The sequence below is a fragment of the Anabrus simplex genome, chromosome X (assembly GCF_040414725.1).
Source record: "Anabrus simplex isolate iqAnaSimp1 chromosome X, ASM4041472v1, whole genome shotgun sequence".
NCBI classification, from domain to species: Eukaryota; Metazoa; Arthropoda; class Insecta; order Orthoptera; family Tettigoniidae; genus Anabrus; species Anabrus simplex.
Window position 1 is genome coordinate 190798331 of NC_090279.1, and position 274379 is coordinate 191072709.

General features: G+C 38.3%; 2 protein-coding genes across 3 annotated transcripts; both read right to left on the bottom strand.

Moving 5' to 3' along the window:
- Positions 1-410: 410 nt before the first annotated feature.
- On the bottom strand, positions 411-194012 carry Spt6 (transcription elongation factor Spt6). The gene is made up of 29 exons (XM_068230569.1): positions 193662-194012; positions 178267-178354; positions 178088-178166; positions 168245-168444; positions 163732-163848; positions 142191-142357; positions 139147-139281; positions 136397-136505; positions 136167-136307; positions 126939-127133; positions 122712-122854; positions 119959-120257; positions 108311-108440; positions 108042-108221; positions 101440-101605; positions 97717-97893; positions 82704-82919; positions 70660-70872; positions 67905-68042; positions 64912-65584; positions 59604-59725; positions 46150-46397; positions 38721-38925; positions 37185-37493; positions 34659-34899; positions 30491-30645; positions 27374-27579; positions 11261-11392; positions 411-3606 (listed from the first exon to the last, which is right to left on the bottom strand). Exons 2-29 carry the CDS (start codon positions 178303-178305, stop codon positions 3297-3299), a joined length of 5445 nt encoding a protein of 1814 aa, XP_068086670.1. The 5' UTR covers positions 178306-178354; positions 193662-194012; the 3' UTR covers positions 411-3296.
- Positions 194013-234775: 40763 nt separating this feature from the next.
- Positions 234776-266248, bottom strand: LOC136886299 (RNA-binding protein Pasilla). 2 transcript variants are annotated; one of them, XM_067159029.2, is made up of 2 exons: positions 266091-266248; positions 234776-242099 (listed from the first exon to the last, which is right to left on the bottom strand). In XM_067159029.2, exon 2 carries the CDS (start codon positions 242092-242094, stop codon positions 240691-240693), a length of 1404 nt encoding a protein of 467 aa, XP_067015130.1. In that variant the 5' UTR covers positions 242095-242099; positions 266091-266248; the 3' UTR covers positions 234776-240690. The 2 variants fall into 2 exon arrangements, with proteins under 2 accessions (XP_067015130.1, XP_067015131.1); XM_067159030.2 differs by lacking the exon at positions 266091-266248 and adding an exon at positions 265922-266058.
- Positions 266249-274379: the final 8131 nt, after the last annotated feature.

Sequence of the window (274379 nt, forward strand, 5' to 3'; positions counted from 1 at the left end):
AAATAAAAATGAATCGCCCTCATTTGGAAAGTCAAAAAGTCTGTTAACATTTAACAAGGCAATACTTCACGGAATATTGGAGGCAGAGAGGTAATAACTGACACACATGATCGGCATGACATGGCGTTTTATTCACACAAAAATAAAGTACACAAAATGACCAACAGATGGCGCTGCACAGCAACACCTTGGGTACAAATGGCCACACATGCTTGAAATGACATGGGGTTTTATAGACACCGACAACTAGTGCACAAACAGGCCAACAGATGGCACTGGACAGCAACACATCAGTGATGCCGCATGAGAGCTGTGTACGGTATAAAAGGAGCTGTCCTGAGAGAGGGCGGTCAGTTGTGCCTGCAACTACGGCATGTTGACATTACCAGAAAAGGCACTGGTAATGAAGCTTCTTTTTTTTTTTTTTTTTTTTTTTTTTTTTTTTGTCAATAAAACCCCATGTCATGCCAATCGTGTGTTTCAATTATTACCTCTCTACTTCCAATATTCAGTGAGGTATTGCCTCATGAAATGTTATCAGACTTTTGGGTCATCCTGTACAGTATATACTCATATAATTCATTACAAGTTCTTGGTTTTCATTTATTCATTTTTGTGCAGTAAACCAACTCTTTCACTGTTACTTTTCCTCATCATGCATCATTAATCATTCAGCCCAATTTGAGCAAACAGTAAAAAAGTAGAAAACACTTTCAAAATCTATATCTGAATTTTGTCAAGATGATCTATTCAAGACCTTCACCATTCATATAGAAATGGCCACCAAAAAGTTTTCAGTTATCTCTCTTTTATGATGATTCATGACTTACAAGGAAGGAGAGATTAAAAAACACACAAAAGAACAGGTGATTATGACCGAAGAATATTTCTATTTTTTACCAGTCTCATTGATCCATCAGTAAGAGTCAAAACTGTATTTCTTTGGAAGTATTTTTCCTCGCTTGGCTATTGTGCCATAATTACCTTGTTAAAGTCACAACAACTTGCTTTACATCGCACCGACACAAATAGGTCTTATGGCGACGATGGGATAGGAAAGGCCTAGGAGTGGGAAGGAATCAGCTGTGGCCTTAATCCTTGCTAAAGTAAGCGTTTCAATTGTTGTAAGCACTACAACAACATATCAGACTGAAATGTACAACTTAGTGTTGAAAGTACAATAGAGTTATCCAGAATTTGAAAAACTTCTGTACAGTTCACAAAATTTCTCGACCCAGGAAAAAGGGAATATAGAAGTTCTCACTGTTATAATTACATCCCAACTGCAATGATTTCTTTCTTCTGGTTTTTGGGGCATCAAAATGAATAGAGGTATTCAACCGTATGTTCCAACTTTGTCATCCAATAAGGTTTGATTAAATTTCCCTTTTTTCCAAAGGTAGAAAATGTCATCCATTCTACTAAGCAAACCATGCAAGAGGGAAGGCAATAAGAATTACTTTTAGGACAGGACTCCTTAATAACAGTGAATATAAACAAAAACAACTTTCTTCCTCTTCCAACATACTTTAAGACTGATGATTACTAGGAGAAAGGATAGCCCTTTCCTTGAGCTAACCTACTCAAACTCATCAATCACCTGTCAAGCAACCAAATAAGACTATTCCAGTGAGAAAGTAATATAAATAAGTCTGCAAATAGAAAATAAGAGCAATAAAGAATAAGTTTATAGCACAACACATCCTCTACAGCATTCGAGACTTCAAAAAATCTGAGTAACTTAAAAAATTTCCTCTATTCAGCCTGATGGACATCATGATTTATTTATGATGAACACTCAGGTATATTTCAATTATTGCTTCTCAAACAGTTTAAATGACACACTTCTCCATACACATGTACAGAACTATTTATACAGCATTCTATTTACCCTCCTCAAGATTATGTATTCATTACTGTGGCACATAACACACATCAGGCACCTCTCCACAAGTGACTAACTCGAGTGATTATAAGTAATATAAAGGAACAAACAAGTGTCAAATCTAATTATATGTCAGAAGATAGGATGACCAATCGATGTGGGAAGAGGGAGTAAAAAAGAGAAAGAGAAGACAAGGAAAAACATGAGAACACAAAAAGGACAAGAATCATTTTCATTCACTGCCGTCTTCTCATAGATGGGCTCTCTCCTCATCAATTCCAGTTCTTTTACATCCATCTCTTCTCAGGCCCTGTCGAGCTCATTTCTGTTTTCGAGTTCCATCAAGAGGGCAGGCATCAACACTCACTGAGGGGCCATCTTGACAGATCTTCAGTCTCGATGCAGGAAGTTTAGGATAAGAAGAAAGCTGGATAAAGACAGGAAAAGCAAAGATAAATACACATTGTAAAGGACTAGATCACAGGGGAAAAACAGTCACTTACCATCTGTGTTCATCTTACGTCTCTTCTCTTTTCCAGTGTTTATCCAGCTTTCTTCTCATCTTACACTTTCCACAACAATTCTGAAGTTCTGTCAAGATGCCCCTTGGTGTGTGTTGAAGCTTGGAAGCAGAAACAGGCTCAGAACAGAATAGGAAACAGAAGAACTGGGACTGATAAAGAAGCGAGTCAATCTATTTGAAGATGACAGTGCATGAAAATGTGGAGACTGTCCTTGTCCTTTTGTATCTTTTCTTCTCTCTCTTTCTTTCTTTCTTTTTTCTCCCCCTCCTCTCATTTCCCGTCTTCTCCCACAGATCTGATATTTGGTCCTATTATGTGTTAATTTCAATGTTCCATCTTTCAATATATGTCTTGATTGTCACTTGTTTGTTCCTTTCCATTACCTCTAAAATAATTTAATATTCATTGAACACTAGAAACTTCCTAAGAAGGACCTGTCAAAAAAAAAAAAAAAAAAAATATTGATCATTTACAAATGTCCTCCTTTAGTGATAGAAGTTTGACGGCTTTGACACAGATGGAGTAATCCAGTGAAAAAGTTATATCCTCAACAAAAACATTCATCTAATTTATCTTAAATCCAGGGGAGCATTTGACTGGATCATTAATTTTTCTAAACTTAAATTTTACACTTCTCCAAAGTAATTTCCCTAAACCTTAAATGTAAATAATCAAAATTTCACCAGGTAGGAAAATTATAACATTTCATTATTTTTCCATAAAAAGAGATGATAATTCATTGATCATTTCACAATGTACATTATTTACAATCTATGCCACACAAACCCAACACAACCACTGACGGCAGTTATGGAAGCAAAAAAAACAACAGAATAAGGTTTTAATTTAGGTAAAGGCAAAAGTAGTGGAACAATTCAGGAAGCTAATTAGTTTTCATCATATAGGGGCGTGGCATCTCCACTGACAGAACTCTCCACCATGGAATGAGGACTAGTGTTGGTGCGAGGTGTCGACCGCATACTGTCGTGACCCGAGCCAGCGATGCTTCTTGGAGACTTGGTGCTGTTACTGTTAGCCACTGGAGGGTAGCCGTACGGTACCGGAGGAACAATACGGGCACCTGAACGTCCATAACTAGCACCACTACTGCTGCTCCGGGGTGTACCTCTTCCAGGATCGTCGTAGCGAGGAGTGGTTCGGCGGATATCATCATACCGCGGGGTTGAGCTCCCACTGCAACAAGTGGAGAGGAAAAACACGGACAAAAAACGAAATAAAGGAGACAATCCCAGTTGTCATTCACTTAGCTGCTATCTACCTTAACTTCTAAACTCAAACAAGATGAAGGTAAAAGTATACAGTTCATAAATAAAAATAATTACAGACTGGCTTTTCAGAACACTGAATCAATTTTTTTTTCAATTTGTTCGATGTCGCACTGACACAGATAGGTCTTACGGCGATGCTGGGATAGGACAGGGCTAGGAGTGGGAAGGAAGCGACTCTGGCCTTAATTAAGGTACAACCCCAGCATTTGCCTGGTGTGAAAATGGGCACCCATGGAAAACCATCTTCAGGGCTGCCAACAGCAGGGCTCGAACCCACTATCTCCCGGATGCAAGCTCACAGGAATCAATTATTAAATGATTCCATAATCCTCTACTCCCACCATGCATGGATACCTCCTTCATAAAATTTGGTTTTAAGCTATCAGGTCATGCCGACTACATATGGGACGTACGAAAAGGATGTTAAGTACAGAGCAAAAATAGCCAAGTGAGTACAGAAAAGACCCAGTTATTGCAGCTGCAACTGGCATACCCCTACTTCCATGTGCTTTGCCCCAGGTGCTCTTAACTTGGGAGCGTAAGTTGGTGACCACAGGGCCCTCAGCTGAGTCCTAGCATTGCTTCCACTTACTTGTGCCAGGCTCCTCACTTTCATCTACCCTATCTGACCTCCCTTGGTCAACTCTTGTTCTTTTCCGACCCCAAAGGTATTAGAGCACCCGAGGCCTGGGAAGTCTTATTTTCACGCCCTCTGTGGCCCTTGTCTTTCTTTCACCGACATCTTCCTTCTTCCAAGTATCGGATCCTTTCCATTTTTTCTCTCTGACGAGTGTTATATATATACACGGGTGAACCACACCCGAGCGACTGGAGTGGGACATTGATGATGATATACAAGGATTCATTTTTTAATAGTGGCATATATATATATATATATACATACATGGGTTAATTTCTTTTATAGTGGCAACTATGCTATAACAATGCCATAAAACGTAGCCAGGCAATATAATGTATACCTGAGGTAGCTTAGATACCCACCCTCCCTCAGCGTAAATGAACTCGCCCTCCACACGCCATGCACGTGTGCAGCAACACCAAGAACGTAGTTTTGAGCGTGCAATCGTGGAGTACAGCTGTAATGATTTTGAAGCAAGATCAGAAGTTCTGGTTGAAGGTTGAATACGCTGAAGGTCGCAATGCAAGGCAGTGTTACGAAAGATTTCAAGAGGCTTGCGGTGAAGGTGCATTACCTTACCGCACTGTAGCATGGTGGGCCAAGGTCTTCAAATACGGACGACAAAATGTGACAGACATGCCGCAGCCTGGTCACCCTGCAATAATAGGGGTGTAGACAGAGAAAGTTCGTGCCAGATAGCACTCGTGGGTAAGCGCAAGGCGATCGTCTTATGTTTCTCCAAGTCAGCTGCGAGTAATGTATAGAATGTGACAGAGTTTTCTGAGCTAAAGCCGATTGTATCTTCTCTAATTTTACTTCAAGATTATATTAATTAATTGTATAGGTATATTCCCTAGTATATTACGATTTTCAGCGTTTAAGCCTTAAACACTTGCAATATGAGCTACGGACCAGAAACGCTAAAACTAGTGGGAGGAAGGAAGAATTAGTACAGCGGTAATTAGAAAATTCTAACACGCTTTATTATCCAAATAATGAATAGGAGTTAGCATGCCTTTTCCTAAAGATTACAATTACTTGAGTATTGTACATTGATAAATATATAAATGTACCTCCACAAGACAAATCATAAATAGATATTTAAACACGCACTTGCTCCCCTTGCTTATAAACTTTGGTTCATGTATTTTTTTAAAGGTTGATGGCTTACATGAAACTGCAGATACAGCCTTTGTCCACCACCAAAGGCACGTGAATATTCTTGAGTTTCCCATTGCCGGTTCCTTTGAATATTTGACCATCAGCCATAAGGTGAAGGTCACTATCACAAATTTGCATCTGATGGATTATTTCGTATTTAGAAAATTGGAAATAGATGGAGCACCTGTTTCCAACTACAAATCATTGTGTTATGCTGGATACAGACTTTTCAGTGGAAAGTTTGTTTTGTTTATAAAAGGTTAATTTCAATCGGGTGAAATTCTAAAATGCAGTGCTGTGAAATCCGAGTACACAATTAAGACCTATAATGTGAAGCTTATTTTAGGAGTACCTGGTGACATTATAGGAGAGGAATGTGAACATTTTGCTGCAGCAGGCCCCAAAACATGTTGCAAGCATATTGCTGCTGTAAGCTATGCATTAGAGCACTTCCCCAAGACTGGTATTATTCAGTGTTCAGAAACATGCAGCCAAAATTTATAAACTTTTCAGCACCCCCCTACCAAATGGTTGAGGCCAGCTAGCCCTATGAAAGAGGAATACTTGCCTTTGGAACAAGTTTCGCTATTATAATCTTAGTTGCACCAGTTATAACTCTAGTCGAGGGGTATTTCTGTCTAAAAGCAAGGGGGCGGTTTTCAAGGACATTTTCTCTATCAGGCCAAATGTTCAACTCTTTAAATTGGCAGTACATGAAATTAACCCAAACATTAAATATTCTCCCAACAGTAGATTTATGGATTCTGAAGTTAAGGCCTAGTTCTTTGTCAGATTTGTTGGTCCTTAGCTTCATAACTGTCAAGAAGAAACACAGTCTGGGTTCAAGAGGGAATATCTGTAAATTGCATCTGTTTTCTCCCAGAACAGCAAACACCCAATTACAATGCTGGACATCTACAAACCCTGTATAAAGCAATATGGCATCAGGATTACGCATTGTTTGCTCAACAACCAAATTACTTGTAGTATTTTTTGAGTGCTGATGTCTTTGAAAATGTAACATTTACTTCTTCGGGTATATTCCCGATTTCTTCCCGTACTTCAAAGAAGGTGATTTCTGCATATTCCGATATTGTAGGCTTATCGTGGTAATCCGGCAATTTTCTCATGCATGACTTCCTTGATTTGTTGTGTTCGTGGTCCATGGAAAAAGCGATGGAACAGCACCCGGTTTTAATCTTGCTCTCTCACCTTTAAATAAAAACGCATAAATTCGGTGGTTGTTATCAAAATGCCTAATCAGTTTATAGATAGAAAATAGGAATTATTTCCCTTCGTAAATCGCACTTACCCAACAAAGTTTTCGTGAAGTCACCGGGTTGAAAATAATGGGAACACACTTTAATATTTTCGGTCAGATTCTTCTCACCGAAATTTTTCCTTCTAATAGCATGTAACCATTTCTTCCTAATTTCTTTATTTTGTGGAAACTGGTGAAATGAAAATGGGCTTCCCTGATTTTTTTCAAAGAGGAACACTGCAATAGCTCGGCATAGTCACGAAAATAACAATTTAAACAACTTAAATTCGTGGATATTTAGCGGCATGAGTACACAGGAGACAAAGAGCGCATTGCACTTACCCAGTACACAACAGCAGTGCGCTCTATCGGTGCTAGTTCTATACATCCCTACTGATGACGATGTGCAGAATGTGAACGCGTTAGTGCTGGCGGATCGGAACACCACAATTCGTGAACTGGCCAACGATACAGGGCTGGCGCCTTCTACTGTCCTGCAAATTCTGAAGAAGTGGCTGGAAATGTGGAAAACTGCCTCCAAATGGGTTCCACCTGATTTGACCAAACATAAAAAATGGCTGCAATATGATGCAACTCGTAGGCACTTGGAGCGCTATGAACGCAATAGTGAGGCCTTCTTACGGCGGATAATCACTACTGACGAGACCTGGGCCAGAGCTTATGAACTGCAGTTGAAACGCCAATCAGACTAGTATAGTCATCATGGGTCACCCCTCGCCCAAACGGAACCAATGTGAAGGCCACGTGTTGATCGTTGGCTACGACTGGGGTGCTGTTATCATAAAACATACGCTCCCCAGAGATGTACTATTAATGCGGAATATTACTACATTTTTGCAAAGGAACCTGGTAGCACCTCTAAGAAGACACTTCCTGAATAACCCACCCATCATTCCGCATGACAATGCAAGACCGCATGCAGCAGGAGCTGTGACTTAGCTGTTCAATTGCTGGGGCTGGGAAGTGCTTTACTACCCTCCTTATTCTCCAGATCTCAGCTTCTGCGACTGTAATCTCATCCCTAAAATGAAAACACCACTTTGAGGGATCCGCTTCTACACAGTGGATGACATTCTCCGGGCCACCGACCGCGACGATCAGGCGCTCTCAACGGCTTCCACATCGGTGGGAACGAGGACTACACAGCGGTAGTGATTACTTCGAAGGCCTTTAAAATGCCAAACTTTGTAAGTATGCTACGTATCTAAATAAAAAATAGTTGCAACTATTAAAAAATCAACCCATGTAGACCTATATAGAGGATGGTTGCCTAGTTGTACTTCCTCTTAAAGCAATAATCACCACTACCACCACCTTCCATGTGTTTTAATTTCAAGTCATATGCATATCATCTACGATAAATTACATTATGTGTAGAAACTGATTATTATTCAAGGGAAACAATCTGAACTATGTGCAAATCAGAACTATTAAGTCTGTGCTTTTAAAGAATATTAGCAGTAAAAAAACATAAGAAATGCAGTCGAAACCATCAAGGCAATTGAGGATCCTAATTAAAACCTGGCTCGGAAAGAAGAGGGCATCAGAGAGGTTCTGAGGAATCATTTCGATCTCCTAATGAACAGGTCAGAAGCAGATCAGAGAATGCTTTTTCTTTTTTTGCTAGCGGCTTTATGTCACACCGACACAGGTAGGTCTTATGGCAACGATGGGATAGGAAATGCCTAGGAGTTGGAAGGAAGCGGCCGTGGCTTTAATTAAGGTACCGCCCCAGCATTTGCCTGGTGTGAAAATGGGAAACCACGGAAAACCCTCTTCAGGGCTGCCGACGGTGGGATTCGAACCCACTATCTCCTGGATGCAAGCTCACCGCCATGTGCCCCTAACTGCACGGCCCACTCACCCGGTGATCAGAGAATGAAAGAACCAGCTTTGAACAGAGGAAGCTTACATTACATGGGCAGAAACAGAAGCAGCACTTAAGAGGATGCAACAAGGGAAATCCCCAGGGATCGACAAAGTCAACACGGACATGATTAAAGCAGCAGGAGTGCAGGGGTTGCAGTGGCTACAGAAGGTGTTCAATGCAGAGTGGAAGGATGACAAGATACCTGCTGACTGAAGCAAGAAGGAAATCACAAAAAATGCTCTAATTACCGGGAAATAACGTTCCTTTCTCATGAGCTTAAAATTCTCGAGAAGATCTCAGAGGACAGACTGCGAGTCATCTAGGAGTCACAGTCACAGGCCTAATAGGTCCACAGCAGACCTAATCTTCAGTGTCTGTATGTTAATGCTGAAATATTTGGAGAAAGATATGTCTACAGTTTTCCTGATATTGAGAAGGCATATGACATCATTGCAAGAGAGATGATATGAAAATGCCTGAGAAAGAGGAATGTGCCAGAGGGATTGGTGAGAAAAGTTCAAATACTATATTAGCACTAGCTGTGTGCAATTTGGGAGCTGATATTGATTCTGGTTCCAGTCCCTTAAGGCAGTGCACTATCCCCACTGTTATTAGCATCATGGATGACATAATGAAGAACATCACAAAAACCTCTGATGAACGTAACGCAATGCCTTTCGTTGATGACATGATATGGGGAGAAACTAAGGAACAAGTACAGTTGAGACACAATAAATAGAAGGTTAAGTTCAAGGAAAGCAATCTCAAGATAAGCAAAGCCAAAAAAGTAGCAATAGCAATGAACAGTGAGGGATGACCAGTAAACATCACGCTAGAAAACCATCCACTGGAAAGTGTGAAAAACTTTGCATACCTCAGCAGTGTAATATCTCCAGATACACTAGCCACAAAGGATGTGGCAAATAGAGTGCAGAGGAGCTGTCACTTTCACCAGCAAGTACGAACACTCCTCTGGGATCCAAAAGTACCAACATTAAGAAAAAGATGGTGGTGTTCAATTAATACTTCACACTGATCTTAACCTATAGTATCAAAACATGCACCTTTAGTAAGGACTCATCAAGTTCACAGGGATCTGAGATGAAGTTCTTGATGTCCAGAATTCAAAAAACAATACTGGACAAGTTAAGGAATAACATGGCTAGAAAGGAAGCTGGGATCAAGACAATATTGTTAGATCAGGTCAGCATATCCACACCGAAGTGGTTTGGGCATGTAATGAGGATGGAGCCAACAAAGACAGCTTATGTTAACTTGGAGAGGCATGTAGCAGGAAAACAGATGTGGGAAGACCAAGAACCCACTGGGTGGACATCGTAAAGATGTAGCTTGAAGATGGGGAAGGACACTTGAGAACGTTATTAACAACAGAACGTATCTCAATAAGACACAGTGGAAGAGGCTCGCCAACAGTACCCAGGAAACTGGAACTGTAAAACAATGAGTTGTCAGTGTTTAAGAATAGGTTTTAATGGAAGATCACTCTGCAAACCAGATTCAAAGATTTGTACTCTTCCACTTTGACGGGGATTTTGCCAAAGAGGTCGTACTTGAGCAACCGATCAGCCTGCGCTGCGGTGCGCATTCTGAGCAGCAAACTACCATGACCACATTATCTTTAAATCCAAAAGTTCGGTGTGGACACTTTTTGTGTACCTACTGAACACAACCAACTAATGTCTATTGGTTCTGTTAGCAACCAGGAACCTATCATGCTTTGCATCCTGTAAGGAATCAAAAGTTATAAAGATCTGGTGGCGGACCACCCTTCGCAGGCTTTGATCTTTTCACAGCCATGCCGAAAAGTAACCTCCCTCAATGCCCCTGACTCCAATCACAAGCAGATCCTCCAGGTGCCACACAAGGCAAAACCCCAACCCCCAGAGGTTCCTGCTCAGGCATTTGGCTGTGCAGGACATGTGTTATCAGGCGGATACTACTGCAGGGTACATGACACTTCCACCTGATGGGATACTGATACAGTCTGGGCTTTTGCATAGTCGTACATGAAGACGTCCTTCCTCAAGCAGTACACTCATTTAAGTTTTGAACTGGCAAAGCCTCAATGAGGCGACAGATGGCCACACCCCTTTAGTCAACTTCCATGACAGGCAACCACAGCCTCCCACCTGCAGGGAGTTCAATTCACAATTCCAATGCTGCAGTCCTTTGTCACGAAGGTCATCCTTTTAGTTGCCTCGTACGACAAACAGAGGATACTACAGGTGTATTCCATGCCCACCCATGGTAAGAGAAGTAAAGGGAGACCAATGAGACAATAGTTAGTAATAAGAATGGAAGTAGAGGTGGCCACAGAGCTAGTTGCAAACAGAGGATTGTGGAGGCACTTAGTTAATCCACAGATGTTCGTAGACTGAACATTCAAAGGTGTAACAGTTTATAATGAAGACTTATTGTTTTCATGTTTGCCCTTCCCTCTTTCTGTTTCTTCTTCTGCCCACACTGATCTGCCATTGTGTTTATATCTTCCTTCCCTGCCTCTGATCTTTGATGATTTATATTGCTGTATTATAAATGATGCAACACCTGGGTAGACAAGTATTAGGAAGATCTCTAACCCCACTTACCTGCCTTGACGTGGCGTGGTTCTACCATCCTGTCTAGGAGTGCCCATGCCTGGCTCTCTATTCTTCAGCTTCGCCCAAGCTTCAGCCGCTTTCCTCCAGTCCATAGGATCAGTTGTCTGAGTCACCGTTGGACTATGCACACACAAACAAAATAAATATCAGAACAGTCTACCTTGGACTTTAGTTCGCAGAATAAATTTCCATACTAGATTAATTAATTAACCTTTTGGAATGTAACATAATTTACATTAATTATACATGTCTTTTGCTATAATTGCTGAAATGTAAGTGTAATCTATAAACGATAAAATATAATAAATATTGTCATCAGAATTATATCATTCTCCTGACGCATAATCTTACTCAATTACAGGAAGCTACACAGTCAAATCACATTATTATGACCACCTGATAGGAGTGCCATCTGCACCGCATAGGGTGACTGGTTGGTGAAGTGGGTATTTAATGCGATGGAAAGACTGACTGTATCCATTGCAGTCCCCGATGTTATGGACAAGGGAAAGGATTTAACAGAGTTGCAAACAGGGATGATGATCAGCTTCTTTTTTTTATGCTGGGGGGGGGGGGAGGGAGGCAGGCATCATTTTGGAAATAGCGACGATTGCAAACCGGTTTTTTCCTCTGTGGTAGAGGTGTATCGTGAGTGGATGAATGACACCAGTGGGAATAATCATCAAGGAAACTGCGGAGCTACGCACCATTGATGTCTGAGATGAAAGTCGACGACAGTGCATGAAGGCCAACCGACAGGCTACAGTGGTACAGCTCATTGTCCAAATAAACTAGCGGTCATCCGGACACATTTCTACCACAACAGTTCAACGAACCCTTCTGAGAATGGGACTCTGAAGTAAATAAAAGGTGACTGCAATCGTACACACATAGGTACATCAACGAAAACAACTGGAATTTATAATAATGTTATCTTTATGTTCCACTAACTATCGACAGTTTTTGGAGACATCAATGTGTCGGAATTTTGTCCCACAACAATTCTTTTGTGTCAGTAAATCTACCGGCGACTAGAATTTGCTCGATAGTATGGTGACTAGACCACTTCTGACTGGCAACGGGTAGCCTTCTCCTATGTGTCACATATACAGCTGCAGAAAACGGATGGACGTCAGCACGTCCAGTGAAAAAGTTGGAGAACGAATACCCCACAACCACTGTTAAACAAATACAAGGCAGTGGGGCAAGTGATATGGTCTGGGGAATGTTCTCATGGTATCGTCTAGGTCCCATCATCCATGTTGAAGGCACTCTTGATTGATCTGGTTATGAATCCATCCTCGCCGATTACATCCACCTGTACATGATGACTGTTTTTCCTTGGGAGGATGGGATCTTTCAGTATGATAATGAGCCTTACCACACAGCTAGATGTGTCTGAGCGTGGCTGGAAGAGCACAATCAAGACTTCAAAGTTTCTCTCTGGCCCCCAAACAGCCCGATCTCAATCCAACTGAACATGTATGGAACTACCTTGATCGCTGAGTTCACCGTCCATCTCCTCCGCCATGCACCCTTGAACAGTTATGGTACTTTTTCAAAAGCTGCAGTCAAAGGTTCCACCTTTACAATACTAAAATATTTTTTTAATTTAATTAACAGTTAACAAGTATCGGTACATGTTTCGCCCATCTTGTGGACATCATCAGCCAAATAATTGTAAGAATAAGTACAATAGACAAGGACAAAAACACATTAAAATGATTCGGATTACCAAATACGTCAGTTAAAATGCATGTTAATTTTTTTGTTTGTTTGTTTGTTTGTTTGTTTGTTTGTTTGTTTGGAGAATGTTCTGGAGCACAAATGTCTGGTTCTATTAAAAGGAACACAAAGATATTGAACACATGTGATGGTTCATTCAATTGTGGTAATAGAGCTGTTCTTGTTGGCGTGATGATGTTGACAATTCTTAGTTATAAGACAGGCGGAATATTTGACTGTAATTTCATACATGGAGAAATTGAGTTGTAGTTGATTATCCCTAGAACGAAAATGGTGGCTATTAGCAACGATAAAAGTAGGCAAGGTTGAAGCATCTTATAATTACAAGAGAAATTGAAATAATATGCGACATATGACTACTTACGTCCTTGCCTGCCCAACAGTGGTTAGCTTGATACAAGTGTTAATGTTGTCGGCTAACTGAAGGTGAAGTGTGCTGGCCATGTGTGATGAAAACTAGTTTTATGGGAGAGGAGGGGAGGGTCGAATCCAGTGGGCAGGGAGCGAGTGTGTAAAAGTTTGTTGTGAGGCTTGTTCAAGGAGAAATTGTTGAGTAATGCCTCGAATAGCACCTTCACAATTTCCAAAATTTCATTTAAATTGTGAGCAAGATTGCATTTTTGGTCTATATTAATGAAGATGTTTTCTAAGATATTAAGTAAATTGCCCTTATTATTAAAGCAAAGAATTTTTAAGTCCTGCTCTATGGAGGTGAAGGAGTGATTGGACTCTTTTGTGACTACTCATGGCGGAATATTTATTGTGTCTAGAGGTGTTAACGTGTTCTTTATATCTAATAAAAAAGTTTCTTCCAGTTTGACCAACGTTACTCGCTGGGCATTGGTTACAATTTAACATGTATACACCTGATTTGTGGTATTTGTTACTGATGTTATCAACTTTGTACTGGTTTTAGAAAAGATTATCACTGTTATTGATTGATTTAAAAGCAATGTAGACATTATGTTTCTTAAGAATATTTGTGATTTTGCAAATATTTCTATCGGTGTAAGTGAAGGTGGCATAGTTATCTGCTTTCTGTTTTGTCTCTGAGCAGAGTTGAGGTGGTTTTGTTTACAATTTTATCTATGAAATGTTTGCTAAAACTGTTTTTTCTCGCAATAAACTAGACGGTGTTGAGTTCTTTCCTTCAATACGCGTCAGATAAAGGAACGTTAAAAAGCTCTATGAATTAGGTTATAGAATGTTGCTCTTTTTTTGAGAGTCCAGGTGCATAGAATCTTGATGAATGGTGTTTACGGTTTGGGTAGGCTTTCTTAGATATTATAAGAAAGTTTGTTCGAGCTGCTATTAATGGTGAGATCTACAAAGTTTAAAGAGTTACGGGTTTCAACTTCAGAAGTAAACTTAATCCATGGGTCAACCGCATTTAATTGTTCAAGGATGATATCGCCATTGGTGATGTTGTGATCTATTAAAGCAAACGTATCATCAACATATTGCATCCAGAACACAATTCCTTTGATTTTGTTACGAATCTGGGTATTTTCCAAATGGTCCAAATAAATTTCTGCTATTATCCCTTCCCATCTTCCCATAGGAAGACTGTCTTGCTTATAGATTTTACCATTAAAAGTGAAGTAATTGTTAGAAGTTAAAAAAAACTTTTCAATTTCCTGTGTGCTTAATTTACTAATGTTTCCAAAAATTATCCTTGATTATCTTTAAGGTTTTTGTGACCGGTATGTTGGAATACAAGTTTTTTACGTCAACCATTTTATGCTGTGGTTGTAAAACTAAGCTTTCGGTGAATTTACAAAATTCTATAGAATTTCTAAGAGAGCTAGGGTTCTCAAAATTGTAATTTTTTTTTTTTTTTAAAGTTGTGAATAAATTTGAAAGTCTTGTAAGTTAATTATGGGTCTTATGGGAATGTCTGTTTTATGAACTTTGGGCAAAGCTTTGGCTGTGGGAATAGTGGGGTTCATGTTGATTATTTTCTGAGAATCGTAGTCACTGAAAATGAAGGATGTTTGTTTTAATTTCTTGTGAATATTATTAGTTGGATCTTTTTTAATCAATTTAAAGAAATTTTCCGCAAAAAATTTGGTTTTTTGAACATAGGTCTCCGTGTTCATAATTACTGTAGCACTGCCCTTGTCCGCTTTCGAAACTATCAAATCATTCTCGATTTTTTGTTTCAAAGAATCAATGGCCTTTTTGGGGAATAAAAGAGCTGTCAATTTATTGATTTCAATTAGGTTGAAGAGTTTTTTTACGAACATTAAATCTAATTTCTGTTTATCAACTGGCAATTCAGATGTGTTGCATATTATTTCAATTCCATTTGTAATTATAAGATGCTTCAACCTTGTCTACTTTTATCGTTGCTAATAGCCACCGTTTTAGTTCTAGGGATAATCAACTACAACACAACTTCTCCATGTATGAAATCACTGTCAAATATTCCGCCTGTCTTATAACTAAGAATTATCAACATCATCATGCCAACAAGAACAGCTCGATTATCATATTTTATTGGAACCATCACATGTGTTTAATATCTTTATTTTAATAGAACCAAACATTTGTGCTCCAGAACATTCTCCAAACAAAAAATTTTAACATGCATTTTAACTGACATATTCGGTAATCCGAACTATATTTCAATAAATCATCGTGCCAACAAGAACAGCTTAATTACCATAATTTAATGAACCATCACATGTGTTCAATTTCTTTGTCTTCATTTTAATAGAACCAGATATTTGTGCTGCAGAACATTCTCAAAAAAAAAAATTTTTTATACATGCATTTTAACTGACGTATTTGGTAACCCGAATCATTTTAATGTGTTTTTGTCCTTGTCTATTGTACTTATTCTTACAATTATTCAGTTGATGATGTCCACAAGATGGACGAAACATGTACTGATATTTGTTAATTGTCAATTAAATATAAAACCTTTGACTGTATACGAACGACAATACAGGCTTTGCAACGAAATTTATTTTATGCAGTTATGGTACGCAATGAAGACAGTGTAGCTCCAGATACCCGTGGAGACCTATCAGCACCTGACTGAGTCACTGGCAGCATGTCTAGCAGCTGTCTGTGCAGCAAAGAGCAGTTACTCTGGATACCAGCTGGTGGTCATACCAATGCGATTCAACTGTGTACAGTGGAACCTCGATTCTCCGTTTTTGGTGGGACAGCAAAAAAAAAAAAATCGTACAACACGGGAAAACAGAAAATCCGGGAACGAATGAGCCATCAACAATTGACCAAAATATCACAAAAATGAAAACTGTATTATCATAATCTTATAAACACTCCTAAACCAAACCAAACTACAGTCCCAATGGACCTTCCGCCTACCAGGCGACCCCTACTCATCCCGAAAGCCTGCAGATTACTAGGTTACACAGGGTCAGTGTAACGAATCCTCTCGGCCGTTATTCCTGGTTCTCTAGACCGAGGTCCCCATCTCACCATTTGATAGTTCCTCAATGAAAGGTAATCGCAGAATGAGTGAAACTGGAATCAGCCCTCATATGCAGGTAAAAATGCGTGACCTGGCCGGGAATCGAACCCGTGCCCTCCGGGTGAGAGGCAGACAAGTTAGATCGCGGGGCCGGCTTCAAACATTAATTACCGGTACGCGACTTAAAAATCTCTAAACTTCACATTCAGTTCTAGCGGGGAAACTTCGTCCGTGAAAACTTCTTTTAGTTCCGCAACTTCAATCAGCCAAACTTCGAAAAATCTAATACCGGTAACGCCAAGCCAAACAACAATCGACCGCAAGTAGTTTTTAATTCTCTAATCTAATGAAATAAAGCACATTAGACACAAAAGCTCCCAACATGATGGCGAAATCCCTTTTTTTTTAATCTTCCAGTTTAATTTGGTCACCGGTATTGTACCATTTCATTGCCCTGATAATTTCGAATCACGGTGTTAAAATCGTCGTTTTGCCGTGAATAGCGATAAAGTGTCGGAAATCATGCGGCAGAAAATACGAATTATAATATACAAACATATAGAATCAATTAAACCATGATCGCGATGTAAGATAGTCAGACTTACAGAATCCAAATGGCTGTGAAAAAAAAATGCAGGGTGTTTCAGATTGTTAAAAAAATTATTACTACTATTCACGGAAAGAAGAAGGCATTCCAAAAATACTTCTACGGAGCAAGAATTGAAGAAGAACTAATACGTCAAGTAGTATTAAAAATTGCGCCAACCACATACATATATATCAAGTTTAACGAGGAGGAAATCTTAAAGAAACGAGGATGAAATCGTAATTAAAGAAGGAGGATATATATTATCGAAGAATAAGTTTAACACCGAAAGTTGACGCGAGTCACCAGTTAAAAATAAATTATCGCCAATTAAGAATATATTAACGAAAGGCTGAAAGTGGACTAGAATACTATTACAAAGTTTCTGACGTAGAATTAACATTGAATTTTGGTAGAATAACTTGTTAAAATTGTAGTTAGATACAAGAGAAGTTCCTCAAGAACAACTAGATTATGTCACTAACTATGATGTTGGATATGTTTCCATTACACGCAATCAACGGCATCGTCATGAGTGGCTAAATCCGAGATGGGATTGATAACTGACCAACTCCACGCCAGCTGATTCTACAAGCCCGTAACCAGTTGCTACTTCCAATATGTGACGCAGCCATGACCTGAAGGCGGCCAGCTGCCTACTATAAAGATGACGAAGAAGAAGTCTAGCCCAGTCCAGTAATGCCTGCGGATAAAGTTAAGTTTCATGTAATTTTATTTATTCAAAGTAAATAGTACGTAAATTATAGATGTAGTAATTAGAGGTTAGAGGCATGATTTTCATGCAGGTTGCAATTAGATCTTCGAGATATATTTTCAGTGAGCAGTGTCGTCGCAAAGAAGTTACCATAAGCGCTTTTAAAATATGGAAATAGGTAATCTTCATTTACGGAAACCAATATCCTTATGTAGGAATGTTTTTAGACAGATATGGAGAGATTTGAAATAATGCTTCGATGATTACCAAGGAAATGTGAAACGCATAATGTGTTATGATCTAACCGTAATACGGAGAGGAGTTAGATGTTTTTTTTATTGGTTATTAAGATCTGGTTATCGGCAGTACGCAGTCACATGTGAGTAAATATGAACTTGATTTGTTCATACTTGTATTTCTCTTACTGGGATGAGTAATTATATGTTTTTGAGTAGAAATATAACCCATTAATACAATGTTGTCACTCGGTGATAGAATATTGAGACTTTACGCCGCTTAGAAGTAATGTTAGATATTTATATGAGTAATTAAGAGTTTATTCGTCGTAAATATGAGATTATAAATATAAATATTCTGAGGGATGTGTTTGTAGGGATGAATTAGGTGAAGTAATGTTTACGGTTGAGATATGGAGAGAGATGCATACTTGAGATTTATTGGTAGTAATCACATACTGTAATACTAACCACTGATTATATCTGACGTGTTGGCGGCATGAATTTAATAACATGATAATATATTTTTGGATTAATGGGATATTCTTGCGGTAAATACGTGACCCAATTCGTAGGTTGATAACAATATATATAACCATATTTACTCATCGAAATAACATCTCCAAATAATAAATATTGAGGTAAACCTGAATTCTTCTAACAAGATTTCGCATGTTGTAACGAGTCTTGATCGGTATTGGTTGTCAAGGTCATCATTTATGAAAGGAAGCATTTTCTTGAATTAAGTCTCTGCCGTTGGTAAATAAATTTTGTTACTATATTCTCTAAAATTCCATGAAATGGTAATTAACTTAGATGCAATCTTGAATCTCGACATATGTAAGACCTCATAGGATTATGACAATTTATTGTGAAGCAATACCTACATCTATTTCTTAGGAAATAATACGGACATGTTTATCCAGTAACTTGGAGAAACTGATTGATATATATATCGGAATATATTTAAATAGCCATTGGGAGCTATACTAATGTGGAACTTCGCTTTCTCCGCTAGCATTACATTTGGAGATCATAGATATATGGAATGATGAATAATTTTAAAAAATTCAAAATAAGCAATTTCAAGTTAAATGAATGCGATTCAATTTTGATGTTAACCACTTTTAATTTATTTGCTTGAGACTTTATTCATACTTTAACGTAAATAATACTTTGATTACATGGATATTCAACAAGAATACTATCTAGTTACGACTTATGCCACTCCTTAAAGTTTTCTTTGTTTTTACGTTGTAAGAATTATATTTTTTTTTAACGAGAAGAATGATTAAGCTTAATCATAAATTTTACCGATTTATCCTTTCAATGAAGAAATACTGAATATAATTGGATATTATTTTACGATTTTATTTCATCCCATATTAATTTTTTGAATAAACCAAGTATTTACATATAATTTAATACTATTGTAGTTTATTTTCATAAATATAGCAGATAAGCTTACGCCGAACAATTACATGATTATTCTTAGTTGAATGAGTTTGGATGATGACTATTGGTATTTAAGGATCAATGGATGTGCTGGTAAATCATATCAAAGGAAATGCGGGTTCCCAGTCGGCCTCACGTTAAAATAATATACCTTATTGATGCACATTAATTACCCCTGAGACGTATCGGATAGCAAGTCGGAGATGATTTTAACGCTTTCAGCAGAACGTAGAATGGTGAAATCTGCTTAACCACCTGCGTGCCACGCGCCGATCAGATCGGCTTTTGCTCCTCACGCGAAAAGTGCCAGAGCCGACTGGATCGGCGCGATGATTTCCTAGTGTTTAACAGCTTCTGCTAACAGAGGCCTCTGGGTGTTTTATTCCGTTAGAAAGCTGAGGTTTCAAGCTTTCACGAGAGTGGCATAGTTTTGGCCTTGGAGATCTTGGACACGAACGGAGGGAGTTAATAATCTGTGATGTTCACAGGCTCCGAGTTGTTGACAACATGGCGAGCTCTAGTAGAGTTAGTTTGGTTGCCGGCGTGGATGACGATAAGCTAATAGCATATTTAGAGGAAAATGATATAACAGCAGATGAATTAGAATCGGAAAGTGATTTTGATAGTGACGCGATACCAGGAACACTGCCATTATCACCAGTACCGAAAAGGAAGTGCTATTCTGGCCCCAGTACATCGGGTGTTCAGGTTAGTAGGTACTCAATTGCAGTCCATGGAACCAATTAAAAATTCACTACCAGTTCTGAGTGATTCAGAAAGTGACAATAATGATGGAGCTATGGATGATGCGAGTGATAATGACAATAATAATGAAAGCAATGTGAATGCTAATGTTTGTTTCCGAGAAATTTTTCCGAACCAGTTCGATAGGCCTACCACTCCCGTAATTTATATGGAACTCGCTGGGCCTAAATATGCGCCTCCACATAATGCCCCTCTAACAGATTATTTTCAGTTCTTCACTAATTCATTGATAAATTTGATGGCAAATGAAACAAATACGTATGCCCAACAATTCATCTCAATATATGCGTTTTCACCACAATCAAGGGTTGAAGTTTGGCGGGCTACTTCTCTATTGGAAATGAAAGCATTTCTGATTGTAATTTTTAAGGGTGTATATTGTTGAAATATGATCATTGTTTTCACTAATAATTATTGTGTACTCCAAAAGGGTTATGCATTAAATTATTGTTCAATGCCAGGTACGATTGACAGTGGAACAAAAATTTCAGTGAGGAAAATGGTGAGTGCAGATTTTTAAAAAATACGTTTTGGGGTGGTTGTAAGTAAATTAATTAAATTTTTAATTACGCTGTTTTGTTTAGAATTGTATGTGTATTTTACCTATGTTCTTGGATTTAGGCAATGTTACAAACTGTATTTCCAAAATTAGACTAAAACTTAAAAATAAAAATGAAAATTAACAATTGTTAAATTGTTGCCAATTTCAAAATACATTGGAGATGTTTTTCAAATTTATAAGCATTTCTTGGTAAAGTCAGAAGTATATTTTATATAATACTGCAAGAATAATGCATATATTTAACAAAATCAATTTTTAATTAATATTTCTCTGAAAGTCTGCAGAACCACTAAAAATAGCTTGGCATTCTTAGCCAGAATCTCAGAAAATGGCTTGGCACTAAGAGGGTTAAATTGGAACTTGTGCAAGCGTGATGAACTTATTATACACCGATTAATGGAGACAAACATAGCTGCCGATACTTGACATCACTATTAATGCATGATCCATTCAGTTGACTCCAATTTCTGATGCAATTGGAAGGGGGAAAAGCCGGTGCAATACATGGGTCGCCCGATAGGGTTCTAGAAAGAGTTTCCCCCGAAGGATGGTGCAGTATACAGTTCGTAGTCAGTTGATGGAAATCATGTACTGCGTAAATTAGGCATACATCGAGTTTTGAAGGTTATGTTGGACTCGAGAATATGGTTACGAATGTAGATATCGATTCTCGAAAATTCTTGAAAACATTATATTCAATCCTGCCTGTCACTAATCACAATCAAATTGGAAAGAGAAAAAATATCATCAAAACTTCAGAAATTACAGTTATTCGTGACCTTGAGCTCAGCTGAAAAGCGCGCTCGCTGTACAAGTCGGTACGGGTGCGAAATGCCACAAACTATTAAAATGTAACGTGCGCAAACAAAACGACTGCGTTTTTAAATACATTTTAACACAAAAACATGAAATTCCCAGTCTTATATTAGGACCAAAACAGTAATAGGCAATCTCAAAACCTCCCATGGCTTTATGTATGTAAGGTGCAACATCTGTTTTGGTTTCGATAACATAATCGTATACGATGATATTAAAATAAATAAATTTGTGTTAAAAAGGAGCAGTTTCGATTTCTGCCTGAAAGCCCAGTGACTATACACTGCCCTGAGGGATTCCTGTTTGGCGATGCAATTGAAAAAAGTAAAAACTATAAACATCTAACCCTGGACATAATGTAGATGTTTTGCAAGTACGAACATTTGACGAAACTCGTTCCGTCTTCAAGTAGAGATGTCAAAGTGCGCTCTGTCTCCTTCCAATTGTTGTGGCGACTCTCTGCTTTATGATTTCCGAGGATTCTCTAAACAATATCACCCGAATGCGATGCTAAGATGGCCCCTTATGCAAGTTCATTGCCGATCGCTTTTCCAATACAGTACTTCCTCTAATTATCGAAATGACGGAACGTTAACACTAAGATCCGTAAGTATGCTGTAGCCGTCCTTTTGTGAGATACAGTTTCTTGAAAAATGCGTGATCGAGGATTTAGTGTTGATGGGACTGAAATTTCTGGACGGTTGATCCGGGAAAACATTTCTTCGAGGAACGGATAATATGGGATTTTTACAATGTGATCTAATTAGGATGCTCGCGGGACCACGTAATTTGAACGAGTAATATGGGAAAACTTAGTTTCCGGGAACATATAATTGAGGTTCTACTGTATTTCTATTTACATCTGGAATATTGAGAAGAAAATAATGTACTGAAGTACCATATGTTTTCAAAAAATACAACTGTCCCATGCCGTCTGTGAAGAGGCTAAGAACCCATTAATTTACAACTTGAATTAATAGATGGAAACAGCATAACTGTGCAGGGAAAATTACAAAACAGTACTGTAATAAATCAGGTCTATATTTTCTGAGCTTGTAGGCTGTGGTACAGGAGCATATGATGATCTTGGACCCGACCTACAAGCCAGGAAAGTACAGACATGATTTATAATGCCGGCCACGAAAGCCTCACATGTCTCAAATATTATTACAATACAATATGATCCACTATTTCATATGGTCAAAATTTTATACATAATACATAAAAGTCAATGGTACATGTTTCACCCTCCTTACGGGCATCATCAGCCTACATCAATCTTAAAAATAATACATATGGAGTCATTCTAATCTTATAAATTATAGGTTAAAATGTTGAAAAATGATTTCGTAAAACATTATACAATAACCTACACAAAGAAAGAACTTTACCGTCCCAAGTATGAACAAAGTCCAAGATAAAGTAAATGTAATATGGTTAAGGAATGAAATTAGGTCACTATACAAGAAGAAATCCCAATTGAACTTACAACTATATACAGTTCATTTAACGGTAGCTCAGACATTAACCCCATTAGAATGGAACTCTTTCCAACTTCACGTAGACTACAAAATGATGGTTTTACTTGACAAGAAACAGGCTACTTTAAACAAGAAATTATCACATTTAAAAGAATCTCAAACGCAATCCATTGTACAGAATACAGATAAACAAAGAACAAGTACTTCAAATGTCCACACACCCACAATCGTTAATTTAACCAATGTGCAGTTTTCTGGAACAGAAACGGAACTCCTGAATAAAGGTCCAAAGAATAACTGGCCTAGTGAAAAAAAGGACTTAGATATTATTACCACAGTGGCTGAGGTAGAAGCTAATATCTCTAAACTCCCCTTTGAAGTTCAAAATGACATTAGATTTGACATAAAAAAGAAATTACCTACACTAGCTAAAGAACTTAATGCTAAATCCGACACTAATCAAAAAACTTTAATACGTAATTTGAGAACGAAAATAGAAGATAATAACATCATAGTCACAATAGCTGACAAGGGAGGGTCTATGGTGTTAATGGATAAGGACAATTACATAAATAAAACTGAAGAGTTTTTTTAAGGATAAGATTTATACAATAGTTAGCAAAGATCCTATCGTAAGAATACAACGTAATTTAAGATCTATAATTAAGAACTCCACATTCCTTCTCAATGAACAGGAACAACAGAGACTGATCAACATGAACCCCAGCATTCCAATAGCCAGAGCCCTACCTAAAATCCATAAAAACAACATTCCCGTACGTCTGATTATCAATTGCCGTAATAGCCCTACCTATAAAGTTTCCAAATATATTCACGGTTTTCTAAAACAACATTATAAGTTTATTATTAAACTTCCTTTAAAGAATTCAATCAAATTTTGCGATATTTTAAGTAAATTTGACTTACAACCTAACCATGTAATGTGTTCCTATGATGTCATAAACATGTACCCAAATATACCTACTAATGAAACAGTCAAAATTATCTATGACAATATTTCAAAACATAGCAGCCTGAGTAAGCTGGAAATTGATGAATTTATGAAGATCCTGAATTTTGTATTGAATAACAACTTTTTCTCCTTTAATGGTAAGATTTATCAACAGACTGGCTTAGCCATGGGTGACCCTTTGTCCGGCATCTTGGCTGACATTTACATGGACTCAATAGAATACACAAAAATCAAAGAACATATAAAAGGTATATGTTTATGGCTAAGATTTGTGGACGACACTTTTGTAGTTATTGACAAAAATGTTACTAACAGCGACGAAGTTTTAGAGAATTTAAATAAAATTGACCCTAATGTAAAATTCACTAAAGAAGACGAAGTTAAACAGTCCTTAAATATTTTAGATATAACGATCACCCGCGCCAATAATACTTTCGATTTTCAAATCTACAGAAAAGCCACACAATCTCCTATAACCATAAATAGTTCCTCTTTACACCCTAAATCTCAAAAACAAGCGTCATTCTATAATTTAATACACAGAGCCTTAAAAATCCCACTTTCCCCTAATAACTTAAAAATAGAATTAAACTACATAAGGAACTTGGCTAAGCTTAATGGGTTCAAAGTTGAAATGATTAACCAGTTAATCAATAAAATTAAACTATCCACGAATCTCATTCCTCATAAACCTAAAAAAACTAGTTTCGCTAGGTTTACATACAATAACCCAGCCATCCACCAGATCGCCAACACAGTGAAGAAATACGACACTAATATTGCTTTCAGAACAGTAAATACAAATCAAAGTATATTTTTTAATCATAATAAAGTCAATTATAAAAACAGCCATTTTTCGAGATCTGGTATTTACAGACTAACTTGTGCTTTAGTTACGTTGGACAGACTGGGCACAGCTTTTATACGAGATATATGGAGCATTACAATGCCTTAAAGCACAACAAATATTCAGCGATGAGCTCACACATGAGTGAAACAGGACACCAGTTTACATCAATTGATAAAGATCTCACTATTCTAAAATGTATAGGCAAAGGAAAACTTATGAATGAATTAGAAAATCTTTACATCTTTTTAGACCAAGCCTATAACAAAGACCATAATCTTAACGATACCACGGAAGCAAAAAATCCTTTATATGAGCTAACTCCAAAGTTATTAGGCATGGTGAATGCAAAACATAATACAATCCCGCAAACTTTTAGAACTTCTTGTTCTAAAGCTTCCACCACCTCGTCAAATCTTAGGCCCGCCCATCTTGCTCCTAACAGCCCTCCAATAACACATGCGCGCAAGGATCCACCCACCATAACCCCCCCCCATGTCCTTCACTGCCTCAGCCACACCGTTATAATACTAGAAGTAGAAAGCTCAGTCAAGCTAGCGTTGCTGGAACAACCCGACGTACTTAATACGCACCGTACGAGTAAGTACCGCCTTAGGCATTTTTGACGTACGGGAAGTCTCTTGTACAGTACGGTATTATTTAACCAACTTTCTTCTACATTTTGTTTCAGAAAAACTTGATCATTCTTCCAACTAATGTTTCACCGGAATTATAACATCAACTTGACTGTCTTTTAAATCCAATCGACCACCACATAATTACTGACATCCGCTAGCTTTGACATACGTTTTATCATTAGCAACGCCTCTACAAGAAGTTCCATTTTCTTTTCTACTTTCAGATATACCAACCGTCTACATTTTAACATGTTTATTACATTCACACTTCCGTTTTAAATACCTGACAGTGATTTTACCATCTTGAATTCAAACTATGGGAATTGAAGAAACATCCCCCTTTGATGATTGTGTTTACATTCAAGGCCATCACAGTCTTAATGATATTATAAAAAAAGGATCCATTTTAGTTTTAAACTCTCAAAATTCTTGTTTAACCACGTTTTAATCTTCAAAAACAGTTAATTTACTCTTTTTTTTTAACATACTTTGGTGCATTATCGTTGTTTTAGATGTTATTGTATAATGTTTTACGAAATCATTTTTCAACATTTTAACCTATAATTTATAAGATTAGAATGACTCCATATGTATTATTTTTAAGACTGATATAGGCTGATGATGCCCGTAAGGAGGGTGAAACATGTACCATTGACTTTTATGTATTATGTATAAAATTTTGACCATATGAAATAGTGGATCATATTGTACTGTATTGAACAGGTGGACTTATAATATTGTAATAATATTTGAGACATACGTCATCTTCAATACGGAACCAAAATGAGAATAGTTACTTGTAACACGAAAGCCTCAACCGCAAAAGTGTCATGCTCAGCAAGACAGTGGACCGCTAAATGTTAATATGAACACAATGCTAGCAGATGTCTAGTACATTCACTCCGCTTGCTGTACATAGAGGCTCGGAGGCTCTGCAGCAGGTGATACTCTTTTCTTTTTCGTTCATGATATTGCCGTTAGGAGCATCTACCAGCGATCTGCGAACTGTTACAAAATTATACGATACTAGCGCGGGAAGGTAGGTTTTGTTGTAGTTTTTCTTGCTGTGCGGGCAATATGCGCCACAGTGATAGTTAAGAGCCTTTCAAAGGGAGTGTGGTTATGACATAGATTGGCCTGGATTTGTAAAGATAGGTGTCAGCTACTAAATTACATTTTTTTTCTTGGCGTGCAAGGTAACACCGTGTTTTTAATGTGCATGGGTTGGTAATGGAAGCAGTGAGTTAGGAATTCTGGGAATGACGTCATGTCAGCCAATGGATGTGCTCATACCTGGCTGGCTAGTGGTTCATTGCGCGTGAAATCTTTCATTAGGTTATAAAAGTAAATGTACCTTTTTTTGAGCGGGTTGGGTGGGTCCCTGGCATTGGTAATGAACACATCTCTCTTTTACAAGCATTTTAAGGTATAATTCATATATATCTCTTAGCGAAGTTGTGTGTTATAGACTGGAGTGACTACACTAGATTTCTACCACAATGCCTTTAATGTATCTTTAACTAGCAATCCTAAGACAATACAGAGTGCCAGAACCTTCCCGTATAAGAGACTATTTAACATAGGCAAAGACATGTGTCTTTACCATTCGAACACGCTTAGTTGCTTACCAACTGTGATAAACTTCAACTCCATAAACTTGAAAATGTGAGCCTGACTATCCCAGTCCACAGCTGAACTTTCAAATTACACACATCCACAACAGATAAATCATATCAACTGTATTTCTTCATTTGTAATAATACAAACTCCTACTACTATCACCACCACTTAACAGAAAACCTGCACTGAATCCAGGAACAATAAACAAGAACTTACATAATCCTGGCTTCTCTTGCCACTCGGTGAGATGGTGTTCTATGCCCTGGTGTCACAGAACCAGGATGCAGGAATGGTCCCTGGTGTGATGGCGTCATCTGAGGTGGTTGCTGCGGCGGAGGTTGTTGATCGTAGCGAGGTGTTTGTGTTGTGTGAGGCGTATGGTAGGGTGTCATGAATGGTGTCTGTCCAGAGGGTGTGTATGGCTGCAATGGCAAAAAAAGAAAATAACAGTACTGTATAATCAAAAGGTAAAGGATATTGTTAAACAAACCATGAAGATTATATGTAATGGAAAAGAAACACAAAAAATATAAATATCTATTTAAGAGAGAAAGGAATTGGAAAAACTACAATGGTTAAAAGGATAAGGTCAGTGAAAAAGGAGGGACAAACTTACATACCGTACAACCCCTTTCTAATGAATCTCTGGAGGATTTAATTTCTTTTCCCCAAATAGGTGTTATGATAAAATGCAATATATTAAATAACAATACAATTGTCTCCTAAGCTAATTAGATGTCACTATTAGATAGGAAAACCAATAAACCAATAAAACCAAGTGGAGTGCAGTCATGACCATTGTTTATCGGGCAGTGTGAACACAGGTCACCTCAAGAACTTGGCCACGCCCGCTTCTAAATTGACAGTTCGTAAAACACATGAGCATCATTTTACCTATGTTCCCAGCACTCTACTGCGGTAAGAACAACAGATGCAGTACAATTATGGCACACAGGCCTCGTGAAATGTAATACCATACTCAGAAAAGCTAATGAACCATGAGTGAAAACTAATTCACAAAAACTTCAAAGATGCTGTATGCTCTTACTAACAATATTCTTCACTGGAACTAAAATACATTACTAAGAATAAAATGAGAAAATAAATTATTCACAGCTAATGGATGGCACAGGAAGGAAGTTACGGCCAGCAAAGGGAATACTCGACCGATCTCTCTCACTTTCTAGCCACTTACCTTTCCCAGACTACACAGAGGTGTATACACAGACAAACTAGATACACTAACATATGGATGTAAATAAAACTACTAAACCTATAAAAAACTTCAGGCTATAATTTTTTCTAATATTTGCTTTTCTTCGCATCAACACAGATGGGTCTTATGGCGACGATGGAATAGGAAAGGTCTAGGAATGGAAAGGAAGCGGCTGTGGCCTTAATTAAGATACAGCCCCAGAATTTGCCTGGTGTGAAAATGGGAAACCACGGAAACCAGCCATTTTCAGGGCTGCCGAAAGTGGGGTTCGAACCCACTATCTCCCAGATGCAAGCTCACAGTTGCGCGTCCCTAACCGCACAGCCAACTCGCCCAGTAGGCTATCAAACTATCTTATGCTATGCTAAACTGTAAACTACACTATAATGCACAACACTAGAGTGATAAAGACTAGAAATCAAAAGCCTTTTCACAGTCTACAAAAAAGATATACAAATTCCTTTTCCTATCATTCTATCAACTCTACAGTGTGTTGGCAACCAAAATGTCTCTCTGAGAAGTAGTTATTAATTTTATCTTCAAGTTTCTTCTTTATTATATGCAGCAGAATTTTGGATGCACGAGGACATACTGTAGCAACCATTTTCTTTGGAACAGGAATAATTACTGGTGTACGAAATTCTCCTGGCAAAACGTCATTCTGATATATTTCCTAGATAAGGTTGTGTAGTTTTTCGTTCAGTTATTCTACCATCTTGAAAAGTTTAACTAGGAGATTGTCTAGACCAGATGCCTTTTCATTGCGAGTAGATCTTATTGCTTATCACAATTTACCTTTGGATATTGGAAGAATGTCTTCTTTGTTGGCATTAGGATGATCAACGTGAGAATATTTGAAGTCCTCTTTATATAGTGCCATAACAGATACAGTAGAAGTCCCTTAGAGCAAGTATGGCATATAGAAAGAACCCCATTGTTATGACAGTTTTCTTATCCCCTCATATATTCCTACATTCGTCTGTGAAATATCTTTTGGTTACAACAAGAACCCTTTCACTGATTCATCCATTATTACAAGCAAATTAGGGCACATTATTTTTTATTATTGATCATTTACTTACACCAGCATTTATATTGAATACAATCGATCATCTTCCATTTTGATTTCTTGCAACGAGCATGAGCAAGCTCTCCTTGGCATTGGAAGGTACAGTCAATATGAGTAATAATACCCAGTGACTCAAGACACCGACTGGTGTAAACAAATAAGTTTGAAACAAAAGGGAAAACACTTCTTTGCAATAAGTGCGTAAATAATGTGGCCAACAGCACTCCTTAGAAATAAAGGCTGAAGTAAACAATCACTTCATTTTAAAACCAGTTCCTAAAATTAAATAAGAATGTGATACTTCTAAAGATACTGCAGTGTGCATCACCGATTTCAGAGGTTAAGTTATATACTCCCGCATCTGGTTATATTTCAGAAAGGTTATTCCCACGTAATATAGCAAAAGGGTTAACTCTACAGGGGGCTTGGAGTTTGTTTCCATAATATATGCATAGTAAAGTTAGCTTACAGGATGACGTTTCAAGTAAGAAAATTGAAACATTCACAAAACAAGCCAAACCGAATATGCACGTTCACAAAGGATTGGAAACGACAAATGCCGTAACTAGCAATTAAGCTGATGTATAGAAAACATCTGCAAAAAGTTTTGAACAAAATGACTGTTGTTTCATCCCGATTTTAATGTTTTCTTTCCGGCATCACTTTCAACTTTTACAGAAATTTGGATATAATGACAATCCACTGTAGCAAGTAAATTTATCATCGTTATGAAATCTCATTACAATGGACTTCTACTGTACTTCCCACTGGTTCTTGATTTGTTGTTCTTCCACAATAAGGGAGTTCCTGTCATGCTGCAAAGCTTTTTGAGTTTTTGTTACTTAAATGAGAGAAATGGTCAAAAAGTTTGTTTCCTCAGAGAAAACACAGCTGTTCAAATATGCTGAAGAGTTCATAAACCCACAAAACTATCATGTTCTGAATTCCAAGCTGTAAAATGATCATTTTTTGCCATCCTTAAAGAATAAGGTTATTACATAAAAGGAACATTCACAAAAGTAGAAAAGAGATTTTGCTAAATACTCACAGTATTGGGATAAGTAGTGTGAACACTGGCACCATAGGCAGCTCCACTCGGAGTGTGCGGGTAGTGAGGTGTCTGACTAGCCACCTGGGACAGGCTGTGTAACATGTGGGTAGGCAGGGTCTGTGCTACTCTCTGGATGGCTTCTGTGTTCATATCTGTGGACAAGATGACAGCAATGTCAAAATACATGGCAAAAGAACTGCTGCAGGTTGAACTGTCTAGTGTTCCAGTTATATTACCCAGCAAACTGGGTAACAGAAAACCATGTCTATACATACATCTTAATTCCAACATACCGTACTACAGCTCAAAGACTCTTCTATATAATTATGGCAAAAGTAACAAAAACATCATAATCATATAAAAATTATGATAAAATTAATCAAAATTATTTGAATTACAGAAAATATTAATTCTTTCTGTACACAGAATAGAATTTTCAGGATATAAATCAGTTTTGAAATATGATTTTTAGGAATGCAAGAATTGTAATCACTTCATTCTCCGTTTTTGGAGGGACCACGGAAAAAAGGCTTACAACACGGGAAAATGGAGAATTCGGGAACGAATGAACCATTTGGCTAAACATCACAAAAATTAAATATGTATACTTATAATCTTACAAACACCCCTAAACCAAACCAAACTACAGCCCCAATGGGCCTTCCGCCTACCAAGCAATTGCTGCTCAGTCCAAAGGCCTGCAGATTACAAGGTGACGCATGGTCAGTGTGATGAATCCTCTCGGCCGTTATTCCTGGCTCTCTAGAGCAGGGTCGCCATCTCACCATTAAATAGCTCCTCAATTAAAGGTAATCGTAGAATGAGTGACCAGCCTTCATGTCCTGGCCGGGAATCGAACCTGGGCCCTCCAGGTGAGAGGCAGGCAAGTTAGACAGTGGGGCCGGCTTCAAACATTAATTACTGGTACCGTATGCAACTAAAAAAATATTCAAAACTTTACATTCAATTTTACCAGGGAAACTTCATCAGTTTCCTCAGAAAACTTCTTTCAGTTCAGCAACTTTCATCAGCCAAACTCTTCGAAATATCTAATACCGGTACCCGTAACGCCAAGCCAAACAACAATCGACCACAAGTAGTTTTTAATTCTCTGATCTAATTAAATAAAGCACATTAGATACAAAAACGTCCAACATGATGCCGAAATCCTTTTTTATTTTCCACTGTAATTTGGTCAGCAGACAGTTTATGGAAATCTTGTACCTCGTAAATTAGGCCTGCATCGACATTTAAAGGTTATATTGAATTCGGGAATATGGTTTCGAATATAAGTATCGATTCTCAAGTTTTGGAATGCATTATATTCAATTCTGCCCATCACTAATAACAATCAAATTGGAAAGAGAAAAAATAACATTAACACTTCCAAAATTACCCCATCCGAGACTTAGACAATGCAATGAAAATAAATTGAGATTCTATTATATGGTGCGAGAATACTTCCCAAGTCATTCTTTCAAATTTATCTAATATTTTCTCAGATAGTGAATGCTTTCTTATTTATGCATCATTTTAAGGAAAATAAGATCCACTTTCTTATCAATTTTAATGAATATTAGTGTTAAAACATATATTTAAAATGTTATTTCCTAAATTTTCCAATTCAAGCAAATCACATTCTTGGAACTTGAGAATCTTTCAATTCCCAACTTATTCTTTGCTTTTAACTCATTCAGCTGCAAGAGCTTGCATGATGATAGAGGGGAGTTTCTTCAGCATGGCTTCGGAACAAACATACTGCCTATATTAAGTACAAGAACATTAAAAAAATAAGAGAGATACAATAAGGAAGCAAATAAATGATTTGAAAGTAGACATATCAATGAGAATGAAGATGCAGAGAACATGAAAACCATGCAACTGGAAGAAAATATGTCAGAAAAAGTTGTACTTGCGGCTGGCAAAAAACAAAACATAACTTTAAAAAAAAAAGGAAGGTAATCGCTGGGCATTTTGCACAACACGCTCCTATACAGTTAATACCAGACAGCACACACATAACGACAACACAGGGGCGAAACTAGCTGATTAAAAATATCAGGGAAAGGTAAGCGAACCACATGACAATTCCGATAAACGTCTACCGAAAAGTATGTGAAGATTATAATGTGTTTCTTAAAACAAATTTATGTTTTACTGTATTCAGTTTTGGGGTACATCATTATGTAGGATTAATTTAGTGTATATAAAACACAAATTAAAGATCTTTTATATCTCTACTAAAATTAGGGTGTGAGGATTATTCGATGATGCAGATTATTCACGTATGTACGGTAATTCCACGGTGATTAATGAAGTAGTTCTGGACATAATATAACTTATTCTTACAAAAACAAAAGTTGTTGGAAGTGGTCAATGAAAAAGTCTGCAAAATTTTTAATAATAATTTTAATATCTTAATGGTTAGCCAGTAAATTAAAAAGAATTAATGGGCTATACTGTGAATCTGTGGCATACAATGAATTGTGATTATTCTTTTAACCTAATGTCAAGATGATGCTACCTCAATGACACATCTGATAAAATCAGATTAACCTTTTGATCAGTGAGTTTTTGGTGGCACTCACAGGCTACCAGGAATGAGTTTTTTTTTTCCTTGAGAATTTTGAATTCTTAATTTTAAGTTATTATAGTTCTAAATTTTCTCTATTATTAAATTTATATCATTTACACTTACGGTACATAAATGATGCCTTCAATTTAATTGAAATCAGTGGCGTTGAAAATATTTTTCTCAAAATAATGAAAGGAATAGTAAATTGACAAAAATATAATTATTCTCTGTATGTACTCTAATCACGTTTGTACCCTTTACAAGACACTGACCTGATTTTACAACAGTTTTACCTATCAAAATATCTTTAGGGTATGGTAATGACCCAGACAGTCGAGTTTTTGATCGCGTTCAACTTCCGTATCATTTCCAGTACAAACAATAAACAAAACAGCTGCCAGGAAAAAAAGAGTCTCTATGGTTATGCCTTGCCACTTATGTAACATCGACTTTTTCTTTATGTCTGTATTTTCCGTAACGAATAAGTAGTACTTGTTCATTTCTGACACTATGAAGTTCATAATATTACGATCAACAACTTCTTTGAAAACCGACAATTCAAGTTTTGAATTACTGTAATTATCATTCAAATGTAAATTATCACTAACCCCTGAATTTGATGGATCAAAATGAGCAAAAAGCACAGGAAGAACTCCACTTACTTTCTTCCTTCAGTTTGAACAGCTGACAGCTTAGCCTTGTTTGGGACAGCGGAGCGCTGCATTTCGTCCTCAATTACCGTGCTGTTGCCTTCCAAGGAATGAACAATTTCACTCTCATCGGACACAATACAATCACTATCACTACCGTAAATATCAATTTCTTTGTCAGACCCCTCGTTAGTCAAAATATTACTTATATCTTGAGGAGCAAGCTCACATCCTTGATTCGATACCGCCATTACAACGTGTATTTATTTACTATCAGAGAGAGGTTGTTTCTATGGAAACCAGAGATGGGGGAAAAGAAAAATAATGTTTATTGTCACGGAATAGTCATGCAATGCACTCAATGGAAACAGCAATAGAAAACAGTTCCCGGGTGTTGTCGTAATTTTTGGCACAATCGCTTAAGAATTTAGGTTATGTAACTACGGATGCTTCGACAGAACGTCATCACAGAACATGAGATGTGATAAAACACGGAATAATGTTCACTAAACATGTCAAACACCTCCCAACTTTGTTCTAAACACCCGCCAGTACGATGTCACGAAAGAATTTCAAACATTCAACATGAAAAGTGAATAGATGACGATACTGTTCAGGCGCAAACTTCAAAAACGTAAATAGACAGCAGTACTCCCATGGGCCACGCGCAGCACTGCCGTAAACAGATGACAGTACTGCTCACTGGGTTACGGTGCAATCGAACTATGAGATTATTGGTACCATCTGAGAAATTCGGTACCCATCAAATGATCAGAAATGCTAGACAACATGGAAGGCATGTATACATCCTGAAAGAAGTGCAAAATTGTGAAGCACGATCTTCTTTGTAAATGAAACCTTTGTGAAATAAATAAACAAACGTATAAATACATACATACACAAATAAACCAATCAATCATAACAGAGTACATAAACTTACTGGCAATATTAATACTGGGCGTTGCTGTATGGTACGGTGTTCTGTTGGTCATATTTCCACGTGGTGTACTTGGTGTGCCAGGTACTGGGTCTCTGAAATGCTCCTTGAACCAGCGGAACAGAGCACCCAGGGAGTAGAACAGCTGCTGCCGGAACCGGAAACCTTCTGGGGTCACGCTTATATACTCGTGCCGACAACGCGTCCGTGGCAGGTAGGACAGCATGAACTTACCAGGATAACTCTGGAATAAGAAATTTGATGTAAATACAGTATTAAAATGGAACCTGAACTCACGAGTTGAGTTAGAGAAGATAGAGCTGTTTAAATAAAAAGTACATTATAATAACAACTACTCCAAATCCTTCTAGTAGGTTCACTGTTTTAGTCAACAATGAAGTGATTAACGAAATTACATTTTGTTGGCATACCCACTTTTGGAAACATCTGATGTTGTTTGGCAATCCTGTCATTACTCTTTAAGGAATCTTGTATTTACTCAGACCAGGCATGTCAAGGTCATGAGCTGATCGACAGCTCTGCTTGCATAAGAAAGAGCTACTTCGAGCACTAGTCCAGGATGTTAACACATTGTGCAAGCCTGAAGGGGTGTACATTATATGTTCATAACTACGGTACTCCATGCAATACATTTACATCAAGACATAAATAATTAAATGTCTTCAACATGGTGTTTGCATAAAATGCGTGAAACATCATACTTTGTAATCACTGTGTTCTAGGAAAATAAATAAATACTTTAAAGGTTGTCATAAAGTAAAAAATATAGGGCATTTATTTTTTTAGGGGCTTAACATACTCAACTCTTCTTTGAATAATTATGAAGCAAAATAATGTCAAATACTATATGCCATTTCTATATCGCTTCTGTAGCAAAATGTCATATTTTTATATACTTAAACAAAGAAAAGAAGCTTTGGTAGAAGTAGCATCTCCTCTTGTAATCACGTTGTTACAAATGTACACAAACACACAGTAACAAATTACTGTGTGAATCCTTATGCCAAAGCCTATGTTTTAAACGTTGCGTGTCAACCTAAACAGGTAACTGGAGCATGGGCACTGTGCTTACGGCAGGCAAGGTTTGACACCCACGACTCAGACATTTTTAAGTGTCTACTGTAAGGATTCTAAGTCTCACATCCATAAGTAAGTATTGGTAATGCTACAGTTTGGTCTGGACACGGAGGTCATAGTTGTCAAAGATTCTCAAAGCTGCTGAGGTGCACTCACTACGATGGTACTGAATTGCAGTCTTAAGGTCATGTTTGTTGAGAGGTGGTGGTGGTGGTGGTGGTGGCGGCGGCGGCGGTACAGCTGGGTAACCATCTCTTAACGTTAATCCAAGGGAAAATGGAGACGTCCAATCTTCTGAAGAATGAAGGTAACGGCAAAAGAAAGGGAAGGGTCATGAAAGGTGTCAAAATAAGACTTCCTAGGCAATGAAACCTATTACGGTCGCTGTCAGAAGAGACCAAGAGTTAACCAAAAAAGTTGGATAGGAAAGATGAAAGTGAGGAAGCTGGCACAAATACATGCCATACACAGACAGAAAATTAAGTTTCTTAAAAACTATAAAAATTAATCTGAAAAAGTCCAGTTCAGTAAAATTGTAAGGAATATCTATTTTCAAACCTGGGTGCCCAGTAAATCGTAGTTTATCGGGGATAGGAACAGAATCTACACAGTTGGGAAATTTACGGTACCTGAGTGTGAATTGTCGTCACTACCCCCCGTTGCAGGTAAAAAACTATTTGGAGAATACCACTGTCGTCTTTATCACAATTGATATTTTCATTATCACTAGGTTGAAGCCTCCGTGGCTCAGAAGGCAGCGCACCGCCTCTCTCTGCAGGATACCGTGGTTCAAATCCCTGTCACTCCATGTGAGATTACTGCTGGACAAAGCAGAGGCAGGGCAGGTTTTTCTCCGGGTACTCTGGTTTTCCCTGTCATCTTTAATTCCACGAACACTCTCCATTAATATTTCATTTCATCTGTCAGTCATTAATCAATGCCCCAGAGGAGTGCGAGAGGCTTCAGCAGCCAGCACAATACATATCCCCGCTGCTAGATGTGCTTCATTCATCCATTTCTGACCCGGTCAAATGAGTGGAAATAGGCTGTGGATTTTCATTATCACTAGGTTCACTTCAACTCTCATTTTCACTACATAAATCATTATAACGGTAAAATTATCTTTGAAAATATAGTCATTTAGCAAAGAACATGAACACTGTGCGAAGAGAAAGCCATAGTATAAACAAACAATGGCTAGCATCATTCTTTTGTCTCTAGCTCAGCAATGCAATGAGGATAAATACTTAGAGCATGTACTTGGGCAGACAGTGAAGGAGTTAATGTTAAGTTCTAGGTTAATACTATTGTATGTTAGGTTAAAGATATTCAAATTAGTTTGCTAAGTCATCGTCTGTTTGAAAATAAGCACACAGCCGCACAACCCGAACCATGCAGCCAATATCCTGTCATCAGTTATGCTATACATACCTTGGAAGCACTCACGAAGTAGTGAATTTTGGCGGGGTTTCTCTTCTTCTCCTCTTTGAGCAATTCTTCTGCTTTGTCTTTCAGTCCTTCTGTCTCTCTGTAATATTTAAATTGTAGGAAGTCACGAGCGTGGGCAGCCATAGGGTTGACATAACGAGCAATGATTTCATCCAGATCTTCAAACTCCTCATTTCCTATCCACAGGGACTGTCCCAAGCTGAAGGCATTTTCCTTGCCCTCCTCCCGTACATCGATGTGCTGGTAAACTCCATCAGCAACTTTCCACGTTACAGTGAGATGATCGGCACCCTGAAACAGAGGAAAAAAACATATGTAACTAGCATAAGACTCATGATGTATAGCAAGAGAGGGATATGAAAAGAAACACTAAGCTGCCATTATGTTCGTACTGTTGTGTGTTCCTTCTCTATCTCCCTCTACATGTCTTAACTTGACACTTGTTTGTGTCTTTCCAATCCTTATAGCATAAGAATCAAATATCTTCTGAACAAAGCATGAAGTACAGTTATGTACAGAAAAAAAAAGCAAGCCTATCCACACACATAAAACTAAAACACAACACAGTTATAAAACCAGAAGCACCATATGCAGCAGAGAACCTCTTTCACCTGAATGACCAACCAGAGACAGGCAGACTCCAGAAGACTGTGGCAAAGGTTTTAGTTCCACCTAATCAATACCAAATTGATATACAAACTACTGTATTATATACATGTATGTACAAATGAGCCTAGTTTTGACACACAGTTTCATCACTACCACAATAGACCTGCACCTGTCCTCTTGGCTATACATTCCCATCTGATTTTCATGACTTGGCATTGGAAGGAAATTCCCACTGTTCTCGTATTTACAAATTATGTACCATAATATATAAAACACAACAACAAATTTGTCTGGTTTATAACAAATCAGCTGAACCCAGGATTGATGACAACAGGCAAAACATAACATCTGGTTCTACCAACACAACACAACAACACAACTATGGCTGTTTACAATATTATAGAATGGTCGGACGTCTCAGAAGGTGATGGCTGAACTGAATTAAAAATTTAACAAAAAATGGAGACACACTGGATGATGTAACGGGCTAAGAAGTTTACAAAAACAAAAAGAGGAGGAGGCTTATTGTTCACAAAAGTCCTACACAGCCTAACAGTAAGGTCCACCAATGATGGTCAATGTGTTATCGTAGTTTTAGTGGAGGCACAGGAATGGTTTAAACATCGCACGGGGAGAAAGAAGTGGGCTAACAGGCCGGCAAGCAGAAAGGCCTTCGAAAATCATTACACTCAGCTACGTACGATACGTACATCAGAGAAACAACTACAGTAGTCTAGAAGGAAATTTTATGGAGGCTTATCACCACAAACTCAAAACTGCTCCTTTGTGAAGCCAGAAAAGGTCACTATGTAAGTATATTTTTTCAAGGACAAAGGATTAATACAGTGCTAAAAGAAATGAAAATTAATTGTAGAAGTAAAATTTCAACATGTAAAAATGAAACTTTACCTTGCTTGATGGTCGAACAATGACTTCTCCTTGATCTGTCTGCTCCATTATCTTTTCTGCTTCCTTGTACGAGATGTTCTGGAATGATGGGTGGACAATAACACGCTTAATGTATGTCTGCCTCTGCTTCATTTTCAACGCGTCCTCTTCTGCCTTCAGATCCTTATCCTCAGCCTCAGTATCGTAAAAGGGATCCTTCGGAGGCCTAAATAAGAAAGCATTTTCTTTCTAAAGATAGTTATGCATGAGTTATGAGGTATATCTACATTATCCATCTTATAAGAAGAACTAAAGATTCAGGATTATTTCAAAAACATAGATATTGATTTAAAGCAAAAGAAACAGGAAAATGATTGCACAAATCTGGTTATAAAACAGAAATTGTAACATGGATTAAACCAATTTTAAAATTAACCAAATATGGTATGAATGTCAAACTTTATTGAAGAATATTTTTTACCGTTCGTACCTATTGCATCATGGGATCTTTTCCAACACATCAATACTTCACAAACAAATATGAAGGGTAAAAGGTCCCACTGACCAGATGAACAGAAGATTTAATCCCAAAACTGGAAAGGACAGGATGCTGACCATGGAAAACATCCCACCACCAATGCCAGAGAAAACACCACATGATGTATCCGACTGGAATATTGACTTCTTTTTTTCCCTTCTTTTTACAATAAACATGCCAATGGGTAGCAAACAAAAGAAAACTTCAGCCGTATTAAATAACGTCAGCTGCTGGACTCCCTACAAGGTTCATAGATTTGATATGGTCTCATACGTTGGAATATGTCAACAGCACAGAAAATTATTTACCTATCTGGTGAGAACGCACACAAGATGCACAAAACATGGGTACACCATTTGGTTTTATAATTAGAGAGTTAATTTATTTCTGTGCTACAGTTGACACTTCTATTTATACCAGGAAATTCACTGAGTTTGGGGAGTAATTTGATAACAGACTAATGAAAGATATTTCCTGCAAGATCAAGCAACCTGCCGTACACCAAAAGGAAGACAATCTCCACTGTTTTGACAACTGACAAGGTAACTATTTGGGTTGGACCACATAGATTTTGGTTAAAGTTGGGTGAAAAATTAATTAATGTATCCTAAATTTAATGGTTATAATCATTGTGTACACTGATAGTTCTATGTTTTAAGTTACATAAAATACTTTACACCAAAAATGAGATTTTGGTGCAACTTCTGCAAACCCATTTTACTAACACGTACAATATATTATAAACATACCACGATGTTTAGCGTTTTAATACTTATATATTGATATAATAGAGTGTAAAATATAATGCAGCATGAAATCTTGGTCATCCTGATCAATATACAGGATGTATCATAACTACACTGACAAAAAAAAAATAAGGATGCTCTTCATGTTAAGAACAATGGTGTGGCAGAGAAAATGATTCTTTTCGAGGAAATGAGCTTACTTTGTTACTTCCGGGCGTGCGATTCAAATGGGCGAACTTGCCGTATTTGTTACGCCAGAGCACAAGCCACTGCCGTGCTTCAGAGAAGACCTGTTGGCCAGCATTCTGATGGAGAATTTTTTTCCATCATCGGGACTCAAACCAGCTAACCACAGAGACTTGACACCTTAAGGAGAGAATGAATGGCCTACCCGGCTAATGTTAAATTTGCTCATATCATGACCCATTTTCTCATGAAGTACATAATGCAACTTAATGAAACTTTCGCATGTTACTTATACATGCTTTGTGTACTTACTCCTCTACTTTGATTGCAGTATGCTACATATTCTAGAAGATATATTTTTCTGTTGTTTATTACAATTTTTCCTTACATTTTTGAGCATTTTACTGCAAATATACAAGTTATCTCTACCATTCTAGAGGTATAGTGTCATAAGGGTATTATACATGAACTGTGAAAAAATCAAGGGTATGTTCTACAGTACCGGGGCAAGTTGGCCGTGCGGTTAGGGTCGCGCAGCTGTGAGCTTGCACCCGAGAGATAGTGGGTTAGAGCCCCACTGTCGGCAGCCCTGAAGATGGTTTTCCGTGGTTTCCCATTTTCACATCAGACAAATGCTGGGGCTGTACCTTAATTAAGACCACAGTCGCTTCCTTCCCATTCCTAAGCCTTTCCTATCCCATCGTCGCCATAAGACCTATCTGTGTCAGTGCGACGTAAAGCAAATAGCAAAAAATGTTCTACAGTTCCTGAGAAAACGGGTTATTTGTCTGAAAAAAAGTTCTTCAGAAATTACAATAAAAATTAATTTAATTTAAAACTTGCTTTTTAATAGAAACAACAGTCCGGCTCCAAGGCTAAATGGTTAGCGTGCTGGCCTTTGGTCACAGGGGTCCAGGGTTCGATTCCCGGCAGGGTCGGGAATTTTAACCATCATTGGTTAATTTCGCTGACACTGGGGCTGGGTGTATGTGTTGTCATCATCATTTCATCCTCATCACGACGCGCAGGTCGCCTACGGGAGTAAAATTAAAAGACCTGCACCTGGCGAGCCGAATATGTCTTCGGACACTCCCAGCACTAAAAGCCATATGCCATTTCATTTCAATAGAAACAACAGCTAAAATATATCAGCACTGTATTCTTCATCATCATCATCATCATCATCTATATTGTCCAAGTGCATCCTCCTCCTCCTCAAAGAGTTTTGGCAGGGAAAAAAGAAAAAAAAAGAAAAAAAAAAAAAAAAGGTAAGTGGCGAGAAAGGAACAGAAGTACCAATTGGATGCCGTTATGCATCATTAGACCAAGCGCCAAAAGTTGGTTTCGAGATATTCGCGTTTAAGTTTATGTGTAAATTCGAGCAAACATAATTGTGTTACACATGGTATTCTTGGTGTTGTAGGATAATAGATTGTACCTTCTCACCAAATTTCAACATTTTTATATTCACAGTTCATTGATTTTCTTGAAAAAATGGCGCTTAGCCTACTGATACAATTTAAGGTATTTCTCACGTGCGAATAATGCATCACAATGCTACACCAATAACCCCTTACTGGCGAGTATCTAACTGAGTAAGAATTTTAAAAAATATGTGACCGCAGTTGTGATTAAAACCTGAATCTCATTACTGCGCTAAGTGCTTCAACCATCGCAAGCCGTGTCACAACTCCAGCCCATTATTCAAGTTTTAGATGGAGAAACTCTAGAAGGGGAGTCATTCCCTAAAGTCATTGCTATATCCACTTACTGATTTAACGAATTTCAACTGATCTGAGTCAAATACAAATGGTAAGAAGCGAGCCATTGTAGTCTATGCAATGCATAGTTATTTATGGATTTTCCTTCATGATAGGCCTATTATGTTATGTTCTGAGAATACAGTACTGACGTGATATTTTCAAGCCTATGGGTAAGTTTTGTTCTGCTTTAGACACACATTAGTTGCTAAGTAAATTACTTCCATGTATTCACAATCAAATTTAGTTTTGACGTACATACTGAACGGCTGTGATTTCAAGAACCGGATTTCTTTTAGTTTTTGCCAGTTTATCTTGCAACCATGGACATCTGTTTCCCGATACACGATTTAGTTTTTCAAGTTCTGCTGAAATGAAGAATGACGTGCCTTCCGTCTGGCAAACAATGAGGCATTTCCGCTTGCAGTTTCTCATTACGTTTACGAAGTCCTCTGCAGTATATAAACGCTAATGAAATTTGCGGGCACGCTAAAAATCTGCAAAGTCACTGCTTTCATTATTCTGATCTGGAATTCATTGATTTGGTGCGTATTATCTAGCATAACATGTTAAAATACTGTTACAGTGAAGCCTTCGCAGCTTCCCCCACAACGCAATGTGAGGAATGAGGGGCTTGGTCTAATGACGCAAAATGGAACGTTGCATAGTCTACTGATGCAAGTTACAGTTTAACCAATTCCCACTATGTCGCTTAGGTTTTCAGTTTACTGACAACTAATGCCCTCTTGTAAGACAGTGGGGAGTTTATTATAAGAAGTTCAAGCTTTCCTCTACAAGATAGTGCTAACATCTCCATTTTCATCAAATGGCATTAATTGTCTATTGATGCATAACTCCATCCAATTTTTCGTGCGTATTTTTTCATTTTTGTGCTCCTGGCACTAAAAGCCATATGCTAAACAATTTGTCTTCCCGTACTTCAGGTACGTAATAGCCTATTCTCTAAAATGACCCATTGTGATCTAAAGTGCTGTATTACTATTATTATCATTATAATTTTGCCTAGAGTCTCTAGAAACCTGCACCCAGACCAACAGAAATATCAGCAAACTACAAGCAGTGGAAATGAAGTTCTTAAGAACTTTAATTCAGAAATCAAAGAGGGACAAAATAAGAAACGACAAGAAATGCCATCTTGTCCAAGTGAAACAACCCCTTACTGAGATCTGTTTCGAAACCAGATAGAAATGGTTTGGTCTCTCAAAAGAATGGACCCACAAAGGACAGCTAGAGTGTGGTTTGAGAAGGAACTCTAAGGCAAAAGATCAAGACGTCAGCCAAGTTAGAGCTGGGTCAATCAAGTTAGAAATTATCTAGCTGGGCGGGGTCTGAATTTGCAGCAGGTTACGGAAGAAGATACCTACATGGACACAGATATGTGGAACGCACTCATTCACCACACCTGGGAAACTGGAGCTCGTTCAAAACGATAACTGTTTTCTAATTCCAATACCTTTATACATTTCTTTTCTCTGATACAAGGTTCAGTCTGGAGGAAGCACCTGGCAGTATACTGAAATTATGGAACAGTTAAGGGAAACATTCGCAACCTCTGCGCACTTAAAGATACGGATGCCAGTCAACTTTCTGAAAGATTTTAGTTTTGTTTTCATTAGTAAGGAATTTCATGACTTTTTCCGTATCCATAACTAGGCTATCACAAGACAAATATGCACCACGCTAGTCAATTTCACACGATTATGCTCCTAATCCAAATATAGGCTACCGTATCAAGCGACAAAACTTCACTGTACCATTCAACACAAAATAAATTTCTAACTTCTGAATGGAATGTGAAATACAAGCACAAATAGGCTCACTTTTTCAGTGATCACGCAACTGTGGCGATGGTACTTACCCGAGTTGTAATCATGTTTCTTTCACAAGGGATGACAAGTAACATTTTCAGAGCTAGGAAAAGTGTGATCGTATCGTACTACGTGGTAACAGCAAAAATTTGTGACGCAATAAGCAAGGTATTTTTATATAGATTTAATACAATGAGAATCGGGACTTCACATTTACGACGTGCTAAGCAGGAAAACATGTTAATGAGGAGCGCACTAACGAGGCTTCACTGTATGTCATTTTTGTTTGTGTGTTATGGGGGTTATAATTAGTGTTCGACAGTGAAAAGCTTCAAAGTTACAAAGAAATTCTTTGTTTATAGTGTGGTTTTTTTTTTACAGGTAGGTGTTATAATTAGCATTTGACAGAATGAAATGCTTTAAACTTACATTAACTGAGTTGACAATGGAGAGGTATGACCTACTTCTTCAACGAACTCTTACTATCAGTACTGCAAGTTACCTGGCCAGGATAATCCACCATCTCTCTTTTATAGCTTTTGGAATGCACATCTTAGATGTTGTCTGTGATCACCTGAACTGATATGACAAAGACAACAATGTGGAGCCAGATAACAGTGGTTGATATCAAGTCCTAAGCAAGTCTGACTCGTGCCAACTGCATTGCTGTCTCTATGATAAGGAAATGATTATACAAAATAACTCAGGAAATGGACAACAAACTGAAAGAGCAGCCAAGCAGGTGTTATGGAGAAGATAAAGTTCTTCCTTCAATCATGGGTAAACCGTCATGGCACACTGATTCACTCCTCAACTACTATGTTCTGAACTAAGATCACAATCAATTCAGAGCAAAGTCCTTGCAAGACTAGGACAGGAGTGGCAGAGGTGAACTGTTATTGGTTTTACACCCCAAAGCAAATGTTATGGTTTTTAGAGACGCTGAAGTGCCATCATTTTTTCTCTCGGTTCTTTCACATGCCAGTAAGTTTTTTCATTTTTCAAGATACAGAAAAACCTTGTTAAGACATTTCCGCAGGGGCCAACAAAAATGTACGTGTTCTCAGTGGCCTCCACAGTATGCACTAGCCATACGTCTTGGTAGGTGTACTATTTACCAACTGATGATACCTCAGTATGGATAACATATTTTCCCCATAATACTCCATCATGCTTTCTGAAATACAGAAGAGATATGGCGATGACATTCCTTGATTTAGAAAAAGGTTACGATAGTGTATCCAGAGCAAAGGTAAGGAAAGTAATGCAACAGGAAGAACTTGGAAAATAAATTATAAATATGCAAGCAATGTACAAAAATTGTTGCAGAAGTGTCCGGACATGTGGGGAGGCCAGAGTGGTTTCAGAACGAAACTGGACTGTCGCAAGACAGTGTGCTGTCACTATGACTGTTATTCATAATGGTTATGGATGAAACTGTGAGGAAACAAAGGTAAAACATACGAGCACAGAGAGTTGAAGGTAAATTTTGATTGCAGATGATACTGTGGAGTGGGGAGCAGACAAACAGGGAGTACAAGGGCAACTCGATACGTTGAGCGAGATTATTGAAAATTACGGAATGAAAACCAGCATGGAAGCGAGACAGACAATGTTGAAGGGAGAAGATGCACGGCTGGACATGGAGATCAGTACAAGGATTCAACAGGGAAATGCATTCTACCAGAGAGTGAGAAACCTGGTGTGGAGGAAGGAAGTACCAATGAAGTGTAAAGAAGGTGATGTATAAAATGTACTACTGGAGGTAGAGAGACCTGGACACTGACGAAAGGACAGGAGAATAAAATCCAGAAGTATGATAGAAAATGCAAGAAAATACGGAGTAAGAAATGAGGATTTTAGGAAGGAAATCGGAGTGGAAAAACATTTAGACAGAATGGAGAGGGATAAAGTTAGGATGGTTTGGACATGTTACATGGATGGAAGAGGAAAGGATGCTGAAGTGGATGATGTGGAACCAGATAAGAGGACTGAGGGCAAGAGGTAGACCCAAGCTTAAGTGGTTGAAAACTATCAAGAAGAGTATAAAAATTAGAAGAAACCTGGTTTGGAACACAGTTAAGGAGTGGGAGATGTGGCTGGATAGATGGAGAAAGAAAGGTGTCAAACATCCCAATTCAGCAGGAGCTTGACTAGGGAAATGGACGACGGTGATGTCATGTTTTCCCTATATCTAAAAGTATTTAAAACACCTAAATATCAATAGACTGTGCCCTGAACATTGGAAGCCAATGTCTAACTATGCTACAAACCTGTCCACTACTAATAAAAAAAATTCCAATGCAGGGACAGCCAATTTCAGGCCTTAACAAGTGCCTACAACAACACACCTACCATGAATGACTAAATGAAACTAAAAGGTATGTGTACCTGAGCTCATTGTTCTTATCAGTGAGATCTGAAGATTTAGAGGTACATTCCACAGAGAAGCGCTCCACATCAATTTTTAGAACGCGGCAATGAATCGTCATGCCTCGATACACCCTCTCTTCAGGATTGCTCACATGCTTGTCGGAGAGGTTCTTGATGTGCACATAGCCTGTTAGCCCATTGTCCAGCCGTAATCTCACGCCTGTGGCTTGACCAGGACAGCCACCGGCATCAAAGTGATTCCACACCTGAAATATTCATCGAAAACAAAGAGTGATGATAAAGAACACATTTTACTTCAGACTACTACTCCTCTGACCATATTTAATAGAGAAGACTACACTATTCTTTCTCAATATTCAACATTAACATCGAAGTTAGTTTGATTATTGGGCACTCAAATATAAATGCAATTCCTTCTGCCCAGCTGAACACTTCACTGCAACAAATTTCACATAAGTTATTTATGGAATTGTATATAATTAACCCTAGAGCTGCTACAGGTTTAACTACCAAGTGCTGCAATTATATTTCCTTGGCGTAATAACAGATAGGAGAAAACATTCTCTGTATAGTTGACTGACTCTTGTATATAACATACATATGCAAATAATCCTCATATATATTTTCTCAAAATTAGCAAGAGAAAGTTGGGGTGCAGGTATTATTTTCATCAAGCTTGATGCAGTGTTCTGGTATACAGGAATATGGAAGCTGTTATTTTCCCACCCACTCTGTTGGCAAATCTGTTGTACCAAATGCAAGAAGTGTGCCGCAAATGTACTGCATAATTTGCATGGCGTCACTGGTATTGTGTTTAGGGTGGCTGGTGTGAGTTTTTTTGCAAGTTGTTCACCGATAAAGAAAAGCTCACATTATTGAAGAGGCAGGGCACATTCGTAACTGCACTGGAGGAAGAAAGTACAATGTGGATAAGAACTCCTCCATAAGTAATTGGAGGAAAAATACAGCTTGTCTTAAACTGGCGAACAGTAACCATTAGACATTCCACAAATGAAAAGCAGAGTTTTCAGAAATTAAAAACAGGATATGCAAATATGTGAAAGAAAAGAGACAGAGTGAAATATGTTAATTGAAAGCCATATAAAAAGCAAAGAAACTTACAAATTACGGGTTGTAAGGCTAGCTCTTGCATGTTCTTAAACAAAATAACTTCAGTTTTTGCAGGAAAACTGCGAGACGCTTCCAGCAATTAAGAAAATATTGCTAATTTCCACAGATTCATCATCAGTTTGTGCCAGAGAAATTTGTATTTACCTTCACAAATTGCTAATGCAGGCCAGATGTATTTTATTGTAGTATTTATGGTTTTCAATATTAATACCATTTGGCATATGATTATTTTGCTTCATTAGACACCAGGAATGTGATTATTTATTTACTTGTTAAAGTATTAATTTGACAGCTAAGAACACTCAAGTTACATTTCACATTCCGATTTTTTCATGGAGGTCATATGTTATGCGTGTTAAGAAAGCCATCCGTCCACTAATGCTTCTAAGGGCAGAAGAATTTGTGTTCGAATTCTGAGAACGACTCCATTTTTAACTCTTTTTGCTACATATAGAATCGCTACAACAGCTCAAAGCATTACAAGGTATTTATTTCTAAACCGACATCCTTTTTTATAGTACAATTTACTAATTTCTTATCCTCTTTCATATCAATACAAAATTTGGGAAACTGTTTCTTCCTTCTTATGATGATGAGAAATCATATTATTATTATTATTATTATTATTATTATTATTCAAAAGTCTGATGCAATTTAAGGTCCGAAGATCTAAATAGGGTCCATTTCTTAAAACTAATGTAGATCCTATACATGGGAGAAAATTACTTTTGGATAATAAGGTCCATAAATACACTTGTGCTACCTGCGAACGTAAAATTACTTTACAAAATTACAATAAATTGCCATAAACAATCACCCTACTGCATTTCCACTTTCAAAACATGGCAGCGACTATACCCATCATTGTAGGAAAATGGGTTAACTAAGCTATACAGTTACAATAAAAAATATTTTTCATCCCATTGGATAGGGACGTTCAGCCTTGAACATGCTCCTATTATCTGCGCACTTTTTAGTGATAGATTTCTGTTCGAGGTGAGGAGTAACGAGCGAGCTCTCGCAGTTCCGGAAGTACTGCCAACGGAATGGAAATGAAATCTGAATTGAATCGATATGACTGAATCGATATGTATATGTTACAACTTTATTCGGTTGAATCCTCAGAAACAGTACTCTCACAATCGTCACTGCTCGCTGCCGTACTATTAATTATAATATCGTCCAAGGCTAATTCCATTACACCGTCGTGCCTCCAGTATTCTTCTTCCAGTTCGCGCACCTTACTGCAGTACCCTTTCCAATCTTCGGCAGATACGGATCTGAATGCCTCGATGGTCAGTCGTCGTAGGTTTCCTGCTGTCATGTCTCCCGTTATATTGTGTCCTCTGAACTCGCGTTTTATTTTTGCCCATGCCAATTCCATGGCGTTCAGATCACAGTTGTATGGGGGAAGACGAAGGACGACGTGACCGTTTTCAGCAGCCATGACGTCAACAGCATAACTTGTTTCAGGAGGTCTGTTTTCCTGAACTAATCTATACAGGGCCTCTTTTCTTTGATTTATGTCGCAGACAATGCCTTTCCCCTGTAGCCACTGGACCATTGTCACGCGTGTATCATACCGCGATGGTACTTTATCCACCTGTCGGGAATGGTATGGTGCATTATCCAGCACTATCACAGATGCAGGAGGCAAATTAGGGAGCACAGATGTTCTGAACCATTTCTCAAAATTATCGGAATTCATTTGTCCATGGTAATCGCCTTGGGTACTTCTGGCTTCAAATATTAATTGTGCTTCTCTAATGAACCCTTTCTCCGATCCAACACTTGCAATAATTAGCCGTTTCGACGAGCATCCCCATGCTGTAACACCCACAACATCTTTTTCTCTCTGCCAGCATTTTCCAGTTGTTATATTATTGTCAATCCAGGACTCGTCCAAGTAAAACACTTCCTTGCCTTCTTCCCTAGCATGTTTTATTTGGACGAGGAATCGTGCTCGCCAATCAACGACGTCTGCCCGCTCCAGCAATAAAACACGTTTGTTTTGGACTCTCTTCCACACAAAGCCCATATCTTTCAACACCTTTCGGAGAGACGTTGGGCTCCACTTCCACTTGATTTCCTTCTCCAGCACAGGGATCAGTGTCTTCAGCGTAGGCACCACTTTTTGGACGGTATAGAAGTTTTCGATGGTGTCCCTTATCACACGTTTTTCCTTATCGTCCAGTTCTATCTTCCCTTGCGTTCTCTTCCTGCGAGAAAGAGGAGAACATCATATAACACTTGCACATGACAACCTACTACTATCCATAATGATATTGGTTTGAACAGATTAGGTATACTGGTTAGACAGACCTACCTCTTTTTTCCAGGTGTGGGTGGAGATTTGCCGGGGTGAGAGGCAGTAAATGCCTTAATCCTTTGAATAGTGGCCACGGATTTCCCCGTATACGCGGCAGCACGTTGAATAGACTTACTTAGGGGGAAGAGCAGCTCTTTGTTTTTTTTCTCCATAGCACAGCACTCCGTGACGTGTGCTATAATTTTCCGTCCCTCGCTGTGTATAGCTCTGGCTGGTCGTTTTCGTTTAGGAGTACCAGGTGGTTCCCGTGATGTACTCGGCTTATTTTCCTCACTCATGTTCCTTCTAACCTAGTATAATGGTGGCTTTGTTATGTAAACAACAGCAGTACGTAACGTGTACGCCAGATGTCGCATGGCGATGAATAATCGAGTCATAGTTTGTGTTCAAAGGTTGTCAGTACGAATCTCGAAGATTGCCGTGATCGATCTATTGAGCACTCGGGTGAAAATCTATCACTAAAAAGTGCGCAGATAATAGGTGTTACTGTATTTGACAGGAGTAGGCTATGTGCCGACACAGGTTTCACTATCTTCTTTCACCACCACCACCACCACCACCACCACCACTACCCATACGTGCAGGTCACCTCACCCACGGGTATCAAATAGAAAGACCTGCATCACTTGAGCTGAAAATGACCTCACGTACTCCTGGCACTAAAAGCTATACGCTGAATAAATCTTCATCATCATCAGCATCATCATCATAGTATAGTTCCAGTTTCCCGGGTACTGTTAATGAAATTTTTTTTAAATTTCCCTTCCTAAAATTAGGGTGCAGGGATTATTCACGTATATACGGTAATTATGGCAAAAGTAACAAAAATATTATAATCACAGAAATGAGAAAATTAATTTTAATAAATGCTTGCATCAATGGCCCAACCATCTTAGTCTGGGTCTACTTCCTTCAATCTTGGTCTCCATGATCCTTGTCGATATCCTTCCCACTTCCATCCTCTGAACATGCCCAAACCATTTCAGTTTATTTCTCGCCATTCTATCAGAAAGCTTTTCCACTCCAATTTCCTTCCTGACATCCTCAATTCTTATTCTGTCCTTTCTCGCCTCTCCTATGATACTCCTTAAAAATTTCATCTCAATGGCCTGGATTTTATTTTCCTGTCTTTTTGTCAGTGTCCAGATCTCTACTGTGTATGTCAGTATGAAATAATAAAAGACAGTATAAACCACCCACTTTACACTTCCTGCTTCCAGCTCTAAGTTCCTCACACTCTAGTAAAATGTGCTGAATTTTCCTGTTATATCCTTTTACTGATCTCACTGTCCAGCCGACAACAGAACTCATAAGACGTTCCCATAGTAAATGGGTTTCAATTTTTTTAAACACAACGGATGTTTCACAATATACTGAAACAAAACAAGCTTGTGCAATCACTCGATGACACGTACTAAAACCGCTCCAGCAAGCGTTACGAAGAACATGTCCAATAGATACTGCATTTGAATTACTGCATTCTTCAAATACTATGAACAAGTAACTTTTCCAAAAAATCTATTGGAGCTGGAGGTATGGAGTACATGTGCGCATATACGTTGACACTAGACGGCATTAACTGAAGCTGTCCTACTGCACAGCTGAAAAAGCTTCATTCCATAAAATGTTACAGGAGTTCATGGGCACTTTCAGCCGCTATTTATGGTAGATGTCTGGTTGACAGTGCTCATACACTGTAGGGAGTAGGCTATCGCTTCCATAACGTGGAACTTGATGCAACAATTTACTTTTTGGAACAGTCACAGTTACATAAACGTTACAGGAACGTCTTGCCGGATATTGTAATAATGGATTCACTAAGCATCATTTTTATAACTATGCCGTTAAGAATTACAGACGAATAATTCTTCTACCATAACAGCAAATGGATGTATGCTTTAGAAAACCTCAAAAGGAGAAGGAGATTACCAGGCATAAGGAGAGGCGGACTTGATCGACGGAAGGAGAAGAGGAACCAAGGATTCAGGTAGAAGGAGCGTTGTTACCAGATGACATCTGCAAGGAGAACGGTGAGCAGCATCCGATGACTAAAGGAAACCTGTCAAAGAACATCACACAAATAACAGCCACTAACCTACTAAACTACCACACACAAACACATAATCACACGTACTGTGCCTTATTTTGAACTCAAATTCTTAAAAATATGAATAAGGTTTAATAATAATAAAAGTACTATTCAATCGCATTTGCTTTTCTTTGAAGAGGTATTATAGCCTAGAACGTTTGCCCCGAAAGGAGTTTCTTTGATATATCAGTAAATCGGCTAACACATCTGATCACATTTAAGCACGTCTATAGAAAACAGAAAACATGGCCGATATATTTACAGCACCAGCCTCAGTCGAGTTACTGTTTATTCCCAGTGTGTGTCTGAGTGGATAATTTTAATTTTTCCAATTTGCTTTACATTGCACCAACACAGACAGGTCTTATGCCGATGGTGGGATAGGAAAGGGCTAGGAATGGGAAGGAAGTGATCATGGCCTTCATTATAGTATAACCCCCAGAATTTGCCTGGTATGGAGATAAGAAACCACAGAAAGCCATCTTCAGGACTGCTGACAGTGGGGTTCTTACCCGCCATCTCCTGAATGCAAGCGGATAGCTATGTGACCCAAACTGCGCATCCACTTGCTCAGTAGTGGACTATGAAATAGCCACCTAAACCATATAGTTTATACATATTTTGATTATAAATTTTCCAGCAAACTCAATCTTGGTTGCCAGCTTATCAGATGATAACTAGCTGGAAAATGTATCATTTCCAATAAAGGGCCTATTATAATCAAATTATTTTAACATTATGTGTTCATATTTGTACTGTCAGTTTACATCAAGTGTTTTACTTCATTCTGCATGTGCGTTATTGTGATAATTTTGCTGACAATTTCTAAATAATGAAGATTATTGATGTTCACTCAGATATACTCTTACTTTTGCATGTGGTTAGGCAACCTTTGACAGTGATATAAAGAGCCCTGAGACCATATAGTTGTCAATCTGAACTAAACCTAACTAGCTTCTGACCGAAATTAATAGAAGGAAGGAACGAAGGTCAATATACAAGTAACTAATCTCATTTTGTTCCGTATTGAAGATACAATAAGTAAACTCTTTCAAGATTAAAATGATTGTGTCCACCTTTTCAATACAAATATATATTTTTAGTGGTTAAATTCTACATGAATGAAACACACCAGTTAGGGACATGTTTCGCCCCAGTTATGGGCATCTTCAGCCTATATTAATCCTAAGGTCAAGAATTAAAAATATAAACATTGGAACTTATAGTAAACTAACTTAATACTAAATACAATTGTCTTATGCTATTTACACAGTTTACAATAAGTACAGTATGTACAATAAGTGCATTAACCTTGCCAGAATTTATGAACAATGAATTACATTTTTTACAATGACCAGACCTCCAATTGCAGATTGGATTGATCACAACTTGAATTGGGGCTTCTCAATAGTATTGACTAGAATTTATCACTGCGTGTTGTAAAAATTCTTATGACTCAGGCGACTATAACAGCTGAAGAAACCCCCTACTCACGCAGTGATAAATTGAGAAGCCCCAATTCAAGTTGTGATCAATCCAATCTCCAATTGGAGGTCTGGTCATTGTAAAAAATGTAATTCATTGTTCATAAATTCTGGCAAGGTTAATGCACTTATTGTACATACTGTATTTATTGTAAACTGTGTAAATAGCATAAGACAATTGTATTTAGTATTAAGTTAGTTTACTATAAGTTCCAATGTTTATATTTTTAATTCTAGACCTTAGGATTAATATAGGCTGAAGATGCCCATAACTGGGGTGAAACATGTCCCTAACTGGTGTGTTTCATTCATGTAGAATTTAACCACTAAAAATATATATTTGTACTGAAAAGGTGGACACAATAATTTTAATCTTGAAAGAGTTTACTTAAAGGTCAATATGTCGGGAGTTGTCTCAAGAGAAAACCGCTGATAAACCTGTGACTGTAGGGGTTCTGGTGCCAGGTATAAGGCCTATTGTATTATGTTAACAGATTTATCCATTTCAATACCTTGCGTGTAATATAGTGTAGTTAAATATTTTCAATATCTGCGGATAACAATTCGCGGATGCAGATAACCATTCGCGGATGCGGATGAAGGAAGTGCGGATGCGAATGGTATTTTGTATATCCGCCCAGGGTTCTAGTTATAGTTAAGGTTATGATAGATTAGGACAGGACTGTGTGTGTTTTCACCTGTGGATTTAGTGTGAATAGGACTTTCACAATGAGGGAAATGTCACTGTCACAGTCGTCAGTAAGGTTACAGCTGACGGTCAGGGAAAAGTGGTAGGACATGCTCAACAAACCACCATTAAAGCATGGGAACAAGAGAGAGCCACAGACACTGTGCGAGATGGCCTGAAAATATCACTTGGCGATTCCATGAGCTCCAATTCCAATGATGAGAGAGGCAGTGATGTGGACATGGAAGCAACTGAATCTCTCCATTACTTTCCATTACAGTGGAACCTCGATTCTCCGTTTTCGAGGGACCACGAAAATAAAACGTACAACACGGGAAAACGGAAAATCCGGGATTAATGAAAACCATCAACAATTTGGCTAAACACCACAAAAATGAAATATGTATAATTATAATCTTATAAAAACTCCTAAACCAAACCAAACTACAGCCCCAATGGGGCTTTGCCTGACAAGCGACCGCTGCTCAGCCCAAAGGCCTGCAGATTATGAGGTGACGCATGGTCAGTGTGACAGATCCTCTCGGCCGATATTCCTGGCTCTCTAGATCGGGGTCTCTATCTCACCATTAGATAGCTCCTCAATTAAAGGTAATCATGTAGGCTGAGTGGACCTGGAACCAGCGACCCCTGGATGAGAGACAGGCGTGTTAGCCCGCAAAACCGCTACAAAATCTCGATAGGGCTACTTTATATTCAATTTTATAGGGGAATCTTCGTCAGTTTCCTGTGAAAACTTCTTTCAGTTCAGTAACTCTGATTAGCCAAACTCTTCGAAAAATCTAATAACGCCAAGCCAAACGACAATCGACCACAAGTAGTTTTTAATTCTCTCATCTAATAAAATAAAGCACATTAGATACAAAAGCGCCCAAGATAATGGCGAAACCCCTTCTTTTCTTAATCTTTCATTGTAATTTGGTCTCCGGTATACTGTTTGTAGTCAGTTCCTGGAAATCTTGTACCGCATAAATTAGGCCTACATCGACTTTTAAAGGTTATGTTGAAATCTAAAACATGGTTTTGAATGTAAGTATCGATTCTCAAAAGTTCTCGAATGCATTATATCAAATACCGTCTCTACTGTATTTGATTATATTCAATTCTGCCCGTCACTAATCCTATCAAACTGGAAAGAGGAAAAAAATATCACAAAACTTTGTGACCTTCAGGTCATCTGGAAAGCGCGCTCACTGCACGTCAGTACGAGGAGTTGGAAATGATACAAACCATTAATAAATGTAACGTGCACAAATAAAACGACTGCAGTTTTTGGCATTTTAACATGGAAACGTAAAATTCCCAGTCTTACATTAGGACCAAAACAGTAATAGGCAATCCGAAGGCCTCCCATGGCTTTCTTTTTTAATGTAAGGTGGTCTTGCTAACATAATCGTGTACGATAATATTAAAATACTACATTTGTGTTAAGGAGGAGTAGTTTCGATTCCTGCCTGAAAGCCCAGTTACTCTACAGCGTCCTGACGAAAATGCCGAAAACCTCTTCGGCAGTATGATCGAAAAAAAGTAAAATATAAACATCTAACCCTGGACATAATCTGGACGTTTTATAAGTGTGAACATTTGACTAAACTCGTTCAGTCTTCAAGCAGAGCTGTCGAAATGCGCCGTGTCTCCTTCCAATTGTTGTGGCCACTCTGTGCTTTATGATTTCCGAGATTCTCTAAATAATACCACCTGAATGCGATGCTAAGATGGTCCCTTATGCAAGTTCACCGCCAAGATCCATAAGTATGCCATAGCTGTCTTTTCGTGAGATACGGTTTATTAAAAACGATTGATCGAGGATTTAGTGTTGATGGCAATGAAATTTCTGGACGGTTGATCCGGGAAATCGTTTCTTCGAGGAACAGATAATGCAGGATTTTTACAACGTGATTTAATTACGATGCTCACGGGACCACGTAATTTGACGCATATTCCGGGAAAACGTAGTTTCCGGGAATGGATAATCGAGGTTCCACTGCACTTATATTGATCACTTAGGCTCCTTTTCTCCTTCTGTGTTTGTCACCATCTATGTTCATACTTGTCTTAGTCTCTTCCTTTATCCCCACTTCCAAGACTGACAATCTATCAAAATGGCCTCTGAATGAATGTTAATGCCCGCCCTCTAGATGAAGCTGGGAAGCAGAAACAGGCTTATAGGGAGCTGAGAAGAAACTTATATAGAAGAACTAGGATTATTAGGAGAGAACACGTCTACAGCTCCGTGCAAATTAATCAGAACATGACAATAACACACACATTTTATATATATTTTTTGCACTTTTTCATCTAATACATACTTTTATGCCCGGTTTCTGTAATGGCGAGATATCTGTCCGATACCTATTGATTTGTTACAGTTGTCGACTCGATAACTCTTTGCTGCGTTGCACAGCATAACAGCAGCGAAGTTACCAAAATGTCAACTATTGGCTCAATGATCAAGTTTCATAACTACTCACTAGATGTCACCCTTCACACTGCTTTGTTTTTGTCCATAAGATTTGTTTCCTAGACTGTCAGGCACAAGTAACACGTCGTATTTGAGTTTTTTCATGCAGTGAGAAATTGGTATTCTGACTAGTTCTTGCAGGCATGGGTGTCAGTTTCGTAGGCTGTAAGGACAGTCAAAAGAATTCGATATTGTTTGAGGATTTCTAATGAAATATGCACATCAGCAACACGTCACGCATGATCCAGTATGCACCGAGCCTAATAAATATATTGTACCTATCCCCTGTTATACCAAAATATAAACAATTGTTTGACCACAGTATAGCAATAAATATTGCGTACCATAATTAACTTGCATAAACTGTTAGTTTCTTGTAATGTAATATTGTTAACTAAAAACAATCCCATGATAAAAGTATATGTCCACTGTCAATGTAAGTAGACTTACAGCACTACCTACTCTAAATTTGTAATTATCTGTTATATTCAATTACCAGTACCACTGCTTTTATGGACACGAATGTAGTTACAGATACAAATATGATAAGACTCAGTAGTATAAAAGCATATCGTAATTAATATTTGATCGAGCGGGGACAATGGAAAGCTATTTTTCACAGGACGAAGAGTGTCACCTATAACCTCAAAGAAACGTATGATGGTATATTTATTTTGTATGAATATGTCTTTCAATTCATCCTAACTACACATCATAAGAACACTAGGCCGACGATGATAATCCTTGTCATTCTAGAACGTTAATCATATCTAGAACTTCTTCGACGAAAGATTTGAGAAAGCACAAAAACAATGTATTAGCTGGTGATATACAGTATGGTACTGCGGATGCGTCCACTAAGTTCATGAATAAATATCTCTTGATCAGGGCCACCAGAAGTCTACAAACAACATCAGAAACTTGCAGATTTATTCCCCTTCCTCTTAATTTGCAAGTTACATTTCTTTCGTCATCATCATCATCATCATCATCATCATCATGAACCAGCTCCAGTTTCCAGGGTCCAGTGAACGAGCGCTCTCCACTTATTTCTGTCAATGTAGGAGAGTCTTCTTCCATAACCCATTGCAAATCCAGACCTCGTCCAGCTAGATCATATCTAATCTGATCAATCTATCTCTTCTTTGCCCAACGTCTTGATCTTTTTACCTTTGAGTTCCTTCTCAAACCACACTCTTGTTATTTTCTTTGTAGGTCCACTCTTTGAGATGACCAAACTAATTCTGCCTGGCCTCAACACAGATCTCACTGAAGGGTTGTTTCACTTAGACAAGATGGTGTATCTCATGCTTTCTTATGTTTGTCTCTCCTTGATTACTGAATCATAGTTCTTAAGAACTTCATAACCACTGCTTGTAGTCTGCTGAGATTTCTGTTCATTCTGTAGGTTTGCTCTAGAGAGCAGGTACTAGAAGAAAGAAACACTTGTTACAATTAATTCGCACGGTACTGAATGTGAAGATAGGGGTGAATAAAGATTTGTTTTTGCTACTTGTTTAATGCCACACGAACACATTAAAGATTTTCGGGGACGGTACGTTGGGAAAGGGCTAGGATTGGGAAGATAGCGACCGTGGCCTTAATTACGGTACAACTCCAGCATTTGCCTGGTGTAAAAATGGGAAACCATTGAAAACCATCTTCTAGGCTGCCGACGGTGGGAATGAAACCCATTATCTCCCGAATGCAAGCTAACATCTGCGCGACCCTAACTGCACGGCCACTTGCTCAGTAGAGTGAATAAAGATGTGTAGATTAATCTTGTCTTCTTATGTTTACATATTTGTCCTAGGCTCTTCCCACATCGATCTGTCATTTGTGTCATTCATATCATACACATCATCATCTGTCTTGAGCACATAAACACTGAGAACATCAGACTCTTGAGATTCAAGACAGTGTGTTATTAATGTCCCCAGCTATTGCTGGTCTTGCATTAATGTGTCACTATAGTGTATTGAAACACATAAATGCCAATGTACCAGGATTCAAACAACCTGAAGAGAGGGAGTGAGAATCTGAATGATAACATTACTGAGCTGGTCAGTTCAAAAAAACTGGGTATCAGCACATAACGCTTTGGGGTCCAATTAATTTTCTGCCTGCTTCTTGCACAGGTCCAATTTAACAATAGTTAACTATGGGAAGGAAATATTCACATAAGTAAAATGCTGAGTTTTACATTAAAAACATAGATTGCAAATTTCTTAATTATCCATTATGTTAAAAAATTCTCAGCAATTTTTTGTGAAAATGTGGTTCTTCTGGAGTCATTTGTTTGGGCGCAGTCTTGGGTTCCCTGGACAGGTCTCACAAGAAAATGATGTCTCATTTCTGCCTCCTTTCACTTTCCTGGCGAAACACACGGCACAGTCCTTAGATTTTTTGGTCCACGACCGTCTATGATATTTAGCTTCCCATTCAGACAATACTTCAGGTCGCAGATGCTCCGTCAGCAGCACTTACGGGTATTTTGTTTTGTAACGTCCCTCATAATTCCCATGATAATGAGATCCCTGAAAGGCCTGGGACTCACTTCAGGCTTATTTTCTGCCTTTATCTGCATATGATAGAGTTGAAAACTGTTCACTAAAGCTACCGATTTCTTTCCTCTATTATGATGGGTGTATCCCATGTCTAGGTTGTGACAATACTTCGAAAAATCGCGGTCAACTTCAGTCATCACGCCCTACATCACTGTTTTCACCAATCTCTTCCACTTTAATTTTCTCCAACTCACTCGATTTTTTTCTCGTATTCGAGAACACGAATTTCACTTTCAGAATCTGTCAACAAATCAATGTCAATATCGCCACTACCACACAAACCACCACAAAAAATAAATCATCAGGTCTCATGCCGCAACTGCAGATGCCATGTTGATAAATATAACACAGCAACGACGAACTATCTCCAAAGAGAAAGCAACTCAGTTAAAACAAATTAACAGTAGATGGCAACACGGAACAGAGAAATATCCAGGCTAAATACTGCGTAAAACTCTGCGCCATTTTCACTCCAACATTCTGCATATATAACAAAGTTGTGTCAGACTAGGTCTGACATAGGACAGGAACAGAAAATTAACGATGTCGGACTGAGTCCGAAATTGGACCCCAAAGGAAGAAGGTACAGTTGATAGGAAGGGAGGAGATGCATGAAGACCAGGATGAGTATAACTGTACTAATATAAAACAGCTAACTGAATAGGGTATACAGGTAATACATACTTCTGACAGCTCTGGGAAGTCATTCTTCAGGCAGAAAGGGCACTGCCAGAGACCTGTCTCGTCATTACGGACTGGATTGGCTTGATCGAGCTGATCTCCTTGTGGTTTCCTGCGCGTGATACCTTAAATAGAAGAAAAGCGAAGGTTCATAATTCCATTGTAAGTTTGCATACTTCCTATACTAGTTATATACCAAAAACTAGATCAAATACTGCTTCAGTATTATCGTTATCTATATAACCTCACACTTAGGTTTTGGACAATGCAGGAAAGGACAAGGACTAGGAATGCAACGGTCATAGCCTCAAATAACGCCAGAACCAGCAAAGTCAAAACTCTCTTTTGGCAGCCATTTTGTAAAGAAATTACATGGTCAAATATTTAGTTGATTTTGAGTTTTTCATATATAATAATATGGCATCGTTATTCATCAGTGTACAGCTAGAAACTTCCTGATTACAAATATTGTATTTAAAGAATTATAAATTGAAAGAAGAAAGTATAAATCAAATCTGAAAAACAAAAAGAGTAAAAAGTCAAACTCAAATATAAATTCATGTTCCTTATTATACAAAACAACATGTGATAAAGTACGATACACTTTAAAGGAATTTGAACATTGCACATATATTTCTCAGGTATGTATTTTTCAATTTGCTTTGCACTACACGGACACATACAGAGGTTAAGGTGACAACAGGACAGGAAAGGGCTAAGAGTGGGAAGTGACCTAAGGCCTTAATTAAGGTGCAGCCCTAGCATTTGCCTAGTGTCAAAATAGGAAACCACAAAAAACCATCTTTAGAGCTGCCAAAAGAGGAGTTCGAACCCACATCTCCCAAACCGCGCAGCCACTTGCTTGGTTCTTTTAAAACTGTTGAAGACTGTCTACTGGACTCTACCATAAAAAGCTTTGTTTACATTTAAGACAGGACTTGTCCTTCACACACAGAGACCGAAGCTATGGATGAAAACCCAGTAATGAGCCTTCTTACACTTGTAGGAAGACGAAATATGGCACATCACACTATCTGTTAGCAGAAATTAGAAACAAAATGGAGATACTGAAACAAGTCAGTACACCAATGTTGCTGGTAAAGAGCAGGGTGAAGAGTTGATTCATCGACTGTTGCTAGTTCCTGGGATAAGATACTGTCCTAACATTTGCCTGGTGTGAAAACAGGAAAACCATGGAAAACCATCTTCATGACAGCTGAGGTGGTGGTGGTGGTGGTGGTGGTTATTATTTTAAGAGGAAGTAGAACTGTGTAACCATCCTCTATTAACACTAATCGGAGGGAAAATGGAAGAGGCGTGCCACTTCGAAAAATGAAAGGCAAGGACCACGAAGGGCATAAAAATGAAAAAAATTCCTGGGCCTTGCAAACCTGATACCATTGGGTTTAGAATAGAAAAAGAACTGACCAAGGGAGGTCAGATAGCACAGATGAAGGTGAGGCACCTAGTACGAGTAAGTGGATAATGATGATAATAATAATCATCATTTATTGGCTTTACGCCCACTAACTGCTTTCACGGTTTTCGGAACTGCTGAGGTGCTGGAATTTAGTCCTGCAGTTCTTTTACGTGCCGGTAAATCTGGGGACATGAGACTGCAGTATTTGATCACCTTCAAATATCAACGGACTGAGCCAGGATCGAACCTACCAAGTTGAGGTCAGAAAGCCAGCGCCTCAACCATCTGTTGTACAAAAATAATATGAGTCACCACCTTATCAATACACTAATTTATTTACTTCCAAACTGGTAAGTAAGGTCAAGACCGGTTTCGACCCCTAAGGGATCATCTTCAGTTGACATACACAAAAATATCTACAAAAACATCACATATAATGATTAATGTTTAAGTTAAATTCAATTGTCATTAGAATGTTGGTAGGTACATCTTAGTTTGGAAATATGTGTTATATGAGATTTATGGGCCTACTCTATTTGAGCTGTTATGTATATAGGTCCTATGTTCCCCTGCATACAGTGTCAAAAGTATTGCATTGAATATAATTCATCAATTTGACAAAATGCTAGTGAATTGATTACTAAGATAGTAAAGTATGTACATTTTCTGGGAGGTACATGGTGTTCTACGTGTTATCACTTTACATTTACATTACACAATATGAAGTAAAATTATTTTTGCATTTGTACACATTGACAATATTAAGTCCAATGTAGGGTCTTCCAGATGTAATACTGGACTGTCAGTATCCTAATTACATTTCATGTAGTGGTTTATAAGGTTTTCTTGTTCACTTTTACAGTTCAGTCAAATGAAAAATGTAGAAGGACCTTGTTGATTTGGATTCTTATGACTAAAGTATTGGTATATAGTACCTTGTTGACATGGATCCTTAATACTAAAATACAAGTTTGTAGCACCTTCTATTCTTGTTTTATGTCTTAAAATAGAGTTGTACCTTGACACTGTTTGTTTTGTTAAGTGCAGGCATGTAAAAATCTTGTTAAAATGAACCCTTAGGACTAAAATACTGGTATGAGATACCTGTTAAAATACTTTACATTAAAAGTACTAATATGTGGTGCTATATGCACATTCTTCAGACGTAAAATGGGGTTAACATAGTTTGAAACAGTACTATGGGTTGTTATGATTAGTTGTTATAGTTAAAATATAATTGGTCCATTAGAAATATATGAATGTTTACACAAATAGGACCGAATACATATTTGTACTGTGTGCTTAACGAGTCAACCATCTGAGCCATTCAACCTGGCTATCTACCTGTATTTTTTAAAAAATTAAATCGTATCTTTTTCAGGTACAAATTCTGTTATATGTTTTCTTTTTCAGATATTTTCTAAATGTATTTTATTCTAAAATAGTTTCGACAGACTGAAGAACCTCACAATTAGAAACTTCTGTTATATATCATACCCGTTATGTTCAAACACTAAGAATCAGAGACTGAAAAATGAAAATCCACAGCCTGTTTCCAGTCATTCGATTGGGTTAGGAATGGAATGAATGAAGCCCCATCTAGCAGTGGGGATAGGAATTGTGCCGACTGTTGCACTCCTCGGGGCAATGATTAATGAATGACAGATGAAATGAAATGATACTGGAGAGTGTTGCTGGAATGAAACATGACAGGGAAAACTGGAGTACCCTGAGAAAAACCTGTCCCGCCTCCCCCTTTGTTCAGCACAAATCTCACATGGAGAGACCGGGATTTGAACCACGGAAGCCAGCGGTGACAGGCCGGCGCGCTGCCGCCTGAGCCACGGAGGCTAGACTAAGAATCAGAGACTCTGATAATGAAATAGTGCAGGCAAGTGAAATGAAATTCTTCAGTAGCAGAATAAGAGCTACAAGAAGAAAGGAGAAGGTGCAGGGAGTACTGAAAGAGGAACCCCTGCCAGAGAGAAATGTTCACTTCAGCATTACAGGCAGGTCAAACAAATGGAGGACTCAAGGATACCCAGAAGAATGCATGAGGTAAAAGTGGATGGCGAGAGGCTGAGAGAAGATGGATGGCTGATGAGAGAAGCAATGAGTTCAGAAGAGAAAAGAGAAGACTGGAAGTGTCCACTGAGAGCAGATAGAATGACAAGAAATGTGGAGAGGCTTGTATTTCAAACAGACCTATGTAACAAGTGGCAAGAAACAGTTTATTAAGTATAAAATTGGCTATAGATGTGATGTTTATCATAAACCACGTACACATTGCAAAAGTCAAATTATGCTCAGGTAAGAAAGCTAGTGTAATGATCATTGCTAATAAACGAAGAAACAAATATATGTCTGGGAAACAGACAGAGAACAGCAACTTACCATGGGCTCAAAATTTTCGACTGCAACCTTTGTCAGTGGAGGATGGAATAATAACGGTCACTGTTGGCAATTAGACGCTATGAGAGGTGTGGGGAGTGGGGAGACAGACAGACAGACAGACAAGAGAATAGAAAAAAGGAGCAGTTATCTAATGTTAAGGAACCTCTGAGAGTGAGAGGTGAGAGGAAGTAGGGCAGGTAAAATGTTTGAGGACTTTTAACTGTGAAACATTCATCGAACATGGTTTGCTGGTGCCTGGTGTAAATGGGGACAGGAAAATCTACATTGGGGATTTTGCAGGTACTGCGGTGGCTGTATATATGTTTAGCTAGTATATTGCTAGTTAAGCCAATGTAGCAAGCTGGACAGAGTTTCCACTGAAGCTAGTAGATAATGTTGGATGAAGTGCAGTCATGAATACCTTGTATGGGGTAAGACTTGCTGATGTTGCTACTACTAAGTTATGCTTGGCAGGTTTTAAGCGACTGTGTTCACAGGGAAGAGAGAAGTGGATGGAGGTTGGTATGGTTCATAATGAGTGAGAATATTTTTGAGGTTTGGTGGGCACCTGAAAATGACTGTGGAGCTTCTTGCAAGAAGATCCCAGGTGTGGGGTGACGATGGGAGAAGATAGAATGTTTGTTTTACTTCCCACCCTCTCGCCTCTAGAGATTCTGAAGTGGGACAAGCTCAGGTCCAGGAAAGCACCCGGCCTTAACATTATATAACCGCTCCTTCTTTTCCATTTTTTTGTCTGTTTGTACCCCCCACCCCCACTTGCCAACAATGACCATCATTCCATCCAACACAGACAAAGGCTGCAGTAAAAAATGTTGGACCTATGTTTTTCTTTTATGTGTACTCTATGTATACAATTTTAAGTCCCTGCTCACCATCTCTTTCCCAGACATATGTACATATAATTAATTAAATTTTATTTATTTATCAGCAATGATCATTATGGTACTGATAGCAAACAAACAATCTCACGTGCAAATCAAATGAAAAACACAGTGTAAAACAGCAAATTCTGCAACGGATTGCCCATGAACTGCCATCTACATTTACCAAAATGCTTTTTTTCTTTTTTTCTTTTTTTTTTTCCTTTGCTATTTGCTTTACGTCGCACCGACACATATAAGTCTTATGGCCGTGGCCTTAATTAAGGTACAGCCCCAGCATTTGCCTAGTGTGAAAATGGGAAACCACGGAAAACCATCTTCAGGGCTGCCAACAGTGGGGCTCGAACCCACTATCTCCCAATTACTGGATACTGGCCTCACTTCCCAAGATGCAGGGTACAAGCAACTACTTGCTAGTACATATAGCAACTGAACATTTTAAAATTTTCTTCTTTCTCAAAATTCATTCACATTACATGTTAGAAATATTCCACTCATTAAATTTTGATGACTTAGATAGGAATGAAATTAACTGATACAAATGAATTAATGGGGCATATTTAATAACAAGATGCAAAGTGTAAAGCATACTCACCAATTACAGTGGCCAACACCATCTTCCCAATGTAGAAAGTCTCAGGATTTTCTTTCGTGAGCATGTCAAAGAGCTCCTCAGGGTTAGGTGATGTATAAGGGCTACGAAGATCTTTGTACCGATGGTTCAACTCAGCACGAATATCATACAAAGTGATGCTCTTGTTACCAAATCCCTGCCTCTCAAGTTCCTCAGCAAAAGCATCCAAATCCAAGTCCTTCAGTCTTTCTGGAGCTTCTAGAATCTCCTCTAAGGCACCTGCCGGATTAGCATCCTCATCGTCATACTCCAGAGCATCCACAGCCATCTTGCGTGCCCACTCGTACGTCTCCGGGTGCACTCTCGAACCGTCAAGTACTTCCACATAAGCCTCGGTACTGTCTCCCAAAGAGTTGGTGTCGATCTTGATAAAGCCCGCACAGTTGATGAACACTTTAGGACCCATGTGGCACGCAGTGACAAGCTGGGTCCTGTTCTCCAGCCGCTGATTGTTCTGCTTTAGAGCCTTCAAGAGGGCTGCTGCCTTCCTTGGACCAAGACCACACACAAACTGTACCAGGTTCGAGGTATACGCCTGCTGCACGGCCAGGTTGATGTCCACTCCGACTTCATTAGTCCGGTTCACAAACTCCAGATACAACGCCTCCAACAGCTCCTCACGTGGAAGTTGCTCCTATTTCATTGACAAAACATAGGCAACTTATTTGAGACTGGTCCAGAGATCACAAGATTTTATTTCGACACATTTGGTCTGTTACACAGGTCAGAAGGAAAAAAAAAAAAAAAAAAAAAAAGACAGAAGAGAATCATAGTGAAGATGTGTTACTATAAGTATAGGAAAGTAACAAACAGTGTCAAATCAAGTCAGAAAGAGAGAGGGGAATATGAAAGGAACACAATATTTCTGTTGCTCCCCCCTCCCACACAGATCTGCCATTGTGTTTGTCCTGTTATATGTGTTCCTTTCTTATTTCTCTCTCTGAAACTTTTGAACATAAAACTACAGAGGGTACAAAACGCATGGGTTCATTACGTGACAAATTCCAGGCGTAATTAACATGTAACATCCTATTACATACAGTTGCAATGGTTGAAACTCCATGAACTCGTGATATCTCGGTGGCTATTGCTACGCATAAAATTCTCTAACTGAAGACCCCATCCTACCTTTATAATGCATTGGCACGTGTGGCCTTCGAAGAGGCTTGGTGCAGGTCTTTCGAGCTGACGCCGTAAGGGCGACATTAAATCTATGGAGTTAGTACATAACAGAGATAATAGGTTTACAAAAATCTACCCTTCAAATTTCCCTACATTGTACCACTAAATTTAACAAACTCTCTGTTTGCACTGAATCGCGTATCTTTAACGTCCTTAGTCTTCACCATTTCGTAAATAACACTAACTTTACTCAACTAAAGCCGTCCTTAACATCTATCTTCTTGGAGGAGTGTGCAAGAGGCTGAGATCATGCATTCTTGTGTCTAACAATCAGAAAAAAGTATATTAGAGAATTGTTTTACTTTCTGCTTTTGGTTTAGATTGATTAGATTCTTGCAATCTAAAATTATAAATGTACTGTATGTTTTAATTTTACAGGATTTGGTATATGCATTTTAATTCATTTTTAAGTTTAATGTCTAATTTAATATTTTAAAATTATTAAATTTAGTTAGCGAGTTCATAAACCTGTATATTATTAGATGAAGACACCATATAAAGGGGCTTTTCAGCCTCAGTACATGTATATTATCAATAAATTCAATTCAGTTCTCTATGAGGTATCTCTGAATCCCTACTTAATATACAATAAATAATGGTTACTTAAAATCAACTGTAGATATCAAACATAAACCTATTCATGGCTACAAACTGTAACAAATGTAAGTTTAATTTTAGTTTTCTCTTTAATGTTACATTTTAAACTGTTTAGTAAGACGTGTATCATTGCATTTCCTGAATGGAACAGCCTCACTTTTTCTGAAAGTAAAAATAATAATATATTATATAATGATAATTTTAAAATACTATCATTATTATTAATATTATATGGCCTCAACTACCATGTGTTAATGCCATCCAGGCTGTCAGTTTCACTATCAGACGGCAGAGAAACTAGACCTCAGTTAAGTAACCAAATCTGTCACTGGAGATCTTTTACGCACAGGCATGTGGCATGGAGTGCTGAACGGACCTTTCCTCGCCCTTCAAAAATCCAACTCCCTCTGCCAGGTTTTGAACTTGAAATCTTGGAAAATGAAAAACAACTCTATAACGGATCCACAGAGAGCTTATAATTATAATGTACATCTTCAACACTCCAAGGTTTCTTCAAAGCTGCTAAGAAAACAAGTGAACTCTCCTGATGCATTTTTCTCCAAAGTTCCTTTTTCTTTCTTTTTTGCTTTATGTCGCACCGACACAGATAGGTCTTATGGCGACGACAAAATTAATTTTATAATGTCATCATTCAAAAAGCGATGTCTGTACAACAGTCATGAACTTTCAAGCGCTCAGCAATTAATATATTCCCAGAGTGATAAGCAATCAGTCAGTCTGCTTCTGAAAAGACTTAAGCAGCACCAGAAACTCTTATTTACACCTATTATTATTATTGACCCATTCAAACACTGCCAACATCTGCATTTAACTGCTAACTTCCTTAGATACACCTGCCAAGTAATGTTCCATTTACTATGGAACCATTGCTTCTAATATAAGAGACAGATAAGGGTCAGTAGACTGGGCACGAGTCACACATTCCTGACCAAGCTGAAACTGATGACGACTTCTATGGCCTTAGGGCCAATGACTTGGATGTTTGGCACATTTATTATAGGGTTTCACAGTCACCATCCACATTCATGTTCTACGAGAGATGAACCATGTCATCTTTTCACCAAGGCAGTATTAACCGTGCAATGACTGTCTAGGTCAGAATTTACCACAAGACTGCTTGCTATACATGCCTAAGATCTTTACACCACACTTACTTGTAGTGGATGGTATCTGAGACACAATATTTCTTCATCTGTTGTACAAAGCTGTGAGAATTCTATGAGAGGATCCTGCATTCTCCTTGCTATAGAAATGGCTTGACGCAACAAGTGAGGGTAATCACGGAAATCATTCTGCAAAAGACAACAGAGCAATACATTAGTAATAGTTAGTACAGTAATGTTAAATTCAAACACAATGTCTCTGTGAAATTTTAGAATAAAAATTATGTAAGTATAACAGAAAACTATAGAAAATTGTAGGATATTTTCAAACAAGAGAGTTCAAACAGGCATGGACATTAGAATTACCATACAATGTTTTATTTTTAAGTTTTATATCTATCAGAGAGCTTTCTAGGATGGAACGATAGTTTTTTGATGGGTATAAGATGTCCCTTTTCCAAGTTGCTGATAACCTTACGTCTCTACAAATGTTAGTATGTTATCTGACTGATGAATACAAGGCATTTAAATTAAAACACTGCCATCTACAGAGACCTATACAGTTTACTGAGGTACTGAATCAGTAGTAGTAGTAGTAGTAATGTTATTTGCTTTACGTCCCACTAACTACCTTTACGGTCTTTGGAGACGCCGAGGTGCCAGAATTTAGTCCCGCAGGAGTTCTTTTGCGTGCCAGTAAATCTACCGACACGAGGCTGTCGTATTTGAGCACTTTCAAATACCACCGGACTGAGCCAGGATCGAACCTGCCAAGTTGGGGTTAGAAGGCCAGCGCCTTAACCGTCTGAGCCACTCAGCCCGGCTGTAGTAGTAGTAGTAGTAGTAGTAGTAGTAGTAGTAGTAGTAGTAGTAGTAGTAGTTTCTGGAACAGTCTGCACCCAAAGGCAACTCACTATGTCTACCAGGAGCAGTCCACTCACAAAGTGGTCTCTGTGTATGGCAGCATTTTAATTTGAAAGCTCTGTGTTCTATAATCTACATCCTAGAACGTCCAATGACCTGAAGATCATAATTATGAATCTAAATTCTTGTTTTTTATTGCTGCTGTTGTACACTTGTACGTGGATTGGGAATATTGCTCCCCAGTCCTTCACTATACTCCCCCTCCCCTCCCAATCAGGTGACTGGAGATAAAATTGTGGCTCATCAGTGATTAACACCACTAAAGAGCGGTCCACAGTCCAAATCCAGTATCTGATGTGCAAATTCTAATAACACTGCTCGGTGCTGGGGAGTACGTTGTACATTAGTCACGGGTCTTCCTGACCTTAAATTGGCTTCCAGAACTTTTTGTTTTACAAGCCCTCCTATTTACGACATTTATTACTGCTTTGAGACAGTTTTAAGCCTTAACCACTGAAGGTCCAGGAACCTGTCATCTCTGACAGTTGCAGACCTCCAATGGCCTCATCTATATAGTCTCTGATAGTTACCGAGTTCATGGAATTGTCTCAGAGCATACTGGACATTTTCGAATGATGCAATAATCACATGAGCAGCATAACAAATGCTTTCTCTATTCTCAATTAATGATATAGTTCTTGTAGCATCTTTCCAATTAAGAGGCATCTCTACTCAACAAATGTGAATGAAAACTGAAGAAATTCTGTTATCTATGAGATAATTTGTACTATTTATTAATAATCCACAAATAGCTTCTGCTCCGGTATCACAAAGGCTTTTAAAACTTAGGAAGTGATATTGCCTGTGGGTGGAATAAAATCAGCACCAAGAGGCTCATGGAGTGGCATTTATAATTTATGAAGGAAATACCAATGAAGTGTACAATATTGGCTTTATGTCGTACCGACAAAGATACGTCTTATGGGATAGGAAAGGACTAGGAGCGGGAATGAAGCGGCTGTGGTCTTAATTAAGGTACAGCCCCAGCATTTGTGTGGTTTGAAAATTATAAACCACAGAAAACCAGCTTCAGGGCTGCCAACAGTGGGGTTCAAACCCACAATTTCCTGGATGCAAGCTTACACCAGCACGCCCTGACCACGCGGACAACTTGCCCAGTTCAATGAAGTGTAAAGAGGTGATGTATAAGATGAGAATAAAACCCAGGTCAGTGAAATGAAATTTTTTAGTATGATAGGAAAGACAAGAAAGGACAGAATAAGAAATTAGGCTGTTAGGGAGGAAATCGGAGTGGAGAAGCTTTTCGACAGAATAGAGAGGGATAAATTTAGATGGTTTGGACATGTTAAGAGGATGGAAGAGGGAAGAATGCAGAAGCAAGGGACCAAGACTAGCGTGGTTGAAAACTGTCAAGAATAGTATAATTAGAAGAAATGTGGATGGGAACACAGTTAACAATGGTGGTTGGACAGAGGAAGATAGAAAAATGCCACAAATATCAAAACATGCTAGATAAGGGAAATGGATGACTGTGATCTCAAACTGTTGAATATATGTTTCTTAGTACATAAAAACTCAATAAACAAACTACCTGTGTATGTTGGGGTTTATTTTTTTCTGATTCAATTTTTAGGAACTGATTCACTGTTTCTGCCTGTCAGTGTACTTGATTTCGCTGGTCACCTATTTCCATTTCTTATCCAAGTAATTTTACAAATACTGTTTGATTCTCATATTGTATAGTGTTCAATTTCAAGAATAAAAAAAATATTAATTATTAAAAATTAGCAAAGTATTTCACTGCAGCTTCTTTAAAAGTAGCCATCAAAACATGATGGGCAAAAAGGAAGGGACAGAAGCAGCTGTATCAATTGCAATAATAATAATTATAACTATTAAACGCACAATCAACCAAACTTACCTCTCCTTTGATAGAGTTGGAGTAGATCTTGGCAAGTTCATTGTCGCAGATTTCTACAGCTATGGAAGGGAACTGCTCATCTTCCACCAGGTTTGCCACAGTCTCCTTCATATCAGCAGCAACCATCATAGCCTCCCGAGATTCTCCTCCAACACAAATTACGTGAGGCTTCTTCGAGGCTATGAAGTTGCGTAGGGCCAGCAAGTCAGCTTCCTGAAGTTAAAATCACATATTCAGTAATCAAGTAAGACAAAAGGGCATGTAAAAAAGAAATAAGTAATTACATTATTCATCTATATATATCTATATATTATAAAACTGGATGGTGGTATGTTTGAAGCTAATAGACTCAAAAACTACTGGACCGATTTCGCTGATATTTTCACAGTTTGTTCTTATTACATCTAAGAGGGATTATGAAGTGGTTTGAACAAAATCTGATTGGTAGTTCGGCACTAAGGGGTGAAAAATAAAATAGGGGAAGATAAGCAAACCGCAAGACAAGTCCAATCAGTGGGTTGCCTACCCAACAGTATGTGAAGATTATGATATGTTCCTTAAAACTTATTTCTGCTTTTATCTTCTATGTAATTATATAAAAATAAAAAGTCCAAGCTCTGTCCCCATGGCACAGGGGGTGAGAACGTGAGAAAATGTCGCAAATTAGAGTGATTAGGGTGAATGTGTGTATGTTCCAGCATAGCTCTCAACCAAATTTGATACTCATATAACTTACTATCTGGAAAAATTACTGTAGGGGCAAGAAACCCTTAGCACCCCTAAAGGAAGGGGGTGAAACTTAAAAATACAAAAATGACAATATTAGTGACGAATTCATAGTCTTTGAGGTAGCTGAGATGAACTGTGACACTCTGAATGCCGTTTAAGTCAAAGTTCGTTCCCAATCGGTATGGTAAACATATTATGACTTACTGTTTGGGAAACTGTAGGGTAAGACACACATACGGGCGGGATCGTATAGTACATAAAATGACTGTCATGACTGATGGACTGATTCATCACTGCCGAACCAAAACTACTGGACATAAAGAAATGAAATTTTGGATTGTTTCCGGAAATTCCTTTTAAGGGGGGTGCAGTGAAAAGAGGTTAAAAAGAGGTTGAATACTTTTTACGAGGATACTTATATCTTAAAAACTGAAGATGTTACAGATGTTAAAATTTGTGTTTGGAATCTTCTTTAAAAATAAACACAGTTTTTATTTTTGGAAAATCCAGTTTAATAGGGGTGAACGGCATTGACAAAGGGGGTGAGTATTTTTTAAAGACTATATATATCTACAGTATTTCTCAGAAAGGTAACATTCTACACACGTGAAAATTGGTATTTGGAATGTCCTGTGAAAGTAAAGAAACACAGGTAATTTGTTTTCGGAAAATCCGCTTAAAGGGAACTGAAAAAGGGGATGAATTTTTTAAATTGAGCGAATCAATAGCATATATCAACACTTAACATGTTACAGACGTGAAAATTGGTATTTTTAATCTCTTTTAAAAATAGAGAACCACATATTTTTTGTTTCCGGAAAAAAAATTTAAGAAAGGGGGTAAAAAGGACTGCTAAGGGAGTGGAATTCTCTCAAAAATTGAAGATCTTACAAACGTGAAAATTGGAGTCTCCTTTAAAACTAAAGAATAGAAATTTTTTGTTTTTCGGAAAATCCACATAAGGGGATGAAAGAATTGAAAAATTAGTTGAATTCTTTGTATAAGGATACTTATATTTCAAAAATTAAAGGTGTTGCAGACGTGAAAATTGGTACTTGGAATCTCCTTTAGAAATAAAGAAACACGATTCCTTTGTTTTCGGAAAATCCACATAGGGAGGAATAACTGAGACATTAGTTGAATTATTTTTTACGAGGATACTTGCATCTCAAAAACTGAACATGTTATAAACGTGAAAATTGGTATTTGGAATCCCCTTTAAAAATAAAGATTCCCCCCCCCGTAAAATCTACTTAGGTGGATTCGGGGTAGGATTGATAAAGGGGTTGAATTATTTTTATGGGGATACTTATATCTCAGAAACGGAAGATGTTACTGACGTGGAAATAGGTATTTGGAATCTCCTTTAAAAATAAACACTTTTTTTTTTCTTCGACTTGAGAGAAGAATATTTCTCACACCTACAGTTCTAAGTCGCATCTTAGAACCCAAAAGGCAATAGAACAAATGTGGTTTACAAAGACTTTCTGGGGTAAATGAAACTCAATTCCTCGGTGAGTTTTTATACTTTAGGGATTTTCAGATAATGTCTTAGTACAGTACCGAGGAATGATTACTTTTATCAGATGATGAAATCCACGCGAGCGAAGCCACAGGTAACTGCTAGTATCATATAAAATTGGATGTTGGTATGTTTGAGATTAATAGACTCAAAAACAACCGGACCAATTTCTTTGAAAATTTCACAATTTGTTGTTATTACATAGGAAAGGGTTTATGAAGTGGTTTGAACGAAATCAGATAGGTAGTTTTATTATTATGAGTAATTTTATGTAATTTTATTAAATTGCAAAACTGCAAAACTTGACGGACAGATCACTGCTAAGCGACAGCAGCTTACACTGTATCGCTATAGTCCGGTAATAAATGCTGTATATAGGAGGATGGGAACACGCCACCATGTTTTATAAAGTACCTTTCTCGATAGTAGGTTCATTCTTATGCCTTTTATTTGGAAACAGCAATCCAACATGCTGTGATTGAGATGTACTTTCATGTCAAAGGAACAACTTTGATAGGTCTGCCCAGTTTGAAGAATGTAGGTGCGTATTAGATGTGCAAAATATTTAGGGAACTGTGAAAACTATAGAATATCAACAGTTGAATGACACAAGTTATCACCCACTCCTAACAAAGAGCAACTGGGGTTTCCCAACGAGCAAAGCCGAGTCTATGTAATCTATCTATAGGTCTAAATATAGAGACGTCATTGTATATATTACATCTCCTAAACCACCAGAGCGATTTCAAACAAACTTGGTACACTTGTGACTTAGTATCAGAACACAACCCTCGTGGGGGCAAAGACACCACAACACCCTTAAAGGCGAGGGGGCTGAGTTATAAAAATAATCTAAAATAGTGTTGAATCCATAGTTTTTGGAGTCGCTGATATGAATAGTGACATTCCAGATTTTTTAAAGTCCAAATTCAACCCCCTTTGGGTAAGGGGGAAGGGCGAGTGATACATAAAAATAATTGAAAATAGTCCCAAATCCATAGTTTTTGGGGTTGCTGAAATGAATAGTGACAATCCGGATATTTCATAAGTCCAAGTTCAGTCCCCTTTGTGGAAAGGGGTGAGGGGAGAGAGTGAGATAGAAAAATAATTGAAAATAACGTTGAATCCATAGTTTTCGGGGTTGCTAAGATGAATACTGACAGTCCAGTTTTTAAAAAAGTACAAGTTCAGCATCCTCAGGGTTGGAGTGAGGGGAGAGTGAGGTATAAAAATAATCTACAATAGTGTCGAATTGAAAGTTTTAGGGGTCACGGGGATGAACAGCGACACTCCAGATTTTCTTTTAAGTCCAAGTGTAGCTCTTTTTTTTTTTTTTTTTTTTTTTCTATTTGCTTTACGTCGCACTGACACAGATAGGTCTTATGGCGACGATGGGATAGGAAAGGCCTAGGAGTTGGAAGAAAGCGGCCGTGGCCTTAATTATGGTACAGCCCCAGCATTTGCCTGGTGTGAAAATGGGAAACCAAGGAAAACCATCTTCAAGGCTGCCGACAGTGGGACTCGAACCCACTATCTCCCGATTGTAGCACTCTTTGGCACAGGGGTGAGAAAGGGAAAATAAATGAGCAAAATGGCCAAGATAATGGAAGTATGTGTGTATTTCCAGCACAGCTGTCAACTAAATTCAGTACAAATATTATTACTATCTGTGAAAAATACTGTTGGGGCAAGACACCCCTAGAACCCCCAGGGGAGGAAGTGAAATATAGATATAACTAAAAAGGATCATAATTAGTCTCGAACCATAATTTTCAGGACTACAGGAGCGATTTCTTTCAAACCTGGTACACATGACTTACTATCAGGAGACTAACCGTGTGGGGATAAGACACCTTCCTAAATTTAGGGTGTGGGATTATTCGGTGGCGGGTATTATTCGCGTAAATACGGGTATTTACGCGAATAATACCCGCGCATTTTAAAAAAAATTTGAGGCATGAAATTGGGATGCGGTTTTTTGCATCAAAGTTGGCATTTCTTTTTTTCAAAATAAGCCTACCTAAAGTTAGGGTGCAGGGATTATTCGCGTAAATACGGTATGTTCTAAAACAATGGGTGCTGAGTCAGTATTTTCCCACGAGGTCATTGAGCCCTAGTAAATTATAAAAGGAATACCCAGATGTACAGGTCGCCCATGGACATCAACTAAAAAAGGCCCGCACCAGGCCTGTCCAGACACCACACGACTTCACATCACAAGAGGAATGATTTACCATAGTAGACCTGCTTTGTGAAAACATATGACGATGGAACAAAGGAAACTAACCATTTACAAATAGTTTCTAGTAATTATTAAAGTTTCAATAAATCATCCACAAACAGTTCCCATAATAACAAAATATGACATTGAAAAGAATCTCAGGGAAAATCTGCAATACGGTACTAGGAAAACTACTCTTTTTCTGAAAAATCTTCAGATTTTATGCTGTAGAACGAGGAGTTGCTCACTGAAATATGTTTTCTATCTCTCACAATTTTCATTCATTGAAAATGGTTTAACAAATATAACCTATCTGAAATAAAAGTAATTATCCAGACTAAACACATGGGAGACTACCATATTTGAATATGCTACCCTCAAGAAATTGCAGGATTTTAATGATGTCTGAAATCTTTTCGAGGCTAGGGAAAGCAATGATTGTAAAAACTTTTGGAATATTTAGGAAGATGATACTTTCCTCTACACAAAAATGTTAATTATCATAATTATACAGAAATTTATTTTATATAAATTTAGGAAGGTAAAAAGTTCTGTGCAGTGAGTAAATGTAACAAAAAAACACCCTATAGTACATCTACTCCATACAGATTCTCACATATGGTTTAGAGGAATGTACTCTACTAAACTATGACTACAGCAATGAGAACCATTAGAGCTATGAATCAAACTACTCGAAAGGACAAAATCAGGAATGAAGTAAACAGAAAGGTAGCTGGCACTGAGGTCCCTACTACAAGTATAATAAAGAAGCCTGGACTTCAGTGCTGTGGGCACATTATGAAAATGAAGAGCGAGAGATCTGCCAGACAATACTTCGACCTTACTGTACAAGGAAAGAAACCAAGAGGAAGGCCAAGGAAATGCTGGATACACACAATGGAGGAAACAGGTCTCAAATGGGAAGATGTCAGGGAACACAAGATGTATGCAGGCAGGAAGAAGTGGCGAGCGCTTGTACACCACACCCAGGAAAATGGAGTTGGAAAACAATAACAGTATTCTCCCCAGAAAGTTTTGTCAGCTGGGTAGCAGCAATGAGTAGCTGGGCAGGGAATACTACGTAAAAAATGAATATGATTGCAGTTCCATGCCCAGTTACTTGTCATTGGACATTAGTTTTTATGCATGTCGTCATACACAACGGATCGACAGTGCTCGTGACATCGGTACAGAACCCGATACTGTCGCTATAAGAAAGCAGAAATGAATTTAGACGATAAACAGAAGTAAGCCCGCTCTCACCCATTTGACGATGGATCCAGTAAACGCGCAGACATTGTTGCGATTGACAGGGAGAGAAACATCGGCGTTGTTATTGATCCAACAATAAGGTTTGAGAGTAACAGTTCACAGGCCAAAGAAGTTGATTCTGAAAAGAGACACTACCAATCCTGTTTTAAGTACTTAGAAGAAAATTATCACATACCCGCCAGTCGCTGAGAAGTGATTGGGTTACTCTTCGGTGTGCAGAGATCTGTCCCAAAATTTTCAATGAATTTCTTCCTTCATTTTAGTATTCCCCTTTCGTATCTAAAAGATATTTGTTTAGATGTTTTACAAGATTCATTGGCAATGGTAAATCATAATTTGTACGGTATGTGTAAAGAAAAGTAAAGTTTTCCTGATTGGGGATAGCTGTAGGGCTACAACAGGGGAAATTCAAAATTTAAAAAATATATATATAAGCTCATTCTATCCTAAGATAAATAGTGCGAAAATTATTATTTATCTGATGCTGTTACCGCACGGTACCCCTTGTTCTAGGGTAGCTACAGAGATGCCAACTTTCAAGAAAGGCCATTCGTAATGCAGCCGTTACGGCACGGAGGAGAAGGGTGGGGGGGAGGCGGCCGTAGAATTTTTTTTCCCGAGATCTTACTATAGAGTATATTAATATATTATTTTGGGTCCAGCTTTTCAATGCAAAATGTAAATAGTAAATAGCTTAAATTACATAGTTTCGACCTAGTAATAGGTCATCATCAGCCTGAAGTAAATTAAAGCGTAAATATCGAAGAAAAATAAACAATGTAAACACAAGTACAGTCTTTTTAAAGGTACATACCATGTGGGATATCGAGTAGCAATATATTAAAAATAATAACTCTTCCAATTGACAAAGCACTGAGCGGAAGTTATGTTGTTTAATTATGAATAAAGTTCAGTGCGCCGTATAGCATTAAAAGTCCAGTGTGCACTAAAAGATGTTATAAAGAAGAATTATCAATTGAATGGTGGCTTCTTGAGTTTGCTGTTGTATATTCGAAGAAGTTACGTCATTTTTTAAGGTATTCATAGACGTCAAAACACATGGATGTTGGAAAGGCTCTTCAGTTTTTTGGAACTAGGTAATTGTTGCGTGTGGAGGCTTAGGAGTCCAGAGAAGCGCTATATTATGTTAAAAAATAGAGATCCATAAAAAAGGTCCCGTGCGTCGTATAAAAATGACAAGTTGTGAAAGTGGAAATCGTAAAAGGTTGGTTTTCAAGCGATGATGTTGTTCATTCAGAGATCAATTGAAATTAAAGTACTCTAACATTGTCTTCTCAAGATGTTCATAAACTAGAAATAATTGTCGATGCGAAGTAAGATGCTAGAAGAAAGCTCTTCTGCTTCTGGAATCGTGAAGGACGATGGATGTTTCACAAAGCGGAATAACATATATGGAATTAAATAAAGGTGGATATAAATTCGCAGTTCAATGCGGACCATAAAATTGATTCTGAATAAATGGCAGTAGGAAATAAATAAATTTGGTCAGGTGGAAGAAAATGTTTAAATAAAATATGTCATAAGGGAATTTACGCGTGTTGTGATAAGCTGAAGCGAGAAATGGTGGTAGGTAAGGTTCAAAGGAAATCTTGAGGAGGTGAAGGGAGAAAAATAAAGGAAGGAGAAGAAAAGGATATTTTTTTTTAAGGTGGGGCTGAGGAATGTGGGAATATGGAAGAATGATTAAGAAAAGTACTATAAATAGAATGAAAAATCGGACCTTTAATATAAGGTCACTAACGTTTTTAAAAAACATGATGTTAAAATCTCCTTCAGAACCAACAATAATAACACTGAAGTCTTACACAACTCATCATCTGTTAATAGAACTGATCTTTTTTTCAAAATCTGGTGTATATAGGGTCAAATGCAACAGCTGCAATTCTTCTTATATTGGACAAACAGGAAGAAGCTTTAAAATACGATATTTGGAACATGTCAATGCCCATAAACACAAATTTTCTGCAGTTGGTCAACACATGAATGATTATAACCATAAATTTACTGACATTAAACAAGATATGGTAATTCTCAAAATTATGAATAAAGGACCCCTCCTTAACATAACAGAAAATTGCTTTATAAATCTAGACCAATATTTTAATCCTAATTTCAATCTTAATGACATTTCCGAAAAATCGAACATTCTTTTTGACCTGCTCATTCAACTTTTCAGACAATCAAAATCTAATATTAAAGGTCCGATTTTTCATTCTATTTATAGTACTTTTCTTAATCATTCTTCCATATTCCCACATCCCTCAACCCCGCCTTAAAAAAAAATCCTTTTCTTCTCCTTCCTTTATTTTTCTCCCTTCACCTCCTCAAGATTTCCTTTGAACCTTACCTACTACCATTTCTCTCTTCAGCTTATCACAACACGCGTAAATTCCCTTATGACATATTTTATTTAAACATTTTCTTCCACCTGACCAAATTTATTTATTTCCTACTGCCATTTATTCAGAATCAATTTTATGGTCAACATTGAACTGCGAATTTATATCCACCTTTATTTAACTCCATATATGTTATTCCGCATCGTGAAACATCCATTGTCCTTCAAGATTCCAGAAGCAGAAGAGCTTTCTTCTAGCATCTTACTTCACATCGACAATTATTTCTAGTTTATAAACATCTTGAGAAGACAATGTTAGAGTACTTTAATTTCAATTGATCTCTGAATGAACAACATCATCGCTTGAAAACCAACCTTTTTCGATTTCCACTTTCACAACTTGTCATTTTTATACGACGCAGGGACCTTTTTTATGGATCTCTATTTTTTAACATAATATAGCGCTTCTCTGGACTCCTAAGCCTCCACACGCAACAATTACCCAGTTCCAAAAAACTGAAGAGCCTTTCCAACATCCATGTGTTTTAACGTCTATGAATACCTTAAAAAATGACGTAACTTCTTCGAATATACAACAGCAAACTCAAGAAGCCAGCATTCAACTGATAATTCTTCTTTATAACATCTTTTAGTGCACACTGGACTTTTAATACTATACGGCGCACTGAACTTTATTCATAATTAAACAACATAACTTCTGCTCAGTGCTTTGTCAATTGGAAGAGTTATTATTTTTAATATATTGCTACTCGATATCCCACATGGTATGTACCTTTAAAAAGACTGTACTTGTGTTTACATTGTTTATTTTTCTTCGATATTTACGCTTTAATTTACTTCAGGCTGATGACCTATTACTAGGTCGAAACTAGTCCCTATGTAATTTAAACTATTTACATTTTGTATTGAAAAGGTGGACCCAAAATAATATATTAATTTACTCTATAGTAATCACAGTTCAATACGGATCTATCATTATGAAACTGAGATCTTACTAATAAATTAATACACAATTCAACGAGATGTAACATATTCAATGACTGGCGTATAAAGGGTGCATGATTCTTACCTGCTAAAGTGATCTGCAGTACATATCTGAGTGGAGGTTGAAGGATCAATTCTTTTGTTAAGTGTCATAGTTGCTACCTTAGCAGCTTGTAGTTCATGTTTGGTAAACGTACACTGGTGACATGCTTTTTCTTTTGATATCATGTGCATCCTCTGCACTGACAGAGCAGTTAACAGTTCGGAGTTCATATTAGCACGGAATTCAGTCTTGTTCTTCCTCATCGTGTGCATCTGAAAAATCGCGGCTACACACACTACAAAACAAGTGTGAATGACATTTTGAGGAATGTAGTAAACAGGGCCATTCTTTGAGTATTGCTCCCTAAATTTTTGAACTATTTTGGTTTATTACTAGCGTCAATAGTCACGGTAACTTAATCACACCCATTCTCCTGGACAAGAAATCGCTTCACTATTTCAAACCTTTCGCATTTCGTAACACACCATTAGCATATATCCTAGAAGAGCAATATATGTAAATTTGGCAACCAAAATTGCAATAAATACTTCAACCGCTGCGAACACAATATTCACAATTAAATGGAGTTTGTCACCACTTTGCCGCCAAAACAAAAAAAAAAGAACTCTCATACTTGCATGGAAGTCTGATCATGTGACGAACAATGACAACTCCGCAAGATATACCGCTTCACAGGTGCCTATATTTCCGGTACTACAGCACACACTGTGTTTGGCGCGTGAAAACTCAAAATATTCCTAAACAAGGGACAGGAAAGGCGTATAAATGATTACTGAGAAATCCGAAAATAATATTCTGAGAATTCAAGACGTAATGGCATTCCTTGTGTATTCTTTTGAACACTTCATACCCTTAGATTTAAAAGTCAACAAAAAATCGTAATTTGTGGTGTGTGATTCGTAAAGGGGTAATTATGGGTAAATTCGCAATTATTACGATTGAATCATAATAGTTGGCATCTCTGCAGCGATCTCTTGTGGATTCTCTCTCTCTTTCTCATTTTCAATTTAAAAATTATTCGTATGCTTTTTTCTTTTCCTGTATGATGTACAGCGGTCGTTATGGAACCCGAAACAGACATTGAGAACTTAATCACTTTAATGTCGGTAATACCAGTGGTCGTCTCCTGTTTGGGAAAGCGTGATATCATTTAGACCCGTTATTAAGAGAGTATCTTTAAATTGAACCCATCTTCTTCTCTAATGAAATGTGAAGGACACAGCACGCGTGAACTATTTTTTGTGAAGACTATGATTGTCCACATTTATTACCATATGGAAAAGTGTGTTGAATATGATCAGTTGGAAAGTGTGGGGAGTTTTGCACCACTCGACCCATTGTGTATGTAATAGTCAGCGGAAGCGGGTGCGCGTTTTACTCCCACGCCGTCTGAAGCAGGCCTCAGTGACTTATATACGTAAATTAAGCCTACTGTGCTTACATGTGTAACAACATACATAAATTAGGCCTACTGTACAGCTGACATGTTGGTGCTTACTTTTATGTTCGTAAATAAATTGTGTAACATACATAAATTTATTAGGCCTACTGTATGTACACATAGTGGTTTGCAGTACATTAAGTTATGGAGAAGAAGGAAGCTAGACAGTTTAGAGAAGATGAAAAATTGAAGTTTATTGAGAATGTGGATACTAAACAACACATGAAATGTGTGCAAATCTCCCAGATGTTGGACTTTCCAATGACAACTTGAAAACATAATTGTAAGCGACGTGTACTGTTCGCATTTCTAAGAACATTTTTCATTGAAGTTTTACTACGTTGGGGTTCTTAAAATGTATTGTTTCTTTATTTATTTCATTAATTGTAATTGTAAACACATTTCTTTGTTTTGATTGTAATTATTTTTACGTTCAAACCTAAACTTAAATTTAACAGCGAAACGTTTTTAATTTTTTTTAGCACGATCCCTCCTTATGCCTGTTTGTTTTTTGTTTCTTTTGGGTTTTTTTTTTGTTTTGTTTTTTCCGGTCCCCATACAATCGTTCTAACTAGTTTTGGCTGAAGTTAATTACACATATTCTAACCTAAATGGTCAATGCAGTTCCCTAAGGTAATCTATATCCATATCATCCAATAGCCTGGCAAGTTTCAACTTATGCAAAAGAGACAGAGTCTCTCATAGTGCACTGGCACCGCTGGAAGCTTCAAGTAGCGTATGCAGTGGCCTCCACAGTATGCCCTATCCATGCGTCTTGGTAGATGTGCTATTTACCAACTGAAGAGCCCAAATTAGCACACTGGGATGAAATGCTGGCAAGAGGAATGAGTTAGCTTGAAAATTTATAATGTCCAATGACAGACCCATTATACTGGTATTGTACTTATTCTGCCTCTCACTTAACAGCTGAGAGAGAATGATGATGCAAACACAGATTATACAGGTACACAGCGGTGTTATCTATACCATGGAAGAAAAGCTCTTGACTTACGCCCGTAACTTGTATGCTTACTAGAAGCACCCAACAATATTCCGGTGAAATCACAGCTTGCTCAAATGGCGGCTTCTATATTTAGCCACAGTGAAAACATGCGCCCGTACGTCCTCCACACTCCATCAGCAGCAATTAAATAACAAGCCCGTAGCGGAGTCTCCAATGTATTAAAAATTGGAAGACGTGAAAATGAAGTACTCTCCAGTCTGAACACTCTCATACTGTCAGGGTTGTAAGAAAGAAAATGTTGACTAAAGAAGGACAGACAGGAAAGCTGAATGTGAGGAAACACCCACTTCTGGAAACAATGTCATACTTAGTTAGAGGCTCCCTGGTCACCACTCCAACTCCATCAAGCACAGAGTTCCTGGGGCAAACCAATGAAACAAGGTATAGAAAGAATATAATTGCTTTACCTTCTGCATCTTTTCCTCCTCACGGAACGCATTCTTTCTCTTGAGGAGGTGAGGGAGCCGCAGGTAGTCTGTACAGTCACCATCAGGGGCCACGATGCAAGCAAACGAAGCCTGCGAGTAGTCCGGAACATATGCTACTGCCATAACACGGAGACCTTTGCTTGTGTCCCAGTCTTCATCTTCCTCCTCGTTGAAGTCTGCTGTATACGGAGCAACCTACAAAATGAAAAAAAGTTCTAGTGGGAAGGGTTAGGATAATCAATGACCGTCATAACAGATTAGCAAGCAAAGAGGTAGCGATCGTTGTCCAACGGGGAAGAAACAGCATAAATAATTGACCCCTTTACCAATTAAATGGAAAACAAAGAAAGAAAATTATGATTATATCAAAGTTCAAGGAAACAAAGGAATCGGAACAGAACAAACAAGTGTCTAAAGATCACACGAACACTACAAACACTGAGACAGTCACGAGACTTGTCAAGTTCAAAACACAAGAATTAAACTAGGGCACCACTACCTTATCCAAACATAACCAATGACAAAATGTAACTACGATCCATTTGGGAAATCAACAAAGTACAGCAAGGACAGAAGCTGTAAAAAGTTTTCATCTCATACTGGTACTGCAGCACATTTTCATCGAATCAACTTTTTTAACAGAAGTTCCTGCAAACTGTGCACACAGAAAAATTCTCAAATGCGCAAGGATTATCTCTTGATATGCCCGAAAACAGACTGCACCTGTAAACTTCAGAGTAACTTGTCGAAACTGTACTGGAATGCCAGGAGATTAATGGAATGTCTCCAAAATTGCGGTTAGGAAACAACATTTCAATGAAAGAATTTGAAAGAAAGAAAACTACTGTATGTGTTTTTTTTTGTTTTTGTTTTTTTTGCTATTGGCTTTACGTCGCACCGACGCAGATAGGTCTTATGGCGACGATGGGACAGGAAAGGGGACTAGGAGGGAAGCGGCCGTGGCCTTAATTAAGGTACAGCCCCAGCATTTGCCTGGGGTGAAAATGGGAAACCACGGAAAACCATCTTCAGGGCTGCCGACAGTGGGGTTGGAACCACTATCTCCCAAATACTGGATACTGGCCGCACTTAAGTGACCACAGCTATCGAGCTCGGTAACTGTATGTGTGTATACCTGTATTATTATTAAAATATAAATTAACACATCAGAAGAAAATGAAAGTTCTCTAAGTAAAACAGACAATATCAATTTAACACAGTTTAATGTTCCCCCACCCTGCACATCCAATGAGGAAGTGTGTATTCTCCATAGATCAGAGTCAGTATCACCAGAAAAAAGAAGTTCAACATGAAAGCACATAGCAAGGACAAATTCTTATTCTTTATACAGTGCCTTTTCATATAGAGTAGAAGACTGCTACAGCGAATATGGCATATAGCAAGAACCCAGTTGTAAAGACAGATTTTTTCTTTTTCCTGTCCCTTGAAAATTTCTACATTAAAATGTCTATTATCCTTTGGTTACAGTGAGAATCCTATTACTGATCCATCCGTTATTATGAATGATTAAGTGCGCATTACGTTTTCCCTTATGGATATTTATGCACTCCAGTCAAAATTCCAGTGCAATCTAGCTATTATATTGACCACGATCGATCAATTTCAGAATAAGTTTTCACACTACGAGCACTAGCAAGTTCTCTCATCGACACTCAAAGGCGATATCAAGGTAAATTAATAATACCCGTCGACTGGTGTTCTGTAAACAAAATTCAAAGAGAACACATTTTTGCAATAAATGCGTAAATAATGTGACCAATAGCAGTTCTTCACTCGTTAGAAGTCCGGCTCCATGGCTAAATGGTTAGTTTTCTGGCCTTTGGTCACAGGGGTCCCGGTTCGATTTCCAGCAGGGTAGGGAATTTTAACCGTAATTGGTTAATTCCCCTGGTACGGGGACTGGGTATATGTGCCGTCTATCATCATCATTTCATACTCATCACGATGCGCAGGTCGCCTACTGGCATCAAATCAAAAGACCTGCATCAGGCCTCTCCAGAGGCCACATGCCATTAATACTCGTTAGAAATAAAGGTTGAAGTAAATTATTGTTAATCTTAATGCTATGTACTGAATTAAGTAAGAAAGTGATACACACCAAGATACGGCAGAGTGCATCATTGATTTCAGAGGTTGGTTTATATTCCTCGCAGCTGGTTAAATTTTGGAAAGGCTATTCCCACGTAAATTTATAGCAAAAAGGGTATGAAATTGAACATACCCGTTCATATAGTATTGGAATTAGAAAAATAACTAACGAGTAAGCTGTAGTATGGAAATCATCCACGAAAATGCAAGTTTTGAATAACTCATTGACATTTCATACAGATTTTAATGTTTGTAGGTTTTTCTCATTATGAATTTTCACTATTACAGGAGTTCTACAGTATGACCTATCTCTTTGTCAATTCCAGTTGTTCCACATCCATTTCTCCTTAGCCCTCAGAGAGTTTGTCTCAGCTTCCTAGATTCATGAGGAAGGTGCATACCGACACTAAAAGAGCCATTTGAGAGAGATCTTCAGGCCTGACAGAAAGTGTAAGAAAAGCAAAATTTGGATAAACACAAGGAGGATAGAAGGAAACATAGGCAGAGTATGTGTGGTAGAGCTGTCCTTGTGCTTTTGCTTCCTTTTCTTTCTTCCTTTGCCCTGTTCTCTGCTATTTCCCTCCACCCAAAATTGATTTTCAAAGTGGTAATCTACCGCATTTGTTTCTATCTTCATATCTCCTTGTATATTCATCACGTTGATTTGCATATTCTTTAACAGATCAAAAATATCGAAGGCAGAGAGTATGAATTTTGGTTGAAAAAAAAAAAAAAAAAAAACAATATTTATTCTTCTTTTTTGGCATTGTCTTCTCTCACAGGTGGTTAGTGTCCATCAAGGAGTAATATCTCCCATTCTATGTTTGCTATATCACAGCACGCACCAGTCATGCTATAATGTCAGTCTTTTGTAGTTAAGAATGTTCGCCAGCATAAGGGTTAGCACAATTAGCTGCCGTTCCCAGGGGTCCGAGTTCAATTTCTGGTACCGTACTGCCACAGATTTAAAAATGGCATTCATTCATTCATTCATTTATTTAGCTTCCATAGACTGTACAATTACATATTTTGAAATATGCCAACAGTATAGGAGTTGTCAAGTGATTTCCTAATACTAACAATAATATATGCACAACAATGAACATTCTGAAAAAGGAAGAAGAACAGAAACACCACATACCTCAATGTTAGGACAGCACATCTTAATTTTTTTAAATAATATTAATAACCAATATTTACAAGACAAAATAAAAATATATTGGTGTGGTGTTAATAATGTGAACATAGTCAATGTGACATTAACATATTTTTAAGGCTATATACTAGATTACAAGTTAATAAGTAGTAGCATCATTACCAGCACTTCATCATGTATTCTTCTGTACTGTAGAAGCAGCTACTCAGCAGGAGATTTTTTAAAGCTGTGGTAAATGAACTGACGGGACTAATATCTTTAATCGTATTTGTAAGCTTATTATACAATCTGATTCCAACAGAGTCTACATGTCTCAAGGCAATGGTTTTACTCTTGTGTTCGATAAAAATATTATTTCTTGTTCGCGTCTGGTAATTGTGATTGTCAAAATTCTTTCTGAAGTGATCAATATTTTTTTTCACGTGTAGAATGCATTGCATGATGTATATACTTGGTACTGGGAGTATTCTTAGTCTCTTAAATAATGGTCTGCAATGATCTAACCTGTTACGTCTCAATATAATTCTGATAGCTCGTTTCTGTATTCGAAAAATAACATCAAGATTTGATTTGTAACAGCCCCAGAGACCAATAGCATAAGTGATGACAGAATGGAAATATCCAAAATATGCCATTCTAACATATTCTTCACTACAACTATTAGACAAAATCCTTAAGGCAAAACAAACAGAACTCAGAGACTTCCCTATTTTTTTAATATGACAATCCCATCTTAATTTTTCATCTATATGGACACCTAAAAATTTTGTGGTCAACGTATTTTCAATTGCATTTGCATTTAATATAAGGTTGTGTTTTTTTGCAGTTTTGTCATGGTAGTTAGATGCCTTGAATTCCATGTATTGGGTCTTTTTAAAGTTCAATGTTAATTTGTTTTTCCTGAACCATGATTCTAACCTAGACAGGACTGTATTTGCTGTAGTTTCTATAGACGTAGGGTCAGGATTATTAATAATTATGTTTGTATCATCAGCATACAGAACTGCTGTTTCTACTTGATTATTGTGAGGAAGATCATTCACATAGATCAAGAAAAGAACAGGCCCCAAAATACTACCCTGCGGAATACCTAAGTCTATGCTTTTTACCTGAGAGTGATATGTCTCATTATGCCCTTTACTGTTACAATGTATAATTTCAACAAACTGGGATCGTTTATTCAGGTATGATCTAAACCAGTCATTAACAATTCCTCTAACTCCAATCTGATATAATTTGTGCAACAATATTTCATGATCAACAGTATCAAATGCCTTTGAAAGGTCAAGAAATAGTCCTATCACAGTTTCATCATTGTCAAGAGCATTTACGACCAACTGTGTAAAATGTGATAAAGCAGACAAAGTACTTCTGCCAGCTCTGAACCCATGTTGTGCATTATTTAACAAGTTATATTTGATTAAAAATTTAGTAAGCCGATCTTTCATAGCACATTCAAATATTTTTGAAATAACAGTAAGTATTGATATTGGTCTGTAGTTATGTAAATCGTGTAAGTTTCCACTTTTAAAGACTGGGATAACTTTAGCTATTTTTAGGAGATTAGGGAACTGACCACTAGAAAATGATTCATTGATGAGATAAGTTAAAGGCTGTACCAGATAGGGAGCACATTTTTTAATGAGTTTAGTGGGAACTTCATCTACACCTGTGGAAGTTTTGTTCTTCAAAGATTGTATGATTTTAAAAACTTCCAGTTCTGTTACTGGAGTTAACTGCATAGAGTTTTGCACAAAGGTTGGGAGTTCTGGTAATACATCTGATTTATTTGCATTTTCAAGTTTGTATGGTAGGGATAGAAAGAAATCATTTATATAATTATATAATTAGCCAAATGATGAGGGTCATTCATTTGTATTCCCTTATCATTTTTTATGGCAGCAACTTTATTTCCAACTGCATGTCTGTTGGTTTCTCCCTTGATTACCTTCCATATGGTTCGTGATTTATTGCACGACTCTTTAACTTTCTTGTTATTGTGCATTATCTTAGCCATCCTAAGAACTCTTCGATAGACTGATTTGTAGTTTTTAACATACTTACAAAAAACCTGGTCACAACTCTGCTGTGCTAATCTACTTAGTAATTTACATTTTTGACTTGAGATCCGTATACCCTTCGTGATCCATGGCTTTTTTGAAGATTCATTAATTACTGCAAGTTTTTTTGGAAAGTGTAATTCAAATTCCGTTAAAAAAATGCTTAAAAAGGTTCTATACTTTTGGTCAATGCTATGACCGAATGTTATTGGAGTCCAGGTCTGAAGTTTAAGGCTTTCAATGAAACTGCCACATGCAGCTGCAGAGAAAAAACGAGTTAATTGTGCTTGCTTTATTTTGGTTGAATGCTTGCTAGCATTCTCAAATTCTAGTTGTAAAATTTGAGCATGATGATCTGATAATCCAAAATTTATATTGGATGCTTGCATTTTAGAACAATGGAAATTAATACAAATGTTGTCTATCGTTGTAGCTGAGGTGGCAGTTACCCGGGTGGGTGTAAAAATTAAGTGTTTTAGATTACAGCTTTGAAGAACATGCAGTAGTTGTGATGTTGATGGAAGGTTTTCTTCAGCAAAATCTATGTTAAAATCACCACAAAGTATTACTTCTGCGCTGCTATTCCTACCGAAAATGTTATGAAAGACTTGATCTAATTTTTCTAAGAAAATTTCCACATCAGCATCCGGTGAACGGTACACGGTTAACAGAATTACCCTTTTACCATAGGGAAGCTTAAATTCCACTGAAGTTAGTTCAAAATCTAATTCAGAATTATGCACTTCAAGATCCTTCCTTTCTTTACATTCAATTCCTGACTTAGCAAAAATACAAACTCCCCCATGCTCTTTATTAACCCGACTGTAATTACTTGCCAGATAATAACCTTCAATATTAATGAGTTCAAGTTCATCATTATTACACCAATGTTCATCCAAACAGATAAACATAACATCCTGTATTGAATTTAAAATTACTTGTAATTCTAAAATTTTATTTTTAAGACATTGAATGTTCTGATGAAATATTTTGAACCGCCTATTCCTACCCTCCAAGTCATTACCGGTGCATGCAGCTCCCCTCCATTGGGGGCGTGCCTAAAAAGAGCTTCACCACCTCAGGATGAGGAAACGAGTTTACTTTAGTTGAGCAATATTCACGGTTGTTGCTAATAGTATAGCAGGCGAGATTATTAACAAAGCGATTGTTTAATATCTTGTAACTTGGGCCAATACATATCATTTTTGGAGAGAAGTAGGTTTAAAGTGTGATAAATATAATCCATTCATAACTACTGTTTTACTTGGCAATGTATCTAACAAATAATAATATTAATTTTACGTCCCCACTAACTACTTTCACGATTTTTGGAAACGCAAAGAAGAACATACTATGCGTTAATAAAAAATGGAGACAACGAACATACGAAATTAAACATTATGACAATAAAACACATTACTGCCACACCTGTAGATATCCATAAATGCGGGAAGCTTTCCTGTTTTTTATTTTTATTCTTTCAGGTGTGGAAATTCTAGCACTATCCAGGCCCTTGATAGCGTACCTAACCTAAACAATGTGGTCTCTCTTAACTCAATTATAGCTGTTCTGTTTAGGTAAATCCTGAAGTGATAAATGTAGAGAACAAGCCTGAAATATACTTAAAAATAAAGGTCTGGCTTTTAACAGCCACAGTTATCCAAAGAATGCTTCAAGTCATTATGTATTACATTCAGAAGTCCAACTCGTAACATATGCTAGTTATCAGCTGGTGTGTTGGCACGCTTTCTACAGCATGGCTTTATTCGGAAAGGGTGGCTTCTGCTACATATACACCAACTGGGAATAATAGACACCATCTCCAGAAACCATTCGCGAATAGATTCTCACTTTTTGGACACGTACAATCTGAAACAAAAATGTTTCTAAACGTTTCAAAAAGACAGGATCTTCAATGGTCTCAATGGTAGTGCATGGCTGACAGGATGGCAGTGAAGATGACATCATTTGCAATGATGATACACTAGTAGCAGGAGCGGCACAAGAGGAAAGCCGTCATAAACTTTTACTGTGGTAGGCCTACTGCTCAACTGACAGAGACAAATGACTGGCCATTAAGTCCATTTGATTAATATTGCATAATACAATAAAAAGATACCCTTATCCTTTTTCTCTTCGGGGTCGAGTATAAAGTGAGACGAATCTTCATAGCGAGGTTTTACAACAGAATGCCCTTCCTGATGTAAACCTCATCAGAGGAGTTAATGAGATGAAACGAATGAAGTGATAAAAGAGTAACTAAAACTGACTATACAGTCGAAACTGGTGAAGACGTCCCTCTATAGCACATTTCCCTGGTTATTATGCCATTATTACTAAGTCCCAGGACATGTCCTATTAAATACATGTTAAAGAAACCTGGATAGCACCTTCACGTCACTCTTTAGAACATTCGTAACTCCCACCATAAGAAATTTAAATTAGCATTCCTGGCCAAGTCGCGCAAACGACAGGCCAGCAACAACTGGCCTGGGTAAGGATTTGGTAGAGAACTTAATTTCATGACCCCGTAGCGCGGTTGTGTGTTGGTCTACAGCGGCAGGGAGTGTCAGTCCCAAGCCAGTCTTATTCTCTTTGCATCTGATGTGTTGGTGCTTAATTTTACATTCATGAGGCCTTCTCAGGCAGCGCAGATTCAACCCGCTTCCGCGCTTAGCCGCCGGTCCGCCTAGGCCTACACTAAGAACGGTTTGTTCAAACAGAATCTTTCAGATGACGCGGAAGTGAAGAGTAACTGTGCTGGGGAGATATGTTTAAGCAGGCAGTCCGTGGTGAGTCACAGTCCCACGCCTGCAGTTACTTGCTATTGGACATAGTTTTTATGCATGTCATCATACACAGCAGATCGACCATGCTCGCGACATAAGTACTGTGATCTGTATAGTAACCCGACAGTCTACCTATAAGAAAGTAGAAACAGATTTAGACGGAAAAAAAATTGGCACGTTCTCACCCATTCGACATATTTTTTTCCCCATTTTCAATTAAAATTATTCATGTGCTTTTTTCTTTTCTTGTGTGATTTACAGTGGTTGTTACGGAACCCAAAATAAACATTAAGAACTTAATAACTTTAATGTCGGAAATACCAGAGGTTAGAAGTGACTATTTTCATTTTGACCATATTGAAATTAAATAATTTTTTAAAATACCAGGGGTCTCGTTTTGACTGGGAGAGCGTGATATCATTTAGACTCATTGAGAGAGTATCCTTAAAATTGTACCCATCTCCTTCTCCAACAAAATGTAAAGGACACACCATGCTTGAACTATTTTTGTATTCTCACCCATTAAGGCCCAACGTTGTGTTAACGCAACATTTTATTTTTGTCTTTGCCCCAACATAAGGTTTCAGAAAATTTTAATTTTAAGCATCAATATATTGAAAGAACACCCTAGAAATATCGTTGCACCAATGGTCCACGCTAAATACATGTAATGGCATTTTTCTGAATTTTTTAAGACTGAAAAAATCCCAACATATAATCAGGTTGAGTTCTGAAGCCTTTTAAAAATAGAATAGATATTTTTTGTCTGTTTTTATATATTCAAATTTTATAGACATACTTGTAAGACAATAGATCTTTTTCAAACAATGAATCTACCACATGAAGCCTTTTTTAGAAATTTAAAATAATGTTGTGTTAATGCAACTTTGGGATTAACGATTAGGTATTCCTGATTCATAGACTGCTCACTTGACTGTACTTGCAACCTCTGTTCGTTGCTTCACCGCTGAAGTGTGCGTTTGTAGTGCAGTGAGGAAGCATGAAACTGTAACTGTGTGCTGATAAAGAAACAATATTGCAAGAAAGATATGCTAAACTGTATTATAAAATTAATTATTTTATAAATAGGACTTTTTTGTTTGCTGTGGTATTATGTATAATATCTTTCATATTTATATTAGGGTTTTTTTTTTTCTTCAGACATGTCTGACATCTGCCAGAAAACACTAACTGTGGCAGAACTTGTAGCTATTTTAGAAGAAGAAAAAGAAGATGACGACTTGGGTGAATGCAGATAACATTGACACTGTCTATATTCCACCTAATGTCAATGAAATAATGGATGAAGACGACACGGACGAAAACCTTCTTGTGGAAGAGGAACAGTACGTGATGTGACTGCTACCTTTGAAATACATGTAAGTACTGAACAGGAACCGGAGTATGAACCTGGAGGGTCAGCTGTAAAGGAACCCAAAAACCCAGCAGAAAGAAAGAAGGAGCAGCTCCCAAACTGGAGAAAAATTGCTCCTGTCTATACTTCTTCACCAATCTCAGAAGAAAATGAAAATCCACAGCCTGTTTCCAGGCATTCAACCGGGTCAGGAATGGAATGAATTAAGCCCCATCGAGCGGTGAGGATAGGAAATTTGCCGGCTGCCGAGGCCTGTCGCACTCCTCTGGGGCAATATCGGATAAAATTGAAGAAATAAAAAGCGATGTAGGTGGTAAGTCACCTTATGAAGTATTTTCACTGTACTTCGATTCACAAGCTCTGCAAATGATTGTAGGTTATACAAATATGTTCACGATAATAACTGCCATTCCATCCTGCTAAGCATTGTAAGTCTAAAGCGACTTATGAGAACAATGATCCTTTCTGGATATCGCACATTGCCAGCTATGAAGTTGTACTGGTCAAAGGACGAAGACAAAGGTCTAACAACTGTTAGAAAATGCATGAGCTGTAACAAGTTTGACAATCAAACATAACATGCATTTGTCAGATAACAGTCAACTGGATCAGAATGACAAATTTTCAAAACTGAGGCCCGTTTTCAATGTAATGAACAAGAAGAACCTTTAGTTCGGAGTTTTTTCACATAACCTCTCCATCGACGAGGAAATGGTGCCATATTTTGGAAGACGTTCCTGCAAGATGTTTATCAATGGAAAACCTATGTTTTCATCAGCCCATGAGCCCCAGACGTACTCGCAGCAGAGCACAACAAATATCCAAACATATCGGTACACAACCTCCACAGCAACAACAATAACGACCATATAACGTGCATAGACGAGAGAAGTGTCACCACCAACTACTCTGATATTAAAACCTATCTTGCTACATCAACTTAATTTTCAAATTTTACTGACAAGAGTTCTTATAACATACCAATACAAAGTATATCAACCATAGAACATTCTCGATATTCAACTTAACACAAGAACTACAAGAGGATTGAAGAATGAATGCAACGCAACATGAACTCAAATTTTAATAGACGTTTTTAAAATATACCATGTTTTAATGTGTTTAATGTGCTATATATTTTTAGTGTCTTATGATGTGGCACATATATTTTAATGTGTTTATGTACTCATGTCCATGCTCAATCAATAGGTTTTAGTTTATTCTAACCATCACTACTTTTAATCAGAGCTATTTTAACGCAACATACTGCAATATATTTTACTTCCATTTTTTATCAGACATCCGGATGCTCTTAAGTAACTTCTTTGTAATTTGTCCCATGACTGTAAATTTGTGTGCTAGCTGATGATGGCCAAGATAGGTCGAAACCGGTACTAGTGTAATAATTCATCCACAATAAATGTATTGATCGGTGGAACATTTTTCTTATCTATTACATTGAATCCAATCAATACGGAATATGAAACTTATAAATAATAATAATAATAGCAGATTGTCGTTATATCCGATTTTTATAAAAGCCGGAAAAACCCCCATAAGCATTAAAAATCTATATGAAACGGCAATCATTTTGTTCAAAACTTGCGTTTCGGCAGATGACATCCACACTGTAGCTTCCTTTTTTGTTATTTTCGAAATCCAATACTACGTGAAAGCGTATGTTTAATTTCATTTTGAAAAAATATAGTATTGTTTTTCTCCGAATCCAAGACGAACCCCCACTTTTTCCTTCAAAAATTTTTAATCAGGCTCAAAAAGTACTTTGTAAAATCATATGAATGCCTTTGTAGTACAGTAGGCCTACGCATTTTTAGGCTATTTTTAAACACCGAACATTGGCTTTCGTCATGTCGTATATTTTTTTTGCTGCTGCACAATTATCCTTTATTTCCGCGGGTTTAACGACCAGTAACTTAAAATTGGCATCATAATACCGAAGAGAACCCGTTGAAAATTAGCCGGCAATACCTATTCCATGCGTCTCTACAGTACGACGATCCATCAGGAAATTATTCTTGCTGTTTATAAAACTGTTACTTTTACTCAGCGTCAGACATAACCGGCTACCGCTACACGCACGTCTCGCTTGCCGGCTAGCGATGTATAGGCCTAATTGCGCACGTTGAAAGTAAACGAACGAGTTTATTGCACCTCGGTATGGCCATTCTGCCCTTGCGTTTTTCGTGTACATACCTCACCTGTTCATCTTCGACTTCTTTAAAGCGTCCTTATAGCGGGCCACTGACTGCATTCTTGTACAGTACGCATTTTTTTTTAAGTTCTTTGTCTTCACGCTAACACCAAATGTTGGCTTTAGTTACACCTATGCCGTATTTTGTTGTCTATAAAACTTAATTTTACTACACATCAAGTACAATAGTCTCGTTATAATTCTGCCACTGAGTAGCCGGCCTTTCTAAGAATTCGAAGGCTTGCATGCTTTGATTTGAGAGTTGAGAAACGTTTTTTTAGAGGCTAATAGAACGTCATTCTCTCTTCGTCTATTTCCCGAGATCCAGTGATGTAACACACAGGCACTGTACAACCGGTTGTGGCAGCTAGCGATGTATAATAAACAGGCGGTCGTTTATTGTCAACGAGTTTTGTATAAGCGTGCGCATGCGGGGGAGAAAAGAAGCAGCGTAGTTACCAGTGGTATCCATTAACTTACTATTAGGCCGTAAATGCAAGAGAACCCTCGATTTTTCGCATGAGATTCTGAAAAGAAAAAAAAGAAAGAAAAAACAACTGTCGTCTTGGATTCGGAGAAATAGGTATCACTCCGGACGTTTCTGTGGCAAACACTTCAGTTTTCTTCTTCAAATGGCGTCACCTAACCTAACCGTATATGTATCATGAAAACATATTTGAAACGCACGTAGAGAAATTATAACATCCTCGCTAAAAATTTACATGCAACTAGCCTTTCTGAAATTTAACTAGACATGAGAATATATTAACTATCCTCTGAAATCAATGATGTACTCTACCATATCGTGAGGTATATCACATTCTTACTTAATTTCCGTATGCAACATTAAAATTAAGAGATTTTTTACTTCAGTCTTTATTTTTAACGAGTTAACACCTGCTATCGGCCACATTATTTACGCATTTATTATGAAAACGTGTTATCCTATCTCATTTCAAATTTATTTATTTATTTAGAGAACAGCAGTCGATGGGTATTACTAATCGACTCCAAAATCGCCTTCGAATGTCGATGAGAGAGCTCGCAAATGCACATAGTGAGAAAAATATACCGTACCGAAGATGATCAATAGCATTTTGTGGCGAACGCTTCAGTTTTCTTATTCAAACAGCGTCATCTATCCTAACTTAACCGTACTATACGTATGATGAAAACACACTTCCAGCTCCAGTCGAAAAATGATAACCCTCTTGCTATAAATTTTCATAATAATTTTTCTGTAATTTACCCAGACGTGAGAAAATATAAACTAACCTCTGAAATCAATTATGCACTCTGCCATATCTCGAGGTGTTTCCCATTCTTACTTAATTGCAGTATTTAATTTTAAAATTAAGCGGTCGTTTAGTCAGCCTTTACTCTTAACGAGTTAACAACCGTTATCGGACATGTTATTTTCGCATTTATTACGAAAATATGTTTCATTTCAAATTTTCTTTACGGAAGAGCAGTCAACGGGTACTGCTAATCGACTCCGACATCGCCTTCGAATGTCGATGAGAGAACTCGGTAGTGGACATAGCAAGGAAACGATACCGAAGGTAGTCAATCACATGCAATATAATCGCTGGGATGCATAAATATCGGGAACGGAAAAAATCGCGTGCGCTTAATCGCTCGTAATAACGAATGCGTCAGTGATTGGGTTCTCGCTGTAACCAAAGGACAATACACAGTTTAATATAGGAATTTTGAAGGGACAGAAAGAAAATGTCATTATAACGGAGTTCTCGTTATATGCCGTACTTGCTATAGCGGACTTCTACTGTAATTGTAAACGCTTGTTTATTTTTTGTCGTAATATTTTTAAGTTCAAACCTACCCTTAAATTTAACAGCAAAATTGTTTTTCATTTTTTAGCATGTTCCCTCTTTACGTTACTTTTTTTTCAGTCCCCGCAAAAACGTCCTAACCAGTTTTGGCTGTATTTACTTTATATGTAGACCTAAAACTCATGTGTTCACCATTTATTGTCTTTTTAAATTTAGAAATTCTGTCTTCCAACAGAAACAGCTGGTAAAACTCAGAATACATTCATAAGTTTGTTAAAGAACAATGTAAAATGTTTACATGTAAAATTTATAGCTCTTTATAGCCTAGAAGTCATGTGTTCACTGCACAAAATTTGAGGTTATCACATATTGGACCCCCCCTATATTTTGGCTGTGAAAGTAGGGGGGTGGAGGGAAAGGGTCTAATACGCAAGTAAATACGGTATATAATTCCAGTCATTGTTTGCACACATAAGAAAACAAGTTCTCAACTAAAAAGGAAAAATATTCTCAAAGAAAGTATTATATGTAATGAAACTTCCACAGCTGCCTGATCAGAACAACAATTTAACAGTGAATCCTGCATCACTCGACAAGTTACAACTTGGAGATTGTCTGCAGGACTCTTCTAATTTGCGCAGTTATAGGTCATCATATCAGGCAACATTTAACAGATGTGGGTCATTATTATTAAGAGAGAAAGAAAAAAAAAAGGAAAAGTAGATGGTTTGGGGCAAGAAAATGAATGTACAGGAGCTTCAATAATGAAGTGAAAAAGAAGCTAAGGACTTTGAGACCAACGCATTATAATGTATGTAAAGTGAATGCCTGGCACAAGAACACCACGAGCATGCTTAGAAAGAAGAGCTGAAGAGGAGGAGGCCAGTAGGAAGCCATAGGAAGAGATGGCTACACCAACTGAGAGATGAAGTGGAGAGAAGAGAAGGGAATTGGGAGTCAGTGGTGAGAAAGGGGGAATTTCTGGACAGACAACGATGGCAAAGACTCATTCAACAACACCACACTACCCGGTAGGGTCTAGTGTTGCTCTCCCATTTCTAAAGTCATTGTGCATCAATAACAGCTTGAATAATAGCTGGTATTTTACACAAATTGTGTAGAACACACTAAAACATTGCATATAAAGTAGAACCCGTATTTTGCATTTTTACAGGGACCTGATTTTTTTAACCTTAAATCGAGGTTTCAGTAGAAAGCGTACCCTTTCCAGAGATCTTTGCCTGTATTAACATAAAATAAATAAATAAATAAATAAAACCAATTAATTAATTTAATGAAATAATTAATGCATACTTAATATTTAACAAAGTACAAATAAAGTTTTTTAAATATAACAATGAAACAAAAACTTTTCCTTCAAAATTTCCCTTCCTAAAAAAAAAGGTGCGAGTATTATTCACGTATGTACCGTATTTTATTCTTTATAGTTCTCTTACCAGAACATTAATACTATTTCTGTGCTCCTTAACTAATTTACCTTTAGCCAGTTGTAGACTTTCCTGCAGCATGTCTTCAGTACACATTCACGAGCCTCCATAATGAGGTTAGCCTTCAGCTCTTTGCGCAGGTCAGGCAACAACAAACGAGTCAGTGCCAGGTCCACAGCTTCCCCTCGCAAGGCATTCCAATCCTGTACGTGTTTGCTGAATTCATCCTGAAACATATAGTCAAAGCATCCATCAGAAAAATATCAAACAGACCTGAAGCTCAGTCACTCCAAACTGTGTCACAGGGTGCCCGCTAGTATCCTAAATCTATTTTCCCTTGGGATATTCCAGCAACGCTCGAGTATGTTCATCATACTTTGGAATCATCTTGAAACATATGCTGCATGAACACTTACAATGGCAAATATGTAGGTTCAAAAGAACTGGAAATAAATGTATGATAAATCAAACAATCTGCACCTTATCACAAAAGTGCCAATCTGTGACGTGGGTTAGCAGTTATCCCAGAAACACTACAACCAACTCTTCAAACTAACGCCTGTGTCCATCAGGGACCTTAGTCTTGAAATTGGCATGAGTAAGCTTGCCAGTTCTGAACAGAAGCATATGGGTTTAGTGTTCTGAAACTCAGGAATAAGATCCCAAGTCCTGTAGCAAATGGAAGTGCTGTTTGAATACGTATGCTGGTCAACTATTGTGCATACAAAGAAGCACTTCTGACACATTCCTTTCTTTGTAGAATTTTTCTCTGATAATTTCACCCTTCTGTAATCATTTTTCCCATAATAGCAAGGCAAAATCCATAATTATGGGCAATCCATAATAATAAGCATCTCTACGTTATATAAATTACATGGGTAGGTTTTAAAACATTGGGCATTTTAAAAAGAAACTTTAAGAACATTTTACTGATTTAGATTTAATAACTTTTTATTGTATCAACAAGATGGACTTAGATTTTTAACACTGACTGTCAGTGATGAACTATTCTACATGTCAGTCTCACTCACCATTTTGTTTGGTACCAATCTTAGACAGAAAGCTTAATATTGACATGACAAGTGATTTCCCTGTTATTTCCCCTAAAATATTCTGCCTTTTTATTTCTCTGTGCTTCCCTGTTTTTTTCCAGAAAACTGTAACCCTCTGTGAAACACTGCCTGTGCCCTTCAAAATATATACCAACAGAAATTCATAATTGAAATATACTGCAGTTACTGGGGCTAATAAGCACCTTTCTGCAGCTCTTCTTTTACTAAATTATCCCTTAAATGCTGTATTACTGTACTCGCTCAATTACAGTAAAACACTTTTCCACGGGGGACAAAAACAGAGAACATGTTAAGCGAGAAAACACACTATTGAAAACATGAATAAAAACCATTCAACAGGGATATGTAAATACTTGACATGCGTTTCTTGAATATGCATGCATTTTATGTTGCGTATGTACGGTTACAGTGAAAGATATAGCCTGCATAGAGTTTCTAAAGACGTGAAGAGAGTATTAAAAGGTGTGAAAAACAGGGGGGAAAAAATGATTATTTTTGTAAGTTGCTTTACGTCACACCGACACAGATAGGTCTTATGGCGACAATGGGACAGGAAGGGGCTAGGAGTGGGAAGGGAGCGGCCATGGCCTTAATTAAGGTACAGCCCCAGCATTTGCCTGGTGTGAAAATGGGAAAGCACGGAAAACCATCTTCAGGGCTGCCGACAGTGGGGTTCGAACCCGCTATCTCCTGAATACTGGACACTGAAAATCTTTTTCGCTGGCACTTATTAAGTAACAACAGCTTATTAAAAGGTGTGTACAACACCAGCCAACAAATATGAAGACATTTGTACTGGGGCCTTTAAAGTATCAATATATATTGCATGATCACACTCTAAGACAAATGTTAGCTGAAGCCTTATATTTTGGACCAGTGGGTTACTGAACATTGTTTTCTGGTCACACTCTTCAACCATGAATTATATGGAGGTTAGGTTTAAGAGAATTACTTTGAAAGATGCAGATGCTTGTCCACTTCCTGGATTTTAATTTTTTTTGGGTCTTCATTAGTAAGCGATTTCACGACTTTTTCAGTATCCAAAACCTGGCTACCACAAGAAAAATATACACCACTGAACACAATCGTAACTTATAAATCTCATTTTTTGTCCCATATTGCATCAACTCAACCTTAGTCCACAGAATTATGTTCCTAATCCGTACCGTACGTAGACTATCATGCAAAAAATATTCACTATCATTCACTGTATCACTCAACACAGACTTTCTAATTTATAAATGGAATGTGAAATACAAGCACAAACAGGCTTACTGGGTTATTCAGCAATATCAATGAAAACCAGAACGCAAAATTGGGCTTCTCTGAGGCTAGCAGCTTGTTGTTCTTTTTTTTTTGCTTAACATCGCACCGACACAGATAGGTCTTGCGGCGACGATGGGACAGGAAAGGGCTAGGACTGGGAAGGAAGAGGCCGTGGCCTTAAGGTACAGCCCCAGCATTTGCCTGGTGTGAAAAGGGGAAACCACGGAAAACCATTTACAGGGCTGCCGACAGTGGGGTTTGAACCTACTATCTCCCGAATACTGGATACTGGCCGCACTTAAGCGACTGCAGCTATCGAGCTCGGTAACAGCTTGTTCACCAAAGGTGTAATTTACCCTGTACAGTTCAAGAATTCAAGGACTTTCCCATTTTTTTTGCGTAACATTCTCCAATCTGCCTCCTGTGGTGAGGGCTTTCACCTGCACTGGAAATTACGTTCCTTTCACAAGGGATGACAAAGTACATTTTCAGGGCTAGATGTGATTGTACTAAGCGGTGATGCAATAAGTGAGGAATTTTTATATAGATTTAATACGACTTGAGAGCCTCGAAGGCTCAGGCGGCAGCGTGCCTGCCTCTTACCACTGGGTTCCGTGGTTCAAATCCCGGTCGCTCCATGTGAAATTTGTGTTCGACAAAGAGGATGCTGATGATGATGCTTGTTGTTTTAAGGGGCCTAACATCGAAGGTCATCGGCCCCTCGACAAAGAGGAGGCGGGACGGGCTTTCTCCGGGTACTCTAGTTTTCCCTGTCATCCTTTATTCCAGCAATATTCTCCAATATTATTCCACTTTATATATCAGTCATTAATCATTGTTCCAGAGGAGTATGACAGGTTTCGGCAGCCGGCACAATTCCTATCCTGGCGGTTTCATTAATTCCATTCCTGACCCATTTGAATGACTGGAAATAGGCTGTGGATTTTAAATGCGATGTGAATAGGAACTTAGAATTTACGATGTGCTAAGCGAGAAAACGTCTTCAAAACGAATGCACAAAATGAGGTTTCAATATATACTGCAATTACTGGGACTAATAAGCACATTTCTGCAACTCTTCTTTAACTAAATCAACCCTAAAATGCTCAATTCATTACTTTTTTAAATGTTCATTTTTTCACTTCAAAAGTAAAGCATGCATAATCTATGAAAAAAAAAATGATTTAAAATATTTCTTAATTCTATCGAGCTCTGCATGTATGAAAAGCCGTGCAGTCAGCTACTACTGCTCTGAGATCAATATTTCAGTTCAGAATTTACAAATTTTCAGTGGTGTCAAGGAATTGTTGACCAGAGGTGTAGGGAAAGTTACATTACAACACCAGCATTCCTTTTGGCATTCAATGAACTACGTGAATTACAACAAAAGGAAAATTAATATAAGGGAGATAATACGAAAAGAGAACAACCTACCCTGTAATACAGTTGTTTTGCCTCCTCGATGTAAGAGGCTGAGGTGATGCCGTCGATCTTCTCGCTCAATGTTAGATTGATCAACTTATCACTCTCACCCACCGTCAACTTGAGGAATTGGTCGTCCGTCAGATCACGTACTGGCTTGTTCTTGATGTACTTCATACTGTAAGTTCATTCAAGAAATATTAGTCATGTCAAAAATACCTTGCAGATATACTGTGTATATATTATATACTCATCAATGATGAAAACACTGACTTGATCATTGAACTGCTCAACATTTACGTTTGAATATACACCTTTTTACTCGGTAAAGTCTAGTTTTGTTTCCAGTTACTAAGAACAAACCCTGAAATCACTTAAATTATGGAGTAATGACTGAGCCACATGTTTAAGTCCTTTTCAAGGATTGTCCAAAAGCATATCAGATGAGAAAATTTAATGAAGGTCTTAATCCTTTTCAGTTTGGTTTCAGAAATTTATTTGATACTGATCCTGGTATAGAACTCAGCATGTAAGGCTATATACTAAAAAGCAAATATTGCTACCCTAATGGCTTTTTTTTCAATGGCTCATCAGCACTGCCAACATAACTAGTTACATATTGAAATCACGAGACATAAACATCAACAAATTAATAATAATGTTATTTGCTTTACGTCCCACTAACTACTTTTACGGTATTCGGAGACACCCAGGTGCCGGAATTTAGTCTCGCAGATGTGCCAGTAAATCTAACAACACGAGGCTGACGTATCTGATCGGACTAGCCAGGATTGAACCTGCCAAGTTGGGGTCAGAAGGCCAGCGCTTCAACTGAGCCACTCAGCCTGGCCATCAACAAACTAACTTCAATGTAAATAACACTAATGGAGGTTCCCTTAACCAAGTACATGATCAATCCAGATATTAATAATTAATTATAAGCTATAAATTTCATTTTTGTTCTGTATTGAAGTGCAATTATAAGTCTGACTTTTGGCTGAATGGTCAGCGCACTGGCTTTCGGTTCAGAGGGCCCCGGGTTTGATTCCTGGCCGGGTCGGGGATTTTAATCGCTTCCGATTAATTCTTCTGGCTCAGGGACTGGGTGTATATGTCCGTCCTAACACTCCTCATCATATTCAGACAACACACCACACTGCCAACCACCACAGTGACATGCAATAATGATTACATCCCTCCATCTACGGTTGGCAACAGGAAGGGCATACGGCCGTAAAACACGGCCAAATCTATATGTGTGACACAGTTCGCACCCGCGACCCCACAAGTGTGGGAAAAGCGGTAGGAAAGGAAGAAGAAGATTGAAGTGCAATTATAGGAAATAAATTAACAAGTAAATAATATTACATCAGCCTTGGGATAAGTTTGAGCCACTTCGTGGCCATCTCCAGCCAAAATAAATACAAGACAAAGATAATGTTGCAGAACTTAAGGAAATTCACAATATTCTCACCCTCACTCAATTTAATGTTATAATTTCTGCCTTTATTTTGATATACGAATTACTATAACCGTATTCTAAGGTGTTTGCCTGGTGTAAATAATTCAGGTTCCTTCTTGAAATTTGTAGTGAAACCATGCTGTAATAATACACACAAGCAAATATATTAATTACACGTACAAATGCCGTAACTCAATAAGAATACATAAAGGCTAAGACGGCAAACCCAACAAATGTCGTGACAAGACAAGGTTAAGTTAGGTTACGTTAACCCATGAAGAGTCGTGTCCAGTCGTTTCAACCATTTCTGTTTATTTTGATCAATCCTTCCGCAAACATTGTTTATTATACTTCCTACCCCTCAGTATCTTTCAATGGACTCATCCACACTTCTGTCACACCACTGTTATCTCTCTCCACTTCTTCAGTGAGCGACAAGCTGGCTAACTGGTCGTTTCGTTCGCACGAGACTCCTCACGTTACCCGTCTCCGTTCTATTCCACCATACGCGACTCATGGCGTAGACTTATTTATAAGGCGGAAAGTGCACTGTTATCATTCACTGTTGAGTAGAGGGAGAAGGAGCATTGTCTAGATGAGTGTTAAATGAAATTAAACGTAACTTTAAAATAATTTTCCACAAACAGAACTTGAATTTTTATTTTCAATTTCATCAGCAAAAGGCAATCTCATTATTATAATTATTATGTTAAAAAGTGTTTGTCTGTGTTTAAATAGTATTATCTTATGTTATTGTAAAAATAAATAGTGCATTAATTAAGTGTTTGGTGTTTTATTGATTTCCCGTCGAAACGACCGTACGCGACTCCTGACGTTACACTCGGCACGTGACCTCTTGCCGGTTAATAACAAAATTTCCTTCCATTTAAACTGAAATGAGTAACGTTGTACCTTTGGTGTATAAGCTTACATGACAGGGACTATTTACTAGTTATTCATGTAGTTATGGCACCGTTCCATCAATTTTTGGCCAGAAAAACAAATTAATCATTCTCTTCTTCCACTTTCCCCATACCTGTGATGGATCATACGGGCAAACTGTTTAACACATGTGGTTCTGGCTATGGTAGATTTTTTTTTTTTTTTTTAATAAGTTGCTTTACATCGCACCGACACAGATAGGTCTTACAGCGACAACAGGACAGGAAGGGGCTAGGAGTCTAGGAGTGGGAAGGAAGTGGCCGCGGCCTTAATTAAGGTACAGCCCCAGCATTTGCCTAGTGTGAAAATGGGAAACCAAGGAAAACCATCTTCAGGGCTGCCGACAGTGGGGTTCGAACCCACTATCTCCTGAACACTGGATACTGGCCGCACTTAAGCGACTGCAGCTATCGAGCTCGGTGGCCCTGTTTTACGACTAGATGCCCTTCCTGATGTCACCCTATATGGATGGATGTAATCACTATTGCATGTTTCTGTGGTGATTTGTAGTGTGGTGTGATGTCTGAATATAAAGAGGAGAGTATTGGAACAAACACCCAGTCCCCAAACCAGAAGAATGAATCGCACGCAATTGAAATCCTTGAACAGGCAGGGAATCAAACATGGGAACCTCCGAACCAAAGACTTCAATGCTGACTACTCAGACAAGGAGCTGGACAAAAATTAATCCCTACATACTGTACCAGGAAAGCCTAGGTCCTGGTCCATATCAATCGAAAGAAACGTTATTCCAGCATAAAAGATCCGACCGACGTACGAACATCTATGTAAAGAATGTTCCAGTATGTGCCAGACCCCACAAGTGCACTAGGCGGAGTCAAGTGACGTCACCTGTCGCTCGAAGCTCACCTCCCCTAGAGATATTTCTCGAAAAGAATTTTCTTTTACCAGCTTTTCAACGCCTTAACCAATTTCAACGGGACAAACGCTGAATCATAGCGGACGTCATAAAAGTTAATCCCTGTGAATTTCGAATTAATTCATCCCATGGTTGTTGAGTTATAATAATTTAAAGTCTCAACGAAATTACGCACTCACGGTCACATGGCCAAGAGATGCTACCCCTCCCAGCGCTGGTATCTATATATGTCAAGGCTAGCCAGCAAGCAGGCCAGTACAAGGACGAGTATACAGCTGTGTGTGAGTGAGACAGAGGAGAGACCGACCCGCGTACAGTATGTTCGCGCAGTCACGGTGAAAGTACTTGCCGTCGCATTTCCGGAACGCGAAGTTATATCGCCGACAGAATTATAAAAGACGTCGCACTGTATTTAGTACATCGCGTCGCGACTACAGTCTAATCCTAAAGACATTTTAAAAAAATAATACGAGTGAACTTATTGAAGTGCAAATATCAACTATTTAACGTTCACAGAATATGTCATTACGTGTAGACTTAGGTTACTTCAAATGATATTGAACTTCTACAGAAACTGATGTGTAGAATCACCAGAACTCATTTCTTTTCGAGTATTGAACTGTATTTCTTTATTTACGTCACATCAGTATATGACTAACAGTAGTAATTTGAGTGAAAACTAAGAACTTTTCTGAGGTAATATGACGTTATAATAACAAGATAAGCAGAAAATAATCCTTAGTGACTTAATGACTGTGTTCTAAGACTGTGATTATCGACTATGATTTGCCTTTTCAAGTGTGAACTGTGTAATTATGAACGTTTCAGTAACGACTTTAAATAGTATTTCATACAGGAAGGACTGTGATTCTTTATTTAACGTCTTGAAATTCAATTACGCCATAAATAGTGTTCAACAGTAAATGACAGTGTCAGTGATAACTACTCGCACTAAGTGAATTTTTCGTGTGCGAAAAATCACCCTAACAAGCTGCAATTCTACATGATCCAGTTCCAGCTGTCATCATCTCATCGGGAACGTCAACATGGTGTGTTAAGGGAACATCGCCGATCCTGATTCTCCACGGAACATTCCAGATGTCCATCCTTTGACATTTTGTAGCAACATTTCTTTCCGTAAGTGAGTAGTAACAAACTGACTAAAATTTTTTCATTAATTTTGAACAGTGGAAACTTCAGTGCCGCGTGTGAACAAATATTTCAAAGTTCTCATAATTTCTCAGAAGTGATTAATTTAATTTCAAATTTCATTTTCATATCTCGTAGAAAGACTTTAGGCTTTTCAAGTGTGCTATATATCAAGGTTTACAAACTGAGAACTGAAAACTTTTAACAGAAATTTAATTTCTCATATCAACTTACAATTATAAGTGTGTGCTTAGGTTTAGAAAGACTTTAGGTGGAAATTCAATACCTCATATTCTCACATATGAAAGACTTTGGAATCAGTGATATTTATGCCATTTTCATGAACAGAATTCAGGAAGATTACGTTCAAACTTTTAATTTCAATGCCAGATTTGAGTCAATAATCATATCGCAGGGTGAAGAATTAATAAATTGTTTTGAAAAAATTTTTTAACCATCTATTATTCGCTCTGCGAGTCTATCCTACTCTGTATCGGCTCCAAAACCAAGTTCCACTCCCTGAGGTCCTACTCATGCCCTTTACCCAAAAACTTTTCCTGGTACAATACTGAAAATTTCACTACACAAATTTCTGATTTCAAGTATTGGAAAGGAATAAACAAGTGTCCAATCAAGTCGCATATACACGGTATCTCTTATAAACCCAGACCGTCCAGTGGCATTTCTACTCTCCGAGACCTAAGCAGCTGTATGGGAGACGCGCATAGTTCTTGACCTTGCAAGGAGTGTGAACGTGTTCCACCTAGCAGTCCGAATCTCGGCTGTTGACATGGTGTGACAGTGTAATAAGTACATTATGCAACAAGCCTATAATGGCAATAATTAAGACACGAGTACGTTTATAAAACGAGTGAAGCGAGTTTTATAATTTACATACGAATGTCTTAATTACCATCATTAGGTGAGTTGTATACGACTGTTTATGCTCGATGATAATTATAACTCTATTTTTTAAATATTCATAAATTCCTGTCGAGATGTCACTTGACAATTGAATTTATTGAACAGAGCGCAATATTAAATCTTTAAAAAATGACTGGACATTTTGGAAAAACAAAGTTTAAAACTTTATCTGGATAACGTTTGTACTGGTACGCCGTTATTAACATACAATAAAATTCTCAAAACTGGTCCACCCGGAATCGAACCTGGACCTTCTGCTTGTAAGGCAGACGTGACAACCACTACACCACGGAATCATTGCCATGCCTTGTTGTTCCAAGTGTGTTTAAACAAGTGTACAAATGGTGAAAATCGTTTTCATTGAGAATAATATAAGTTTCATTAATGGTTAGTACAATATTTTTAAAAGTTTCATAAAAATTTTGCAGGTAATAATGATGAAGTAACCTATGAAAGCAATGCCCTGTGTACAAATTGCAGCTGTGGAGATTAAGGTACAGTGCTATTTCTTTTCCCATATTCCCCAGTTTATTTACGCCAACATTTTGGACGGTGCACTTTCCATGTTGGTAATTTATACAGAAGGATGGAGTGTTGCAAATTTCTAGACCTTTTATATTCTTTACAAATCCATGAACTGCCCATGCTATCCTTACTTAATTGATCAAACAGTTTTATCATAATGAAAATCTGAACTCTGATTGGTGGAGAACCTGTATCATAATGAAACTTGAACTATTATGAGCCTCATTAAGATTCAGTTTTCTGGCATATAATATTTATATTTAGGCATCGTCGAGCATAAAAACCATTTCAAGTACGAGTCGGCTCGACAAGTATGCAATGCATTTGTTCCACAATTTTCCGGTGAAGTGCTACCTTCATGAGCACAGATTCTCGACATTGTAAATAAATAAATAAATAAATAAATAAAGAAAGAAAGAAAGAAAGAAAGAAAGAAAGAAAGAAATAAAATAAATAAAATAAAATAAAATTAAATAAATAAATAAATAAATTTTGAAACTACTGGCTCAATGCTCAATAAAAACCATGCACAAAGACGAACAGTTTTAACTATTTAAAACCTGCTGAACCAGCCAAAATACTGAGATATTGTGAGTGGTGTCTTGCATCATTGAATGATGGTTTATTCGAGACACAGCTTGTGTTCTTTTCAGATGAGGCCTGGTTTCATCTTAATGGTCGTGTGAACAGTCGTAACTCTTGCTATTATGAAGTCAAGTAAGACTTACTCACCTATAAAGGTAATGATTTTCATCAATGAACTTTATTCCCTTTTTAGTGGGTCGTACACTTATTTTGGCCCTCTCAAAGTACGTTTCTCTAACACATCTCCTGACTAGGGGATCGCGAGATAACTGCATGGCTACCATGAACTTGGTAGCCTTCACAACATCCTCTGGAGTGCTGAATTGGCTGTAAATAAAGATCCAAATTTTAACCTTGGTATAGGAATAGGAAAATTGAGTAAAATGAGTACAAAAGTGTCAAGAGTAAAATATTACCTGCTAACAAATTCTTTTGCAACATCAAAGGGATCAGTAGGCTCCTGCTCTACTTCATGACGCTGGTAGTTATCTCTCAAGTTCTCACCAAACTGTTCAGGACTGAGACCAAATCTCTTGGCCAATCCATCTAGAATGATATAATACAGAGTCAAACCTTAACACTGCATTCCAATTTTTAGACATGCATAAAATGAATCAGTATTTACTGTTCTGACTTATGTTTTTATGGCCTGGAATAATAGAATGATATAGTCTCTTGGGATTATGTCAAGTACAATGAGACAAACAGGAAAATGTAACATTTCACTAAGAATTTGTTCTGTGTCAGATGTAAACAATGACTGTTCTAATAATGTCAAAAGATTTGAATTCAAATGCAGTAGAGAACGTAAATCCTGTTTTGGAAAAACAGTTGATTTAACAGATGATGATGATGATGATGATGAATCAACAAAACATAACTTCAAAATCTGCTATTCAATTTTTTTCTTTTGCCAACACCTAGCAAAATTTTATGCAGCCCAGGGGGTTCAGAAAACATGGTTTGAAAAATGATGCATTATATAATTCGTCACTGTCCACACACAGAAGAAAAATAGTTTTCAACTAAAAATAAAAAATACTCTCCAAGAATATGTGGTGACACTTTTATAGCTGTCTAATCTGAACAATAATTTAACAGCAAATCCTTGATCACTCAACATGGACTCTTCAAATTTGCACAATTATAGGTCTGAAACTTTTATAGCTGACAAATCAGAACAACAATTTATTTGTGAATCCTGCAGAAATGAACAAGGATTCTTCTAAATTTGCACAATTACAGGTCATCAAATCAGGCATCATTTAACACACATGGGTCATTATTATACAGGGAAAAATAAAAGTGGGGAACAAGAAAAGGAATATACAGGAGCTTCAATAGCGAAGAAAATGTATACACTTAAATACTTCTGGGCAGTAGAGATAATGGTATAAAAGTAAGATTAATATTAAGCACAGTGGTCATTTCATCTGAAGATTAGGATAGAGGTGAGAGGGGAAGACTGGTTGATTAGCATAGTGGCTTAGTTGCTTGCTTTCCACCAAGATGGTCAGAGTTTAAATCCCAGCTGATATAGGGCATTAATTTTTACCTAGAAAATCATGCAGTGTCATTTAGACACCCAGGCTAATTTGGGGTTTTGGACAGATCTTTTCCATGACACCTTGTATCATCAAACCAAATAATAACAACAACAATTAGGTTGAACCCACTGAAATTTGACGGAATACCAAGTCCATCACATATATCAGAATATTAATGGAAAAGTTAGTCGCTTAGCAACCTGTTGAGTACAGAATGTATTGCTGTTTAGGGTAAGCCATCGCCCGCAATTATTATTGGAGTGCAATAATAATTAACCTTATGTTTTAATGGTCCACCTTTTCAATACTCTATTATACAATGTTTACATTACATTTTTAATCTTGGAACTAGTTTCGACCTTGGCTGGCCATCATCAGCCATAATACAAAACTGCACAAACACATGTAATGACTAAAACAAATGTACAAAACACTTTACGTTAAAGGTATTAAAAGGATCTGGCATGAACCATTATGCCACAACATGTAAAATATAATGAAATTAAAATAAAGCTCTAAAATCCTTGCTTCTTGTAATGGCTGATGATGGCCAGCCAAGGCCGAAACTAGTGGCAAAACTAGTTCCAAGATTAAAAATGTAATGTAAACATTGCATAATATAGTATTGAAAACATAAGGTTGATTATTATTGTGATCACAATTCAAGATGGATCAAAACCATGAAGTTTATATCCTATGATTATTAGAATGATCATTTAATGATTCGATTTTATGATTATTCAAAGTGGGCGGAACTTAGAGACCTATCAATGTTTCATGATTCACTGGCAGGGAATTCTGGAGAGAATAAAACAAAAATGAAGCAAATCGGTCCAGTAGAATAGACAGATGGATTTGCCAAAGCTGTTTTTAGTAAAACTCTTTTAATATATTCTGATTTCCGAAAGGGTGAATGGCAACTGGACCACGTTTGCATGGATAAATTTCACCATCATGAAATCTACAATGTCAAAGTCCTAAGGGGGGGAGGGGAAGACTCAGGGTCAGATCACTATGTTGTTAAGATCAACATAAAATTAACTTCAAGGGTTAAGAAAAGACCTCCAAATAAAAATAGGAAAGAAAAAAAAACATAGACCCCACCACCTTAATAAATAATACGGAGTACTACAGGAAAAGGATCTGTCAACATTAATATTGTACATAAGAAGAAAAGACCACCAAACTAAAATCAATAGCAGAAGAGTTAGCTCTAACAAATCCTATGAAAAAACATGCATGGTGGGATGAAGAATGTGACCAGGCAATTGAGAGAAGACACCAAGCTTGGATAAATCATAAAGCCCAAAAATCCGACGAATCTAATTTTGAACTAATAAAACAAAGAAAGTCAACCCATCAAATCATCAGACAAACCAAATGCAAATATCTTAAAAATGCCTTATCAAGAATAGAAGAGAGTTTTAACAAAAAAACAACGAGATTATTATAAAACCTTTGGCAAATACCTTAAAAAATATGAGCCCCCAATATTAATGCTGAGAGATAAATCAGGAAGGTTAGCCCATAGTAATCAAGAAAATGCAAAGATCCTCGCAGACACATTCAACAAACTTTTGAATTGCGATGACGCAATGGAAACGTTGGAAGTAAATACTGACACACCCGTTTTAACCACCTCAGATCTAATAGATCCTCTAACTCTCGATGAGGTGGAATTTGCAATTAAGGAACTAAAAAATTATAAGGCATATGGTGAAGACCAGGTCTTTGCAGAAATCTGGAAAAATGCAGGGAAACCAGCAGTGCAGTAGGAAAAACAAGAAAGGACAGGGAAAGGAATGAGAAAAAATTGCATAAAAAGCTTTCAGAATGGAGAGAAATACTCAAAGATGGTTTAGCTATGTTAAGAGGAACAATCATCAATCAGTAATCAAAGATCTGCACTTAGGGCTGTCACCCAGATCCCAGATTCTCTATCAGTTGTTTACCTAGCCTCCCCTTAAGCATTTTCAAAGAACTTGGAGGATGAATGCCTAGCAAAATTTCGTGAAACCCCAGGGAGTTCACAAACCACAATTTTGGAAATGATGCAGTATATAATTCCAGTCATTGTTCGCATACAGAAGAAAACTAATTTTCAACTAAAATGGAAAAAATATTCACAAAGAAAATAATATATGTAATGAAACATCCATAGTTGCCTGATCAGAACAACAATTTAACAGTGAATCCTGCATCACTCAGCAAGTTGCAACTTGGATATTGTATGCAGAGCTCTTCTAATTTGCATAGTTATAGGTCATCATAACAGACAACATTTAACAGATGTGGGTCATTATTATACAGGGGGGGAGGAGGGGGAGGGGAAAGGAAAAATAAAAGAAAAGATGGGTCAGGGCAAGAAAATGAATATACAGGAGCTTCACTAATGAAGTAGAAAAAAAGCTAAGGCCTTTTTTTTTTAGACCAACACGGTACTATGTACCCATACAGACTTATGCAGCTGAGACTTGACTTTGACGAGCAGGCAAGAAAGTACAATTCAAGCCAGTGAGATGAAATTCCTAAGAAGTATGATGCAAAAGACAAGAAAAGACAGAGTGAGAACTGAAAATGTTAGAAAGGAAATTGGGATAGGAAGCTAAGTGAGAGAACTGAAAAGAATAAACTAAGGTGGTTTGGATATGTAAAGAGGATAGAGGAAAATAGAATTCCAAGACAGATGCTGGAGTACCTGGAATGAGGAGATAGGAAATTTTGGAATGAAGATTAGTACTGCAAAAGGGAAGATTTTGATCATGACAAGTGTTGTAACCAAGGTTGAAATTTACAGAACACAACTTTTATTGCTTCACTTTATGATATTTACACAAATAACTGAAATTTATTTTGAAGCAAAAAGGAATATTGAATCTTGAGAAAAGTCTGTCTTTATACAATATGTACAGGTTTACAGTCTTTATATACACTTCTATCTTGAAAAGATAGTCTTTGTGAATTGACACGTTGATAGTCGAGAACTATCTGGCACACTAACATAAATGTCTTTGAGAGTCCTTGTTTGTTGAAGTGCCTGAATTCCTAAAAAGCAAGTTCAATTGATTGAAGAAATTCCACCTAGCGAAACTAAGGGAGCTTGCGTCAATTAGGGAATGAGAATGGCTTGTAAAAGAATTACGGAACATAGGCAGCGGAAACAGGTAAGGGAGCGGTGACCAGAGGTGAAACCTCGTACTGCCAGAAATTCAGTCCACCTGGTCGAAGCACATTTTCAAGAGGAGTAGCCTCCGTGCTCGACGTAGGGTGTATTCTGGAGCTGGACACCGGGGCAAGTGGGCAATTGAGCAGGCAGGGAGCTCCTATTTATAGTACACTCAATGGTCAGGCACGCGCACTGAGGGCTGCGCGTCGAAGCTAGCAGAATGATACACAGGCGCGCGTGCAGCTGGCTGGCAGAGCGAGAAAGGGAGCGCCGGACATACAACACCCTCCCCTCCTAAATACGCCGGTACGGCGTGAAACGGCGGCGGCGCTGGCGGCGACTGCGATGCTGGGGTGGAGCTGCTGATTTCTCTGTTGTATTGTCCGGAGCTGGAACTGGGTGGAGTGGCGCTGTCTCGTCCTGAAAGGAACCCATGGTTATTAAATGATCTAAGGCTCGTTCAGCAATAGATTTATCTGGTTTAGCAATAGCATCAATAGCTGGACAGGGGCGGTAGCGCAGGCGTATCTGATCTTGATGGCGGCAGATACGTTTCTCCGTAGTCTGTATCTCGTATAGACGATGACCCAAAGATCTGCAGATGACTCCAGGTATCCAGAGTGGGTTGGATTTGAATGTCCTGGTGTAGACCTTGTCGTTGAGGGAGAACTTCGTTGGTGATGTCTTATGCTGGGCCGGAAGAGGCTGTAACAGAGAAAGTAAAGTTCTGTGAGGTCGTCCATGGAGCTTCTGTGCAGGAGTGATATTATCAGCGCCGGGTAGGGTTCTGTAGTTGTTTAAGAGTTGGAGCAAGGCTTGGTCTTTAGTTAAACCTGAAGAGACAGCTTTCTTCATACTTCTTTTAAATGTTTGCACGAAGCGTTCAGCTTCACCATTAGATTGAGGGTGAAAAGGTGGTGCTAGGATATGACGAATGCCATTATGTGTACAAAAGTTCTGAAAAGCAGTAGCTGTAAATTGAGGTCCGTTGTCCGAAATGAGTACTTGCGGTAAACCTTCTGTAGTAAAGATTTTCTGGAGAGCACGAATGGTAGCTTCGGTTGTAGTAGTCGAATGCATATCCACGACATATGGAAAGTTTGATAGTGAATCGATGACTATTAACCACATGGAATTGAGGAAAGGACCTGCGAAATCGATGTGAACTCGTTCCCATGGAGTAGTAGCAGGAGGCCATGAAGCAAGATCAGAAGACGGGGCGTTCTGATTCGTTTGACATTGCTCACAATGACGTATTAGCTTTTCGATGGCGGCATCAATACCGGGCCAGTAGCAGTGTTGACGGGCGAGTTGCTTTGTTCTGGAGATACCCCAATGGCTTTGGTGTAATAATTCGAGAACTTGTTTCTGTAGGCTAAGTGGGATAACCACTCGGAAGATGGTGCCTGCTTCTAGTAATACAACTCCGGCACGAGTCGTGAGACGATGCTGCATACGATGATAAGGTGCAAGGTGGGCAGGAAGTGTGCTCTGAAGAGGCCAACCGTTGCGGATGTAAGTACGTACAGTAGCAAGTGTACTGTCCTTATCCGTAGCTTTAGCTATGCAGGTAGCATCAATAGGAAAACTGGATACAGTATCTTCAAGTTCTATGTCCAACTGAAGACATTCAGATTCTTGAGAATCGAAGGCAGTATCAGGACCAACGGGTAAGCGGGAGAGGGCATCAGCATTACAATGCTGGGATGTGGCTCGATATACAATCTGATAGGAATAATCAGAAAGGAACATGGACCATCTTTGAAGCTTTCTGAGGGAATTCTCTGGGATCTTATTACCAGGATGGAATAAGTGTACGAGAGGCTTATGATCGGTAATGATCAGGAAATGGTTGCCATAGAGATATTCATTGAAACGGCGAATACCAAAGATGATGGCTAAAGCTTCTTTCTCTATCTGTGAGTATCGACGTTGATGGTCATTAAGTGTTTTCGAAGCGAAGGCGATGGGGCGTTCTTGTCCATGACGATCCTTCTGGGAGAGAACGGCACCGACACCGTAGTCTGAAGCGTCAGTAGCTAGCGTGATGATCTTGTCGGGCTGAAAATGAGTGAGTTGTATAGCTTGAATTAAGGCGTTGTTGATTGTTTTCCATGCCTGTTGGCATTGCGGAGTCCACTGAAACTTAACACCTTTTTTACGTAGAGCGTTTAATGGAGCTGCCACTGTAGCGAAGCGTGGAATGAACTTATTATAATAGTTCGCTTTGCCTACGAAGGACTGAAGCTGCTTGAGGTTCTGAGGTGCTGGCATGTTTACTATCGCTGAGACATTCCGTGTACTAGGACGAATTCCATTCTTATCAAGTATATGTCCTAGGTAGTGAACTTGAGGTTGAAAGAAGGTACATTTAGCGAGATTCGCTCGTAGGCCATTGTCTTTCAATTTCTGGAGAAGGAGGCGTAGATTGGTTAGATGTTCCTGATGATCTTTTCCAGTAACAATAATATCATCCAGGTAGTTCGCACAACCGGGAATGGAGGCGGTGAGTTGAGCCAAATAGCGCTGAAAAATAGCCGCTGAGGATGAAACACCGAATGGGAGCCGCTGGAGCTGGAGCAGTCCGAGAGGAGTGTTGAGTGTGAGAAATTTCTTAGATTCTTCGTCTAAAAGTAGCTGGAGATATGCTTCTTTAAGATCAACTCGAGAGAAGAATTGTCCACCAGAGAGACGACGGAATAAGTCTTCTGGACGTGGAATAGGAAAGATATCTGTGTCGAGTTGTGCGTTGACTGTAGATCGAAAATCGCCACAAAGTCGAACATTACCATCAGGTTGCTTGATTACCACGAGTGGAGTAGCCCATTGACTAGAAGTAACTGGTACAACAATTCCAGTTTGTATCCATCTTTCTAATTCTTTCGTGACCTGGTCTTGAAGTGCTAGGGGTACTGGACGAGCTTTGAGGAAGCGAGGCTTAGCTCCGGATTTCAGCTGTATGTGAGCTGTATAGTCTTTGGCTGTTCCGAGCTGAGAGTCGAAGACTTCAGGAAACTGCGCTAGGAGAGCGGTAACGTCAGAAGTAGGATGCAATGTAGATACGACGTTAATGTTGTCATGTATCTGGAAACCAAATAAGTTAAATAGATCCATGCCCATAATGTTTGATGCAGTGTAGTTGTTAACTACGAGAAGAGGAATGTCCTTCTGAATTCCTTTATAACTAGCCTGAAGCTTGATTTGACCTTTGATGTCAATTTTCTTCTTGTTAAATGTCACGAGCTGGATGTCAGCTGGAGAGCATGAAGGTGAACCTAAGTCGTGGTAGGTAGTCAGGTTAATAATAGAGACAGGTGATCCTGTGTCTAATTGAAAATCGACAGATCGATCAGAGAATGAGAGAGGAATGATGATTTCGTGAGAATCCTTTGTGGGAAGAATAAGATTGATCTGATCAACTTCCATGTCTTGGCGGGGCTGTATATGCTTCCGACGTGCTGCAGTAGGCTTAGCAGGGCGGAGCGAACTTTGACAGACAGTCTGAATGTGTCCAAGTTTATTACATCGTTCACAAGTAGCTTTGAAAAAACGACAGTCACGACGTTCATGATGCTTGAAACAACCTCGGCAGGAAGGCAGGAGTTTCGAGGTGCTTTTAGAATTGGGCTTCCGTGTAGCATTACGAGAGGGAACCTGGCGAGAATGCTTGGTGGAGAGCGCCTTATCCGTACGGTTCACTGTAGCAGAGGACTTGCGGGCCTGAGGCGAGACTTGTGCAACTTCGTGTGGAGAAGCTATGGCTGCGGCAGTCTTGGTAGTAAGCTCATAAACCGTAGCAATACGCTGGACGTCTTCTAAAGAAGGGTTACTCTGCTTGACAGCGTCAAAACGTATTTTGTCTTCAGGAGTATGTAAAATTATCATGTCCCGAATGAGAGAATCAGTGTAGGATGAACCACAACCGTCCTTGGAGCAGATGAACTGGCAGGGTTTAGCTAGACCACGCAATTCAGTTATCCATTCAGTATGTGTCTGATGGGGTTGCTTTCTGCTCTGAAAAAATTTATAGCGAGCAGCCACTATGTGAGGAGCTTTGGCATAGTGTTCCGTGAGACGGGCCAAGAGCTGCGTGAAAGGTACCTCAGATAAGTGTTCTTCCGGACTTAATTTACGTAGTAATTCACACGTAGCATTGCCAACCGAACTAAGAAATAGTGCGCGGCGGCGTTGATCATCTGTGACAGAATGGCAGATGAAATGCTGTTGTAAACGGGCTAAATAAACTGACTATGCTTCCTTAGCTGGATCAAAAGCAGAGAACGGAGGAATAGCTGATGGCTGTGTAGAGACAGAAATAGCTTGAATAGCCTGAAGTAATGCTGCCTGTTGTTGTTGCATAAACTGTTGTTGTTGCTGCTGTAAGGCTTGAAAGACCGTAGCGAGTTGTTCCGCAGTAGCCATTGCGAGATGCGTGCAAGAAAGAGTAAGGTAAGCTGTGTGTCAGAACTGGGTTGGAGTGTCGTTGTTTTTTAGCACATCGCCGTAGAGCTGACAACTGGGCCTGGTGAATTGTAGTGTCGTGTTTACCTCGTTGGTATAGAGTTGGCGATTGGGGCTGATGACGTGTAGTTTGTTGCTTTTGTACCTCGTCGCTATAGAGTTGGCAACTGGGGTCGAAGAACTGTAGGTTGTTGCGTTTTTACCTCGTCGCCATAGAGTTGTGTTGTAACCAAGGTTGAAATTTACAGAACACAACTTTTATTGCTTCACTTTATGATATTTACACAAATAACTGAAATTTATTTTGAAGCAAAAAGGAATATTGAATCTTGAGAAAAGTCTGTCTTTATACAATATGTACAGGTTTACAGTCTTTATATACACTTCTATCTTGAAAAGATAGTCTTTGTGAATTGACACGTTGATAGTCGAGAACTATCTGGCACACTAACATAAATGTCTTTGAGAGTCCTTGTTTGTTGAAGTGCCTGAATTCCTAAAAAGCAAGTTCAATTGATTGAAGAAATTCCACCTAGCGAAACTAAGGGAGCTTGCGTAAATTAGGGAATGAGAATGGCTTGTAAAAGAATTACGGAACATAGGCAGCGGAAACAGGTAAGGGAGCGGTGACCAGAGGTGAAACCTCGTACTGCCAGAAATTCAGTCCACCTGGTCGAAGCACATTTTCAAGAGGAGTAGCCTCCGTGCTCGACGTAGGGTGTATTCTGGAGCTGGACACCGGGGCAAGTGGGCAATTGAGCAGGCAGGGAGCTCCTATTTATAGTACACTCAATGGTCAGGCACGCGCACTGAGGGCTGCGCGTCGAAGCTAGCAGAATGATACACAGGCGCGCGTGCAGCTGGCTGGCAGAGCGAGAAAGGGAGCGCCGGACATACAACAACAAGAGGCAACAGAAAATCCAAGGGAGTTATAAAAATAGGAAATGAACCTCATGAAGTAGTGAAAATTTTTAAATATTTGGGCAGCGTGATATCATAAGATGAAAATCTGGATGGAGAAATTGATTTAAGAATACAGAGGTCTGTAAATTTCTACCAGTGTGTGAGAGACATTGTATGGAACAAAGATGTGCCAATGAAGTGCAACAAGGTTTTATATTCATCCTATTATAAACCTATACTGACCTATGCTTCAGCAGCCTGGACGTTAACTAAGCAGAACCAAAATAAGATACAAGCAGCTGAAATGAGGTTCTTGAGAAGCATACAGGGAAAGACAAGACGAGATAGAATACGAAATGAGGAAATAAGGAGAAGCGTGGGAGTGTGTAAACTTCAAGAAGAGACTGATATAGCAAAGCTAAAATGGTTTTGACACATGATGAGAATGCCAGGAGAGAGAATACCAAAGAGAACATTCATGGACACAGAGACTGGAAAGAGGCCTAGGGGACGTCCTAGAATGAGATGGAGGAGCTCCGCTGTGAACTGTATTGCAAATAGAGGAGTCGATAGTAATAAAGTACTAGAAGAGGAATGGTGAAAAGATCGAGTAAGGTGGAGACCTTTGGTACACTGCCCTACCCAGATTCTGGAAAAGGGAATGGATGCTGAAGAAGAAGAAGATGGAGGCAAAGTGCGAGGGCAAGAGAACAAGAGGAAGACCTAGAAAAAGGTGGATTGAACTGGTGAAGAGTGGCGTAAGAAGATGAAATTTAGACTGGGACAAGATCGTGGAAGAGGAATGGTGGAAGGAAAGAAGAAGATGGAGAAGTGCCATAAATACCCCAAACCGGCAGGAGCTGGATAAGGAGAAATGATGATGATATGAGACATGTAAAAGCGAATGCCTGGCACAAGACCACCATGTGAATGCCTAGAAAGAAGTGTTGAAGAGAAGAAGGCCTGCGGGAAGCCATAGGAAGAGGTGGCTATACCAGCTAAGAGACGATGTGGAGAGAAGAGGAGGGAATTGGGATTCATTGGTGACAGAAAAAGCATTTCTGGACAGACAACAATGACAAAGCATTATGCTTCAATAACAGCTTGAATAATAGCTGCAATTTTACACCAATTGTGTAGAACTAGAACACATTAAAACTTCACATATTCTTTGATTAAGATAGGTGGAATAACGTGACTTGGACTGAAGTGATACTGGTTCTTAGACTTTTGTGACTGGAGCTGAGGCTGTTGTCTGGGGTGCTTCGGGCTGTTGTGCTGCACCTTAGGTTGATGAGCGGCCGGTGTTTCGCCAGTATTACAGTACACTTTGTAACGGCTGACGGATTATCAGAAAGAAAGCAGGAGATTTTATACTCCAAAAAATGCCATCTGGGACAACGAGGGGAAACACCATAAACAAAAACATATACCGATAATGTTGATACTATAGACAGGATGATTAGCTTTTGGGCTTTCGCCGTGTCAAGAAAAAAAGGTGAAATTCTTTGCGGTGTTTTCTCAATACAGCAAAAGCCCAAATCTAATCGTTATGTCTATAATTACGGGCTGTGAAAGCATCAGTCTAAATAATGTTGATACTATTTTGACCAACCTTTGTTACACCTTGCACAAAATAATAGGGCTTCTTAATGGTACATCAAGACAAACAGTTTTAATAAGTCATATTCATTCAACCTGACAGTTTGAGATCATGTCTAGCAAGCAAGCTCGTAGTTTTACGCGAACTGATATCATAAACATAGCAATGCGGCCTCCAGTTTTGCAGGGAGTCCAAATTAAAGAGATGTAACCTCTGAATTAAAAAATCCCACGTGCATGGACCAGTATTTAAACCGTAGCCACCTCGGTGAAAAGCTAGTGATGATGTCACTCAGCTACCTCATCCCAAGAGAAAAGAAGAAAAAATATCAACATACCGTGTCTGGTGCACACAGCAAGTCCCAAAGCGAAAAGACGTACTTACCAAGGCCTGCCTTTTTGCACATGGAGTATGGCCCACTGCGTACAGCCTGCTTCAGAACATCCTCCGATGGTGGTTCTTCAACCACCTCAGGTTCTTCAGCCTCCTCTTCTGGCTGCTCTCCATCCTCCTCGCCTTCAGCGTTAATTCGTTTCTGCTGCTTGTTGCGGCGGGCCTCTGCAGCCAGTTCTCGTTGCTTGAGCCTCCAAGCCTCGCGCATCGCTGGCACTTCGTGAGAGTAATACAGCAAGAAGTGCGAGTGCACATCCCTTAGTTCCTCAGGTGTCTGTACAGCACGTAACCTGCAAAATGAAATGTTGAAAAAACTTGTCATTATTCAAGTTAGTTCGTGCACAAAGCAGCGGCTAGATGGTTTAAGAGACAAAACCACATGACAATTAGGCTCTTGTAAACATTAACTGAAAAAGCAAGAAAGTTCTGAACTCTAAAACAAGAACAGTATTGGATGAGAAAGGTATCTGAAAGCCAGAAAAACAAAAGACTTATCTAGTCTTGTAAACTTAATACTGTCTTAGTTTTTAGGAAAAAGGAAGAATTCACAAACCATAAAAAGCAGAGTCTGACATACGTAACTAAGGGTGGCCAGATGGCAAAGATAAAATGGAGGTGTCTGGTGTCAGTGGGGAGTGGCAAGGTCAAATCAAAAAGGTTAAACGAGCTTCATAGCTCTACATATGTAGTCTTTAAATAAATAAATAAAACTAATATAATAAATTAACTAAATCAATCAAATACATAAACACATATCTAAGTAATGTTATTAGAATATGAACCACAATGTTGCCCTTTGAAATCCTTCCTTATTTGTCCTTAGCCTCAGTACCACATGTTCACAGCAAGCTTCACGGCCTTCAAGAACATGGTTCTGAACCACAAAGCTTTTCAAATTTGCGCAGTGGACTGGTCATCATAGGCCTGAAATCGAATGTGATTCTAACCTGTTTAGGTGTGCCGCTGTTCCATTTCATTTTACAGTAACAGATGATGATGATGATAATAATAATAATAATAATAATAATAATAATGTTACTGTCTCTATATCTCTAACTACTTGTACAGTTTTTGTTGACAGGGCGTGCTGGAATTTTATCCCACAGGAGTTCCCTTACGAACTCATAAATTTACAATTATGAGGCAGGTGTATGTGAGCACTTTCAAATAGCACTGGACTGAGCAAGGATCAAACAGAGAAACATGGGCTCAGAAAGCCAGCGCTCTATTCCGAGTCACCCAGCCTGGTAAAATAATTATTACAGTTGTTGAAGTCCACTATAGTGAGTACGGGATACATCGAGAAACCCACTGTAACGACAGTTTTATTATGTCCCATGAAAATTCCTCTGTTAAAATGTGCAATATCCTTCGGTTACAAGAACTTGTGCACTGATTGTTATCATGAGTGATTTAAGAGTGTGTGTTTTTTTTATTTTTTATTTTTATTTAACAATACACACTAGCATTTATACTGAATATGACTGATCATTTTCCATATCGACTTCTCACTACGTGCACTTGCGAGAGAGCTCGTCGACATCTAAAGGAGCAATTTTATGATTTTATCAAAGAAAAGTTCCACATTCACAATACAATCATAAAATTGTTCACTGTTGACCATACGGGCTAAATATGACTTATATTACATGTAATCTAAAGGAGCAGTGAACTCTGTTAGTAATATCTTATGACTGGAGAGGAACATTCATGTTCAAAACAAAAAGGGGAGAACATATTTTTGTAACAAATGTATAAATAATATGGATGATAACAGTTGTCAACACATTAAAATTAAAGGCTGGAGTGTACGATCACTCAATTTTACTGTAATACTAGATACTGAAATTAAAAAAGAATTCAAGATACGGCAGTGTGCATCACTGATTTCAAAGGTTAGTTTGTATATTCTCCCATCTGGTGAAATTTCAGAAAAGCTATTTGCATAGGAAACAGATTATCATTACTCTACTAGTGCATGAAAAATGTTTTCATGATGCATGCAAGGTTAAGTTAGGTTAAGTGATGCTGTTCGAATTAGAAAAATGAAACATTTGCCACAGAAGCCACTGCAGTGATTTTTTTTTTTTAGAATGAAAATGAACACGTGCATTCACATAGTATCGGAAATAGAAAATAACTAACGACTAAGCCGCAGTACAGAAATCGTTTGAGAAAATCATCTGAACAAAATATTTGCCATTTCATACCATTTTTAAAGGTTCTTTTGCATCTTTTCTGAAAAATTAGATATAATGACATTCCACTATAGTGCGTACATTTTTCACCATTATGAATTCTTGCCATAACAGACTTTTGCTGTTGTATTTTTACTATTCATTAAATTGTTCCATAGTAATTGAAATCATTTCCTAGCTCCAGTAAATTACCAACTTACACGAAAGTAACTGAATACAAGCCTAAAAGAATTTAGAAAAAGAGGACAAACAATATGAATTTCACTGAATTTATCATCTACTGGTTAATGTAAATGGTTCCTACACAGAAATAGAAGGATAGCCAATTTTTGGATTTGTTATTCAACTGATTTTGTCCATGATGCTCAATGACATGCATCCAATTCTTTGGTATTCTACACGTGTTCAGAACCCCTAATTCCTCAGAGCCTTCAGCACTCAAATATATCTTTGCAAGTATATTAGGTTAATAGCAAAACGTCTTCAATTTCATTAGAACAATGTCACAATAGCAGAAGATATCAGCAACAAGAGTTAACACTTCACCTATCAATATCTTCCTCCTTCAGCACACGCACGCTGTCCGGGATAGGAGCATCAGGGTTCTTCATCAGTTGCTCTGCTTGGTAGTCCCTCATCTTCTCAAATAACGAAATGAGCGCCATTTTCCTTGTGCGTAGCTGGCACCACTAAAATAGAAAATGCTGAATGCAAACAGTGATATACTAGAAACACAGCAGAAATTTCACTAATCTACAATTGAAGACTTGGGGGGTAAATAATGACAACCCACATTTTGTAAGTTCTGAGATATAAAGGAATGAATTTTCACAAAATATTTACTGCTAAAATGTTTAATCTATGAAACTTCTTACTCAATACTACATGTAATCCTTTTTTATAACATCCTGGAGAAAAAAATGCATACAGAACCAGTATTATGGATAACTGGAGTATATAAAAACACTGAATGTACCTATCAATTTGAGAGTTATAATTGTTTACATGCAACATTGATAAAACCAGTGAACTGACAATTCAAGAAAACATCTCAGTTTCTGAAGTTCTGGCTGAAGTGCTTTGTTTACCCCCCTAGGAAAGGAAGAAAAATGCTGAATGCAGACTATTACGTTTAATAAAATGAACTAAGAGAATAAATACAGTAGAACCTTGATAATTTAAAATCTGTTAATTCAAAATCCCGCCTAATTCGAAGAAGCTCTTGTTCCCGGAAACATGAAATACGGTTTTTCATGTTATTTAAATTAATTCGAAATACGGATAATTCGTAATTTGAAGTACATCACAGAAATTCAGACTTGTAATTTGAAACAGTAGTGTCTTACAGAGTAATTTAAATTCAAAATTTATCTGCGTTGAGATAGAATGCGTGTTCCGGAACGTAGAGGGGTAGCTTTCCGCACTTACACTCACTTCGGTGGGTCTACAGTGTGCTTCACATTTGCTAAGTTGAATGAAATCGGAATGCGTGTTCCGGAACGTAGAGGGGTAGCTTTCCGCACTTACACTCACTTCGGTGGGTCTACAGTGTGCTTCATATTTGCTAAGTTGAATGAAATCGGAATTCTTTTGTATTCAACCCTTTAAGGAATGCCGTAATATCACGCAGCAGGCAGTGTGCGGAAAGACAGAATCCGCGGTATCCCCTCGTCACAGGAAAGTTCGATAAGCCACTATGTTTTAAGGGCGTCGGAAACTTTCCATACAAGTACAATGAATCTAAAAATGCAAACAGTACAGTAATCCAAAAAATAATGCATTTATACAGGAGAGCCAGCATAATTCATCCTCGTCTTTGAATTGTGTGATTTCTTTTTTCTTTCATTGTGTGAGGTTATGTTTGTCAGTGATTTATCCAACTACATTATTTGAACATTGTAAATGCACCTTGTTGGATACATTTTGGAAATAGTTTTTTTCCATGGAATTTGAAAGGTTTAAACTGCGAATCGAGGTGATTGCATGCATTAATGGGTCTTAGAATACTTTGTGATGCGGCAAGTGTTTACATTTCTGAAGTACGAGAGAAGTGCCATGGCGGGAAATCGTACAAGGATAGAGTCATAGGAAAGTTCGATTTTAAGGGCATCGGGTACTTTCTGTGTGAGTACAAGGCATCTAAAATGCATACAGTACAGTAATCCAATGAATAAAGTACTTGTACATGGGAGCCAGCATAGATTTCTCCTCGTCTTTGAATCGTGCTCTTTTTTTTCTTTCTTTCGTTGCGTGAGGTTATGTTTGTCAGTGAGTTATCCAAGTGCATTATTTGAATACTGTAAATGCACCTTCTTGGATATATTTTGGAAATAGATTTCTTTTTTAAATGGCATTTGAAAGGTTTAAACTGTGAATCAAGGTTAACTGCATGCAGTAACGGGCCTTAGAATATTTTGTAATGCGGCAAGGGCTGGCACTTCTGAAATGTGAATTAGCAGTTAATTCGAAATCACGTAATTCGAAGTCCGATTTTTTGGTCCCAACGACTTTGAATTGACGAGGTTTTAACTGTAATAATGTTATTGCTTTTTCGTCCCACTAACTAATTTTACGTTTTTTTAATATGCCAAGGTGCTAAAATTTTGTCCCGCAAGAATTTTTAACTTGCAAGTAAATGTACCGACACAATTCTGATGTATCTGAACCCCTTCTATTACCACCGGACTGAGACGGGATCGAACCCACCAACTTGAGCTCAGGAGCCTAAGATTACAGTATGTTTTTTTAAAATTTCAAATGATGCAGATACCCACATTGTTTTTTAAGAAAATGACAGGTAAACTAATTTTTGTAAGCTAGATATGCAGTACCAGTACATCAAAAAGTGTAAAAAGTTCTAACCCACACTGTCGTGTAAAGGACATGCAAAGAGCGGGTATGTTAATAAAATTTCAGTATAATGACAAGAGTCAGTAGTATGTATTGTTATGATTTCATACCAATCATGAATGCTAATACTTTTGGAACATAAATGAAAATCTCTTAATAATGCATACCCTCAATGAGTGTAGATGTCCACCTGATTGATGGAGTAGGAAGTACAAAGGAGTGTGTCTCGGGATGTGAAGAAATAGAATAGGGATGGATGAAAAGATGATAGAATTAGGTGTGGTTTTCTTGAATTCAAATGAGCCCCTCTTTCTGCTGATCTCTCTACCCACTTAGCTGTAATAGAGTTCATAAGCTTACTGGACAAAAAATTAGTCACCCTAGTGCCCACGTATAGTTGGATTATTAAGCCTGTACAGATGGCGCAGTGAATGAGTGCCCTGTTCAACGGCACGCGCACTGCCTCTAAGTAAGCATAAGGTAGTAAAAATAGATGAGAAATTGATGTTTCAAGCGGACAGCGTACGTAACATGGGTAGGTGTAAGGATGTGACAGCGTGGTAAAAAAGGGCAATCATGTCTGGCCGTGCCCATGGCCATACGGTGCGTGAAGTTACTGGATATGTTGAAGTTTCGCAGCAGACTGTTCAACATGTCTGCAAGCAGTGGTGTACTACACTTGGCCACGAAAAACTACATCAAAATTGTGGTCAGAAAAAGATCCTGACTGAGAGGGACCGAGACCCGTTTTACGGCTTGCGAATCAAAATCACTTCCAAACACGACAGGAATTGCTGCAGTAAGTGAATAAAGGTCCTTCCCAAACTGATAGCGACAGAAACCGCATACAATGAACATTTGGAGTCGGTCACTTTGCAAGAGGCCTTGCTCACACAGGCACATAAAGCTGCGCATCTTTAGTGGGTTAGAAATCATCGAACATGGACAGTAGCTGACTGGCAGAACGTAATGTGGTCTGACGAATCACATTTTTGCCTCTATTCCAATGACGCGCATCGTCAAGTGCACCAAAGGCCAAATGAAGCATTTCATCCTGGATGGGTGCAAGTTCAGGTTCAAGCCGGACATGGGCCTGTGATGTTCTGGGGGTGTTTTTTGTATCATGGATTGGGCCAGCTCACTCTGGTGACCACTAATACGAACCTATATATTTAAACATTCTGGATGATCAGATGTTGCATTTCAGTCAAACATCTGCATGTGCAGTATGCTATTGATACACCGATTTTTCAAGATGACAACAGGAAAATTCATTGGGCTGGACGCATATGTGCCTGGTTTTATGAATACTCCCAGACCCTATTACATTTCGACAGACTGGCAAAATCACCTGACTCAAAACCCACTGAAAAACTGCAGAACATGTTGGAACTGTGAGTAAAACACCGACATCAGCACCCTTGCAATTTGGTAGAAATGCGCGATCAATTCCTCAGGGATTAACTGGATGCAACGTACCTGCACAACCTTGTGGACTCGCTTCCTAACCGAACCCAGATGTTTATCAAATCCAGAGGTGGAATTCCATGGTATCAAATAATGCTTGTAATAATTTCTCCAGGGGTGACTTAATTTTTTGTGTGGTGAGCTTATTCGGTGTATGTTTCTATTCATCTACCAAGCTTCTTGTCTTTGACGTACAAAGGTAAGATACAAGAGAAAAGATTGCTATGGTCTGAACACATTATGAGACAAGGGGAGGACTATGTGGGAAGACAAGCAAGAGAGAGGCCAAAGAAGAGGTGGAAGAACTGTATAGGAGAGGACAAGGTAGAAGGGACTCTGTGAGAAGGACACACTCAACAGAAATGAGAATTGGAAGAGAACAGTTTGGAACAGTGACCCCTGATTAGAAGTAGAAAGGAAGAAGGTAAATTTAGTAATACAAGGTTACTCACTAACCTTCTCATCATATTTGTATACTTTCCAGAGGTCATTGATGTTCAATTCAGGCTGGACATATTCTTTTCTGTAGAATGCAATAAAAGGTACTTCAAAATGTTGATTCCTCATAAAATCAAGAGCTTTCTTTATCTTGCCAATGGTCTGAGGTCCTTTCCTACTCCTCTCTCGGGAATCATTACCAGCATGTCCATCCTGAAATGAGATAGTCAATTTTTGTATTAACATGTAAAACTGAAACATAAAATAGACTCATAAAGCACTGAGCAGATATATTAAAACAAATTAAATGGTGCTCTTCACAAAGTTTTCAAAAAAATTAATTGAAATGATCAGTCAGTTGTATTATCTACTTGTAATAATAATAATAATGTTATTTGTTTTACGTCCCACTAACTACTTTTTGGTCTTCGGAGACGCAGAGGTGCCGGAATTTAGTCCCGCGGGAGTTCTTTTACGTGCCAGTAAATCTACCGACACGAGGCTGACGTATTTGAGCACCTTCAAATACCGCCGGACTGAGCCAGGATCGAACCTGCCACGTTGGGGTCAGAAAGCCAGCGCCTTAACCGTCTGAGCCACTCAGCCCGGCTTATCTACTTGTAATGTTAAGAATTTCAATGAAAGTAAGTTCCCTGCTTTCTTTAAAAAAGTTTGTTAAAAAGGTGTGTATTACTTTACAGTTATTTATAGTGTTATATATGTTGTAATTAGTGTTTTCAACACACTGAAAACTTTTAAAGTTACTTTAACCCTTTCCCATGGACTATCATTGACTCACTGTTTGGCAAAATATCGTTCTGCGATGCGATTTTATTTGACATAAATAAATATCACACGAGAACAGGTTCACTACTTTGTACAAATTACTTTATTTATACTGTACGTCACAACACACAATTATACACAGTAGCAAATGACACTATATACAACACTCAATAGCGGAGTACCCTGAAGTCGATTCTGACAAGTACAGATATCAACAACACTGACGCGCGCACTATAACATACTCTCTCCTGAATTCACCGCCTTGCTTGAGTCCAATACTCAGACTGTCTCATTGACTTGACAGCCTTGATATTTATACTATTCGATCAACCATCTAGAATGATCGACTTCTAGAAGGGTTCTTACAACACTAATGGAACACACTCGAAACATCGATCGACCAGCTAGTCGAATGGGTACTCGAACTTTCCTTCAGTATTTAAAAATGTACATGGAAATATCTACAACATTCGTAATGTCTCTACATGTATCTGGATAATAATACCTTACAGTAAGTTTCCAGAACCCTTCATACATACCAAATTATAGTACAATAAGTCTAACATACGAACATTATGGAATTTTCTACCGCTTTCGACTCTATAGATTTTGAGGTTATACACAATACGTATTTGATGTTATTTACACGGAAATCATATATTAATCATATTTAATAAAAGATAATTTAGCATTATATAAACTATAATTAAAATATATTAAACATGATAATTGAAGGTTTTACACCAATTACGATATCGTACCTACGACAAAAACCTAGATTAATAATTTGCTTGTCATGTATAGTTGTGGAGTACCTTCACTAAATAATTTATTCTGTAAAAACCACTTAAGATATTGGTTTCAGATTTTGGAACAAGGGAAAATACACTATACTTATTCTAAAATGATACAAGATCACCTAATTACATGCAGCAACCCCCCAGTTCGAAATGATACAACAAGCAGCATTCAACATGGTGAAAGTTAACTGTAAATTGCTTGTTCCTAAAGTCAGCCTGAATTGCTCGACCTGATGGGGCTCTTTTTTTTTTTTTCTTGGTAATTCAGAGAACGCGGGCAGTGTACGTCAATATGGGTAGGTGTAAGGATGCGACAGAATGGTAAAAATGGTCAATCATGTTTGGCCGTGCCCATGGCCACATGGTGCGTGAAGTTTGTTGGTGTTCCGCAGCGGACTGTTCAACTTGTCTACAAGCAATTTATTTCATTTCTGGGATCCGTCAGATGAAGATATTGAGATAGCAAATCATAATCCCTCTCGGAAATATCAATTAACTATTTTTCGCTCAATGGGACTGGAAGATAAACTGACATTGGTTGGAATATTAAGTAATTACGTAGAGGCCCATATTCTAAAAGAGAATTCACTGGAGGATTAAAACTGACAATTATTTTTTGTATTATAGTTCAAAGCAAGTACAAATTTACTCATCTGCTGATCTGCTAAACCTAACACATCTGAGGATTTTCTTTCGGGGTTTACTCCCTTAGCATTTGAAGATCCCTCTTCTCCATAAGGCAGTGGTTTCCTCTTCTAATTTTCCTCAGAGAGGATGGGTTCCCTCATCCAACATCTTCGCCATTCTGAAGATCTCTTTCTTTGCCTACAATGCTGTTAAGGTCTTCACCCGTAATCCTGGGCATAGGTTCCACATTATACCCCGTAAGACTGGGTCCCCGCCTGAACTTAGTTCTCATTCACACCGGCCTACTGATGTGAAGGATACCCACCCCCGCAATGTGGATGCGCCAGACAAGAATTACTCAAGTGAAGGATAGGGAAGATGACCCTATCTCCCTTGAGCAGCGTTAATGGTTGTGTATGAAGTTAAGCGAAAGAGACCAGTTGGAAGGCCGAGAAGAAGGTGGATTTTCTTTTTTTCCCCAGACCTTTCTATAAACTAACACATCACCTTGTGCTAGCCTGAATTACAACCCCTCTTCTATCAAAGCAACAGGCTTATAGTTTTAAGCAACATGTACATACTGAGAGCAGTGCAACAGAATAATAACCATATTTTTAAAATTCCATTTAACACACTTTCTACCAAGCCTGTAGATTTTACAGGGTGGCTCATTTAAACGAATGTTATTTTGCTAAGCAGTGCTTCTATGGGTCTGAACATTGGGACATTGTGCCTCATACTGTTAGTAACAATCCTGAGCAAGAGACGATACTCCAATTGACATACTTTCAAGGCTATGCCTTTCTCACAATAGTGTTCTTGCGCCACTTCATCACGTGTGCAAGTGGAAATGGAAGCTCGCTAAAGTTTATTGCGGCATGATATGAGGATTGTTTCACTAATATAGATGATGATGTGGATGATTTGGAACATGAGGAATTAGATGCTGGTATATTTGAAAGCATGTACTTGAAAAATACTATACAATAAGCATGGTATAACAAAATAATGAGCGTTTACAAAACAGTACACTTTCCTCCACCAGTTCATAATTTTGTCTCCAAGCGCGTTGTATTGAATGTGCTGATCACTAAAATAAACTCCATGATTATGCATAGGTAGTCTTTTGAGTACTTTCTTCTACAACCAAGAAGTATGATAGATAGATAGATAGATAGATAGATAGATAAAAGCCTTTATTTTCTGTGCCGAAGTTAGGGCTCTTGGCTCTTTCTTACACTTAACCACACACATATTATTATTTGTTAATGATGACACTGATTAACTTAAAATACTAAGAACTACAAATAACACTAATTTTTAAGACAAGAATATGAATATATATACAAGCAAAGAAGAAAGAGAAAGGAACTGCCTAGATAATACAGATTTGAAAAAATACACATTTCAATACACAACGAAAGAAATACTAATATAAAAATACTAGTAAGCTTAATAAAAATATTAACTGAAATCTAACTAACTGTATCCTTGCAATACTAGCCTAAGTTAAATATTGTAGTTACTACTAGCTATGTTTAGGCTACTCCTACTTCGTAAATACAGTACGGATGCTTTTAATGCAATTTAAATTATCATATTAACTGAATATTTTATTGTACAATAATCTCATATCATTTTCACACACAATCACTTGTCCTACTCATACAGGTACCTTGCTGAAAGCACTTAACGAGGAACTGCTGGTAAGAGGTTTTAAACATGCTTTTTGATGCAGCATCCTTGATGTCCTTGGGAAGAGCGTTCCACCACCCCGAAGCGGTGATAGTAAATGATCGATGGTATGTGGTTGTTCGGTGGACAGGTATTTCTAGGAGGGACACTGAACGAGTATCATGGAGATGTAAAGAACCAAGGTGATGAAAATTGCTGGAGAGATAAGCAGGGATGCCTTCCGAAAGTACCTAGTACACAAGAGTATTTGAATGTAGTTTACGCCTGTCGTCTAGTCGTAACCAAGATAATTGTTTACAGTATGAAGAAACTCGAGCGTCATACCGTAAAATATCTAACACAAGCATTTTGAGTGCGTTGTAGTTTCAAGCTTAATTCATTTGTTATATCCGTAAAAATTACATCACAGTAGTCAAAAATGGGAAATAAAATGGCTGAACAAGTTTAATTTTTAGTGACCGAGGGAATACATTTCTGAACCGTTTTAAGGGGTGCAAGCCGCAATAAACCTTTTTACAGATATTCTTAACTTGCGCTGACCAGTTTAGAGTTTCCGTTATAATAACTCCAAGGTTAGAAACTGATTCACAATAAGGTATAACAGTATTAGTTAAAGTTATGGGAGGAATGCCATTTTGTTTTAGAATGTGAAGGTTCTTTGATGTACCGATAATAATGGCTTGCGTTTTATGGGGGTTTCATTTAAGGTTGTTTTTAATTGCATAGCCATTAATTTGCTCAAGATCAGCATTTACATTACATATTGCTTGTTGTATATTATTAGTTCTAGTGTGGTAATAAATTTGCAGATCATCAGCATAAAGATGGTACTTGCAGTGCTTAATTGATCTGGTGATATCATTTATATATAAAGTGAACAGGAGAGAGCCAAGAACTGACCCTTGTGGGACACCGACATTGTTTTGTTCGCCTCGTTGATTTATTACCATTTGCAATCACACACTGCCGACGGTTCGTGAGGTAAGAATAGAAAAATTGCTACACTTTCTGGCTAAAGTTTAAGGACTGTAATTTGGGAAGAAGCAACCTAGGATCGACAGTATCAAATGCACTACTGAAATCTAAAAGAGTAATTATTGTCACTTGTTTGTTGTTCATTGCATATCTAATGTCATCTGTCACTTTCAGCAGAGCTGTCATGGTACTATGTTTTTTTCTTAAAGCCTGATTGGTAAGAGTCAAGTAAAGCATATTTCTGTAAGTACGTTAGGATTTGCTCATGTACCAGGGGTTCCAGCACTTTGGACAGGGGTGGTAGGATAGAAACTGGTCGGTAATCTGAAGGAATACTGGGTCCATCCTTTTTCAGGATTGAGATGACGAGGGCATCCTTCCACGCCATAGGGAAAATTCCTTGGGTTAAACAGTAGTTAATAATGTGTGTTACGATCGGCAGAATGGCGCCAATGATATATTTGTAGATAGACAGAGCTATGCCATCGTGTCCAGCAGCATTTGATTTGAGAGAATACATAACTCGCTTTACGTCATTTATACCAATCTCTTTAAACACAAATGTATCTTGAATTGGCATAGAAGAAACATTATTATTATTATTATTATTATTATTATTTGCTGTTACAGTGGATTCGGCCGACATGAATTGTAAATTTAAATCATCAAGGGATACATTCGGCGCCTGCTTTAATAACTTTCGACCTATACCCATTGTTCGTAATAGTTTCCATATTTCTGTCGAGTTCTTGCTTTTCGATACTTGACATATGTGTTTATATTTACTGTTTCTGATTAACTGTTAACCCTGTTGCGCAGAACGCGGAAATTTTCAAAGTCATTAACATTACCCGTTCGTTTAAACCTTCTGTACCATGACTCACGCTTTGCCATTTCTGATTTAATCTCACTAGTCATCCGTGGAGAAGGTGGTCGAGTTACCCAGAACTCTTTCTTGGGAGCAAATTTGTCACACAGTTCTAACACCACATCAGATAATTTATTTATTTTTATGTCAATATCACCCATAGTAAAATATCATTCCACGGCAGATAATATGCTTCGTGTCGTAATCTTTCCTTGTCCAAATTTTCTATATCCCTACGTGTTATATATTTAGGTTCATATTTTGGCATCTTTAATGAATAGCAGACATATATTAGATCATGGGTAGAAATACCTGGCACTGCAAGCTGTCCGTGATTTAAAACTTTTTGAGGATTGTTAGTTATGATCAAGTCAATCAAAGTATGAGTCGTCCGGTTTACTGTATGTAGATGATTAGTAGCATTTAGAGGTAGGATGTTTAGGTCTAAGCTAAAGAACATATTTTGTAAATGTAATGAGTTGTTTGTCGCAGTCAGCAGATTTGTATTAAAATCTTCCAGTATAATTATATTTTCGTACAGTGGAATTAACTTGGCTAAGCAAAGTTCAAGGTCCGATATATGTCTTACGTCTGAGGGTTTATAAACTACTCCGATCAGTACTTTTTGATTGTTAGCCGAAACTTCCACAAACATAAACTCAGGTCGATTGGGAATTGTCTGGTCTGAAGTAGCCACTATTTTACTTTTGAGATCATTACGACAGGAAATAGCACACCCTCCCCCTATACGTTTTCTTCGGTCTAGACGATGAATAGTCATGTTATTTAATTCAACAAGGCCTGAGTTTAGTGAGGGTTGTAACCAAGTCTCAGTTACACATATGCAGTACAAGGTATTACTATCATGAAAGAGGGATTGTATTTAGTCAATGTGAGCCATTAACGATTGCGCGTTAATATGACAACACTGTAGAGCTCGCCGATAACTTGCAAGACTTTCCCTGGGAATGTTTCCCGCTGACGTTGTTGAAGGGTAGGATGAGAGGGGAGACTGGGGAGGGGGTGGGAGCGGGTCACTGACATCAAGGGCACTACAATCGGTAGAAATAACACTTGTATTGTGACTAGAAAATACTTCTGCTTACTCACCTTGTCTTCTCCACAAGTACTTCCAGGGGTACAATCAGATTCACTCACACACACATTTACTTAAAACTACAACATTACGCGTTAATGGCATCACAGTAATAAGCCCGTTATCAATGCTCACTCGTGTTTTACATTAAACTAGCAAGTTGTACCATTGTAGTAACAAACACTTTTCGTCCATTGTCACATAGCACAACAATGCGACCGTCCTAGCTCCAGACACGACTTAAGATAAAGTGATCACGTGCGCGATTTAAGATGTTTTTCCTCATACCCGTGAGCGATTCTGTCAGAAGAAGGTGCATACCTTTTAGCTGACGTTTAGCCCTCCAGATGCGGTCACGATCCTGGTACCGCAGGAACTTAATAATCAAAGGGCATTTACCCGTGGCAACCACATCAGCCGTTGTTCGCTTCGGAACACCTAGATTCACAATTAAGTATTTATTTTCCACCTAGTCGATACAATGATTGCTTAAGGCAATTTTTAATGGTCAAAAGTGGTACATGTTTCGTATATTATCAACATCTTCAGCCACATAACACTGTTTAGATGAAAAATGTATAAAATTGACAAAGTAATGCTTTAGAGGATTGCCTTAAGCAATCATTGTATCGACTAGGTGGAAAATAAATACTTAATTGTGAATCTATTGAAGTGCGATACGGACCATGAAGCTGATTTTATGTAATCGGAACACCTAGGCGATGGCAACGGTCAATGTCTGACATAAGCTCGATATCCAGTTTTTCTTTAATAGTTGATAATACTTTAGCGTACACGTTTTCACCTGGTGCTTCCGAGACGCCATGCAAAATTAGATAGTTTTGGCAGCTATATTGTTCCGCCCATGCGTTCACTTTGCTGGTCCAGCTTTTGCTCTATTTTAAAAATATTGTTTTATATGTCTTTCAGTTCACCAGACACTTTCTCTTGAAACGCACAGAACTCCTCCTCCAGCCACTGTAGTTTCTCCTCCCGGCTGGCGCTGCTCATCACCTCCTTGAGTTGGGCGCAGAAATGCTGCATTGCATCTTCAATTGCTGATACCTTTTGAACTACATCCCACAGCGTCATGATCGTTGTCAATCTTGGACGGTGATTACTAAAACTATGGAGATTAGGTCACGAATGGCACTAGGTCTGTTTATCTTGCAGATTTACGAGTTTGCCTTGACACACACTTTACACTATGACTGAACTCTCCACCATTTTGCAATACAAGTATGCTGCTAGGATGTGACACGTTTACAGCATGAGAAGCAAGAAATCAAGCAGGAAAGCTTCTCGTAAAGGAGACACACCACCAGTGTATACAGTGCATTGTTGTGCTGTGAATGGAGCCATGCTTCAAAATTTATCACACGAAGAAACAATACGATTCCATGTAGTAATGTACCGAAAACTAACAATAATGTTGTAAAACATGCTATAAATTCAATCCATAGTGATAATACGTGCGCAGGCTCCATGGTGTAGGGGTAGCGTGCCTGCCTCTTACCCGGAGGTCCCGAGTTCGATTCCCGACCAGGTCATGGATTTTTACCTGGATCTGAGGGATGGTTCGAGGTCCACTCAGCCTACCTGATTTCAATTGAGGAGCTATCTGATGATGAGATGGTGGTCCCGATCTAGAAAGCCAAGAATAACAGCCAAGAAATTTGTCATGCTGACCACATGGCACCTCGTAATCGGCAGGCCTTCGGGTGAGCAGGGGACGCTTGGTAGGCAGGAGCCCTTCGGAGCTGTTGCGTCGTGCGTTTAGTGATAAGTGAAATGATACAATTTTATGAACAGTGATCCTTTGTTGGACTTTTTTGCGACATTTATGTGCTTGAAAAATCCCCCCAAAAATTTTAGATTTATTGTAAATAATTGTGTTTTTTTATGTACGTGTTATTGCAGATATAAAAAGAAATGTCGTATGGCTTTTAGTGCCGGGGGTGTTCGAGGACAAGTCTGGCTCGCCAAAAGCTGGTCTTTTGATTCAACGCCCATAAGGATGAAATGATGATGAAGATGACACATACACCCAGCCCCCGTACCAGCGGAATAAACCAATTATGGTTATAATTCCCAACCCTGCTGGGAATCGAACTTGGAACCCCTGCGACCAAAGGCCAGCACGCTAACGATTTCGCCATGGAGCCGTACGTTATTGCAGAAGAATAGACCCTCGAAATTATTTAAGTTTCAATACAGTTTGTAGCAGAATTACAACACAAAATATTGCAGACACTGCCTGGTTTCCAGGGACATGTACATGAATATGGTCTGGTAGTGACAGTATTTAAAAAAACTTGTTTTAAAATGTTGTGACAGGTAGCTTATGACAATACTCAACGTTTGAAAAAAGAAATGTGTGTAGACATTTGTACATTACCTGTGAGGATATCGTAGGTTTGCAAAATGCTTGCTTGTAAATCCATTCAGCCTCTTCATCCAACTCATCAGAACCTTCAGCAACAGGTGTAACTGGGAAATCTCTGAGTTGCATTCTTTCTGGGATGTCAGTATTTCGGATCTATAATGAATATCTCAATCAGGTTATAAAAAGAAAACCACACCTCTCAGAAAAGAGACTTATTTCAAAGATTCAGCTGAAAACAGTACCTCGTTATCCAGATCTGTGAAATGGCCTCGTTTCAATTCACTGGGCTCATAGAGCTCAAATATAGACTTCTTGGTAGGTTTCTTTCTATCAGCCTTCTTAGGTCTTCGCCTGCAAAAGGAAGACCATTTTAAGCATTATAAATTTATTTTAAAACAGTGTACTATGAGGGAAAACATCCAACTTGTGTATATTTAACTGACACACCAATCTTTTACAGTTTTCTCACCAAATGGTGACAAAATCATTACCTATGCATGTGAGTTTTAAATCAACAAAGCTCTATGTAATACTGCTATAACCAGTAGATAAGATTGTGACAATAAATCTTAAACGATCTCAGATAAGTAATGATTCACAAAGCACATTCAACAGGGTCACAAGCAACCAGCTTGGAATATAAAAGGTAAGTCACACAACTCTAACACTTCCTACGAATTTCATAGACATTCTCTTCTTCTTTTTCTACCGCTTTTCCCCACACTTGTGGGGTCGCGGGTGTGAACTGTGTTGCACATGTGGATTTGGCTTTGTTTTACAGCCAGATGGCCTTCCTGATGCCAACCCTATATGGAGGGATGTAATCACTATTGTGTATTCCTGTGGTGGTTGGTAGTGTGGTCTGTTGTTTGAATATGAAGAGGAAAGCGTTGGGATACACAGAAAAACCTAGTCCCAGTTGAGGCCTTTGGTTCAGAGGGCCCCAGGTTCGATTCCCGGCCAGTTTGGGGATTTTAATCGCCTTTGATTAATTCTTCTGGCCTAGAACAATATTATTCATCTGCAAGAAATCAATTTTACTAGAACAGCCTATTCTTATTGCTCACACTGCAACGATAACAAAAAAATTTAAAAAACAACAGTAATTTTTTAGTTGGATAGTACAAGAGGGTTCTATATATTTAATACAATTTCAGCAGAAAGTCTAGGGAAGAAACAATACATAAAGAGTGGCTACTTTACATTCTAGTTCATTTAAGTTGATTATTCGCTATATGTTTGTCAATCATTGTACTGGACTTGTAATGCTTAAATGTACTTCTCTCCCTGTATGCTTCTCATTTTTGCTTGGATTGCAGGCAGTTATATACTACTAAGATGGCAATTTTCCTCCTTCCTAACCATCAGAGATGGACAAAATCTCAACTTCTTTTGATGTCTTCTACATTGCCTAAAATAATACTGTACAGAATATACACCGTTAAACCTCGTTAATTCAAAGTCGTTGGGACTAAAAAATCGGACTTCGAATTACGTGATTTCGAATTAACCGCCAACACGTACTCGGAAATGCCAACCCTTGCAGCGTCACAATATATTCTAAGACCCATTACTGCATGCAATTAACCTTGATTCACAATTTAAAGCTCTCAAATGCCATAAAAATAAAAATAAACTATTTCCAAAATGTATCCAACAAGGTGTATTTACAGTATTCAAATAATGCACTTGGATAACTCACCGGTAAACATAACCTCACGCAATGAAATCAAAAGAAAGAAAATGTGATTCTAAAACGAGGAGAAATCTAGAGTGGCTCTCCTGTGCAAGTGCTTTATTCATTGGATTACTGTACTGTAAGCATTTTAGATGACCTGTACCTGCACGAAAAGTACCCGATACTCTTAAAACATCGTGGCGTATAAAATTTTCCTATAACGAAGGGAGAAAGTCTCTTGCTTCCGTCTGCATTACAACCCAGTTCAGTGACTCTATCCTTGTATGATCTCCCGCCATGGCACCTCTAAGACCCATTAATGCTTGCAATCACCTTGATTCTCAGTTTAAACTTTTCAAAGGCCCAGAAAAACACTATTTCAGAAAATGTATCCAACAAGGTACATTTACAGTATTCAAATAATGCACTTGTATAAAACAATGGCAAACATAACCTCACACATTTTTAGATGCCTTTTACTGGCATGGAAAGTGCCCGACGCCCTTAAAACGTCGTGGCTTTTCTAACTTTCCTATGACGGGGTAAGAAAGTCTCTAGCTTCCGTGTGCACTGCATAGCAGCACAGTACATTTCCCGGCTGGTAGTTCTCTCCTTTAAAACCAAAGCCTGTTTGGCCTCAGCATTTAAAAAAGTAAAACAAACAATCAATGCAGTTTCATCGGCATTGACAATAATTTTTGGTGCGTACAAATTGATTATAGGCTATAAGCCACGCTTTTTCACCAACTGTCGGCATCACCAGTGTTCGCGGATTCTACCTCTCTGCATACTGCCTACTACGCGATATTGTGGCATTCCTTAAAACGCCAAATACAAAATAATTACGATTCCGCTCGAACATAGCAAATATGAAGCACACTGTAGACACGCCAAAGTAGGTAAAAGTGCGCAAAGTTACTCCTGCAAGTTCCGGAAGACGCGTTGTTTCATGACGCGGAGAAATATTGAATTTAAATTACTCTGTACAATATTTTCTTCAAAATATTATTATTATTATTATTATTCAAAATATAAAGGCAGTTTCGAATTTAAAGTCTGAATTTCGGTAACGGAACTGACATTGTTCTTTGAATCACGAATTACCAGCATTTCGAATTAAATGATTTAAATAATATGCAAAACCGTACCTCATGTTTCCAGGAAAGAGAGCTGCTTCGAATTAGGCGAGATTTTGAATTAACCGATTTCGAATTATAGAGGTTCTACTGTACCTTAATACAGTTAACTCAAATTTCAAATAATTCACAAATGAGAAGAAGGATGATTTATTTCCAATGAGCTTAATTAACTTACCGCCTTTCAGTATCCCCTTCATCTATGTACTCATCTTCTTCCTCTTCTTCATCTTCATATTCATCCTCTCCGTACTTCTCAAATTCATCGTAGTCAAAGTCCACACCGAAGATATCCTGAGCTTCTTGAAGTGCACTGAAAACAAATAACAGTCTTAAGTACTCATGATCCAGAGAGGCACACATAAGATTTAATCATACCCAATCCAGTAACCAGCATAGAAGTAGCCATGCATTCAGTGGCTATGCAGATTGCAAAGAAAGGAATGTGATCTTTGCAAGTAATATCAATTTACCAGATGTTAAATGGGAAGGTAATGCAAATGACAGAAAGCATGACCAACAAATGGTAAATAAGTTAATCCGGGAAGATCAGCTACATAATATGAAGATAAATTTGGAATTCACGAGGACAAAGTGGGCAAATATAGGAAGAGGAATTAAGAGCTGGAATAATTTACAAAGGAAAAAGTTTGATATATTTCAAACTTCGTTGAAATCATTTTTTTTTTTAAAAGCACACCTAATATGGTTAAGACTTAATGTATAATTTACAACTGAAAGAATAATATACTGTAGATCACAGAAATTTAACTGAGAAATATGACTAAACTGACATAAATAAGCCCCACCAGAAACATTTTTGGACCTGGATTTTATTCCCATTGAAATTCACTGTTGCATACCTTTTCATCAAGATGTGGACTAATGTTGCTTTTAACGTGATTTAATATCATGTACGACTCACATTTTCAACGTTTGAGTATGTGGTTCTGCTCATTTGAATTTTACATATGTGCCAACTATAAAGTGTGCTTTGGCTGTGGGCCTCTGTCTGCTACTGTACCCTACCGTAGGAAGTTTGAATTTCCTTGCCTGACCCTAACCTATTGCGCAGCTCGCTTGGCGCATCTCCAGGCGTGACTAGCCATTTTGTTGTTGTTGAAGCGGGCGAACTGGGAGCCTACTGCCAACATGGAGAGCGAACAGCCGCTTGTCTCACGCTTCACTGTAAACCCAGCCGATCCAATGGATCCGGGCTGATTTCAAGGATGCGTGGGGGTTAATTCCCCCTGAATGGCTTTCATCACTGTTTGATTTATTTCTGGAGCACCTTTGTTTTGGTATATCTTTGGATTATATAATTGCGACTAGCCTCATCACCGTAAGTAAGGCGAGTGTCTTGCACCTTCGATTGGAATTTCAAGACTGGAAGTTTTTTAAAAAAATTCTACAGCTTCACACCTATTTGCGTTTTAGCGAAGAATTTAAAAGAGTGTAATGTAAGTCGTGTGGAATATATTTCCTAAATCTTGATACGGTAAAAGCATTTACTTGAGAACTTCAATTCGTGAATGATTATTATTATAGCGTGTAACCGTTAAATCAGTTCCCATAAACTAAAACTGTTGTGCCGTTAGGGTCATTTCAATTTGGCATTTTAAACCAAAAGTTTAAGTAATATTGCGAAAATCATTATTATTAATTTTTTTTTTAATTAGTAAAGGATACTAAGCAAGGCAGTCAGTGTTCACAAGATTTTTTGTTTGCTGTTTGTTTCCCCCATTTTGATTGTTTCTGTTTCTGTTTTCTTGGTCCTTTTCTTTAGTTGGGGTCTTGCTTTTCTGTTTTTTTTTATTGTTCCATTATTTTTGCACTGTTGCATCCCCGCTTGGGATTGGCTGATCCCTTTCCTTGCTGAGCGTGTGTTGTTTATTTTGGTTGGTAGTGTTGAGAAATGTTGATTGCTGTTCTTGCTTATATTTTTCTTGATGATTATTTGAGTGCGTTTGTGTTAATATCCCCCTATCACTTTTGATTCTCGGGATATTATTTTTCCGATTTACGCACGATTCATTTGGGGGATTGTTAATTTATTTTTGTTTCATTCCACTAGTGTGTGCGTTGTAATATTTCTTGTGGAAGCTCCTCGCCTGGTACCCTCTCTGTTTAAAGGAATTTCATCAGAACATGGAATTATTATTTCAAATTAAATTTCTGGCAAATAGAAACACTGGAAATGGTGAAATGTGAAAATTATATTGAAGGCACCAAGTTTGTTAATTTTTTTATTTTTTTATTTACTAAGTGTTACTAGATGAGGTTAGTTGTTGAGCTAGTTATGTGTTTGTTATTTATGACTGATCAGTCGGTAGGCAAAGTTGTTAGATTATTTAATATTTTATTTTCATTTTAATCAATCTTGAGGGTGTTCCTTTCCTGTTTCTTATTTCATTGTCCAAAGCATAATTATATATTAAAATGATCTATTTATTATAAAAGGTTGTCTTTGTTAAGAATTTAAAATCCCTACAATGACAAGTTTTTCCGTTCCATGGTTATTGGTCACCAGCTCTGTCTGGGGTAAGTAATTTCTGTTTTCCTGTTTGTTGTGTTTGTAATGGTAATGCCGGCTTCCACTTGTTTCTTTTCTTGTAATTTAATTTTGTGGTTGGTGCCAGTGTGGGCATTTGGGGATGGTGTCCAACTGGGTCAGAAATTGAAATGACCACCATAAATTGAGAAATTGTATATTTTTCAGATTGTCCTATTTCATTGCAATAAATGACTTCCACCAATTAGCACTCACAGTTAGGGTTAAACAGTGGTACCTTAAAAGGTAAACATGGAATTTTAAAATAAAATGGAACAACTGAGAGACAAAACTGTTAAGTCTTTGGCATTAAATTATTTTAAAGTGACTAAATCAATTATTTAAAACTTGACCAACCCTTGTTCTAGTCTCACAGTGTCATAAGGTTGGAAGAGACAAGCAATGACTGAAGGAGAATGATTACAAAAGATGACACAAAGGAACCTGCACAAGTAAGTAAGTGTAAGCAATGTCACACACTTCACATGTGGCTTGTGATTGTATATCTTACAATCTTTCAGCCCCTGGGAAGACAACTGGCCAGAAAATCAGCAAAAAAAAAATATATCCAAGTTAGGCACGACTTCTTTTCCAACCTCTCTATTTTTCACATCAACTGCTCTTTTCTTAAAACCCTGACTATCCATCAGATTAAAAAACAGAATACTTACGCGTCAGTAAAGATAGGTTTCCTCTTCTTTCTTCTGTCCTTGATAGGCTGGCCATCATCGTCAACAATGAAATCATCTTCTTCAGAGTACTCTCCTTCCTCATCATCTTCGTCACCAAAATGTTCAGGCTCAAGGCGTTGGCCTTTCTCCGAGGCCCTTTCCTCTTCCTGAAGAGATCAGCCATACACATTAGAGACAATAAAAACAAAAGGGAAGATCAATTAAAGATGTAACCCCATCACATAACATCCTGCTCATGAAGTTCATATTGTTAGTAAGACTTGATCATAGCATACAGCACCATGTGAATTAATATTGGAACAAGGTATTTTTGTAAATAAATCCCCCAGGGGTTGGCAGCAGTGTGCTACACGTTGCTTATTCTTAGAACCTGCACCCTCCAAGCACTCTTCATTGGTGACAATTGTTTTAGGTTAAACGTAATGTGTGTTATTGAGGAATTCCAAGGTTTCCTAGTGTGATTAGTAGTACCTATGCTTTTAATGGTCAACTCCCAGGATGTGTAGTGCAATTATAGTATAATTTCAGAATACTTCCGTGACACAAAGAGAGCTAGTTACTAAATATGGAGTTTGTATAGGCACTATCAACAGAATTATTCCGCAGCACAAATAGACTTTTTCAATTTTACCGCAGAAAAAAAGGGAAACCACGGCAGGGAAAAAGAAAACTATGTCAGCGGTTGAACATTTTCACCTCGGAAGCAGAAATTAAAACCCCCACACTCACTGCTGTGTGCTTAGCTTGCAAAGTGGGGGAAAGGAACGCAAATCTGCACTTTTCTAATGTTCGTTGTAGGTTTCTTGCAGCTGGAAGATAAAGTTATTATTATTTGCGGAAGATATTGTGGTCTTGGGGATGAACAGCAAGGTAGTACAAGAACAACATGATGCAATGAACAATGAAAAGTATGGTATGAAAATCAGCACACAGAAACGGAAGACCATGGTGATATCACGAAGAGAAAGACAAGGGAAAGACAATGTGAAAATTGGTGGTCAAAGCCTTAAAATAGTTGACAGTTTCAAATACCCAGGGAGTGAATTAATGCAGAATACAAGGCTGGACATGGAGATTAGCAAAATGGTGCAACAGGGCAATGCATTCTACCAGAGTGGAAGAAACCTTGTCTGGAATAAGGAAGTACCAAGGAAATATAGAGAGACAATGTACAAAATGAATTATGCACCCATATTGCCTAATGCAGCTGAGACCTGGACAATGACAAGTAGAGAGGAGAGTAGAATTCAAGCCAGTGAAATGAAATGTCTAAGAAATATGACAGGAAAGACACAACTGAGAAACGAAGATATGGGAAAGGAGGTCAGAATGGAAAACCTAAAACAAAGGATTGATGGCAGTAAACTAGGATGGTTTGGACATGTAAAAGAGAATGGAGGAGAAAAGAATACCAAAACAGATTATGGAGATTACGTTTGAGGGAAAGAGAGCAAGAAGGTGACCTAGTGCTACGTAGATAGATTCAATAAAGAGAAGTGCAAGAATAAACCTGGACTGGGACAAAATGATAGAAGAGAAATGGCGGAAGGAGGGAGGAAAATGCAGAAGTGCCATAAATGCCCTTGCCTGACAGGAGCTGGATAAGGGGAAAGATGATGATCTGCAATTATCATTCAGTAATTTAAGTCTTTGTATCCAACTTGCAAACATTATACTTCAACTGTGTAGGAAACTAATTAAAAATCTGTCAAATCATCATGTTCAGGTGAAGTACTTTCTGATGAACTTCCTTACACAGGTCATTTGTTTACGATTCCTATTTTTTTTACCCACAGCTTGGTAGTCAAAGCTGGAAAGCAGGAAGGCACTGAATTTAAAAATGAGTAACTGCTACTTCACTACATTTAAATAATAATGCTATTTGCTTTACGTCCCACTAACTACTTTTACGGTCTTCAGAGACGCCAAGGTGCCGGAATTTAGTCCCGCAGGAGTTCTTTTATGTGCCAGTAAATCTACCGACACGGGGCTGTCGTATTTGAGCACCTTCAAATACCACCGGACTGAGCCAGGATCGAACCTGCCAAGTTGGGGTTAGAAGGCCAGCGCCTTAACCGTCTGAGCCACTCAGCCCGGCATCACTACATTTAAATTTGTACATACCCCCTTAATGCTCGACTGCCAATTCCGCAGTTTGACAGATGGAGGAACAAGGGGGGGCTACAGCAAGTGCTTAACTAGTCACCACCAGAAAAGGTGTAAAGAGAAACCCTAGAAAAATCTGAAGATGACTGGAAAGAACAGTGGAATCTGAGAACAGGTACAGTAACTGCTGACATGTGGAAAGTATTCTCTTATATATATCATTCTAATACTGACTGATGGATGAGGTGATGACTTCTTTGAAGAACTACTAACTGCGTCTGACAAGAAGTTGCAGCAACGTGTAGGTACGGCAGGAGCACCGCCGCCTCGATCCTCCTATACTGCCTGCTCTAGGCGAGGTTTTTTGCAACTAGGCTGTGACAAAATTTCTCTGCTAGATGGCAGGCATAGACACATAATGTTCGAAACTTATTCTAATGACGACAGCCTACAAAACACTATGCAGTATGGTCTTATGTTCACAGAAGCTCGTAAATTACATCAGTAATATTAAATATCGGCAATATTACCTGTATGAAGTCACAGTTGGCCTCTTCGTGCACAATTTAAAGATTTTCCTGGACGAAGGCTTGGAGTGGCACCGTACTTTTTGTGTTCTTGCCAACGCAATATTAGTTAATAGAGGTCCTATGAACTTGGTTAGGATGATATCATTAACAGTTTGCTAATGTTTTTTGATCTCACACTGTAACAAAACGCATTCTAAAAGTGAAGACGTCGCAAGTCCTCGTAATACGCTTGTACGTTTGAAGGACTTCGACAATAGGGCACAGGAGCTTAAACGAACTTCTGCAGAAACTTCACCAGAGCAACAAAACAAGGTTTTGGTCATCGAATTCCTCCTCCTCTGTCCTGATGCATAATCAGTTCCATTTAGCGGTGTCGAAGCTCTAGGCAGTGAGATGTTGCTGACGCAAATGTCACACTCCACCCTCTCCTCAAAAACAGGAACCAAGTTCCCGTACCCGCAAATTAGAATTTGATTTCCTGTTTCTAGTTTGACTGGGATATTATCGGCTGGATATTTGAGGTTGTCCAAAATGTCTATACATGAAGACGTTTGTTTTGTGATTGTCCGTCACAATTCTTATCACAAGGAATCCACTATCCTCCACGGCTTTAATCACCTTCTGAAAAATATCCGCAGCCTGTTTCCAGTCATTCGACCGGATTAGGAATGGAATGAATAAAGCCCCCCATCTAGTGGTGAGGATAGGAATTGTGCCGGCTGCCAAAGCTTGTCGCGCTCCTCTGGGGCAATGCTTAATGAATGACAGATGAAATTAAATGATATTCAAGAGTGTTGCGGGAATGAAATATGACAGGGAAAACCGGAGTATCCGGAGAAAAACCTGTCCCGCCTCCGCCTTGTCCAGCACAATTCTCACATGGAGTGACCGGGATTTGAACGACGGAACCCAGCGGTGAGAGGCCGGCGCGCTGCCGCCTGAGCCACGGAGGCTCCATCACCTTCTGAAATAAAGTGTAAAGGCACAGATGCGAGAGTAGTCTGAGGATATCCAATTACTTCCTTTATTAGGTCCTTGCCTAGATAAAGCCGATAGCCGCTTTTCTCTCAATTCCCTTCTAGACGGCACTTCATGGAGTCGGTATCTTTTCTGGCTGCGAACCACCTTGCCGAGATTGGCAAAATGGTACACAACAGTGAATATTTTGGGGAAAGAATCTGAAGTTTCAGTTCTAAAAAAATATATACCTTGCACAAACGGAAAGAAACAAGTACACCTTAAAATCACTTTTGAAATATCTATAAACATGATTAATTCATTTCACAGTTCTGTACAAAATATCTCTTGTACGAACGGAAGTGACCAGACTCGTTTACTCATCGTACAAAAAAACTCAGCTTTTCACACACATTCATGCACCAATAACACAGTACTACACCCACACTGACAGCGAAGATTGTGCATCTACTACTACACTCTTACGGTGAACTGAGGAAATATTGGTAGTCGCGCCTTCCTGTGTTAAACTAGTGGCATAGAGCAGGCAGTATAAGAGGATCGAGACGGCGGTGGGCAGGAGTAACAGATACTACGTTCTTAGCTGCAAACATCACTTGTGACAGATATTGCAAGCTCTCTGAATCAATGCATATTCCTTATCAAACTTTTCATTATGCAGTTGCACAACTACCTTGAAACTTCATGACAACACCTCATTTGCAACAGTTACTGCGGATGGAACATATGTTTAATGCCAGGCCTCGAGACAAGTGTTTGCGCGGCAGGCATGCTTACCCCTCATCCACATGACTTCTCATCAGACAACCATAGTTATTAAAAGATATAAACTTCATTTTGATTTCCGCATTGAACTGAGATCACAGAGTTAAGACCCGCCTTAAACCCCTCCTCCTACCATCTCCTCCCCCAACCTGCTCCTTCCCCCCTCCCCACCAGATATAATCTATCTCACCACACACCACCCATCGGCATTTGTCCACACCTTCTCACAACTTTAGCTTCTCAACACGCTGTCCAAGATGAGCCATATATACCACATATTGCACACACTTTAGCATGTCCAGGCCCATCATATTTTAATACTTACAGTTCCTTTGTTTTGATTTTGCTTCAGGCTGATTCAAATCCTTCTGACTGAACTGAGAAAAATTTTTTTGTTCACCTGTACTACATCAGAAGAGAATATGGAAGGACAACCAATTACCATTAACCGTTTCTTACTTTATAATTTTATCAATACATCGATGTATAATTTTAACAAACACAACAATTCTTTCGAGATAACATGTGTAATGAGTAGAGTTTGTGATTTTTAGCATTTGCGATAAATGCGAAATACGCCGAAACTTTGTCAGTGTATGTGCCTTCATCTTATATGACCCATACGGGTGGTTTTTAGCGATTTCGAATTCGCGATAAAATGCAAAATTGGTTCAAAATGCGAAATTATACAATTTGTGCGAAATAGATGCGAAATTCTCAGTTTTATACAAAATAAACATATATTTTTAAAAACTATGCATTTTTCTTAAAAATAAGATATAAATGTTATTTATTTCAGGAGAAATAATTATTACGGCGCCCATTGCGATCGTAAAGCGGTAACATGATTTGACGGACACTTCCGTCTTGGTGCACGGAACATCTATAAGTTCATTATCGCAGTTAGCTGGTCGGAGAGATTTATTCTCTTTTTTTTGCAACCTAACCGATTGATGTCAGATGATACCTGAAGCTATTTTCTCTGTGTGAATAGTAACTCTGAGCTGAAATACGGAAAATAAAAAGCACCTCATTTCGCCGCTCGTTGTAAACAATCATGGCGGCATCAAAGCGCGGCATGGATGAGTTTATTCGTAACTGGCTTGAAAATAGTGATGTTGAAAGTGGAAAAGATTCTCTGGAGAGTGAAAATACTTCTTCTTCAAATGACAGTGATGAAAGTGATTCCGATTTCAGTTCCGAGATGATAGTGCCAATTGAAACTACATGACAAAACCAGAATGCAACAAGAGCGAGTGAGAAGTCTAGTTTTCCTTTTTTTTTTTTTTTTACGTCGCACCAACACAGATAGGTCTTACGGCGACGATGGGACAGGAAAGGCCTAGGAATGGGAAGGAAGCGGCCATGGCCTTAATTACGATACAGTCCCAGCACTTGCCTGGTGTGAAAATGGGAAAAAACGGAAAATCATCTTCAGGGCTGCCGACAGTGGGGTTCGAACCCACTATCTCCTGGATGCGAGCTCACAGCTGCGCGCTCCTAACCGCAAGGCCAACTCGCCCGTTGAGAAGTCTAGTAAAATGATACTTGGAATTATGATCTTGTTGACAATAAGACTCTTTCTGTAACGTGTAAACCAGTTTTTGAAATTCACTCTATAGTGAGGAGGGGGTTAGGTAATAATCCGAAAGAAATGGACTTAGGGAATGAATTTCTAACCCCACAGTTCTGGGATCACGTTACTAAGGAAACCAATACCTATGCCCCTACATTTCTTGCTAATTGATCTGCTTCCCTTGAAACCAGTAATACGAACAAAAACATTGGTTTCCTGTTACTATAGACGAGCTAAAAGCTCACTTTGCTTTGTGTATACTTATGTAGCCTATGTGATTAATCAAATTTATGTTAAAGTGAAGAAAAATAAATAGTATGTAAGGGAATATTTCCTTTCACAAGTAATGGCAGGCCAAACGGTTAAATCATTCAATGTGTGGAATTTCTTTCACTGGCTAAAGAGCACTGCAAAGACCAGTCAGTCAAACAGCAAATACACTTTCAAGCACCACGTTCATTCTCTTAGTGTGTTGACCCTTGATCTTAATCGGTTATTCTTGACATTGGTGTTGAGTAGTAGTTCTGTTTAAAAGTACGGTAGCGATTTATTTTATTGTCTGTTAGCCATGGGTAGAAGCGAAGTGACGATCAAACAGCATGCCGAAAGTCACAAATCGGGACTTTATGTAAGGATACAGATGGCCTATATTGATGTGCTGACTCTGCAATCAAAAACTTGAAGAAGAAAAAAATGTTTTGCAAGCTTTCCTTTGCCTTGGCTGCACTTCTGTGCATTTGGGCCTCTACGGACAGTGTCGATGTAGAGTTTTCTTTTAGCAAGTACAACATAATTGTAACTGATAGGCGGTCTCAAATGAAGGCGGACACCTTTTAAATAATTGGCATGTTGTACTTAAATCACCATTGAAATTCCTCTACCTTGTAGGTGTGTTGTACTGTGATAAATACGTTCAGAATAGTATTTTTCACTTTGAAATTGTGTTTGTAAATTTGAAAATAAGCATATTCCTGTGTGTTCGTTAATACTTCTTACAGTCTTATATTGATATTTGTCTTATTTTCCATAGTGAATTCAAAACTGCATGACGAGCAATGTGTGATTAAAAAGTATGATTTTACTCCCAACTGTTGTGTGTGCAATTTAGCAAATTATGCCTATTTTTAACCAATTTGCTACAAAATGCTAAATTTGATTAGTTTAAGGCCGGTCTCCACTGATTAACATTTAACAACAACATGTTAAATGTTAAAAGTGTTAAATGTTAACTGGTGACACCATTAGCATGTTAAATGTTAAATGTCAAAAACTGTTTATTTAACATTGTGTCCACACTTAATAAACATGTTAAACTTGACATCCTTTGTTTATATACAGGTAGTTCATCATATCAGTTTATGGTAATACATTTAGATGGTGTCTAGTATTTTTTAAATAAGGACAATGGACTCAGATGAAGAGGAATTGGCCTTTGTTATTGACACTGTTGCTTCTTGTTATGATTTAGAAATGCAGTTTTATTAGGCACTTTTTCTCCCCTCACTCTGCTCATTGCTTCAAAAGCAAACCACTTTAAAGTATAAACTTAGTCCGCTCCCGACTACAGAATTTTCTGAACTTTCTGCAATTCTCGACTGTACTGGGAGCGGAAGGACGCTAGTCTTTTTTTTTCGATTTACTCGCGGGAACAATTATAGATATTTTCGAGTTCCAGGAAACTGTCGGCTTTCTTCGCTTTGTATCTGTATTCCTCTGATGAGACATCCCACAAATAAGACCTTTCTATTATATCATTAATTAAGTCCAGAGTAATCTCCTTGCTCTACTCCATTTCTGACTATACATTTTAGTATAGTGCAGAAAGAACGACACACGTGCGTGTACTGTATTTGTAGCTTATAACAAAGAGAAGGAGTGTTGCGGAGTGTTGTAATTATAATCCTACTATATGAGGAGCACGTCGTTTGCGTCGTTTAGGTTATGTGTTGGCATGGAAACATCATGGAAGTTGCCGAAGCTGTGCCGACATCGCACGAACAACGAATTGACTTGACATGTTTTCCACTTGGAGCGGAAAACACGCCAACATGTTAAAAGTGTTAACTCAACATTCTGAGTTAACATGCAAAGTCAATTCGAAGACACAATCACAATATACATGTCAACTGTAACATGTTAAATTTAACATGTTGGTGTTAAATGTTAAACAGTGGAGACCGGCCTTTAGATGCTACAAAACGCTAAATTTGAAAATCAAAACGCTAAATCACTGATTTTTAAATGCTATAAACCACGAACTCTAGTAATGAGATATACTAATGCATAGGTCTACAAGTTCTTCACATGAACAAGGAGTTATCAACTAAAATTACGTATTCACTTTGACAACATTTTGAATAACAAGTTTCTTAACGGACTGACAAATTATAGCCAAAGATTCAAATACCATAAATGTGACATGTGACAATTTGATTACTAGCACAAACAGATCGACAAAAACAGTCTATCAAGTGATTGCTATACGTTTATTGTTATTTTATTTAGCACACAGTGTAAATAAGTGTTTCAAAAGACTTTTATATGTCAATAACATGTCAAAACTTTTAATTAATCTTTTATTGTGAAAAAACTATGTATGTATTAATGTGTCACAACATCAACTTTAATTATCATGTCCTTTCTCAATTGTGTGATAAATGTATTTTTATGGTTGATGATATTTAAATGTCAAAACCGGTACCATTATTAAATAAATGTTGTAAATAATATCTTATACAACTCTTAATATGTATTGAAAAGGTTAAAAAAAACTTATCTCTGAGACAACCATGGTAACAGTGTGGCACTGTGGTAGTTCTATATGATGATTTAATGCACTATAAGATATACCTTTCTGAGTATCACAAACATATTGAACTTCATACAGCAAGAACTATGGAAAACATCTTAACAGACCTTCACTTCACTTTCATAATGAAAATATGCATGCAGGTGCATAACCCATCACACATGAATTATTTTTACACTTACCTATTAGCAACTTGCCATGTAATATCACAAGGACTGTTTCAACCAGAATTTAGTGAGATGTAGGAACTGTGAAGTCGGGGCAATAACAACAGCAAAATATGTGGAGCCAAATATGAGTACAGTAGATTAACAGTAAACATTATACGAGGATTAATCAAAATGATTATGAACCTTCTAACAAGATATCCTATGCTAGTGCATAAACAATAAAACATAGCTAACTTTTGCAATAAAAGATCATGTTCAACTAGAGTATATAATAAAATGTACTGTTCTCTTACAGTAAACAATATCATACCTTTGGTGCATTAATTCTATGATTTACACAATCCAGGCCAAATAACAAGTGGTATTCCTTCAGAAATGATTTAACAGGGGGAAAAAATTCAGAACAATGTATGCAAGAGGTGAGAGTTAAATTAGAGTTTATTCCCTCCAGACGATCACTTCTGATACAACCAAGTCATATATTGTCCCGCTGGGATCCTTTTTTCCTTCTGTGTTTGTTCTATGTCTCTTGAATTTTTTACCGCCTGTGTTCATCTTATGTCTCGTCCGGCTCCATGGCCAAATGGGTAACATGCTGGCCGTTGTTCAAGGGGTCCCGCGTTCAATTCCCGGTTGGGTCAGGGATTTTAACTTTCATTAGTTAATTCCTATGGCTTTCAGCATTAGATTTCATCTTAGGTAGAGCTCCATCCTCACAGACGCTCAGGTCTGTTATTATTATTATTATTATTATTATTATTATTATTATTACCCTACCTATACTTCACACATCAAGACAGAAAATCCATTAAAATGTTCCCTCAATTTCATGCCCCACCTCCTGATGAAGCTGGAAAGCAGAAACAAACTCATCAGGGGCTCATGTAGGAGAACTGGAATTGATGAGGAGAGAGCCCATTTACTAGGAGATATCAATATAAAAGGATGTGCAGATTGTTGTTCTCCTTTGGTGTTTTCATTTTTGCCCTTTCCTCCTCTTTGCATCAGGAGTGTGACAGGTTTTGGCAGCTGGTACAGTTCCCATCCTCGTTGCTAGAAGTTTTTTTTTTTTTTTTTTTTTTTTTTGGTATTTGCTTTACATCGCACCGACACAGATAGGTCTTATGGCGACGATAGGATAGGAAAGGCCTAGGAATGGAAAGGAAGCGGCCGTTACCTTAAGTAAGGTACAGCCCCAGCATTTGCCTGGTCTGAAAATGGGAAACCATGGAAAACCATCTTCAGGGCTGCCGACAGTGGGATTCGAACCCACTTATCTCCCGGATGCAAGCTCACAGCTGCGCGCTCCTAACCCCACGACCAACTCGCCAGGTGCTGCTAGAAGGGGGTAGAAAGGGGCTTCATTCTTTCCATTCCTGACCCAGTCAAATGACTGGAAACAGGTTGTGGATTTTAATTTTTCCTCTTTGCACTGCTCCCACCTCTCACACTGATCTGTCGTGTTTATCCTATCATGTGTTTCTTTTCAAATTTCCCCCTTTCTTAAGATGATCCGACTTATACGAAAGAAGAATTATGAATAATAACAACAACAACAATAATAATAATGTTATTGGCTTTACACCCCACTAACCACTTTTATGGTTTTCAGAGATTCCAAGGCGCCGGAATTTAGTCCCGCAGGAGTTCTTGTATGTGCCAGTAAATCTACTGATATGGGACTAATGTTTTTGAGCACCTTTAAATTCCACTGGACTGAACCATGATCAACCTGCCAAGTTGGGGTCAGAAGGCTAGCGTCTCAACCATCTGAGCCACTCAGCCCGGGAAAGAATTGTGTAGATATATAGATTTTATTACCTCAAACCATAAGGACCATAAATACTGAATGACTACAAGCAAGGATGATGATAACCAATAATAATAAATAACAGTGAAACATTTCTTCAATTGTAATGAAATTTGAAAACTGCTAGGGTAGCAGAATTCTGATAAAGAGGCATATTTTAATAATGGTGGTTTTGCCTGATTTTGAAACCTTCAAATCCCACTAATCTCATCCACAACTGAGCCTGTCAAATTTGGAATTAGCCAAACAGATGGAAGTTGCACTGTATCTCGTATGAAATGAAACACTGTATGAAAACAATCATTATTATGAATGAAATATCATTTTGATCAATCCTCATATACAATTACTGCAACCTTTCAGTTCAAGCAAATGGTGTGTCCACTAAAAATAGTTAATAACACATATGATTGTATGAATATATATACATTTAAAAAGAATTAAAATACACATGTCATCATGCATTAAATAGTGATACAAAAAATTAATTGATATTGACAAAAAATTATCAAAAATTCATAAAAACAGGACATACCATTTCTTCTCTCTCCTTCAAAGTGGATGTAAAACAAGAAACAAAACTGAATTAGCAAACAACACACTAACAGACATAGCAAACACACAGGCACAAAAGAAAGTATAGTTTCATACTGTATTAACCAAAATATAAGGTGATATTCTGAAAATTACCCAGACATGAAGACAATCAAGTTTTAGACTACTTTAAATATTTGGAAAGAACTAAATATGCTATGTTGTGGCAAGTATCGTTTCTCTCTTAACACATTGCGGACTGGGTGCCCTTCACCCCATGCACAGTCCTGTTCCCGGCCATTTTCTAACTACCTCCAAGCTGGAGTACATGCATTCAAATAAACTGTCACAACTTCACTAGCTTTTGAAGGACTACTGTGTATTTTTTATGTAGCCTTGTATTTCTTGAAATCTATCTCGGCTCATAGTCTTCGGAAATATGGTTTTTTATTAGGGTATCGGTTGGCCAGTCATCCTTCAGACATGATTTCTTCACCTGCCCTATCACTATACACAGTGCAATATTTTTTAATTTCCCTGCTAGTGACATTAATCCACTTTAGTGTTTTAGGGGATACGTTATTAGAATGTGAATTCTGCTCATAGTATAAGTTTGTCTGTTCAGCTACATACTGAAAAAAATTCCTCACCAAACATAAGTCCTGCTACTTGTCCTATGCTTCCAGATTCATTAGGCCATACCTTTATACCAGGAGCACCTTCAAAATCCTTTAGCCTAGGTTCACCATAGCCCAGTTGTCAGAAAACACTACATTATTTAGAATATTTACACCCGTAACACAATTAGCAGACTCGTTCTGCGCTACGCGAGTTCCACACCTTGAAGATAAGGCTATATCCTTATCACCACTTGAAACATTTCCGTTAGAAGGTATTTCATCATCGAAATCTAAATATTCAGCATCACTTAGATATTCGGAGCCTGCATCAGCACATAATTCGCGAAAAATTTCAACTTTGTCTAAACACATGCGATCCCTGGGCGCTGCCATCTTGCATGGCTCTTCGAACTTTGTAAACATGTTGTCAAGAAATGCAAAGAAAATCTATGATACGAAGAATACTCGAAAAGGAATGCGACTATCGATTGTGTAGAACCATACATAACATTGTTCTATCGCCCTTGACCTCGAAACAGTTCCCGTATATCTCAAAAGATAGCACTAAAGTTCAGTCTGCAGGGTCTGTTGCTAACACGAGATAACTCGGGACCGGTCCGCAACACTCGGCTAGGCAAACACGAGTTTTCTCAGGACCGGTCCGCATTGTGTTAATGTTGTTTGTGAATCACGTTAGCGCAACCAACTATAAATAGTCATAAGTTATGAATTTCATTATAGTCTGTATTGACAATTGATCACTAACAAAGGGTAGAGAAGGGTCCACCTATTCAACACCATTAGCTTAATATAGTGTCTTATATAACTGGTACTAGTTTCGACCCCACATACGCTGGGTCATTTTCAGCCATGTTCCAACGGGAAAACATACACTCACATACAAACAATAATAAAGAAAATAATCTGGTATGTCTAAATTTAAAATCCAAGTCCAAAACATTGATGAAGTCCGACAACACATCCAAAAATGAAACCAAATGACACATCAAAACTGCTGCGGCTGGTGCCGAACTATGCTGTATGGTTGCTGTAGGATCAACAGCCCTGCTGTTTTTACAGACCACCTGGCTAACATAACACAGATATGTGTTAGTTACATAATATGAATACATATTTGAGTCACTGGGAGCTCCAAATTAAAAATTTAATACTGTAAAACTGTTTATTTAAATGATAAATATCCATCATTGCCAGCATAACTACATCAATTAAGTCGGAGTTTAAATGTTTAACTATTGCGTAGTGCCTAGATTAGCGTGGAATCACATGTCAGCACTCTATTCCACATGAAGTCACAAACCCACATGGAACTCCACAGCAACCAGGTGTTAAGTCCCAGCGTTACAGGATTATGAACAAGCAGTAGAACACTAGAGTTAAAAATACACTATTATGTTCTTGCTTGTGATAATAACACTAAAATAATTCAATTTTGCTGTTAACGTGTACCTGTCTGACAGTACTGTCAACACTGAAGACGAGCACCATGTGCCGTACGTCAGTGGTAATGCTCCATGGAGGTTGAGCAATGTACGCTGTACGGCGTTGAGTTCTAGTGATTATATAACCGCTTCAACATACTACAAACGTTAGCAGAGTGTGCGAACACATTCCGCAGTGCTTGTAGTTATTTTTAAAAAATACCAGGTAGCAGAACATCATCGGAACCTAATTCTATTATGATACTAAGCTGGTACTACCAAAGCAGCTTAATAGCCGCGAGGTCTTATGCGGCCGACGGCTAGAGCCAATTTCCACAATTAATGTAATTTTTTCATTTCTCACCAATTTGTATGTATGTTGTGTTTCATAAATGCATCATGGCGTGTACGAATACACAACTTTTCATGTTTTTTAAATGCACTGTGAAAATTTAATAAAATGAAAGTAGAAAAAGGAGTTTTAAATGTATTTATAAAAGTTAGTGGTTTTGCTCCAATTTTGAAAAACAAGGCATGCATACATAGCTCGAACGTTACTGAATCAAAAATAGGTTTGTGACTATGTAAGGTTATCAGCTTTTTGTATAAAAATATACTCAAATGCTAAAAGCCCACAGTGTAAGATCTAACTTCACCTGCTCAGCCTTCAATGTATTAATGTTCTGAGGGGAATAAATTGAAATTTTATCATATTTAATTTTTTACGTTGTATTCCCCGCCCGGCTATTCATTCCTGCCACCCGGCTTACGAACATTTCTGTAGAGAGAGTGTGTGTGTGTAAAATTATTCTTGTTAGGATAACCATATACAGTATAACCACGACAAATGAAAACACTAAAATACAAGTAAAAGAAACAATGAAGATATTCCTTGATATTTTGGTAAATACAGTAAGAAAAGCCAAACTAATCAATGACATCACAAAAAAGCCTGCAGAAAGAAACTAAAAGCAAAGTCATCTAAGCACACACAGTGGGAGGATAACTAGTAATAAACCACGATAAAAGAAAGCCACAGCCAGAAAAACAAAATCAATATTGAGCAAACAGAAATTCACTACTAGGGAGGATTATAGGTGCTATATACTGCAGTTTTAGGAATATCCATAGGCATACACACATAGTTGTTTAGAAAGGAGTCTCTTATTTTCACTCACACTAAAAAAGAAGTCAATAATGAAAGCAACAAATGACAGAATCATACAAAGCTGAAAATAAAGGAAAATAAGAGTAAGATTGCTGCTGGGAATTTAAGGAGGATTCAATCAATCAATCAATCAATCAATCAATCAATCAATCAATACTGATCTGCATTTAGGGGAGTTGCCCAAGTGGCAGATTTCCTATCTGTTGTTTTCCTAGTCTTTTCTTAAATAATTCCAAAGAATGTGGAAATTTATTCTTTGTTTCAGTTACCCTACAAAGTAAAAATGCACCACGGTTTAAGCCACAGCCACATTTTGCTACTTGACTTCCAGGAATGAGACAAATTTTCTACATAAATAAGCAAAAATGTTAAAACTTAAAGCTAAAGACACAAATTTGGAATACACTTTATTTGAATATCAAAGCATAATTAATTATGAAGTCTCAATGCCACTGGTCTAAAAGGTCAGAACCCATAAATCACCATTAACACTTCCAAATTTCTTCCATACAACATCTGGAACATTCTTGGTTGTATAATTAACAACATGTGTGTATGCTTACAAGATAATAAAAAGCAGTGCAGTTATATGGGGTGCAAGAAATGTTAGAGCAGAAAGCTATATAAAACAAAATAGCAAGAAATAAAAGAATCATAACACACTTAATATTCTAAGAGGATCTGTACTTAAAATCTTGGAAACATTTATGCTAAAATAACATTTTTACAGTTAACTCTAGGATCATTCATGTCAATGAACAGCAGCACTTCAGCATACACTATCTGACCAAGAGTATGCAGACACACCCCCTCTGTATTCATGAACTAAAGCCCTGCGGTCACCATGGCTATTGCTACAGAAGGGGACTGAGGGCTCGATGTTGTTATGTGTTACTAAAACAAAAACAGATACCTGCAGAATGGTGGGGCAAGAGAGCTTATTGACTTCGAACAAAGAAAGATTACTGGTTGCTATATCAGTAAAGAGTCAAGTCAGGGCCATTCCCATGCTCTTTAGTTGCACCGTTGGGGACGTGATTGCAAGCGTGAAACCGGAAGATATAACCACAACAAAACCATGGCCAGATAGACCACGTGTATTGACAGAGAGCGGCCAATGAGTACTGAAGAATATGGTACAGGGAAAACTGCAAGACATCCCACTATATCGCCTGTGAATTCCATAGTGCTATTAACTGTGCAGCTAGAACGATGACTATATGCCAGGAGATACCACCCCATACCACATATTTCGCCAGTGAATGCTAAACACCACATTTGATTGATTTATTTTTTAACTACTAGGTTCTTCAGACAGCAAAAACTAATTTTTAATAAATAAACAAATGTATAAACTGCCAGAAAAAGAAAACAGATGGAAACAGAATTATACCTTCTGTATACCTGTGGTATAATTATGTTAGCATATGTCTTCTTCTACTCCTCCTCCTCCTCCTTCTTCTTCTTCTCGAATGGGTTACTTAGGACCAAGCAAAACCAACATTTCTTGAGCTTTCCTCCTTGCCCAACAGTTAATTTTCATCAGTTGTTGTGATTTCTGTTTCTCTGTTGATTTCTTCTCGTCTTCCTCAAATTCCCTTGTGTGAACAATATTCCTAATTATATTCCTATCCTGCAGATTTGGTGATCCTAATTCAATGGGGTCTTTCTCTACTTGATTTTTGATCTTGTACGTTTGATTTGCAAAAATGTGTGTATTCGATAAGTCATTCTTTCCAAATGGCTTAAAAATTGAATTTGTCGCTCTCGTATCAGTAAGTTTAGATATTTTTTAAAATATTTCCGAGTTGGGTTTGGGGTAATTTTTAATTCTTAGCCCTAAGATTTTTCTCATGATTTTCCTTTCTTTAATCTCTAATTGTTCCTTTAAATTTTTATGATGTAAATTGAGCGTTCCTGAAGCATAAAGAGCTTCAGGTTTCATCACTGTTAAGTAATGACGAATTTTACTGTTCCAGGACAAGCAATTTTTTGTTATAAACATTCTTTGTGTGTTGAAAAGCAATTTCCATTTTCTGAATTCTTGACGCTACTCATTTATTTTCATTGCCATTTTCAGTGAATTTAGTTTTTGCATATGAGATTTTAAGTCCTATTTTTGCTGCTTGCTCTTGCAATTTTATTCATATCAATGGTAAGTTCAAGTGGAGCAGTTTTGATATTTGTCATAAATTTAGTCTCCTCATATGAGATTGTAAGTCCTATTTTTTTGCTGCTTGCTCTTCCAGTATAGCAATCTCTTTCTGAGCATCAGAGATGTGATTACAATATAGCAGTCAGCTGGGTGCGGCAAACAATACGTGCAAGCCTATGCAGTGCCATGGTGAAATTTGGCGAAGATTGGACAACAATGTGAGGAGAATATATCGTGGAAGGTATTATATTCCCCATAACACTACAGAACACATTAAAGGTGGAAGGATATCAGGACAGTTTGACCAGATACATGTTGCCTATGGTAGAAGACCAGTTTGGAGAAGATCACCGAGTTTCAGCATAATAATGCACCCTGCTATAAAGCGAGGTATGATTGCAAGCGGTTTTCTGGCAACAGACTGACCAGCCCAGAGAACCGACCTCAATCCTAGAGACCACCTCTAGGATGAACTAGAGCAGTAACTTTGCCGCAGACTTCGACGGCTCACATCACTAACTCCACTTGCTACAGAACTGCAGGAGGAATGGTCGGCCATCTCCTAGGAGACGTTCCAGAACACTTAGAGAACAGTTTTGAGTAGGGGTCTGGGTACTTTTGATCAAGCAGTGTATAATCTAAACTGACAATAAATGCACGAGCTATGTACCCCCAGCTGTGTCCTCTGTAGTTCCCCAGCTATGTCCTCTGTAGTTGTATATGTTGTGTAGCTACAGAGAGGGAATGTGAGCATTATCTTTCATCGTCTTATGTGTAATTCAAGCAGACAACAGAATCAGAAAGATCAATAAAACAAAATTATAGAATAATGAAAATGTGCTATCTGATCATTTACATACTGAAATACAGTTGTTCAGGACTAAACTCAAGTCCTATTTATTATTTTTGACTTCGTTATCAGTATTTCTAGACTGATTAATTTATACATCAAGGGCAGATCATTAGAGTGCATAGTGAATGGATGCTGAAATTATCATTACATTTTTCTCTGTATCTGCTATAATATTAAAGAGAGAAATGCATAAATTTTACAATGTAAAGCAAAGCTTACGATTCTAATGAATCACAGTTCACTGGATTTATCGTTCTGGAGGAGGAGGAGGAGGAGGAGGAGGAGGAGGAGGAGGAGGAGGAGGAGGAGGAGGAAGAGGATGGATTTATCCTTCATGTTTTCTCCAAGCACTTCAAATAAACAAAAAAATAAGGTCTTATTGAAATGTACCATTATATAGGACATTCCTGCTCCTGTATCGGTACCACTGCCTCCAAAGTTTTACAACTATATAGCCTAGCTATTTGAAACTCCAGAATATTTACGTTTGATAAATATTTACTACTTCACTGATTAAATAAAATGTAATTACAAAAAATATAAATCTTTGACAACATATAATATTTCAGAAATAACACAATAAGAAACTACATTAAATATTGTACAGTTTTATTACCACAATAGTCACAAATGAGTATGCAAAATTTCAAATCTCTGGATATAATAGTTCACATGCTGTGTGTACCTAAATGTGAAGAAAAAATAACAATCTAGGAAACTTTAACCACCCAAGCATGTGCGAATACTAATGTCGTCCTCCGTGTATTGTGCCATACAACCTGCACGAATATTTCAGTCATTTCCTGTGATGAGATCTAACTTGCCATTCATCAGCAGATAGCACAACACCTCTGTTTCTCAGCTTCAATGCTACATTTTGCAATTTCGTGTGCCATTTGTTATTTACACTCTTTGATATCTTCCCTCAAGTGCTGGCAGCTATTTCGAACAGCCGCAGCCATTATGGCGACATTGAATGATGTAGAGATAAGCAGACTTGTACTGGAAAGTGATTCTAGCAGTGATGAAGAAAATTGTTGTTTTGAAACTGAATCGAGTGATAGTGAAGAAAATTGTGAACATGTGCCACAGCCTACTGTTCATGAAGAATGGCAAGAAATTGATGCAACTAGCAAACCTGAACCATTTCAGTCTGTTATAAGTGAACGTAAACAAACTTTCGTCCACTTGAATATTTTGAATTACAATGATACAATTGGATGCCGTTATGCATCATTAGACCAAGCGCCAAAAGTTGGTTTCGAGATATTCGCCTTTAAATTGAGGTTTATTTATAAATTTGAGCAAACATAATTTTGCTAAACATGGTATTCCTGGTGTTGTAGGATAATATATTGTACCTTCTCACCAAATTTCAAATTTTTTAATACTCTCACAGTTCATAGATTTTCTTGAAAAAATGGCGCTTAGTCTACTGATGCAATTTAAGGTATTTCCCGCGTGCGAATAATGCATCACAATGCTACACCATTAACCCCTCACTGTCGAGTATCTAATGGGTAAGTCTTCAAAAAATATGTGACTGCAGTCGTGATTAAACCTGAATCTCCTATTGCGCTAAGTGCTTGAACCACCGCAAGCCGCGCCACAACTCCAGCACATGATTTAGATGAGAAACTGTAGAAGGGGAGCTAATCCCTAAAGTCATTGCTATAACCACTTACTAATTTGATGAATTTCAATTGATCTGATTCAAAAACAAATGGTAAGAAGTGAGCCACTGTAGTCTATACAAAGCATTGCATACTTCTTTATGAATTTTCCTACACGATAGGCCTATTATGTTCTGCTAGAACAGTACTGATGTGATATTTTCAAGCCTTTGGGTAAGTTTTGTTTTGCTTTAGACACACATTAGTTGATAAGTAGAATGGCAGTCGTAGCATTAGGGGACTTTGACCTAAATGTTAGGCCCTGTTAAACAAGCACCGTCGTCGTCATCATCATCATCATCATCATCATCATCATCAGAATGGCAGTCCCTTGAACTAAGTAAAGGTTATGGAGGCCAGTATATGTGGTTATGATTAGCTTATTTCAAGAAAAATAAAGCGACTCAGAAAGAAAGTATAGAATTTTAATTATTTATCTTAGTCGAACAGAACAGGAACAGAAAATGTGATTAAAATATTTCCTCCCATAAATTCCTATTTAAAACGCTGGACAGGTAATAAGATTGTTACTCTCAGTTCATTCAATCTAGAAATCAGGATTGCCACTGAATCCATCTATGCCGTCCATAATGCCAAAATCACCTGGAAGTTTCTGGTAAAATTGTTTGGCAGCTGCAACTATTAGGTGCATCAGCGACTTAAGTTTCTCATTACGTTTACGTAGTCCTCTACAGTGTATAAACGCTGATGAAATTTGAGAGCATTCTAAATATCTGCAAAGTCACTGCATTCATTATTCTGATCTGGAATTCACTGATTTGGTGCGTATTACCTAGCATAACATGTTAAAACACTGCTACAGTGAAGCTTTCGCAGCTTCTTCAAATAAATACAGTATATCGATACAGAAATATTACTTACATTGCAGACTACCGTATTAGATACTGTACAACAATCTCATTTTGATACTAACCTTAGAAAGTTCTTCTAGAATGATTCTCCGACGTAATCATTTTAGCAAGCTGCATTAGTAACACTGTCCTTCTCCTTACTTTCGGAAGTACTTAATACATCGCTGAACTTCGTCACTTGATAAACAACTCAATGTATCACCATGTCAATAACTTAGCACTACCGAAAACGCGACCTCCCTCGCTGTCATCCACGACACAATGTGAGTAATGAGGCACTTGGTCTAATGATGCAAAATGGAACGTATCATAGTCTACTGATGCAATTTACAGTCTAACTGATTCCCGCTATGTCGCTTAGGTTTTCAGTTTACTGACAACTAATGACTTCTTGTAAGACAGTGGGGAATTTATTATAAGTAGTTCAAGCTTTCCCCTACAAGATAGGGCTAAAATCTCAATTTTAGTTAAATGGCGCTTAGTCTATTGATGCATAACTCCATCCAATTGAACTGTAACACACACTGATATACGTTGACTGTGTTTTGGCTACGGAGGTTGCCACGATAGCACGGCTTAGAAAGTCAAGATTGAGCACGTGGACATCTACTGATGCAAATGAAATTAGAATATTGCTGATACTGTATATTCGATGGGAGAAACATAATGGTGTACTGTATTTCACTAGGAAACATATGCTGAAAACCCCACTTTTTCCAACTTATTAATCGGATAACCAGAGTCCACCCAACCTTTATTTCAGAAAAGAAAATAACATCAGGAAAGAAAATAACAATAATTTCATCTGAGAGTTTGGTTCAAACAATAAAATGATTTGTAACATGTGAACTCTCATCTGTTTTAGTGTCAAACTATTATCTCCAATGGTTCCAGAGTTAAGAACTTTTAAACATAAACTACATTACATATTACCCGTAACTTGCTTAATTTCTGCATGAAAATACACAAATGATATATATTCTTGTTGAGGTTGGCACACTTTTCAAAATAACTTATTTTAAAATAATTGAAAATGTGGTCCTATTCATGACCATTTTCCCTTAAATTAAAATCTGTGAGGAGTCTGAGTGGAATTGATCTATCAGCTACTTGTTCATTATTTATACTGAAATACTGCTGTTCAAGGCTAAACACTATTTATTACTAATTTTTTATTAGTATTTCTAGACTTTCTAGACATTTTACTTCTACTTTTACTTCTTACTGTATAAAGAGAGTCATTCTACTGGTCACTAAGTCCTATCCAGAATTAACCACAAATTGTTACATATTTTTTAACAACCAAATATCCATCTAAATGACAACGAACTGTAATTATACTGTAGAATGATAAAATAAATTAAGAGTAATGGCTACATATGAGAATCAAAGATGATAAATTTCTCCCTAGCATCTTGTTAGGATTAAACACGAACTCCAGGAGGATGTTTATACTTACATTGTCCGATCCTTCAAAGAGCTCATTAGCAATAGCATCTCGTTCGTCTTCATTCTGCTCCTCTTGTTCCTCCTCAGATTCTTCATCTTGGATTCTCTTCAGACGTTTAAAACGCTTCTATGAACAAAAAGGAGAGACACAAAATTAAATCTGTAAACAATATAAACTATCTGACAATGCGTAATGCATTATTTTAATTTTATTTTCCCTCTTTAACGATCACTGTCTTCTGTTGTCTCAAATTCTTTCTACACACTCAAGTTAATAAAGAAGAAAATAAAACTAGATCCAAGATCCACACAGTCATTAAGGGTCTAAGGCCAGCCAAAAGACAACAGTTACTCAGCCTGGATTCTGCAGATACTCTAACGTTAAGTGATCAGCATGATGAATTATTCTTGTTTTATTGTTTAGTTTTCTTGACTGGGGTCTCTGCCTCTAAGACAGCTCTTCACAATTAACTCCATGGGTTCAAGGGAACCCCGTTCCAAATCTCAGACAGGAATAAAAATAAAGCTGAGAATCAAAATCAGGTCCTACAGTAAGGACCAGAGACAAAACCCCTATACTAGAAGATAACAAAAATAGGCAACTTTAGAAATAAAATTAATGAATTAAAGCAATAAACTTTTTACTGTTCAATCACTCAAAATATAATTATTTAGATTACTAGGTAGAACAAAGTGAATATTCGACTTTCACGACCCCTTTGTATTCTAAATAGACTTTTGGCTATAAGGTTGTGCTGCGTACATGTAATACATGCCACAAAGAATTTAAGTACAGAACGAAAATGGCCAATCAGACACAGGTGGGAACCACCCACAACCTGCGGACCTGAAAGCTACATATTCATGTAGATTTGGTCCAAAATAAGCGACAAGCACACACTGCAGTTGTGCTGGCCTCAGTCTGAGACCTGTAGCTCATATCTCTGTCAATAGAACAAAGAAGACCGATGCCCCAGCAGTTCAATAAGGTGAGCACCTAACGCAAAGGCATGAAGTTGTGCATTCACTTCCCGCCAGTGCCAGGTTAGCCATTTTTGTTCTGTACTCAACATAAGAAGCTGTATTACAACTGAGGATCTATCTGACGGTATTTATTTTCAGTGTTCAGATACACTGCTAAATAATGTTTTTCGAATATTCGACTACAAGGACAGCTTTATCATTGGCCCACAAAACATCTTCCTTTGTGCATGGTGATGGTAAATGCTGACAAACCAGCAAGTGTTCTTCATTCTGCACTTAACTAGGTTAGACTTGCACTTTGAAACACCTGTCCACAGTCGATTGAGGGTCTTCCAGACGGGATACGGAAGGCAAAAACCTGCAGATGGTTCTTCCTTAAACTCAGCAATGGATTACATACTTGCTGTTGCCACAGTTCACGCCTTCGTTTTTCTGGTGTATTAGCAAGTGGTATTGGTTGGTCTTAAAAAACTCTTCCTTGACCTAAGTCTAACGGCCTGCATTTGATGGCCGCAAAGGGGGTGACGTATATCCATTGATTGCTTCTGACGTTCAACTTCCGCTGCTACTTCCCTTCTTATGAGGAGGGGTGATTCCTGCGATAGGTTAGCTATTTTCTGATGGAGTTGGTCTCAGACACCCTGTAATTATGCGACCAGTCTCGTTCACAGCAATATCTACTTGCTTAGCATGGGCAGGAGTTTCTCCATATGGGTGATGCATATTCTGCAGCTGACAAGCAGGGGGGGCATGTGCGTAAGACATGGGGATATGCACCCCAAGATGTGCCTGTTAGTTTTCTAATAATATTATTCCTTGCGCACACCTTTTGTTTGGTATTCTGACTGTTGTTTCAAAGATAATGTTCTGTCCAGTTTCACACCAAAGTACTTTGGTGTATAACAGTGTTCAAGGACTACTCTCAATTCCATGCGCAGTTTTGTACTGGCATCTTTGTTACGTAGATAAAAGGCACAAACTTGAGTTTTGCTAGGGTTGGATCTCAAATGATTGTTCTCATAGTATGTAGCAAGATATGGTGATATGGTGATCCCGGTCTAGAAAGCAAAGAATAATGGCCGAGAGGATTTATCATGCTGACCACACGTTACCTCATAATCTGCATGTATTTGGGCAGAGCAGCAGTCATTTGCTAGGCCAAAGGCCCTTCTGGAACAATAGCTTCAAGGGATTTATTTATTTCAACAAATTATTTCCACAAAATTTAATACTGAATTTAACCTTTTTCAAAATAGTCTTGAGAGATAATGTGCCTCGACGAAAGGCGGCTATAGCACATATTTGGTCTCCTTAAAAGCAAACTAAGGTCATTTCCTTGAGTTGGACAAAGACTTCAGCAGGCAGTAGAAATTAGCCCCTGAACAGCTTCAAAATTTGTATAAATGAGGAACCACGATGCCTGCCTGAAATCCTGTACCGATAATAATATGGCATGAATTCTGAAGGGAAGACTATTGTAGTCTGATGACTACTTATGATTCAACTGAGGTACTTGTTTGCCTGCTGCAAAAATGGGATAACAAGGACACTAATTCCTAAGACTACCCACAGTCGAGTTTGCTGCACAACCCTCTCAATGTATCCTTCACAACTGTACGACCAGTACGACCAAGAGAAATTTAAGAAATCTTTATATTCTCAGCATCATAATGTCTTCACTCCAGCAAGCCGGGTGTGATTATGTACGAGCCTCCTCCAGTTTGTTCTATCCATCCACAGATGCTGCTCATATATGCGACACCAGTTCACATCTCTAATTTCAAGGTTCTTCATTATCTGTTTTTCCCAAACATCACAAGGTCTTCCTCTTAGTCTCTTCCCAGGAACATTGTGGTCAAAGTATGTTCGAGGAGTCCTGTGAGGGTTCATTCTTTTCATGTGATGATAATATTCACATATGATATATTCTAATGATATAAAATTTATGCCCATTTTGATCGTTAACAGCCTTAAAGAAAGTAGTGAGCCCTAATTTTGTCGTGTGGGAATTCTTTAATATGCTGTCAGCCAACAGTATGGAGTTACAACATTTAAACCAGGACTATACAAATCATAAAACTTTCTAGGAGCCAGTAAAATTTCTTAGGCACTAGACATAAAAAATAATGTTACGTGCTCAAGTGACCGTCAGCCTTGTTGCAGCCTCTTCGGTAGTACCTGAAAGGGAAAGAGTAAGCCAGATCGGACAACCTCCCAGCCTGCCCAAGGACATGCCACGGCCCTTCCTCTATTTTTTCCTTCATCCAGTTTCTCCATGTGATTTCTGGAAGATACGACAGCAAAGTTCAATCTCCAGCCGAACCCTGAAAATGTTTTAGTGGCCCAACATCGAGGTATAAATACAAGGCCCCTGCGAGCGAGCTGTCACTGTGGTGTCGGAGAGACGAGTGAGTGGTTGGGTTGGAGATGACGGAACGGAAGACTGCACTGTGTGTGTGTGAATGTCTGTGGACTGAGGCTCGGTGTACGTCAGTGAGGGAAGCCGCTATCGCGAGTATGAAGGTAAATGGACCTGTGTTAATGTTTGTTATTGTATCGTCCTGCTGTTCAATACTGTTGAGCTGTTTAGTTGTTCACTGCATGTGACTGTGTGAATTACTGGACTGTATGTGGAATCCAACCAATGAACAGTCAAGGTGTGTCGAATGGCCCGTAACCCTGCATTCAGATCCAGCCGTCTACACACAGCTGCTGTATGAGGTGACTGGACTTGGGGAAAGTGAAAGTAAGGATTAAGCATCCGCAGGTATAGCAACGGGCTGGACCGCCTACTGTGCCATAAGGAAGAGAGAGAAAAACTTGTAAATAGACAGCAATTAGCGAGTGTGGCCATTCATGGTTAATTAGAATTAATTTTTTAATCACTCTTAAATCACAGAGTCTACTCTAAAATGTACTAAACCTTGAGCAGTGCTTATTACATAGTAGTGTAATACACAAAGAACATAACAAGAAAATCTGGTGCCAAGACCTGCCAAAAGCGAAGGTTTAGCTTGTCGATGTAATAGTTACGAGTGATCATGAGATATATCGAACGCTCATATCGATTCTAATCAATGTTCAGATGAAGCCGATGCTTACAACCGCTTCTAAACCTTATAATCTCCGTATTTAGATATGGTCAAGGGACGACGGTAACAATAAGAAACAAAACACATTAGGAACAAATTTTACCAAGATTTTTTTTAAATACCACCAAATTCATTTTTATACATTGTTATTTCCAGAGTGGAGAGAAATTCAAAAAAATTTTTTTTTCCTCGGAATGGAATTTGACAGTTGCAATTTGAAAGTTGTAGGTGCCTACACATTTATTTTCGTCACTATAGCAACTGGGCGCCTGGCATTTGTCCAGCCCTGATTTAAACCACCGTAGATTTGGTCAACCTCAATTGGGATCATGGGAGGAAGAGACAAATGATTGATTGACTGATGAAGTCACTAAGGTCGACTCTAACTGATATTACGCCTGTTCAAAGAGAACTTCCCTTTACAAGAGACAAATGAAATCAACTTACTCTCCTTTCAACTTTAACACCTAAGTTTTCTTCTATCAGATCGTAGTCCTCGTCTTCCAGCCGATCATCAAACTCTTCGTCATCACTTTTTTTACGTTTTTTAGACCCTCCAGACGCGTCCGAATCTTCCCCCTCACTTTCTTCAATGGGTGCATCATCAATGAGATCCTTCAGCTCTTCTCTTAGTCGCTCCTCATCATCTGAAAACATTCAAGAGTCGACGTCAAAAACATACAGAGATAACATATATTCTAAAATAAGATGGATTTGGTAAAAAAAAAGTCTTAATACCAAACAAAAGGAGGAAAACATGACACAGGCATGAGCCTAAAGTAAATACTTCCTTGTTCCAAGTGCACTTGCTCACTACACAATGTCATCAAGATAAGTAACACTATATAATTATGGGTATGAATGCTTCAACATCAAATATGTTACCAGAAATTATACAATTAAAAGTTTCCATCTTAGTCAATACATTTCATGTCTTAAAGAAACATTAAAAGATACATTTGCAGACCTGTTGGGCCTTCTTCAGCCTTAACCCTCAGCAAGCGACGGGAGGTCTCTTTACTCGATAAGAAACAAGTGTTAAACAAAACGTTTATTTAACGAGGAAAAAGTAAATGAAATCGCAGGAAGATTATGCCTACAAAATCCCTAAGATGACTTGGACAAGAAGCCAGGGATTCCAAGAGTTCAGCATGGTGGGCTATGAAAATGTTAAAATCAGGAGAGAAATAACTTCAATGCAACTTATGCATGTGAATCAGTTTCCTAAGCCGATGCCAGAAACGTGTGGATGCAGGAGGAGAACATTTCCAACATCATCCGTCATAAGGCAAGAGCTTATTTTCTTAGAATTGACTGAGCTCGATAGCCCTGCAGTCGCTTAAATGCGGCCAGTATCCAGTATTCGAGAGATAGTGGGTTCGAAGCAGCCGTGAAGATGGTTTTCCATGATTTGCCATTTTCACACCAGGCAAATGCTGGGGCTGTACCTCAGTTAAGGTCACAGACATTTCCTTCCCAGTAGCACTTTCCGGGCCCATCATCACTGTAAGACCTATCTGCGTCGGTCCGACATAAAGCAAATTGTAAAAAAATATATATATTTTCGTAATTACTAATTTTCTTAATTCTTATTTTCTTCATTTTAATTGTTATCTCATGTTATGCACAGATAAAGTAAGCGAAGTGATGTCCTTGTTGCTATGCCTTGGTCCATTCTCGATTTAAGATTGCATCGGTACAGTAAAACTCTTTGCCAGATCTCCTTCCTCTTTGTTCTCTTCTACCCACTGCGATCTGGAAGGCAGTGGTGGATTGCAGGAAGAGCTTATTCCTTATTTCCTCTATTAAATATCCCTTCTTGGACAGTATGTATACAAGTCTGGAAAGGATATACTTGGAAACACCAAGGTAGCCTTCACCTTTCTAGATCGCTTGCTTTCAACTGGTCCCATATACGTTCTACTCTGTAAGTCAGTATATCTTGGCATGAAAGAGTTTCATAGCACTCCTTCTTTTGAAGATGTGTTAGCGGTATTGGATGAATGCCCCGGTGACGTAGTAGAGGATTCTGGCAGTGACGATACTGATTAAACCACAGCTCAAGTTCTCACTCACAGATCTTCAAATTAAACTATGTTTTAGATTTTGATTGAAGTGAATGGGGAGAGAACAGATTTATATATTTCATTTTGGTGTTATGAGTAGGATATATTTTATTTTTTCAAGTGTTTGCATGAATGAGGTGAAAATAGGTTTTGGAAGTACCTAAAATGTAAGACCTGCTGGTTTCCACATAACTTTGTTTTTAAATAAATCATTTCATAATTTCATTGTTGGGACCTTTACTGATATTGCAGTTATACAAATAGAAATGCTGTGTGTGTCTTTAAGCAGTTCATTTGAATATTTTTTACGTACTTGATTGAAGTAGACATAAGCTACATGATATTCCAATAACCTATCAACCGCTCTACAGAGATATTTCTTAGTGAAATTAGGACAAATGATTAGAATGAATAATAACTGGACCTCACAACGCCGCTTATATTCCACAAGTGTCACGATGTTTGCTGAGGGTTAAAAATAAATTACAAAAATAAAAATCATATGACAAATATTAAAGCATGGCACTGAAAGGAGTGTGCATAAAAAGTCAGTCTTGAAGTTCCTATCGCCCTGATTTAGAATAATTCCATCAAAACATAACAAAACACCATACAGAAGAAAACCATGGAAAAACACTATTCTTAAAGTTTTTTGTTTATAAGTCGTCTTTATAAGTATGTGGTAATGTTACAATGAGGCCATTATTATTATTATTATTATTATTATTATGTTATTATGCGTGAGTTGGCGACCACGGGATCCTTAACTGAGTCCTGGCATTGCTTCCACTTCTGCCAGGCTCCTCACTTTTATCTATCCTATCCGACCTCTCTTGTTGTTCTTTTCCAACCCCGGCGGTATTACGTATGGAGGCCTAGGAAGTATTTCATTTTCACGCCCTTCTCTTCCTTTGGCCAATACCTTCATTTTTTGAAGTGTCGGACCCCTTCCAGTTTTTCTCTCTGATTAGTGTTATATAGAGGATGGTTGCCCAATTGTACTTCCTCTAAAAACAATAATCACCACCACCACTGGGAAGGAAGCGGCCATGGCCATGGGCTTAATTAAGGTACAGCCCAAGCATTTGCATGGAGTAAAAATGGGAAACCAAGGAAAACCATCTTCAGGGCTGCCAACAGTGGGATCCAAAACACTATCTCCTAGCTCACAGCCGTGCGCCCCTAACCGCACGGCCAACTTGCCCAGCATGGATTTTTTTTTTTATGGTATAATTTCTTGTAATACACAGTCAATACAGAATAGCCTAAATATGAGGTTTTTAAACTGCACATCATACATGTGTTTGCTGTCAGAATGAATCAATTGGAGAGTTTTGTAAGTTCAAAAGGGGAATGATTTTTCAGGAGTTAGTGATGTCGTGATGTCTCAAAGCACAGTCATCTCTGCACAGGCCATGAAGGTCCTTGGAGGGGTGGAAGGTAAAGGCTTCCAACAACCCATAACCTCGGCACATTGTGGGGTAGGGTGCTTAGCTCTATGCTCGGCTGCCTTTGCTCCCAGTAATTAACCTGGTACTCATTTTTGCTGTAGGTTGAGTGAACCTCGGGACCATATGAACCCCCGAAAGTGGAAATCTTGTTTCTAAATTTTTCGACTTCCTTACGGGAAGTCAAAGCCACGTCCTTCCAAATGAACCGAGCACGCCCTTACTGCCTCTGCCAGGCAGCCCCTAGAAATGTTCTGTCAAGAGGAAACATCAGGCAACCACTGAACCCGTCACTTTGGTAGGCTCAGGAAACTAACCCATAGGAACTTGAACTCTGAAGTCAGTCAGCTTTGTCTCTGACTGCAGACTCATCACTGGGAAGTGATAACACATTTGTTTTCATTGTCATAATGCTACCAGAAAGGCATTTTGATCGCCAATTTCTATCACTGATTGGAGAGGTGCAAACAACACTGTCATTGGACTGTGGAGCAGTGGTGGTGGTGGCGGTGATTATTGTTTGAAGCGGAAGTACAACTAGGCAACCATCCTCTATATAACACTAATCAGAGGGAAAAAATGGAAGGGATCCGACACTTTGAAAAATGAACGTATTGACTAAAGAAAGACAAGGACCACGAAGGGCGTGAAAATGAAAGACTCCCTAGGCCTTGAGTGTGGAGCAGTGGCACGAGGTATTCTTGAGTAATGAGTTATGGAACATGCTTTGGCATTCAAAAGGATAAGAATGGACCAAAAGTGGCTAAAGGTATTTAGTGCAGTGTGCTGCGTCAACAGTAAAATTTGGTAGAGGTAGTGTAGTCGCATGGGGCAGTTTTCCCTGGTCAGAGTTTGAGTTATTAGTTTTGATTGAGGGAATGATAATTTCTAGTGTATATTGTCTTCTTATATGCTCCACATCAGTAATGCCCCACGCTACTCAGCGGATCCCAAGGTGTACTCAGTCCACGGCAAAAAATAGCATCATCGTTAACCAACTCCATTTGACCGGGTGTGGTTTATGAACTCCATCTTTGTCTGTCCATGAACCACTGTTCTCTTGTAATCTTCTCCCAATCTTGTCCTCTCTCCTTGACATCTTTCGTCACCAGATCGGTCCATTTCCCTCTGGGTCTGCCTGCTGGTCTTTTTCCTTTTACTTCTCTTTCACATTCTCTTTTTGCAATCCTACTTGCACTCATCCTTCTTACATGGCCAAACCACTTCAGTCTTGCTTTCTGGATCCTCTGTAGTAGGGAGTCTCCTATTCCTACCTCCTCTCGGACTCTTCCATTCCTGAACTTGTCCTTCTTGATCTTCTGTATCATGGTGCCTAGGAACATCATTTCTGCAGTTTGGAGTTTTGAGTTGTCTTGTTAACATGGTAGTTTCCAAGCTACACGTGAGGATGGGTGTATAAAATGATTTATATAATGTTACCTTAGCTTCCAATAGTACTTAGTACTTGTTTATCCTACAGCAGTTGCCTTACTTGGTAGTAAAATTGAATTACCTTGCTAATTCGACTGTCCACCTGATATTTTGCAAGGTTGTCCTTTGATACTATATTGATGATGATGATGATGATGCTTGTTGTTTGCCTGACATCTAGATATAAAATAAGACAAAATGTAATGACAACTTAAATGTCCAAAACTCATCCACTGACCAGAATTCAAAACGTGTTGATGATTGAATAGACGAATATGAATTTAAAGTAATCAGCGGATCCAGCTCACCATATTGAAAGTTAAATAAAAATAATTCCAAAATTAATATCCTGACTAGAATTTTTAAAAAGAGACGACGAACAATGATTATGAACTTAAAACAATCAGAGCATTAAACCCGGAATGCCCCACCTTCCTAGAAACTATCTTAAAACAATAGTATTACTAACCAAGGGACTACTTCCAAAGCACAATCCTGAATCGATGATGCTTGTTGTCTAAAGGAGTCCAAAATCCAGGTCAACAGACCCTCAAAATGGTACTAATTCTAGTGAAGTAGAACCACGGTACTTGTCATGTTGCGGTACTAATCTAAAGTAGCGTAGACTCACAGTGTTCCACATATTACGGTACTACTCACAAGTATTGTACATCGCACAGGTAACGCAGAGCTATGGTGTTCCTCACATAATAGAGCCACCCATAGGCAATGCAAACCCATGGTGTTCCTCACACAGGTGTACTAATCATGGGTGCCTCTATTCTAGTGGTTTTCCTCACATAGTGGGTACTAATCGCAGGCAACACAGACCCACGATGTCGCTCATATACCGTAGTGGTATTAATCACAGGCAACATAATCCAGTGGTAGTAATCACAGGTACTGTAAACTGACAGTGAACCGCTGCTACCTACCGCAAACCTATTGTGTATCTAACATAGTGGTACTACTCGCAAGTATAGGTGACCCATGCTGTTCCCTGCGTGATGGTACTAATCACAAGTAGTTTCGTGGTTCTAATTCAATCATCCCTTGGTCGCCTCTATTAGCCGTCTCTTACAACAGGCAAGGGAGACCATGGGTATATTCTTCGCCTGCGCCCCCACCCACAGGGGTTTTGATACTATATTACCCAAGTACTTAAACGTTAGAACACTGTCCAGTTTGGTGTCATTTATTCTGATTTGTGGTTTGTCATCTCCCCTCTGTAACTTCCACATTACAGTCTTAACCTTCTTGATATTTAAATCATATCTCAAACTCTTGACTCAATTTCTGCAGCTATTTCTCGACATCATTTTGGTTTCAACCCAGACCACCACATTGCCTGCAAAGATGAATGCTTGTAAGTCCTGCTGCTCCTTCCTTTTTAGGACCTTTATTACAGCACCATACTTGCCAACTTTACAAAACCAAAAATCAGGAGATTTTGATATGAAAATCAGGGAAAATCAGGAGAAATCAGGAGATACAACTGGTCAAAACTGCTTATTCTACATGTTTTGCGAAATACAGTACTACGGTATATTTATAACACTTATTGTCTCAAAGCCCGACTGTTGCTATACGAGGCTACAAGGGTAAAAATGACACATCTCTATTAGCTCACAGGAAGTACGTGAGTGAGATGATCGGTCTCTGATAAGCCTACTGAAAATAGTATGAACTCATGCTCCACATGTGTTAAATCAGTTATGCACTTAAATGCCATTACTTAGCAAAGGCATAGATTATTATTATTATTAATATAGTATTGCATCAAGCGCCTGCGTGATTATGTGAAGCGCAATGCTATTTGGATCAAATAACTAGCTGATGTACTCGTGCTTCACTACGGAATTCTCAGAAAGACTGTCATTATAGTTTTCCTAATTGAAGTCAACATAGGTCATTACAATGATGCCAGTATGAATATCGTGATTAAAAGCAATGCTGTCATATGAAATATTCGAAAAAATGAAAACAGCGCACTCACTTTTAGCGGAAAGTGCTACGGTGTTGATCTAACAGTTCAAAGTTTCAGAGCTAGAATGACCAGGCTGCATACAGCCACGAATACTCCTGTGTAATTATTCCGTTTAAGTGTGCACACTGATCATTCCAATCACTGCCTCGGAGTAGGGATTGAATAGCTGGAATACTATGATGATCCAGTGTGTTACGTACCAGCAGTATCAGAAAATTTATGAACCAGAGGAATGGCATGCTAAAGAAGAGAGATCTAACTCCCCACTCCCCAGCTACTTCCCGCCAATATTCAGGCAGGCTGTTATACTCGATATGCAGCAGTAACCCCATCTATCAGAGATACATGGCAGCAGAATACACAAACCACATCACAACAAACAATGGTCAATGTAATGTTATTGTTGATCAATTTCATGAGCTTTCTATATTGGAGGCCTTCACATTTAGTTTTCTTCCGAATCTGTGACATTAGAGCATCTAATGTCCAGTGAGTCCTTTCTTTCATGACAACCTCTTGTGTTATTTAAGTGATTGTTCCTTCATGACTTTTTTTCTCATTTTTATAATCATCTTCACAATTTAATCACCATCACCACCAATATTATTCTAGTTGGTACTGTAAAACTGAATAATACACAAATAATCGGAAATTGTATTCTTTATAACTTTTGTTATGTAGTACTTTTCAATATGACCAGTAATGATAAGTAATTAAATATTAAATTTTTGGCACCTTCCCCTAAGCTACCATTTCAAACAGAGTGAATAAAGTTATTTATAGCATAGACTGCAGTTCCTTATTCCCCAACTTAACATAAAATTCTGTTCACCCATTTTCACATACCTCGGCGCTGATATGGACTTGGCACAAAAAAAAAATTCCAAATTCATTAATTGTATCATAGCCAGTACGGTAAAAATGTATAAGACATAAATTATAGGAAATTTAATAATATATAACTTTAGTTATGTAGTATTTATCGATAGGGCCAATAATAACAAATATTTGAGAATGAAATGTTAAGCCTTCCCCTAAACTACCATTTCACTCAGTGTGAATAAAATTCTTTATGGCCTAGATTGTAGCGACATTCCCCGGCGTTATACACCGATTTTCATTAAATTCTCTTCAGCCGTTTTCTCGTGATGACCGTGCGTGCGTGCGTGCGTACGTACATACAGACAGACAGACAGAAATTACGGAAAATTAAAACAAGCATTTCCCCTTGTTACTATGGTCACGACCGGTACGGAAATATCATTCTTTTTAAATTCTGAGCAATGTACAGACAAAACTCTTATTTTATTTATATTGAGATAAATTAAAATTAGTCAGAATTATCCCCAAATGGCTCGTAAAATCTCTAGAAAAGTCATCAGTCGTTATCATTGAAAATCTGTCACTAAATTACTAAGAAAGACTCAATATCTAGCGACTAGTCTCTAGAATCGAACAAAGAGAATGGAATGGCTAGATTGATGTGAACGAACACGAACATACCACGCGAGAACGAGAGATTGACAATCGATATACGCGTTGCGATATATAGGTTTCAATAAACATCGCACATTCGCGCGCATTTCTCGCATGAATAAAAGTCGATATTTCGTTTGAAAGCGGCCAATGAGCGAAGGACTTCCGGCCACTGGCGTAAAAAAAGCTGAAATGGCGGGATTTGAAAACAAATGAAGTTCACCAAAAATAAGCTAAAATCGGGAGAAATAATAGAATAATCGGGAGGCGGGAAAATCTGTCGAAAATCGGGAGTCTCCCGCCTAAATCGGGAAAGTTGGCAGGTATGCAGCACCCATCACAGCGATAAATAGGAGGGGGTGACAAAGCACTGCCTTGCTGTACTACTCTCTTTGTTTCAAACCATTTGGACAGCCCATAACCCACTTGCACACAACTTTTAGTTTTATCATACAACATCTTCACTTTTGCAATAAGACTGTCATTTTAGGCATCCTCAGATACGCTCCCTTGGTACGCTACCATAAGCCTTTTTGATGCCCAGGAATAGTAGAACATGTGGTTTCTCTTTTTCCCAGTGCTTTTCCATTAACATCCTGACAGCAAAGATAAGGTCTATAGTTGTTCTTGCAGACCTAAAACCATGTTGTTCCTCTTCCCCTAAAATCTTCTTAATCTACTCTCTATAATGAGAGTTGATGCATTTCACCTTATGATTATACCCTTCTTTCAGTCTTCTGCGATAGTCTTTTGCTGCCATACTGTGTTAAGGAGTCTAATTTACAACTTGGGTGTAAGTGATGGGTTAGTTCAACAACTACTATTATGTTATCTCTTGACCTACTGACCAAGTTTCTTCTTATCTCCCCAAGCAAGTTTCTCATTGACATAATACAAGTCTCTGGCTGTTGAATTCCATTCTCCCAAGTTCATAACTAATTTTGCATACCAATTCTAAATGAACATGTCGCAGAACCTCAATAATTACACTGTCCAATTCTCCCCCTTAAAACTTGCTAAATAAAATTCTGACTGCTTACTCATCACTAATTATCAGTCTCTTACTAATATATTCATTAAATGTGCTGTAATTGGTAAACAAAGTCATAGTTCTGTCTCTCATAATTAAGCTTACAGCCCCCAGGTTAAATATCCTATCATTCTCCTGTGATGAAGTTCCTGTGTCCTACTAACACTGAATATTACAGTCGTATGAACCAAAGTAGTCACCAAGTTAAAGACTTCTCCAAGCTTCAATGAAATACAACGATCAAAAAGGTACTCCAACGATCCATGTTTTATAAAAGACTTATCTTAATGTTAAAAAAAAAAAAAACACACACACTCTTGCCTGGTGTCAGTGCTTTTGTTTTAAACTCAGATACTCTTGTCGTATCATGCTTGATAGGTGCACCAAGGTTTCATATTCCCAGCGTATGATACCTCACAACATATAACACAGTAAATTTAATCATAAATTTTATCACCTAACACCACCAAGAAAACAAACTGCAAATAATTTCCACAAGATTTACGAGATTTTGCTTTCTTCACATCTGCGAGGAGCTGTAGCAAGCAGAAATGGAATTCTTTTAAAACATATCCATTATCATGCGTTGTTAATAAAAAAAATACAACTAACTGTAGCATTATGATTATTTCGATTATTTGTACAGCACTGCAAAGGTGGCTAGTGTGAATGAATGCAATGAATAAATCATCACACTGTCAAAATGTCTGTGCAAACTTGTAAATTAAGGATTGTTAAGGAGCACAGTGCATAACACGGGTTGTCAAGGATTTCTATCTCAAAAATGGGATTCTGTGTGTAAGAAGTTTAGAAACTTTTGATCCAGAAAATGTTTATGTAAAAATTACTAACCTTCTTCCTCCTCCTCTTCACTATCCATAGCCTTGACACGCCCCTTCTTCTTGCTGCCGCTGTACTCAACCTCCTCATCCTGAAAGACAAACGTACGTAAAGGGATCAATTAACACCATCCTGTGTACTTTGAGAAATCATTTTAGAAAACTTATGCGGCATTGAAATGTTATACTCACATCACTCTCCTCAGCCTCCGAATCCAAGAAGTCAGCCATTGTGTTAGATAAAGTAGTTTAACTGCTTATATGATACACAACTCTCCACCTGAAACAAAGGAAAAATAAAGTTTATTTGTAAAACTTTACTAACAGTGGTGCAAAAGAGAGGTGAGGAATCCAACATGGCACAGCTTGCACGACGTGATGACTGTCAATTTAGGTGCTAAAAGATATGTGAATTTGACTGCTTCTGTTCTGAATATTTTCACGTTGCGGATACATCCGGCACACACTACGACACTTTCAAACTTGCGGTCTTGTTATTTTCACAGAAAGTGGTAATCCTGTGGTGGTACATGATGAGAGCTCCATCAGAAACAACAGCAAACTGCTGCGGCCAATAGAAACACAGAAATGGCCGCATTTCCCAGACTGATACAGTCTTGGTTTTAATTTTTCTATATAAGTAAGAATACTCCTAGGGGTAAATTGATGCCGACTGTTTTAAGAGAAAGTACAACTAGGCAAAAAAAAAAAAAAAAAAAAAAAAAAATGGAAGGGATCAGACACTTCAAAAAATGAAGATATCAGTCAAAGAAAGACAAGGGCCACAAAGAACATGAAAATGAAAGACTCCCTAGCCCTTGAATGCTCTAATAGCATCAGGGTCGGAAAAGAACAAGAGTTCATCGAAGAAGGTCGGATAGGATAGATGAAAGTGAAGAGCCTGGCACAAGTAAGTGGAAGAAATGCCAGGACTCGGCTAAGGGACCTGTGGTCTCCAGCCCACGCTCCTAAGTTGAGGGGATACCATGGGTCTTATTCTACCGCCCCCACCCATGGTTGAGTCAGTGGAACCCTGGCAAGCATAAAGGAAGGATCTTTCCTCTCTTCCACACTTCAGGTATCACTTCACATCATGTCTGCATGATTTTCTCATTCCTAAACATACACCCCCCCATTAGTAAGCTTACAGTAATTTAACATCAGACGTACTCCCTGTTGCTGACAGGTTACTGCAAAACTTACAAAGTACAAGGTTAGCAGAAGAGGCTGATTAGATACCTCGTGTCGAACCTGATCACCGGGGCTGCTGACTACGCAATTTTATCTCTTATAAGAAAGAAGAGGAAATACAACTGGGCAACTATCTTATATTAACACTAATCAGAGGACCGAGCTTGATAGCTGCAGTCGCTTAAGTGCGGCCGGTATCCAGTATTTGGAATATAGTGGGCTCATCAGTCCTGAAGATGGTTTTCTGTGGTTTCCATTTTTCACACCAAGCAAATGCTGGGGCTATATCTTAATTATTCCTTCCCACTCCGAGTCCTTTCCTGTCCCATCATTGCCATAAAAGCTATCTGTATCGGTGTGACGTAAAGCAACTTGTACCGGGCGAGTTGGCCGTGCAGTTAGGGGTGCGTGGCTGTGAGCTTGCATCCGGGAGATAGTAGGTTCGAGCCCCACTGTTGGCAGCCCTGATGAGGTTTTCCGTTTTCACACCAGGCAAATGCTGCGGCTGTACCTTAATTAAGGCCAAGGCCGCTTCCTAACCATTCCCAGACCTTTCCTATCCTGTCGTCGCCATAAGACTCATTTGTGTCGGTGTGACGTAAAATAAACTGAAAAAAAAAAGCAACTTGCATTTTTAAAAAACCTAATCAGAGGGGAAATTGAAGAGGTCAGTCACTTCCCAGAATGAAGGTATTGGCAAAACAAAGGGAAGGGCCACGAAGGGCATGAAAATGACGCTCTAGGCCTCAAAACCTAATACAGTCAGAGTTGGAAGAGAACAAGAATTGACCAAATGTTAGCAATACCAGAACTCATTTAGGTAAACCATGGTTGACAACCCACGCTCCTTAGTCGAGAACCCTTGGCCACCCTTTAATAGCCTTTGACGATAGACTGGGGATACCATGGATTTATTCTACCACCCCTACCAAGAGGGGTAAGGACTGGCGAGAGCAGCAGGGGAAGAACGATTACACCACCTTCGTCTTGAGAGACCAGTGTGGAGAGATAAAGGACTGGACGATGGAGAAGAGTAGGACAACCAGGCCATTAGGTTGAGGTATCACTCTTCTCTGGCTCTACGACATTGATATGGAGCTTTACTTGTGAACTTGAGATGGTTGTTATACATATTGTATAATTATAGCATTGTACTCATTATACACTAAGTACCATAAACCACAGTGTTGTGATAGTTGACATGATTTAGAAAGAATTGGGGAAAATGTAGAAGAATGACAAGAGAACAACATGGCTTCAGATTAGGAAAGTTCATATGTGACCTTATTTTTTCAGTGAGAGCACTCCAAGAGCACCATAATAAAAACATCAAGGGCCTATTGATGTTCTTCCTTCTTATAAAAAAGACACATGTTCTTCCTTCTTATAAAAAAGACACAAGGCAGTGTGGGCAGAAGTTTTGTATGGAGAGCTCTGGAATACAAAGGAGTCAGGAAGCATACCATAAAGATGTATTGCAAGGTAGTGTGAGTTGTGTGCAAGAGAGGGAATAGGCTGGTTGGAGCAAAGGAGTTGTTTAAAGCAAGGAAGCTCCGTTTCACCATTACTTTTAATTGGTGGGATTAATGAGAGATTGACAATAGCAACAAGGATCTAAAAAACTGTGGCATATTTCAGTCTATAAACTAATACAGACTTAACAAAATTTCAAAATACGCCTACCTGAAAAAGATAACATTTAAAAGCAGTGTGTCCGTTGACGTGTTCCAGGCACATTTCTTAGTCACGACGCTCAGAGGTCATGGAGTGGACTGAGAAATCCTGTCTAAATTTAATATAATTATATCGCAATTCTGCATAATTATGGGACCCTTCAGTGAAGTGCCAAATGATTTCAATATCAATATCAAAAAAAAAAGTTTAATGAAATGAAATAAAATTAAATGAACCTTACCTCTATGTGATCTTTTAATTCGCTGGCGATTGCTTGACACACTTGTGGTACAAATTTCCATATGACTACCGGGCGAGTTGGTCGTGCGATTAGGGGCGCGCAGCTGTGTACTTGCATCCGGTAGATAGTGGGTTCGAACCCCACGGTCGGCAGCCCTGAAGATTGTTTTCCGTGGTTTCCCATTTTCAAACCAGGCAAATGCTGGGGCTGTACCTCAATCAAAGCCACGGCTGCTTCCTTCCCAGTCCTAGCCCTTTCCTATACCACCGTCGTCATAAGACCTATCTGTGTCGGTGCAACGTAAAGCAAATAGCAAAAAAAAATACTTATGACTTGCTTGCATATTCTGAAGAGATACTGCAAGCTGGTGAAGCTGTCACCGGTGGCTAAAAATCTCAAAGTCCCAATTTATCTTGAACACATATAGTTTTTCTAAATTTCGTGTCCCTTGTTTTTATTTTCTGGTCCACCAAATTTAATAAATACTCGAAAGCGGTCGGTGATATACGACTAAAATTCGTAAAATATCCACGTATTTCTTATGATTTCAAATCCAGAAGCAAATTGGAATTAGCTATACCTTTGTAAAAGCCACCTTGCCACCGACAGGGATGTTTATAGTCCTCGATTAGTTAATGCAGCAGAATATACACAGCATTTATGACGAGTATACTGGACGACACTGTTGCATGTGTCACAACGAACGCTGCCGAACTACTGTTGTTCGCATTGAGATTTGACGAACCTACACATTATACGAGGTTACAGCAACCGTTGCGTTGCATGTTGCAGCCTCTTGGTGAGTACCCGCCTAAAGATGACAGGCTTCATTCTTGAAAGATCATCAGATTCTACCAAAACACAATTTTTCCCTTAAAAAATAGATGAATATTGTAAGTGTAAAAAGTGTTAAAATTCCTTGCACCTTCTAATACCTGTGGAAATGCTGGACTCCTCTATTGTGCTTCCTCTCTCCTGATGATGACCTTTTAAGAATGAAACATGCCATTCTATTTTTAACCCTAGAACACCACCCCGTTAATTTCACACTCTAGGGTCGACAATGATCCAATTAAAATACATAGTTTATAGTAATAATAACGTTATTGGCTTTATGTTCCACTAACTACTTTTACAGTTTTCAGAGACGCAGAGGTGCCGCAATTTAGTCCCGCAGGAGTTCTTCTATGTGCCAGTAAATCTACCAACACAGGGCTGACGTATTTGAGCATCTCACTGGACTAAGCCAGGATCGAACCTGCTCAGTTGGGGTCAGAAGGCCAGCACCTCAACCGTCTAAACCACTCAGCCTTACTAAAATCCAGAGTTCAGTCTAAACATTCATGCTGAAATTTTATGCTATTTCTATTTTTTATTGATCTAGAGTATAAAATTACAGTGTTTTTGCCTTGTTACGTATGAATTTGATCTGGAATTGCAATACTACTAAAATAGAAAACAATTACCCTCTTACAGACTATAATTATTTGCTGATAAATTAATTCAAAATTACAGTACTTTCTTGTACAATTTTTTATTGGCTCCAAATGCAATTTCTTATTCTTGTATCTTGAATGGAAAGGACTAGTAGATGACTGGCACCATTTTTATCGTAGATAATTTTCCCACAAACTGGTTCTCCATCAATTGTGGACACTACTTCAAACTTTCCCGCAACATCATTGTCTTAAACTGGTACATCTTCACCGTCACTATCATGTCTTTAATCACTGTATTCAACAAAATTGCTTAACTCACAGTACACCTTAATTTCATGTCCTGCTTCATCATCCATTAGTTTTGAAATTTCGTCCCCTGAAAGACCACAGCATTTTTTATTTCAAACAGTTATATAATTCAATATGACATTTATGTGGCGGGTAAAGATAATAGATCATTGGAACTATTCTTACACAAACCACTCTGCAGGGTCATATGTGAACCAAATGCACAAATAACCCATAGCAAGTAAAGAAAAATGTTATAACTATTTTTGGCACACCAACTATCCCGAAATCTGAAGGTAGAGATAAGAACAGCAAGCTAATGCCAATTGGTGGGTTTGCAGAGATGATCTCAGGATGACAGGGTAATGGGCGACTCCACACCGAGTCTAGGATTAATTAAATTTTATCTTTTTCAGGTATAATCTATATAATTAAAAAGTTTTTTTTTTTTTTTTTTGCTATTTGCTTTACGTTGCACCAACACAGATAGGTCTTATGGCGACGATGGGAAAGGAAAGGCCTAGGAATGGGAAGGAAGCGGCCGTGGCCTTAAGGTACAGCCTCAGCATTTGCCTGGTGTGAAAACGGAAAACCACGGAAAACCATCTTCAGTGGGGTTCGAACCCACTATCTCCTGATTACTGGATACTGGCCGCACTTAAGCAACTGCAGCAATCGAGCTTGGTTTTCTTAAAAAGTTTCTTAAAACCAGTTTTGTCCAGTCTGTCCAGCCATTCTACTGGACTGATTTGCTTCATTCTTTTTTATTCTCTCTGGAATTACCTGCCGGCGAATCATCAGACATTGACAGATCACCGAGTTCAGTCAAATTTGAATAATTCTAAAATCAAATTGCTAAATGACCATTCCAATAATTGCAGGCGAAATAGCTGCAATACATTCTCTATTTAGCTAGTTGTTCTTTTTTTATTTGTTTTTTTGCTGAGGCTTTTACATCGCACCGACACAGATAGGTCTTATGGCAACGATGGGATAGGAAAGGCCTAGGAATTGGAAGGAAGCGGCCGTGGCCTTAATTAAGGTACAGCCCCAGCATTTGCCTGGTGTGAAAATGGGCAACCACGGAAAACCATCTCCAGGGCTGCCGACAGTGGAATTCGAACCCACTATCTCCCAGATACAAGCTCACAGCCGCGCGCCTCTAACCACACGATCAACTTGCCCGGTTTAGCAGGTTGCTAAGCAACTAACACATTCGTTAATAATCTGATATATGTGATTTTAATCCTCAGTAATGTGACTGTGTGCTGCCATGTTTGATTACTACCTGTCCAGCCAGAGATCATACACTTCCTCTGATCATAGAAGGATACTATTCTCTACTAGATACTTTTGATTCTCTGACCTTCCCCAGTTTTCAAATAAACTGAACAGATGGCAGAACATTCCTAATAACATACGTACTGTTAAGGGAAAACAGTCGACAAATGCACAGACGGAAAGGTATCAAGTCAACTTGCCTTCTGTATGACCATTAATATAGCGCAAGGACAAACTCTTGAAAATATGCGTATCTACTTACCCAAACCAGTATTCAGCCATAGCCAACTGTATGTTGCACTATCTTGGGCAATTTTGTTTGAAAATACGCCCGAATGGTTGAAGTACAGTGAATACTGTATGGAAAGAAGTGTTGTAAACTACATTACGATGAATCAATATGACAAAACAATACGACTACGACAGGCATATGAAGAAGAGTTATCTGACCTATTTATACGAATGTTGCTCCGCAGCATGAGTACTCTAGACTGTTATTAAAGTTTTTCAAGTATTTTCTAACTGTATTAAAAATGCACTAGTTTCAACAGAGAGAGAAACTTCACAGTTGTTGTTATTATTATTATTATTATTATTATTATTATTATTATTATTAAAGCTCTCTCTGTGGTTCAGTGGTAGAGCGTCCAGCTCCATGGCTAAATGGTTAGCATGCTGGCCTTTGGTCACTGGGGTCCCGGGTTCGATTCCCGGTAGGGTTGAGAATTTTAACCATCATTGGTTAATTTCGCTGGCGTGGGGGCTGGGTGTATGTGTCGTCTTCATCATTTTATCCTCATCACGACGTGCAGGTCGCCTACAGGAGTCAAATCAAACGATCTGCACCTGGCCAGCCAAACATGTCCTCGGACACTCCCGGCACTAAAAGCCATACGCCATTTCATTTCAGTGGTAGAGCGTCGGTCTCCAGATCCCAAGATAATGGGTTCAAACCTGGCAGAGGTAGTCGTATTCTTTGAAAGGCAGAAAGAAAATCCATTCAACATTCCATGCCATACAATGTCGGTGTGTAAAAGATCTCTGGCGACACATTTGGTGTTTACCCGACAAAATTCATTAAAACTCAGCCATAGCCACATATCAAATTAAAATGCTTGCACACAGTAGCTGAGGCCGTACAGTTTTTTGAAGTATCAAGTAACTGAAAAATGTTATAAGAGGAATAGACAGTCGTGCTTATGTTTCGTAGATCAAGAAATGGCATGTGACAGAGTAAAGTACCATGAGAAAAGATGTTGGCTGAGGGATTATGGGATTGGTGGTAGGTTATTGCAAACAAAGATGTATATGTCAACAATCAGGCTACAGTGAGAATTGATGGTAAAATGACTTCCTGGTTCAAAGTAGTAGCAGAGGTTAGACAAAGCTGTAATCTTTCACCCTCATTGGTTAAAGTTTTCATGGATCATTTCCTGAAAGGTATAATGTCAGGTAGGGATTCACTTAGGAGGAAACGTAATGTTTCACCTCTGCCGGCAACTTGGTCCAAATGGCAGACTGTAGCAGCTGAAGCAGATGGGCCATATCAAGTGCTTAGGATATGTATTCTCCCAGGATCGTGGTGTATTAAGCAAAATGGCATTAAGGCGTAACAAGGCTATTGCGGTGAGCTCGCAGTAGGAATAAACAACACTCGATAGAAAGGAAGTTTTCTCGGATGAAATTATCTTTACATCAGTCTATTTTCAGGCAGATTTTGAGCGAAAGCTGGGTGGACTCAGGATATTTTATTCATAAGTTGGAAGTAACAAATAGGACGGGAACGAGAATGATTCTTGGTACAAACACGTGAGAACTATGGCAGAAGAAAGTCTAAATAAGCTGATAAAAGGTCAACTTAGGAATGAACTCAATGGATGAAGCTGTGCGTATAAATCACCTTTGGTATAGGGGGTCATGTGAATAATAATAATAATAATAATAATAATAATAATAATAATAATAATGTTACTGGCTTAACATCCCACTATCTATCTTTAGGTTTTTGGAGACACTAAGGTGCCAGAATTTTGTCCACAAGAGTTCTTTTACATGCCAGTAAATGTGCAGACACAGCACTGACATATTTGAGCACCTTCAAATTCTGCCAAGCCTGAACCTGCCAATCATGATTAGACTTGTTTTTCAATGATTTAAAGATAAGAGGAGGATAGAACTTAACAAGGCCAAGGAGCTAATTACAAACAAGAGGATTGTGGAGGTGAATAGTTAACATTAGAAAGATGGAGCAGGTCAATTTTGACCCTTTTATGAATTCAACACACTGGGTTGCCGTAATTTATCTTCGATTTCATTCAGAATATATGACTTTTCATAATTTGTCTTTGTATACCATTACTGTCTTTGTATACCATTACTGAAATTTGTATACCCCAGCCCTAACAGCCTGGCCGCTATAATTCAATTAACCTAGAAGAACAGAAGGGTCATTTCTGAACCCTATTGGATTTTATAAAAAACATGCTTCCTATTCATGTAATTTTGCTTACCTTTTCTTCCCCTTACATGTTATTCAAAATTTATATCTTCCCCATTGCATGTCACGTGGTACCCAGAGTTCCAGCTGCAGCAGTGAGAGTCACGAGTGGAGTAGCTTAACGAACCATTCTGCAGTTTGTTGCATTTATTTTATGAATGATTCCTAAAATATGGAGCACAAGGCCCGCCTGGTGGCCATGATCGTTAAGGCGTTGAAGTCAAAACGGTATGGCACTGTGGTTAGCCAGTTTGAGTCCCGTTTGTCAAAAAAAAAATCACCATCAGAATGTTAGCCGGAAGGGTAAGAGAGGTGGTGGTATACAATTTCTAATCACTAGATTGTGTACCAAAAGCCTGGATTAAATTCCAAACCTCTCTGCAGTGCTCATATGGAGTGAAGGCATATGACGCTGTTGATGGTGATTTGTCCGTCGGATGGGGACTTTATGCCTCGAGCAGACCCCTTGGTGCTATTTGACAGGAGTAGGCTATGTGCTGGCATCGGGTTTCACCCTCTCCCTTCCTACTATCAAGTATCATGTCATTCATTTCATCTCTGACTCCTCTGATGAGGTTACGTCAGGAAGGGCATCCGGTCGTAAAAACCCGCCATGGAAGATTTATCTCACCTCATACCCGACCACGTAGGGAAACGGGACAAGGGACAAGAACAGAAGGAATTTGCAACAGGAAGATATTGTATGAAATAATCTTCATGTTGATCTGTGTTGATGAACAATCACAATTAGAATTAAAAATTCACCTAATCAATATACTTTATTGATGTAACTGTTAACATCCCACTTTGTGGGAATAGTTTTGACCGGAAACCTAGGTCATCTTTAGCCACATAATCTAAAATTGACAAACATATTCACATATTGTATTCCTTAAAATAATATTATGAAACTCAGTCTTAAAATCTACTGGAACATGTATTAAAACGTAATGGTTTATTCCATATATAACAGTAGTTAAAATTCAACTGAATTCTTCTGTATTAAAATTATGTCCATTTGACACCTCATAACAACATTTAATCACATTTTTAGCATATTATGAGGCGTCAAAAGGACGTAATTTTAATACAGAAGGATTTAGTTGAATTTTGACTACTGTTATTTATAAATGTTTTAACCCTACGTGGACTGAAAATATGGCAAATTAAAACTCATCCAGAATTATCGAACACTAGTTATAAAAATGTATAGCCTATGTATATAATATTAATTACCTTGAATATTGGTTGTAGGCCTACTCCATTGCAGAGGTGCATGGGATATTATTGAACATTTTCACGGCATCATGTTAGCGCAAAACAGGTATAAGAATCATTCCACTAGTAAGTTATTACACCAATCAAAGCCCTTATAACAGGTAGTATTGGAGACTACCAGTCTTTGATTTGACATGTTCTAGTGGAGGTGTTGCGTGCTGTTTCCATTTGTCTCCCTGAATTACTGTTTCCTGGTGAATTATGTCAAAATTTTGTTATCAAAAAACAGTGAAAAGTACTCTGCAGGCTCAGTCGCTGTGTCAAAATATGAATGTAAAATTGTAGAATTCCAGCAAGATATAGCAGATATCTTGGATTGAGGAGGTCAAATAGAAGTATCTCGAATGACCTACGTAAGGCATTTGACAGGGCAATTCATGGGAGACCACTGGCAAAAATGAGTGCAATTGGACTAGCCAAAGATTGAATGAATGGGTGGCTGTATTGCTAGAAAATAGAATTCAGAGAATTAGAGTACTGTAGGTGAAGCTTTATCCAACCCTGTAATAATTAAGAGGGGAATTCTTCACGGCAGTATTATTGGACCTTTATGTTATCTTATACAGTCGAACCTGCCCTAACGGACACCCTTATTCAGCGGACACCTCACTATACGGACAATTTTCCTCAGAACCAATTTTATTATACATAAGACAAGTGTTAAATTGGCCTCATTTAAGTGGACACCTCGAACTACGGACAGCGGACATAGCCATTTGTCCCGTCCACTTGACTTAAGCGGACACTTTACACGTTGCAGGACAATTTATTACGCCGGACCACATGTCATCCTTTCTATTAGAACCATTATTCAGACATAAGAAAATCCTTTTTGAATGTTTGTACTATTTCGAGTGCAAGGGGAGAGAAGGTACATCGGAATTCAGTTCTACCTAGTTGTGTATAGGCCTATTCCGAGAATTCTAATTGCCCAGAAATGCTGCCAGAGTCTGTTGACTCACAAGCTATCTGGGGATTTTCTTCCCTTCTTGCATCATTCTATTCATAACTCGGATTGTCTCTGATAAGATCGAGCTCAGGTAGTCAACTTGAGAAGGAAAAGAAAAGAAAACATGTGCTAAATTTACACTGACGAAGCTTCATGATTACTTCACGAAGCTGTAATGTTTGTAAATGATGTAAAATAACTTATATTAACTCTCTAATACTAACACAGAAATGACTTAGAATAATAAAAATAAATATATGTATGCTTATATTTACGGTGGATGTTCTTTGCCGTTAAAATGTTCGATTATTTTTACAAACTTGTTTTAGCGGACACCTCTCGTAACGGACATTTTTCCTCGGAACCGACGGTGTCCGCAGAAGGGAGGTTCGACTGTATATATATATATATATAAGTGATATGAGTAAAGAAGTGGAATCAGAGATACCGGTAAGGCTTTCCGCAGATGATGTTATTCTGTACAGAGTAATAAATAAGTTAAAGATTGTGAGTAACTATTAAAAGACCTCAATAATGTTGTGAGATGGGACAGTAGGCAATGGTATGATGATTAACAGAGGTAAAAGTCAGGTTATGAGTTTTACTAGTACGAAAAGTCCTCTGTCTTAATTACCGCGTTGATGGGGTGAAAGTTCCTTTTAGGGATCATTGTAAGTCCCAGGTGTTAATATAAGGAAAGATCTTCACTGGATTAATCACATAAATGAGATTGTAAATTCTCTGCATATGGTTATGAGGGTATTTATGGGTTGTAGTAAGGATGTAAAGGAGAGGGCATATAAGTTTCTGGTAAGACCCTAAACAGAGTAAGGTTCCAGTGTATGGGACCCTCACCAGGATTACTTCATTCAAGAACTGTAAAAAATCCATAGAAAAGTAGCTTGATTTGTTCTGAGTGATTTCCGACAAAAGAGTAGCATTACAAAAATGTTGCAAAGTTTGGGCTGGAAAAAATTGGGAGTAAGGAGACGAGTCGAGTAGAGTAGAGAGGTGTCTTTAAAAGTAGGAACGATCACAATATGAATATAAAGTTGGAATTCAAAAGGACAAATTGGGGCAAATAATCATCTATAGGAAGGAGAATTAGGGACTAGAATAACTTACCAAAGGAGATAATCAATAAGTTCCAAATTTCTTTGCAATTATTTAAGAAAAGGCTAGGAAAACAACAGGTGGGGAATCTGCCACCTGGGTGACTGCCCCAAATGCAGATCAGTAGTGCATGACTGAATGAATGAATGAATGAATGAATCGGGTGAGAAGGTAGGTTCCAAGTGGAGGTCAGTTCTCGTATTGTGCTGTATGACACCCAGGTGCTACAGAAGAAGACCTAACTCTATCACGGGAAGGTAAATAAGAATGTATTGGTTCTCAGTTCTCTTCAACCAGATATCAAGGTGGAGAGTGACAGAAAGAAGAAACCAGACACGGTAACTTGTTACAGCAAAACTTAAGTATAGAGTTGAAATTGTGGACCAAATATCTACAAAATATACTGTCAAATCAGCTGCATGCAGGTTGCCTTTACACACATTTAGTAACATTCCAGAATGAGCAGAAATAAACACTTGAGTGCTGTAAAGAAAGTTACAAATATCAAGATCTCACGCCAAAAGTTTCTGCGACAATTCACCAATGAACTCCCTGAGGCAAGACCAAAGAACAGAAATAAATGGACCTGAACAGCAGATGGTACTGATAACGACAAGGGATCTCAAATTGACAACAAACACAGCAAATGCCAATTGCGCAAACTTAATGGGAATGGTTTCCTTTTTAATTTTCTTTTTCACTATAGCCCATGGATTTTCCAAAGGATTCTTGTCAGGGCTGTTACCAGGCCAATCAAGCCTTTTAACATTATTTTGCTTACAGAATGGACGTCAATTTCTTTGCCTTATGGCATGGTCGCCTATTCTGCATGAATATCCACTCATTTGAGCCGTGCCTCTCCTTCGTTTGAGGGAGCGGTCTTGGATCAGCACTTTTTAAAGACCGGTCGTGCCACATCGTACCCTCCACAAAGTACAACCTTCCAATTCCAAGCCATTAAATGCACTCCAAACCATGACAGAAGGCGTATGTTTCATTGTTTGTTGGACACATTCCTGATTTTTCCTCCTCCGGACATGAGGGGCAGATTCTTCAGCAACGCAGAAGATTGATTCATTACTAGAGCACACCTGAACCACACAATTAGTGTAGCCTACTGTGTGATAATAAATTGTTCTTTTGAACTGTTAAGCTGGATAATATTTTCCACTTCATAATACAAAAAAGAGGCACTACTGCATTGGTCAATTTCGGAAATATTATAATCACAGAAATTACCCACGAACTGCATAAAATAATACTTTGCCTTTCTCCAGTCTTCAACATTCCATCCTTTTAAGAATTTGCCTACTGAAGCCTCTCAGCTGCTACTGTGGTTGTGATCTCTTTTTCTATGTTCCCTTGCCCTTAAACCTAGTTGTTTTCTGGCTATTGCAGGAGATATCTCTACCACACTCTCTTCTATCTTCAAAGACAATTCTCTGCTGGTTGCTTGCCAGTTAGATATTGCAAGATTATTGATTTTCCTTTTAGATCTTGCAGTTTGCTTTGGCCACCTGCCACATTTTCCAACGCAAATTTGCTGGTATATGAAATCCTGTCATCACTTTTCTTGATACTACTCACAGCTTGTAGAGAAATACAAAATTTTGCAAATATATGCTGTTATTAATAACTCCCCTCTTCCAGTGAGCATTAGCACCCAATTTATCTCAGTGCGAGGTCCCTCTTTTTCACCATAACCTAAAAAGGTCGTTGGCTTCAAATAATCCCTGTTCAAGACATAAATCCTGTGAAATAAATATTATGAACTATAACAAAAGTGTGTAACATAACTAAATAACATCATACTGTATAACTTTAAATTCAAATTCAATAATAATGGATTAAATCTCTTCACAAACTTTATATAAGCAAAACCATCTAGCACGTGGGCTCAACAGATGAAGGTACGCAATTCCATGTGCTATTCATACCAATGTGTATCAGCATGGTTGAATAGGCTGGGTATAGACTCATGTAAAGTGAACTAATATGAAAACAGACAGTAACTTTTAATTGTTTGTACTTACATTGATATACCTGCTAATGACATTTAGGTTAATGCATTCTCGTATGTCCTTATTTATAACGTGACTATGTAAGTTAGTTTACAAAGTAAAATTATCAAGTAGAAAACTAGAACTTGTTTTCGTGGTAGCAAACCTATCCCCATACTTATTTTCATTCTTAACTAAACTTAAAAGTGTATCTCCAGTGAGGGTTATTTCTGGCCCCTCCATACTTCCAGATGGAAGGAGTCATACCGCCTTTCCAGTGTTAATTCACAACGGCTTGCAGATTCAACACTCAAAGGCACAACAGTCCAAAATGAATAAGTACGTAGGCCAAAGTTACAGTTACTAATTATTATTTGAGACAAATACGAAAATTATCCCTTGTCTTTAGCGAGTAGCATATTTGAGAATGGTGGCTGTTTTAATGGACAAATTTGCGATATTATCAGCTTTCCTTAATTTTAATCAAACAACAAGGGTGAAGTTTGATTCAGATTTGACTAGGGCCCACAACACTGAATCTCATTAAGATAACACACAATCACTACCACAAATTTCAGAACTTCCGTAATGCACACAAGTAATAATTTAAATTCATTAGTCACGTAGACCATTTACAGACAAACTAACACCATAACCTAAATATGAATTAAGTTTTAGTTACTGGCACAATTCAAACATTAAATAAAAGTTGAAAATCTAATGTGACAAGTGAAGAGAACTTGCCTTCTTTTGGCAACCCTACTGTAAGTACCATATCCTACTTCCATAGGAATTCAGACTAAAAAAAAGAAAAAAACAGGCTTTTATGCATAATCAATACTGTACCACAAATTCTCAGTAATGTGGAATATAACTAAATGCATTAGGAAAATGTACTGCCTAACTTATAAGAATAACACAAGTAGGCCTGTTGCGACTTCCATCAAAATTTAACTTAACATATTTTGTAGGCTATGCTTTAATCTTATATGTGAATTTCTAGGACAGTCATGGTGAGTAGTAACACTCCCGAAATTCTTTAATAATTTGATACAGGAATCTACCATCAACAGAATCTTCAGAAAATGTCTAAAAAGAATAGGATGTTCAACTAAAGTGGAGTTTCTTTATATATTTAAAATTAATAAGTAGGAAATTATGAAACCATTTGAACTCTCAAGGTAAGCATGCATCTCTCAAGAAATAAGTACACATAAGTTGGTTTATATTTACCTGTACACTTCTTACAAACTACAAATGAATATCTATACCTAGAAAACAGAATGCATGCACAAAAGAAGTGCTCCATAATAGGCCTACATATAAAATATTAGCAACTTTCACTGTGAGGAAAGCACAAAATTAAATATTTCAATAAGCAGATGAATTCGATCAAGATAACTCATATATATTCACTGCGCCTATTGGAAATAGATGGCCTAATTTTTTGTGTATAATTTAATGAATATATACATTGAAAAGTGCATAGAAAGAATGGCCTTCTGCCACACCGATCAAGTACTTTTTTAAAAACTAAAATGCTTCGTTCCACAGCAATAGCTGCTAATAGTGTATATGTAGATCACTGCTGAACTAATAAAAGTTCCAACAGTGTTAAATACTTAAGGCAAATTACCTGCTTCACCGAAGAACAACACAATATTATTGGAAGACTCAGAAGTCTGATATACAAAGTATCATTTCTCTTGGTGAAGCAGTGCTATGTAAAAGGGTGGACGAAAATGGAGAAAAACTTTTTGAGAGAGAATTTTATAACTCTTTCGTTTAATAGTTTGTAAATATGGTACAATTATACACAACGCATGTACAGTCAGAAGTCTCAGAATTTCCACTCTGACACACAGCGCGTCTCAGATATTCTTTTGTTAAGTTCGGAAAAAAAACACCCCATTGTCTCCCAACGTAAACAATTGCCACTCTTGAATGGATTCGACACAGTCCTCTCTTACGAACAATTAATCTACCTTTAAACACGTCATTCTGAATCTTCACTTAAAATTGCGAAATACAAAACAATAAAATAACATTTTAAACTCTTCCTATGAAAATTATAGTGTACTATAGAATGTGGCTCTATTGGCACTGCTGAATTTACTAAGAGATAATGAGGTATACTTTTTAGATGGAGCCTTTTCCATGACGTTGACATGGACGCTCTAAGTGAAATAGTTTAATTTTTTTCGTGGTTGTTTTTCTATAACGCGCTAATTTTAAATGATGCTTTAGTTGTTTTTTCTAATAGTCATCTTATACGTTGAAATGGATTTTTTTCCAGTCTCGTAGAGTTTTCAGTTCATTTAAGAGGATGCCCAAAGACCTTACTTATTACTCTTTGGGATATTACAAGAACTGTTATTTCCACAACTATCATAGGTTATAAACTTGATGGTTCTGATCCGTATTGAATTGTAATTACAATATAATTATTAAATTAATGTAGTGATGGTCCACCTTTCAATACTATAATATGCAGGTATTTTAAATTACATTAATTAAGGACTAGTTTCGACCGGGGCTGGCCATCTTCAACCTTCATGTAAAACATCCAAGGGCGCCATAGGATGGTTTGTAGGAGGGAGGGGGCTAGACCTGGGGATATGTATAATAGTAATTTTAATATTTGGAAGATGAATGGCGACTTGTATTCCACGATAGAATACCGACTTTTAAATCATTTACTTGAAAGAAAAACACCTGACTACATTAGATTTTTTTTTTCCTTTCCCTGAGAGCTGGAGGGGGGGGAATATCCCCCCCTTTCCCCCGGGTATGGGCGCCCCTGAAAACATCTAATAACTAAACAAATGTACATGCACACAATTCACATAAAACAAATGAAACAAATATATACAAATTGACATTAAAAACTGGGATAAATTATGAGTAAATTTGAAAATAACTAATTCAAGATGTTAGAACGCAGTTATTTTCAAATTTACTCATAATTTCATCCCAGTTTTTAATGTCAATTTGTACATATTTGTTTTATGTCAATTGTGTGCATGTACATTTCTTCAGTTTTTTTTTTTTTTTTTTTTTTTTTTTTTTGCTTTACGTCGCACCGACACAGATAGGTCTTATGGCGACGATGGGACAGGGAAGGGCTAGGAATGGGAAGGAAGCGGCCGTGGCCTTAATTAAGGTACAGCCCCAGCATTTGCCTGGTGTGAAAATGGGAAACCACGGAAAACCATTTTCAGGGCTGTCGACAGTGGGGTTCGAACCTACTATCTCCCGAATACTGGATACTGGCCGCACTTAAGCGACTGCAGCTATCGAGCTCGGTTGTTCAGTTATTAGCAGTGGCAGCTGGTGGTATCTGAAGCTGGGTGTTGCACCAACATTTTCAGTGTCACATTTTTATAGCTTACAGAAATAACAAGAAACTCTATTATCATTAAGTAATGAACTACATTCCTACTAAAACTGTAATATATCTGGCAATTACAACCCAGGAAACAAGAGGCAAATTATACACTGTAGGCTTAACTACAGTCACTCTTAATAATAACGTTATTGGCTTTAAGTCCCATTAACGACTTTTTACAGTTTTCGGAGACATCGAGGTGCCGGGGTTCTTTTACATGCCAGTACATCTACTGACATATTTGAGCACCTTCAAATACTACTGTACTGAGCCAGAATCGAACCTGCCACATTGGCGTCAGAAGGCCAGTACCTCAACCGTCTGAGCCACTCAGCCTGGCACAGTTACTTTTGCCTCACTTGAACTGAAAATTTGCCGTCCTGTTTTTCATTGAAGCAAGATGTTGGTAATATTGTGGGTGGTCTGGTATGGCGTGGAAAAGAAATTACCCAGCAAGTTGGCAGTGCGCATAGCTGTGAGCTTGCATTCGGGGTATAGTGGGTTCAAACACCACTGTCAGAATCTCTGAAGATGGTTTTCCGCGCTTTCCCATTTTCACACCAGGCAAATGCTATGGATGTGCCTTAATTAGAGCCACGGTCGCTTCCTTTAAACTCCTAGCCCTTTCCTATCCCATCGTCGCTGTAAGACCTATCTGCGTCGGTGCAACATAAATTAAATTTGTATATTTAAAAAATGGAAATGAATTACCTTTGCGAGAGGAGAGAAAGTAGGAACGAAGTAATCTCCGCAGTGTGGCGCAATCTAACGGGGACATTTGGAACTGTATCTCAGTTGGGGACTTGCTAGTCATGTGCAACTCCCTGAGACCGATACCGGCGAGCATGCACATTGTGCTAGGGAGTTGCCGTAGGAAAGCAAACCCCCTGAGTTTGATTCGAAGCTAGCAGCGTTTGTTGGTCCATTACAAAGCATTAGTACAGCGAACGACCGAAGAAAATTTATTTTGAATACATGTGAGGTTTATTAAACAAAAACAATAAGAAGAAAAAGACAACAAATGAAGCGCAAAATTATTGGAAGTTGTGCAACCCTGCAACAATACCACACACCGCCCCTGATTATTAGATGTTTTACATTAAGACTGAAGATGGCCACCCCTGGCCAAAACTAGTCCCGAATTAATGTAATTTAGAATATTGCATGTTATAGTATTGAAAAGTGGACCATTACTACATTAATTTAATAATTATATTGTTATTTCCACAACTCCCTAAGCAGGTATGAAAGGCTGGTAATCTAGATCTAAGGGTGACTAGATTACATGCATGAAAATACGGGACATTTCGACAGCCGTTGATTTTTAGGCCCTATTTAAGATTAGAATTTCTTAACACGAACCACAGACTTCACAAGAAGTACCATTTATTTATAGAAAACAAGTACCGATTATTATTATTATTATTATTATTATTATTATTATTATTATTATTATTATTATTAAAATGGAAGTGGCAAAATTCCATAATGTAGTATTTTAACATGTTTTTATGTTTTAGGATGTGTTTTCTCTAGGTTTTAAAGGTCCTGTACACTTTCATTAACTTGCTGATTTTAAATTACATGGCTGAATATGATCTTATGCAAGGGTCGAAACCAGTCCCATGGTGTAATTTTTAGTTATTCCATTTAATTTTGTATTGAAAGGTGGATAATTCCTCTCATATTCAGCCCATGATTAATGTACTACCAGTATGTATAGTTGTAGGAAATGAGTTCTATCATGGAAATGAAGCGTTTATAGACTTGTGTCCATAGAGCATATTTTCTTCTTCTACGTGGTGTGAGGAATGTGTGCTGAAAGTTTGGCCTACCTTATTGTTACATTCTGTATAAGACATGATTATTCACTAGTGTGTTCCTTTCAATTACTTACGGTGTATCAACCCCATTGAATTCTCTTTGCCTGTTACTATTTATCCTGTGTTCCTAGTATCTTACAAACCAAACAAAACCACGTGGCGCAACAGCTCTGAAGGGCATTAAGGTCCCTATTGCCAATGTGACAAAGAAGCGTAGACTTCAGTGATATGGGCACTTTATGAGAATGAAGAGCGAAAGACCTGCCAGAAAATACCTCAGTGAATGTTGATGCCCATCCTGCTGATGAAGCTGGGAAGCAAAAGCAAGCTTGTCAAATGATGAGAATCAATAGATGCAGAAGAACTAGGATTAATTTAGAAAGAGCTTGTCTATTTGAAAATTTGGAGACTGTCCTTGTCCTTTTGTGTTTCTATGTTTGTCTTTGTCTCTCTTTTCTTCTGCTTCCTCTACCAATGCTGATCTGTCATTGTATTTATCCTAGCATGTATTTTTTATGCCTTTGCTGGTGAGATGTAGTGTTTACAGCGCACTATGTCTTCTGGTATGGGCTATATCAAATTTGTTACTTTCACTGACCTGTCTCAGTGTCATCCTTGGCTTTGACAATATGAAAGTGACTGAGGTATTAGTGATCCTAGTAATACCATTCCTTATGCAGCCAGTCCCTGTTATGAATGGTGTAAAAATATCGCTCATAGGGTCGGTTGGTGCATGCATTTCAGTGGGCTTGGCAGATGGATATGTAATAGCAACGGCTGGCTCGGTGCGGAAAGCAACGGGAAATTACCTCACTCCTCATTTCCCTAGTACGTCTCTTCGGTAACGCCTAGGCTATTTATGACAGCTGTTGGTGGAGCTGCAGAGGATCAAACCAGCCTTCGGGCTGAATACCCAACATACACATGTATTTTTTCTATATATGTTTTAACTAATGGGTTTATTGGGAAGTAACCCCAATACAAAATTGATATCTCTAGACAACAGTAATATACAAATAACTTTAATAAAGTACAGATGTATTAGGGAACAGAGTCTTGTTTCATCTTGTTTCTGGCTGTCCAGTATAGGGCTGGTAAGTTGCCTTGTTTTTGTAGGGTTGAGTCCTGTGCACTGAAAGTAGGTGTTTCAAGTCCATCACTGATCCAGTAATTTTGCAGATGGTACATTTTTCTGTAGATATATTTTGATTCTAACCAGATGTGCAGCTAAAATATCTTCTTAATTGAGTTAGCTGCCAGAGGTTTGGTTCTCATGTAGGTACTAGTGCCTTTTTTTCTTTTTTCTAGATTATCTGCCAGTTTATTGCCTTCTACTCCTGCATGTGCAGGGATCCATTGTAAAGTGATGTTTTTCTTTAAAGTTTTAAATTTTGTTAGATGTTTAATGTCTTGAATTATTGATGAATGGGATTTGGTATTTGAGGATACTGCTTGTATGGCAGCTAGTTAATCTGTGAGTATGAATGACTACTTTTTCAAATGAATTGACTGCAAGACAGAATAACAGCACAGCGACTGAGATGGTATGGACATATGTGATGCATGGGAGATAACAGATTACCGAAAAAAATGTATGATCTAAAACTAGAAGACAAAAGACCAAGACTCAGGTACAAGGACATGGTGAAGATTGACATTCAACAGCGACGACATACTTTGGAAACCATTGAAGAAGGAGAGAAGTTCAGAGTCCGCAACTGGTGGAGAAGCCTCGTTCGACGACCCGCCGCCTAAGATGGAACAACGTGGGAGATGTATGTATCTAAGTCAGATTTTGTAGGGCAAGATAGATGGCTTCTATTTCTCCATTGAAGTTGTTATTATATCTACCTATTGGAACATATTTTGGGAATAATTGGCAGAAAATTCCAGCACTTGCTCCTCTCTCTTCCCATATATGACTTGTAATGAAAGGCATTTGAGCAAACATAAAAAAATGTGTTTCCTAAAGAATGTGGAGGAAATACAAAACTCTCTCTTTCTCAATCCTTTTCCCTTGACAGGGCATGGCATCATTCATGATTTTGCTATCCTGATTTTCTTTCTCCAAGTCTAATGGTCTGCTGCTATAAGCGTTGCGCCATGGAAAGATTTCTCCACCTCAGGCTGCATCTCATCTATTCATCTTATTAGATGTCTTCCTCGCGACCTCTTGCCACGAGTCTTTCCCTTCACCACAAGCTTCTCCAGCGTGCCTCTCTTCGGGCGATCTGTCCGAAGTACCAGAGGAAAGCTTGGCTGATCTGCTCGAGAAGCCTAGTTCTTCAAGCACACACACATTAGTTTGGTGCTCAGTCCAAGAAATTAGGAGAATGCATCTGTAGACCCACATCTCAGAGCTCTCTATTTTCCACCTATCTGCCTGTTTTGTTGTCCAGGTCTCACAAGGAGAGGCCAGACTCTGCATCCAACCGATTTCAACAAGTTTCAATGTTCTCGTGTCTGGCTCAATGGCTAAATGGTTAGCGTACTGGCCTTTGGTCCAGGGGGTCCCGGGTTTGATTCACGGCTAGGTCAGGGACTTTAACATTTATTAGTTAATTCTGATGGCTCGGGGGCTGGCTGTGTGTGCTGTCTTCATCATTAGAATTCATCACAGGTATGGCCCCATTCTCATAGACGCACAGGTCGCCTATACGACGTCAGCTCAAGAGACCTACACCAGACTTCTTCGGAGGCCACACGCCATTAAAAAAATGTACTTGCGCGGGCATACTCAACAGTAAGGTTTTAGTGGAGTGGTGGCCTAGTGGTCACCATACTTGTCTGTGAATCTTGAAGACGTGAGTTTCAGTCTCATCGCAGCAATTCTTCTTGTAAAAAATAAATTAATATTTCAGGGAACGTTCAGATAAAAATGGGAGCAAAAATATTATGCAAATTGCAATACACTTTATTTTCTACCTGAAACGTTCTCACAGTTACTGCTGGCTATCTTTCTCTCTCTATATATGTATATTAATTTTTGGTAGAAAATAAAGTTCACTGCAGTTTGCCTAATATTTTTATTTGCATTTATAACTTCACATTCACTCAAATAATAATTTATTTTGTACACACAAAAAAAAAAAAAAAAAAAAATACAGCTACAAAGAGACTCAAACTCATACCGTCGAGGTTTGTAGACAAGTACGGTGACCACTCGACCACCGCTTCGCTTGGTCGAGTTGTGACTTTCCAGGTTGCATTGGAATTGGGGATTCATCAAATTTTTGGAAATTATTAGGCTGTGAACCTGATATGTTTAAATAAAATGTGTTTCATTTTAGTGTTCTATCATCTCCACTTGGTACGAAGTGGATCCTGCATCATGACATTTGTCCTCCGGTTTTTAGAAAAAGACAAGCGTATTGACCTAAAACCTTGTACATGAGTTACTGTTGAGTGTCCCCCAACAGGTACATTGAAGCTCGTTGAAATTGGTTGGATGCACGGTCTGGCCTCTCCTTGTCAGCTGCATAGGTGGCAATGGGGAATATGAGGGAGTGGGCTAGTTGCAGTTTTGTGTTCTTTGTAACTGTACAGTCCTTCCATATCCTACTCAGCTTTGTGGTGGCTGCCCTGGTACCGGCCGATCTTCTCTTGATTTCATCGGAACACCCTCCTGTAATGGAAATCCTGGAGCCTAAGCAGACCAATTTCTGGACAAGTCTAGTAGATGATTATGATGATGATGATGCTTGTTGTGTAAAGGGGCCTAACATCGAAGGTCATCAGCCCAATGGACAAGTCTATATACTACCAGAATTTAATTCTATCAAGTAAGTTAATGTAATTTTTAGAGTAGAAAATATTTGTACATTTTCATTATAAAAGAAGATAAAGAAGAGATTAAATGTTTTTATTCATGACAAATAAGACTTACAATAATACAATCTTCATATTTTAAAAATTTACCACACTTCATATTTTTAAAGGAAAACAACAATTTTACAGTTTATTCTCAAAACTTTTTTGAGATACATTTTATATGGAATATTCTCAAAACTTTTTTGAGATACATTTTATATGGAATGAATATATACAAAATACAGGAAGTGGGTAACTCCTCCCCAACAAGAAATCTCAAATGTACAAGGACTACAAGATACATCTTTACATCCTCAAACATAAGACCTTGATATTCACAGTGACACACACTTATGAAAATAATAATTTACCCTCCGCTGATGAGTTGTAGACCTTCTGAACTTGTAGACAGCCTGTCTACCAAATTTGATGTTCTAATTGTGCTGCTGCCTAACTATGAAAGCAGAATTTTACTGGTTGATTTGTACAGTTTATTTTATTTTATCGGGTGGCATTTAGTGATCTTTAACATGTCAACATTAGAGACCTGGAGTACCCAGAATGTTGACTTCCTCGGTCGGGATCAAACTCATAAACTTTCACTGAACATCTGAGGCAAGATATATTCAATGCTTACAATCCTTCCTCTCTTTAATGCAGCCTTTAATGCATTTGCTGTGTTATCCGAAACATTCTTTAACAAGTTCATGTATTCTTCCCTTCCAACTGATACATTTACCTGGTAAGACACTACTATCCCCTTGTTGTTTCTGTCAATATTAATCTATTAAAATAACTTTCTCTGGCTTCTCCCAGATATTTCTGGAGCCATCCTGGGTCAATTTCAGTTTCTGGCTGCGTTTTAGGCCAGATGCCCTCCCTTACACAAGACAATATATCAGGTGAAAATTCCATCCTTGGATCTAACAATATTCAAACCCTTGCTGTTGTATGAAATGTCAGTAACTAAGATACAACAGTAATCATTAGTGATGAGTAGCTTGTGAATGAGTCATTCAGAATTAATGCTTCACTTTTATGAAGTGTGAACTAACCACTCAATTTCAATGAACTGGAAGTTCAGACACTTCACAGTTCTCAAACATCATAACATTCACAACTCATTCGATGTGTCTGAGGCTCGCTCATTCGCTCTCTTCCCGCTCCCTCTACCTGCGTCATTCATAACCCCTTCTCTCCCAGGCACATCCTACCTGTCAACTGTGTTCTTACAGGTATTTACTTTATATGAGACAGGCTTCTCTATTTATCTTTTCCTTGTCCCTAGATGCTGTAAGCCAATGGGTGTCCATAGTTACATAGCTCTGCCATCTGTTGGTGATATTATTAAGTGTTATGATGCTTTATTGAGTGAGTGAGTCATTGTGAACAAAGTCGCTGCTGAATGACATACAGTGAGCAGCCTCGTCAGGCTTCAGTACTTCATGAAAAAACTACTTCATTTGAACGATTCACAGTAAAGAGTGTGAATGAGTGAAGTAGTTCATAGGAATGAACTGGTTCGACCCACTGCTAGTAATCATGAGTTGTATTCATGCTTCCTTTAAACAAAGCTTAAAACATAAAAATAAGTTAACAGAATTTTAACCATCATACAAAGGCAATAACAAGGGAAGGCATAACTGAACAATCCATGCATTCTCCAAAATAATGGAATGCTTTAAAACTACTGCTAATCAAGGTATGGTGATTGATTTTTACATTTACGGGTTTTGCATTGATTAAATATTACAGAGGACAGGAAATAGTTTAATTCTTTAGATTGGAAGAAGTGAGATAATTGCATGGGAATCTGTCACAACAATAAAAACTTTCCATTGAGTCTAAATTTTATATGGCAGTATAATACACTGAGTGGCCAAAAGTCATAAGAAGGGGTGTCCCATTAGAAAATGTGCCTTGTATGACCCTTGAGCGTTACTGAGCAGTCTGTCACAGTCACCAGTGTCATGAAGATGGGAACACGTCGCGAGTTAACCGACTTTGGACGTGGGATGATCATAAGCGCACTGCGCATGGGTCATAGCATTGTGGAGATTACACGCGAATTCAGGTCAACAGTTTCAAGGGTGGACCTTCAATATTGCAGAGAGAATGTTACCACCCGCATAAACTGCCGCACGGGAAGACCATAGATGTTTAATGGACAGACATCACGTCGCCTCCACAGAACCATACTGGGCATTCAAGGGAATGGTTGACTTCCCGAAACATGTTTGGTTAAATAAATAGTTTTCATTAATAAGTGTATTGACAAGGCAGATTCAAATAAAACTATTTTAAATAGTTCTGTAATACATACAGAGCTCAACGACGTGCATGGGCCCGCGAACATCTGCAATGGACCATGGAACAGTGGCGGTGTGTGGTATGATCCGATGAATCCTGGTTCCAGTTGTATTGCGCTGATGGGCGCGCAAGAGTGTGGCGTATGCCCTATGAAGCTATGGAGCCTGCGTGTCTACAAGGTTGTGTCCAGGCAGGAGGTGGTTCGATTCTGGTCTTGGTAGCGTTCCCATGGTCGTAATTAGGCCCCATTGTCCAGCTGCAGGAAGCGTCGACAGGTGCACGTTATGTGGACATTCTTTCAGACCGTCTGCATCCCTTTCTGGCCCTAGAGAACCCTAATGGAGATGCCATGATACAACAGGACAATGCGCCATGTCACCGCTCTGTGGTTGGAGGAGCATTCCAGTTAAGTTACGACCATGGATTTGCCCTCCAGATCCCTCCAATCTTAATCCAATTGAGCATTTATAGGATGCTGTTGATGCTTGTGTAAGTTCCATGAACCTCGCACCAACTACAACAGAACAATTGTGGGTAGAAATGCAAGATGCATGGATCCAGATCCCTCCGGAACGATTCCAACACCTTGTAGAGTCCATGCCTCACCGTATTGCTGCCGTTTTTGAGGGATCGCGGACGAGCAACTCATTATTAACATCACATTCATTGTCTTCACATGACTTTTGGCCACTCAGTGTATATAAGGTGCTGTGAATGCCTCCAAATAACAGGGAAAGCAGGACTGAGAGAAGCTGAGAAATTCAAAATAAAGATCCTTCACAAAATAATGGGTCCAAATATTGGGATGGACAGTATAGGTAGCGAGGAAGGGAAGAACTTTACCGTGACAATGAAAGGCTAACTAAATCCATGAGAAAACGGAGACTTAAATTCTATGGGCATTTATTTAGAATGGATGAGAAGAGATTAACGAAAAGGATTTTCACAATACTACACAGCAGACCTAAAGTGTCGGACATATAGTTCAGGGAGGTGAGAAAGGATCTCAAACAGGTAGGACTAAATTCAGAAGACATCTCAAACCGAACAAAGTTTAGGTCAGTGATCGACAAATTCCAGGGATTCCATGATGCACCAAAACTTAACCGTGGGTGGACAGAAGAAAGAAGACAGGCTGCCAGAGAAAGGATGCTAAAGTTTTTGGGTGTGAAGAAGGCTTCCAGAAACATGTAACTGTTACCTAACACGGTCTCTAATGGCCATAAACGAATATATATATATAAGGTGCCATGACTAGACAGAGCTAACTCAACAAATGTATGGTTTGAGAGAAAGGTATTTGAAATTATTTAATTTGAGTAAACCCAATAACAAAGGTATTACAACTGTTATGTACTTCATTCATTCCGAAAACATACAACTGAATCATTTTCTATTGTCTGCATTCTATATTTTTAAAACTATTTTCAAGGAATGAATATCTCTAATGAACAAATTGGAAAGCTACAACACAGGTTCTCTCTAACCAAATCATTTTCTATTACAAAAAATTAATTATGTCACTTACTCACAGTCAGTCATGCTGTCAGCACTGTTATCATTGTAGGTACATTTAGAAACACACAGATGGTTGCATAGAGAGGAGAGCTACCGAGTACACACAGCCACCTCGTTCAGAATCTTTCATCAGTTCTCTTCAGTAATTATTATTAAAAGTAAAGAAGTGCAATTTCAATCAAGTTTACTCACATTACTGTTCTTTTCAATTCTGGCCATCTACGGACCATGGAAAGTAAACCTGCGCATTCATCTTGACTCTTCTTTTCTTTACTTACAATAGTTCTTCATCCTTTCACTTTGCTGTTTGCTCCTTTCTTGCATCTTCTCTATCTTCTGAATGTTGATCTTCCTTCTATTATATCTTTTGTTATTCCAATCTCTGTCATGTTGAAAACATTTCTTAGCAATGTATGGGTCCCCATACTATGAAAAACGTAAAAAAATCAAGCAATTTCTTCAATTTTGCCGAAAGTTGAAAGGCTAAATGGCCTGGAAAGGTTTCAAATTGTGAGTCTTAGATAGCTCTAAAAAAAAATAATAATAATAAAAAAATAAAAAATAAAATTGAAAATCACTTCTGGCCTAAGTGCAGTCGCAGAAAAGCAGCCAAAAATTGCTTGTTTCTTTACTCATTTTCTTTTTTTTGATTCAAATCCTAGCCAAATTAAACTATTTACATAATTCTTTCTGTAATGTGTTCCTTGGTTCAATACCATCAGGAGATTATTGAATTTTTTTTTTTTAATGTCCACACCGAATGTAGTTATAAGGGCTTAAGTGAAACTCTGCACTGACTCACATCAGCGCTCGTAGTGGTAGAAAAAGGCAAACTGCTAATCTAATTGACTGGATAACAATGATTAAGAAAAGGATTGCAATTTTTAGGAATAAATAAAGAATATATTCTCATAATTTATTATATTTTATTTTCCTAAAATCAGTAGCTCATATCGCTAGGATGTTTTCAATATTGAGTTGCTTGCCTGAAGGGCTAGAACTGGGGATTTTTTTACTCTCTGGATTCATTGGTTGCCATTCTTGCTCTTGTAAACCTGGTTAAACACTTGTTTTGTCAATCTGCTGTTATCTGTCCTCATTATGTGATCAAAATAAAATTAATTCACCTCTTCCTGATCGTGTTTGACATCCTTTACATTTTCTTCATCCTTGTATATATGCCCGTGGTGTAGGGATAGCGTGCCTGCCTCTTACCCGGAGGTACCGGCTTTGATTCCCGTCCATGTCAGGGATTTTTACCTGGACCTGAGGGCTGGTTCGAGGTCCACTCAGCCTACGTGATTAGAATTGAGGAGCTATCTGACGGTGAGATAGCGGCCCCGGTCTAGAAAGCCAAGAATAATGGCCAAGAGGATTCATCATGCTGACCACACAACACCTCGTAATCTGCAGGCCTTCAGGCTGAGCAGCGGTCGCTTAGTAAGCCAAGGCCCTTCAAGGGCTGTAGTGCCATGGGTTTTTTTGGGGGGTTGTATACATCTTTATTTTTCCTATGTCTAAGCTCTTCTTCCTCCATTTTCAATGGTCCCCAGTTTTTTCTCAATATTTTCCTCTCTTTTCTCTTTATCTCTTCTATTTCACCAGTTTTCATAGAGAACATACAGTCTGTAGTATACAGACTCTCTGGTTTGATTACTGTTTTGTGTTTGAATTAAGTTTTTCTTGAGAGATTCTTTTTATTGTAGGTATCTTCCCTCAGTTGGTATGCAAGTTCCAGTTTTCTTGCTCTTGATCTGTTTGCTTCCTTATCGAGTCCTTTAATCTGAATTATTTCATCTAGGTTTGTAAATTTATTATCAAGTGGACCCAGCTACTCTGCAGGAATAAAACCACTGGGGAGATGATGATTTCAATTCATTAACCTTGTTGGCATGCCATCATTATCAATTATTCCAAAGCTTTTGACACCAGCAGCAGAACCATACTTTTAGAAAAACTGGAGAGCATGATTGGACCTAACAACTAACTTGTGCCGCTGATTAGGAACTTACTGCTTAACAACTCAATAGAAATAGATGATGGCATTACCAAATCAAATATTTTGGAACAAACTATCAGGGTATTACAGGGAGGCCATTAAGTCCACTACTATTCATCATCGCAACAGCAGATATAGAAGATTTGGTAAACCAGAAAAATGTCAAACTATTAATGTACGCTGATGATATGGTCTTGATGTCAACGTCAGAGAAGGAACTTCAGGAATCATTCAACCAAATGGGCAAATAGAAGTGAGTTGAAGCTGAATGTACAAAAGACTGTTTTTGATAGTGGCTTTACGTCACACCAACACAGATAGGTCTTGTGGCGATGATGGGATAGGAACGGCCTAGGAATTGGAAGGAAGCGGCCGTGGCCTTAATTAAGGTACAGCCCTAGTATTTACCTTGTGTGAAAATGGAAACCATGGAAAACCATCTTCAGGGCTCCCGATAGTGGGATTCGAACCCACTATCTCCCAGATGCAAGCTCACAGCCATGCGCCCCTAACCGCATGGCCAACTCGCCCGGTCAAAACACTGTTTACATGACATTTAGAAGAGGGTGACCACATGGAGTCTTCTGTTTTTTGGAGACCGTAAATAAATTTAAATACTTGTGTATAATTTTTCAAATCCAAGGTAATGTATTCACCCTCCATCTCATGGACCGTCTAAATGCAGCCATGAAAGTAATGTCTGACAAGCATCTGAGAAACTTATCTTTAGAAACAACCATAAAACTATTTCACTTAAAAATTTGCTCTATAGCAACATATGGCTTGGAAAACATTTGGGAACATTTGAGTCTAAGGCATCAAGTAAAGATCGAGAAGTTGAAGACAAACTACTTGAAACGTGCACTATGTCTCCTTCCCGGCTTGTGTACGAATTATCAAGAAAGAAATTTTATGTGGAGGAGCTAAGAATACATTCGTTACTCCCAGTCACCACAACACATGTTCAACTGATTCGAGACATACGGTCGAAGAAAGCCGACATCTGGGAAGATTTTTACTCCACCGATACCATGATAAATCGCAAGTGGGTTCAAGATGGATATGATCTGCGGCACCTACTGACAAGGTTCTCCATTCATGGGTTATCATTATAAATTACGTAACATACAGCATGATCACAAACCAGATCCGAACTGCGTCTGCTCGAGATGTGGCAGTCACTGTACTAGGTACCACTTGTCAAGTTGCAAATGATTGGGATCACTCATAAAATTTTGTAATGAAGACTGATGTAATTTAATTCTTTGCACATTGTGCGCATTAAATAATTTAATATTAACCTTGTTGATTTTTCCGTACTCTGTGGTTAGCGCTGTGGGTGTATCTCTAATATTGGTCATGAATGTAGTCTTTCCAAATGATTTCTGAAGTTCAACTTTTCCATGGCTAATAATTTGGTTTAAATGTTGAGTGCTCTTTATCTTCGCAGCATCTCTCATAGATTTCTTTAAAGAAGAAAGAAAATCATTTGTATTAATTTCAAGCCAGACATGTTTTTTAAACACTGAAACCTATTGTACTTCTGCCACAACAGTTATCATTACTGTTATGAATTCCAGACTGACAGATATTTTTGAAACATTGCGAATGACAAGGTCTTACAGTCAACAGATGTATAGACATGAGAATCTTTTAGGATTTTGCCGTGTCGAAGAAAACGAGGATAAATCCTTTACGTTTCGCAGAGACTTTTACACGGCAAAATCCCAAAAGGTCATGTCTATTGATATGGACCACGAAAGCATCAATCTAAATAGTCAATAAATGTTTCATTCCCTAACAGATAAAAACTTACATGCCAAATATGAAGTGAATTAAGTATGGAGAAGACAAATTGATGTACCAGTACATGGAATATACACAATTGTTCATATAATGTTTCACACATCATTTATGGTTTCTTTCACAATACTTTACATTATAATAATTACATTCTCTCATACATACAACTCCATCATTCACCCATTTATGATAATTTAGGGTTTTCAATCTTGTGTTTCTATTACAAAGACAATCTCTGATGCAGGTTAGTTTTGATAATAAATGCAATCATTAAAAAATAATTTTGCCAATGTATACACATCTGGAATTACTCCAGAGCAATACTGTGAAAATAATTTGAACTAAGAATGAGCCGCGCTGTGTTTTTCCCATTGGCAAGTATGGCAGTCATCACCGTGTGTCAAATGAGTATATCATGCAGAAGCATAGACAATCGTGGGAAAGACTGGGGGGAAAACAATGCTCAGAACATGAGAAAGGAAAATCTTAAGGAAGATAATTATATGGACCAAACTGAGAAAACAGTGAATGACGCATAAGAATGGATCACGAATTTCAAAGTAAACACAATTTCTTTTCAGATTTGACTCAATTTATTACTGTTATGTTCTTCAGTCTACCGAAACTGACTCTGAGTAATAACTTTATAAACTACCTGAAAAAGAAAACATATGGTAACAGTCATCTTCATCATCATCATATACAGTTTCCAGCTGTTGGCCAGGTCAGCTTGGAACATAAGCCTCTCCATGTCCTCTCCTCTTCCCACCACTTCTCCCTCATCACTCTTGCCCAGTTCTCTCTTCTTCTCTGCACACACGCTCCCACAAGTCCAACCCCTCATCCACGCCATGGGAGATGGGCAACGTCATCAAGTAGGGAATAGCCTGTGGGTGTGAAGTACAGTGGGGACCGTGTGTGCCCCGAGACCGGTACCATAGCTGTGAATGCCCTACAGGAATCCTGAAAAAGATAGCAGATAGCGAGGCTCTGGTGAAGCCACGACAGGCCTAGCAAGTCAGTGATGGATATCAGCTGGCTTTCAAGAAAATGAGGAATATGGTAACACTATTATTCTTGATTAAGTTGTTTCTTTTTTTCCAAGTATAATGCTGTTACCATATGTTTTATTTTTAGGCAGTTTATAAATGTATTAATGAAAAATTAGTTTCAGCAGACCGAAAAACCTAACAGTTATAAAAAAAATTAGCTGTATGATATAAATCAGTCCACACCAAGTTCGATGCTGTCCACAACAAAACATGCCGACTAATCACAGAGTGTCTAATACCAATCCCTACACCCTTTGCGGTCATATGGATCTGAGAAATGTCTGCAGCCAGGAAGTACATATTCTGGGGTAAAGAAGCAAGTTCTAAAAATGTTACATTTTTCAAATTATTATTTGTATTATTTCTATTCAACATAAATTTGATATGCACTTAAAAAAAAAGCATATTTCTGAACCTACATATTTTCCAAAATGGGTGCCTTTCCGATTAATATACAATGCACACAGTGGTACCCATTGGTCACAGTAACAACTGCGCTGAGCTACTCATTATAAAAAAACAGGGCAAAATAGCCAATAGGCTCTGCATCATGTGGCAAGTTCGTCTTAGGTCCAGAATTATTACAGAACGTGTATTCCGTCGGATTCCTATAATCAGACTTCACTTCCTTCCACCTGTCAACATACGGCAAACTTCCCGCGCTTTCATCACTCGATTGTTCATTTGTCCCTTGTATTTCGTTCTCAAAATCACTATAATCACCACGGGATTCTTCTCCCAACACTTCGATTATTTGTTCCTCATCTAAAATATTATATCGCTTTCTATTCAGTCTAGAAGGGCCAGCTGCAACCTCGCCTAACGTCATGTGGTCAAGCACTACAAAGAGAGACAGAGCACATGCTGTATCTTGTAGTTTATTTTCTTTGCAGCTTCCCTGTACTGCATAGAGATGGTAGCAAAAGCTACTGCATGGCTCCTTGAACACATCCCTAGGGGACACTGCGATATATAAGCGAGCGCAGGAAGAAGGAAAAATTCTCTCCCCACACTGAAAATAGTTCTCCAACTCCAAATTAGAAGCTATTCCATAACGAAGAGGGGGTTTCTTCTCTGATGGGAGGTGAATACCGCTTCTCAGCCAGATCGGTTTTCCCTTGCCAGTGTAGAACTGAGACTTTTCCAACTCGTCAGCATTTCTCAGAAACAGATGAGTTAAGGTGCACAGTTTCCACATTGGGACTCTCAGGTACTCACACTCAACAAAAAAAAAAAAAAGGGGGGGGGGGAAGGAGCAGAACGGAAAATGTCACATGTCGACTATACATCAACAACCGACTGTGGAAGCGTATTATGCTTGTCGATCACATATCGACATACGTCCACAAAAGGTTAATCAGCTCACCCTGTACATGGACATCACCTGTCATCAACTCGGCTTAAGTCCAGGGGTAGTTTCCTGCACTCTTCAACACCTCTAGTTGCAGATCCAAACAAAACCAGGGTAGAATATACAACTGTAAACTGTGAGAGTTTGTGAAACTCCATCTGGCCATGAGGAATCTTCGACTACATAAAAGTCATTAAACAATCTGTGAGTTGGGACTGGGAGATCCAAGGATAACCTAAAGGGATGGGGTGCAACCTTGGTGATCATCCGATGGTACCTGATGAACTGCCCTTTGTCCCCATACCAGTGGTCATCTCTTGATCTGGCCCTAAGCAGTAGAAATGACATAAAACATCACATTTTAGGCTGATGTATTGAAAATATGCACAATTTGCGTTTTCTTTGTCCTATTTTTTAATCTGCGAGGGGTCGTGTTGCAGTGTTTTAGACCGGGTGTATTAATTTCTTATTCTTTTTAAATAGTTTCACTGTATAAAGCTTCCTTCCTGTAACTTACAATGAACTCGTCCACTACTCATGTTTATGTTTGCCGTTCTCCCACCACCAATCAGTTAGTGGAAAGTTTGTCTGTAAGCCTGGTCGTTTCCACAATGTGCAACTCCTGGCATTGCCTTATTACACAGTCCTTTACACCGTGCAAGGCTCCCGACATTCACCGTCCACGGACTTTGTTGTCAGTATAGAAGTGTTCTTTTGAGTTTCATGGATATATTTTTCTTTAATAATACAATGTGTTTTGCTATAAAAATGGGTATTTTCTTTCACAGATATATTATTTTTTAATAATACAATGTGTTTTGCTAGAAAAACTCGTATTTTGTTCCATAGATGTATTTTTCTTTAATAATACACTGTGTTCCGCATTAAAAACTGGTATTATGTTTCATGGATATGTTTTTACAATGCATTTTGCTACATAAACTGGTATTTTATACTTCCCAGTCAAATTGACTGTGCGTGACCCATTATGCAACTCGTTTCAAGCGACCCTTCATGGGTTAAGTGTGGTGTTACTGACATGAATAAAGCTCTTACTGCTACCACAACCAAAGTCAGGAGACTGGAATGGTTGGGAACATTTAATGGGAATGTCGGAGGAAAGAGCTGTAAACAAATGTTCCAAGGTATCTCTGATGGAGAAGGAAAGGAAGACCCAGAATGAGATGATGAGATGATGTAAAGAAAACCTCCTGAAAATAAAAGTAAGCGGTTAGAGAAAGGCAACTACTGATCAAGAAGAATGGGCATCAGTCGTGAAAGGATTTGGCCAAATTATAATGCCCGTATGCTAAAGTTGAAGAATGGTTGTGAAATGGCATCCAACTGTAATCCATCTTTTCAATTACAGCTGTATGCATAAGTTATATTTTGATGTGCTCCAGGAGAAGGTTGTCTAGTTTGGTTCACTTAAATTTATACAAAAATATACCCTGCATGGAGATTATCTTATGTGTATAATGTATTTTATTCCCTATTACAAGGGACGACCTAGATACATACAGTATAATAATTCTTCATCTCTTCTGCAAGAGACCTTAAAATTGAATAGAATAGTAAATTCACTACAAGGAGCACAATGCAGCTGAGAAACACCAAGACTTGCTGGGGATTGGCCACACCAACAATGAACTAACAACCCTACTTTTTTCAAAGGAACCAATCACAGTTTAGTAGAATATATGTATATAACAAGGCCAACTGTGAGTCTATGTAACATCTCAGAAAAGTTGTTTTTTTTTTTCTTTCTTCATCCTATTAACTATTTATGGCACAGTCCCAATCCAATTCAGCCTTACAAAATAGTAATAAAATCAATGTTTTAAACATATGAGGGCTGTAAATATGGTACTAGTAACAGAATTCAGACACTCGATCGGGCATATGCAAACAGGATACGGGAGCTGTTGTCAAAGTGTAGTGTGCCTTTGACAGGCATCCTGATGGGAGTGTTGCTGCTGCGTGGCGTTGAAGTGAAGAGTGTCGATTTCACTGCTCTAAAGCATGTTTAAAAAAAATTATCAGAGTTCGTGGATTAAAATCGATGTTGCCTGTGGCAAAAATGCATCAGAATGTTATCGAGGATTACGTGAAGCCTGTGGTGAGAATGCATTACTGTCCAGGATGGCTGCACGATGGCTCAAGGCATTTTGTGCGGGTCGGAATGAGACTGTGGATTTGCATCGCACAGGTCGGCTGTCCATTCCTCAAGATCAGATTGACATCGTGGGTGGTCTCGTTTCCGTAGACATAGATGGACCGTCCAGGAATTATCTGTAGAGGTTGGTCTCACTGATCAAATGGTGTGGCACATACTGATGAAATGTCTTAACATGAGGAAAATTGTGTGCCGCTGGATTTCATATCAACTCGCCGACGTACAGAAATGGCACTAAGTTTATTGCGAGATGACTGCCCTAACGCGCTGCATGAGAACGTACATTATCATGTCTCAAACAGTATCAAGCTCTTTTAGCAACAGTCCCCAACGGCTTCCCGACATTTGGCAAAAGGTAATAGACTTTGCGGGTGACTACATTGAAGGAATGTATTGCAAATGAGTCATCCAGTTGCAAAACCTGTTATGTCCATTTTTTTTTCTCAAAATGAGTTATCACTGCCATTGTATGCAGCTCATCAAAATACACAATCCAGTAATGTAATACATGAGCAAAGACCATTTAATCCATTAGTTTAAAGGTGACAAATAACGAAACTGCTGCTGAAGTTGTTATGTCCAGTGTGTGTTATGCAGCAAAGCTTGTTATGTCCCAGAACCCTGTAAGAGCATCATACTTACAAGAAAAAAAAAATCAGGCAACTGTGTGATAAGAGGTGAAGTAAACTATAACTGCGATTGTGGTGGAAGCGAAAAGCATATTGAAGCATGGGAAAACCTTTTCTGCTTTTGTGCCAGTACCAGTGGAGGAAGTGGTTCCTCTTAAGAAAGAAAAGCTCAACGACCTGAACACATTGCTGACCAAACATTACAGGAAAAAGTGGATAAGGAACAATGACCTCACGTTCTACAAGACACTGTTTGACCAGTGGCAAACTTTAAACAGTGAAATGCCAGACTATGACATTGATGTGAGAGATTTCGTTGAGGACAATAACAGATTGTTAATATAATTGTACAAAATATTAAAGAACTTATAAAATGTTTTGAATGAGTGATGATTTCTTGATGTAATCATAAAATCAAAGGGCAGGGATTAGATAACAAAACATTATATCCTAACCTTGAAATTATTTCCATTCATGCTATTTTCATAGTGTAATACTTTCAAGCGTAGCTAATAAAACACATTCACCATAAATCTGCATACTCTATTCCATATACTGCTGCACATATCTTTTATCTCCACAAAACTGCTGCAAAACTCGTTATGTCCAATTTTTTTTTTTTTTTTTTTGCAAAAAACATGGATTCTATAAGTTATATTTTGTGGAGATTTTGCAGTATGATGAAGATGAACACTTACTGTTAAATTACAAAATTTCAACCTCCTATCTTTGTTGTATAACAAATTACAGTTTTTTGCACTTCCTGAACAATTTGTTTGTCTGCACATAACGAGTTTTGCAACTGGACGACTCGATTGTACTTGTTAGTTAATTAAATATTATGTTTTATCAATATTGCCGCTACTTTACTTACAGCCCTCGTATATCCACCAGATAGAAGATTTCCCACAATAAGAACCACCCGTTCACAATATTTGCTTCATTATTGTGTGTCACACACATAAACTGGGCTCATTCACAATAGAGATTTACCAGCAAACTGAACAAACCGAAAACACTAACCTCTCACTACCTCAGCAAGTGTATGTCCAGATGAGGAGTGCACCACTAACTTGGTGTGAGGCAATACAGCAAACACCCAATCATCCGGCTTGCAGATTATCCGTGCACCCCCAAGGTTTATTTTATTGCTTTTTTTTTTTTTTTTTTTTTTTTTTTACCATGGCATTTTGAATTTGCGGGAACTGCATGCTTGAAATTCTTATATTATGTTAAACAGGGAGATTTTAATTGTGATTTTGTTACACTTTGAAACATTTGTACTTGTATACGAGAGAAGTTACGTGAATCTCAAAGGCAAAAGAACATTACTGATTTTTTGCCAAATTACAAAAACTGACATTTTATACACTTTTTGTACCTCAAGTGTTTTACTAACAATAGACGTTGTAAGTAATTTTTATGTTGGATTACTTTATTGATAAAAGTGGTCATTGAATGTGTTAACTGTCTCACATTATTGCATTTTCAAACAGTACTGTATGTTCTGTCTAATTAAAAGTTTCATTGTGTATTAAATGCACAAAGAAGTATTATCCGTGTTTTCAGTTATCTGTGCAAATTTGTCCGGTGATTAGCCCGGATAATCGAGAGTTTGTTGTACTTCTACTATTTTGTCTAAAAGTTACATATGTCGACCGAATATAAAAACCGGGCTAAGTGCCAAAATCTAAGTTCTGAGATAAACAGAAAAAACATTGTCGTTTTCACAGTTTTTTATTTTTCCTCCGAAAAAGCGTAAAAAAGTCAGAAGCACTCGCGTTATAAACACTCATGAAAGCTTAATGTTGCCTAAGGAATACTATCTTTGTAATTAACTCTTTTGTCTGAACATTTTATGAAATGAGGTATGTGCCAACCCCTGTTCCATTAAAACTAGGCTAAGTGCCGTTAAAGTATCACAATAATGAAAGGCAAAATTTACAAGAGCAGAGTGAGCAAATGACAGGTATGGATAACATTTCGATAAAGAAAGGGGGAAATCTTTTTTAAATGAATTTTATTCATAAAACAAAAAACTAAGTACTCAAGTCATAATTATAGTAGGCCCTAAGTAAAAAGTAGTGTTCTTGAAAACTTTGTTGTAGGAAAAACTAATAATTTGAAAACAATATAGTGTACAGTACTTTTCTTTAGGCTACAATAATTGTTATACAAATATAAAAGTTTTAATACATAAACTATGTTCTTCAAACCATGGCTGTGTTAGTTCAGTGTAAAAAAGTTTGTTTTCTTCCTTTAGGTACGGAGTCATCTTTTTCAGATCTTCCTTCTTTTCAGGCTTCAATCTTGATGTAATTCCCAATCGTGGCAGTTCAAAGTTTTTTATAGTTTCATTCGTTACCCCTTTTTGAAACACTTTTTTTTTTTTTTGCCCAGAGTTCAAAATCACTGAAAGTTTCTTTGTGTATACAGTTCCTGGATTTTTCTTGGTGACTTTGACCCAAACAACCTTAGAAATTTCTAAAGTTGCCGAATTAAGGCAACTTTTAGCTGCTGCGCTGAAGTCATAATAATCTTCTTCATCCATCAAAGTTGTTATAAATGTCTTTTTTTTTTTTCTTTTTGTAAGCTGTACAGAGAAGTCTGACAACATCCAAGGGAACCTCACATTTCTCAACTCTTTTTCTTCTTTCTACGAGACCAAAGTTTTGGTCGCAGCTTAAGTAGGAGTGGCCTGGGACAACATACACTGAAGAAAATGGAAATTGCAACACCCAGAAGGAGTGGTGCTACATTGCTGCAATTGAACATGCAGGATGAGTGTTCAGTTGTGCTTCGATGATTACACTTTCAGGTCCCTCTGACCGCAAGTTTGGACAACAATCATTACAGGATGTGCCCACCATGAGCTGCAATACATTGATGAATTCGTCGAGGCATGAAGTCAATAAAGACCCTAGATCGCTTCCTGAGGAATTGTGGCCCATACTTGCTGCACTGCACGGGTCAGTTGTTCCAGAGTTGTGGGTAGCTGAGGACGGTTGGCCAGTTGTCGACCCATCATATCCCACACATGCTCAATAGGACTGAGGTCCGGGGATCTGGCGGGCCATTCTAAGGTTGTGATGCCATGGAGAGCTTCTCTGGAGATGCGTGCAGTGTGAACCCGGGCATTGTCCTGCTGAAACATCCCATTAGCAATGTTCGCCATCATAGGGACAACCACTGGATTGAGTACCCTATCAACGTACTGTCGAGCAGTCATAGTGCCCTCAACAAGCACTAATTGTGATTTCACATTAAAGCCAATAGCTCCCCAGACCATAATGCTTGGTGTTGGCCCTGTGTGCCTCTCGACAATAAGATCTGGGCGGCCCCTCTGCCCGGTACGTCGGCGTACACGATTCCAGCGATCACTGCGGGAAAGACAGAAGCGCGATTCATCACTAAAGACGACCCTATGCCATTCGTCGACCCACGCCGATCTTTCTCGACACCAGGCCAGCCTTACACGTCGCTGTTGTGGGGTCAATGGAACACCTTCTGCAGGGACACGGGCTCGTAAGCCAGCTGCACGCAGGCGATTACCAACTGTTTGTTGTGTAACGTGGGGTGCCACAGCTGCTCGAATTTGCGCTGCTGTTGCATGGGGTTCCATCCGGGCCATCCGAATGATGCGGCGATCCTCTCTCACAGTTGTCTGTCACGCTGGGCCTGTGCCAGGTCTACGAGTGTGGGTACCTTCATTTGACCACTGCTGCCATACACGTTGTACCGTAGATGCCTGTCGGCCAACACGTGCAGCGACAGTCCTTAGCGATAATTCAGCCTCACACAGCCCAATTATCCGAGCCCTCTCAAATGGCGACTGTTGTTGATAGCGTGCTCTTCTCTGTCATCGAGGCATATTTGACAGGGAACACTTCACTGCACAGACTGCAAGTCAACTACGCTACACCAGAGACCGTATTCTGGAGTTGATTCCTCCGCGACCAATCACGTGGGGAGACCTGTAGCAACAATCCAATGGGTCTGAAACTTTGATCGTTTACATACCTACATAGCATCGTTCCATATCTTGAAAATCAACACAAACGACCAATGCCTTCATGGTGTTGCAATTTCCATTTTCTTAAGTGTACTTATGTTGAACCTCATCAACGTAGTATTAGAAACCAAATAGCATCTTATTCTTATTTTGCCCCCCACAGCTGTTGCTCCATATGATCAGTTCTTTCTTGTTTGTTATATTACTATTAATGCCTCTGAATATACAACTGGCAATTTCATTGCCTCCCCGGCCACCCAAAACCTCATGCCAAATAAACATAAATCCCTGATTGTTGTCAGCCATGTGCAAACCCACATTAAAACAAGACAATTGTCGTAAGTAATACATTTGGCAGTGGGTTAGTGTTGGTAAAGAAAACACTTGCTGCAAGTCGACTGAAATTGTACAGGTATCACTTACGGGAGCAGCTGATTCTTTGTGATCTAGTTTCATCATTTCTCTGGCTCACTCTGCTTTCCTGTGGTGAATTTACAGTGAGGTTCGGTGTAGTTCGTTGTTCCTTTGGTCATTTTGTATTTTGTTGTGCAACAAATCGCAAGTATTATATGTATATTTTCTTGGTTTCCAAAATCTTAGGTTTGGAAAGTATTTTCTCAATGTTTCTAAGTAAAACCGATACTGAACTGCAGTAATGTAACTACGAAACCAGTCACAATGGCGCTTGGCACATAGCCCGGATTTTGATACATTGTAGGTGGCACTTAGACCCAGGCAAATTCTAATGGATAAAGTTTGAACTACTTGCAGACTGAATATCACATAGGCCGGTTTTTACTGCACAGGCATAGGCACATAGCCCACATTTTAGCAATAAAATGGAATTTGATCGTTTTGGCACTTAGCCCGGTTTTTATATGATAACTTTCTCTTACCTACAGTACAGTACATTAGAACTTTTTTTTCTGTTTCGGAAAAGAACTCCTTACAATAACATTAATGATTTAACCTGTGAGAAAACAAAGCTAATAAGGGTCTGCCCAGTCAATACAATTGAATTACACAATTAGTATATGGTGATTACTAATTTAATTAATTTCATCGTCTTACATGTTATTCTTTTTTTTAATTTTTAGTTAAGAAGGAAGCCATACCTTTCAGTGTCGACTCAGTTTAAATGTGAACTTCTAAGCTTTCCAGCCTGCCAAACACACAATTTCAATGTAAATCACCTATTACACTATAACATACCTGTAAAAATCCACATTATTAAACAAAGAATGACATGTTCTTAAAAGAACATCATGAGATTCTTTCAAGTCACATTCAATATTTGGAAATATTTATGTTTATCTTTATTCAAACATCTATGAATCTGAAATTTGGAACTTATCTTAAAGAAGCCCTGCTTTGTCACAATTCCAGCATACACTGCAAGATGTTCGAAAAGATAGGGTTTAAACAATTACTTGAAAGAGAATTGTTGTAGATATTAATGTGTTTTTTATATATTGGATATTTTATGCCAAGGCATTGAGTATTGCAATTTTAAGCATCTCCTTGGACGTTCTGACTAGTTTTTTCTATTATTGCTGAAGAAAAATGATAATTTTCTCAAAACATGTACGATGATGAATTAAATTACTAATCACAATAATATACTAATTGTGTAAATCCATTGTACTGACTGGGCAGACCCTTATTAGTCAAGTTTTCTCACAGGTTGTTAAATCATTAGTAGTCAATACGGACCTAACAGAAACTGAAAATGGTCAAGTTCATTAATAAAGAACATTTATTTTGGCTGTGACCACAGAAGAGACCTGCAAGAGTTCTTTGCCACCAGCCCGGTAAATTCACATTTAAGTCAGGTCATTCAAGTGCCCGAGTACTACCTCGTTAGGGGTGTGATTCACTTCAAGTGTTAGAATGCAAAAAAAAATAAAAAAAAATAAAAAATAAAAAAATCTTTAGCTGTCTACTAAAGGAAAATATTTCACGATTTGGGGAGTTCTACAGACGGTCAGACACCATTTTGAAAGGACTGAAATATTATTCTCTCCGGTGTTTTTGTACTGTACTTATTATTATTGTTATTTGATGACACTTATGGATTTCACTCTATTACCAATTAAAGGTAATGTGGATAATGCACACACACTTGAATGAATGAAGACCCCATCTAGCGGCGAGGATATGAAATGTGCCAGCTGTCGAAGCCTGTCGCACTCCTCTCGAGCAATGATTAATGAATGACAGATGAAATGAAATGATATTGGAGAGTGTTGCTGGAATTAAATATGACAGGAAAAACCGGAGTACCCGGAGAAAAATCTGTCCTGCCTCTGCTTTGTCCAGCACAAATCTCACATGGAATGACTGGAATTTGAACCACAGAACCCAGAGGTGAGAGGCAGGTGCGCTACTGCCTGAGCCATGGAGGTTCTTAATGCACACATACTAATTTGCGTAAATATAAAAATATTTTCCTTCACATTTTTGGGTCATTTGGTAATTTTTTCTGAGAAGAAAGCGAATGAAGCTGAATTTCTGCAAAAATTAAAACTTATTTAAATTTAAGAATTTCATTTTTAAGTCCATATTGAACTGAGAATAATAGATAAGTAAAATTAAAAATCCACCTTTTCAGTACTAATATTAAACTAAACAACTTATAACATTTACTTGGAACTAGTTTCGACGCATCTTCAGCCAAATATGAGAACAGGCAATCGTAAATAAACATATCCTTATAATATCAATGGACATATAAACACTCTTAATATGGGACTTATGATGCCCCTAAAAGTATCCAGAGAAAACTTCAAATAATCACAATTTCAAAATCTTGAAGTCACGATTAAAACGACACTTAACACAACATAATTCTTTTCACTCAAGTTAGAACTTGGGAAGTACTGAGTTCGACTTAGAACCATAAGATTCTCAAATAAACAAAAAGTCTTGTCATAAATGAAATGTTATACAAAAGTCGAACCATATATAGAGTTTCTCTGTAAATATGACAGTCCCCATTAGAATGACACTTTGACATAACATAATCATTTAACTCAAGATTGAATCTTGAAAGTCCTGAGTTCTACTTCGAGTAGGAAGATTCACAATTTAAATAAAAGGTCTTGTCACAATTGATCAGGAGTACAAAGGATGAAACATGTATAAAGTTCCTTTATGAACCTTAAAATCATTCTTGAAAAACAAACTGTGAACAGGCGGTTTCATCCTTTGTACTTCTGATCAGTTGTGACAAGACCTTTTATTTAAATTGTGAATCATCCTACTCTAAGTAGAACTCAGGACTTTCAAAATTCCATTTTGAGTTAAATAATTATGTTACATTAAAGAGTCATTCTAACTGGGACTGTCATATTTACAAAGAAACTCTATATGTGGTTCGACCTTTGTATAACATTTCATTTATGACAAGACTTTTAATTTATTTGAGAATCTTACGGTTCTAAGTCCAACTCAATACTTTCAAAGTTCTAACTTGAGTGAAAAGAATTATGTTGTGTTAAGTGTCGTTCTAATCGTGGTTTCAAGATTTTGAAATTGTGATTATTTGAAGTTTTCTCCAAATACTTTTAGGGGCATCATAAGTCCCATATTAAGAGTGTTTATATGTGCATTGATATTATAAGGATATATTTATTTACGATTGCCTGTTCTCATATTTGGTTGAAGATGACGCTCACCAGCGTCAAAACTAGTTCCAAGTAAATGTTATAAGTTGTTTGGTTTAATATTAGTACTCAAATGAGAACGATTATATTACATTACAATGTAAGCATCGTAACACATTGTTCCAATTGCAAAACTTGAAAGCAATGAGGAAAAACGTTGCACGTATTTCTGAGATCAAGGCAATGGAGACTGACCTTGCAGCCCAGGCTCTGCATCCCTCTCCCCTCGCACGGCTTGCTGCTGCATGTCCAATAGGTGCGGAAACCTGGGGGATAGGTATGCTAGGCTTCACTCTGTCAGACCGTCACTGCTAATGAACAACTATGCATTACTCTTCGTATATATTTCCTCACCTCATACTTCTGACTTATATAAATAAGAGTGCTGGTATTTCACTCCTGTTTACTTTTACATCCTCCTAGGAAGACATTGCAGAGCTACTGTTATAAGACTAATATAGTTTTCTTTTTATAGGTAGATCTGCTAAAATGAAATGCAATATTTCAGGTTTAGTGTTCTCTTTCATTGGTTGGAATCGAACCCATGATCATGGGAGAGAACACGACCACTGATCTCCCGAGGAAGCTAATAAACCAGTCAACGATAGGTACGGCCGCTGGTAATGCTGTAAAATTCAAAATGTTTATTTAATAATAATGGTGCATGGTATCTGTACAGACTTGGTGGTGACCTAATGAGGATGAAATGAATGGCAAAGACATCATAAACATCCAGTCCCCAAGCCAGGATAATTAAGAGTATCAGGGGGTTAATTTTGAGAAGTGAACCGGAGCCATCAGACTAAAGGTAAGCATTCTATCCCATTTAACCACAAATTTGAACTTTAATTTGAATAAACATTACGTTACCATCTCCACTGATCATGTATTGAGTACTGACAGTAACAGAGGCCAGGGCAGTAACTTGTGAAACAGCCTTGGCAACACAGCAGGCCCTTCCGTTGGCTATTGGTTGCAGCTCAAAACGCTTAAGGCTTGATGTTCTCTAAACCAACCATTGAAAAGGGGTAACCTAAGTCTAGTGGTAGCCCAAGTCTTGATCCCAGCATACGTCACTGGAGTGCATCCTACCATGTCGTGTTAATTATTTTTATCTGTTGAGTGAAATATTTTATAATGTAGCTGTGCGTTTTGTGTTTCTGGTAAGTGACTTACCTTTATAGGACAAACCTAACAGTACGGAGTTTCTTCTGGAGACTGGCTTTAGTAAACTTTCACTGGAGGATTGGTGCAAAAAAGAAACAGTTAGGCCAGCCAAAACCACCATTGCTCCTAACGCAGAAGCAGTCTGTTAATGGGAAAGAGTAGACGCATACATTCAAAAGTAGTTTATACGAGAGAAAAGCATGAATTGCAGGTTGCAGCATAGGGAATACACTGTACTGCTTTCCATGCAGCGCCCACATACTAGGGGAGAACTGCCAAGTGGAGATGCATTGTGCTTATCACATGTGTAGCTTGCAGAAGTGTCACTACCGGCCAGTGTCCTGGGAAGGTGCGGTATCCAACGGCTGAGCCCATGCCGCACTGGGGCGAAACACTGGTAATTTTTGATGATTGAGTTTCCTGAATTTTATTTAGCTATCTCAATCAGATGCCATATTTTTGGTCATGCCTTATAGATTGTTCGAATCAAATGGCCAGCACACATCCCTGATTTAAGTCCCATACATAAGTTGGGTAGACGAATCTGAGGCCATGATCCAGTTCCCGAGATGTTAGGTGAGCTATCCGGCACTCCACGAGCAATGGACCATATCAAACCCCCACACACGCACACACGAGAAGCTAAAATGAGACCTTGCCTGACAGAATGGAGGCTGTGATTATGGTCAAAAGGGGACACACATTGGATACTTAGTATTTGCTTACAATTTACTTTACAGCGTACCAACACAGATACGTCTTATGGTGTTGATGGTATAGGAAAGGCCTAGGAGTGGAAAGGAAGTGGCTGAGGCCTTAATTAAGGCAAAGCCCCAGCATTTGCTTGGTGTGAAAATTGGAAACCATGATAAACCATCTTCAGGGCTGCAGACAGTAGGGTTCGAACCCACTATCTCCCGGATGCAAGCTCACAGCTGCACAATCCTAACCACAAGGCCAATTCGCCCAGTACTGAGTATTTGCTTTCGTTATTATTGTTAGAGAAAAATTATTCAGGTATTATGAAAATGTGATTGGAAATGAACAACACGGATTTCGAAAGGGACGCCCATGTGCTGATGCTTACTTTACCTTGAAAAACTTAGTAGAAAAACGCAGGGAATTTAACTTGGAAACTCACATAGCATTTGTTGATTTTAAGAAAGCCTTTGACCTAGTTAACAGGAACAGACTTATTAATATCTTAGCAGAAGATAATGTCCCACAACAGTTAATAGATAACATATACAACATGTACAGTGACAACCTTATTGAAATAAAGTTAGGTAATTATCAGACTGAATGGGAACCAATCAGCAGAGGTGTGGACTTTCTCCTTTGTTGTTCATAATCTATATGCACAACATAATACAGGAATAGAGGCATGAAAGGCATGGATCAATCCCAGTCAGCAAATATCTCACACGTCTAGATGCCACATTCTTTGCTGATTATGTTGCATTGGTAGCATCATCAGAAGATGATCTTCAGTGGTCAGTATTTAATCTCCAGAAAGTCTCTTCAAAATTCGACATGATCATTTCACCACAAAATAGCAAAATAATGGCCTTTAAGGGGAATGACCTTATCCCCAGTAAAATCTGTTTAGATAATAAAATTTTGGAAAGAGTCAACGAATTCAATTATCTGGTATACAATTTATCTTACCAAGGGGAAATTGATATCTCTGCAAAAATAACCAAATTTACCAGAACAACAGGAATCATAAATCATATCACGAAGCCATCTCTTGTCCAAAAACACACTCGCTTACGTCTTTATAACACTTTAGCCAGACCAACCCTTTGCTACGGCAGTGAGGCATGGACAATAAGAACTCAAGACATTTCCAGAATTACACCACATGAAATGACGTTCATGCACAGAACAGTAGACTATATAAAATGGGACTGTATAAGAAATGAAGATGTGCTAAGGGACTGAATGTGAAATCACTAATCAATTACATCTATGATTACCAAGAAAACTGGAAATGTCATGTTCAAAGGATGGAATCTGGAAGACTACCAAAGGAGATCCTACGCTATCAACCAAGAGGACAGAGATCTACAGGACGTCCAATGAAGTGATGGAAAGAAAATGCAAGACCGTAATGGGCCACATGGCCCAATACTTGGAAGGATGATGAAGATGACATAACCTTTCCTGCCCAAATGCCAACCTCACCTTCCCGAGATGAACAAACCTGTTCCCACAGACGAGGCCCTGTCGACCGAGTCAGGGCGGTATAACCGTTACATCAATTACGGAGGAAATGCTGTCATTTCAGCTAGTCCATTAACTGAGAGGTGGCAGCCCCACCAATGGTCTTATTCCTTCAGGCTAGCAACCCGTCGGAAGGACATTTGATTGCTTTCAAGTCTTGCAAAAAGAAAAATGCAAGACTGTAACAGGACACATGGCCCAATACTTGGAAGGAAGATGATGATGATTATTGTTAGCATGAACTTACGTTGTGTGCATTAACATCACTTTTAGTGAAGACTAATGCATAGGTAAACAAAAATCTTGACAAAATTTACAAAAAGCATAAGACTTTTTACTTACATCTGTCACCTTCTCAAAATTGATTTAAAAAGTGTGAAAGTATATCTCACAAGTTTATAAAAATGTAATCTTTAGGTTGAGTATGATCACAGTTATGTTATTTCTAGGATTACTTCATAATTTACATTTAAACTTGAATTTTAGTACTTTTTGTCTATATAAAATGCATGAATATATTGTCAATTAAGTATACACAGAATTTAGACCAAAAAAAATGCTGTCTATGCATGTGATGCCAACAAGCTGAATATTGTATGGAAAAACTTTGTATGTAATCTAGACAGTCTTTTAAGGCAGTGATGTTTGTACACATGGATGACTTGTAACAGAAAATTTATAGCCGTATATGTTCTTTCATAGTGTGCTTTCTTTATTTGTAAATGAGGAGCAACCAATCAAAACATATAATGTCCACATCCAGTATTTTTCGTGCTCTACATGTTCCCACATTCAGATTCTACCTATCTGTATATTGTAACATTGAAATAATATCTTGAAATACAGAGCAGTTGAAACAAATTGTATACTGTCTATACAGAAGACTGAATCAGAATGTATAATGTCCACCAATGACATTGTCATTCTAGTATCCTTAATAAAATGCATAAAATGTAATAAATACATCCTGTTCCAGACTATAATATTTTGTCTGTAACAAATTATTTTACTGAACCAGTTTTTACCAAGTAATTTTTGTCTTTGTCAAATTCCTTGTCAGGCAGATATTCATTTTAAACTATTCTAAGTAGGTAATGTAAATTTGAAGTGATGGATTTGTCGTGCTGACCGTACGACACCTCGTAACCTGCACGCCTTTGGGCTGAGCAGCGGTAGCTTGGTAGGCCAAGGCCCTTCAAGGGCTGTAGTGCCATGGGGTTTGGTTTGGAATGTTTAATTTTGTAACTTACAATTTTAAGGTATGAAAATTAATGTGAACTAATGATTATAAAATTACAGTGAACTCATCAAAACATATAATGTACTATATAATAGATCAACACGCATATTGTCCAAAATGTAAATGAACTTTCTAACATCCCCAATAAATTACTGATCTCTTGCTACATGCCATCTAATTCAGTATCCCAGTAAGAAACTATCAAAACTGCATTATATTTTACTGACTATGTTAGGAACTCTCAGTTTTCCGCTTCTCCTGAAAAATTTGCATTAATGGACATTACATGTTTTGATGGATGCTCCTCAAATATAATCTGGAATTAAATAATAATGTTATTTGCTTTACGTCCAACTAACTACTCTTTTACGGTTTTCGGAGACGCTGAGGTGCCGGAATTTTGTCCCGCAGGAGTTCTTTTATGTGCCAGTAAATCTACCGACACGAGGCTGACGTATTTGAGCACCTTCAAATACCACTGGACTGAGCCAGGATCGAACCTGCCAAGTTGAGGTCAGAAGGCCAGCGCCTCAACCGCCTGAGCCACTCAGCCCGGCTAATCTGGAATTATACAAATACCATCAAGAGTTAACATACAAGAACACGCAGCCGCATGTCAGCCATGGCGCGGAGTAACAGTGAATAAACTGTCTGCAGTTAAATGTTTTAGAAATTTAAACCTACTGTTGTTGCTATTAGGGGGTGCCTGGCCCCGAGGTGGTAAAGGTGTGCTCGGTTCGCCCGGAAGGACATGGGTTTGAACCTGGGGGCAAAGGCGGCCGGGTGTAGAGCTAACCATGCTACCCCATCACGTGCCGAGGTTAACGATGGTGGAAGGCTTTACCTTCCACTCCTCCAAGGGCCTTCATGGCCTGTATGGAGGTGACTTTGCTTTGTTGTTGCTATTCCTTCAGCTGACATTACTTATGTCTATGCAATATTACAGCCCATTGTAGTCTAAGGAAAAATGCAAACATATTAAAAATCAAACAGCTACAAACTGTGGATTGGCTACCTAACACAAGATATCTTGTCCATCTGATTTGAGGTTAGAATCTGATGTAGACAGTACGCCTGACCACTTTGACAACAGCATACAGCCCGCTTTTCCAAATGCAATTCAATTTCAAATGCTATCTTTTGAATTCAGTTCCGAATGCCATTTTTCCAAGTCAAGATTTTAAAAATATAAAAAAGAATTCATGTAAATGAACGATGGCAAGTCAATAATTATCTGCAATTTTGCTGCAATTGTCTTTAGGTTAGCTCTATGTTTACCAGCCACTAGATGGCACCGTTATCTATGTCTGTGGTACGTTTCACCGTTATCAGATCAGTACAGCTTGCGCTGTTGCGATGTAAAATGGCTGCGCTACACACTGTTTGCACCCAGGAAGAACCAATATAGTTGGTCCGTTATTGGACATAAATTTACTCATTCGGGACAAATATTTCAGGTTCCCTATGGGAATCAACATCGGTATTACCAAGGAAGAACAGCGTTCCATAGTCCATTTTTTGTGGTCTGAGGGTGTACCAGAAGCGGAAATTCATATAACAGTCACTCGTCCGTCATTCAGGACTATCACGCACTTGTTGAATATTGGCATCAGTTACGGCTGCAGATGGACACCCAGATCTTTCCTCATCCTTCACGCTCGTGCGACCCCTTTTGAATGGTTCAACTGATTGGTGAACACTTCGCTGTGGCAAAACATTGTCCCCGTATTGTGCTGGAAGTCTTCTATGTATTTCCGCTCCTGGTACACCCTCAGACCACAAAAAACGTATTACGGAACGCTGTTCTTCCTTGCTGCAAACAGAGTGTGGCATGGACATCTTTATGTCGCAACAGCGCAAGATGTACTGATCTGATAAAGCTGAAACCTACCACAGACATTGACAACAGTGCCATCTAGCAGCTGGTGAGTACACGTCATAGAGCCAACCTAAAGGCAATTAGAGCAAAATTGCAGAGATTTACTGACCTGCCTGCTTTACAGGATGAACCGATATCCAAGTGTCTCTCCTCATCTCCGTATATTTGGTACTGTGTTACTATCCCACAATCCTTGCCTATATTCTTCTGTAGTTTCTTTGGCTCCCCTCTTCCAGCACGACTCATAAGAAATTCTCAGAGTATAGTATCAGTTTCTATTTCTTCCTTCTGGAATTTTGTCAAAAACTGTGCAGGAATTCAGATGGCTTTTACCAACAATTTAGGTTGTTAATCCGGTGCTTGTATTGTATTGTTGTATTACACTGATTCCAACAGACACCAGGATATCATGCTGGAATCCTGTATATACTGGGCTGTCTGGAATAAGTCACCTTGAAATAGTCCAGAATCATTTCCATGCCATCAGTCGATGCATCCCCCAATTTTAGGAAGCAGTCCACAATATCAACAAGCAGCAAAAATTGATCATTTTATTCAGCAAATTAAGCTCTTTTAACTCCTATATTGGGTTCTTTGACAAGACAAGCAATATCTTGGTATGAACTGTCCCTCATTAAGTGTGATATAGAATGTGTCTTGAATACCTCACTATTGCATTAACTTCAGCTATCCTGTAAACAGGTGGCTGTGTAATACTGAGTTACTTGAATGGCACACAGTGGAATAATATCTAGAGGGCAGTGGTATTAGCAGGAAAATTATGACTCAGTGTAATGTGCTTACCAACATTTTATGCTATTAAGTGATATTATATTGTAGCAATATACCGGTCCACCGGCAAAGCTGCCGTATTAGATTCAACAATTCACTTTGAAAGGGATCAACATCAAGCATCTGAAGTCGCCCTTAAGAAGAGGTCCATCTAAGAACCCTGTCTACCGTACCTCTCTGATCTCTATCATGTTCCATTGAAAAACTGGTGTGTTATAGGACTACTGTTTGGCAGTAGGGGTGCTGTGCCGCTGTTGACCTGGAAACATATGAAATGCCTCGGACTGGCTTTAACTTGTCTAGATGGCATCGCCTTACACATTATTAAGGACTCTCCATCACCATTTGTACTTCACGTGATAGGGAGTCAATCCTATACTAAACTATACATACTTATACTCAACAATGCAAGTAATTGTGTTCTTGTTTCAAAACCGCCATGGTCACTAACTATTTGTAAGCTGATATATCCCTTGGAGACTAAATTAAATAAAATGTTGTCAAAAAGAATGAAAATTTGTCAGATGGCATTAGCCAGAAATATACTGAGTGAAAAACCGTGCAAGTACTCTGACTGTTCATGAAGTTAACAAATATTTCTCCACTGTTGAAGTTTATAGGTTTTAGTTGCTGATGTTATTTATTGTTATTTCCTAGTGTTACCAGCCAAAGTCTGTCCAGCTCTATGGCCAAAATGGTTAGCATGCTGGCCTTTGGTCACAGGTATTCCATGATGAGAAATTTAAACTACAATTGGTTAATTCCACTGGCACGGGGTCTGGGTGTGTGTGTCGTCTTCATCATAATTTCGTCCTCATCATGACGCGCAGGTTGCTTATGGATGTCAGTTCAAGCCGAATTTGTCCTTGGACACTCTTACTTCTTTCCATACAATATTCACTGTGCTTCGACCATTCGGCCGTATCTGGATCCTAATATTTTAAAACAATCTTGCCCAAGACAGTGCAACATACAATTGGTCATGGCTGAATACTGGTTCGGGTAAGTAGACTACCCATTTTTTCAAGAGTTTGTCCCTGTTCTTTATTAATGGTCATGCAGAAGGCTACTCGACTTTATACCTTCCCGTCTGTGTGTACGTCGACTCTTTACTTTTAGCAACGTGTAGGTTATTAGGAATGTTCTCACATCTGTTGAGTATATTCAGAAGCTGGCAGAGAAGAGTATTCTTCCATGATCAGAGGAAGTACAGTATATACACTCTGGCCTGACAGATAGTAATCTAACACAGCTGCATGCAATCACATTATTAAGGATGAAAATCGTATATCTCTTCCTCCAGTGAAGAAGCTGATAAGACTTAAAATGAAGTATCTGGTTAAACACATAACCAGATATCTAAAATCTTGATATGTGCTTATACATATTCTCTGTATGCGACAAGGAGAAGGGTCAGTGCTTACCTGTTTATGCTGGAATATGTTATTTTTGCTAATGTGACGCATCAGCTTATTCACCAGGGTCGGACATATATGAGAATATTAATGAAAGTGTTAATCACTTTGCAACCCGCTGAGTACAGAATGTATTGCGGGCTAGGGTAAGCCTTCGCCTCCAATTACTGGAAAGGTCATTTAGTGATGTTAGGATTACTCACAGTTGAATGAATAATGTCTGATGATTCACCGGCAGGTAATTCCGGAGAAAATAAAATCTATATATATAAAATAAGGTTTTCTTTCTATACATTGCTCAGAATTTAAAAAGAATTGTATTTCTGTATCGGTCATGTCCACAGTAACAAGGAAATGCACTTTTTAATTTTCTGTTATTTCTGACTGTATGTATGTACGCACATCAGGAGAAAACCACTGAAGAGAATTTAAAATGGAAATTGGTATATAAAGGCAGGGAATAAGTCGCTACAATCTAGATCATAAATAATTTTATTCACGCAGAGTGAAATTGTAGTTTAGGGGAAGGCTTATAATTTAATTCTCAAGTATTTATTAGAGGTCCTATCGATAAATACCACATAACTAAAGTTATATAGTATAACATTTCCGATCATTAGGGGCCTTATTTTTTGGTGAAACAAAACTGTTGATTTCAGTGTTAAAACTGACACTATTTCGGTAGGTATTTCATGAAATAAATTGTTATACTGATCAATGTTTCCTGCCAAATCTTCCTTGTAGTAGCGTATGGGGTAAATGTAACTAACTTTGTGATAAGGGGTTTTAAAGTAAACTCTTGTAATGTATCATTGTTATTAAATCTTAGAAAAATCAAATATGCAAATTGTTATAGAAATAAATATATAAATCACTGATACTTTGAAATGAAGTTAGGTGATCTGCCCTGTGATATACATTTATACATAGCCAACATTTTCAGACGTTGAATTACTTGTCTCCAAAGTACAAACTAAGCATGGTATCAACATTAACAGGATGCAGAGTTGTACGACAGTCCGAAAGTGTCTTTGTGTAAGCAGAGAAGCTCCTCTCGCTGACCACATTAGAAGTCAGAAACCATAATGCTTGCGAACACTTGGATGCAAATTCACTGTGGTCTTTTATAAAACCTCCTAAAACTTTGCTAACACTATCTTCTTTCACTTCCTCAACCAGATGTGCTTTCATTGCATTTTGCAAAGTCATATAGCTCTGGAAGGTGTTCATGGATATACTCTTTTTCCGCGGTCATGGAGGAGTAGCTCGGATGGTTAAAGCGCTGGCTTTCTGACTCCAATTTGGCAGTTCGACCCTGGCTCAGTCCGGTGGTATTTGAAGGAGTTCAAATACGTCAGCCTCGTGTGAGTTTACTGGCGCGTAAAAGAATTCCTGCGGGACAACATTCCGGTATCTCAGCGTCTCAGGAAAATGTAAAAGTGGTTAGTGGGACATAAAAACAATAACATTATTACTACTCAAACAGGCAATTTATATACAATAGGCCTACCAATACCATCATATTTTACAGTAAAGACAGTATTATTTATCTTTCCTTTTACATTCATTCTCTTCCTTATGCCAGGATTATCCTATTTTTCTATGTTGGCTTGCATGAATGCTTTCTTTGTGTCAATTACAAATTGCTCTCTATAATTTTTCAACACCTTTACGATCTGTAAAGTATCGCCGATTGTTATTTGCCGCTTTGAAATGTTCATTTGCTTCATTCTGATTCTCTGCAGTGTATATCGCACGTTTCAACTTTACGAATATTACCGGTACACTATTGATACAATAGAATCTTTCTTGCAGCATCAAATACATAGAACCCCTCACTGTAGTATTCTTCGGCCCTCAAAAAAGCTGTTGTGACTTCAGTTTTCGGCATTTTTATAGATGTCCGTAAGTAACGAACTCTCATTGCGCACTGCTGTATCTACGACCGGTCTTGTATCTTGTTATGACCACAACGCTATTTGCTGTAATCGATAACAGATATTGATTTTTATCGACTGCCTTAGAGATCACGGAACTGAATACACATACTTTCAATACACAGTGCATACCGCTTTATGTGCATTTGTGTGGAGAATATACAGCGGTATCAAGCAAATGAGAAGGAAACTACGATAGTCAAGTTCTCAGAAGCATTTAAACGTTTATTGGAGAGTTGTTCCGGTGCCATTTCACATTTTTCGCACCAAGTGGTGTATATTTCGCGATTATTTGAGCAATTCGTGCAATAAATCAAATTTCGCGATGTTTCGCAAGTTCATTTTGCTAAAATACGGTATTTTTAGAACCTGGGAAGTCATATATAGACAAGAAAGAAGATATCAAAAAAACTCGTGCATATCGTTATTACCAAAAAATATGGCCCCTACCGATCATTTATGTCTTACACATTTTTACTGTACCGGATATGATAACAGAGATATTCATGAATTTGTATTTTTGTTGCTAAGTCCATATCATCGCCGAGTCACAAGAAAATGGGTAAAACAGTTGTTATTGAAAACCGGTATGTAAAGTCGGAGAATAAGGAACTACAGTCTACACTATAAATAAATTTATAAGATACTCTAATATCACAGAGTTGGAAGAAAATGAAATGCGAAGGCCTACAATATAGAAACCTCATAGAACTGATCAACAATAACATTACTTTGACCATTGTTTGTTGTGATGTGCTTTGTGTCTTCTGCTGCCACTCATCTATGATAGATGGGATTACTGCTGCGTTCCAAGCATAACAGCCTGCCTGAATATTGGCAGGAAGTAGCTGGGGAGTTAGATCTCTCTCTTCTTTAGCATGCCATTCCTTTCCTCTGATTCATAAAAATTTTCTGATACTACTGGTACGTAACACATTGGTTCATCTTAACATTCCAGCTATTCAATCCCTACTCTGAGGAACTGATTAGAATGGCGGTGTACACATTTAACGGAGTAATGGCAGAGGAATGTTTGCGGCTGTCTGCGGCCGGCTCATTCCAGCACCGGAACTTTGGACTGTTTGTTAAAAATGAGAAAATATGTGGTTTGTTATTTGATATATGATAACATTGCTTTAAATCGCTAAATTCCTACTGACGTCATTGTAATGATCTATGTTGATTTCAATTGGGAAAACCACAAAGTTTCTGAGAATTCTGTAGCGAAGCATGGATACATCAGCCAGTAAAGAATGGAGCAAATTAAGTCCAGCAGAACGGCTGGCCAGACTGTGCAAAGGCGTTTTCAGTAAATGTTTTTAATATATAGATAATAGTATTAACAACCATATCAATGGTTTTACATCCCACCAACTAAGTTTATGGTTTTCAGACACATCAAGGTGCCGGAATTTTGTCCTGTAGGGGTTCTTTTACATACCAGTAAACCTACCGACATGAGGCTGACGTATATGAATAATAATATTACTGATTTTATGTCCCACAAACTTTTTTTTGCAGTTTTGGAGATGACCTTATGCCGTCAATTTGTTGTGCAGGAGTTCTTTTATGTGCCAGTAAATCTACCAACACAGGACTGACGTATTTGAACACCTTCACAAACCACCGGACTGGACCAGAATTGAACTTGCCAATTTATGCTCAGAAAGCCAGTGCCTTAGCCATCTGAGTCACTCAGCCTAGCCGATGTATTTAAGCACCTTCAAACACTAGCGGACTGAGCGAGGATCGCACCTGCCAAGATGTCTGAGCTACTCAGCCTGGCAAATATTCCAGTTCATCAGTTTCCTGTGTATTTTTATACATGTATTAACCAATTAAATATTCTGACTGATTTCTGGTATTGTTTTAAAGATATTGTAATATGAGCATGGCACATTTTACACCTCTGAATACATACATTTCAAAGTTCTAATTCAAGTATTTCCATTTGCCAGAGGGTTAAGAAAATCAGAATGTACAATTCTTTTTAATCCAAACGATAAAGATAAATCTAAATCTAAAGTAACACTGCCTTATTTCATGTAGAGGTTTTCAAAATTAGCTCAACGAAAATAACTGACTTATAAATTTTGCTCGTTAGATACACTTAGATTATACAGTTTCATTCATAGGCCCTACATTTTCTCCTAAAATTACAAGATTATTAAGTTAAAAAAGAATGACTGTGTTACTTTTCTGATAAGTGATAGCTGTTAAAAAACTTCCAAACACAAAATATATTTTTCTAAATAAAATACACAGGTTTTTGTATTTTTTTAAAATGTTAAAATCAAGGTTTTCAACCATATCTTCCAATTCATGGTATAAAATAACATGGTTTGCAACACCCTTAACTTAAGTACTTTCTGAGAAAAGTAATACCAAAACCTGTGTGTGTGTGTGTGTGTGTGTATATATATATATATATAAATTTAAAAAAGTAGTAGTCCCATTCTTACATACCAGTATCCTTAATAATGTTTTAATTATACATGAAACTCCTCTAGCGTTTGCTAAGGATTTAATTTAATATAAATTGAATGAACAAATAAACGGAAATCTAAAATCTTTCTCTTTATTTTCTTTTTGGCATCTTGCATGCTTTGTGAACACACCCTGTATCAAGAAAGTGCCATGACTTAGATCTCTTAAGATCATATTTCCTGAATTCCTCATCTATGAAACATGTTAGAACTCTGAAGTCAACCTCTGAAGGTCCACTTTTATAGAAATCTTGTATGATATACTGATATCTTTCTGAATTCATACACAACAGTTTACAGCACTCTTGAGTTATGAAATAGTATGAAACAATTTTCCTGTTTATAACTGGCAGAGGAAATGCAACTGAAATACATGAAGAAGTGATTTATTCTCACGAGTGTGACACAGACAACTGTATCCATAACAAAATCATGAAGTTAACAGATACTTTTTGTCTAGTCGTACTCCATTCTGTGTTTACTCTTGGCACTTAATAAAACAGAAGAATGTCAACAAGATACACATTTTTACAATAGACACAGTTAGCGACTGAAATGGGGTGACACTATCTCCTATTTCATTCTTTTATGTTCCTACAATTTTGTGCCAATTTCAAAAAATATATACAAAATTTTAAACACATGTATACAAACAGAGAAAAGAAAGGCTTAAATATAGTCTTCTAATTGCTTTGAAACAAGGCAACTTACTACTTGATAGATTAACCACTTTTGTACATCATATCACATTTCATATGGTTATTACTTTTAAGTCCAAGTTTACTTACTAAATTGCTTTGATAAAAGATACAAACACTACGAGAGTTTATCTTCACAAGTCAGTCACTGACAAGTTGAGAGTAAACCCACATATTCAAAGATAGTAATACAGTGCACTGTTTGATTTCCATAGATAACTTCATTCTCAGCCAACAGGCCTTCGAATTCAATAAACTACTCTTCCACTGAAAAGAGCCTCAGCCTCCAAAGTCTTTTTCAATGGTTTTTACCTCCATAATAGGCAAGAAAAGATACAATAAAAATAATGATTTACACCATACCTTTAAATACACCCACAGGCAAAAATTAAAAAATGAAGCATGAGTTGCATTTAAAGAGGAATATACTTTCAATAGGGGTGCTTTATAAATTATGTTAACTTCACAGTCATAGTCCATGCAAAGAAAACATAAAGGGCAAGTCGGCTAAGATGTTCACTTCAAATAACTCTGAAACAGGCTGTTTTTACAGTCGAACCTTGATATCTCGAATTTTCAGGATCTCGAAGTAACTTAAATTTCCCGGCCGTTTGTCCTATTCTTTATGTGTATTTCTTTCTCTTATTACTACTCGAAATTCGGTTACACGAATTTCTCAAAGCAAACATTTCTTCCCTTGAAGCAAAAAGTACTCTCTAACTCGAATTTTGTGCAACATTAACTGTGCAATACCGTATTTGTGGTTTGTGAGGAACAGTTAACAAGTAAAAAAACGGTTACAGTGATGCTCGAAGCTAATATGACGGGAACCGAAAAACTAAAACCTCTAGTGATTAGAAAATCGGCGAAGCCTTGCTGTTTCTTGGGTGTGAATTAATTACCGGTCACATATGAAAGCAACCCCCAAAGTCGTGGATGACAAGCTCCATGGTATTGACGAGAAGTTTCAACGTCAAGGGAAGAAAGGTTGACAGTAACAAACAGAAGAGACTAACAGATTTTTTCCAAAGGTGTTAACCGAGGTATGTTTCTTGTTTCACTACTGCATGTACTGTATCCTATCTTCTAAAATGTTACTATAATAAGGATTATAATTAAAGTGATGCCGTAAAATAGTTAGTTTATATATTTTTAAATACTGTTAAAAATAATGTATTCAGTGTAAACCCGTAAATACATGTGATTCAATTATGTGCTATACGTGCTAAAAACGGCATTCTCTATGTCTCGAAATTTTGATAACTCGAAATAAAATTTAGCTCCCAAGGTGATTTGAGATATCGAGGTTCCACTGTACTTTCAACACGGTAATGTTACCAAGCTCAGCCCTTTGTTGGAGAAGTGGACTGAAGCTTTTGAAATGTACTTGTACAGAACAATGCTTTGATTACCCCGGGTACAAACGAAGATCAATTAGGAAGGCCTCAACTTGTTAAATAAGGAAAAAGAGCTTCTGACAACCATCAAGGAGCAAATGTTCAGGTACATCATGAAGAGTGAATGATATGAACTTCTCCAACTCCTCATCGAAAGGAAAACTGAAGAAAAACGAACTGGGGAAGAAGGAGAAATTCTGGCTTGAAGGACCTGTGCCAGTGGCATGGACGAACTTCCACTGAAACATTCCGAGCCACTGTTTCGTAAGTTATCATAATCAACTAGATCGCCAACCTTCGTAGGGAGACTGCGTCCTAAGAAGAGAACGTTACCAAGGGACTCATAACCAAACTTGCAGTGCTTCTGCAGGGAGTCAGTATCTGAGATAATGGTGTTAATTTTTTTTTTCTACACAATTTTCCACATACAGCATTAGCGATATGGGCATTACAAATTCAGAAGCGATTATTTTCAAAATCTGACAAGGAGTTTTCAAAAAAAAAAAAATAGAATGTTTTTAACGGTACTTCATTTGCCAGTCCTGGGGCCTATTTGAATGAGTCTCTAACCATGAAGATAGGGCATGCACTATAACATAAGGGTTCCTTCACTTTCTTCTGGTAGCCGACAGCTTCTGCTGTGCCCACAGACCATAGTAACTATCATATCGCCCTTGTCCAATACTCTCCTACCAGTCCACAGGGACATTAAGGATCTGTAGACTAAAATCCATTCACCCACCAATCAACACAGGCAAGGGCCTGTCACAAATAGACTTTAGTCTATGTGAGAAATGGGCAAAGCAATGGGCACATGTAACTCCAGAGCGGTTCAGACTGTTCAGTCCAAATCATGCTCCAAGATTTGATCTACCTCGCAGGACTTCGTCAGAACTGAACCAGTTACGCACAACACATGGCCAATGTGCACTCGCGCTTCAAAGGTGGAGCTTCCAGAGCTCACCTGACAGTGATTGTAGAACTTCCCAACAGACTGCGGAATATCCACTGCACTCATACCAAGGACCACAGGCAGATTTTGTTCCACTGGCTGATTGAACTTGATGATCAACTCTAAAGCTGTGATTTTTATCTTTCTATGACAAGGATGCTGACATTTCACTGCTGTATATATATATATATATATTGTACACAAATTATATATTTGTCTTCTAATTCTGTATGCAGTTCTATAGTCATATGCTAAACAAATAAATAACATTTTAGTATTGTCATGAAAAACACGTAAAGGAAAAACGGATATGTGAGGGCTTTTAAGGGACAACATTCGTTACAGCAGGGCAGCCCACAGCTGGCGAATGAAGCACCTCTGAAGACACTGTATCCTCGAGAAGTACTGGTTGAATTTTAAAAATAATCACACCCCTAAATTTGCAAGGTCCATATCTTTAATGTGAGGTGTAGTAAACAATGTACTTCTAATTAACACATTGATGACTGGCCCCAGAGATCTCCATAGTACTGTGGCCAGCGGTTGCTGACGGGCCACTGAGATCTTCGTTTTTACGCATGAGCATCATTTGTAGCTTGTTGTGCTAACTGTTGGCTATAATTTTAACTACTTTCAATCATGTCGAGGAGTAGAGGGATCGTAGATTTTAGTGTTGATGTATTTTTTAAATTGTACGATCTTTGTAGCCGTCAAAACTTTGTACATACACAGGTGTTCTTATGCACCGAGAATCACTGTACAAGACGACCCACTGCAACGTGCCCTATGTGATGACAAAGTATTTCAATATTTAGGCCTGCTGTGCCACATGGGTGATGAGCCCTGAGAATTCTCGTAGTTTCTCAGCTGATAGTAGGTGACGGGCAACGAGAATTCTCGCTTCTTTGCACCTTGCATTTCCTTGATTATTGATGAAACTGTAGGCGAGATTACGAGTTCCAAACGGTGTAGTCATGGAATATAAATTATCGCTGCATCTTTCTTTCTTTAAACCTTCATGTATTAAAAAAAAATAATGTTGGATATGTAGAGCTATTCCCTAGAGCTCCAGTGCAGATGTCAATATGGTGCGGCGTATTCAGTTGCAGACGGCTACCGATAATTGTAATTACGTACAGACCGGTTATAACAGGTACCGAGTGACAGTGAATTAGATATTTCTAATGATTAACGGCTAACACTAAACAGGGAGTAGCCGTAAAGAGTAATCCTAGCATACTTGAAAACAATAAGTATACGAATGGCACAAACACTGCATTCATACTACGCTGTGCTTAAACTATTAAACGTAGCCAAAAATGGTATTGCTTCGAAAAGTATCATAATGTACAGGCTACAAAGAAACCTAGGGAGTACATGGTTTAAGTTTGAGGTTGATATCTTGAATACATTTAGAGTTACAGTAATTTGAGTGCAGCAGTGTCATTTCTTTCTTGGAGGCTTGAACTATCCGGTCTACATGGGGTAGCAGCCTCCATTCGGGGCCCGTTGTCAATGTGTTAAAAAGAAAAGTTAGTACCATTATCTCAGCAGATATTGACACCCTGAAGAAGTATTGTAAGTTCAATTAAGAACCCCCTAGATAGCATTACTGAAAATGAAAAGAGAATTTTGATGACTTTAGTAGTTTACAAGTTATTTGAACATCTTAGCCGATTCATCCTGTATACTTCAATTCCTGGTTAATAACTACAGACTGTCATGCCCTTTCAAAACACCAATCATCTTTCTTAAACCTGAAAAATAAAGGCTATAAACTTGCACCCGTGACATCCGAGAAAGTTTCCAAGCCACGATCACTAGAAAGAGTCTGAGAACTAAGATGTCAAGTCTGTACATGGAATCTGTGAAGTGGCAGTGAGAAAACAAGCCTTCTGCACAAGAAGCATCACAGATGGCCAGTCCAATGAGTAGTCAGCAAAAATAATAGAGTATAAGGGGAAACAGAACATGTTGATACCATATATTTGGCTGTTAAGTCTTGAAGCAGAAAACATGTCAGGAAGCTAAAATAAAACAGGTTTTATACTGACAATAAAAAGCTACCCGCCAATATTTTTAAACAATGGTAACTTAAAGAGACATCAGGTACATCACATCAGAGTTTTGTTGTGTGCTCTGTAGATCTGTGTGATGCACGAAATGAATGTGGCTTCCTTCTTGAGACTAATTAGAAGTCAGTAAGGGGAGCATGAGTTGTCAGGATCAACTGCTCTCCTGAGCGATGTTATGCCCGAACATGCATCACAGATTCCATGTACAGACTTTAATGATTGTCATTTCCCACATTAGTTTGGTGCCCCTGAAGAGAAATGTAATGAGCACCATATTTTAAGGTAAAATTAGCTATGTCCCCAAAATTTTAAAATCTTTTCCAAAAATGAAAAAGGTCTGACTCATCAAATTTCAATTATTAACATACATCTATGTTCATGCTTGTGAGTGTAGTCTATTTTCATAATAAATTTACAATATTATCCAATCAATCTTCAGGCAATTCAAGATCCATGTTGTTTGACCAGCAATTAATAATAGTATTACATTCTACAGCAAAATTACATCATGAGAATATAATTTCTAGATAAAAGAGACTATAATACCTTACTCTGAATTGGACAACCTACACCTTCTTTGACCAAGTGGAGGTTTCCTCATACCTGAAGTAATACTGTAGAATGTTTTATTTTTACACTGGGTTCTTAACAGTAAAATTATGGCCAATGCACCATTAAAGAGGGTAGAAAATTTTGAGACCAACATTTACAAGCCAATGTTGAAGCCAAATTGTTCTGGGATTGTACCTTCCTAAGCTTCTAATCGGTGCACTATCATAGGGTTTATAAACAATCAGTGACAATACACTTTTCACCTGATGACAGTGAAAAGTCAAAGGTTAGTATTACACTGGTTTACCAAACCTTAAATGGTGTTTTGTCTTGCTCTTTCAGCCTCCTCTTGACTGATTTTTACTTGTATCAGGTACCGAGCTTGGTTGATTGCACTTGACGTACCTTCTATTGTGACAATACGATTACGTGTACCTGGAGCAAACACACCCTTCTTCGAAATCTCGATGCTTGTTCCACTAATTTCTTGGATAGCAACTAATGCCGTGCCGGCAGGACCTAAAATAGCACCAACGATACTTTCATTTACTTCCATAGTCTCTTTTGTTTTCGATTCATTAAGACTGGGTAGCAACGGTTGAGGCCCATCCGTGTTACCCCCACCATAATAGTCTGAGCCAGAGAATCCTAGAGAAGACGATGAACTATCGAAGAGACTGTTTCCATTGGGAACAGGCAAACTAGGCAAAGAAGGTCCGAGCCCCATTTTCATCTCCAGTATCCCATAATTGGCCAGAGTACCCATGGCCGTTACAATTTCAGCTGTCTCATGTTCTGTGTACCCGTTCTTCTGAAGAGAGTACAGGATATGATCCATCAATGCATTAGAAATTGAGCTTCCTGATGATGGACTGACCAAATTCAACATGAAGGTGACCCCCGTATTAGTACTCATGGCTGCAGCTGCTGCCTTTATTGAATCAATGATGCTCTGCTGTCGCTGGTTCCTTCCAAGAGCATATGGTGAACCAGTGGGGTTGAAATTAGCCACAGGCCTCACCGTGTCACTGTAACTTATATCTAGTAACGTACCACTTTGTGGATCTTCAATTATTTTTTCCAAAATCATTTCACAAGCTTTCTTGTTAGATGCTGGTTCACCAATCACAGTAACACATCTCTCTTGAAGAGATACACTTTTTGGTTTCTGAGATATCTGAATGTAAGCTCCGCTTTCGGACTTTATTTGGTTGATATAACTACCACTTTTGCCAATAATTATTCCAGCTGTAGTGTTAGGTACCAGAATCTTTACTTGCTTCTCACGTTCAGCTATGATTTTATGGTCAAAATCAACAGCTTGTTTAGCATTTATGTCCGGTTTCTCACGTATTTTTGTATTGATAAAATTGAGACTTGCCATTATAGCATCTGGTGAACCCGATATCAGACACACACGTTCTGTAGTTCCAGGATAGAAGTCGTCTGCTTTGGATATTTTAATCTGCGCTCCATACTCTTTCTGGATGTGAGCTATTGTACTGCCACCTTTACCGATAACGGCTCCAGCTGCAGCATTGGGAATCAGCATCTTGAGGTGGTATGTCCCTGTTCCACTTTCTGACTGTCGGAATTTCTTTGAACCTTCATTATTAGAATCATTGCCACCACTCTGCATCTGCCTCTTTCTTGAATCTCCCATTTCTGATGAGTACGAGTCATAACCCTCCATCGACATCTCAGAATTGTCCGCCATAGTTACTGCAATACAGAATACGAAGAATTAGCAAACAACATTTGGAAAAACATAGTGAGCAACTGGAACAAATCAATTAATTAAAAAAAAAAAAAAAAAATACCTAAAACACAGTAGAAACCCGATATAACGTGTTTCGACATACTATGGATGCGGATTTAACGCAATGAAGAGCATGTCACCCGAAATATACGGTATTAACTATTAGAAAAATTCTTATTTTCAAAACTCAGTAAATTGGTCTGCATAAAAATGGGAAACCATCGAATACCTTTCTCAATCGTAATCTTTGATCTTCACATTCGTATTTTTTTGTTTTTGCTATTTGCTTTACGTCGCACTGACACAGATAGGTCTTACGGCGACGATGGGATAGGAGAGGCCTAGGAAGTGGAAGGAAGCGGCCGTGGCCTTAATTAAGGTACAGCCCCAGCCAGCATTTGCCTGGTGTATAAATGGGAAACCACGGAAAACCATCTTCAGGGCTGCCGACAGTGGGGCTCGAACCCACTATCTCCCGATTACTGGATACTGGCCGCACTTAAGCGACCGCAGCTATCGAGCTCGGTCATATCCGTATTGACGAACTACACAATCAGAAATAGGAAAGGACTTCCACCTATCAATACTTATTTATTGCACTTATTATGCTACAGTACCGGTTTCGACCCCCTACATAGGGTCATCTTCAGCTGAACAATACATTCACATATAGATCATGAAGCTATGATTAAGATTACATTGTCTGGGGAATGCTGTATGACAAATATTTGGTCACGTCCAAATGGGGCATGTCAAAATGGGAACTGGCGTGTGTGTCACTATGTGTGAAATGCAATTGTATGTCTATAATGATATGCTTTAGGTCTTAAAATTAGTTTATAAAACACTATTTCCACTTAAAACTAACTTATAAATATATAAGATATAAACAATATATGTAGGAACACTTCAGGCACATGAACGTTCGTGTCTTGCGTGTTATTCAGTTCATCGGTTGACTTCTGTGTTCGAGTCTTATTTTCGTAGTTGTACACTTGGTTGATGTTTTTGGAGCTTGAATGATATGATTTGCTTGTAAAATTACCAAATTAATGTATAAAAGATTTTGTCATCAAGTATATACACAGAATAAAACACTTTCCAAGTTTAAAAAGAGTGCCAGACATATAGGCTAGATACAACTAGGATAAAATATTTATATTCAGCTCTGCTGTGTGTTGAATCTTTTTTATGTTAAGACTGAATCATGTTGTCCTGTGACATCTGTAAAATTTGAGTGGCATTGGAATCAAAGTGGTGGCTTCTCACACTCTGGTAGAATGCATTGCCCTGTTGCACCCTCTAATCTCCATGTCCAGCCCTGTATTCTGCATTAATTAACTTCCTAGGTATTTGAAACTGTCAACAATCTCAAGGCTTTGACCAATAACACAGCCATAGCACATAAATATAAGGGGGGAAAAAAATTGTTCTCAAGGAATGTTCACCTAAGAGGGCATACTGCCTTGTCTGGAATGAGGAAGTGTAAAGAGATAACGTACAATAGTAAATTATGCAACAAGCCTATAATGGCAATAATTAAGACAAGAGTATGTGCTATCCATAGCACTGACAACTGCACGTTGCTTGTATACTTTCGTTACAATTCCTGGATAGTACTTGCTTCGAATATTACAGTTACCCGTGTTCCAACAATCGTATAATTGGATTCCAAGATACGATTTTCACGAATAGGAAGTTCTTCAGAGTCAGAATTAAATTCTTCTTTATGCAATGAATTGTCGTTCAACTCAGTACGGATGTCATCACTGTCAATTTTACTTAAATCCTCTTTTCGGGTGTCTTTAATGTTCTTTGAGCGACAGTTCCCGTTGGTGCCACTACAGCTAGGAATCTAATCTTCAGTGTCAATTTCTGAAGCTGTCATACCTCTTCCAGGTGGCACGTCTATACATCTCCCCTTTCTGCAGCCAATATTTGTTACCTTACCTCTTTTGAGATTCAGGTGCTCAATAAAACTTACTTACAGCTTGTTTCACAGCATCACTTTCTACATTAATTGCTCTGTTGTATATGTGCTTCATCACTTCTTCATGGCTTAGACGGAAAATGCCACATTTCCTGTATCAAGAACGTAGATTATTCGGACCAATTTCAAGTAGTTCTCAATTAGATCTTAAAAAGAGATGGACATTCTTGCTTCGGTATAGTGGAACATCGTTTTCTGACTCCACATTACTAAAAAAATGCAATTTTAGAACACTGAGTTTATTTTGTGGCAGAGCCATTGTTGTCACAAAGTTATCCCTTAAACTTCTCCTCTTTATTTTATTTTGACATAAATAACTGAAAGAAAGGTCAAAGCAACATGAAAATCGTGCATGTTTATCAGGAAACATGAAATTAAAATTTCCACTAACTTTGGTGTATGTACCTCATTAACATTTTCTGTCGCCAACAAAAGTTTCCCACTATTCACAAAATCACGTGCTCAGTACAATATAAAAAAAGGCTCTCTGTTGCCAACAATGTAGTGCTTAAGACATTACCATTGTACACACAGGTAGCAGCATTATTGGGGAGTGAAAACATATACTATTCATTGTCAGATGATCAATGCATATCCCGCAAAATATGAAATTATTTTTTGGCACGCACCTGTCACAAAGTAACCCATGCAGTCACAAAGTAACCCCGGTTTACAGTACGGGCTTTGATAACAGAGATATTCATGAATTTGTATTTTTGTTCCTAAGTCCATACCATCACCTAGCCATGAGAAAATACATACATACATTATCATTATAGACTGTTAAGCCTTTCAGAGTTCAGTCTGCAAGCCTCTGAGAATTTACTAAACGTCGCCACAAACCTCGATTTTCAACTAGTGTTGTGGCCTCATTTACTTCTATACCCCTTATCTTTAAATCGTTAGAAACCGAGTCTAACCATCATCGTCTTGGTCTCCCTCTAGTTCTCTTACCCTCCATAGCAGAGTACATTATTTTTCTAGGTAACCTAGCCTCCTCCATTTGCCTCACGACCCCACCACCGAAGCCAGTTTATGCGTACAGCTTCATCCATCAAGTTCATTCCTAAATTAGCCTTTATCCCATCATTCCGAGTTCCCTCCTGCCATTGTTCCCACCTATTTGTACCAGCAATCATTCTTGCTACTTTCATGTCTGTTACTTCTAACTTATGAATAAGATATCCTGAGTCCACCCAGCTTTCGCTCCCATAAAGCAAAGTTGGTCTGAAAACAGACCGATGTAAAGACAGTTTCGCCTGGGAGCTGACTTTATTCTTGCTTCGGTATAGTGGAACATCGTTTTCTGACTCCACATTACTAAAAAAATGCAATTTTAGAACACTGAGTTTATTTTGTGGCAGAGCCATTGTTGTCACAAAGTTATCCCTTAAACTTCTCCTCTTTATTTTATTTTGACATAAATAACTGAAAACTGCGAGCTCACTGCATTAGCTTTACTACACCTTGATTCAATCTCACTTACTATAGTACCATCCTGGGAGAACACACAACCTAAATACTTGAAATTATCGACCTGTTCTAGCTTTGTATCGCCAATCTGACATTCAATTCTGTTGAATTTCTTACCTATTGACATCAATTTAGTCTTCGAGAGGCTAATTTTCATACCATACTCATTGCACCTATTTTCAAGTTCCAAGATATTAGACTGCAGGCTTTCGGCACAGTCTGCCATTAAGACCAAGTCGTCAGCATAGGCCAAACTGCTTACTACATTTCCACCTAACTGAATCCCTCCCTGCCATTTTATATCTTTCAGCAGATGATCCACGTAAACTACGAACAGCAAAGGTGAAAGATTACAGCCTTGTCTAACCTCAGTAAGTACCCTGAACCAAGAACTCATTCTACCATCAATTCTCACTGAAGCCCAATTGTCAACATAAATGCCTTTGATTGATTTTAATAATCTACCTTTAATTCCATAGTCCCCCAGTATGGCGAACATATTTTCCCTCGGTACCCTGTCATATGCTTTCTCTAGATCTACGAAACATAAACACAACTGACTATTCCTCTCGTAGCACTTTTCAATTACCTGGCATATACTGAAAATCTGATCCTGACAGCCTCTCTGTGGTCTGAAACCACACTGGTTTTCATCCAACTTCCTCTCCACGACTGATCGCACCCTCCCTTCCACGATGCCAGTGAATACTTTGCCTAGTATACTAATCAATGAGATACCTCGATACTTGTTGCAATCCTTCCTGTTCCCTTGCTTATAGATAGGTGCAATTACTGCTTTTGTCCAATCTGAAGATACCTTACCAACACTCCACGCTAATCTTACTACTCTATGAAGCCATTTCACCTCTGCCTTCCCACTATACTTCACTATTTCAGGTCTAATTTCATCTATTCCTGCTGCCTTATGACAAAGGAGTTTTTTTTACCATCCTTTCCACTTCCTCAAGCATAATTTCACCAACATCATTTTCCTCCTCCCCATGAGCTTGGCTGTTTGCAACACCACCAGGATGATTTCCTTTCACACTGACAAGATGTTCAAAATATTCCCTCCACCTCTCCAGTGATTCCCAGGGATCTATTATGAGTTCACCTGAATTACTCAAAACACTGTTCATTTCCTTTTTCCTTCCCTTCCTAAGATTCTTTATTACTGTCCAGAAAGGTTTCCCTGCTGCTTGACCTAGCCTTTCCAGGTTATTACCAAAATCTTAACATGACTTCTTTTTGGATTCAACAACTATTTGTTTCGCCCTGTTTCTTTTATCTACGTACAAATCCCTGTCTGTCTCGGCCCTTGTTTGGAGCCATTTCTGATAAGCCTTCTTTTTACGTTTACAGGCTGCTCTCACTTCATCATGCCACCAAGATGTTCGCCTTTTCCCATCTTTACACACAGTTGTTCCTAGGCATTTCCTTGCTGTTTCTACTACAGCATCCCTGTATGCCACCCATTCACTTTCTATATCCTGAACCTGCTTACTGTCTACTGTTCGTAACTTCTCATTAATCATATCCGTGTACGTCTGTCTAATTTCCTCGTCCTGGAGATTTTCTACCCTTATTCGTTTGCAGACAGATTTCACTTTCTCTACCCTCGGCCTAGAGGTACTTAGTGCACTACAGATCAGATAGTGGTCTGTATCATCGAAAAATCTGCAAAAAACTCGTACATTCCTAACAGATTTCCTGAATTCGAAGTCTGTTAAGATATAGTCTATTATGGATCTGGTACCCCTAGCCTCCCATGTGGATAACAGAATTTAGTGAAAATCGGTACATAGTGTCGGGGAATAAGAAACTACAGTTTAAGCTATGAACGATGTTATTCACTCTGGATGAACTGGTATTTTAGGAGAAGGCCCCTAAAATTTAATTCATAAATACCTACGTCATTGGTCCTATCAAAAAGTACTACATAACAGAATTTATAGTGAATACAATTTCCGATCATTTATGTTTTATACAGTTTTACCGTACCGACAATAAGAGTGGTATTTGAGAGTCAGAAGAAAACTAAACGTGAAGGCCTACAATATCGAAAGCCCACAAAATTGATCAACAATAACATTACACTGACCATTGTTTGTTGTGATATTCTTTGTCTCTTATGCTGCCACTCATCTCCGATAGATGGGTTTACTGCTGTGTATTGAGGATAACAGCCTGCCAGAATATTGGCGGGAAAATTCTCTACCATACCATTCTTCTGGTTCATACGTTTTCTGATACTGCTGGTACGTAACACGCTGGTTCATCATGGTATTCCAGCTATTCGATCACTACTCTGATGTGCTGTTTGGATTGATCGGTGTGCACAATTAACGGAATAATGGCAGAGGCTCACTTATGACCTGGTCCAGAATTACAATTTCAACCTATTCCAAATTATAGCACCACAATTCACTAAATAACCCAAAATTCAACCCTGGAATGAGCTGTTTCTTAAGAAGAGCTTCTTCCTCTTCACTTTTATTAAATTCTACATTCAATTTATTCCAAATTAACAGCCAAGAGGGGGGTTTCTCCTCTGGCTTCGAAGAAAAATTTACCGAGTCAGAGTGATTTTCCCCCGCCAGAGTAGTGAATTGAGATTTTCCAACTCATCGGGTACTCTTAGGAAAAAGAGAGTAAAAGGGCATAGTTTTTGCCCTGAGGCTCTCCACACTTCGGCCCCGCTCCCCCCCCCCAAATAAAAGTGTGTTCACAGCTTGGTCTGGTCATTCCAGCTCTGGAACTTTGGACTGTTAGTTCGGCAGCATACTGCTGTTTGTTAAAAGTGAGAAAATGTGTGGTTTTTCATATGATCGAGTATTTCATATGATAGCATTGCTTTTAATCGCAACATTCTTACTTGCGTCATTGTAATGACCTATGTTGATTTCAGTTGGGAAAACCACTGAGGCAGTCTTTCTGAGGATGTAAAAAGACAGGTGGAGAGCAAGTCTGCCATTATAATGAAAATTCCCCCACTTGATTGTGACTGATGGTAGGCAGAGAGCCTATCATTACAATGAAAATTCCCTAATCCAGTCTTCACATAAAAGAAAAAAGACGTTTGGTGACTTTCCCGTTGCATTTCTAGGGTACTGTTACCAGCTATGCAATTTATTACAATCTTACTCATGTGTACACTACCGAACCCAGAATTTTGTACACAGTGAAGAATTCCGTAGCGAAACACGGGTACATCATCTAGTATATATTAATATTATGGAACTAGCACATATCTAGGTTATATTAGCTGGGCAGTCTGTAAAAACGGCAGGGCGGTCCACCCATTAAAATGGTTCTAGGGAACACTGGAAAGGTATACGCATCTCTTCACCCCTTAAAAATAAAACAATCCATTCTTCCACATAGTATGAAAATAAAACTTATTGAAACTCTCATTTTTCCAATCATTCATTACTGTGATGATGTACTAACCGATGCAACTGTAGAACATACAATGGAAATTCAAAGGACAATGAACTCTTGCATACGATTTATATTTTCTTTGAACTTTAGGATACATATTTCCCTTTATTATGAGAAGCTATCTTGGCTGAAAATCGATAAACTAAGAAACCTACATACTGCGAAACTGATTTTTCGACTTCTACACAAATCTACACCTGAAAACCTATCTTCACATTTTAACTTCCTCTCATCTATCCATGGACATAATACCAGATCAATTTCTACCCTTATGATACCTGTTAATCACTCATCTGTATACAGCCACTCATTCCAGGTGTCTGGGGCAAAGCTTTGGAACAATCTCCCCGTCAGTATACGTAATAGCACTTCAATAGCCTCATTTAAACGGTCTTGTTGAGATATCCTCTTACGTATGTGAATAGCTTGTGTGAATGAGAGCAAGTATGATTCAGGTGATGTATATAGATAGTATTAATCATCAACAAAATAACAATTACAATGCTATCTTACTCCATTAATTTACGTAGTTTCTAGAGACTGTAAACAGTGGGTTTTTTTTCACAATTTATGTAAATACGTACTGTACATTGTGGCTGTGCGTAAGAGAGGGCCGTGAGCCCTAACTTCGGCACATAAAAAGGCATAAAAATAATAAATAAATAAATAAATTACAGATGGTAAACACCTTTATGATTGTATCCACTATTAATCAATCTCCATTCATTCCTCTGGTTATTTCCCTATGGGCCTTATACTAGTGCCATCTCATTACTCAGGAGAAAAATCACATGAGACATTCCCAGAGAAAGGAAAGGCCTATTCGGTTCCCGTTTTCTCTTTGCCCCATCGAGCAATATGGATAGGAAGAGTACCATTTTTTTATTTTCCAAGTGTAACAAGGGCCTGGATATACAGCAGCCTATAGGATTTTCTGGTTGGGAGGAAAGTAACTAGGTAGTAACCAGTTGTTGTGAACTTTTAATATCATTGGGATCATAATGAAAATAGCCTAGCTCGTGGCCATGATCATTATATGGTCTGACAATGCGGTTAGCCAGTTCGAGTCCTGTTGGTAGAAAAAATGTTCACCATTAGAATGTTGGCTGGCAGGGTAGTAGAATTAGTGGCACACAATTTCTAATCACTAGATTGCAAACCAAAAGCCTAGATTTAACTCCAAACTTCACCACAGTGTTAATATAAAGTGAGGGTAAATGTCGCTGTTGAACGTGATTTGTCTGTCAGATGGAGATATTAAACCTTGAGCAGACCACTTGGTGTTATTTGACAAGAGTAGGCTATATGCCAACACCAGGTTTCACCCTCTCCCTACCTCATCATCTCACCCTCAGACATGCAGGTCGCCCATGGGTGTCAAATAGAAAGACCTGCACGAGCCGAGCCGAACATGTCCTCGGACACTTCAAGCACTAAAAGTCATGCACCTAAACAAAATAATGAAAATAGACATGATAATAATGCCTGTTACTCGAGGTAAAAATTTCCTTCAAATTTATTGTACAATAATTTAATTTTATAAAATTTCTGTTGCTCACGGTCAAATTCAAGTTTTACAAAACCTTTCATAAAATTTTTCATAAAATACGACATGTTCTACTCCGTAATATTCTTTTGCAAAATGAACCTATTAGTGACACTGACATGATGATGCTGGCGCTACGAAGTGAGAAGATTGTGAAGCTTGTTTGTCAACATAAACAAACACTTCTAAAATGGCACGATCTGGGTGGACTAAGAAAGCTGTTAATGTTTGTATGAGGTTAAAATGCCAATGTATCACAACAGAAATGCACGAAGGGAGGCAGAAAACTCAATTGCCGAATTTGTGTCAAAAGTTCAGCCAAACACAACCCAGGCTGTTGTGAAGGTGAAGATAAACAGCATGAGAACTCAATTCTTGGCAGCACATACACATCTTAGTTAAGAATTTAGTTCATAGATGGCCATCCTGATGATTCTGCATATTTTATAAAATAATTTTACCGTGAACAACACAACTTGTTTTGTAATTTTTATAAAATTAGTTGTACAACAAATTTTACAAAACATTTTATTGTGGGTAACGGGCATAAACTGTTGGGCTTTTGCATGTCAAGGAAACAAGGTGAAATTCTTTACGCTTCATAGAGAACTTCGCTCTGCATCTTCAGAAAAAAAATCTCATCTGTTGACAAATAAGACTTCTCTATTAATGAACGTTTTAATTTAAGAATTCTCTACCAGTAGTCTATTGTAAGTGGTACTCTCGTTTGTCACTAGATGGCATAATATGTGCTAGCCTTCTGAGTGGGAGGTGATGACTCCATCTTAGCTCCAATAAGATGTTTCTTGTTCCATCATATGTGCGTTTTCTGACAGGGCAAAAGCCCAAAAGCTTATCATCACGACTACCATTACGGGCCAGCCAGGCTGAGTGGCTCAGATGGTTGAGGTGCTGGCCTTCTGACCCCAACTTGGCACGTTCGATCCTGGCTCAGTTCGGTGGTATTTGAAGGTGCTCAAATAAGTCAGACTCATGTCGGTAGATTTACTGGCAAGGAAAAGAACTACTGGGGACTAAATTCCAGCAACTCGGCATCTCCGAAAACTGTAACAACTGTAGTTAGTGGGATGTAAACCAATAACATTATTAGATCCCACACAAAATTGAAACAAATGTAGCCATAATCAATAGCGACACATATTTTTAAACAGTGTGTTTATTTGTGATTTTTAGCTGATGGCTAGAGCCCTGCGCGGATATACAAAATAACATCCACATCTGCGAATGGTTATCCGCATCTGCAAATGGTTATCCGCAGATATTATAAGTATTTACCTACAGTATATTACACCCAAGATATTGAAACGGATAGATCTGTTAACATAATACAATACGCCTGACACCACAACCCCTGCAGTCACAGGTTTATGAGGGATTTTCTCTTGCACAACTACCGACGTATTGACCTTTGTTCCTTTCTTCCACTAACTGCGGGCAGAAGCCAGTTAGGCTTAGGTCAGATTTACGACTTTATGGTCTCAAGGCTCTCTGTATCACCATTCTCCCACACCAGTGTCAAGGGTCGCCTAACTACAAGCAAAAGGAAGAGTATACCCGAGTGAAAATCAACATTATTTAGAAATTTTCAACAAAATTATCCGCACTGGCATACAGTTTGTATCCACCAAGACACTAACTTTGCGGACATCCACATCCGTGCAGGGCTCTGCTGATGGACTAACTGGGCCAAAATGTGTCCTCAATGTTGACTATTTACTTAGAATAGTGCAAATAAGTAGTGAACAGATGGAATCAAACATATTTCTGTCAAGGAATAAAAACTGCTTTGCAGTTGTGATGGTGGCTGAACTGCACCTGCAGCCTAGATCCTTCTCAACAGAACAAAATAATATGACCTAGGCCACCATAGCTTAATTGGTAAAAGTATCCAATGTGAAATCAGAAGGTTGTGGATTTGGATCACACTAGTGTCCGGTCAGCCGTTTTTGCTCTGTACTTATCTCTTCTGTATGTACTGAACATGATCTAATATGCTGTAAGTTTATTTTGAGGAAATGTCATATCTCTGTTAATATTAGCTTACTGAAAAATTAAGGCCCAGTTTCATCAACACATGTTAGTAATTAACAAGGTGTTAAATCATTTTAACATACAATTTAAGAAAATTTGCATTTCATCAACAACTGTTAACATTAACAAATGTTAAACTGCGTATTAAAGTTAACATCAGACATTTCCAATGTTAAATGGCTAACATTAGCATTTAGCAACCTTTTCCAAAATGGCTGCTGTGAATCTCGCTTTCGATGCGGAATTGCTCTATTTAGATCTTTTACAGAACAATTCTGATCGAAGAAGAGTTGAGCGACGTAATGACTTTGAAAATTTGATGGATGCGGAATCTCTTCATGGATACAGGTTATCGAAAATAGTCGTTGCTAAGGTTGTTGACGAAATTCAAGTGAGGTTCGAATATCCTACGAAGAGAAACTTACCTCTTTCTCCAATGTTGCAGGTACTGATAATATTACGACTTTTTGCTACTGGTTATTTTCACATAATGGTCGGAGACAACGCTGGAATTTCTAAAGCCACTGTTAGTAGAGTTGTTTGTTGACTGTCTGCAGCAACAGCATCCATGAGAAGGAGGTATATAACATTCCCTTCAGTAGAAGAGCGTCAGCAAATTATCCGCGACTTCTATGAAATAAACCGTTTTCCTGGTGTTTGTTCTAGGTGCAATAGATTGCACACATGTAAGAATCCAATCACCTGGAGGCATTTGGGCCGAAATATATCGTAATCGGAAGGGATATTTCTCTGTTAGTGTTAATGTTCAGGTGATTAGTGAGCCTAACCTCCAAATCAGAGATATACTTGCTAGGTGGTCTGGTTCTGCACACATCATACATACATACATCATCATTATAGACTGTTATGCCTTTCAGCGTTCAGTCTGCAAGCCTCTGAGAATTTACTAAACGTCGCCACAATCCTCGATTTGCAAGTAGTGTTGTGGCCTCATTTAGTTCTATACCTCTTATCTTTAAATCGTTAGAAACAGAGTCTAACCATCGTCGTCTTGGTCTCCCTCTACTTCTCTTACCCTCCATAACAGAGTCCATTATTCTCCTAGGTAACCTATCCTCCTCCATTCGCCTCACATGACCGCACCACCGAAGCCGGTTTATGCGTACAGCTTCATCCATCGAGTTCATTCCTAAATTAGCCTTTATCTCCTCATTCCGAGTACCCTCCTGCCATTGTTCCCACCTGTTTGTACCAGCATTCATTCTTGCTACTTTCACGTCTGTTACTTCTAACTTATGAATAAGATATCCTGAGTCCACCCAGCTTTCGCTCCCATAAAGCAAAGTTGGTCTGAAAACAGACCGATGTAAAGATAGTTTCATCTGGGAGCTGACTTCTTTCTTACAGAATACTGCTGATCGCAACTGCGAGCTCACTGCATTAGCTTTACTACACCTTGATTCAATCTCACTTACTATATTACCATCCTGGGAAAACACACAACCTAAATACTTGAAATTATCGACCTGTTCTAGCTTTGTATCACCAATCTGACATTCAATTCTGTTGGACTTCTTACCTACTGACATCAATTTAGTCTTCGAGAGGCTCATTTTCATACCATACTCATTGCACCTATTTTCAACTTCCAAGATGTTAGACTGCAGGCTTTCGGCACAGTCTGCCATTAAGACCAAGTCGTCAGCATAGGCCAGACTGCTTACTACATTTCCACCTAACTGAATCCCTCCCTGCCATTTTATACCTTTCAGCATATGATCCATGTAAACTACAAACAGCAAAGGTGAAAGATTACAGCATTGTCTAACTCCTGTAAGTACCCTGAACCAAGAACTCATTCTACCATCAATTCTCACTGAAGCCCAATTGTCAACATAAATGCCTTTGATTGATTTTAATAATCTACCTTTAATTCCATAGTCCCCCAGTATAGCGAACATCTTTTCCCTCGGTACCCTGTCATATGCTTTCTCTAGATCTACGAAACATAAACACAACTGCCTATTCCTCTCGTAGCATTTTTCAATTACCTGGCGCATACTGAAAATCTGATCCTGACAGCCTCTCTGTGGTCTGAAACCACACTGGTTTTCATCCAACTTCCTCTCAACGACTGATCGCACCCTCCCTTCCAAGATGCCTGTGAATACTTTGCCTGGTATACTAATCAATGAGATACCTCGATAGTTGTTGCAATCCTTCCTGTTCCCTTGCTTATAGATAGGTGCAATTACTGCTTTTGTCCAATCTGAAGGTACCTTACCAACACTCCACGCTAATTTTACTACTCTATGAAGCCATTTCATCCCTGCCTTCCCACTATACTTCACCATTTCAGGTCTAATTTCATCTATTCCTGCTGCCTTATGACAATGGAGTTTATTTACTATCCTTTCCACTTCCTCAAGCATAATTTCACCAACATCATTTTCCTCCTCCCCATGAGCTTGACTGTTTGCAACACCACCATGATGATTTCCTTTTACATTGAGAAGATGTTCAAAATATTCCCTCCACCTCTCCAGTGATTCCCTGGGATCTGTTATGAGTTCATCTGAATTACTCAAAACACTGTTCATTTCCTTTTTCCCTCCCTTCCTAAGATTCTTTATTACTGTCCAGAAAGGTTTCCCTGCTGCTTGACCTAGCCTTTCCAGGTTATTACCAAAATCTTCCCATGACTTCTTTTTGGATTCAACAACTATTTGTTTCGCTCTGTTTCTTTCATCTACGTACAAATCCCTGTCTGCCTCGGCCCTTGTTTGGAGCCATTTCTGATAAGCCTTCTTTTTACGTTTACAGGCTGCTCTTACTTCATCATTCCACCAAGATGTTCGCCTTTTCCTAGCTTTACACACAGTTGTTCCTAGGCATTCCCTTGCTGTTTCTACTACAGCATCCCTGTATGCCACCCATTCACTTTCTATATCCTGAACCTGCTTACTGTCTACTGTTCGAAACTTCTCACTAATCATATCCATGTACTTCTGTCTAATTTCCTCGTCCTGGAGATTTTCTACCCTTATTCGTTTGCAGACAGATTTCACTTTCTCTACCCTAGGCCTAGAGATACTTAGTTCACTACAGATCAGATAATGGTCTGTATCATCGAAAAATCCCCGAAAAACTCGTACATTCCTAAAAGATTTCCTGAATTCAAAGTCTGTTAAGATATAGTCTATTATGGATCTGGTACCCCTAGCCTCCCATGTGTAGCGGTGAATAGCCTTATGCTTGAAGAATGTATTCGTAGCAGCTAAACCCATACTAGCACAGAAGTCCAGCAAACGCTTCCCATTCCCATTAGCTTCCATATCTTCCCCACATTTACCAATCACCCTTTCGTATCCTTCAGTTCTATTCCCAACTCTCGCATTGAAATCGCCCATTAGCACTATTCTATCCTTGCTGTTGACCCTGACCACGATGTCACTCAATGCTTCATAAAACTTGTCAACTTCATCCTCATCTGCACCCTCACATGGTGAATACACGGACACAATTCTTGTCCTAATTCCTCCCACTGACAAATCTACCCACATCATTCGCTCACTTACGTGCCTAACAGAAACTATGTTGCGTGCAATGGTATTCCTGATAAAGAGCCCTACCCCAGACTCTGCCCTTCCCTTTCTAACACCCGTCAAGTACACTTTATAATCTCCTATCTCTTCCTCCTTATCTCCCCTTACCCGAATATCACTTACTCCTAGCACATCCAGATGCATCCTCTTTGCTGAGTCAGCAAGTTCTACCTTCTTTCTTCCATAAGCCCCATTAATATTGATAGCTCCCCATCGAATTCCATTTCGTTCGCCAAGTTGTTTCCAAGGAGTCCCTCGCCTGTCAAATGGGAGTGGGACTCCATTACTCCCATAGGTCCGAGGCTTGCTTAAAGTGTTCTGAGCTCGGTAAATTCATGAAGCAGGATGCTGCCCTACTTTCACATAGTCCAAGTGAGGATCTCTCCTCTAACGGGTTATGGACCACCGGTGAATTGTGTAGTCCTAGCCGCCTGAGCACAAGGAGGGCCACGACTCAGAATATGTCCGAGATGCCCACTCCCATTCCATAGCAACTGGTATCCCGACTCTCAGGACCACTTACTAGGCCACTCAGCCGTTGCCCATGGTTCACGAACTAGGACGTGACTACAGTAACCCACAAACATGAACCACACAACAATACAATATTTAATAACTTCCGTATCGGAGCACAGTTTGAAGTGGGACAATTAACGAAATGATTTAGTTAGGTGACAGCGGATACCAGCTAAAAAAGTATCTGTTAACCCCATTGAAACCCTTGCGGACTTTTCCCACGCCTCATCCTTTTCTTTTATCGTCAAGCCATCTGTGCGCTTGCACTCAATAACTTTTATATATATATTTACTAACTAATTCAATTAACGACTCTTTTCCGAAGGAGGAAAAATTAGAACTACGATTCCGTTTCACTTCATGTGCCATATTTTACAGTGGTACTCAAACAAAAGCGCATCGGAGCGCGCTGTAAAACAGTATGTTCGTACCACTGCCTCCTTGATTCGCACCAGTTCGCAATATTGGGAGAGTTAACAGTCGATTAGTTAACATTTCACAAGAAAAGCTTGATGAAACGCAAGAAACCTAACAAGATGTTAAATTTTTAACTCCGTGTTAACTAACTACTTGTTAGTATATATTTAACACATGTTGATGAAACCGGGCCTAAGTACAACAAAAGTTGTGTAAACTATAATATCCAATCTTTTAAGTTTCATGGGGAATAATCTCAAAGATGTTGGCAATTATTACATTTCTCACAAATATCTAATTATCTTTGCAAATATTATCTGTTATCTGGGTAGTGTTATTACCAAAGATAATCAGTGCCCGACAGAAGTCAAAAGAAGAATTGCTATGACAAATAAGTGATTCAAAGCAGGAAAAAATCTATTGTTAAACAAGCACATAAGAACTGAAACCAGGAAGAAATTTGTTAAAACCTTTGTTTGGAGTGTGCTAACTTACGGTTGTGATAAGAGTACTTTGGGAAAACAAGCACAATCAAGACTAGAAGCTGCGGAAATGTGGTTCTGGAGAAGACCGACAGGCAAGAGTTGGACAGAAAAGAAGACTAATATCCAAATCTTCAATGACGTTAACGAGAAACGACCTGACCATGGGATGTGGCTGTAGCGACAAGGCTTAGCCTTTAGATAATGGATGGAATATTAGTTCTGTCTGCCTCTGTGGTGTAGTGGTTAGTGTGATTAGCTACCGCCTCTGGAGGCCCGAGTTCGATTCCCGGCTCTGCCATGAAACTTGAAAAGTAGTACGAGGGCTGGAATAGGGTCCACTCAGTCTCGGGAGGTCAACTGAGTAGAGGGGTGTTCAATTCCCTCCTCAGTCATCCCTGAAGTGGTTTTGCATGGTTTCCCACTTCTCCTCCAGGCAAATGCCGGGATGGTACCAAACTTAAGGCCACAGCCGCTTCCTTCCCTCTTCCTTGTCTATCCCTTCCTATCTTTCTGTCCCCTCACAAGGCCCCTATTCAGCATAGCAAGTGAGGTCGCCCAGGCTAGGTTCTGGTCCTCCTCCTCCGTTGTATTCCCCGACCCAAAGTCACACTGCTCTCGATGCGGCAGAGGTGGGATCCCTCACCGAGTCCGAGGAAAAAGCCAACCCTGGAGGGTAAACAGATTAAGGAAGAAAGGAACAAAGAAAATATTAGTTCTAACTAGTACCTGTACAAAAATAAAAGTTGTAGAAACAGTAATTTGTAATATTTTATGTCCTGTATATTTTTACCATATAAGCTATTCAATTGTAGAACTTTTATCGGAAGAGGAACAATATGGTTTTAGGCCTGGAAGAACAACTACAGACCTTAACTTTGCTGTCAGGATGTTAATGGAAAAGCACTGGGAAAAACGGAAACCACTCTTTCTACTATTCCTAGACATCGAAAGGCTTATGATAGCGTACCAAGGCAGCATATCTAGAAATGCTTAAAAGAGCTGGGAGTTCATGACAGTCTTATTGCAAAACTGAAGATGCTGTATAATAAAACCAGAAGTTGTGTGCAAGTGAGTTGCGGGCTTGTCCAAATGCTTTGAAACGAAGAGAGGAGTGTATAGCAAGGCAGTGCTTTGTCATACCTCTTATTTATCACTGTGATGTGTGCCATAATAAAGGTTCTAAAAAGGAAGAAGCAGCAGGACTTGCAAGCTTTCATCTTTGCAGATGACGTGGTGATCTGGGGAGAAACCGAAAATGATGTGGAGAAAAAGCTGCAGAAATGGAGTCAAGAGTTTAAGAGGTATGATTTAAATATCAACAAGGCTAAGACGGTGGCGGTGATGAAGTTACACAGGGGAGATGACAAACCACAAATCAGAATAAATGACACCAAACTGGACAGTGTTCCAACGTGTAAGTACTTGGGTAGTATAGTATCAAAAGACAACCTTGCAAAGTATGAGGTGGATAGTCGAATTAGCAAGGCAACTCAATTTTACCACCAAGTAAGACAACTGCCGTGAGATTAAAAAAAAAAAGTACCATTAGAAGCAAAGGTGACATTATACAAATCATATTATACACCCATCTTCACGAATAGTTTGGAAAGTACCACGTTAACTAGACAAGACAACTCAAAACTCCAAGCTGCAGAAATGAAGTTCCTACTCACCATGATACAGAAGAGCAGGAAGGACAAGTTCAGGAATGAAAAAGTCTGAGACAAGGTGGGAATAGGAGACTCCCTACTACAGAGGATTCAGAAAGCAAGACTGAAGTGGTTTGGCCATGTAAGAAGGATGAGTGCAATCAGCACTGCAAGAAGAGGATATGAAAGAGAAGTAAAAAGACCTGTGGGCAGGCCTGCAGGAAAATGGACAGATCTGGTGAAGAAAGATCTCGAGGAGAAAGGACAAATTTGGGAGAAGATTATGAGAGAACAGTGGTTCATGGACAGAAAAAGATGGAGGGGCTCGTACACCACACCTGGGCAACTGGAGATGGTCAATGATTATGATGATGATGAAGCTATGATAATGGGTATATTAAGAAACTTAGATGTTGATTGTCAAGTCCATAAACGAGCATTGTGGACATGGAAATACCAATAACCCATCAACGATAGGTAGAGCAGCTATTTTACCAAGAGCCAATTTAAAGTGATGATTAAGGGGTGGATTTTGATGAGCTTAAAAAAATTACTGAAAATGATCAAAAATGCCTTTAAACTGATGGAAAAATGCTATAAAATAAGTAAAAATGTGACTTTAAAATATATGACTAAACAGAATACTGGAGACTGTTATTCAATGCACAGCTCTTGTTTTTACAGAAAAAAATATCCCCTAATTTACTTGGAAGTGAATATAGGCTAACATGAGCATAATTAAAATTAATTCTTACATTTCATCCAAAACCATATTTATACATTGTTATACAAAGCATACTTTCCTGACACAAAAGATAAGGATCGATACCTAAGAAACTAAATTAAATAATGCATTTTAATTAATTAAATTGTTAATATAGTTAGAACTGAAATTGTATAGCACTCTTTTAGATGCTGTATGAGTCTTAAGTCTGTAAGACTGGTTTGATGCAGCGGTCCATGTCATCCTATCCTGAACTAACCTTTTCATTTCTACATAGATATTAAATATTATTTACCAGAAAATAAATGTCCGTGCATGAAATTTTGACAGTAACCTTTTTTTTTTCTTGCATTGCAGTCCACAACCCTTGACATTCATGGATTAACAATCGTGAATGATCTGCAGTTATAAACCAGACCATGTTTCTACACAGATAAATTTCTCTGCACGTCCACAGATATCAGATGTGCGAATCTGAGGTTCACAAAGACACTTGGAGAGAATTCTTCTTCGAACACTCTAGTATCAAATTCTTCATCTCGTAAAATCTTGGAAATCATGCGTGTAACATGGAATCCTTCGTTTTCTTCCAGGCTGATTTACACACATTGTTACCGATTTGTCCTCGACAGTTTTACAGATCATCCTCTACTTTATGGACTTTTTCAATGACAGATGTAAGAGATTCTCTTTGTTTTTCCAGATAGTTGATTGTATGAGAAAGTATAGCAAAACTGAATTTGAGGTATGTCAGAGATCATACTAATTCAGGTTTTAATAGCAGATCTTGACAGATTCTGATCGCAGTTGCATCTCCCCTTTTGAAACTATCAACTATGGACCTAATACATCAAAGTTTTCAGAGTTGTAGACAGATGCAGGTATCCATGTTCCTCAAGGTTGTGGTGGCCAGGGCTGGTTAGGAACTTCTATGCAAAAACACTGAACTCTAAGTGGGCCTTTAAGAAAAACTTTGTTGAACACAAGTTTATCCACTCCAGGAAAATGTATTTCAACTTCTGACACGCTATAGAAAGCATGCACAAGACTTATTGTATGCACCATTTTGGCGTAAACTGCCTAGACGGTTTTTGCAGCCTTCAATATACAAAGTGACAAAACAGGAAAATGTTCCCATGCTGGACACTTTGCGGTAGGTACAATAAATACATACGTGTGTCAAACAATTCACAAATTTCCAAGTGCTTTTCTTCAACAAGTCTGTTGTTAAAAGTAACATCTTGCCAGGACCGTCCAGCTCTAGTACACCCACAATAGGCTAACACTGGCAACATAGCACCCCTCGGTATTACTTGTTGGAATGTTATAGGAAATATGGTGATAAAGAAAAGTGTAGATACGGTTTTTGGAAAAGCCAAGGTGCTGGAATTTTGTCCTGCAGAGTTCTTTAATGTTCCAGTAAATCTACCAACATGAGGCTGACGTGTTTGAGTACCTTCAAATACCATTGGACTGAACTAGGATTGAACCTGCAAAGTTGGGTTCAGAAGGCCAGCACTCAACCGTCTGAGCTACTCAAGTCGGCTCACAGAAAAATCCTGTAACATTGTATTTAATTTCTTCAGTGGAATGTTCACACTAACCATCGCATCACCGAGTTCCTTAAATAATGATTTGCTGGTTGTAGTGCTAGCACTTTGCCCCAGAATATCTTGAGAACATACTTCATACTTGTTGCAGCTTTCAGGTGCTTTTCTGGCTTCATGTTCTGCTGTATAACAAATTTCCCTTTCACACATAACGTAACACTGCAGAATTTACAAAATAAAACGAGTTAATCTGCCATAAACACATATATTCCAGATTAATTCACTAGCCGATTTAAAAATACACTTCGTGGTGATTTCACTTTTGGCATTTTCTACAGTACACATTTGTGAGGATAATTCTGTACTGAAGCAGAAATTTAACTGTTGTTGCTAATCTTTTATCCTTTCCAATTGTTCTTGGCCTTGAGGTACATGGGGGTGAATGACTGGCTGTAGGTTTAGATGCTAAGGTTGGTTCATTTCTTGTGCAAAAGAGAAAAGCATGGTACAAGTAATGGAAAATAGCAATCTCAGCTGGAATCACATGAACTCCCACTCCAATGCTACAACACATGCAAACCTGTGATGGGTCAACTTAAATACACCTTTTATATCCATGAGTATTAATAATAAGAAGAATCGTATAGCCTCAGATACCGTGTGCAGACATTTCAATTTGACACCATCTGGCTGTCTGCTTGTCAATTTCAACGTTCCGTCTTACTCTAGTCCTGCTAGATGGTAGACCGAGTAAACTGAAACTCCCTCGTGCGTCTATGGCTGAGATTTAATGAATTTTGTCAGGTGAACACAAAATGTGTCACCAGAGATCTTTTACATGCTGACATCATACGACATGGAGTGTTAAATGTACTTTTGTCCGTCCTTCAAAAATCCGGCCACCTCTACCGGGTTTGAACCCGAAGGCCGACACTCTACCACTGATCCACAGAGGCAGCCCGATAATATTATCTCGTTGTTTGTTCTCGTTAATCTTGGACAACCAGTAACGACAAGAAGTCATTAATAAGTATGCCACATTTCATCCCACAAGCATATCCCTGTAACAGTCAGTCAACAAAATACAGGCTACGGTTACGTGTTTTACTATTTTCATTAAGAAGTTGATATATAGGTTAGTACAAATACAATTTTTCAAGGGTTTTCAGGGGGATTGGGGGACTAGGAAGGTAGCATGTGTGGCAGCAAATACCTGGTGTCAAAATGTGAAACCACTGAAAACCATCTTCCGGGCTATCGACAGTAGGACTGAAACCCACTATCTCCCGAATGCAACCTCATAACTACGCGACCCAAACCGCATGGCTAACTCGCTCGGTATATGTAAGTACACTATGTGGTAGGACTGAAAAGCTCCACTCACCTAATAGGTCCAAGGTTTACATCTTAGTACTGGTAGTTACAACAGCTCTCCTAACAGCAAATCCTCCATGTTCAATCAATCAATCAATCAATCAATCAATCATTGATCCACATTTAGGGCTGCTGCCTACCATTTTTTATCTAGTCTTTTCTTGAATTATTTCAAAGAACTTGGAAATTTATTGAACATACCCATTTATAAATTATTCCAGTCCCTAATTTATCTTCCTATTAACGAATATTTGCCTCAATTTGTCCTCTCAAATTCCAACACTATCTTCATATTATTAGCTTTCCAACCATTAAAAGCTCCACTCAAGCTTAGTCTACTAATGTCATTGCACGCCATTTCTCAACTAACAGCTCGAAACATCCTGCTCAGTCAAGCAGCTTGTCTCCTTACGGCCAAGTCTTCCCAGCCCAAAGTTTGCAAAATTTTCTAACACTATTCTTTGGTCAGAAATCACCCAGAACAAATCGGCTGCTTTCCTTAGGCTCTTTTCCAGTTCTCATATCAAGTAATCCTGGTGCAGGTTCCATACACTGGAACCAACCAGAGACTTGCACACTGTCTTCCTTACATCTTTACTACAATTCCCAAATACCCTCATAGCTATATGAAGAGATCTATAACTTTCATTTACAACCTTGTTAATGTAATTACCCCATTGAAGATATCTCCTTACTTACAGTCATCCCGGTGAGATACTTTCATCCCATCAACAAAGTAAAATTGAAACTGAGAGGACTTTTCCTTTTGGTGAAATTTACAACCTGACGTTTCATCCTCTTTATCATAACACCATTGTCTGCTGTCCATCTCACAACGTTGTTGAAGTCTTTTAGCAATCGCTTTCAATCCTGTAACTTATCTACTACTCTACACAGCATAATATCGCCTTCAATTCTCTAATCAAACCATTTATATACAGTACCTGGCCACATTATTAGACTCAAGGACCTTTTTAGCAATTCTTTTCACTTGACACCCTAATTCTTGGATTTATGTGACAGCAAACCCACTGTTGATACTTGCATTGTAGGACATGGTATTCTTGATAATAATGTGGGTTTTGGAACTTGCTATCTTTTCAAATTCTCGCCTTCTTTACTTTGTTAACTTAGTACCTACCTTGCCGTAAACATATGAGGTAATAATTCCCGCGGTTTTTGTGTCAGATGTGTGTTTGGTTTACTGATAATTAACTTTAACAGTTTGTCTTGCTGTATTTTAGATATTTACGCTAAATCTGTGTTGATAACAGGAACTTTATGAGGTAGCAGTGGTTTTAAATTTGTTACTTGGGAAATCAAACAATTTCTTGATAACAGATTTATGGGGAAGTCTCAGGGCCTTTCTCCTCGCAAAATTGAGTTTGCGAAAGGACTTTTGCAGCATGGAAATCTGACAACGAGAAATTGCTGCCCATTCAGGAATATCGCAGACTTCTGTGTGTCGTATAAGCAATACAAATAAAACTCGGGAGAGATTACCCGAAGAACAGAAGAGGGAAATGTGGTAGGAAGAAAATTCTGACTCCAAGAGCAGAACGTTTTCTCGTAAAAATTGTGAAAGGAAACAGAAGGGCATCTTATGCTACTATAATCCAAGAACTGAACAACGGTGGTATCAAGGTTTCTGAGAGAACAGTGCATCGACGTACTTGCAGCTTGGGGTACCAATGTCGTCGACCAGCTAAGAAAGCTAAACTTACTGAGCGAATGATGAAACGGAGGCTACAGTGGGCAAGAAAACACCACCATTTCACAGCAGAAGACTCAAAGGGTAAGTTTTTAATATAAATTCCTTAACAAATGATGTTTTGCTAGGAAAATTCCAACGAGTATTTGCAACTTTAAATTTCATACACATTATCTTAATTTCTAGGTTTGCTTCAGTGATGAATCAACTTTTGAGGTGTCAAGCGAGAAATCCCAGTTTGTAAGATTATCTAGTGAAAAGTATGAGAAGAATTGCGTCCAGCAAATAAGTAAAACATCCTACCAAGGTCATGATTTGGTCAGTGATAAGTGGAAAGAGAATGGGACGTCTTCAGATTGTGGAGGGTATAATGTGTCAGGATCAGTACAGACAAATACTTGAAAAGAGACTGATCCCGCAATTGAAGGACTGGCTTAGTGAAGGTGAAAACAAGATTTTCATGTGCAAGATGGAGCTCCATGCCACATAGCAAAATCTATTAAAGCTTTTCTGAAAGAGAAAAGGATTCTTCTTTTGGATTGGCCTGGTAATTCACCCGATTTGAACCCGAGTGAGAATGTGTGGCAATGTCTGAAACATGAAATTGGTAAAGAGTGCATCACTACCAAGCTTTAACTACTTGAAAAGATCATATTTCATAGGAACCATAATGAAAAGTTGTGAGCAGCAGCTTCATCTTGCATTGCAAGTATGCCTCGCAGGGTGCAAGCACTCATAAAAGCTAAGGGTGGACTGACTAAATATTAGAATTGCAGTCTTAAAACTGCGTATGACATCGTAAATTAAACATACTGTAATGCTATCCATTAGTGAATGTGTAATATTCCATTAAAAGTCTGTTAATATAACATTTTGTTAGAAAAATTAAGATTTTTATGTTGAGTCTAACAAAGTGGCCAGGTACTGTATATCGGAAAACATAAATGTCCAATAATACTACTTGGTGGGGCCCCCTTTTAATCATTACACGATCAGATGTTTTTATCCTCATTCGGTAAATATCTGGTGTCATAATCACATTTTCCAGGGCATCTATCTCAAAATATGGCCCCCTCCACATTATTACAGTTATCCCCATCTATTAACACAGGGTGTCAATTTCTTCATGAACAAGTTAACATATTCCGTCTACTTAAATTTGGTAAGGATGTACTTTATATAATAGAACCACAATTTATCACTTATAAAAGCATTCTTTTCATCCTGTCTTGAAATGTTTCCCGGGAAGACCAAAGTACGACAAAAAAGAAAGTTGATGAAACAAATTCACCTGCATTATCAATAAAGTTCGCTGTAGTTCATACAATTAAACTCTATATGTGCACTGAATATTAAATGGAAATATTTAATAGAAATAGACGAGTATAATACCGACAACGAAAAACTTGAGGGTTAATTCGCTCCAACATGTTTGAACTGTGATAAACAGATGAATTTACCGGCAATGATAAGTCACAATTCTTCTCAAATCTTGACGAAGAGCTGTTTTAGACACATTCACTTCTTCCTGGCACAATAACAAATCTATTTACGTAATAACTGTAAATAATTTCCGAAAACAATAATGAACAATTGATAGTAGAGGACGCCGTGCGCATTTGCCTGCTCTATTTTCTGTTTCCCAACCTGCTCAGAGAGAAAATGGAGTAGAGTGGAGCCGGCGGAGTATTGGAAATGTAAGTACGAGGATTGGGAATTTCGCTTTCGCAACAAAAAAAAAAAAAAAAAAAAAAAGAGCTATGAGTATTACAAAAAAAAGTATTTTTTACTCCCCCTTAAAATGTCCACAATAAAACAGTGAGACTTATAATTACATATGACGTGTTTTCGTACGATAAACTTCAATAGTGAGAGGCATTTTCCTGAAACTGGGAACTATAAGGGAATTATACGACGAACCGTAAGCTTGAATAAGCTATCAAAAATAGCATTTATAATCCGAAACGCGAAATACGTCGGACTGAAAATGTGCACAAAATAAATGACATTTCTCCCGTTAATCACGACGTTACAGTAAAATAAAGCAGTATTTATAAACCATTCATTATTTCTCAAAATAGTTCTCCCATTTTCATCCTACATACGCTGTTACATTATGTTTTACAAGATTGTCTGTCTGGATAACTATATATGAACAGTTGCTACCAATTACATAAAAGATATAGACTGCTAAACCGTAGGCAACGGCTAAACCAACGAGCTAACTAGCTCGTTGGGCTAAACATATTCGTTACAGCGCCTCTAATTGAAGCTCATTGAACTACGGCCGCCATGATAGTCGCAGGCAAGAGAAATTGACACTTCGATACTGGCCTAGTCGCATGTCACTTTAGCTTAGCCACTGCCTTCGTAATGTCCAGGCCGTATTGTACCTCTGATGACGTCACGCTTTGGGGGGGACTTGAAGGCGATACGCATACGCTCCGCTTGAATAGTACACTCGTTTAAATTATTTAAAGAACTGTTAACACCTTATAAAACCAAAACCTATCCTCAAGTATTTGTTAATTCTGACATACAATGCATATTCTTCTCCGTAACGTTCTATTTCTCGCGTATATACGTTCGTTTGCGTGAGTACAGCCTAACACTTTGAGACATATTCTTGCGATTTTATCCATTTTCTGGTCAACTGGAACATTCACATCATACACACTGACAGAAAACATGCAGCCAATTACCATTACTATTTATTACAAATATAAATTATTTCTGTACCTCACTGTTTCCACTCCATGAACACTGCAGCTTTCCTGGACCTCTTACAGGAAGTTACACCAGTATGGAGTAGGTCTGTTCTCTTTGAAGCACTTTGTTGAATACACAAGCCGGTGTGAATGTTGGAAAAGTTATTTAAATGTATATTCACCCAAATATATATACACTGTCCGGCCAGGTCTTCCAATGTCTTCCCGCAGTCACAAATGACTAGGGAATCTGCCAACTGCATTGACTCCAAAGCCAAGGATTTTGTGACACTCTTAGGACTGTCTGAATTTGGAAATACCATCTTATATGTATCTGACACTAACACACAAAATACTTTGTACACCTCAATTCCAAGTTCTATTGACATGTCTGATGGATACTTTAAGCCCCCTCGATTTAGGAAATTCAGATATCTTACTTCTGGAGGTAATTCATAAATAAGATCTGAATCTGTCAGAAGATAAGATTTACATAAATCACACTACTGTTTGATACTCATATATATATTTGCTATTAGCTTTTCGTCGCACCGACACAGATAGGTCTTACGGCGACGATGGGACAGGAAAGGTCTAGGAATGGGAAGGAAGCGGCCGTGGCCTTAATTAAGGTACAACCCCAGCATTTGCCTGGCGTGAAAATGGGAAAGTGGTGGTGGTGATTACAGTTTTAAGAGGAAGTACGACTAGGCAACCATCCTCTATGAAAATGGGAAGCACGGAAAACCATCTTCAGGGCTGCCGAGAGTGGGGTTCGAACTCACTGTCTCCCGAATACTGGATACTGGCCGCAGTTAAGCGACTGCAGCTATCGAGCTCGGTGATACTCATGAATAAGACTTACATTTTCAAATACACCGAATTCAGATAAGCCGTAGGTCTGGTTACATAAACATATAGGGCCTACCTAATGTTACCCATGTTTATGACATTTAAAAAAAATTAACTCACCATCTGGACGAGACACTCTTATTTCTCTCAGGGTGTGATTTTCAGCAAAATGCTTGATACACACAACTGTGTTGTGATTAACTATTAAATTCTCCCTGGGAATAGCCTACTTCCATAACTTACCTCGTTCTTCATCAGAAGGAAACACAAATACCGTACTGTACTCTCCTTGTTTATAATTGGCTTTGCAGCCAGGCACACAGCAACTCTTAGGCATGGTGATTTCTCTCACTGATCATCTTAATTCAAGTACGCTATATACAATTCGTGGTTAATAATAAAACACAGAATGCACTAACTCAATTAATTTTACACTATAAATATAACTTTACACAAATAAACTACAAAATTAAAACACTGAAGAACGACCTTCTTAACCTATAGCTTCAAATAAATACACCCTCACACTAAGTTTTCTTCACTAATTAACGACTTTCCACTTAATAATGCAGTCGATGACGACTCATTCTCACATATATCTGAGTGAACATGCGGTCATCGTTAAAAATTTCAATAAAACTGCGAAAATCTATGTTTAACTCTACTAACTCATGTGCTAAACTTTCCCCCTAACGATCAGATGATTGCTTTCCCGCGCTCGTTACAGTACGGCCTGGACATCACGAAGGCAGTGGCTTAGCCCAATTACCAGTTCATGAATACATGTGGTTAATTTTGATGCAAAAATAAAGACTTATTTAAACGTGTCAAGTTCAGGACGTTTTGAAAACACTGTTACAATTAATAATCATAGGACTTTTGATTAAATAAGCGCAGAAAACCTGGCGGCCGTTTGGTTGGAAAGAAGATGAACACTATTAATTTGTAATAATAGGCTGTGCGTTTTTCTATAATAAGATACCCATGTCATGCGCAGTATTTAACTCCACCAGTCTCCATCAGAAAGCCGTTAACGTTACATTTCACAAGTGAGGCGTCTATTTCCAAAGGTTTCCTTGTCCAAGAAGTTAAATTGTTGGGAAAACGCGAAAAAAGTTTTTCAGACATACTGCTTATTGTATGCTCATAATATTTTGCACACCTTTTACTATTGATCATGGAAGCCTTTTGGAGGGATCACAGCTTATAGAACCCAACGATTTTTCGTAATATATATATATTCGTATCAGAAGCATATATTTTACCTAGCATAATGGTATTAAATGACATACATATCAAATAGTGTCTGCCCAGAATTTTGCCAAATCACGGGCATTAGGTGTCGCAGCCATCAAGTCCTCTATTGTGCAACTTAAAGGACACTTACTACAGTTCATGAAATGGGCTGTGGTTTGGTCTTCGTCACATTCACATTGCCTGGATGTGCCAGGAAAGCCCCACTTTACCATAATGATTCTTGATCAACCAACCCCAGTGCGAAGCCTGTTCATCGACTTCCAAGTAGACCAATGTTCCTCGTGTCCTGGAGGGAGACGTTCAATTGGTAGCATCCAACCAGCAAATTGAGGATTTCTGGTTCTCCATACTCTCAATCTTGTGGATCGAGCAGATTCGTTTAAATCTTCGGTTGTATTCAGGAAACTCCTCCTAGACCTCAATCTTTGGTGGGCAGGTTCATATCCATACAATGGGTGTGCACATGAGGCAAATGCTTTAGTTCTCTCATTCATGGATGCAACTTCTCTTTTTACACCTGGTGGGACGATTCCAGCCAAACAGTAGATTCTATCTCGTGGAGTTGGTCTCAAGCAGCCAGTAAGGAGTCGATATGTTTCATTGAGAGAAATGTCAACTTGTTTAGCAAAATAAAAATATAACTTGGACAAGGTGAAATTTGGAACTGCAAGATGGACAAGGGCCATATTGGAACAGTATCAAATGGAGAAGGGAGACTTTGTTTCTGTATGAATTAAAATTACTGTTTTAATGATAAGAATAACAATTATTCTTGATGTAATGTTAGCTAATCTATTCATAAAACTTGAAAATAGATGACACTGCTATTTAGAAACCAACGTATCCACAATTATTCAGCTGAATCAGCAACATCCTTCATCAGTCCTCCATCATTTTCATCCTCTGATACGTCTGAATTGTCTCTAGCGCAATTTGATGAGATGCTTTCTTTGTAGAAAAGCAAATCAGGTACGGTATGCCAATCTTCAGTATAATAAAGTTAAAGTAACCTCTTGATATCCTCTTTTTTAGGTTGCTTCACCGGAATTCCAATATTGACCTGCTGTGGATCAATGTCTGCTACCTTCTTATTTAGCTTTGTAACCTTCCGCCCTACAACCAGATCTGTGTTGTATGTATGCTCTCCTGAAACAAGAATATATCCATTCGGTGTCCTTCCTCGAGTGATAATAAATCTCTTGCTTAAATCGTGTTATCCTCGAGCATCGCCGATGTGAAAAAAAAATGAAATGGCTTTTAGTACCGGGAGTGTCCGAGGACATTGGAAGTGCCACTGGTTAAGTTTCTTCAAAATTTCTCCTGTTGCTGCTTTCCAATATTGTACACTTTGAAGTCCCTACCTATCTTCAGGACAGTCCCGTTCTTCACAAAGAAACTATAGTACTGTTCAGGTTTGCATATCGTGTTCATTTTCTTAAGTTATTTTTCAATGCGCCCAAACACACGGTCGGGTGGAATGAATGAATGTCCAGGAACTGGGAAGATAAGTTGTATCTCACGAATGTTGAAGGGGGCATTGTGCAGCACTATCATCAGCATCCCTATCATAATTGTAATTTTATTTTGTCGCCCGCAACCATCAGCAAACAACCGTATTATTTCATAATATTCTAAGTTGGTAGAGGTTAGTCGATGATAAACCGCAGAGGCAATTTCGCATGATCCTTTATGACTATATGCTTTTGTTCAAGTGTAAATGAAAATTTTATCCCATCTTTCGATGTGCCCTCACATATCGTAAAATTGTACAAGTACAATTGTCGCGAATAGTAGGTGGCTTGGTCAGGTAACTTAGGAAGAGCCAGATTTTTCTGGCAGTCGAAGAAAAATGTGATGGTTTTCACTATATCTGTTTTCAAGAGTAAAAAAAAGCATTAGCACAACTTTCATGACACTCAAACTCAATTTCAAGATCTGTGTCAAATTTATTGGACTTGCATCTTTCCTCATACTGCAAACACTTTGAACAGGCATCTACAGCAGGTTATTCAAAACTCAGGTTATATTCCTTTACAAAAATATTCCTGAAGTATTCATACTTCACTTTCAAGGCTTCTTCAGCACATAAATTATTGTAAAATGTATTAAGTTTTGCAATTGTTAACGTACTATCTAAGTACTGCTTATTTGTCTGGATATTACGACAGTAACGGGATTCTAATGGCACGAGGGCCTCAATGAAATTTTTACTGATTGTTTTCGCTCATCATATGCTTGTGAGCGATGATCACCACCACGAGTTTCTCTTGGACTTTCACCAGTTTAAAAATGAGCCCTACACACTCTTTGAACTGTTTTCTTCGAAATGTTTAAAATGCACAGAAATGCCTTCCGACATATTTGGTATTGCTTTGTTTGGCCATGTTTAGTGATGGGAATATAGTACTTATGCCAGTTTTTGGTGGTTTGCTTACGTTCTCCCCTGGCTCGTTTACGTTTAGGAGATTCTGTTCTGGTATGTTTCAAAATTATGGTATCCTGATTTATTTTAGCTGAACTACAATCCATTTTCCTGGGATAAAACATGTTGTGGAACATACGAACGTCTTGAAGTGTGATATTTGAGCAGTGGAGATCCTTGCGGTCCTTGTGTTGGCAATCTGGTAATTTCGGGAGGCACATTGAGGAGTAAAGAGTTCTTTTATGCACATTATTCTTCCATAACATTGGATTTCGTTCTTTTTTTTCTGGCCTTCCCTTTAGGGCACGGTGTCACTATTCCTTCTCGCCTAACCTCATTTTCACTGCGTGTTCATTCTTGTATCATGTCTGCAATTGATATTGACTTACATTGTAAAACCAGAATCCTCGTTATGAACCCAATAAAGTACACTAAATTATGAATGAAATATAATACACATAAGCACATCGCAATTACTCACCTAATTCGAACCAATAATTCACATAAACATTACAGGCTTCCTGTTTGTTGAAAATAGAATGTTTTTGATTTTATTTATCTACGAAAGCAATTCTGCCAACTGGAAAACACGTATTATTCATTGAAATAAAGGAAAGAGTTAATAATTCCATTTATAATAAAGTATGGTAACAGGATCTCAAACACATGTACAAGGGTCACTTTGGAACTCAGTAGTGCAGCTTGCTTCCCCTCGCAATGGGACAAGCAAACGTTTGTTACTGTATATTATTATGTCTGCCATATTGGATTTCTGGCATTGGACAAGGGTCACCTTGGAACTGCATAGGATATTCAAATGCAATTTTCGAGGGTTTGGGGCCGTTTTGGTTCTCTAAGACAAGTATCAATCAGTAGATGATGCATAGACGAAGCCATTGATACGATAACATGAATTTTTCTTATAGGTGGACAAGGACCCCTTTGGAAATGGATGCCTCAAGTAGGCCTTATGTATGTATAATTAGTTGCGGATTATTATAGTGTGGGCCTAAACCCAATTTCATATCCCATAGGTCATGACATATTATTTGTCTTTAAGGTTTATTTTGAACTCCCCCTGTGGTTGGTAGTGGTAGAGAACACAGACGATATAATCTGCCTGTAGTAAGAGGCTACTAAAACGGGCCGAAAGTCTCTTAACTTGGGAGCGTAGATTAGCGACCATGGGGCCCTTATCAGAGTCCTCCTGTGGGTGGCGACGGTAAAATAACACCCGCGGTGTCCCTTGCCTGTCGTACGAGGTGATTAAAAGGGTCCCTAGGGGCTCTCAACTTTGGGGCGTGAGTTGGCGACCACGGGGCCCTTAGGTGAGTCCTAGCATAGCTACGATTTACTTGTGCCAGGATCCTTGGTGAAGTCTTGTTGTGTTCCGGCCCCGATGGTATTAGAGCATTCGAGGCATAGGGGTTCTTTCAATTTCTTGCCGTTCGTGGCCTTTGTCTATCCTTGGCCGACTCCTTCAATTTTCGAAGTGTCCGATCCCTTCCATTCTTTCTTTCTGACTAGTGTTATATAGAGGATGATTGCCTAGTCGTACTTTCTCCTAAAACAATACTGAACACCATTCCCCTTTCCTGGGACTACAACGGAGAGAGGACTTGAAATTGGATCATTACAATACACGTTATGAATGCATGTCTAGTTTAATTATTATTTAGGTACCCAAATTACTTTGTGCATTTAACATTATTTCATTAAATATTATTGTTTAACGGGAAAGTGGAGCCACATTTCAACCAACACAGACATTGCCACATAACCACAAACGCATTAATTACATTGGTTAAACAATGTCATCACACAACTTCAGCGGTACTTTTTTCCTGAATTTTAAAAAAGTTTTTTCATAATTAAGGGAGGTTTTATAGCATGAAACATACAAGAATAACGAATTTACTGTGTGCGTTTATAAAATTACAGCCACTATGCCATTACATCTGGCGATTGTTTTGCCTGTAAGTGTCATTGCTGCCAGCAGTTCAAGTATATTCAAAGATAGTCGGCAGATAGCAGGCTATATTTTTCATGTCATTGGTTGCTACCACTGAACTATAGGTAATACCAAATACTTTAATATGATAATACCGGACAGCTTGCTGTTTTCAGCGAGAAAGCCAATAGTGCTGCTACCTACATGGCTTGGAGTGACCAACTCTTCAATAACATATTGTCATCTGTATGATTCTTGGCGCACTGCCGTGTTGTTTATAATGTATCAGTGTTTGTGACTAAATAATCTTACATTGCAGTTATATTCTAAGAAAAGTGTTATGCGCTGAACAAATTACCCACAAGCTAATGGGCATGGGAACTGATAAGGACAGCAAGTATTAAAAAAGTTATGACCTCGCATCTGTGCTGAGGTTACATTCTATGACCCTTATATTAAGAAAATCAATCAAATACTCTACTGAAATGTTAGTGGGACGTAAAAACAATAATATTAACATAATGGAACTCTAGTATACTCAAACTTGAGGGTCCACATT

What these genes read in the sequence shown, in the direction of transcription:
- Spt6 (XM_068230569.1), bottom strand. Translation starts at nt 178,305, where the DNA reads ATGGCTGACTTCTTGGATTCGGAGGCTGAGGAGAGTGAT. An exon ending in ACTTCCCAGAGCTGTCAGAA is followed by an intron (nt 46,398 to 59,603) that starts GTATGTATTACC and finishes TGAATATTTCAG; the next exon opens with GTGTGGAATCACTTTGATGC. An exon ending in TTGTTCGACCATCAAGCAAG is followed by an intron (nt 37,494 to 38,720) that starts GTAAAGTTTCAT and finishes CCTCTGTTTCAG; the next exon opens with GGTGCCGATCATCTCACTGT.
- LOC136886299 (XM_067159029.2), bottom strand. Translation starts at nt 242,094, where the DNA reads ATGGCGGACAATTCTGAGATGTCGATGGAGGGTTATGACTCGTACTCA.